Source organism: Telmatherina bonti (assembly GCF_933228915.1).
Source record: "Telmatherina bonti genome assembly, chromosome: 13".
Classification (NCBI taxonomy): domain Eukaryota; kingdom Metazoa; phylum Chordata; class Actinopteri; order Atheriniformes; family Telmatherinidae; genus Telmatherina; species Telmatherina bonti.
The window spans coordinates 26,482,666-26,771,023 of NC_136611.1; the positions used below are offsets into that span (position 1 = coordinate 26,482,666).

A 288,358-nucleotide genomic window follows, 5' to 3' on the forward strand; every position below is an offset into this window, starting at 1 on the left:
GAGTTTAAACACACAGACAGGAGACTGATCATATATTCTTTAAAGGAAAACACATTTGCAGAAAATCGTAACCCTCACATTGTATGTGTTCTCCTTATGTGTCTGGACAGCCTTCTGCAGCAGCGCCACTCTCTCTTTGTTCTGTTGGGAAAACAGAACAAAGGCTCAGTAAAGCACCACACTTGTTGATACCATATTTCTTATGCAGTGGTTCATCAGTACCTGCTTCGCCGGGTCTTCCATCGCCTGGACGAACCTAAGCGAGTCTACAGTTGTTGAACGGATTGCATCTGTTCGTCCATATTTAAACATTCTGAGCGATGCACTCTCACAAGTAGAGCAGCACATGTTATACATCCTAGAATCAACAAACAGAGCACAGTAGAGACACCACACTTACTAAATATTTGTAGAATAATTTTAGCACTTTTGTAGGGGAATTCTTACCTGAAGTAGGCAAGCTGAAGGGCCATTTGCACAAAACCATCTGGACTTAGCTTGTGTTGCTTTGGCACATTTTTTCCAAAGTGAGGAAACATAAGCACCTTTACATCCAAGTCCTGTACCATTCTAACAACACAAAACAACAAGAAGAGGGCTTCAGACAAATTACAATGTGAGACAGCAAACTAATAACTGCAGTATTTTAATCAAATCAAATCAAACTTTATTTGTATAGCACTTTTCGTGCTTAAAAACAATACAAAGTGCTTTACATTATAAAACAATTTACATCAAAATAGACACACATACACATCCCCTTTTACCCACCCACAACCACCCTCACCCATGCCCTATTTACCCTGTAATAGTTAAAAGAAGATGAATGGCCAGGTACATGTGTACCAGATGTGCACCAGATAAGGAAACGATATTCTCAGGGAGCTTCTACACAAAGGGCTACCCCCAACCAAGACCACCCTGGCCATCACCATGGGGGCCACCCAGGTCCGGGCAGAGAGGACCAACACCACAACTGTAAGGCTGCAGCGCTGGATCCCGACCCACCAGACAGAGACAGCCCCCACAGCAACACCCATGCAGTCAGAGCAGGGGCAGTCCTTGGTGAAGAGGACCCCAATGAGGAGAGAACTGGAGTGATAACTAAACAAAAATAAAATCCATTTTAAAAGAAAATACTCACATGTTCATATTTTGTTTGGCTTTCTCGATATCTCTCTTAATCTCAGGTGTGATGTTGAACCTCAGCTTCTGTGGCATGGACAAGGGAACCATAGGAGAGCGAATTATTTCAGTCCTCTGCCTGTTGAAACAAAAGAGAAACACTTTGTTTTATTGATTAATTTACAAAAAGGGAAAGCAGCCACCGAACTCCAGGAAACTTACATGCATTTAACAACGTAATCGATGAGAAACACAATGGGTGGACCCTCAGCAGGGGCATGTTCATACACCAGTCCACATGTACCGTCTTCACCGACAATGAACTGAGGATGATTTGCAAGAACATTCAAACTCTCAACCAGTTGAGTCCTGCTCATTATTTTAAACATTAAGGTACCTCTGTCTAACTGACCTGTAAGGTCTTATCGAACCAGCGGTTACCGCTGTTCCAGCGCGCTCCTCCTCCATGTAGCATCTGGGCAGCCACGCGGCTCTGATACATCTCGTCTGAGACCCGAAGCATTGGAGCGTCCAAACAGACTGTAAAGATGCTTTTCTGGATGGCGCGGACTGACTCCTTATTTATCTTATCTAAGGACAAATAATAATAACTGTAAGGTTAAATATTTTTTCTCTGCATTCAAACCAGAAAATAAAATCTAGCCAATTTGTTGGGGTTTTTTTTCTCTCTCTCCTCCGCTCACCTTTTATCAGATTGTTATAAGCTTTTCCCCAGGTGTTGCGGTGCTGTGATGTAAGGATACCAATCGGCTCCTTATTGGTCTGCAAAGAAGAATTCCAGATCTTTTCCAGCTGCATGTAAATCTGATCCACCGTCAGCAGGGTGCCATCGCTGTTGTACACATCCATGACAAAAAACTAGGGGAGAAAGGACAGGTTCTTCTAGAAGCAGCTGGTAATTTTTCACCACTTTAAAATTCTTATACAAAGAGATCGTTTTTTTTAATGTCTGGTTGAAGTACGAAAAGAAATGGCCACATGTCCCATTTTTTACCTGAAAATTGTGGACCACAGTGATGTGAGTGGGCGATGTTTTCCCAATGGTATAATGTACAACAGTGTCTCTTTTGGGTCCAGGAACACGACAGGTGGACAGGATCTGGTAATACTGGTCCATACACAATGGCTTCCCACTCAAATACTGTACAGGCAGAGTTTCACTACAAAAAAGTATGCCAAAAAAAAAAGGTATGAAGGTCTGGAAACAAAATCTAGATTGGATCATAAAAGTACAATGTGAAACTTCAAGAAAACTCACGAGTCCACCATTCTTTTAAAATCTAAAACCCCTGCAATCAGTTTGGCAGCAAACCTGCAGAAAACACATCCAGATTACTTACATGCACGCGACAAAATCAATGTTTCTTGTAAATAAATACTTTAAAGATGATGTTGATTGAGGAGAAGCACAAACATGATTCAGTTCGGTTATAAACTGATTATAGAGACAAGGAAATGTCATTTTAGATGAGAAAATATAACAACTGTATTCCTGAAACCCACACAGTTGCTTCGCCGTGAAATATATCTTACACATCTAAATAGTCATTGTTATAATTCTAAACCACATTAAGTCTCCATGGGGCCACTACAGCCACTGCATATTCCATGTGTCACAGTAGTTAAAAGTGGCTGAGCAATGGTATGAACAGCAGAAGAGCTTTAAATAGCCAACGTGTAGAGGATAGACTCTGAAAGAGGTCAGCTGGAAACTCTAGCTCATATTCAGAATTCATAGTTAAAGTTTATAACTCATGTTGCTTTCTGCCAGGAAATCTACATGTGCATACATCAGAAGAACTGATTCTTCTTTTATATGACTTCTGAGATTGGTAAGTAAAATAGTTTAGACATTGTGACTAGTTTTGCAGAGTTTCTCTGGTTTCACACCTCATCTGCCCTTGCCGATCTTGAAAGTGCATGCGGGGAAGGACTACTCCAGGGCTGGTGTAAACTGCCAGTGGCATTCGGCAATCTAGATATGCGGATTGCATCCACCACTCTGACAACTACAAAAACACAAGGAGTTAGACAAACCATGATAACAGATGAGAATATATTATCTTAAATAAACATTAGAATATGTAGATATCTGCTTCCCTAAACGACTGCAGCTAAATCAAAAGTCTTTCTTAATTCATGCAATTAGAAAGGACCTTGATCGAGACTAAGCAGCGAATGATTTATGGTTTATTTAATCAAGACTCAAAGTTTGCCTCTATCAGAAATGATTTACTTTCCTGAAAAAATATTAAACACAGTCAAATATCTACCCAGTTTTCTGTCTTTCGAGCCCGTCTCTCCAGTCCTTTCTGCAGTCTTTCTCCCACTCCACCTTTGAGGAACTCCTGCACCAGCTGCCGGGTGTGTTCCAGCTCTTCCTCACTGACGATGGGTTCAAGAGTGGCCAGGTAGCGCTCACATGTTTGCTTCAGGGGTGGCACAGGTAGCTTTGGCAAACCCTCCTGATGCACAAAGGACCTCTCTGGAATCTGTGTCACTGGCCTGAGCAACCAACATGGACTCGCAATGCCTGGCCGCAGCTATAGAAGACAAATAAAAATTTCATCCCTTTGGTATAGGTTACAAACACACAATAGTAAGGAAAGGAAATACAACACCAAATGTTTTTGTACAGTATTTGAATATACTAACATAGACATCTCGCCTCATCCAAGAGTTACCGACTGCTGATATATGATCTTCTGGTAATCTAGTTAAACCAGAAAGACTATGACAGGCCCCGCAGATCTCAGGTGTTAATTGCACACACTGTTAAGTGTGTGCAATTAAAGACTGGAATAGTGAATGATGGAAGAAAATGAGCTGAAATAAGAACTGGACTCTGAGCTGTGAACAGCATATTGAATTATTTACAAAGGCACATACTTTGCTGTGAGATGATTTAGTCCATGAAAACTGAACCCAAAGCAACTCAATGAAGCACTTACAGTATTTGTTTGGAGCTACAGGGGTCCCTTGCCAGCATATAAATAGAAGGTTGACACAGCTGAACTTTTGAAATGGTAGCTAAAACAAACATACATGAAAGCACCAACTCTATCTGTGACCTCTTGTTCAAGTTGGTTTTTATGTATGAGCTTTCCACTGATTCACTGATTTAATTGCACAATAATCTGATAATAAAGAGGTTTGTGTCATATTTTAATATTACCCTAATTGATTGACTGTAAAAACACACTAATTGGCACCAGAGATCTAATTAATTAGATATCTCCTCTGTAAAGTTAACGGGATTACAACACATAACTTCCGGTTTGTAATGTCAAAATAAAACAAATATGTCCAACATGCCTGGAACTGTTGAGACTGTTTTGTCACTATTTACCATCAGAAAACATTCAGAAAAGCGTGGATAATAATAACTACGAAGGCCTGAGGGAACAAAACATGTAAATATACTCCTGTCTTCAATGTCCTTTACAGCATGCGCTCTTAGCTAACTTAGAAATGCTAGCGGCTACATTAAGCTAACATGACGCAAAATGCCGCATTGAGGAGCCGCTACAACAGCATTAAAATCACGTCAAACTATTGCGAATTACGCGCAATCCAACAGTACAAATAGCACACTGGTTAATTTCGCTTTGACCTATTATTGTCCCAATGTTTTCATGTGCCGCCCCACCCTCTTCACTGTTTTGATGCCGCCGTAAACACAAAACATACCTTGTTAGCCATTTAAAACACTTGTAAACCAATCAACTCACCGCGGCTCTGACAAAAAACCCCAACATCTTGTCAGAAAGACGCCCTGAAGGCTTTGACTGTCCCGGGAATATAGATAGGAAACCCTCGGGTTGTCATGTTTCAAGGACAGGCACACCGTGTGTTATCAGCTGTCCGCCCCCCATCGGTCCCACCGAGACAAGACAGGTGAGACCTCTTCTCTAACACCACTTTCTTTCTCTTTCTTTTAGTCTCTTTTTTCCCCCTTTTTAATAAAGTTTGGTTCACTATAGACTGCAGGAAAAAATGACCGCCTAGCATAAAGGCCTTTCATTATGGCTACTTCATTATATATTTTATTTATGTTAAAGGAATCTAATGACTCGTGAACATTGATAGTCCTAAATGTTTTGCTTAAATAAAGTCCTTGTTTAAATTCCCAATCATTATAAATTGATGACAAACCTAATAATAAATGGCTGATATTAATAAAACAAGGTCACCATTGAAGTAACATGATTTATCTAATATAAGCTGACTTATTTTAGATAAACAGCTACTGGTGCAGACAGATTCATCATGTGCTGAAGATGTGCCTTTTAAAACACAAACAATAAAAACATCCGTGTAATGTTTTGTTTTGTTTTTCTGTTATTTTTATTGATTTATCAAAGCAGGCCCTGATATAAATAATACATTACAGAATGATATTCTGCGTTGAGCTGGTGCATGGTTCTGTACAGATCTTTACTGGCCACATGATGGCGCTCGTCCAACATCTTCCAGGAGAAACAGCGTCAACTCATTTCCCCAGGAAATACAAACCAAAGACAGACTCGAGTACCCCAGACAAATCACAAGAACGTACACTTAATGTTATAGTATGTGCAGAAAGGATATCAATTGGCACGAGAACAGTCAATGTGCAAAGTTATCAGAAACTGATATGGTTGTTCCATGGAGACACGTTTCAGTAACCTTCTACTAGAACAGAGAAGAGAGTGAGAATTGCAGTCGTGTCATGGTTTATTTGAAAGCAAAGAAATATAACGATACAAAGAAAATACACTCATACAAATCAAAATGCTTCAATTGCTCTGGTCCAACCACTGCCAGTTAATAGCGTGTGTTTTAAACTAATTGTTTGAGCGCCGAATATTTGCTCAAGGTCCGTCTGTTGCCAACTCACAAACTCAGATAGTCCACCTGAACCCAGCACCGAGATCAGGTTGGAGATGTTGGTGCTGTCCAACTGTTCCGAGTCTGAATGTGTGTCATCATCAGTCCTCATCCTTTTACACGGCACCGGCCCAAAGTCTGGCAAATAAAACTCTGGATCAACAATGTAATAACTTGTGTCAATTTTTCGCTTTTTAGTGTAGCACTGCGCGCCCTGCGGCTGTTTTGGCTGCGCGCAACAGTCTGAGTGGAAGTATCCGTTAGTGACAGTCGTCACCACATGAGTGTCCAAGTCCAGGACGGTCTTTTGGTTGGCTTGTGTGTTTGGGATAGGTAACTCCCAGGAAGATTTGTCTGCACAGTTCCAACATGCTTCCATGAGGTCAGAGTCACTTAGTGAAACCATTGCGCAGGCAGATGCGTCTTGGTGCGCCACCTCCGCAGGCTGGCTGTTGGACTGGTGCGCTCCGCAGTGCCAAGTGTCCGACTCAACCCCAGTAAAGTTGCAGTAGAAGTCATCAGTCAACTCCGTGAAGCTCCCAGTCAATTCGAGGTATTCTTGCCTTTCACACACCGCCGTTACACCCTCGTACGGAGGCGTCCTCTGCGTCTGCGACAGGTTTTTGCTCATGTAAAACTGCCTGGCGTTTCTCAGAACGTATGTTACCAGTAAGTTCTTGTGGAGCTTGATGCCTCCTCGCTGCGTCCTGGAGCTTTGGATTTTCCTCAAAGAAATGGAGATCAGATTCTGTGCGTCAAATGCACACTCCATCCTCAACCGGGCCACCCTTTCTTTCCTCTTAGTCTCTCAAATTGTTTGTTTACAAACAGGAGAAATATGTGTGTCTTTAGTAGAGATACCTACTGCTCTCGTGTAGGCTGTATCCATAGCGCTCCATGTCTTCCCAGTAAGGGCATGGATTTTCAACTCTCATCTTTCCTTGCCACGCCCTCACGTACACATTGTCCAATGGGAGGGAGGCGGTGCTTCTGTTATACGCAAATATCACTACAAGCCTCATTCAAAATGCACGTAGGAGCAGCCATAGTGCATTTAACTAAACGTGTTCTGATCTCCGTAAATCCCCAAGCTTTAAAAAAAAAATCGTTAGACTTTTTTGTTTGTTTGTTTATGAGTAGAACCAAATAAACAGAACCAAATAAAACACAGTGGAAGAAACGTAGAAAGGGATCGATTGTGATCCAAGAGAAAGCTATCACCCAAAGTCACAGAATAATCTTGAAAAGTAAAAAAATATAAATGAAAAATGTAACGAAACACATACAAATGAGCACGTGAGGTGTCTTAGGAATAGATTTCAGAAAAAGTAATATAAATAAGATGTAAGAAAGATGACAGAATATATGTAAAAAGTAAAAGAATATGACTAATAATGAAAAAGTGACTAATAGTAGCCGATATAATATCTAATAGAATAGAAAAGAATACATTAGAATACAATATAATATATAATACATTAATAGAAGGCAAAAAAAAAAAAAAAAAAACAACAGCAAGAAAATAGATTAAAATGCAATAACAGAGTAATAGTACAGTAACAGACCATGGTATCAAACATAAGAATAGAATAGAATAGAATAGAATAGAATAGTCCTATTAGGAAGAGTTTTTTCATGGTTATTTCAGTAATAAGTAACTTGTTTCGTGATGAGTTCCACTTCTAACTATTCTGTTACACAATCTCTGGTTTCATAATGACAAGAGAAGAGAAGACAAGACAAGAGAAGAGTGTAATAGGGGATGCATAGAGAAAATAATGTAGCAAGCTATTAAAGAACAGAATAGTAAAGAGGAGTGGGGTGTTTCAGAGGAGCAGCTATGAGAGAATGGATGAGACTGTATCTCCAACAGAGAACATATTCTAGCATGAAAATAGTTTTATTGTCATCACCTTATTATTTATTGAGTCATATAGAACTTTTCTTGTTCTATTGTAGCATACATTGCCTACATCTGTTTTGTTATACAATCTCTGGTTGCAGTAGAATAGAATAGAATAGAATAGAATAGAATAGAATAGAATAGAATAGAATAGAATAGAATAACAAATTATATTAAAAGTTAAGAAAATAAAATATGAATACTATAAAATAAAGAAGAATTGAAGAAAATTAGCTGAACAATTGGCTGAAATGTTAGCTAAGGAGCTTGGGGGTTTTAGACTGAACACTTTTTCCACTTTATTCAGATCCTCCAAATGATTGTTCTAAAAAGAATGAATGCTGTACAGTATGTTATAATTATACAGTATGATTTTAGCAGGGGTGTCAAACTCATTTTAGTTAATCAGCTACTTAAAACAGAATTTAATTTTAAGTGGATCCGGGTAGTAAAATAGTAACATACATAAACACACAGAGATAGATAGATAGATAGATAGATAGATAGATAGATAGATAGATAGATAGATAGATAGATAGATAGATAGATAGATAGATAGATAGATAGATAGATAGATAGATAGATAGAAAGATAGAAAGATAGATTCATTACTATTCTTTCTATAAAGAGCATATTTCTGGATGCATTGCTACACACAGAATAATATGGATCTAACATTTAATAATAATAATAGTGTACATTTCTACATCTGCATAGTGATCTCGACCACCTGGTCTGATTTGCCTCAATACAAATTAAATTCATATTCTTTAAGTGAAAATATAGAAAAGATATAATAAATCAGCCCCCTGCTTTTGAGATATTTTATATTTACACATGAAAAACAATACAACCTCAGGCGAACAAACTAGGATTGAGTTACTCAAATTAAGTTGCCTTGTGCATGCTCAGGATGGGGGATTGGATCAAAGTCAAGATTTGATGCAATCTGTTGGTTTTTTCTTAACAAGACTATTTATTATGAATTTGCTTGAGTTATTGTGTCTGTAAAGTTCCCTCAGATTATGCTGTTGTGGTGTACTGCTATACAAATAAAGCTGAATTGAATTGAATTGAATTGAATTGAATTGAATTGAATTGAATTGAATTGAACATATTCTTTTCTATGTCATTTTCACATTAACCAAATTCAGCAGGGGCCATATTGGACCTTCAGACAGTCTGGTTTTGGTCCCTGGGTTTTATTTTTGTCACCCCTGCTCTCTTATGCTACACACAATATATGCCACATTCAACATACTATACCTATAAACTATACTATACTATACTATACTATACTATACTATACTATACTATACTATAAAATAAAGAAATTATATCTATAAATTCCTCTTCAATGATTACCTGAATGTGGCCACATGTACAGACACAAACCTCCATTTTGTTCATTTAGAGTCTGAATCGTAGAGTGATGTTATTAAGACTTCCTGTGATAACAGAAACACTGTCACCACTCTCAGCTGCCTGGAAAAGCTCTATGTAGAAAGATTATCTGTCATCTGTGCCCTACATCTGTTTGTATACACACACATACACACTAACACACACACAGATGGCTGACATCATACCAAACACCTGGATAGGACTTTGATTTCCTGCCAAACAGGTGAATCAGGGGGACAGCCACTATTATGGTTATCATGCTCTGATAATACTGTAAAGTGGAGTCTGACACACATGCTCTCCTGGGAATTCAGTCTAAATGGCAGAAAACAGATTGATGTTGTATTTTAAGGTGGAGAAAGTTACCGGGCAGATTGCATGATGCAGCAAAATTTCTTGTAGTAAATTATGTCAATTAATGACAGATATATTGATCGCCGCAAACCGATATGATTACAACCTTAAACATTTTTGTAGAAACTTCTTTTAGAAAAATATTTGTAGTGATCTGGACTTCTATGATGAATACATTTGTGCATTTGCTGAAATTTTTACAGACATTTTACAGTCAATTGTTTTTGCGTGTGTGTTTAATTGAACGTCACAACCTACAATCAGTGAGGAAAACTCAAAGTCAAATGCAATGCGATGTGTCCAAGAACCTTGAATCAGTTTTGAGGACTTGACTTTTGAAACATTCACAGGGCATAAAAAGTCCCTGCATCACTTTCTGTTTCATTAAACTGGTTTGTCTAATGGTTCAGATGTAAGATGCAATTAAAAATAATTCACATGGTTCAATTGTGACACATTTTCTTAAACTTTTGTTCAACAGTTTTTACTAAAGTACATAAAAGTTATGATTATACATTAATTATAGGGTTAGTTTAGAAGGTAGCCAGTTCTTACCAAGAACTGCACATGAAGTCTCACATTTAAAGTACTTCAAACTATAATTGCTTAAGAAGCTTATAGATCATATGAAAAATGCTACACAAAACGAATTGTTTAACTTCAATATGTTGTATGTGTGGGGAATCTGAGAGCCCTGGACATTGTTACATGATGCGTTCCTTCTTTCTGATGCTTTGTCAGGCCTTAGTAAAATGCAAGTTCAGTCAGTTTTACTTCATTTAGCTAAAGCTGATGAGACAGTGTCTATCTGTGCTGATTGGGAATGACATTCAAACCAGTGATGGACAAAGTAAGTAACATTGCTTATCTCATGATAATGCAATGTTTTGTTGGAAAAAATCTTCAGCCAGGAATTCAGATGGATGTGACTTTGATACTTGCCACCTGCCATCACTTTTATGCAGAGCAGTAAGACCACTGTAATGCAACAATGGTGCCTTACAGCAGTGGCCTCCCTCATTGGGACAGCAGAGGGCCCTACAAAAACTTCTTAGGAAGGGTTCAAATAAACACAACACAGAGTCTGAGGTGTTAAAATCCAACCTTCAAAATCCTCAGATACCAATCTGGTGAGATCTGATGTCATCTGTGGGAAGCAAACCCAATCCACAAAGACCCCACAACCCACAGGACCAAAGTGATCCATTGCTAATGTCCCTGTTGTACCAGACACTCCAGGGCACCCATTACAGCCTGACTGGTCAGAGCTCTGTTGGTGATTTGACAAGGAATCACAACCAGGCAGAATTTATCTGGCTGCTTCTTCTTATTGTTTTTGTCACATCGTCATGAAACTCTTGAGAGCCTGTTTACCTGTGCCTGCCACCTTCTATTTGATGTTTCAGATCATGAATTTTCCAAACTTTCTTGACATTTTCTTTGTTGATACAGACTTTTCTCAGTTTAATTTGCCAAAAGAAAAGAGCTGTGTCAAAATTTATCTGGTTCTTTTTATATGTTTTCTGTGAGTTTGATATGTTTCTATAAAATCCAGATCTTGTATTGTTTCGGTTCATGAATGATTTGTTCTTTGTGGTGAAAGCCTTTTTTTCTGCTCCTGTCAAATCTTCTCTTTATGGTAGACAATCACATAAGTAACTTCAGGAGACGGCTTCTTCATATAGAATGGGGCTGTAATTGCTTTTTTCTGCAAGCTATTGATGGAAAGCTTAACTGATTGTTATCTGTAGTGTTTTTGATTAAATTATACAATTAACATTTGGATAACTGGGACAAGTCGGACCAGGTAAGTGTATCTCCATTCCTAACCTGGAGCAGTTTACGCATTCTTTTATCTCTTCAACCAGATGCTATATTGCAAGCCGGTGATTTAATATTCAAGACAGATATCAATTTTATTCTTTCAAAGAAATGATGAGCGTGACAATAAAGTCAGTAAATAACAACAAAAGTTTTCATTTGTTTTGTAGTTTCCACATATGCTGAGAAATAACAGTTTATGTGGAAAATAACAGTTCTGCAGAAAGGTTTTTCCGAAAATGTTTCAAACCGGTTTAAAAGCTTTACTTTTAAACGAAGCCTTGAATCTGAATAGATTAAACAGGTGAATTCATTTATTTACCCTCATACATGTATGTATGTATGGTTCAGAAGAGAAACATTTAAAGTTAATATGTTTAATTAAAAACATGCTGTGATACTTCTGTTAGCCTAATGTAGATAATATGTACAGTACAAAGTACAGTTTTAGTAGTTAGTGGTTATAAAGGCAGGTAAGAGGCAAACTATTTAACCAATGGTTTGGTTGTATTATTTAACAATGCTTCTTTAGTTCGGTTTCTATCGAGAATATGTGAAAGTGAATCAGAGGTGAGATTTTATCAAGTGTTTAAGTGACTGCACAAGTACTTTGTATATTATAGAATCCAGTTTAAATAAATTTAAAAGGGTTTTATTTACAAGCCCTAATTTAGGAGGGAAGTCATCTCAGAAAACTTAGCATGCACCACTGATCTCATAGCAACATATTTTCATTTGACCAAACTATTCCCTTAGTGCAGACATTTGATGATGTCAGGTATAAAAATAAAAAATCAAATCGGTCTACGCCAATTCTTCAGTAAATTAGTCTTTTTTTAAGTAAATAACTATTAACATACTGTTGGTAATATAGATGTTAGTCATTACTATGGAGTATTTTATTGCTTTAATTCTACTGCTGTTTCTTTCTGTTATATATAAAATGTCTTTTTATCAACAGCAGGTTCATCAACAACCTTGATATCTCTAAGTAAGAATTAACACAAGCAACTATATTATAAATAAGCAAAAAACAAACATAAAACCCTAAATATTTAAAACAAAAGGAAAGTGAAAAAGGAAATGTGAAAGTACTGTTTCCAAAGCTGGACTTTATTATTGCATTACGTAACACATAAAATAAATAAATATTATTATGGATTCACCACTCTTGGCTGATAATGTCCAGATTTTGTGTAAAAAATAATTGCAGATGTAATGAAAAACTAATCTGTTAAAGGATTTTTTTTAAACAATTATAGATTGTTCTTAATACATCTTGTTATGATTACTTTCTTTTTGCTTTCGCAACAACTTTAAAGATGAACGACAACATACTGAACATACAAGCAACATACAAATATTTATTTTGAAGGATGATGGCTTCTCTTACAATAATCTTAATTTTGAATCCTGCTATATTTTCTTCAGATTGAAATATTAGATAAACGTATCACTTGTTATGTCTTTTCCAATGAAAAGTTTAAACACTCTTGATTTATGGATTGAGAAATACAGTCTAAATTTAATGTCTGGTCTGTGCATGTACTTTAAAGGGGAAGACTATAATCTTCCCTGGTCACTTACCTGACATCAATCCTATCAAACAGAAATATGTTTGGGTTCCTTAGGTAATTGTTTTATTTTATTTATTTACATATTTCACTTGAATTGCACCAATCAAACGTTCAGCAATCCTGTCCTTGCCAAATGCATATTCCTAATTTATCCCTAAATATGACTTCCATCAAATCTTCCACATGCCTATACAGTAAGAAAGTGTCCTTATGTATCTAATCTTTGACTTATATTAGAAAGTTTTGTTCAAAGATGACCCTGAAGTAAGAACTATACAGCCTTACGGGGACTTTTTACAGCACAAAACTGCAGAAAATAAACTCAAGTTAACAAAAGCTTTATGTTAAAAAAACCAAATGAACAACACATTTTACAAGAACAGTCCTCATAGCTTTTCTGGAATTTTTTTACGTTCACAGGGGCTTTGACTCAAGTACTTCCAGACTCAAGAAAACATATAGTTTCTCTTGCATTGCACTAGTGTAGCAGCACTGGCCTCTGGTGAATGTGTGTGTGTGTGTCTTCCTAACAAAAACCATTCCCATCTTGAATTTTGTAATGACATGAAATACAAATATACAATATACACATATACTGCCACTCTAAAAAGATCTGTCACTGAATCGGATGATTGAGTGAAACAAGCTCTGTGTTATGACCCTCAAAAAATAAAATGTGAATTATGTAAGATGGAACTTTAATAAGCTTGATACCTAGCTGCTAAAATCTTAACTTTTTAAACTGTTTACACATTTGTGTGGTCTTAAAACCAAAATGATGAACCACGGTAACACTGCTGATAATTGGTAATAATATGCTGATAATTAATAAATATATAGTTTTAGAGTTTGTGGAGGAGTTCAACCAGTAAAGAAAAACTACTAAACAAAGAGAATTCAATCTTTCCATAGTGCTTCCTCTTAAACCCACAGCTGAGATATGCAGCTCTGTAGAAGATGCACACAATTACTTCAGAGGCGGGGTGCTTTATTTACATATGCAATATGCATAAGCAAGGTTACTGTGAGGGTGAAATAACCGCGAGATAGAAGGAGAGAAAGAAGGAGGGGTTTGGAATGTGCGTGTGTGTGTGTGTGTGTGTGTGTGTGTGTGTGTGTGTGTGTGTGTGTGTGTGTGTGTGTGTTTGCATGTGAACGTGCTTGTGCATGTGGTGGCGATGGCGGGAGAGTGCGTGGGGTAAGGGGGGGGTAGCAGAAAATTGGTGTTATCAATATTTAACCAACCCTTCCAGCATATTTATGGCAGACAATAGAGCAGACATGCAACTGTCTCATATGAGTGGAAGTATATTTATTACGGGCTGAAATAGAGCCTGTAAATAGGATGTTCATTGATATATTCCAACCACAACTGTGTGGAATTAATGATGAGTGCAATATATGGTGCACAACTTTTAACAGTTGACTATTACCTAAATAAAGCATTAATATATTTAATGATTGCACATTGCAAATATTCATTAGTGAGGTATTTCTACATGTGGTGCACAGATGTATGTAATTCAATCAGTTTGAGGAAAAAAAAAAAAAAGTACCAAAAAAGCAATGAAAGGGAGAGAAGAAATAAAACGTCTGGAGCTTTTTTTTTTTTTTTTGCAGACCCATGGCCTCTCAGAAAATGTTTCCATGTGTTGTGTCTGAGCACACTGAGAGCAAAGAAGGAAAACATTCTCTCCTCAAAACCACATGCAACAGATTCTTTCTGAAGCCAAATAAATCAACCCTGGGCTTCAGATCATGTGACACATTTTGTGCCTTGTGTTATTCCCAACATATCCTGTTTCAATCCCCCCCACCCCCTCCTAACATCCCCAAACCCCAGCCCCTCCACCCCCGCCACACAGCACATTCAGAGTTTCCATATCCTGTGCGTAAGATCACCTGTACAGACAGAATGGCATGCTTCAATGCGACATGCTCAGGCAGGAAAACAGGAAAGGGAGTTCAAGGGTGTCCAACATGAAATACTCACAGTATTAGGGGAAACCCAGAGCTCATGGCAAAACTCCAGTTTCCGAAGACACAAGTCTCACTGGTGCATGTTTTTGCTATAGCACTGCCATCATGTGCTTTAATTTTGTCTGTGCAAAAATGTTTCTTAATATCTGTATAGTCTAAGACCATACATGGCGAATATTACAGGTTCAGGTCAAGTTAACTGGCACCAATTGCAGTACACTATCAGAGCACATCCTCTAGGGTGTGCTAGTACCAGTCAAACCGTTATTATCAGATTTTTTGTTCTTTAAAACCCCAAAGTCTGTTATCAATTAGCTAAACTAACCTAATAAACTAAACTAAACCTGTAAACTAGTTATAAATGTGTTAACTAAACAAATATCTAAAAAGAAAACAACTACACAAGTACCTAGCATAAAGACTGAAGGTAAACAAAAAAGTTGGCTCTGTCCAAGAGTGTTGTGATATGTTAAATGTGAGATTACGCTTAAGTGCAAAAGTACATCTGTGCAACTGTACTATAGGCTATTGCAGTACAGGAAACGTTGTACAATACAGAAATTATTGTCTTTATCTGTAATTTTCAAGTTAGCTGCCATACTTTCTAAATGCTTACAAGTTTTGTTAATATTCACACGATGGGATAGTCCAGGGGGATTTGGTTCAGTTGGGATCGAATTTACGAAGAAGTGTGTTCCTTCATCTGGTTTTAATTGTTGTCACACTTCACTTTACTCAAGTGAATTAAACTGGACCAGTACAGTCTTTGAAATAGCAATACAGACTTTTGATGATGACTAATTAACTGTGAAATAAAAAATATTAATTGCTGAATATAATTTTAAATTCAATACTCAATTCATGCAAAATGAAATTAAACTGCAAAATCACAACTGCACCTCAACTGTAACGAGTTCTCGACAGCCACACTTGGGTCAGGACGGGTACCTGGCAAGCTGTATGTACCAAAAAAGTTTTGGAGCATCTTTCCATGTTTTGATTGGTCATCACAAGGGGTGAGATTCAATCAAAAAATTCAATGTCTGTAAAAATGCATTTAATTGCATTTTAAGTCAAAACAGTATAAAAAGATATAAAATGTAGATACACGTTTCATTTTCAGTCTGGCCATGGAGCACTGAATGCAGCTCAGAGATTGATGTTACTCATAGACTGTACATGAAAAGATGGAAGGAACCTCGATGTCATCAAACGTAGGCTACTATATGGAAACCCAGTGAAAAGTTCCTACCCTGGCTGTCTTGGCAGCATGAGGTGTCTCGTCACTCCAGGAAAATACAAAAATGGACAAAAGTGGAACTGAGAGAGGGCTGTGAGCGTGAAAGTGGATGAAATCTGAGCTACCTCTAGCTAAGAGCTAACTGAGCTAACCTGGAGCTAACAGGAGCTAGCTGGCTAACGAAGGTAGACAGGCTAAAAGCCTGTGGCTACACATGTACTTTGGGTACCTTACAATTTTTGGCTCTTCCGTATAGGCTTCTTTTTTAGCCACTGGAGGTTGCTGTTTTGTGTAGCTGCTGTGTGAGGACCGAGGCTCTAGTAAATGCTTTTGGATGGGGGAGGACCCAATTGGGACACTGGTTGCTCATTGAGAAGAGTAAACTATAGACCATTCTCAGGGACATCACATTCTTTGTTAAGCCGCCATGTTGGGTGACAGAAAACTACCTGCCATTATGGAGTGACAAACCGGTTCAACACTTATGTGGTCAGGTCAAATGTGCTCGTTGTTGCTCAGAACCTGCATAATTTTCCAAAGTCCTGGTTTTACAAACCTCCAAAACTGTCATCTTTCTGTGACATTGCTACCTGATTCAGCTTGTAAACAAAATTTACAATTACCTAGGCTGGTTCTCAGGGGGAGAATTTAAAAGCTTGCAAGTTGTTAGAGTTTTACAAATATATCACGGCAGGATGGATATCAGAGGACGAGCTGTGGAGATAGAAAGTATCTTTTTTTCCCAGGCTGTAAACATATTTACTTCTGCTTGACCTTTTTAACATGGGAGTCTATGGTAATTGAGTCCCCTTTGGAGACAGCCCCTAGTGGATGTGCGGTGAACTGCAATTTTTGGTCCTTCTGCACATGTTTCACTTTTAACCACAAGAGGCTGCCGCTTGGTCAAAAATATTACATTAATTACAAAAGAATTAACAAGTTACTTTTCAGAAACCTACAGGTAGCGTAACAATGTAAGGCTCAGTGCATCTTTATATATACAGTCTGTTATTAACACACTGAGGTCCTATTCTTAGTCATCTTGGTTTGTTGTACCTGTGGACTGTTTAGTGTGAAGGAGATGAATCATAGATTCCAAAAATGAAAAAATAAAGGACGAAGCAGCAGGTAACATCTGGAGACACAATAGATTATTTAACTGCTTTGGCTAACCACGCTGACAGTATGGATGTCGATATAGCAAATACTTTAAGGAGACTGCTGTAGATAAGTTGAAATTTTGAAGCCTCTATCCAGATGAATGAGATTCTTAGCTTGTCTAATATTTACTCACTAGCTTACATTAGCATATACACTGGTTTGATGATGTATCTTCCTCCTTTTAGCTAATAGCATAGCTTACATTTAATGATTAAGCCAGTGTTTTTTTTTCTTTTGGTTTAGTGAATGGTTTCTATTCTGAAACCAAAGTTAAAAAAAATTCGTACTTTTGCACAACTTTGATTAGCTGTTTTATTAAAACAATCCATTTAACCAGCAAAAATGTGCAAGTGGTAACTGTCTGCTTCATGTTTTTCTGTTTGACTCACATCCACCTCAAATGTCCTATATCTCTTTGAGATTCCTCGAAAAGAGAGTTCTGCCAGCATGCTGTGTTGAGATCTGTCACGTCTTTGAGAACAAAATGAAGTCTACATATAATGTGGAATTGCATTCTGGATGAGCTAGTCAAGCAAATAGTATCTCTAGTTTAGGGAAGATGTAATGCGATTGATCATCTATTTTACCTGGATTTCTTATTGCTTCTCATCCTTGCAAAGCCCGTTGTGGGAAATTAGCTGCTTCCCTGACCATAACTATTCTGGATCGTTGAGTGGAACCCGCAGCAGGTGATCAATCAGAATCATGCAGATGTCTTTTTTACACCCATGTCACTTGTTTTGCCCACTCTTGCTAACACTGGACTGGTTTTCTTGTTCCTGAGTTGTCTTTTAACTTCTAAAACTGGCCCATAAATCTGTGACACAAAATTTTAATGGAGCTACCGTGGGGTTTCGATGGGATGATGTGCATGGCTTGGAGTCCAAATTATTCTCCCTTTGCTTTCTGACTTTTTACATCATGCCTCCCTGGGCATCTTCTGTATGCTACAGAGTGCTAAAAGGCTTGTAGCTATGCAAGAAAAATAGTACTAACAGAGATTAATAAAGGCTAATCCCAAGACTAACACTTTGGAATATATTTTTAAAACAACACCAAACTAAAAAGTCAACACTTGAAGGAATACTGAAGGGCACAATCAGATGGGGAAAAAACATTCAAAGCAGGAAATGAACAAGACCGTGTGTGCTGGACATAATCACCATACGACCATGGTGACTGAACTATTTAGATGCATTTAGATCGAGATTTGAACATTACTGCCTTTTGGGAGCCATTAGCAGCAATCAGGGGTTCAAAATTAACACTTATCAATGGTTCAAGTTCATTTTGGTGGGTTTGAATAAAAACTTACCAACCAACTGGGAAGGTTATGAATGAACCAGATAATATCATGTTTTTCCTGGTATTGCTTGATGGTGTTGATTTGTTTCCGCCTCCTGTTCAAATATTCTGAAATATTACAAAATCCGAAATTCTTTTTGTTGAAGTAGATTCAACCCCAACATTTAATATTGTAAAGAATAAAAAAACAAAAAAGCATCAAGCAAATGTTTGAAGCAGATTATTTAGTTTTTGTTGTTTGGAATTTATTCAGATAAAATGTCAATAAGAGCTATTTAAAGAAACAAGTAAGATAAAATGCATTCAACTGTCCTTGTATGTCTTGTTTGTATGACCACCGCATTGCTTCCCAGAAGTAGTGAAACTGCAGAAATCACATGATTTAATGTATGCTACTGGAGTCTCATGCTGCATGTGACACTATGTTTTATGTCTAACATGTGGTGTCTATCCCCAATTTTACATATAGTCTGTGTTTGAGAACTTATTAGTGCTTCCTTTCCTTAAAATTTGGGATTCTCTAGTTATGTAAACTATAGTCTCATTTAGCTGTCTATAATGTCTAACTTTTTTCAACATGAATATTATTATTCAATCATAGAGCTCAATCCAAATGGTTGGATATGCAAAATCAAACACTGTCCTTAATTTTACACTTTAACTTTAAGATTAAACAAAATACAGAAGAACTGACAGCAAAACTTCAAATATGTCAAACCCTTTCATGTAAAGTAGAAATTACAAGATGGCATGACATGTCTATCAACTGCCAACTGGTTGTTTTACCATGTCAGTGTTTTTATCTATTATGCAACTGCATAAAAAACAGAAAAAAAGGCATTTAGGAGTGTAGTTTTTTCAAGCCTTCGCATGACCCTAAAAGTTCTTTGTGCGATGGCAGTATGAACTCCCACACCATAAGCAAAGGTCTGGCAACTTCCTTTTTGTGTAAAATTCAGTGATTAATGTAAACATTTTAAATAGATACACACTACCATTTTTTTTATATTTTGCATTTTTATTAGCAGGTTTTGGCAGGTGGGTGAGTAAGTGAGCAGATTTAGTTAACTTATTTAGTCACCTTGTTAATTGTGTTTGCTTTAAGCTAATATAATTTGCTTTTGAGTTGCCAGTTCCTGGGATGTTGCTGTGTGGAAGATGTCCAGCTTGCTATAGAAAAGAGTCCCAGCTGCTGTGGATCGTCTGAGGCCAAATTGGACTATTCTATTTTGCCATGAAGGAAGTGTAGGCTGTGTTTAGGTTTTCTATTGTTTTTGCTATGTATTATTTTTTGCTTTGTTTGGATAGTTAAGACTGTTTAAATCCTTTTACCTAATAGGTTACTATTTAGCACAGTCCTGATTAGTTAAGTTTCTGTTGTACCTTGTTTAGAATGATATTGTACTGTAATCCTTTTGTGTCAAAATGTCTGGATCCGCCAGGATATATGTGTCGCATGCATGTCAGTGTGTTTGTTGGTGTTTCAGTTTCTTATGTTAGTGCTTATGTTGTGCTTTTATTTCTTTAACGTCTTTTAATAACCCAGTGTTATCATGAAAAATTATGACTTTTGCTGCTTTTGTAAATAAGTCCAAATATACTTTTGTTCAATTTCGTCCCTCAATATCACATCTCTTTGTGATGGCTGCTGGGAAAAGCAAATATGAAGTTGGAGCCAACAGCTAGCTGTTAGCTTTTGTTTTGCGTAAATGCTTGAAACAGTAAAAAAAAAAAAAAAAAACCCAAAACAAAACAATCAAAAATCCTACACTGACAACTAGCAAAATGTTCTTACCAGCATCTTTAAAGGTCACCAACTTAATACAAACCCAATAGCAAAGAAGAGAATTGGCATACAAGTTCAGTTTATTAAGCACTCAAAACTTATAAGAAATTTTGTCATCTCTGTTTTATTTCTATTTATAGTTTTTACTTTGAAAGCACCATTGCAATCTTGTAGATCTCACCATAAGTGACACGCCATACTGATCAATCGCTCCTGTTCTCTGTGGGGTAACACAATGTTCCCCTGTGCATCTGACAGCCATCCCTAGCCCATTTACTGTCAAATGGGCTCTGCTCTCTTTGCCTGAGCTCAGATGCAGATTTATGCCAGAGCAATGCCGCTTCTTGCATATTAGATGAAAGCCTTGTTTGCATATACCCGCTCTCTCCCCCTCCCATCTCCCCCCCTTTCTCTCTCTTCCTTTTTTCTGAGGCGTCACTTTAATATGTATGCAAATGGGCTGCGCTCCACGGGCAGATATGTGTGGAGCCCTGTCCTGCAGTCAGGAGGTGTAGGAGAGATTGTGTTTGTATTTATGAGGTATGGGCCCTGCCGCTCTATGGAGAGAAATATCTGCTAGTACTGTGGTGGAAGCTCTGCAGTGCAGGCAGAATGCAGATATGCCAATAACAGAGGTCATGGTTGTCACTAATGATAAGGGGAGACAATTAGACAGTACCATAGCTGTAATGTAGCCTCCCCTTACAGCATCTTGTACACATACAAACAAACACCTAAGATGTTGTATTCCTGCTGTGGTATGAAGCAAGCTTGCTTGCTGTACTGGAATTTTCTGCATATTGCAGCAGATCTCTTCCTCAGCTTTGCCGGTACTGGCAAGGGAATCCTGAGTGATTGGTGTGTGTAAAGACCAATCTATTGATTCTGTGCATCCCTCAAGGGGGGTGAGGATCACTGTCAGGAGCTGAGACAGAGAAGACAAGGTCAGGTCACCCAACAAGAGAGGCACCCCTAACCCATTTTATCAGTCTAAAGCTTCCCAGACAGGCCTCAAAAGAAAGTGATCAATAATGTCTCAGGGACAGTAGGAACATAAATTATATGAAGAGTAAACTTCATGGTATCATGTAGATCCCGTGGAAGAAGTTTCACATAAAAGGAATTCATTTCAGTGTGAGTATCATGAAATTGCTGCAAAAATCTGAATGGAAATAACAATGAATGCCTTATATTATGTTCAAAACAATAATATCCTGGCTTGGTGCCAATCAGCAATGTTCTAAGGCAACACACACACACACACGCATACACACACAACTGTGTGCAAATCAAATGTCTGTTTCCTCTCTCTTTCCCACTCTCTCTACCAAACTCTTTTACACACACACACACATGCACACACACACACACCCTTCCTCCATCATGAATAAACCATACTGTGTCTGTGAGTCATATACCACCCCCACATCCCTCTCTAACCCACTCCCCCATTCGCTGCTGCAAGAGTAAAAACGCTAATTAACGTGATGGCTAGCTCCAGCTCCTGTCAGCAGCTTGTGGGGGCTTCTCATCCAGCCAGGCTCCACTGGTCTCTGGTTTTAGCAGCTCTCTCCCCAGCCGCCATCTCTGGAGAACCGGGGCCCCTCATTCATATTCACCCCCAGTCACAGGCACCTGGAAGCAGGCAGCACCACCTCCACCAGCACCACACTTCCCCCACAGTGTCTATCACCAGCCCCCCAATTGAGCCTACCTCCTGTCAGTTTTGGACCCCCCCCCCCCCCCCCCCCCCCCCCCCTTCCCCCATTCCTGGTAAAAACGAGCCAATAAAATCCTTCCCATAGCCCCCAACACAGAGAACTATTTCATTTTTCCAAACTAGATTAGAATACAAGCTTGAACTGAGAAACTCCATTTAGGAGATGTGGGGGCAACAAACTCCATCTAGAAGATGACACAACCCAACTGATGGGTTGAATCACCCAACGGTGGAAAGAGCGAGACAGAGAGAGAGAGAGAGAGAGAGAGAGAGAGAGAGAGAGAGAGAGAGAGAGAGAGAGCTGCATGCCTTGGTAGACTAGCTCGGTAACCATGACAACGCAGCCGGGAGAGCAAGAAACAGGAACATACAGAATCTGTTTCTGCTGAGACTTGCACATGTGGCAGAGTGCTGCTTTCCCTCCAAGAAGAAATGAAGGGGAGGTGTGCGTGTCTCTCTCTCTGTGTGTGTGTGTGTGTAGGCCTTTATGAAACATATATGCCTGCTGTCTCTCAAACTAAATTCTCTTGCCTGCTTTAGTCACTGAATGAGTCACTAAGTAGACGATATTGTGGTAAAAAAAAAAAAGAAAAAAAAGAAAGAAAAGAAAAGAAATGAAACAGGCAACCCAGCATTAATGGAAGGCTTTTGTCTTTTTGAACACATAGAAGAAGAGGCGGCTTGGGGAGAGTCTAAAGCTAAAGAGATAAAACGTAAAATATACGGGCAAAAAGGAGCATTTTCTCCCTTAACAGCCGTTGTTTTCGCCGATTTTCCTTCTGTGTGCCTCTCTGCCGCTCCCCTTCTGCCTGTCTTTCTCTTTGCTCTTGCTCCCTCTTTCTACAGGCTCTGTCTAACCTCCCCCTCCCCTTTCCTCAAGGGAATAAAGGTCGTAACGCAAATGATTACTCAAACCCGAGTTGCCATAGAAACGCAGTCATGTGACTAGGGAAGGCATGCATAGACCACAACAAAGAGGTGGATCAGGAACCAGCTCTGGAAAGAGCTGTAGCTCGCCTTACTGGTGCCTCAGTGTATTTCACTCAAACTCAGCCTTTTAAAAATAGGCGAGCCGCATGAAACGCGAGGGGGTAAAAGCAGAGAAAACGGCACTGAGAAGAGCTGGAAGCTGGGACTAGAGGCTGCAATTTATCTAAACTGTAACACTGCAGTATGCCATATATTCTGCCATTCACTAGCATACCAAGGGTGTGTCCTATTCATCATGTCCTTCTTGGAGGCAGAGCTCAGGCGCCAGTTGTCTGGAATTTCTGTGAAATGGCGTCAGTTGTAGGAACACAGAGGGTGGTGGACTTGTGAGTGTCTAAAATGGGACTAAGGAATGGAAATGTAACTTTCTGGTTTACAGTACTTTTCTAGTAGTTTCTCTAACAAAATAAAAAAGCACTTTTAAGGCTTACAGAAATTACCCACATGTAGTGAGAGAGATTTGATGAGGAAAATGTGACGACCCTTTCAGTCTTATCACAGAACATTGAGCTTTTAATGAAAGTGTAACGACCAGGGGAGAAGAAGTCTGTATTTGTCAGGCCAAAGCAGGAACCAACACCTGGAGCAGAATGAGAAGGTGGCCTGCCCCAACAGGATTCAGTTATCCTGGATCCAATCCACCCCCACTGAGATTAGTCTGTGCTCTGGCTGAACCCAGCGACCTGCGACCATCTCTCACAAACCAGCCGACACCCCTCCAGAAGGCACACACATCCCTACACCCCATCAAAGCTTTCAAGTGTCTGATCCAAACAATAATCTTGTTGGAGATAAAACATGCAGGGTCTAACATTAGTGCAGAAGATGTTGATATCCACACTCATCTCAGTGTTAACAGTCATTAATTTTGGTGCGCCCCATCAACACAAGGACGGGGTGCATTTTTCTCTGGTGAAGTCACCACATCTGCAGCCATGAATGCTGTGTTTCTAAGCTTATTTCTCCTTCTTTTTTCTCTCTTGTATCTAAACCCAGGCTTGCCTCCACACCCATAAATCCATAGAGTACATAGATGTATGAGCAAATGCATATAAACAAACAATCTGGAGGGGCGTGAGCATGCAGTGTGACCCCTTCACTGACGGCTGGCCGTTTCCCTCCAAAGTCCACCTCAGCTCCCATGGGGTTTCAGGCAGCAGCTGAGTGTTCAGTGATGTCTGCAATTATCCCGTGTCTAGACAATGTCTAGTGAAAGACAAGGAGATGCACACTCTCCGCAGACTGCGCTCTGAGGGAGAAAAGGCCCGGAACAGACCACAATGCCTTTCAGTTGGTGACGTAGTTGTTAATGAAAAGGTTAAGGCTAGACTAGGAACTCAGCCAAAACCCACAGACGGAACAGAAAAGAAAAATACCCCCAAACAAACCAAAACTGTACTCATAAATAATATTAATGAACTATAAAATAGTGTTGTATATGTCATGGTTTTATTCACTCACTCACTTAAATTAAAGTTATGCTTAATTTAAAACTTTTTTCTTGTGTCAAATATCTAGTTTGATGTGTCATGTGACTTTGAGAGATCTTTTTTTTCTTAAAACACGTATCTACTTCCCAGATTATGTATTTGTCTTTCTTAAAACTGTGAAGTGAAAGAAAAAAATCAGGAATTATTAAATAATAGCATGGCATAAGGACCCAGTAAGTAGAAAGACCAGATTTTAAATAAAAGTAAGGCGACATGATTAGATAACTTAAGGTTTGTTTGTTTGTTGTTTTTGTTTCTCATTTTTAAAATATATATATATGTATATATTTTTTTAGAAAAACAAACTTTAAAAACATAAAAGTTGAAGGTTTTAGATATAGAACTTTCTAGATCTTAACATCTTGTTTTAGTATACTACATCTCATCAGTGAGAAAGTACTGTCTAAGCAAGTAAAGAAATGAAAAAAAACAAAGCAAAAACAAGCTGAGTCCTGAAGCAGCGCTTCAAAGTTAGAACGGGTTGTGGTGGGAGAAAAGGCAATGAGAGAATGAGCAGGTGTGGTGGGAAAGACCCATGGGCTTCAGGGAGAGACTAGATCAATAACTAATTTCAGTGCAGAGCTTCACTCGCACTGTTTTCCAATAAACACTGGATGGAGAGTACTGGCTTAGCCCTCCCCCCACTATCTCAGTTCCATCACCATCTACAAGCAGGGATTGGAGTCTATGAAAGAAGCTTGTTTTTGTCAGTGTTGTGCACATTTGCTGGGTTGGGATTATGTTCCTGCAGCTTGTGTATGGCATATATCTAATCCAGTGTTGCTATTTCCGTGTGTCTTCCATAAGCACTCCCTCCTAACCATCCACACATCTCGCTGCTGTATCTTTAATGTTTTTTTTTCCTCCTCTGTTCTGCCTCCTGCAACCCCCTCCCACCATTCCTCATTTAACCAGGGCCAGTGTTGAGGTTTTGTCAAGAGTATGCAGGCATATTCAGACGGACAGGAGAGTGAAGCGTGTGTCATGCAGCTCGGCTGCTGCTGCTGCTGCTGCTGAGGCTCTTCTCCTCAGAGGCTGTGACCTAGATAACCAAGAGGAGCTGGAGCGCCTGCAAGCCTTGGAGCCACTCCAGCTTCAGCAATGTCAGGAAGGGGTTAGTTGTGTAACACAATGTCCTATTTAGTTTGCTCATCTCACACACACACATATAATCATGCACATGAATGTAAAAACATGTGTATTTCATGATTCTCCATACCATTACTGAATACTTTGTCAATGTGCAGTTTTTCCTTTTACTGAAGCAGTAATGAACAGATAAACAGAGTGAAATAGGAGTGAAATGCAACGCCTACATATATCCGTATTTCTACATAAGCATTAAGAACGCTTGGTGAAACTTTCTACTCCAGCAGCCTCTACAGCCACATTATGTGTGAGCTTCAAAAGGCAGTGTGCTTGCTGTGCTGTAGCATTTATATCCTGCGTCTTTAACTCTGCTGAGGTTTGGTGTTTGAGCACAACCACGAGGTAAATGCATGGCATCAGTTTTACAGGTAGCCAGTGACTGTGGCACCTTTATTTAGCACTGCACTGCCACTGCCTGGACAATTATACGCAGCAACATGTTGACAAACAAAAAAATAATATCCACCTCTTTGGAGACAAACACCATATAATCTCCACAGAGATACCAAGCTAACAACACAGTGTTGGTGAAACACACAGTTTTTATTATTTCTCCTTTACTTTACACAAAAAGATCAACAGATTCCACATTACACCAACATCACATAGAGGCGATAAATAATAGATGGGCCCCACTCAGCTGGATCAACTTTAATGGGCTGAATAGTGAATAACTAAATCTTTGACCCTCTCTTGTGAGCTGCTTTTGATCAAGAGCAACACTGCCATCTGGTGGCTTTTATAGATCACTGCAACTCCTATATGCAGTCCAATGGGTCACAATTACATCCAAACAAAGACTATTTTGTCAGACACCAAACACTGCTTTGTACAAAGAGAATTTTGCATCCTAAAGTAAACAAATACACGTTTGTCTGTAGATTTGGCACAGACAATAAGTAAAGAACAAAGGCCACCTCGGTAAGTTAGACGTTTAGCTTATTTTACAGATTTACATAAATCCCTACAAGCTAATTCTTTCACTTTAGATTATTACTAGCACAGAAACTATTCGGTGGTTAATGTTACTGCTGGCTCTGCTGGGGTTTGAAGCAACTCCAGCCCGGCTTTGGGGTGTATGTGTTCTCAGGAAGAAGAAAGTCTTTTAGTCTGTCTGGCAAGGGCAGCGCTTTAACTCTGTCTTGCAGTGGCCAGGGCTGGAGGTAGCCCCTTATGAATGCTCTGCAAAGGCAATGCAGAGGTGGTGGGCTTGCTTTTCGTTCTACTACACGCTTGTGCAGGTCTACAAGATCCTGGGCATAAGGGTGAGAGTCCTGATCGGGAAGCTCCAGCCTGGGAGGGAGAGGTAGCATGGGGACGTCTACCCTAGCCAAGTCCAGCAACACCTCAGCCTGCTCCAATAGCTCAGTACCATGACTTTGATCGGAGCATTGCTGCAGGGCTGTTTGGAGCCTATGGAAAAGGAGCCTGTAACCCGACCAACAGGAATCACCGTGAAAGGAACAAACCAAAGAAGCTCCACTGTGGATTAAGAGCACAGCCAGTGGGAAGAGCAGGTCGAAGTGCTCCAGGCTTGTCTGCGTCAGGGAGGGCTCTCCATCCTCATTCAGGCAGCAGCTGGGATCCACGCCATGAGCCAGCAGTAGCTGTGTGGTTTTCAAACAGAAGTTTCCAATCTCAGCAGCATCCTCCATGCTGGCTTCCAGAGCCTCCTTAACCAGAAACACCACTGAGGACTGAACAGTTTCTCCATCGACAGTTGCAGCATTAATGTCAGCGCCTATAGAAAAGAAAGCACCACTTAACAACGCATCTGAGACCGGACGCCGCATACAATACAGCATGTCTTCACCATTACAAACTTCTTCATGGACAATATTTAGAATCAACTCCTGACTGCTTTCACATTTAAAATGTTATTGTTTTGTTTGTCGTTTTGTTTATTATATAAACTTCATCTGAAAGAATAATAATAAAAATAATAATAAAAAACTGAAGCAAGTAAACACCCTGATGACAAAGACAGATGAGAAAACTATAATAAAATGTTAGTTAAAAAAACTCCCCACAGTGTATAAAGGATCACAGCAACACTGAGCTGCTTGTAATTTCTACAAAAATAAAAAAAAAGAGAGAAAAACAACATGTTGAGATTTTATCTCCAGGATGTGATTAACTTTTTCCCGTAAAACGCAAGACACGCAACTGTGGAAAAAAATTTATCATAGTCCAACAAATTTTTATGTCAAAGAAACTAATACTAGAGATCTAATCTAATTTTATCCCTCTTTAACTGTTGGAAAAGTTTCGGACTGTCAGAAATAGGACAGTAATCCAGAAAAAAACCTTGTCCTCCTGTCTGATCAAGAAACCTTCATCATCACAGCTGAATTAAAAAAATAAGAAAAGAAATGCTGCTCTTTGATTACCCACCATTGTGTCATATGGTACTGGATCAACATCCTTTTCCCCCAGTTTTCTACGGCATGGAACTAATACTATTGTATGTTCTTTTGGTTTTACCTTGCCATGACTGGGTATTCAAGGCTGATACCATATGGTTAAGTTCAATAACTGCACAGCACTGATTGGTCAGATAGGCAACACCTGCGGGTGTAAACTACTGCTGTATCATCTGCAAGTTTTTTTTCCTGAACTTATTGATTATGTAGCGTGGTGATGAACACTACAGCCTCACAACAAGAAGGTTGCTGGTTTGAGCCCCGGCTGGATCTTTCTCCAGGTACTCAGATTTCCTCCCAAAGTCCTCAGACATACATGTTAATTGGTCACGCTAAGTTCTCCCAAAGAGGGAGTGTGAGCGTGAATGGTTGGTTGGTTGTCTGTCTGTGCTGGTGCTGTGACGGACTGGTCGGACGATGTACCCTGATTCTAATCTGCTAATGTTCCCCGTGACCCTGACATGGAATAATCGCGACAGAAAATGGATGGATGGAGGCTATTTAAGATCGCTGCTTCTGGATTAATGCCAGCTAGCACTATGTACTCCCCCTGTCTGAGCAACGGAAGTTGCTTTGGATAAAAGTTTCTGCTGAATCCGTGTATTATTAAAAAAAAAAACCCACAAACACGGTAATGTTGTGTCTTGTCTGTGTCCCTGCGACTTCACAAACATCGAGAAAGAGATGATGCTACCTACAGTGAGACCGACAGCATTTTACTTCTGGAAATTGATGAGGATTTTATATCATCATGACCCTCATCGGTTTTACTTCCTGCCTGCGGGACACAAAGGAATAGAAGGGCATTTTGGCATGAATACCTCTCTCAAGTAGAAGCTGGATGTTCTCTGTGTTGTGCACGGTCAGTCCATCGCTGCTTGCTAACGCATGGAGCAAAGGAGATTTCCCTTTTGAGAAAAGAACAAAGCAGTTACCTTGAAGAATAACTGAATGAGCCTATGAATGGATATGTTTCAGTGAAGAGACCATGTGTAATCTGACCATGTTTGTCCCTCGCATTCACATCAGCACCTAGATCCAACAAAGTGAGCAGACAGGGCAGCCTCTCTGACTCCTCACTGGCGAGGTCTAAAGGACTGCTCTCATGGATCTACAAAGAATACAATTTATTATATTTACGCTTAATGATAAAAAAAAAAAAAAAAAAAAAAATCTAGGACTGAAACCAGACACAAAATCATTGATCCTTTTATGCTCACCCTGTCCCTCTTTTCAATGTCTGCTCCGTGCCCAACTAGCAGTTTCACCATGTTTGGCCTGTTCCTCAGCACAGCTATATGTAGTGGGTTGTAGTATGACACTGGGTCTTGAAAATGGAAACAAACATCCACATTAATCTAAAATCATCTTTATAAGATAGCATTTTAAGAAATCTTCATTTACTACCGTTATGCATATCCTGGTAAGCTACACAAGCTACTGATCATAATGACATCTAAGACCCCTTGTAGCTCTGAATCACTGCATGAGAATGAATCAAAATATACTGACGACATACAAATACAGAAAGACTAAGAAAAACTAGAGAATATGAGCAAGAGAAGTGTTGCATTAGACATGCACTATAATGACCGTTAACCAAATCAGCACTGGGGTTTGTTGGAAAGCTTGTGGTCTATTTTTAAACTTGAAAGGAAAAAAGGCAAATACTAGAAAAAAAAATAGTAAGATTGGACCATTTTTGCACGCTATGTGGAAGCATTTGTCAGTGCTAACTTACTTGGGAGGGACACTAAAGAAATGTGAAAGATGAATGAAGCAGCCTGTGCAAGAATCTACTAATTATGTCCCAGAGGAAACATGTCTAAATCCACCAGAGGTCACCACAACAGAGTTTAGCTGAGTCTTGACAGGTTTCATCTGAGCAGCAGCACGCACAGTACATCACAATTCACTATATTTTACAATAGAGACTAATTCTCTGAAGTATATGTCAACTTGCTCACCGTGCATATGCAGCTACTTGGCTAATAACAGATTGTTTCAGAGTGCAATCTGTCATTAAATGTTTATTACCCAGGTACCACCAGACATTAAAATGATGGAATAAGTGGAAATCTTAAAAACTAATAACCTTTTAGTCCCTGCACAAACAAAAACACTTTCCCATGAAAATAATTTGCTACAACTCTCAAAGTATTTGCAAAAGATTTAAGCATTTCTTTGCTTTTGAAACCAGAGTGCTGTGATGTTACCTACGTGGTGTAAATACACAAAGAGCATGAACAAACACAAACTATGTTTTACAACTACTTTCGAAAATTTGTTCTAGCCACAGCTCAACTTTAACTTAGCTTTACAACTTAATAAAAAACAATAAATGCATATTTGAAGTTAGTAGCTAAAGCTGTTCCGACACAGTGGCTTAGAATCGTGGAAAAAAACAAGCAATTCACAAACAGAAAATTTACTGTGCATATACTTAACTCTTATCTTTAACTGATTGAAAAGTTGACCAAATGTGCTTTTTTTTTTTATCATTAAGCAGGAGATACATTTTTTTTTTGTCTCACAACAGAAATATGTTTGTTCTAAATCTAAAAATACAAGCATATAAGGTTTGCAACATTATAAGGTGTGATGCCTTCACAAGCATATCTATCACTGGAATTTATTGGCTTATCGTTAAAGACCATGCTGCTGAATACTTGTACCAAAAAATAGATCAAATTTTCTGGACTTCACATAGTTTGTCAGTGCTAACTTACTTGGGAGGGACACTGGAAAAGGAAAAGAACAGGCAGTCAATTTCTTTTGTTACGAAACTTTTCGCACTGTCAAGTTAACTAAACTGTATAATTCCAAATAATAAACTCACCTTCAAAATTTATATAAGCTCCATAGCGCAGAAGTATTTTAGCTGCATACACAGGTCCCTGCTCTGCCACTTTAAACAAGGCATAGCTGATACCTTCCAGGAACACTTCTGACTGGGACTCTCGCTCCAGTAGCTCCACTAAAGCACCACACAGACTGGTCTCATCCTCAGGACTTCTGACAAGAAACGCCACAAATGTTTCAATCAATCCCTATGAAATGTCCCTGACATTCGGGCTGTTGTGACAACACAAAGGGAGAACTATAAACTGAGGTTGGATGTAGTATTAATATTAAAGGAAAGTAATACTACTGGAGTTGGTTTCTTCTTTTTTTTTTTAAAAGTATAATACAACTTTATTTTGGTCAGCTGTCAGTTTATTGTCACTTTGCCCAGTTTCAGTCTTGTTGTTAAAGCAATTTGGCAAAGCCCAACTTACTTCAGGAACTACAATCAGAGAAGACTGATCCAGATTCAGGTGTACCTGTTTTCTTGACAGCCTCCTCCTTCTTCCAGTCCAACAAGACCTATGATAACATTTACCAGCGGCTGATATTCATAAATGATCCGTCGAAATCCATGGAGGAAAGGCATGGCTCCTCCGTTTTTAACGATACTCTTTACTGAAAAGAAGAAATGGACAGAAGATCCACAGTAATACAAAAGATGTCATCTCATGGGACTCATATGTTATCTTCTGAATGCAGCTGTTTTTTTGTTTTGTTTTTTTTAAAAGAATAGGCACTACATAACAATAACTTTGTAACAAATACTTTATAAAAGTTATACCATCTTAAATGTTATACTTTTCTGCACATACAAAAATTGTTCTACCTGATTTGTAGCACCATTTGTCTGAATGATTTACGAGATCTAAAAGTTACTTTTAAAGAAAGGGAGGGAAGCTTTTTCAGGGACACACATTGCTACGCTAAATGCTAGCCTCACCGAGCTACAGTTTTTACCATTGTACGTGCTAACGTTATCGATACAAATAAGTGAACTTACTTAACAAATAGAAGAAAGTCGTACAATATCTGACTATACACTAATAACAGTCTAATTTTCCAAACAGGAAGTTTCTTTTGCTTCCCTTACGCCCACATCAGTCCGACGCTAGTTTCAATCCCAAATCAACCACAATTCTGACAAAGGTTCCTCTTCGCGGTATGCCAAAATGTACTCGGGATTCAACAAAGATTTTAAAATAACTTTTAAACAGTTTGAAAATAATCATTCTGTACCCACATACAGGTTCCAGTTCAGGATCGCTCGTTTCGGGGTGGGAACAAGTGAGTTAGAGCAGTTGTTATCAGACGAGAGACGGGGTACACCCTGGGTACACCTTGGAAAAGCCGTCAGTCCATCAAAGCGTCAAGACAACATAGAAACAAACGAGATAAACAAAAACTCACTCCTATAATAACCAATAAACCAAACAATCTAGCTTTTGAATGATGGGATGTAGAAGGGGTAGTGACAGAAAGTGATGGTCTGCTAGAAACTGCCGTTCGGCCGCGGGAGCGCGCACAGCTTGTTAAAGCTGCATTCAGCTTCGTTGTTCCTCTAGTTATGTCCATGATTACATGGAAGGTATAAAACTAAGTGCTTCAACGCATTTAATAACAGTTGCAGACGGAAAGGTTTTTTTCACGTTCATGCTTCCGTTTTACTGTTTTAGCTATGGTTACATTGCCTAATGCTTGTGAATGTTTAGAATTATAGTACAATTCTATTTATGTATATTAGCGATTTAACTAAAGTCTCCTTTCAAATGGCCATGTCATGACTGTAGACCGACTACACACTGTCATAAATAATGAAGGATTAAACTATTTTAAATGTTCCAATATCATTAAAGATGCAGCACAATGCATACAGTAGTTTTGGACTTGAACACTATTTGACTCTTTAAATCGTTTAATTTTATTCAACAATTATTTTCAGTACATTAGGTCCACAATTTCTTACCACCCTCTACAAAGCACTTAATGGAACATTATATGCGATTTAAGCAGTTTATTGCCAACACAAAAAACTGATTGCAGCATGTTATTATCAAAATGTGGATTTATCCTTAACGTGGTCCAGTTTAACCAATAGAAATTAGTCGTAGAACTTAAAGGGCAATCTACTCTTTCTGTCTCCCACAGTACTCTCTAAGGGCACTATAAAGGCATTTACAACTGTTGGTGCCTGCTAAGAAGTGATTACAGCTTCAAGGAAATGTCTACTCTTTCTTAAAATTCCCTTATACTCACCCAGCCTTTTGGCACAATACTGGTTTACCCTGTTAAAAACTATGTAAAAAATGGGCACAACTTGTAAACTCCATGGGACCAAGCCAGGAACTGAACTGAGAATCTTGAAAGAAAAAAAAACCCCAAAAGATTTTGCATTTCATTTCTAAAAACTAAATTTGCAGCCATGTTTTCAATAGATGAGTTTAATCTTTTCATTATTTTGCCAGCAACAGCAGTCATTCTTAAACGTTTCTTCTATCCATGTGGCAAACAAGTGTACAACAGCTTTCAGATTGATAATTTTTCAATTTATTTGCAGTAATCTAATTATACTGAGACCATTTGGTTTGTCCTGCTCAGCAAACAAACCCCTGCAGTGTTGCAGTTTGGTTATGGATGGGGTCGCTATCAGAACCAATCAGGAGTGGTGAAAAAAAAGTTACAATCACATGTCATTTTTAACTTTATAAAAAAATATGTTAGCTATGTAAGTGCATTTAATACAATATATGTTGTTGCTGCTATTCTGTGTCATTTATCTAGGGTTGTAAATGTCCTGCTGAGAAAGACACATTTTCCAAAGAGCATATCTGTTGTTTTAGACTTTAAATTACCATTTGGTTGAATGAGAAACTGTAAGACACTTCAAGTGTAAGGACTGAGTTATTTCTTTATGAAAACCTTAGCTGTACAAATGGATGCAATGTTCCCACACTCAACAAAACTTAATTCAACACTCAAAAATTCAGTTTAGATGAATAAATCATTTGAAATTGCATGATGTTGTACTAAAACTGTCTTCAGGTGGCAGCATTGTCATTCAGACCGCAGTGTTGGATCTGCACTGCAGAGCTGTTATTACAGAGCAAATGCATCAGCAAGTGGCTTTATGTGTGCATGAAAGCAAACATAAACCATCGTGTAAATGTGAACATGGGTAGAATGCCAAACAAGCAGCAGAGAGAGAAACAATTAGACCTTCTCAGAACTTCTCATCTGGAGTGGAAAACAGAGTACAGTACTTTAATCAAAGTTTGATTAAATCTAATTTTGTCACTTTAAATATAATGACTGTTTTCACATCTAAGTAACCTGATCAATAAAGCATTGTTCCTTGAACGGATGGCAGTGTGTACACAATCACTCTGAAGTCTTTTTGCGCACTTCATTCACTCACAACTTTCATACTTTGTATTCATGCAGTGTATTTTAATTACCTGATCGTAGAATACCATACAAAAAGCTATGTACAAAATCTTGTGGATTTGCAATGCATTTCCTGCAATGTGAGAGATCAGCATGCATTCATTCATCCTGTGAGAAACATTTCAGTGGTGACAGAAAACTACAAATACTGTGGAGCCATATAGTAAATGTTATGAGAAAAATGCAACAATATTTTGGTAAACTATGAAAGGTTTACTCTGTAATAAATACATATCTGTTATTCCAAATGAGGGTTAAGTATGGAGTAAAATCCTATGTATACATGAGTATCCAACTCAATGTGACCTGCTGATAAAAATGAAAATGAGCTTTAACTTCATCTTTGAGTGTTAGGTGTTAACATCCTAACTGTGGAAGGACTTGAGAATTTGACCTTTTTAATAACTGGTATCTTCTTAATCTTCTCAGAGGGTCCAACAAACAATAAAAAAAAACAACTAATGAATTAATAAATGACACAAGAAAAAAAAACTTAGTGAACTGGAAGATGGCATGAGATGAAACAGTAGCATTTACTGAATCTGAACTTCTCAAGTAAACAGGCACAGATCATAGCTCAGACTCAAATGCAAAAAACTCTGACTGCATTTTAAAGTCCAGATGGACAGTGACTCAAAAACCAAAAAAAACAAACAAAAAAACCTACACACTAACTATAAAACACAAGTTTCTGGAAGCCAATAAAGTTTAATATTTTGTAGTAAGTGGGTTAACCACTTGATCTCAAGCCAGGAGAAACGACTGAAAACATTAAACTAAATAAAAAACTCACAGCTGACAACTGAAGGCAAATGCAGGATAAGCCAGGGAGTGGTTTCACTGAAGAGTAATCTTTGGTGTTTCCCGAATAAATGACAAACCTGGCATCAGGAGTAGTAACATCTGTCTCAGCAATCTTAGTTGACAACACAATCTAAAAGAGGCACAAAGAAGAAAAACAGTTAAGAGGACGTGCCTTTGAATTACACTGCATTTAACACAAAGTCCTGTTTTTTTGTTTTTTTTTTTATTAATAAATGGAGGGCAATGATTGTAAACCTTAAAATGGACTGTTGATGAAAAATCGCCATTTGGCGAACTCTGGTCAGTTTACAATAATGATTATTAATGTACACCATACAAAGTAAAGTACGTATAAAGTAAATCAATAGACAAACAAAACACACAGAGAGACAAAAGAGAAAAATCAACTTAGACGTGATTAGTGGGTTGACTTTTGCATCTTTTGTGTTTTCAAAATGTGTTAGTAGTGAATTATAATGCATTACACCATGTTTTTGTCCTGAAACCTCTTATCTGAGGTCATGCAGCTGCAGCATGTGAGCCAAACCTGGAAGGAACAAAAGGACGGCTCCATCCAAATGATTCATTTATAAACTTTCACTTACTTTCTTTCCTGGTTTTTGTTGCACATTTTTTTCATTTGTATGTTTTGCTTTTCCAAAAGAGCTATCTGTGTTTACGTTTGTTAATAAATGCCAATACTGTCCCTTTTACATTTAAGTTCTCTTTGACAGTTTATGACATGCAAGATTTCCATTTCTTGAGTTAGTGAAACCAGATAACAGGATACAGAGCTGCACCATCATCAGACATAAAACTACTTAAGAGAGCCAACATTTTCTGGTGCTAAAATGTCTTCCCTTTTCTCTGTGACAGATATGGAGATTTCTTCGTCTTCAAGAAGGTGCTAGCTGTGTATCCTATCTGCTTCACTATGTCTTGTACATGCTATACCTGGAACCAAAACCCCTGCAGCTTCAAACTGTTTGCTTTACTTGAATCCTTGTAACAAATCTGATCCAACTAATCCTCAGCATCCACATTGAAAAAGTGAGTTGGATTAGATTCAGTAACTACTACATTACCTTTACAGGGAAAAGGTGATTTTCCTGTTGTGGTAAGCAGTTGAGGTTGTTGGAGATCCTGTCACAGTACACAGCAGATCAGCTGCAGATGAGAAGATCTGCAATTGATCAGCTGTGGACTGTAGAGGTAATGTGGTAGTTTGATGTTTACTGAATCTAATCCAACTCACTTTTGACTTTCTGATCAACTGACTGAATGAGGAGTTTTTAAATGCTGCTGTAAAATGTTTCATTCACAGAAAGTTGTAGTTGTTTTAATTTTCCATACTGGATCAAACTTTTCATCTAAATCAGGATTGTGTCTTCTTTCCTCCTCTTTCATCTTCCTCCTCCTCTTCCTCGTCACCGATTTGCTCTATGTATGTCTAGATCCAATCCTTCATGCTGGTAGCGTCATCCTTTTCTGTTAAACCACACACAAACCTACAAGTTATTTCACAGAACACATCATGTTTAGCCATCTCAACTTTACACACAAATGTTGGTGGTCTTATTGGGGGTGTTGTTGGATATTTTCAGGTTCTGAGCTGCAGGTTTTTGCAGGGCAGGAGGCTGAAATTTCAGCCTGCTCTTTTGGCCCTCCTCCTGCAGCTGCTTAATAAAACATCTGAAAACTCCTCTGACAAATTGATTTATTTGATTTATTAATCTAAATACGGAAAAGAAGAAGAAAATTTAAAGATAAATACAAAGTCTCAGCTTAAAGAGTATCTTTAGTATTTACACTTAGTTATGGTCAAAACTAAGTGTTTTGGGAAAGGCTACAGGTAAAAGCAAAAACAAAACAAAACAAAAAAACAAACAAAGACCTAAAGTGAACTCTATAATTCTCCACAACCCGTCTTCTAAAGTACTACTCATTTCATCTCATTTTACTGGAGCAGGCACCTCCACTTCTGCATGCAGCTGAGAAGCGTCTCACTGTACTGGAAGAACAGAGAGCGAGGTAGGCATGGGTCTTAGTGATAAAATTAAAGTCAATCACACTGTAAACTGCTTCCAAATAAAGGGCATTCACTCAAAGTTTTTGAACTATATACCCATAAAGTCACATTTATGTACTGAAATTGTCAAAAAAAAAATCCACAACAGCATTTTTATATTAGTTGGGTAACATGTTCAGTGTGACATACAAAGTGTATATTCTTATATAAACTAAAGGGTACTCATGAAATATTTTGGAGCTCTTTTTGTGATCAAACAGGACAAGGAGTCGTGTACATCTTCAACCACACATGCTTCTCCAATGATCTCTTATGATCATTTGAATGAATACTTCCTGGGCTTTAAGCCTCCTCTGTGGGAGTCCTACATGTTCATGCACAGAGCCATGTTTGTGTGCGAGTGGGTGAATACATGCACATGTACTGGCATGTAGAGTCACAACATTTACACAGAGGATAACACACAGGGGGGTGGCGCTTGCTCAGCCTGTTTTGAGTCATTGTTTAGTTTTGCATGTAACAATGCAGCTAATTGTAATTATAATGTTTAATCATTACCAAGCACTACAGGTTATATTTTTGCCAGTAGTCCAATTATAATTCTGTTTTTATGATACATCTTCCGATGCAAAGCCAGAGAACATCATCAGTGACTTATCCTGAGATCGCTGGGTGTTTTGGGTCTCACAAATATCAGACACACTCATTGCTGTAGCTCAGGAAGAAGAGCAGTCCCCCTTCAACTGGAATGTTGGGAGGTTGATTCCAGGCTTCCTCTGACAACATGCCGAAGTGTCCTGGGGCAAGACACTGATCCCCAACCTGCCCTCCGATGTGCCTATGGGGGTACGAGTGTGTGTGTGTGTGTGTGTGTGAATGGGTGAATGTGACAAGTAGTGTAAAGCGCTTTGAGTGGTCTGCATGACTGGAAAAGCGCTATATAAGTACAAGTTGAAGTCCATTTACTATTCAGGTGACCCTGCCCAGTTTGATCAGACATCAGCATGTGCTCTGGCAGTTTACCCACAGATCTACCCTCTTAATCCAAAGCCCCATTGAGGCTTTTTCTGCTACCTCTATGCTGTTAGAGATGGTTCTCCTCCCCCTTTCACCTGTGATGCCAATTGCAGTGTAGGTTATGCGGAGAGACTGTGCTGCAAAGCCTTGACATTCTACCTCCACAGGCAAGGCCCTAGCCTTCCAGCACCATCTGTGGCAGTCGCTGACTAAGTCCTGGTACTTGTCCCCCTTCCACTCATGGGCCTCCTCCATTGTTTCTTTCCATGACACAGTGGGCTCCACCATGACAACATTTTTTATGTCCTCAGACACCAAATAAATGTCAGTAGCACCACCAATGCTGTCTGTGATGGTTTTTATTACCTGATTATGGGTAGGAGCTCAGTATGTGTTCTAGGGTCTCCTTCTTCCAGCAGTACAGATTAATTGGGCTGGGAGAACATAACAGATGGCCTGGACAAGGAACTGGATGTGGTATGGCACTGCCAGCCAAAGGTCAGCCCAAGGGATCTTTTTCTCCTCAGCTTGTTCCTATCTAGTCCATGCATCTTGCTGTCTCATCCACACTGCTCTACTGGATCTTTCCTCATCTGCTGTTTCGCTGGAGCTACAACACACAGCTCACGTGCGCAAGACCATGAACTTCTCCTCAATGGATTTAAGGGTTTGTAGGTGTTTCACCGAGGGCAATATTATTTAAAATCTGTGGTAATCCCAGCCATTTCCTCAGGCAGTGGCTGACTCTTCTCTGTAGGTGTGTAAAGGTGCAGATTGGGAACTCATACAGGAGCAGTGGTCAGAGTATCAGAGGCAGTCACATGCTGGGACATCCATGCCTAAACTTGCCTGGTAAGCCTGTCTTATTGACCTTCTTTACCAAACCCTCCAGCTCCTCAAAGGTGTTCTTAATTGAAGCTGTATCCCTCAGGCTGCTGCCAAAGAATTAATGCCAAAGTTTTTCACATGCTTCTCTGAAATGGTGGGGATAAATATTTCTGAGATCGAAAACCTAAACATATTGAACCAATTTGTCTTTCTTTAGCGTCAAGGGTCTTGATTTTACTATTTTTAATGAAATCTCTGCCCAACCCATACATTTTTCCAGCTATTTTAGATTAATCTTCATCCAGGGACAGACACAATGGTTACTGTCTGGTCATCCATGAACAGGCAGATAGTTGGTTACTGGATCTGAAATCTAGACCCTGTATTCTGACTCTGCATGTTTTACTGGCACGTTCATAGCCAGAGCAAAGGGGATCACCAAAATGGTACAAGCTGTGATGATTTCCACCTCCAATCTGTGGCACTCAGAGGTTTTTGAACCTGCTAAGACTCTCAGTTTGACATTACTGTAATAATTCAGAAGGAGGTCTCTTACTGTTGGTGGAACACAGTGCCTCTTCAGTGTTTCCTTTACCAGCTTATGGGGTAGTGAGCCAAAGGCACTGTCCAGGTCTACAACAGATCTCCCTTGTGTCCCTTGCATCTCTGAGGAGCTGCATACACAACCTGGTGAAAATACCTCCTTTCTGTCCTAGTATGTCAGTTTATCCATTTTTAAGGAAGAAGCCTGCCAGGCACTTTCCAACAGTGGTGGAAAATCTTCCAACAAACACTGACAAAAGAGATGTTTCTAAACTGGCTGATTTCTTTAGTCTTCCTCTTTATGACTTCCTTCTCCAAATTGCCGCTGCTTTCCAGTTATTTGCCAAACCACAGAGACCATAGAACTCTTCCAAAGCTGATGGATCATCTTGGGACAGTGCTTGTAAGAAGTTCCAGTCCAGGTGCAGGTTCTTTCAGGAGTGGTTCCTTCTGGTTGAAAGCCTCATCACAGTGACACACTGTCTCAGATTTTAGCTTCTAATAGGGTCGTTAAAGATGCTGTAAAGATGATGGTCAATTTCCTCCTTCGCACAGGCAAGCCATCCACTATGTCTCTGAGCAACAAGCTGTCTGGTTAAACCAAGGGGGTTGTTAATGAAGGCATTGCATTTTCTTGCCCTTTGTTTGTGTCGCCTCCTTGAGAAGGAGCCTCTTCCTAAGCATAGCATGTAGCTTTGCCAATGGTGCCCGATTCTCTTGACGAGCTTCTTTGTACTCTTTAGTCAAAGCTTTTAGCCCTTTCTTGATGTTATGGATTTTAACTGCCCACTGGTTCTTGGCATAGGATTGTCTTACTAACTTTCCTTCCTCTGCACCAAACGTCTCGACCACCATACTCAATATGATGGTCGCCATGTTTGCAGCCTCATTTCCACACCCCCTTAGGCTGTTGTGTCCAGCACAGCATCCACATCCTCATAAAACTAACGCCAATTCAATGTTTTAGTGGCTTGAGCACACTTGATCTTTTTCTTCTCAGATGGCCTGACTAGAAGGACTGATAACACCATCTGGAGACTCTGGGCTCTGTTGGGTGACTCTGGGCCCTTCTTCCCCTCAGTCTCATCAGGTACTGAAACTGTACATTATGTTGGTTGCACTCACTCCTTACCTTTCATCTTTGCTTGATAGAGCAAAGATGAAAAGCCTCTATTATTCTTGCCAAACTTTCCACAAAAACATGTTCATAATATTTATTTCTGTTTTATATCTTTCAATGTCTCATGTGTCAGGTAAGACGCAAGTCAGGACTCTATCATATTATGATTTGAGAGCCTTGGCTTTACAGGAAAAACAAAGGCTGTGTTTCAGTTCAGGGTTGCTTTGGAAGCATTAGCTACATGGGCTACAAAGCTGCCTATGTAGTTCTAGCCTCTTGCAGCTTACCATTTGTGAAATGAGTTTACCTAGCCACTCCATTGTTCTCCAGTCCCGTCGCCAAGCAACTAAGTATGTGACAACTCTCCAGAGTTTAATAATCAAAGCATTCCAAATCTTCCCAAGATTTTCCTTTAGCTAAATTTACATTCTGAAACCCAAGTGGAGCTGGAACTCTTACTTTTATTTGCCTGTTCCTTAAACCTGAAAATATTTTTTTTTTTCCTAGCTGGCAGATGCTTCATTAGTCATTTTAAATTCCACAAATATCACATATTACACAATTAAAATGTCATTAATGTATTTGGCTTTATCACATTTCTACTAAAGAGAAGTGACTAAATAAAATGTTAGTATTCAACTGCTGCTCCCTTGTTGTGTGACATGAATGATGGTATAAACGAGGTACCAGCCAAATGCTAGCCAAATTGAGTGAAGGTTTGTGAAGTGGATTCAGAAATACCTTCCAAACGGGACAGTGCTTGGCAAGCCACTGTGACATATGTAGCCAACAAACCAGCACTCTCAAGTGCAGAGACCTTAAATTGAGACACAGCCAGAATATGGCACTTTTGGTTTTACATGAAAGTATCCCTGCTCCAACCGCATATGGAGGTTTTTTTCGTCCTCCTATTGGTGTCCGTCCTTGGTGTCAGTCATTGATGTCATATCAAGAATGTTCAGTCCTGGAGAGCTACTCTCCTGCATCTTTTAAATGGATCCCATCTCCAAGACACTTGAATCAAATGAATGACAGGTTACCAGGCATCTGAAGAGCTGAATGACTAAAGAGACAGTGAATGCAACTGTGAATTCAAATTTTAATAACTTACATTTTAAATGGGTAAAAGTGTGATTTATCCATATTTGACAGCACTCCCAGTTGGTTGGTATAACACATGCGTTTTTACATGACAGCTCAGGTCAGGAGCTCTCTGTAACAGTTGGTCCCATGTCTTTGTTCCTTTTGTTGTTGAATTATAAGACTTCAAATATGCACTGAGGTCAAAGTTCAAAAGTCTGTTTTTCAAAGAAAGAGTCATGTATAGTGTTCATACTGCCGCGTTATTCTCCAGAGAAAGACCTTTCCAATGATGGATTAGGTTTAGTTTCACTAACAGAGACCACACTTTCAGAGAGCACTTGAAAGACTTAGTATAAAAAAAAAAGCTCTTTGTATTTTCATTCAGTTATTTTGGGAATAAATATTTAAAAATGAGTCAAAACATTTTTTCTGTCTTTTTTGTTTTTGCTTGAGAACCACAAAGTCCTGCAGACAACATAACACAGCACCACTATTGATTTCTCGTTGTCCCAATGGACTCTGGTTTAAACGTATATCTGTGCATTATTTTTCATAAGAAATCATATGAACAATTTGTGAACTCAGCATGATTCATGAATAATCTACTTAACTCCCTTTTTTTGGCAAAGCTGCAGGTCACAAGCTCTTGAGTTTGTGCATGCCTTTCAGGGTTCCCTGGTGGAGCAGACAATCTTTGTCTCCCACTGTCACTGTGTGGCCACAGGAGCATACAGTTTCTTGTTAGACGACAGGAACAGCAGGTGGCCTTGTGCATCCAGTGGTAGACCATGAAAAAGAAATGTGCATTTTTACTGTAGCGGCTCCCTCCAACATCTCAGGCTTAGCATTAAAGCAGCTTCTTGAGAGTGGTCACACAGCACTTCCTGCTAAGTCAAAATGTATTTGAAATTGCTTGCAAAAAATAGTCAAAGCCACTGTTATTCAACCTACTTAACTAGTTTGGTTCAGTTTATTTATTTTGCTGCATGTTGAGCTTCAAATCTGACTGAAATAGCTTGAAAAACACAAACCTTTAATCATCATACTGCAACATTACCTGTCTTATTATTACACATGATCCTCACAAGCATGATGGGTATTAAGGAGTAACGGTGGTAGTTAAGAATATTTGTCAAAAATATCACCCTTTGTTTTGTTTGTCCTCTTCCTGACGTCTAATCTTCAGCTGAATTGAAGAGATGGGGGCAAAAAGGGAAAAAAGAGGGAAGATAAGTGCAGTTCCATTCCTATACCCCATACCAGTAAATTGGCTCTATATTAAATTTTGGTCTCATCTATCAATACAAAGAACAGTATCGAAATTACTTTGTTGCCCACATATCGTTGGCAACAGATTGAGCTCCTCCTGGAACAAGGCCATCATTTATCTGGTTCACATTTCCTCTGGAGGTGAAAGGAAGCAAGACACAATAAGACTTTTATTTGTTCCCTGGGTGATAAATGTGACCCCTTTCAACCTTTGATTACAAGATTACCACAAGTAAAATAAGAATCTATTTAACATTTAAACCTGTTGGTTCCCGTTGGATTCCCTTTCTTTTCATCTCTGGGAGCTGGAGGCGTGGGAGTCTCCCCAAATCGAGGAGATTTACACAGCTAAAGTACTCTAGGCTATGCAAAGCAGTGTAATTTGTCCCAGGAGGGCAATGCATAAAGGGAAAGTTAATGAGTGTGAATAGTGAGTACTTCTAAGCAAACACAGAAGTCCTCTGCTCCTGGAAAGGCTGCACGCTCAGAGGTGAAAGGTGATAGACAACCAGCAGTGAAGGTGAAGCTGGAGCCAGCCAAATGATAATACAGCAGCAGAGCATTGTAATTTTTGGTTCCCTCGGTGACGTATCATGAGCTGGAATTATCAGGCCAGCAGGTCTGGAATATCCTTTTGTGCTGGCAGCACATTGCAAAGTGAAGATTGTGGATGGAAATAATCAGCCCTTTCAAAGGTCAGAGGAAGTTAAGCACACCAAAAGTAGACCGTGACACATTCTAGCTGATAAGAAATAACTGTGTGTGTAAAGAAGAATGAGGAGAGTTCACCTTGTCCCATTTATGCTATCATGATTGCTCAACTGTCACTCAAATATAATGGCACATTTGCAGTTAACCCATGTGCAGCTGTAAGAAACTCTTTTCTTGGGCCAAGATTCTTTGAGGCAAAAATGGGATGTATTGAAGTGCAGCTCTCATACTGTGGTCATTAAACACAATAGCATTGAAACATTTATCTTTTAGGAAATTCAAAATGGCCAATTAATAAATAAAACACTATAAAATGTAGCAAAAGTAGGAGCTGTAATTACAATCAACGCAGAAGTGATTTACTTCACGTAAACTACAGCACATATCAGCTTGGAAACTTGTGTGTGCATTTGCACCCACATATATCTGTGTTGGACTTTTCCTCTGTATAATTAATAAAAAATAGTCCTACATGTTTCACCCTTTGTTTTTTTTCCATTTAATTTTTAATATTCCAGTTTTTGTACTTGTGTTATACATGAGAACATTGTCAGTCTTTGCTCCCAATTCGTAATAAAATGCTAATATGGAAAGATTCACTCGTCCTTTATTGTAAAAATAACTGCAGTTTATCTACTTCAAATAATCATCCCTCTTTGGTTTGCTCTTTTTCAGAGTTGTTTTGCTTTTGAGTTCCTGACATTGCCTCTAGTAGAATGTAGGCAGAAAATTACGGGACAAACCATGTGGGACTATAGAGACTTACAGCACTGTAGGCAATAGGAAGGTCACTCTTTACCTTCCCTGTGGGCGTCAGTCTTGAAAACAGAGTGACGGCCCCAGAGAGGCTGATAAGTAAACACAGTTTTTAATGGGCTGTGAGTAGCTGGTGGTAATCTGTGCAGGCCGGTAGTGGGCAAAGCACAGAGGGCGGCAGGGTGCTCTGCAGCGGTTTTTATTAATGCTATCATTGATCAGATAGGCCAAAGGAGGAGAATGAAAGCTGGTGATGAATTTGTGCTTCCTGTCCACCAAGAGCATGGAGGACAAGCTACTGAGGTTGGAAAGGTCATGGATGAAGAATACCACCCAAAATAAGACTAAGGGGACAATTCATTATGTATCATATAGAGGACAGTATAAAAAGTCTCCATGGGTCTGAGTGAAGGTCACAGGGTGACAAAGTAAAAGAAAAATACATTACAAAACACAACTTTACCTTAACTGCTTCTGCTATAGTGTTTATCTTTATGTAAATATCCCACAAATTGTAATTTTATTCATTTATCATATAGACATTCAAAACAAAATCAATAACATGGAGTGTAATAACTGTGTGACCACTAGTTGCCTTTAAAAACAGCTTTTCTTTTTTCAGAGTGTTCTCGCCATGTTCTTCAGTTCATCTGAGGATTGAGACTCTCTGTTACTCCTTTCTTTACATGTGATCCTCACTGGTTCCATAATGTTGAGATCAGAGCTCTCTGGAGATCAGAGCCTCTGTCACAGAGGGTTTTTCTTGTCTTCTTCATGTCGCTGAAGATGTGAAATGATCATTTTCATGACTATGTTTAGAGACCGTCATGCTGGCTAAAGAATCTCTGACCACTCAAGCTGCCATTTGATGCTATACAAGAGCCTAAACATATAAAGGGTCTAAAATATTAACGCAGGCCTGTTTATTATATATCTGCAACAGTTTGTTGTTCTCTTGGCATGCAAACTCACAAGGAACTAAACTGTGTTGCATTCCAAAGTGGAACATGTGGAAAAGGCATCTAAAGCTTACGGTTTGTTGAGTCCAAACGTGTCTGGCATTTCAGTCTATGGTCCTTTTTCAAGGCATGAAAGCCTCCAGTTTTTTTTTTTTTTTTTTTTTTTAAGACATCAAAGACATGGGACCTTTTTCAAGACATCAAAGTATTCATACCTGTCCTCTGAGAGGTCTGCAGAACTAAACGCCCCATCTATCAAGACACAATCACTTTTTATCTCCTAAATAAAGCCCGCCATTGCCTTACTTGTGTTTTTTTCATTCTCATGTTTCCAAATTTAATATATCTTGTCATCTAAAGGAAGAAGATGGATGCTTGGGAGCTTTTGCAGCAATAAATGTTTTTATAATTTAGCCTGGGAATGGACTTACCATATGCAACACTGAGAAGGAGGTCAGCTTTTTAATGACTTGCAGCTCCAGACCATGTAACTAAATCTACTCATGCTCTGTCTGGCGCTGCTTCCCAGCAGCTGAATGGACTACGGCGCAGTGTTGGCTTCATGGGATTTGACTGAGTGTCGGGCTTGAGAAGGACTGACTTTTGGACATGTACCAGCCTTTGTGTGAGTGATGTTCCAGTCCAACATCACAGCTAGCGTAGTGACAGCCCTCCATCAACACTCAGGTCCCCCACACTGCTAATGCTTTTTGCAGCTGGATGAGAGGAGAGTTGTTTTTAGGATCAAATTGCACACATTTAAGAAGAGGTAAGAGCTTGGCTCCATGAAGCCAAAAATGGAAGTTGAAGTAAACCAGATAGAGCGGATTCATATGAGAACAAATACAAGAGCTGCAGGAATTAATTAATAGTCAAAAAGGCTTCAAAGTCACTTTCACCAATGCAAAAATGGATGAAATGTGTGATAAGCTAGCTGAGATAAATGTGGCATGAGTTTTGTGTGAAGGTTGAGAGGTAGAAAAATGAATGTACATTACTTAAATCATATAAAACCTGTCTTGATGCTTTTTGTAAATTAATCCTCTATGTACATTTATTTTGGTAAAATGTGATTCAGATTTGGTCAGTCAATATGCACCTTCTTAATCACAAAAGACAGCAAATTTAAGGCAAATTTATTAATACAAATACAAACAATCCATTAAATATAAAGTAGCAAAATTTCTTTCTCTCATTCAAAATGCAAACTAATGTTAGGTCTGACCTTACCGTAAGTACAGAACTGGCAAACAGGCACTGGAATAAAAGCACATCTTCTGGAAAAGAAGGATTAGACTGCGGGTGACTCATCTTATTTTTCTATTTGGTGTTTTTGGATTTCCCTTTATCTTTCCTTCACTGCACCATCTGGTCTCCCCATAAAAAGAAAATCTGCTCTGAACCTCCTGGTTTAATCAGTCACCAGATTACAGTAATAGGGCACCTTTTTTGATTAACTGTGTTCCAGTTCAGATGAATTAATCAGCAGCCACAATCTTCTTTCTCAATCCAAACAAAAGAAGTTAAGAAAAAAAAAGTGACATACAAATAAAAGCTTTCACAGATTTCCTTTGAGAGTGGAAATGGCCATGCCCACGTTTACTTCACCAAATTACCAGAAAAAAAAAATTCTAGTTGTAGGCAAGAATGTTAAGAAGGCTGAAACACACACTTTGGAAAAAAGACAGTCTCTATAGACTCTTTGGACCTTGTAAGCCTCATGTCCCTGAATATGAGCAACGGGAGAAATGGGGTGATTAACTAAACTATGAAAGCTTACTAGTGCTTACATGTAAATGGCCTAAAGGTTGAACTTGCTGCGTAGAGACTGAATATAGACCATCCTCTTCAAACCAACCAGGTAAATAATCCCACTATTAATAATTCTATTTACTGCCCATTGTGCTAAAAGCCTTCAGTCTAACATCTCTGTAAGGTTCGCTTCAGCTCTCCTGCCACACGGGGGCGCTAGCGCCTGTCAAGTGGTGCAGTCATGCAGTCAGCTGGACATGTCCGGTAACAACTTTAAAAGTCTCTTTTTGTGGAAACAGAAGGCAGTAAATTTAGTGTGGAACAGTTTTTAGTAAGAACGTGGATGTGGGAGAAAGGAAAAAAAAGAAAAAGAAAAAACGCGCTCTGATAGTCCTGTCTGAGGATGAACAGCTCTGAGAGTTGAAATGCCTTTGGCTTTATGATGATTTAAAGAATGAGATAAAAAAATAAAAAAAAAACCAAAACAGTGATATTCTCAACACAATTGTGCAATGTGATGTTCCTGAAGCAGAAGACACCCCCCGGTGTGCGCCGCTGGCACTTTATTGTCGCCGCTTCTCTCGACGCGCATTGGACGGACTGACAATGCGTAAGCTCCTGATTCTGCAGCCTGTTATCCTTCTGCAAAAACATCGAAAGATAAATGCTTTGAACGGGATTTTTGCAGAATATATCAACCACCTGGTGCCAAAGTCTAATAAAGAAGTGTTAGACGAGCACCAGTTGTCGCGCGCTCTGCTGTGACGGTTGCTGGAGCTGGAGTTACGCACAGGACTCCACGGAACGTCAAACCTGCAATCGTGTGGATGTATGCTGCCCTGTGGTGTGACTTTGAACTTTTCCAATTCATCATATTTCACCATGAGTAATACAGGACGGGACGCGGGTCCATTTGTCCCGAAGTGTCGGACTTTACGCACTTCACCACAGCCAACTTCAGGAATCTGGTGATCCGAAAGATAAAAGCTCAACAACTAACCAACTGAGGAGAGCTGGTTGTATTTTTGCTTTTAGCATTTCTTCTATTTTTTCCCTCCTCCTTTTTAAAGGGGGATTAAAGTGATTAGATTCTCGCAGAGAATCACGAAGCGGCATCACAGCTGGCGTTTTACGGTGGCTGGAAGACGCGTTAGGAGCCACTCTTTAAAAAATCCTGGGAAACATTATACAGAGCTATAGGCAAGTTCCTTCTCTTCTATGCTTTAGATTTCTCGACAGCACCAAGTCAATAAAAAACGCTTGATATAAGAATAAGACAAAGCTTAGTGGAACTCCGATTGAAAATTTCTTGTTTGAGATATTTTCTATCCGAGGAAAAAATGCATTTTCATTTTTATGAATGATGTTGAATGTGGGATTTTCTTTATTCAACTAAGACATTTTGACTTCCACGCTTTTTCCTTTTTTTTTTCTTTTGTGGGATTCTTGTTTTTGTGACGGCTCAAAGAAACATGTTGCCTTTACTGCTGCTTCAGTTGGTGGCGTTACTTTTGGGAGGTAAGCATCCTTTCAGTCCCTGTTTGTCTTCTGGTCCTGGGCTTCACTGGAACACTTGCTTTTCTCTCACACTCACAGCAAAAAGTTATCTCAAAGTATGTGTATTTATTTATGTATTTATTTAATTTGAGGGGCTCTCCCACCTGAGACACATGAATACACCCTGTCATTCTCATCTTTTTGAGGCTGTTGGTCTGTTATGTCTTCATTTTTTCCATACAGCTCTTTATCACATGACATCTGATTTACATGCATCAAGTTGTTTTGCTCTGGCTTTAAATGACATTTATCTAATGAATATGCCTGTATGTCAGCAAATCGCAGGTGAAACACAATAATTTGGGCTTCATTAGTTCTTGCTTTGTCAAGTTATCACACTGAAACTCCTCATAAACTCGTAATGATCTTATTAGGAAAGTTCCATGAGTTGAATCAATGAGAGCATCTCGTAGCTGAAATGGGAACATTAGCAGCAGTAGCAGTGACCATTGCAGCTGTAAACAAGCGCCTAGTTTTAACAGTTTCCTCTCATTATGAGAGTGCTTGTAATTTTCAGTTTCCTGTGCTGGGGACATTGCGCCAGTCCATTAGTGCTACAAGCGCAAGGCAGCATCTTTTTCAGATGTCTTGCATGCACAGTGGAGATCTGAGGGCAGCTGGTTGTCTGGATAATTAATCCCCTATGGCTTGTGGGAAAATGGTTTAAGCTAAAAGGCTATTTGATAATTTAATCTTTTCTACTAATATGACCATTTCATTCTAATTAAACCTGACTTTAGCAGATTTTATTTTGTAACTGAAACCAGTCAGCTGCATAAAGCTCAAAAGTGTGTTTTTTTGTTCTGTTATTTGGAGCCGTTGGACATAATATGCTTGGCCTTTTCCTCTGGACTACACAAATCTTTATTTAATTGCAGACATGCCAACAGACTTTGCCTGAATTCACATCTTCAGACTGTATCCATCATGTCTTTTATGCGAACACCTTGGTGCCGCTTCTTTCTTGGAGCTCACTTGACAACATCGCTCTTCTGAGCCTGTGACTCATTGGCTTGAATGCTATGGTAATGATGCTTTCCCTATGCCAAGGCCCTCTCAGTAACCGTACGCAGCATGGTCCTAATTGAGTATTGTGTGTCATAAACCTGCAGGACACCGCTTCTCACGGTGAAAAGTGATGAAAATTGATAACACAGACCAGGAAATTAGAGGATCAGATCTGCACTGGAGAAATGTCTGCACAGCATAATGAGGCTATAATTAGGGAGGGAAATCTGGTATTCAGGTCTGACTGTGACCAAATCCTTTGTTATGAGATGCAAAAGTAACATTGGAGTGGAGACTTACTGCTTAAAAATATGTCTAATGACATATAAAAGATCATTTTGATTATTTGAAAAGAAAAATAGGATATTATAAAGAAATGATTTGGTGTAAAAACACCAAATCATCTTTGTTTCTTATTCGTTAAACTTACTGTTATCCAAAAGTGGACCAAACAAGGATGGTCTCTAGTCTATAACTTGAAGTACTGATCTCAGCCCATGCATCAGAATCCTATTAAAGTGATGTGATTAGTCCTGCAGGATTTTTCTTAAAAAAAACAAACAAACAAACAAAAAAAAAAACAGGATTATACAAACATACCTGGTTTTTTCACAGTGCAGACTGTTCAAAAATGTCTACTTATGTGGTCCCTCACCTCACGCTGCAATCTAGCTTGACCCTTTTTTTGAAGAGGCAACAAGAATTAAAAGAGGGGTACGATTCTGCAGAAAATGTTTCATTTAGATTTTTATAATTGTAAATCAGTTGAGGTTAAAAAGTTAAGATGATCATTCCAGTAAGAGGTCTGATCCATGGAGTATTTTCATGTCAACTTGACTCGGAGCCACAGAATTCCTTCACAGTGGAAGATTTAAACTCAAGTAAAGGGAGATTTATTGAAAAGCTCTGATTTTGAGTTCTTCAGCTGCTCGTCTATTATAATAGTACGAGGAGCATATGGACATTTAGATGTAAATTAAACAGCATCTTTGAGGCGTTTACACCAGGTAGATATCTGTAATGTCACATTTCTTGTCCGCTTTTGTAAACTCAGTTATTTAGAGAACAGAGAACATGAAAAGGAAAGTAGAAATCCCCGGCTTGGAGATATTTTTATCAAGGCTATCTTAAAGCTCTGTTTTGAGCTCACTGTAGTGCACTTCTGAGATTTGCGATGGAGGACGCTGATGAAAAGAGGCATATTTTTTCCCTTCCTTCAAATCCAATTTGGCGTGGCTTGGGTGTTTTCCTTGGTTTGGAAGGAGAAAGTAAAAGGACTCATAGCAATAGCTCTGCGTGAGCCCTCGTATAAACTTATTTGCAGTATCATTTCCAACCATTTCAAATGTTATTAGCTATGTTAATGTGCCAAACTGTGCACCTTTGTTTGTTTAATGAGCATTTTATGAGTGGGTGGGCTATTCTAAATCCCTTGTTCTGCACCGTCATGCTCATTATGAATAAAGTATGCGTGGGAGGTATACATTGTAGCTGCCTAATCACTGAGTCCAAAGAGCTTTTCCGCCCTCTGTAAATTCAAATATCATCAGTATAATGTCCTGTAATATTTCCATGAAGCTTATCTGCCCTCCGTTAATTGGCTCTCTGTTACTGCTGTGATCTCACGTTCAATTTAATCAAATTTCACAATTAAGGGATTGAATAGAGCAAATTTGCGTAAAAGCTTTAAATAGAGGACTTGTTAGCATGTGTATGGGTGTGTGTATGTGTGCGTGTCCGACGAAGGGCATCACTGCAATAACTGACAAACATGCTGATGCAGAGCTTGTGTACTCTCTCATCAGCAAGTTGTTGTGTCTGAACAGAGGGCCTCCTCTTCATAAATCTGCTGGGTGTCTGTATGTGTGTGTGTGTGTGTGTGTGTGTGTGTGGTGGGGTGTGTGTGGGGTGCTCACTGTCTGGTTGGTTTGAGGTGTGGTAAAAAAACTGGAGACCTGAAACAGCTTGTGCTAGACTGCACACTGCTGCAGTGTCATTTTTTAATGTGCAGTGAATAAATCATGGTTAATCACAAACTCAGACTACAATGGCAATTTCAATTTAGACTGGAGCTTGTTCAGGCCGTATTAAGCTAAATGCTAAATTATAAACTAACATGCTCACAATGACAGTGGTGACAGTGGTGACTGCTTCAAGCAATCTTAGGGAAAAACTCCAGTGTCGGTGCATCTGTTGTTTTATTTGATTTTTCGTTTAATGTTCATTTCTTTGAAATTAAACACAGATTTTTTAAAAAGTATTTTTGTGAACAATTTATCAGCCGACAAAGCGGCCCAACTTGGAGTAAGGCTGTTGTGGCAAATGAATTAAATGCATCCTATCTGCTGACAGGTCTATCATTTCCTCTTGTTTTACCTCTAAAATACCACTGTTCCAGTTTCTCATGTTCCTTTTTTGTCTTTTATTTTCTTTAATAATTTGATTTGGTTTCACTAAATTATACCAGAAAGAAAATAGGAAAATAATTTAATGGGGACTGAGCTGTGCACTGTATAATTTTATTCGTAGGAAGAAGTGGGCTAAATCATCTATGTACATGTATCTAAATGTACCGATATATTTTCCTCTACTGAGCTTCGTCTGTGTAGCTGGATCTTGCGAATATGATGTTGAGCCACAGAAATACCCCGACCTGCCTGACCTATGGACGGAGTATCCTTCATATAACTGACTTTCTCACAAACAAAACAAAGCTGAAGAAAATTGCAAAAAACTTTTGCCACAATCTCTTTTTGATGATGAGACCAGATTGTTACATGTGCCATTCAGGACATCTCAAATATGCTTGGGTTATTAAGGTCTTGACTCTGTGCGGCCAAACCATGTGTGAAAATGATGTGTCATCCTCCCCGAAGCACTTTTTCATAGTTTGAGCCTGATGGATACTGGCATTGTCTTCCTGGAATACGTCTTTGTCATTTGGGAACTGATGGAAAAACCTGGTCACAACCCCCTCCTGTAATACAGGCATGGTGGGTTCAACACTTCATTCACGGTTTTTTCTTACCCTGATGCACCCATCACACTGTTTTTCCAGAGTACAATCTTTAGGCTCCTTGCAAATAAGAGCCTTCATCTTCTTTTAACCTCATTAGTTTCAGAAATCTCCTTTATTGTGTTCCTGCTTGATGCACTCATCTAAAAGACAGTAACATCTTTTCTGTGACCACATCATGTGTCCTCGAACATTTTTGTTTCAGAAACGAGAAACTTCTCACTGCATCATTAAGGGTTAAATAGCTTGTTGCCAGCTGGAACATATTAATTGCTGCATTACTTGTTCGGTGGGAGGCTTTTCCCTATTTGCTTAGTAAAATCTATGTGGTGACTTTTCTCATTTTGGACCAGGCAGTGTAGATTAATTGGATCATTAAAGTAATCAGTATTCATTCACTCAATCATCATTCATTACTAGGAGGTCACTTGACAGATAATATTCATGCCTCGTCTTCATTTGCTTGTAATACTAAAGATAATAATTAATTAATAATTAATTAATTAATTCCCATCATCCCTTTCATGACTAGGATTTGGTAAACATCAGCGGCAGTGCTCTGGCAGGCCCGATGACCCCTGAAAGGAACAACTTCCTAAGCGATGCTGCAAGAGCAAACTTATTAAATGATGTAATATTTCTGTAACAGGAGAACTGTCGCTTAAACATTCATTTCTCACTTGTAATGATCATTCCCACTGATTTCTGAAACTTTAATCCTTGATTTTCTCTCTATTTGTTCTTTGCCCAGACATCTTCCGCGCCAATGTTATGGCACAACTATGCAGGATTCCAACCAGTTTATGACTTATAGGATGCTGCAAAAACACAAGAAAGCTTGTCACACCCTCTGCACAGACATTAAAAAGTTTCAAGACATTTTATTTAACTCTCTGCATATATGTATGTATTTCATATAATAACGCACTTACCCTCTCTAAATATTTATTTTTATTTTATTTTATTTGGAAGATTTCAATATTTTCATTCCGCCTGAAAAGGAAGGAAGAAAAAGGCATTTCACATTGTTTATTGTAATGTGAAAGCCACTGAATCATAATGTATGCAAGAACACCAGAACAAGAAGTGGATTATAGTTTTATTCAATAATACATTAATAAAATGTCATTAGCCGGTGAACTTTCTCTGGCAACAGAAACTGCTACGGCAGCATTGCACAATATTAGATATTTATGTAATATATGCTGCATTAAGGCTTGAGCAATATAAATACACTCTACAACTTGATTTCCTTGCAAGCATATATATGAGAGAATTGAAATAAGATGGATATTTTTGCAAATACTTAAAAGATTGCAATCTCTGCAGATAAAAAGTATTTCTATGTATTTTCACAAAGCCGTTCTTATTTCATGCCAACAGAGATCCATCCAAAACTAAAGTTGTTTCAGGCATGTTTCAACTGGAAAAAAAGGCCCGTCTCTGCATCTGTAAGAGTGCCATAATTGGTTGTGTTGGGGACTGTCACCACCTTTAGGAGGCATCAGACCTTAATGCATTAAAGGCAATGATCTGACAGGTACATACTGTCAAGGCCCATTGACTTCTTTGTGTTGTGGCTGATTGATTGTTGAGATTATGTTTAAATGGGAGTCGTGCATCTCTTTATGATTCAGAGTGCTGCACTCATGCCGTGGAATGCTAAACAGCAGCTTTAAAACTACCACTGAATTTCGATTTTAAAAATCTATTAGCGCTATCCCTTGAGCAGTGCGTTCTGTTTGTGAATAATTACCGTTTGTCACACACGCTCGTCTGTGATGCAGACCAACGTATGGCTGCATGATGAAGGAATTATGGTATATGTAAAGGTGTTTCTGATGCAGCACATTTTATAACTCGAAAAGAAAAAGCATTAGTCTTAGATAAGCCCATCTTAATGTCAAAATAATCTCCGCCAGAAGTCAGCATTTTATTGTAGGTGGAGCATTTTGGCTTTTTCTGGAGCACAACATCATGAAGAGAACGCTCAAATGGCTGCAGCTGGTTTGAAAGAGAGTTAAAGTCACCCTCCAATGGTTGGTGGTCTTTATGGGATTTGATTTCTTTTGCCGCTTTGATTTTGAAGACAACACTCAACAGAAATACCTCTACAAAATAATCATCCTTTCGTTTGCGACAACCAAGTTGAATTCTAAATGACCTCGAGTACACTTTAACCATCGGCTAGATGGTCCTTGATGTAATTGGAATGCCAGTGTATCTGTGTGTCTCCAATCAGTCTTAACACAATCACTGGTTCCTAATCAGTGAGAAGGTAATGGCTACCTCAGTGTACAATCACTGCACAAGTTAAGTCTAGAAGGGGTGGCTGTATCTTAATGAAGTCCCTTGAGTGATACGCTGAGTCTGTGCGACTGTATTTGTAGAGAAACAAGCAAAAAGCTCCTGTGTGAGCAGTAACTAGCATTGACTTACTTTTTTATTTGTTGTTTTTTTTAAAACAGATGCAGCACACACACATTTTCATGCTCTATTTTTTTTTTTTTTGCCTTTGCTGTTCAGAAGCCTCCAGTCCTTAAATCTGGCAGCCCTGCAGTGCTCATGCTGCTTTGTTTCACTCATGATGGGGAGCAGTGAGCTGACGACAAGAGAGGATTAGAGATGTCCAGTCAAAACATGGCAGTAGTGAATCATTGGTCCTGTAGAGCTCGGTGGTGTCACTCTGGCCTGTACATACAGCCACAGCCCGCTTTGAGTCACTATCTGTGCCTGCAGATTCCACTCTTAACCCAGAGGCCCTCAATTTCACAGTAATCGGAAAGACCCACCCAGAGCTGAGACAGAATGACCCCGATGATAATGAAGGATTAGCTTTAAAAAATATTACAGTTTAATTTAAAGTGTGAATAAAACGGCATGAGGATGTTAATGGAAGCCTGAATGCTGTCTTGTCCCTCCACTCAGAATTTTTGATTGGTTTTTATCAGTGTTTTACTAACCCAGCATGGCTTAATGGAAGACATTTTTGATTGAACCAGACTGAAATGTCTCATCAAACTTGTGCAGATGTTGACGGTACTCAAAAAAATGAAACATAATGACTTTGATGGACCATGACATCATCAGCGGATAAAAATGCTCATATTTCCAGTAAACTAGCTCTGCATCAGCTGGGTGTACTGTTACAGATTATAGAGACCTTCATGGTCACATCAGCACACGTACTTGATGTTTCTGTTCTAAAATGTGAAATAGTTGTCAGTTTATCCTTACCGCCAGTCCTTTTTGTTCTGCGGTTTGGCTTATAGCTAAATATTTGCAACAGAGATCTCATGTTCATCAGACGTACTAACCCGAATGCACAAAGCAGCTGATATTTGAATTGTGCAGTTTCACGTTCTGACTTAAACTCGTGCGTTTAAGAGTCATGAATTAAATGTGAGAGATGGATGTTGTTAAATTGGTTTAAACATTTAGAGATGGAAGCTGGAGGCAGACTATTGGCTGCTGAAAGTGAGTGAAAGTCTAAGACTTTAGAAACTTCATAAGCAGACGGTGGAAGGAGATTTCTAGTAGTTTAACTCACGTCCTTTAAAAGCTTTGTACAATGTCAGTAGATAAAAGGTGTAATACCGTTGAACTGTGATATGACTTTGAATTTGTAACAATGGCAAAAAAAAAACCCAAAACCCACGAGCCAGGAGTGGAGTAGACTGAAGTTGTCGACCCTCTGACAATGATGAAGGCTTTGATATGACTGACTCTGAAGACGTGCTAAGTAATTGCTTCTGTATGCCTGAGATGAGCCCGAACAAGCAGTTTGCAAGAGCTTTTTAGTCCTGCTGGGTTGCATTTGATTACTATTTGCTGTCTTGTTTAATGCTGTTTTTGTGCATTCTCGCTGAACCTTGAAGACTGTTGTGTGAAGGCTCGGTAATTAGATGTTCTGGGAGTATGGCAAGTGCTGAAATTCAAAGTGATGTAATCGGTGCTCCATCCTTAATTGCACATGCCATGTGTTGGACGGCTAATTTAACCAACAAACATGGAGCAACCACAAGTTGTCTTTTTTTCTAAATTAGCCTAAATTTGGGGTGTCTCTCCTGGGTTTTATTTCTGGACTAAATAATGACTGTATCTAGCATTTGCATATATTTCTGTGACAGAAACTCTTATATCACGCTTTAAATACTCTAAAGAAATATATAATGGGGAGGGGAAACATGGACAAAAAGTGATAAATCTATAAGAGCATATAAAGCAACAGAGCATGTTGGGTTTTGTTTTTTTGTTTTTTTTTGTTGTTTTTTTTAAAATAAATGTAAACCAGTGTTCATTTAAAAACACATTTGGGATCTAACCTGGATGTCAACCAGGCAGCTTCTCTTCGAATGAGAACTGCTTCTGAAGATATATTGTGAGCTGACCAGCAGGGAGAGCTGGGTTGATCTCTCAGATAGCAGCCTCCTGTGAATGAAGACAAATGAGAAGTGAAGAATCTCTGTGTTTCTGCATTACGACTCCGTAGTCATGAACTGAGACGAATGCTCAGAATCTAAAATGAAAATTACTGAAACCTCTCTTGCACAGAAACCGACATGGTTTATAAAACTTAAAGTTTTAGGGTAGTGAATTCTGCACTCTGGTGTTGCGTGCATTTTTATGAGAATTAAAGTTGGTAATTTGTTTCATCTACATTTGTTTCTGTTTTAAAAAAAATATAGCTATAAAATAAAGAATGGTCACAGCTGGACAGCGTTGATACACAGACAACTGAGTATTAAACTAAAGTTTGATCATGTTAATAGCGGTGCTACAGCTCACACTTGAGTTAAAGATGCTTCTGCATATTTCATATAATTGCTTCGCCTCTGTTCAAAAGTCGTCTTTGCTGAATAAAAATCCCACTTTAAAGAACAACAACATTGCTCAGACAGATGTCGGCTTAATTGCCTTCATTGAGAAGTTAATAATTAATATGGACCAACGTTCAACAGCGATATTAAAACAAGCAATGCTTTCTGATCTGCAATTAGTCTCATTTGGTGTGAAGGCATCATAGATTTATTACAGATTTTACCAATGTTGCGTTATTTTATTCAAATTTTCCTGACATTTCGCTGTACTGAAGTGTTTCTTTATTTGCAAAGGATTTGCTGTTGGGATCTATGCAAAATAAAATAAGGGTTGTTGTTTGTTCTTTTTTCTTTTTTGCAGTCTTATATTAAAAGCATGTAGCACTTATAACAATTTAAATGACCACAATTAAAGTTAAATTGCAATGCTCATTTTCTTAGTCTGGTGTCGAGGTTTGAAGTCTGATCGTAGAGAGCCACAGACCTGCAGGCTTTAGCCGTCTCCCTGAGTCCAATGAAAAAGCTCCAAAAGCTTATGGAGTTCTGCTTACTCATTTACTGGATTTAAATCAGGTGTGTTGACCCGAAGAAACATCTAAAACTTGTTGGCCTGTGGCTCTCTAAGACCGAACTTGCCAACGCCTGAAGAACGGTGTGTGGAACTACAGCACTGCCAGCAGCCCCAATGGCCACTGCGTGTGATTAGGAAATTATCAAAGAGGTCAAACCGTTGCGTCCTCTTGCTTGTCAAACAGGATCTTGCAGGATGTAACATTCAGCTTTTCTTTTTTTCCCCCTTTTTTTGTGTGTGTAGCTTAATTTATGAGTGGAAATGGATTTGTTCGAATTGTGCACTTAGTTGTGGCGCTTTAGCCCTGAAAGTCCTCAGACAGCAGCTGTCTTGCAGAGGCAGAATGACCCAGGAGGGGTAACCTATAAAGTTGATAAAGAATTGGTGATAACACATTCCTCAACTCGATTATTTACTGCTTTCTGTAAACGATGGAGCTTCTAAAAAGCTCTTTAATATATCTTTGGTGTCATGAATTGATGTTTGGATTCATTTTCTCTGTGTGAACATGAATGCTGAGGAGTTTATTTTCTTCCAGACAGGTTACGCAGTGGAAATTGTGAAATAGAGCATCGCATAATGCCGTGTTTTAGGGAAGAAAATCAAAATAAAAAAATGAATGGTTTCATAGATCTATTTTTACTTTGTGGTAAAAAAAAAAAAATCAATCATATTAAGTTTGAAAACAGTCGTTTTCTGAACAATCTTACGTTATTGAATTTGTCAGGGATCACAGTGTTTTGCACATCTTCAGTGATTAACTGAAGATGCCTGTTTCTTACAAGCAGTTCCCGGTCGTCATCGGATGCTGATGAAAGCTGCACTGCAGATAACTCCATTTAGTTGGATTTTTGGATCATGAGTTACTGCGTAAAATATCTAAACAAATATGACTCAAGCAAACAGCTTGATTGGCCTGGACTGATTGACATTGACTGTTAAGACAGATAATTCAGTTTCCCCTCTCAAGCCTCTATCTGCAGTCTTGAATGAATAATTTGCAGGAACTTGATGGTTGAACAACAATCTTCAGGATTAATTGATTTTCTGTACATTTCATATAATTTTCTTGTCTTTACAGCAGGATTTCAAGATTATATCCAATCAGTTTCTGCTTTCCGTCTCTGCATTTCAGTGTTTGTCAAAGAAAAAAAGATATGCTGCTGCAGTGCTGCCTTTGGAGGATTTAAAGCTTTACCTGTAGCGTTGCTTTGCATTCATGAAGTGTTTGTAGAACTAAAATTATAATTAGCTAAACTAAATTATAATTAGCTTGTGTTTTGTTACCTTTTTTTCAAACAGTTTCAAAAGCTCACATCCATACTGTTGGCTCTGGAGGAATCGAGTAGTCCTTCAGGAGCCAAACACACTCGCTGGTTTGTAAAGCGAGTTGTTGTCAATCACTGAGAGAAAGTTCAGTTTCGCTTCTGGACAGGAAGGCTTCAAATATCACATTTTCTCCATGCCGCTAGTTGTAAGCTTTGAAACAAAAACTTTCTGTTCGGATCTAGTCTGAAAGAGAAACGTTTCTCTTCTCCTGCGTTAATAACTTTCTTTCTCTGGCTCAAAATAGAGCCGTTTAATTTCTATTTTTACAGGTTTTAGACTGCAGCGTTAAAGCTAGTCCATCTAGAACAGAAATAAAAGCTCTTTTCAGAGGGGATTGAAGTCGTGGGGGGGTGAATGCCCCCTCATTCTACTAACGAAATAGAAAATCATATATTTTTTTTTCTAGGCCCGTAAGATTAATGGATTCAGAATAAATTAGCAGTGACTGCGCTACTGGCCCGTTCGTGTTATATTCATGTCGGCAGGAGAAATAAAAAACAAAAACATGTTTCTATGGAGCTATGATAGATCTGTATCTTGGTTGAGGTATAAATAAAAATAGGATTTTGTATTGTTACCTCGGTGGTTTTATCTTTTGTCCTTTACAACAGGTTGGTTCAGCATATGAAGCGTAGAGACAGGGCAGAAAAGAAAGTCCTTGACCTGTTTCCTACGATGGATCAAACAGGATGAATCAGAAGAACATCAAGAACAGAGTAATATGACATCTGTGCAGAGTGCAACATCAGCCGTTGCTTTCTGGTCTCTAAATTCCTAAAATAATGAGAACAAGCGCATCATTGACATGGTTTTCTGGGGGACTACATTAAAAACATGATCATAGATAGTTTCCATTGAAATGGATTAAATATAAACCACCAAAATCTCCTCTTAAAACTAAGCAATAAATGTTTTTTTTTCCATTTACGTTTTGTTAGCTACAAACACCCAGCAGCTGTTTTTTACTCTTTGCATGAAAGTTCACAGCGAGTTCAGTCATTTCTGCAAGAACACACACCAAAATATGTCTATGCAATTATTTGATTGACAGCTAACAGACTTAATTTATAGCCTGAAAGGGGCTGATCAGCGCTTCGACTTATTTCCCACCATACCATTTTCTTGTTGCTTCTCTTTGTGCACTGATGAATTTATTCTCCAGCTGTCTTCCTGTTATGTAGCTGATTTTCTGCCTCATTTTGCAGATGAATCTGCATTTGATTTTTTTTTCTTTTTGTGAACGTGTTTGTTTAGCCTTGGCAAAGTTATCTTGTGAAATGATGTGAATGCCACATTTACTCATATTGAGCAACCATAGTGCAAGGTACAATCCAGTTAAAGGTCAGTTTAGCTAGCATCATTATTTGCTGCAGCTGTTAGCGCAGAATGCTCAGAAAAGAAAAAAGCCCACATAACATTCATAAGCAGACATCCCATAATCAGAGCTGTAGCAAGGAGATCGTGCTAACATATTCAGTCTTGTGAACAAATTAAATATCATTCAATATGTGAGCTTTAAAAGAGGTGTGAGGATGAGCATAGTTATTATAAAAGATGACTCCTGACAGTGTACATACACTGTACTAAACATGCCCTTCATCATGACAGTAAATTGATTTTAAAAGAAAGTTCTTCTTTTCTGATTATATAAACTGGTTTGATAAAGTAAAGTCTTACTGTAACCTGTTGGCTCCTGAGCAAGCTCACAAATGCATCATAATTAAGAAATTAAGGTACAACAGTTCATTCTATATATTTATTTATTTTATTGTTTTTTGAGTGGGTGGGTGGGGTGTATAGTTTTACTCGTCTTTGACATCCTTATGACTAGAAGCAGGTGCTCATTCCTCACTCGTCAGAGAGAAGCTGCCGTCTTCCACAAATTTGAACCTTGCTGTGATCCCTTCAGTAAGTGGTCAGAAAGACTTAAGTTGGATTTGTGTGGGCTCGTTGTTCCTTCTGCCCTCTCAGGGGAAAATCACTATTAAACGTCTCCTCACTCACAAAGAGCTTGACTGACTCTGCTCTCCGAGCGAGTCTGTATTTAGCTTGATTTATGACATCGTTTTGCAATGAAGGCCAGTGTGAGGGGAAAAGATTCATTAAGGAGTGCAGTTTATGTTTTAAACAAGTCCGGAGGGGCTGCGAGAATACAGATTGACACATAGATGTGTGCTTGTTTCATCCTCCAAACTAAAGCCAGAAGCTCTCAGCCCCCTCTCCTCTAGCTTTGCACCGACGGTGGCACAAAGGAGGTTTTGTTCATCTGCCTGCAGGATGCCCTCAGTCCTTTACACCCAGTTCAGAATATCCTGCTGTGATAACACTGCTCCAGACATATTAGACCTCCTTGCAGGACCTGGGGGCCATTCTCAGCCTCTCTTAATGTCATCCCCACTGACCTTCTCAACCACTAACAGCAGCCACCTATTTGGGTTCATGTTTTCCATCTACAACTTTTTTTTTTTTTCTTCTTTCAAATAGGCCAGCGGCACGACATTGCAGTGTTTACTCTTTATCGGTCGATACTCTTTAATCCCCGAGATGATGCTTTCTCTCATGAACTCAAAATAGCTCTTCCTCCTCCCTGGTGAAGCCACAGGCCCATTACTCTTTATTAGCTCTTATCGTCTTAAATGTGGCCATCCATTAGAAGCGTGGCAACAAACATCCCCAGCTGGTCCCTCAGTAAGCTGCCAACACGCAAACACACGCACACACATACACACACACACACACACACGCACACACAAATTAGAACTGACCTTTTATTAAGAGCATTTATATTGCTTTGAATTCAGCTCATGCCGGAGATTAAAGCGAAACTAACCTGCAAAGCATGCTCCCGTCAAAGATTTCAAGCCTTGCATTGTGTCTGCGTCTCTGTCCTCCATGACTTGAGCTTCCCCAGCTGAGCAGACTCCACATACCTCTATCTGCCTGAATGATTTCTTCTCTATGGAGGCTGACATGAAGTAATGCCATACTGTGTTGTGTATTGATTCCTCTACCAGTCCCTCTTTTTTTTCTTTGTGGCTCAAAAGCATAAATCATCCACAAATGATCCTTGAAGGAAATATTGTATTTATTATTCTTGACGCATGGTCACAAATTCAATAGCCCTTATTAATTGAACATGGTGAGAAATATGATGTGGGTAATTCAATGGGACTGGAGAGCTTTCTCTCATCCCTCATATTTAAGGCTGTCCTGCTTAGCATTCACAGCAAAGTGCAAGACTGATTCAGGGTCGCGAGGAGGGTCAAAGAGTGTAATCATAAACTTTGGCAAACAGCATTTATCTGTCATCTTTTCAATGTGATCTGTTGTTTTCAGTTTTTAAAAAGTCACGTGTAGACAGACTAACAGCATAAGGACATTTTGGATGTTATCACTTCTTTCGGACCTTTTGCATTGTCACTCAACATCTACTTTTTAACTTCCTGTCCATATTCCTTATAACTGGTCTCTTCTTGACATGTGTGATGAAGCAGAAACATCAGGAAGCGAGCCACTGGCCACACAGGCAGCCGTTCACCACTGTGCCCACCTGCATTACTGCAGTCAGGAGTGTGCAGGCGGGGATGTGGCCTCCTTGCTGGGGTTCTTTGTTGTGACTGTTCATTTACTCAACCTCAGTGTGTGTGAAAGCCTCTCTTTGCTCTGCCAGTCCCATTCCAGCTCTACATATCGTAGTGTTAAGCCTCGGTTGTAGGATGAGTGAGCCCGTTCTGCTTGGCCTGTCAGCACTCATCTGGGAACTGCCGCTCTCCTGTGCACACCTCTGCATAGCTGTCTGTGTGTGACATAAAAAAAAGGGAAAGCTTAAATTGACTGGATATGCAAGAGTGGCATATTTCATTTTAGTATTTTTAAGTGACAACCAAAGTAATTGGAGATAAAATATTTAGTAAGGGGCATTACATACTGCATTTCTGTATACTGCCTCAGAAAGTAGATTACACAGAAAATAGACCAGTGCTGACAGAGATTCCAAATCAATTTCCTCTGAGCGACTCATAAATTGACTTTCGCTGTGTTATGGCCAGAGCTAAAGCCTGTGCTTGTTAAGTCTCAGGGTGATTTCATCTGTCAAAAAACATCTTGTTTCAGGGGATTGGGCTACCCTGTAATAATAAGAGAGGTGTAGTCTACCTGAACTGCAGCATTCAGTTTGTTCTCAAGAGCCGTGCTTACATGCAAAACAGTCGTTCTGCATTGTGTTTTAACACATTGAAATTTGCTGGTTAATGCTGATATATTGATAGAACCCAAAATGTCAGCCTCGTTTTGGCTGGAGATAAAAAGCTGGAAGCTTATAGAACTTATGACAGTGAATGTCACGGGATCTTATGACAATATATTTATTAGCTATTGACATATTTAAGTCAGGAGGAAAATAGCTAACTGCCTGGTGAGCAGATTAATGTTGTTATCGTCACAGCAAAGCATCCACAGTGCTGCAGGTGTAAGACACACGGAGCGGTCATTTTTCCATTCAACAATAATAAAATGATGCAACCCTCTTTTTGTATTTGACAAATCCTGCAATAACCAAGGTGTCATCAGCAAGAGGTCCTGCTCCACAGGCAAACCTCCGCCTCAGCTGTTCCCACATATAGAGACAAAGAAATGGAAACGAATAAAGTGATTCAAACATTTGAATTCATAAGGCTCAGCATAATGTTGGCTCTGGTTTTACACTTTAATGCCACACAATATGGAAATTTAATTATACATCACGTGGAGCATTAAGGGGATGCTGAAATAGACTTTTTTTTTTTTTCAGTTGAATTATCATTAGTGCTCTTTTGTCTTTCCATTTCTCTTGCAGATTAAAGTTTTATTTATCCCCAACATCTCCAAACCAAAGAAATACAAGAAGCTAATTTTATATCCTTTAACACAACATGTAGATATAAAAGTCACCGCAGGGTAACTGCAGTTAGTAACACAGCTGTCACACAAATGCAGGGTATGAGATATATAACAACAACAAGCAACAACAAGCAAGCCCCAGTTGGGACATTGCTTATTAAAGCACATTGGTGTGCAGCGGATTAATTTAGTTTTCCAGCTGCTGGGTTTGGCTTTATAATCACTAAGACAAAGGTATAATCAAATATACTGAAAGATAGAAGTGTGTTTACCTGAGTTTGTACAAAGCATAATTATAGGGTTACAGTTTAATTCAGGGAGCAGAGACGTAACTGGTCCTGGCATTTTTGCCCTGACTGGTTCAGATATGATCATGCACATCAGAAATCTTTGCACTTCTTTAAATGTATATATTAACCATGCCACTACTTAAAACCACCTAAATCCATGCTGTAAGTTAGAAGGATTCAGAGTGTTGACACATAAAATATGCCCTGCGATGGACTGGCGACCTGTCCAGGATGTACCCTGCCTTTTGCCCAAAGACTGCGGGGTTAGGCTTCAGCCTCCATTCATTGGATTAAGCTGTTAGGATAATGAATGAATGAATGAACGAATGAATGAATGAATGACACATTAAAAGCTTCCAATATTAAAATTTCTCATAAAATAGAAATCTATACTTCATCACTGTGTTGAATATTCTCAGCGCTTCTGACTTTGTGTTTGATGGAGACAAAAAAAACCAGAACAGACATGAGAAATAATGAATCAGATGAAAACTGTGCAGAATCAGTGTCTCTAAATCTGCTACTGATGGTTTTCTTCTGGAGATGTTGTTATTGTTACTGTTACCAGCCACTTAATGGCATTTTTGGCATCTATACAAAAATGACCACAAGTTGTACACAGTAATCCCAGTAAATGCTTTACTCACCAGTCACGAAATGATCTGATCAAAGTGATAAATATTTTAAAGAACTCCAAGGTGTGCTGTACATGCACTGACGTGACTAATAGCCCTCAGCCAGTTATCACATCTGTCCGGGCTTCTGTATCAATTCTCGATAGCTCGAAGAACGATCTCTTGTTGTCTGTGGAACAACTGTGTTTATGGCGACGATCCACAACGCAACTATTCAGCATACTTAAATATATTTAACTATTCCATTGTGGAAGATTACATAGGAGGATTGCTCTGCTAATAGGCAGATAGACAAACAATCACCAATGAAAACTCCATCCACCACCTTGGTGGAGGTAACAAGTAGGCCAATAAAGGAACAAAAACAAGCCAGCAGCTAACTCACTGTCAATGTGGAGGAATGGTGGTTAAAAATAATGTTTCAACTTTAAATAAAATTATTCAATTCTGGACGACAAGAAAAGAACTAATATAAAATCAGCGGTTGTAATTTCATCATTTCTCTGTAAACAGCTTGTTCACCACTTACGGGCTCATAATGGCTTATTGGGTTTCTTTACCCAGAGCAGAACATCAATGATGTGAAAGCAGTACAGCTAACCACAGCTTCTACCATCATCATTATCATCATCATCATCATCATCCATGACCACTGATGAAGGTTGAAGTGCGGCCTAACCTCCAACACTACCAAATTTCCAAAGTCTTTCTCAACTGTGTCTCCTCTCTGTTGCTGCTACTCAGTTCTGACTGGTAGCTTCATCCACTGGCCAAAACTGGTTTAAAGTATCTGCTTTGTTCAGCCTGGTGTCAGTAATAAAGCAGGGGCAACGTGGTTCAACGTGGTTCATGGGCTGAGGGTCAGGAAAGGAAGTTCTGTGCTGGTTTAGTTAACTGAATTCCTCAGGATTACGGCAAGGACACAACAAGAGGGGGTGGTGCTTAAAAATTTGATTAGACCAGTCTGGCATTAGTTGGATCACCAATCTGTTAACTACATAAAGCCCATCGAGAAAATGGCTGATATTCCAGATTGACAGCCTGTCCCTGCTGCTGTAACAAGACACCAACATGGCAAAAAATAGATTCTCATCCTGAGATAATGTTAAATGTTAATGGTGTGGGAAATAACTTTGTTTAATATGCAAAAACATGCATTTTTTCAGCAAATATTTCTCTTTTTATTGACACATTATTTGGGAAACCTTATTTAAAAAAAGCATCGGCATCAGTATCAACGGGACAATGACTTTATTGAATTTGTATCGGATTTACACAGTCTTAGTAGATTTGTAGTTCCTTAGACAGTAAAACATGATTTGTCATAAAATCTTCCAATTTCTCCAATTTAGCCTTTTTCGCTTTTGTAACTTCTAATTTTTATTTTTAAAATAAAACAACACTTTTGAATTCGTTTGTCAAAAATGTGCTTCATTTAGTTTCGTTTATGAATGAGTCCACATACTGTAATTCTGTTTTTGCTTAATAAGGAAGGCTCTTCCCAACTTTATCAATTAATCAATCAAAAAACTTTATTGTCATTGCAGTGCAACAAAAGTGACGCAACAGTTCTTGTGTTAAAATAATTAAATAAATAAATAAAAACACATAAGTTAATAAGACACAGAAACAATACTGTAAAAAACAAGCACTATGAATGAGATAAGATCATGCTAAATAAAATATGGAAAAATGACATTATTTTACAGGCTCTAAAACCGCAACTAAGATTTATTGCTATGTGGAAACAGAGTTCAGGGATGCAACAGCTCTGGGATAAAAGCTGTTTTTCAGCCTGTTTGTTCTTGCTTTAATCGTCTGGAAGCGTCTGCCTGAGGGCAACAGTTCAAAAAGATGGTGACCAGGGTGGAAGGGGTCTCTGAGGATACTCTGGGCTCTCCTGAGGCAGCATGGGTTAGTATTGTTACTGTAAAGTTAAACTCTTTTTCTTAAAATGCATCCATTTTTGTTAATGTTACTGAGGTAGGTGGCTATTATTGTACTGCGGATCCCTCGTTTGCTGCTAGAACAGGTCTACACAAACATGGCACCTCCAGGGGAATGTCGTCTGGCACAGAGATGTTTTAGTCATATGGGTTCGCACGGTCTTTTGTCAATGGATAAAGTTCATTCTCGCACATGCCGTCATGATCCAGGTTGTCATGTGGAGAATTTATGAAGCTAATAAGCATCTTTGGCTTGTTTTCACACCTCTTGACCTTGAGTTGCTTAGCGAAGGTTTGCACAAAAAAGATGTACCACAATATCAGCTGCTCCCCAAAATTTTACGACAAAACCTCATTTTGTTGAAGGTTAAAAAACAATAGGAACTGTTTCTTAAATTTTTGAATAATTCATGATGAATATTTGGGTAATTTGGGCTTTATCTTGTAGCAGAACTCTGATGTTGGTGATGACTGCCATGACTAATGTATCATAACAATAAAGTCATGCATTAATCAAACTAATTCATCATGGCAGATGCGGATCAGCAACTGTTGTGTTCTCTGATGCAAAATCAGTGTTTATGTCAATGTCTGATAACTCTGGCCTTTGAGAGCTTAGAAGGGAAGAACAGCTTTAGCTTCCTCTAATTGGGGAGGCTGTGTGACTTCATAACACTAAATGCCTTTTGAAATTTTCAGCAACCAGAATTTAAATGTGGGCAACCATACATGTATACCTCATTGTTTGTTTACTCGGTCTGTTTAGGTGGATAACACACACACAAATGTCAGCAGTTATCACTGTGTGCTATTTCCAATGAGATAATGTACATTTATCAGTCGCTTAAATCAGTCAGTTCTTTTTTAAAGGATTGCATAAAGCTGAATATAGTCAGTCATATTTTTCAAGTTGTGTATATAAGCACAAGCTTGAGCAGAATTTAATTCTTCAGCCATAAACTATGAGGACAGTAAATCACATTTCAACTCAGGGAGTGAGGTACTCGATAGGGAGAACTCTTTGCTTTCACCTTAATTGAGACATGCGGACTTTGCCATGAGAGTGAGTGTAATGTTACAGCTGAAGACCCAGAGGGTAGATTTGTTCCTGACTGTTCCGTCCTTCTAGACTATAACACTTTTCATTTAGTAGCGCTGTTATGGCTCGTATGGAACAATACCCCATGCCAACAATCGACACAAAGCTCCCGCTTGTTCATGAAAAATACAAATTGCCACGTATTGTTCGGCTCCTCAGAAGGGTTTCTATTGTAAAGTCTATGTCTGGCTGTATTCTCAAGAGGACTACTTGATTGTTTATGTTGGACCAGTTCTGCTCATGGTTTGAGGTTTGGACTTTACCGACTTCCCGTATGGGGCAGAGGACTGAGGTCAAGAGGAGTACCATGAATTTCAAATTATTGACTGTTTTGTTACCTGTTTGGGCAATTTACTAGATTGATCAGTGGAAAGAATTACTCCAGCTACTTGTAAGAAGATAGGAGTGGGCTGTGAGACTGGAATTATAAGGTAGATTGATCTTGAGAAGGAGGTTAAAACCAACTCTTATTGTCATTAAACCATCTTTATCTGTTGTGCTGTTCATCTGCTGAGAATCTGTCCTTGTGCCTAAGAAAGGAAAGTTATACAGTCATCTGAGTTCATACATTTAAGACAATACGTGAATGGTCTTTTGATTTTTAATATCCTAAGGGCATTGAACCAACTTGTGATGTTGGTTTAGATGCTACTTTGCTAATCCAGTCGGGGTGCTCTGCTGGCAACCTGCCTAAAGTAAAAAACCAGCAAAGTTTTATGTCTTTGAATTTGTTTCAGAAAATCTTTGTACTGTGTTTTTTCACATGACTTTATACACAATGTCAGTAAGAAGTATATCATATCAAACAAACATGTGGTTTCGTGTTTTCCGTTATAACTGCAGGCAAGAAACAAATACTTAGTGTTGGTGGAAAAAACAATGTGCTAAATGTTAGATGATTAATGTGGACACAGTAGAAAAACACATACAGCTCCCTCACTACAGACAGGGTTTAGTAAATGAGTGGATGATTTTAGGCACAACATTGGATCATTTCGTAAAAAGCTGAGGAAATAGAGTAATTCAACTCGAAGCTGACACAGTTACTTGAATCTGTGAAGTTATTGGTAATTTATGGGTGTTGACAACAACATTTGTGGCAGTATTTTCTTTAGATTACCTAAAGCTGCACTTTTTTACAGATTTATTCATAAAACGTGATTCTATGGTCTGCTAATTCCATTTCCCATTTTTCTCTTTTAGTTACAGACAGTCGAGTGCTGGAAGGTTTGCAGAGATACTCCTCCATCCCAACATACTTGCCTGTCAACTATCAGCTGCTAAATGCTGACTTGACATTTTTCCTGAAAGAGGCCAACCAGGACTTCATGAGGAACTCTAGTCTGGTGTCACGGACTGAGTCTTTCTTCATCTACCAGGCCAGGAGCTTGCCCTTGGTGAACGCTAGCTATGGGCCTCTCTCTGTGGAACAGCCTGTACCTCTAGAACTCCTACAAAGCCATGGGACCTTTCCGGCCACTTCACTTTTTACCTTCAACTGGAAGGTGCAGACCTTCATTATGAATACGCGGATTCATTTGGCCAAGCCCAAAGTCCAGGTGCTGTTTTATGTTGCAGGCAGAGACTGGGACGACTACAGCGCCATTGACAAGCTGCCCTGCGTGCACATGTTTGCTTTCTACGAAACCCAGGAGGTACGCGGCACTTGCCAGTTGAAAGGAGAGCTGGGGCTGTGCGTGGCTGAGTTGGAACCTCTGGCCAGCTGGTTCAGTCCACCCAGTGTGGTGCCAGGACGCCAGAGAAACGTGGAAGTGCCAGAGGGTACCCCAGTGGAGCTCTATTACATGCTGCAGTCCACGGAAGCAGGCGAGTGCCACTCAGAGGAGTCTAGAAAGGACAGCTTCATCCGCTCAAGTCAAGAGGGGCTTTTTGGTTCCTACACCTCCACACCACTCAAGAGAATTGGTGGTATTAGGCTCTACCAAAACCCCACCGAGCCCCCTCTCACTGAACACAGGCTGGATAGTAACTTTATGGTCATGGTGCCCGCTACACCCATCAGGCAGAGGGAAACAGTGTCGACTTTCGTCACCGTGTCAGCCTATTCCACTGTGGAGATGTTCACTCTCAGGTAAGAATACACTTGTTTTTGATCTGCATGAGGTCTTTGTTTACTGGCGCCTGTGTATTATTTACCATAAATGCAGGAGAAAATGCTTAATAAGGACTTGACAGAAAAAATAAAGTAGGAAACCAACATCAATTATTTCAATTCTTTTTTTTAAAGTTAAATTTTGACATTTTGTTTTAACACATAATCTTTGAGTCAAGTTGAAAAGTAATTATTTCTTTTACATTTAGGGTAGAAAATCTTTATTTTCTGTGAAGATGGGTGACCACATACAGATACACAATGTAAAAACAGGCTAGTAGCAACCCTCCCTTGTGTGTATTGTCTGTTTTGGAACTCAAAATGAACAGCCACAAAGAGATGGCTTGTTAACTTTATACCACACGGCTAATATGTGGCAGGGCTTGTCAGGATGTGTTATAAAATCTTTATCATCCTTTGTATCAAGAGAGAGAGGCGAATAAGCCAAGCAGACGAAAATGAACTCCTGCACAAGGTCGACACTTATAGCGAATTATTTCATCAACTATTTCACCGTGTCCTTTTCTGAGATGCAATTTGAACTTTCATAAAGGAGGGGATGGATTTGGACACAAGTACTCACCAACACACTGACAGGTTCCACAATGATATGAGATACACACTCCTTGTCGAGTAGCTCTGCAGCGAACAAGAAAATTTTAAGTAGACCAAAGTACATGCTTCAAAAAAATACTTTAGATGAATATTTATTACATCTGATTAAATGATTTAGTTATTGTTGAACATGTCACAGCTCTGACCTGGTTACCACACATTTCCTCTGTGCGATACTCAGGAAGAGTAATTTTTTATCTCCCTGGAACAGCTTGACTAGTGGAGTTATTTATGGGTCATTATCACAATGAACCAAATAGGTTTCAGGATTTAAGTTATTAATATGCAATGCAAATAAGGATGTCATCAACTAAAACGCCTGCCCATTAGTGTAATAACTTAAGCTGATCTTGATCACGCTGGTTCAGAACACATATAAACCATCAGAGATGCTTAAACAAGGGGGGTCAAATGAGTTTAGCAATTTATGCTAAAAGCAAAACCATCTGAATATAAGTGTTTTTGTGGGAGCAATGAGAAAAGCACACCAACAATTAAACAAAAACCTATTAATGTTCACATCAAGCTGTTCCACTTTTTTTTTCTTCCCCTTTTCAACTTGTTCACTAATGAAGATTATTTCATCACCTCACAAAAACATGCACAGAGGTGCTTGAATCTCTAAATTAGAACTAAGGTAAACAAATTTGTGAGAGCTGTGTAGTTTTAACAAGCCAAATACATTTTACAGACTCCTCCTTCCTGTGATTCATTTAAACTTTTTTTTTGCTTTTTTTTTCCAAACTGAGAAACAATTTGTTTTCCGAATAAAAATAAAAGCGAACAAGCCAGGCTGGCCGTAGAGGCCATGCCTGTGGTGATTTTATTTGGCAGTGTGGTACATGGCAGGCGCAGGTTAGCCATCTGAGAGCAGTAGATATGGAAAGGCATCTGTGTGGTCCTAGGTGATAAGGCTGTCCTCATACGTGCATTTGTTAGGATGCTTAATCAACAGAGCGAAAAGACTTTGATCTCTATATTCACAACGTCATTTTCATCTGTGTACTACACTCTTCTGGGTCAGGCGTTGTTGGCTGTATCTGTGGATGCAGGATGAGCTTATGATCCTATGAAATCTGTCAAACAGACCTGACACTGCTTGGTTTCCAGCTTTAATTGGACCACTCACTTTTTTTTATTGTAAAATCCAAGCCTAGTCCTTCAGTGTTTACTTCTGCGTCATCATTTGTTGTGCTGCACAAGTACGGACATCAGTGTGTATCAAATGCGGACTTGAATGAAAAAGCTATCATTTATAAGAAAGTTAAATGACCGTCAAACTAAATCCAGTTTTCACCTTCGCCTGTTCCATTATGCTGAAAGGCCCATGCTGTGATAAATGTTAATGAAAGCTTATTTCTCACTTTTAATAGCCAATCATCTGGCCAATTTCTTGCTTTTGTGAATACTCAGCAGGTTATTGCTTCCTGGGTTATTCCCTTGTTGACATGCTGCTTTTAATTTGATGTGTTCTGATTTGATTTGACCTCCACTGTGTTAATAGCTTCTGTCAGTCATTAGCAGAAAAAAATGTTTTCTTTATTGTTACTGTAGTTTTTTTTTTTCTTCAGATGCTGAGGAAGTTTTATTTTTAATGGAGCTTGTTGTGCTTCTACTTTTGAGCTCTATATGTGTCATCCTGACACAGGAGAAGGTTTTCCTTTCCTGTTCTGACTCAGTGATAAACCATAACCAACAGTAAAAGTTGTAGGATCTGAAAGTAATTTGGGAAAGCAAACTGCTGGAATTGCTTTGTGTAAAAGATCACAAGTGAAATGTTTAACGTTTAATGTTATAATGAAGGTGTTTTTGTTGGCACTTATTTATCTGTATGTTTAAAAAAAAAAAAACACCAGACAGATTTTCATGTTCATTTTTTTTTGTCGATCTTAGATTCCATTAGTTTGGGAGTGATCCAATTCACCATCTGGATCCAGGAATTTTTTTTAAAGGATTTGTTTTTATTGTAAGATAAGGCTATGTTCAGTATACTTGCATGCAACGCCACAATAAATGGTCAGGGTGCTTTGCCATTTGGCCGGACTATGTGCTTAACTGTCCTTGGGCAAGACACTGAACTCCAAGTTGCCACCCGATCGATATGACTGCGTGTGTTCTCAGTCTCATATGTAAGTCGCTTTGGATAAAATGACTGTAGAATAGAGTAGAATAAAGTTCCCAAATGATTTTACAAAATATCAAAGATAGATCTGGATCCTGGGAAATTCTGGATACTACAAGTTAAGATATAAACATGCAACAAACACCACAATATAGCCAAGACACTGTAGATTCATAATCAGTGAAGCTATTGTATACATGTAAAATGAATGTAGGATGAAAACATTGGCTGTAAATTACAAAGGGCATGTAAATAAGCAGGATGGCAGAGGTTTACTTTTCTAGTTACCAAATGTTAATGCAAGATTTTTCAGTGTGTTTCTAGTATTTCTAATATTCCCCAGCATTCACTTCACAGACCACCAGGACTATTTACAGAAACATTCGGTGAAAGATGACTACTACGCAGTTTTTCCTGATTAATTCTTCATTTTTTTCTTATTGTTTTTATGTTTTGTTTTCTTTTGGACTAAGTGACTATTAACTTGTCATTACTTCCCTAATGAAAGTGTTGGAAGGTGATATTTAAGTACTGCTTAAGTCTAAGTTAATTGTTTCCTGTGCTGTATTCTGCCTACAGAGTGTTCAAGTGATAAAAATGCAGCTGTGCGATGTTGCTCATAAGCATTCCTCTTAGCCTTAGGATTGCAGCAGCGGTTCCTCATGTGAACAGCAAAGAAAGAAAACAAAATTTGAACACATAACTCATTACAATACAGTCAACTACAAAAATGTTGGCAAATCCAAATGTATCGAGGCCTTTGCATGTTAATAATGGAAATTATTTAAATGACGTACATTCACCTTAGGTTTCACAGAATGTTTTCCACAGCATGAGGTGTGTTTAGATCCACTGGGCTGAAACAAACAAAACTGTCTATAGCTGATAAAGAGATGTAAATGGGCTCTGTAGTGCCACGGTTGAACAAAACAATTCCTTGAAATTATTTCAGACGATTTACACAGAACAGGCAGTTAGTCTGTGGGTGGGCAAGAAGGCATGGTTTAAAATTATAAGCAACATCCACATCAGAAAATGTTTGGAAATACGCTTGACTTGAGCCGCTTGATTGGATTGTTTTTTTCCACTTAAATTACAGACAATGTCCACAAAACAAAACAAAACAAAAAAAAAAACCCAGCTGTGGACATTGTTTGGAATTGATCTTTCACACATCGCACTTGTCACATGACGATCTGCTCTCAGTCGATTTGGATTTGGAACGAAGTTGCACGTCTTGCAAGGGGAAAGATGCTTGCTGTGAATTCTGCAATGTCTTCTTTTCACACATGGGATTAATTGGTCCCAATGCAGACTTTTTACCAAGGCACAAAGTCCCTTTTCTTTCTGGTTTGACTGATTTAGACATTTGCATACAGTTCTGCTGGATAATAGAAATATTTGGTACAGTAATGTCTGTGTAAAAGTAGTCAAGGTGGAAAATGTGCCGGAAAGGGATTGACGTCGATGCTTTACACTAAGAAACAGAGTCTACAGACATTCATCTGGTTACATAGATATGTAAATCTTCTTTGGGGATTAGTTCAATATTATACATTGATGTGGCTTACAATGTCAACATGAGAGGATATATATGCATCATAAAAAGACTAATTGAACATGAAGAAAATGAATTTTGCAAGATGAGCACTTTAATTGCTATGCATTCATTTGCTGTATTTCTACTTTATATTGTCCTGATTTATTGTCCTGGATGAGCCAATGTCACATCAAACCCTCTGTTAGTCTGTTTCATCATGAGCATAAATTACTCCTTGTAATATCTTAAAACATTTTGCACGCAGGCAGATTTTGCCGAGTTGCTGAAGAGCCAACTAAAGGAAAAGATATTGAAAAAGCACTTAAGCATATAAGGCCATTAAATTTAATATGCAAGTAATGTATAAGCTGAAGTCATTAACATAATATGTTTTGTGGTATCACTGTGCAAGCAATTTGGATTGTTTTGTGTCATTGATAATTCATTGTTGTCCCTCAGTATTATTTGGTTCATATGCAAATCATATGCAGTGAGGGAAATGATTTTAGAGGATTCTCTTCTTTCAGTCTCTAGAAGTATAAAGTGTTAAAAAAAGGAAAAAAGTAAAGAAAAAAAAAACAGCACAAAAGAAAATTGCTCTATTTCCGAAGTAACAGCGCTGCCATATACCATGAGTCACTGGATAGAGGACCATTACATGTGCCTGAACGTGCTCTGCCATTATTCTAACAATAGATTAGTCAATTCAAGGAACTAATTTCAACACATTTTTCCTCTCATGCCCCACCTCTCTCTTCATTGTTTATTTAGAGATGACTTGACAAACACAAATTTCTACCCAGCTACAGTAGTCTTACTTGGTGGAGTGAAATGTAGTGACTTGTAGTTTTGTTGTTCATTCGACAACAAATAAGGTGACAGGAATCATCCAGTTGAGGCTACTTATTAGTCCCCTTTGGCTTTATAAATGTTTTTTTCTCCTGCAAATGCTGCGCAGCTCTCATAAAACTTAAGATATGTAAAACCAGAGAAACCCCTTTCAGAAAACAGCCAAAGCAATACCATGAATATCTCAAAATAGAACAGTGTAAGTGCAGTGTGTTTTGCCTTTAAGAGTTAAAAGTGATGAAGCTTAAAGAGTTTACACAAGAAAGCCCTACTTTAATCCATGAAGTCTTTACTGAACCACATTTTATATTCTGCCATCATTTCACAAATCAGAACAGCAATGAGCAGGCAAATCTTTATACATTTGGTTACAACGAAGAATCCATGATAGAAAAATGATAGAAAATTATATTTTAACCTAGAAGAGGCGACCCATACTGACATTTCTCAAAAGCAACATACAGTATTTCATAGTTAAGCTTATTTCAGATTAATATAAGAAACCATTGATGCACAAATGGTATCAGCAAATAATCTGATGTCACTATCAAAATAAAAGTAGCCAGAGAAGATCTTAACGCTTAATCAACTTTAAAGTTTTTTTTTTTATCTGTGTAAAGTAACCTTTAAGAGAACCAAAGGAACCAAACAAACTACTTTATCTGTTTTTGAGTGTCAAAAGATTCTTAAATGGCAAATACTGCACTTCCACAAAATATTCAGTTTTCTCTGCTGAGATAATAACGGCTCTGTTTGTTCTTTTAGCTACAAATTGTGTTTTTGGGTGTGTGTGTTAAATGATGTGGAAGGTGAGTGACCACACATGGATATGCTCTCTCTGTGTTTGTGCCGGTTATAGCCCCCCCGTCTCGTGGTAATTTGTTAAGCAGTTACTCAACACGCACATTTTGTTCATGTTGGCCCAGTCATAATGAACTAAAACCTCATTTGCAACTACACACCCTACAGATGACTGCACTGCAGGCCAGTGATTCTGTGGACAACAAGCAGAGACAGAAAAACGATAATCAAGCAGGTTGCTGTTTACCTCTTCCTCGTTCTTAACCCAACTATAGCATTTAAGTTGCTCAAAAGCTAAATTACATTGCCTCTCTTGATGTGCTTCCCGGCTCAGGAGACCACTACTTGCAAGAACTGTGTATACATCATTTGGACATGCATGGGCTCAAACCACTAACCCTACCTTGAAGAGACAAGTTCCCTATTACCACAACCACAAATGTTCACTGTAACATGTCGGTGCTGGTTGTGGGGGTTCTTGTCACAAATAGGAGTAGAGAAGCAGAAGCTACATTTTTTAAATGACCTGACAAACAAAATCTCTTCATCATTTAAAATGTGTGTTTCATGAAAGTGCAATGTGCAAGTGATTCGTTAAGTCAGCCTCCACACTTAATCAAGCAGAACGAATACAAGTAGGTTTATATTGCATAGTAATAGTTTCATGAAATGTTCAGATGGGTGTTTGGGTGTTTCGGATGCGTCTTAGGCAACGCTGGATGAGTGTGGGTTCTTCCCATTTCTCTATTTCACTTTGTCTCCTGTCTCCTTCATCACCCTGACCTGTAAATCGATCACAGGCTTGAAGAATGTCTCAATTTCTGAATTGCGGCAGGGAAGAGGAAGACTGGTGGAGATATAAGTGACGATGCAGATGTTTTTAGTCTGGAGGTCTGCCTGGCACCTTTGATACTTCCACATAATATTGCATTATATTACAAGTGAAGACAAAACTTGTCAGGAACATTGCAGCTGTTTGTAGCAAAGGAAAACATGATAGATTTGTGCCACATGGAATATCTAAATCCCTGTTGCCTCATCCTCCTTTCCTCCACTTACATCTTAGGACTAAAAAACCAGGAGAGAAGAAAAGGCATTAAAAACAAGGTAGTTTAAAATTAAAAATGAGAAGAGCGATGTTTGCATGTCTCAACAGATGTATGTACCAACTAGATAAACACCAGTGGTCTTTTGCAGCCCAACACCATCCCTGCAGAGAAAAGTCTAACAAACAACTGTTTGCACGGAGATTTCCATTAAACCACCAACCTTTTGCAATAACATTGTATACATAAGTGCCACTGTGCATAACCCAAATATTTATGATTGTGTTTGTTCCTGTACAGAAGTTCTCATGTAGGTGTAAAACACCTTGCAATACCCACACTGACCCCTACTTGTACTGCATGTGGCTGTGATGGAATCAGTTTACCTTGTCTACCAAAGGCGATACTTCAGTAAACAAATGATCAACCATTATGTTTAATTATGTGTGCTGATGGAAAACAGTGACTAATGAACACAAGAAGCACTTCTTACTTGTACTAGAAAATGAGGATCTAAACGCAGACACTGAGCCAGCCATGTTTGGCCAACAAAGGTGAATATGGGTGACAACAGTCACATCATTATTAGGGGATGAAAGGGGCTAAGATGGTAATGAAAACAAACCTGATGCATGTGAAAAATATATTTCTAACATAAAAGAGGGAAAGGCTTTTGCTTTATTCACTGTGCCACACATTAGTAACTAGATATCAACAGGGGAACAGATACCTACAGGGGGAATATTAGCTGTTGTCAGGGAGCACATCACTGACAACATAAGACAAAGTTAAATAGAGCTTCTTTTAGACTTGTCACAAAGACAAATTAGAATGAAGTTATTTTTATGTAAATGATTGTAAAGACTTGTTTGAAACAGGTTATTATCCCAAAGACAGTTTTTTCCTGAGAAAATTAGCACAGCTTGTTTCTTCACAACTTTACCCATCATAAGCATGATGTTTCTTTTTTTTGTTTTGTTTTTTTACGATGATCATGATAAAATGAATAGCTCTTAGAGGAATTTCATATTTCTTTCTTCCACAGCTTAACACCATGTCCACTGTTGCAAAAATCATTTAAACACAGCACGCTTTCAAACACACATTGAAGCACATCAGTTAACCTTTCCTGCAAAAGCCACCAAAGACTTCATTATTCCCCCAAATGTGACTCATGCTGCAGTGACAATGAGAAATGCCGTCACCCAGCAATATTTCGGGGCACCAAATGTTCAGTGAGCTAAAGAACACAAACAACTTTAAGTACTGCAAATTGCATGTGTAAAGTGCGCCCGTATCTTTGCTTTGCCACCAATTTCTTTCATGTTGCGCTGGGAAAAGAAAAGGGCCGCTGGCATGCCAAATCATTGCAAGGTCTCCCGATGCTGCAGACTATTTCACAGTGCAATGGCTTAATCAAGGCAAGGCAAGTTGATTTATAAAGCAAATGTCATGTGTAGGAAAAAAGTGCTTTATTTAAAACATGAAAACATTAATCTGAAGAAAGAAAAACTATATATATATAATAATAACAAAAAAAAAATTAACCTTTTGTTTACTTTTATAATTGGTGTTTTAATATAATTAAAATGTGATGCCATTGACATAGATGGCAACAAAGCAACAAAAAGCAGGGTTTTTAAATATTCTTTTTAATGTGTATGAAATGTTAATAGAATATAAAGCACTGTGCATGAAAAACACTTCATGAATTTTATTAGATTTCATTTGATATCTGCTATATTCATGATTATTTGTGTTACTACATGTCATAATTAAATCTCTGTCGAATACATTGTGACTCAGGTCCTCGCCTTCACATGAATTGTTTTAACAGAGTATCTTATTTGCTGTGGTGGCATCAAAATTTGCAGGTTGAGAAGATTGAGCGAAAGAAATTCAAGAAAAAGTTGTAGAAAATGACGACCTAATGCATTTTGTGACAAAGCTAAGCAAAATCTTAAACTGTTTAGCTCATTTAGTGTTTTGCAACAGTTGTATAAAGACACAAATAGATACAAAACAATGTAAACTAGTTCAAGATGATAAAACACAGAGGGAAGGTGTTTAATGGAAAAACATTTCCAGTGTTAATGTCAGATTTGTTAGCACCACAACTGCAAGCACAGAGATATAATGGCTTCACCTAAAGATGAATCAGTTCACCTTTGTGTTCTTGACACATTGCTGGATCTATTCAAAGTGAGCAGCTGATGAAAAGTCTCCAAGCTGACCTAAACAGAGCAGAAAAGACTGCATTTAAACTATGATAGCTAACAAACAGGGACGGGGGGCAGCTCTCAAGAAGATTATTTGTTGTTTATCTTTGTGCATGTGCCAATTCAGGGTTAGAAATATTCCTTTCCAAATGTCCTTATTAATTTGCATACCTAAGCTCCATTTAGTCTTCCAAGTCTACATCCTCTACATCCAAATCAACACACACACTCTAGCTGAAAGGCAAGTAGGACGGCAAGTGAGCTCATCTTAAATCATGCTGTTTAAGCTCCGGGCTTGTAGCTGCTGACAACAAATGGCTGCAGACAAAAATCCCAGTTAAACTAATACTTCAAAGAAATAAATGAATAACTGTTCAGGCTGAGAAAAAGGTGGAAACTTAAATGCTGGTTGAAGCTATGCAAGAGTCACGTTAATTTTACACAAGACCACTAGACTCGGCTCAAAACAGTGGTCATATATTCATATTTGATTCATCATGGCGCAATCTCATTTGAAAGCCATCATCACGGACTATAAACAGGCACTGAATCAGCAGCCACTGCGGTGCTTCTGCAGGGGAGAGCTTGTGATGAAAGACGGAGAAAATGCTTTGTCATTTATTGGCAGGAATCAAGGCTCGAAGTCTTTTTCCTGAAGCCGCGTTTCCATTTTAAAGTGGGAGAAACAAGCGTCATGGGGATTGGATAGAAATTATCAAATGTAACATGTATGAGAGCAGTTTTAACTGAATCTAGTCTCGTGCCTTAGTTGTTAGGATTCATTTCTGTAGTATGCATTTATTCAGTGTCAGGTTTCACTGTTATTTGACATCCTGCTGCATTCATATTCTCAACAGGAGAGACTTTGTGAAGCTCTCTTGAATGCCTGGATGTGTTGTACAAACAACAACACCAAAAACCATAAATAAATCAATAACCGTGATGGGAATCAGCCATTTTAATTTAATGTAGAATGTAGTCTCCTCATGTTTTCCGTACGTATCTACAAGGTGTCAGACATCAGCGTGTCTTTTGCTGAGCTGGCCGATTTAACTTTGCCCCATTATGTTTGTTACATTTTTATTAGCTTGTACAGTGTGCGGCCTTGCCAGCAGTTGAATGAGGCTGTGTTAACAAACGCAGTTGCCAAAAAATGAGCACACAGGGAAGCAGCATTGCTGTAATAGAGCAAGGCACCGTGGTGCATAGCTCCCGCATCTAGCTCCCATTGTTCCCACACAGCTCTATGGGGGGAATCCTATCATCTGGCTAGATTCCCTCTGGCTGCTCTCCTGGTAACAATAGGCTATTAAAGAGTGAGGAATAGCAACACACACTATATGGTGTCCATTTCTTAGACAAATGCTGCAGAATTTTGTGTCACCACTTTAAAGCGTAAAAATCCTGTTCCGCTGGAGAGAAACAGAAAAACCAGTTTTTTTTAATGTGGTACGGAATTAGTAAAATCAGTCACATCTCATTTGCCAGCGTGTAGGTAGATGCCTCATCGTTTCCAACAACATGCACCCTCTGCGATGAAAAACTACCAGAACAAGGCCAGGCACAGGACTAGAGTTTCTTCTGCTCTTTTCTTCTCACAGTTATTAAATGAATATGGTACAAATGAACAGACATCACAGTATTCAGTGTCTGCCAATCATCCAGGATTTTCTTTAACATTATCTATCTTTCAGTTTGACTGACTGATAAATTTTTTAGCCCGTTTCTTCTGTGACTGATAAGATTAGCATGTTAATTGAATGTTGATGAATGGGAACTACACTGAACCTCACAATAAAATATCCTGCTGGAGGGCTAATAGAGGCCAAGCTCCCTCTGCTGATGAATATATTGACAAGAACAGAGCCTTAGAGATCACAATACATTCCCCACTCTGCATTTAACATGCAGAGGTAATTATTTCTTTGTAGAGTGACTGAATTGAATTACCATAACTCCTTGTATATGTTACTCTCTGCTAATTAATAGGTCAGTTTATTGAATTTCTGGTCTTTTACTTACTTTTTTTTGCCCCTCATCACTCTTTTATTACCTTCTAAGGATAAACATGATCAAAGTGCTTTTCTTACAATTAAATACAGTCTGGAAGCGAAACCCCTTGCACTTGTAGTTTTAGTGTTTATTCTTGGGTCAGTATTTCATGGATTCTCTCAGGCTTTTTATAATTATTTTCTATACTAAAGACATATTTTTAAAGTCTGCATAAAGCAGAAATAAATCCATGCTCCAAGTTTGTTGCATCACAGACAAATGTGTCATTAACTACTCAGCCAAGCATGAATTAATAAATTAATCAACAAGTAAAAACGAATTAGGTCTCGAAATGACGGGAAAACGAGCAGTGATCTCTGCTCTCAGATGCTGGAGATGTGATCGCAAAACACTGATAGTCAGATCAGGTAAGTTCAAATGAAACAACCCGGAGCAAAACTTACGGAGCTCATTTTCACTGAAGCCAACAACGTAAATGTAAAATCACATCCTGTTTCTGTCATCTTCCAGTTGTGGACCAACTTAAAACATAGTTCTGTTACAAATCTGACTTTTCAGAGCAAGTACGTCCTAGCTTTTGAGGATTCAGCAAACATACATCACACACGTGAGCACGCTATCAGGGGAGTGAGACACATGGTAACATTGTGTCCGTTAATCCCAGCTGTCTCAGGTAGGAGATTGATTAAGTACCTGATGAATAATGCGGCAGGTGTTCGCAGTGACTCTCAACTCTCTTTCTCCAGTTGTGCACAGAATGTATCCCCCGTGTTCACTGACCATAGGTAAGCCTGAAATCTTTGTTCTGAGTCAGTGTGGTGCCTTTCAACTTGCACAGTTCAGTGGTGTTTCGCCAGATCTGCACTTGAACCTTAGCCTTTACAGAATCAATGCAGCCCAGGTTCTGGCAACAGTGACATCCAGTTAGTTTGCATTTCATTTAACAGTTAGCTGTTAGCATGGCTAATGCATAATAGTGGGCCTGTTTATGATGTTCCAGTTTAAGGTGGGGTCACTTTTGTTGACTGTATATACTAAGACATCCTGCCATTACCTTCCTGAACGGAAAACAGATTTTAAAGCCCTGTGTAACTTCCTGACCTTGAAATTATGTCTGTGTTTGTGGAGATGGGGGCTAGGGCTGGGCAATATATCGAATATACTTGAGATATCGTGGCTGGTCCCCTGTGGGATATAGAAAATGTCTATATTCGTCATATTTGAGTAGCCAGTTGTCACGCAGTTGTTTTTAGCTGTGGGTGGGGTTTTTCTCACTCATCATCGACTCTCCGCAACGCTTTCCACAGAGAGCAAGCAAGCGCACCTAGTTACGTACATAACGTGAGCTACGTGCTACATCATGAGAGGCAGCGTGTAGCAGTTTTTCTAGCAGAGAACTTCGGTAGCAGCGCGAGTTACTAAAAATGGAGGAGGAAGAATTTGTTCCAAAGAAAAATAATACAGGATCCATCATCTGACGGTGGTTTTGATACCGGAGAGAGGATGTTGACCAAACAACTGTTGTATGCAAAGTATGCCGATAAAGTGTCGCCACAAAAGGTAGTAGTACCACAAATTTATTTCATCATTTGAAAAGTCACCCCCTAGAGCATGAGGAGTGCTTGGAACTCCGCACAAGCGCATCTCCAGCCGGTGCCATTGTGAAGAAAGTGCCGCAGCAACCACCATTGACACAACTTAGTCTGGCGTCTTCTTTTTCCAGGACAACAGTATATGACAGAGACAGTCCAAAACAGAAGGAGATAACGCCTGCGGTAACCTTCCATATAGCGAAAGACATGGTTCCAGGGATTGTGGTTGAAAAACCCGGATTCAGAAAGCTTATCAACACACTTGACCCAAGATATCGTCTACCTACTCGTAAATATTTTGCAGAGACAGCTCTACCGAAGTTGTACATTGAAGTGAGAGAAGAGCTGAATAGTCAGCTTATCAATATGACACATTTCTCCACAACTGTCAATTTATGGAGCAGCCAGCAGTATGAACAATTATGTTTTAATGTAGACACAAAATCATCTTAATGATGTGATTGTATGCACCAAAGCATTAATTCAAGGCTGAGGTAAGTATCGAGATATATATCGTATATCACGACATGCCATAAAAATATTGGGATATTGCTAAAAGGTCATATCGCCCAGCTCTAATGGGGACCCACATGCAGGACAAAGAGGCAGACAAAATGCAGGAACAAGATTTATTCCAAGTGCCTCATGAACACAGACTGAACTGAAGTGAGGACGGAAACACAGCAGAATGATCTGACAAAAGAAACTCAGAAACTAGGAGTGTAAAAACACTGAAGGACTAACGAGGAACATGTGAAATGAATCAGAAAATTAAACCACGTTAACTAATGAACAGGAAGCAACACAGAGGAACTAAACAGGAGAAACTACAAAATAAAAAAGGAAGCAAGAATAAAAGACACACAAAAAGTTTAAAAATATGACAAAATTGTTGTGTTTTGACGGCACAGTAACATTTGTTCTGTACGTTCCTGGAGTCAGCGTTACCCAACAGCATCTTGAGACTGACAAACACACTTCAAAACTCTTTCTTCTTTCACAGAGAGGAGATGCTAATGTGATTGTTTAAGACAGAGCTAAAATAACATCCATCTGTCCTGTCCAACCCTCTGAATTAACTAAAATAATAGCTTCATCTAAACCATCCACCTGTATCTTAGACCCTCTCCCAACGAGCCTCTTTAAGGACATTTTCCCTTTAATTAATACATCACTACTAAGTCTTATCAATATGTCTTTAGTGACAGGATATGTACCATAATCATTTAAAACTGCTGTAATCAAGCCTTTACATAAAAAGCAATCTCTGGATCCAGAGGTGATAGCAAATTATAGACCTATATCTAACCTCCCGTTTATGTCCAAAATTCTGGAGAAAATAGTTTCAGCTCAGCTACATGCCCACCTGAGCAGAAATAATTTATGCGAGGAGTTTCAGTCAGGATTTAGAGCTCATCATAGCACTGAGACAGCATTGGTGAAAGTTACTAATGACCTTCTTATGGCCTCAGACAAAGGACTTGTGTCCGTACTTATCTTGCTTGATCTTAGTGCTGCATTTGATACAGTCGATCATAACATTCTGTTACAAAGACTAGAACAGGTGATTGGAATTACAGGTACAGCGTTAAGCTGGTTTAAATCATATTTATCTGATAGACTTCAGTTCGTTCATGTAAATGACAAGTCCTCCTCCCAAACTACAGTAAGTCATGGAGTTCCTCAAGGTTCTGTACTTGGACCAATACTCTTCACGCTATATATGCTCCCTTTAGGCAAAATTATTAGACAGCATGGAATAAACTTTCATTGTTATGCAGATGATACTCAACTATACTTATCCTTTAAACCAGATGAAACAAATCAGCCCAATAGGCTACAAAATTGTCTCATAGTCATAAAGACTTGGATGTCTAGAAATTTTCTCCTCTTAAACTCAGATAAGACTGAAGTAATTCTCGTTGGATCTGAAAAACTCAGAGCTAAATTTTCCGGTTTTGTAATGAACCTGGATGGCATTACTTTAGCTTCCAGTGCTACAGTGAGAAACCTTGGAGTAATATTTGACCCTGACCTGTCCTTTGGTCCACATATTAAGCAGGTTACTAAAACAGCCTTCTTTCATTTACGTAATATAGCCAAAATTAGCGACATTCTGTCTCAGAGTGATGCAGAAAAACTGGTTCACGCTTTTGTTACTTCGAGACTAGATTACTGTAACTCTCTATTACTGGGCTGTCCTAAATATGCCCTGAAAACCCTTCAGCTGATCCAGAATTCTGCAGCCAGAGTCCTGACCAGAACCAGCATGAGAGATCATATTTCTCCAGTTTTAGCCTCTCTTCATTGGCTGCCTGTTGAATCTAGAATAGAATTTAAAATCCTTCTCCTTACATATAAAGCCCTCCACAACCAGGCACCACTATATATCAAAGACCTCATTGTTCCTTATATACCAAGCAGAGTACTTCGTTCGCAGACTGCAGGCTTACTTGTTGTTCCTAGAGTCTCAAAGAGTCGAGCAGGAGGCAGAGCCTTTGGTTATCAGGCCCCTCTCTTATGGAATAAGCTCCCAGTTAGTGTTAGGGAAGCAGACACCCTCCCCACCTTTAAGACTAGGCTGAAGACTTATCCTTTTTATAAGTCCTATAGCTAGGGATGGTTAGCATCCCTTAGTTATGCTGCTATAGGTTTAGACTGCTGAGGGACATTTCCTGATACACTGAGCTTCTTTCTTTTTCTCTTTATCTCTTTCTTTTACCCCCCCATAACAGTGTTGCATCATTAACATGTATGTCTCCTGTCTCAGCAGGTCTCCCGGGCCGGGAGTAGCAGTTCCTGTTGTCTGTTGTCTTTCTGTCCTCTTCCCCCCACACAGCAGAGGCAGATGGCTGCCTGTCCTTGAGCTGGGTTCTGCCAGAGGTTTCCTTCCAGTTAAAAAGGGAGTTTTTTCCTTCCCACTGTTGCCAGTGTGCTTGCTCAGGATGGGAGATTGAGTTGAGTCCAACTCAATCTGTTGGTTTCCTTATATAGGCTATTATGAATTGGCCTTCATTATGTTTTCCCCTCTGTCTGTAAAGCGTCTTGAGATGGCATTGCCGTGATTTGACGCTATATAAATAAAGTTGAATTGAATTGAATTGAATTGAATCACCCCCCCCTCCCCTCCGTTGTACAAAGGACAACATATATCTTGAAGAATACAGTTATAGCATAACTCTTTGGGTCAGTTTGATTGTATTATCCATTAAACTGTGAATGATGATCTGCTTATTGGCAGTCTGGAGGTTCAGCGATGTGATTTAATGCTGTTTCTTGAAGGAACACAAAGACACTAAAATGAATAAGTCACATTTTTTTATTCACTTTTTTGGATAGCTTAAATATGCACTTAAACCTTTAACACCAACTGTTTGCCATATATCTTCCTACCTACTGTAGCCACTTGTTCGCTCATGTTGGCTAATTACCTCAGAGAGTTGTATTCCTGATCCTATGACACGTAAGTATATAAAAACTAAGTCAGCACTTGGTAGTAGAGGCGGGGTGGGGGTGGGGGGTGGGGGTTCTCCCTCTTCTGCTCTGCAGACATTAAGATAAGAAAAATAAGAAAAGCTAAGTAAAAGCAACTGGATTAGCCTTTTACCAAATATAAGCACAACTTTATCATGATCAGTACACACTAAATTACTAGACGGAGTTTTTGCATGAAGTGAAACATTCACCTGCTAATTGCTGGGATGGGCTCCAGGGCCTGGGCGGCTGTTTGTCTCTTTGACTCCATCTTCCTCTCGACCCTGAATGACGAACAAATGAGTTTTTTTTCCCTCCTTTTTTTTTTTTTTTTTTTAAATAAACACTTTATGACCTATTTCCACAGGTGCCCTGATGCTTATATTTGACTTAGTCATTTGTCCTTTCTGTAGGCACAATGGTGTGTGATATATGAAATGTCCAAGGACACCGGCTGGACTGGGAGCTACTTAATCAGTGTCTGCTGTATTGATTTCAAATTGTAAAAAGCGCTGGACATCCAGCCAGAAAAGTAAAAAGGGAAACAGCTATTTTTTCACCCCCTATTTAACCTTACTTTGTTGATTTTCTTTTTTTTTTGTGAGTCTAAAACTGCTTATATAAAGTTGGGTTTGCCACAAGATTCAGGTAGTATCTATTTCTGGAGTGAATATTTGTACTTAGGAGTGATGTGTCTCCCTGTCACAATCTTGAGCATAGATCTCCTTAGTCCAGACGTTAACCACTAAACAGACACTGAATATAGTCTTTGTCCTGGTTTTATGGCCTCAGGACAACACACTGTTGGAAACCAATTCACATGTAAGATTTACTCATAAATATATGTGTCAGATAACAAAGGTCTGGGCATATTCAGAAATCAGTAAAGTCAAATGGATACACCAGTAACAGACAACAATATAGCCATCTATAATCACAAACTCCTGTCATCTCATCCACAAGTAGAGCCCTGCCATTAAAGCAGCATCAGATCGATGCTTTCAGGAAGAACACCATTATACCTTCTTGAACGGCGCACAGTTTTCTCCTTGTGCAGTAGCTGTACCGATCCAGCTGTGAATGAATGATTCTAATTTCCCATGACGTTGGTGTAACAGGCATCCGTTTCATCAAGAATACATGTACTGTACATGCTGCTTCTCTGGCATGTCACATCTTTATTATATATTTATTACACAACCAGGAAATCTTTTTGCATTAATATGTAATACCCATATTTTAATGAAAAAAGTAATGTTGGTTTTTGGGGATATTGGAAACTGTTGCTGTCAGTGTTAAATGTTTTTTTTATATGGCTACCTGGCAAAAGAGAGGAGGCCTTTCTGAAATTTTTCATCCAGGTCATTTTTCCCACAGGCCATTCATGCAAAGATGTCAACATAATGCTCTGTGCTTAAAAGATAACTCTGTGTGTGTGTGCATGTGTTTGTGTGTGCATCAAAGATATGAACATGTTGCCCCTTCCTGAGATTAGTTCTTAATGTCAAGATGATTAGACTACCTGGCGATATCGCCGTAGATCCCTCTCACTTCAGAATGACAGTTTTCAAGCCTTTCAAAGGTCTATTGCTAATTTGATTTCTACAATGATATGGATAACTGAGGTACATACTTGGTACTTGGTACTTGGTCCATACTTCACTGGAGTACTTCTCATTATATTCTTTAAAATTTCAGAGTATGACACTTTCGACGCTGTGTCTGGCAGCTTTTCTAGTTATTCTTAAAAGAAAGATTCTGGCTTACGAAAAATGTTTGCTATTATAAATGTGAATATATAATCAGTAATTTTTTTTATAATTGTTGTCTACACAAGATTGAATAAAAAATGATTAAGGAAAGGCAAGGCAAGTCTATTTGTATAGCACTTTTCATGTACAAGACAATTCAAAGTGCTTCACATGAAACATTGAACGCATTACAGATGGTGTAAAAAAGCATAAAAGTTAACACAAATAGGAAAATCACAATAAAATCATAAATTATATTAAAATAATTAAAAGCAAGATTAATTAAAAGTTACTATAAAGCTGTCATGCATGAGAAAGGAAATGATTTTAACATGAATTTAAAAGTTTCTATATTTGGTGAGAGTTTAATTTCCACTGGAAGTTTGTTCCACTTGTTTGCAGAATAACAGCTAAATGCTGCTTCTCCATGTTTAGTCTGGACTTATTTATTTATTTATTTATCCCAAAGGCTAGTTGTAGAATTTTAAAATCAGATGTAGAACTCTTGGGGGTTATATTTTTGGTAAGTGATTGCTTAAAAATGTTTTTTTCCCCTAACCTAATTCATATTGTGCTCTCTGTTACTGTGTGGAAAAAGCTAGTATAACTGTGAAGCTGATGGGCCTACAGAGTGCTATAGCAGGGATAAAACATGGTAATTTTACCTGCCTGCCGTCAATCATTGTTATATAAACATGCAAAGAAATGCAGGATGAATGAGAGTGAAGTGAAAATCAGTTTGTGCAGCTTATTTTTGTCAGTGGAAAATACACTAACCATTAGTATGAGGGACAAAAGCAGTGTGAACTTGTTGTTCTTCATTATTGAAATTTCTTTTTTAACTACTGCCAACTCAAAACTGTAATGACTTCGCTGCAAACTTCCATTTTTAGAGTTTCAACATCGTCTTGGTCCAAAGAATTTACCAAATTTATCTTGCAGGAACGATAAGATAAAGTAAAATTTAATTCCTTCCTGCCCTTACAGCCCTAATCAGGAATAAGTCCATCAGAAATAGTTTGTCGTATGTAACAGGTTTACCTGTCTTTTAGTTCCCAACTAGAGTAAATAATACTTAGCAACTTGCTCTAATCTTGATGATGGTAAATAAATAAATGTGAGCTAAGTACAGATGTGTAGGACGATGCTATCAAATAAAGAACCACTATAGTCGGGTTCATTTTGAAATTATGTAGATCATGTGTGGGTATCCACTATTATTCTTTGATGTTTTAATATTTTGTTCGGAGTGCAGTTTTAATGGTTGATGTTTTCAAATTCTCCTGCACAGCTCTGTGATAAGACAGCTTGTGTTATCCGCTACGCACCACTTCAAAACCAGCTCCATCCACTGGCCTTTTGCAGCGACACAACCCAGTACATCTGCTTGGTTCTTGTTAAGTGATGTATGTGAAGTCCCCCTTTCACCAAACAAAATAACAACCAAATGTCCTCTGTTTAGAAAAGAAAAGTAAAACATTTCTCTCCCTCCTCAAATCAGCAGCAGCACTGCTGGAGAGCAGAGGTGACTTGGAAAATAATGTCATCAGGGGCGATGAGTGCTTGCACAGGCTGCTGCAGTGATTAAAATGACAAGGTGTTTATGCTTACACCTTGATTGCTGACCATTTAAAGCTCGAGGGAAGCTTGGTTTACTCAGGTCTTAGTAACCTTGGGAGTGTTAAGCAGCTTGCACAAGTTGGATTGTGAGTGTCATTTAAGTGTTATTTTACTTACATGTTGGATTAGTTGGCCTCAAGTTTTAAATTACATTGTAATAAAGGATACACACCATGTATGTGTGTATGTATATCCATTTCTTTTTGTGAAGTGTACTATTTTAATAAACCACATTGAAATTTGGGAAGTCCCTTAATAGAAATGGAGCAGAACTCTATCAAAATGCAAGCTCCCTTCTTTACATTTTATCTTCTTCTTGCTGTAATAACCTTTATAAGAAACTGTTATTAACCTGAGAGGACCCTGTTCCTTTTAAATGAACACGGAGTAGAATGTGGAATGACTTAAAGATTAGATCTTTTGCCAGGAAGTTGCCGGAGGATAATGTAATATTTGGCTTGAACTTGCAGCGGGCCGATTTGCCTCCTCGGTGGAGATGTTTTACTTCACCTTGATTGAATAGGATGCCTTCATACAGCTTGCAAGCTGTCGGAGCATAAAGCAAATTCTATTCTTTTTATATTCCAGTGCATTGGAGCTACTATGCTTGGTATTTACAGCTTGTCTGACTCTCAACCAAACAACTTGGGATTTGACCAATCAGGTAACGAAGTCTGGCATTTTACATGCACTCTCAAATTTAGTTATGGTATTCAATTGTCTGGCATTTCCAAAGGTCAGAACCTTTACTTGTTCATTTGGTGCTTTCAACGTCAGTGTTTTTGTGTTCAACATGAGTTTTCCCGGGGCAGATGTCAGAGGGTCTGAGCCTTGTTAGGGTAGCAGAAGGGCCTGATTGGTGCCATCGATCCGTTCACAGCAGGCCCTCCTTGATCTTTTCTGGCTGTCACTCCCTCCTTGATCTTCCAGGTCGGATCAATTTGCCCATGGTTTACCCAGCTGAGTGCAGAATTACCAGTCCAGTGGATCTGTGGCAAGATGTACCGGTGCACAGCAAGGTCTCTGAAATTCCCAGAGACTCAGAGGGAAGAGTAAACAGCTTACTAAAACAGTTAATCTCATGTTTCTCGCAGTGTGGTTTGGCTCTTTGAATAGCTCTCCTACGGAGAGCAAGCTTGTCCTCTCTAATATGTATTTAACACAGACAGATGATATGAATACGACTGGCCCTCTTGTTGCATGAAGTGTTGTCCAAGAGTGGAGAAAGAGAAGCTGAGCAAAATGGCTGTCTGAGTGCCGAAAGACTAAGAGAAATGAACCATAGTGGCCTCTTTCTCTCCTGTGAGAGGAGGCTTGGCCCATTCTGCAGGAGGAAGGTTACGGATTCATCACTGACCAGAAAATTCAAGTGTGTATGTACGATCGGGGTGGCTGGCCCATGCTGGGCTAAATGGAAGACTAATGGATAGACGGAGTAAGCCTGACGGGCTCTGAGGAGCCCTGCTCTCTCTCTCTCTCTCCACCTGTCATCCATCACATTTCCAGCTGATACTGGGAGATAGCTGTCCCACACTGGGGGCAAGGGGGTTGGAGTGGGAATTGGACCAAAGGAGCAGGCACAGAGAAGGCATAGCACCTGCCGACTGAGGACAGGAGCAGGGATGTGACTACTGTATACCAGTGGAGTAGCCGGTGTTCAGCATCCACATGTTGAGGCAGAGAGGAGCCTGTCTGTCAGGATCACGACGAGACCACACAGCCTGTGTTCAAACTACAAGTAGTCGAGCAAGACTGAGCTGACAATCAAAGCTCTCAAATTCTATTCAAAGCACACTTCCTGAGACTTTTTGATTTTTTTTTTTCAAATAATGATGAAGTGGTTGTATTGTGCTACACCAAAAAGGATGAAAGAGGCTAAAATGACTGTCAGGAAAGGCAATAAATGGCTTTATGACAATCATGATCAACACGCCGGTAAATGAGAACATTTTGCCTCGTTGTCATTATGAAAGACATAATGGTATTCATAAAGCTGGGTGAAGGTTCAGCTGTTTTGCTTCCAGAGGAGATTTTGTAGGAACCTTTTTTCAGATAATCGCTGCCACTGCTTTCTCTCTGTCATACAGAGGACACAGAAGAAAGTTCTTATATGCACACATAGACGTGCACACACACACACACACACACACACAACAAAAGCCAGTGAAATGGCTTTTTAAAGACCCTTTTATATCCTCTTAGATTAAAGGTTCTTTTAAAACAGATGTCACCTTGGGGGCAAAGAAAAGGGATTATGGATTTTTTGATCACCCCTCTACCAAGAATCTTTTAACATGCACCGTCCTTAGATTGAATTATAGTAGTCTTAAATGGTTTCCCTCTGCAATTACTTTTTTTTTGCTTTAACTGGGTAAATAAAATATTGGTGAAGTAATTATAAGCCTAGATCTGATTAGAAAGAGGTAAAAGTGAAATGCAGTAAGACGAGAGATTTCTATCAGCTAAGAATGTGAGAACTGTTCTTTCTCATAAACATCCACTCAGACCAGCATGTCGAAATGGAAACGATCCGCATTGATCCATGGAAAAAACTATGTGGCTCTTATACAATACTTCTGCTTCTCTTTAATGTCACACAACTCCTGTGGCTGTCAGGACATTTGAACATAACCAAGATAGCAACATGATGAAATCAACAGTTGACTAACTGGAAGAATAAAAGGGAGGAGGCAGGAAGGGAGCAGTGGAGGGGACATTTTCATCATGGACAACTTCACTTCACCAGTAGCCCCTCTACTACATTTTGCTCTTGCGTGATATTCTCTTTAATTTTTGATCTCTCCATTGTCCTACATTGTCGTCCTTCCAGTGTGAGAAGTTACCAAACAAGGCAGGAGATCTGAAAAACATTTCAGTCTGACACATTGTTTTCCAAACGATACAACCCACTCTCCACAGCTATGCCTCAGAACATGTCCATGAAAACCACAAACAGGCTTTTTTCAGATGATGGCGACATCGTCGAGCTGTGATCTTCAGTGCATTCTGCAGCAGTTTGCAGCCAAGTATGGCACATAAAAATTCACCCATCCATACATAACACGTGCACAGTTTGTGGAATAGTTTAATCTTCTACTCCACAAATAATGTCCCTGATCCTATGATGTATGTTTGACTGTAAAATCACAGTTGTCGGTTCATATTCATGAAGAACCCATAATTGTAAACTTGCACTTAAATTTCTTTTAAAAGACAGATAAAATACACATTAGTCATTTTGTTTATGATTTTACTAATAACAGTTTTCGAATTATTTTCAGGCACAACTCCAGCTGAATATTTAATACTTCATTTGCTGCTGCAAATTAAGCATCCACTGCATTTGATGGATAGTTTGATGACACATCATTGACATACAAGAAAAATGACTGAAATCCTGTTTAAACCATTTTTAAGGACAATTCTTGTGTCACGTGAAGTAATTTACTACATTTTGCTCAACATTAATCTGTCTGTTGCAAAGATGTGTTAATTTGGTTGCTTCAGTCAATATAACACTTTTTTTTCTTTCACCTAAATGAATATTAGTCTAATCCTAAGATTGTTTTTCTTATTACATTGGCATCAGCCTTTGCATCGCATTAGCATTAGCATGTGTTGTAGAAATGTGCAGTCTCAGAATGACAAGATATTGAGTTCATGCGACCGTTTCTTATTAAAAACATCAGAAATGCAGCTACTGGGATAAAATTAGATTTGCAGAGTAATGCACCATCCAGGGCTACATAAAGCACCCCTGACTCTTTTGCTGCTGAGGAAAATGAAAAGCGAGGGGAAAAAAATCATGGGGTAACCATCTTTCACTGACCTCAGCCTCACAGTCGCAGCCTGAGGAGGTCATCCACTAATTAAAGAGATAGCAGTTCAGTCCTTGGCATTGCAGCCTCTTGTAGAATGTGGAGAAGTGTTTCAGGGCAATTTCACTGAACCCCACTGGCAGGAAGCACCCTTACATGCTGGCTTCATTGGTGTAGAAGCATGCGTGGGAAAAGAAGCAACGGTTGTTTAGCACTCCTAAGTTTATCAGGTAGAAAAGTGCTTTGTATGTTTGTACTTTGCATTTTTGCCCTTAAAAAAAGATGAGCCATGAGGATGAAACCAGTTGGAAGCAGCATGTTTGAGAGGCAGTGTTGGCTTTCTGACAAAAAATAGACAGAAAAAAAATCAGGTAATGATGTTCAGTGTTGGTTTAGATTTTAAAACTCTCCAGGATTTATACTGTACATTTTGCAAGAAGAGCTTGAAGTCGGGTGAGCTGGCTTTACAGATGGATTAACTTAAAAAAAAAGCACCATAGTTACTACTTAGATCAAATTGCAATCTCATTTTGAGACAGTTTTATCACACCGTAATACTGCAGTCACAGAGAGCTTTTTCTGCTTTACAATAGACTTTTACTCCCTAAAACTTAGGAATATATACATATTCTTCATCAATTCTTAATTGTTTGTAATCAAGCCTTATTAATTTAAATGAAAGATTCCAACACTGTCTTCATTCAATCAGAAAACCTACAAATTTTCCCAAATTAAACGGAGATATGACAACTCAGGTGTGCAACAAGCAATCGGAAAGTGAAAATGAAAACACTTAACATAATTATCTGTCTCACCTTAGACAACCTGCTTAGAAAATTCCTTATGAATTGGAAAAATCTTTGGTGTTAAAGTGTCCATTGGTTAACTTGCAGATTTGCATTCAGACTGACTAAAATTTGCCGATGACATTGCTGTGAAGTGGGTTGATAAAATCCAAATTCTAAACATTTCTCCCAGCCCTGAGAGCTGCCTTATACCTGTTTGCAAGTGGTTTTTCTTGTTCTTAGTGCTTTCTGACATTCAAATGAAAGTTAAAGGACAGGATTTGGTGAAAAATTGCCAACTATACATTAAAAACTTTAGTCATATATTTCCTCGTGATTTCTGTTGCTCTCTTTTCAGTCAGACTCCCTTTACATATTTCTTCCTCACCTCTCCCTCACCTTTGGTGCATCTTCTTATATGCCAGTACTTCTTGACATTTTTGTGTACTGTGGCTGTTAAAATGCAAATTTCAGCCGATCCAGCTTTCCCGCTCTGTCGGTAATTTAATGTGTGACGTCCCCATCTACATGCTGTTGACAGAGGACGTGATTGTCAGTTATTTCCTCACTCCCAAGCCTTGGTAAAAGGCTACACTATCTTTTTTGAGCAAAGTGCAGCACTCCTTTCATGCTGTAAAGCGTGGGGACTAATGCTGCTACAGCAGCTTGCTCTTGCCCTTTTAATGTTCGATATCATGTCAGTAGTGCATGTTTTAAGCTGATGGAAGCTGAGAGGAAACCTTAAGTTATGCTGCCTCTTTGCTGCAGACAAATAGCCGCGATAGCTGGAGATGTCTTGTGTAAACACTGCAGGGTATTCCTTTACATCAAGAGTGAAATTTAAACCAAGCAGGTCTATAAAAGGCAGAGTATCGAGCAAATGTCACACTATTCGGTTGTGGCATGTGAATATTGTGTGAGGAACCTTGCCATCTTTACATATTGTGCAAGTAGGGGAGATCACTACCTTGCAACCATTAGGTTAGTAGGATATGTTGTATTCATTACACATGATAATCAGAAATGTTTGCTTGTATCGAGTCCTGTTCCCAAGAGACAAGTGCTTCCTCTGGACTGCTTTTATAAACTGTTGTGTGATTTATTTGTTGTAAAGATATGCATGAAAGCTTAAAGGAGAGCTACTGTTTGCCACCATATAGAATATTATCATAGACACTTCAGCTCCGACGACATCTGCATTTTGCAAAAAAGTTTAATTAATTGTCAGTGTCTCATTAACTCACAGTGTGTGCAGAGTAAACAGCCTTAGCTAAGGTGAAATGAGGCATGCTGCAAATAATGTGCACTTAGTAGTCAGTCACAGCAAAGTGTGTGTGTGTGTGTGTGTGTAAGTGTGTGTTTGGATATTCTTGTGTACTTATCCACAATGGATTGACTCAAGGTTGCTCAGAGATAACATGGAAATGACAAGCGAATGTCAGCGCGACAGAGGGCAGGATGAATAATTGGGAGGAATAGATACTAAAACACAAAGAAATTGACAAATTACAATTAATGGTGTTTTATTTAGTCTTTGCTTTTGTCCTTACTTTCCTTTATATATGTTCTCAAGTTAGTTTTGAAACTGTCACTGAGTTTAAAGACACGTTCTAAAATGGGCTTCATTAATAACACAGTCAATTAGTCTTGAAATGAGTGTAATGTGTCTTTCAAGCACAGAGAAGGCCATGTCTACAAAAGTTCACATGTATTTTTTCCTCCTTGACGTGTACATAGAGATTTGCTCATATTCTGTTCTCGCTCTTTCCACGGTCATGTCATAGTGTTCACTCTGCCTTCCACATTGGTTCAAGTAAAGACAGAGAATAACAGATGAAAACAAACAAGCATCAGTTCTTTCTGGTTGTGCTTAAAAGTAACGTCAGATAAAAGTATCATAAACAACCCCATTGGTTAGGCGTCAGCATGGTAATGGATGGATACTGCTGTCAGATGTGTCAGCAGTAGATCATCAGGTTTCTTCATGTCTTGTTTTGCTGGATGAGCAATCTCTCTGTCATTTTCTGGTCAGCTCAGGGATTTCATTTTGAGTTGTGTAGACATACTCTGTGACATGTTTTTTTACTTCAACCTGCACTAACTGAATGTATTATAGCCAGCTAAATGCTGTGAAGATGAGGCAGGAACACTGTAGATCTATTATCATTGTAGAGCTGACATGACAAATTTGCAGGCAAACGGCTGCATATTTGCACATTGAGATACAAATCCTCAGTCAGCAGCACCATAAAAAACAAACAAAAAAAAATCCCCCCAAAAAATCATGATCACATTAGTCCCACTCGTGCTTCCAAAACAAATCTGAGCAGTATTTTCTGAACCAAAAATCAGACAAAGAATGAAATACTGAATAATAAAATTTGAAAAGTGGATGGAAAATAAAAGCATTGCCACTACAATATGAATGCCCAGATAAACATACCATTTTCAAGTTAATTACAAAGATAATGGAGTCAAGCAGACTAGATGCATCTCAGAGCTTTTTCCATGTATAATTGCCAAACGTTCTGGTTGTCGGTTCAAATTTAAACTAACTTTAAAGAGCCGTGTCTTCATCTGCATGCGAATTTTGGTGGCTGCAAATTGTGATGCTTAAACATTTCACAGTGAAACTAGACTAACTGGTTGAAGCACAATTTCTAAATATTCAGTCCAGTTAACCAGCAGCGCATATTGCGTCTAATGTCACCAGGTGTACTGTAAACTGTTATCTGCGTGTGCATACATTTTGCATATGCATGTGAAACCATTTTAAAATCTTGCTATAATTAAATACTTTTTAAAATGCTTGTTGGAATTGATCAAAACCACCTGGCTTGCTAAAACTGAAATAAATCATTTGCAAGCAAATTGCCTTAAAATTTACACGATTGCAAGCAGAAATACAGAAAGAAAAGCCTGAAATTGTTAATGATAAGCAGATGTGTAGACTATGTGTTTTTTGGAGACTTTTACGCTGAATATCTGAAGGTTTTCTTTGTTTCCTGATTCTGGGATGTTGGCAGTGAAACACTGAGTCCCATGTGGGTCTGTTGCTGTCATTATTTGAACAGAATTTCTTGTTTCAAGCACTGATACAAGCTTTTGTATCAGTGCTCTTTAGAATTTGGCCTTCACAGTGGAAAAGTCAGCGGTTTTGTGCAGATAAAAACTGTCTCTGGATTCACATGTCGCTTCTTCTACAAAGATCCTGTTTTCCACTTTGAGTCATCCATCTTGCTCAGAAGCTCAGGCCTCTGCTCTTCACTTTATAAAACTTCTGTGTTTGTACTTTTATTTGCTTTTGGTTTGTGAAACAGATGTCTCAAAGATTCCCTAAACCAGTAAAATGCCAGATACAGCACAGGCTGAATAAAACGCTGCAACTTTCGGTTGGTGCACATACCAGCATGTGTTTCACCTGAAGTTTGGAAGTAATGTCAACAGTTTCATCTCTAATGTTTCACAAGCAGCCTCTAAGCAGGTTTATGGCAAAAAAAAAAAAAAAAAAAAAAGGTGTCAGATTTTCCTTGTCATTCCCTGTGAAATGGACTGAATAGTTTATTCAGTCATGTGTGGTAAGAATTAAAGATTTGACAATAGAGGGAAAAAAAATTGATCTTTCAACTGTGTTGAGCAAACTTAAACAATGGCTTCTCACCAAAACAGAGTTTATGTTTATTTTTTTGTTTTGTTTTGTTTTTTTTAATAGTAAGAAATGATATAGATGTAATTTAAGAAGTTACCTGAAAACAGAAATAAAATTAGGTTTAAAACAAATTAAATTCTCTGTTATCATAAACCAGATTTGTTAGTGTCAGGACGGCGGTAAAGGAGTGGACCCAAACTCAGAGATGAGGGAACAGAGCAGAAACTAATTTATTTTAACCCAACGCTGAGGACAAACTGAAGGAGCTAACACAACAAAATGATCCAGCAGAAACGGAACAGAAACAGAGGGTGTAAATACACTGAACACAACAAGACACAGGTGAAACAAATCTACTAAATGAACCCAGGTGAACTAAATCAACAGGAAATCAATAAAGCTAAACAAGAACCAAGAGAACAAAACAGGAAAAACTACAAAATAAAACAGGAAACCTGAAACTAAAGCACAAGGAGTCCAAACCCTGACAGTTAGTTTGGTTAGTTTTGCTTTTGAAGGAAATGTTAATGTTAGTCTTTTTAATGCTACAATTTCTGCAGCAAAATATCTTTTAGATTGATCACCTGTAATGCACGGAAAGCATTTCTTAATTGATAGAGTTGCAGGATGTATGATAAAGAAGAATTTTGTTGTTGGAAGTTTGCTTAGCTAACATTCCTCGAGCACGGAGCAGGAGAAGAGAAAAGTCAGTCATGTACTTTGTGGATTGGAGCGCAGCTGCATTGTCCTGTTTGGGGCGGCTTACTGCAGTCAAGCTTGCAGTGTGTGGTGTGCTTTGTCTGCAAAACTATTTAATAGGTTGGTCAAAATTAATATTCCAATGAACACCAGGACCCAAACTGAACATTGTGCTGCCATAACGTGTCACATACCAGTGGTTTTAATGTTGTGACAAATCTGTGCAATGCAGAGATCAACGATTAAAGAGAATATCAATATGTGGAGTCATAATGGCAGCCATATGATAAAGTCTGTTACTGTTCAATTTGTATTTTTCTCCTTTTTTCATGTACAAGGAAGAAAGAAACAAGATAATTTGAAATTTTCTGAATGTTTCTGTCTACGGGCCATTTGTCATTTTATAACAGCGTCTGCTGTGAGCGGTAAGCACAGTAATTACATCAGTAAAATACTAAAACTGTGGGCCATATAAGCGAGTCATCTGAAAGAAACTTTGCAGAGCTGAGGGGAACTGCAGAGCTTGGCTGTACCCATGGGCTTGTCACTATAAGCAACGTCTCATTTGATTCTATGCTAATATGAAAGTATTGATCACAGCAGCCTTCGTATGAGATACTTTGATGTAGTTTATTTATTATCTGTCAAGATGATTTGTCTGTAGCGCTTTTGGTCAGTGCCTCCCTATACTCATACAAATGCCTTCTAAGAACCATCTGAGGCTGTAACAAATAACATGTACTGAAAAGGCGGTGTGTGTCAGGCTGCTTCTGTTAGAAATCAAACCAGTTTTATTCTGTCTCTTCCGCTTTCATGAAATATTCTGAGCCCGAAAAGACAGCCGCGTTCTTTGATTTTAACAGGCTTTTATGTAAGATATGTAAGGTTTCAAATGCTTGAGGTAAGATGTTTCTTTGAACAGCATTCAAAACCCTGGTAAATATGATTACCTTTGTCTTTGCTTCATCTTTTAAGACCTCTGTTGTCATGCTTCAGTCAGTTAGAACAGAGCAAGTGCAGAAACACGTCCTCCGTGCTGATGTTACAGTGGCGCAGCAGATTCAGTGCATGTGTTTGCATGTCAAGGTGTGTGATGGAGGGAGAATCCTGAAGGGCGATTGTGTCTGGTGAGATAGGATAGAGCTATGCTACGGTTGCTGTCCCATCAGATGACCCGATCAGCTTCCCGGACACATATAAAGGACAAGGACGAAAGTTCTGCTGCCCACGTTACCACAGCATCACCTAAGTCACTCGTCAATCATGGCTGAATAATGCATTGTCCAGTGCAAGGTCCAAGGGCATCCCCAGCTGCGGGTATAATGAACCCTGCATTAGACCTCTTAGTTGTGTAATAGGGGTCAGCACAAGTCTCTAATTTTAGCATCGTTCTCCATAAGGAGCAGCGTGATTAAAAAGACACAGCAGACTTAGTATGCAGTGCTGCTAACAGTGCTGTAATGATTGTGTAGGGATGTGCTTTTTCACTTCTTATTACTGCGAAAAAGGTCATGTAGTGTAGTGAGATCCAGCTTTCTAATCATTTGAATATCAGATTACAGAAGTTCCTCAGTTCTGCTGCAGCAACAGAGTCATGTACACTCAACTTATTTCTGCCAAAGACCCCCCTCCCACCCCACCCTAGTAGTTGTTGGTTACTACCATGTTGGATCGATTTTGTCTGTATGCAAGTTTGTAAAACATTAAAATTAGTAATCATGATTAATTATATGGTTTTCTGCAGTTAAATTACGTACTCTGCTCAAAATTCAATAAAGATTTAAAAGCTGTATATTGCAAACTTTTTATAATAAAAACAGTGTTATGAAGAAATGTTTGATTATTTCTGGGTTTCAACAGTTTTATGCAAAAAACTGCTTTTAACAGGAGGAAAACGGTTGTTTGGGGTTTTATATTGTAAAATTGTGAGGGAGGAAGTGATGTTTCAAGGGGGGAAACTATGTGACCTCAAACTTGTGTAGATTTTCAGTTAGTCTACAATTAATCATTTCATTTTTCATTTCATTTCATTTTCTGAACTGCTTTAATCTAATTCAGGGTCGCGGGGAAGCTGGAGCCTATCCCAGCTGGCTTTGGGCAACAGGCAGGGTACACCCTTGACAGCTCACCAGTCCATCGCAGGGCCACACAGAGAGACGAACAACCACTCACGCTCACACTCATTCCTAGGGGCAATTTAGAGTAACCAATTAACCTAACATGCATGTCTTTGGATGGACAATTAATCATTTTCTTTTAATAGTCCTGTTATGACATAAATATCAAGAGGAAAAGAGACATCTGATCAGTAGAAATGCAATAGCAATTGAAGGGGAATACTCTAAAACCGTTATAAAATGTGTGTGCACAGTCAGTAAACAATAGACAAAAAAAAATATAAGGTGATCAAATATTGGCACATTACTTAATGACTGTATTAATAATATGATAATGTTGTGATTTCCATTTTGGTAAAAAAAAAAAAAAAAAAACTTTTAATGAAAACAATTTATACCAGCTAATCATATAATCTATCTGTAGAAGAATTGTGTTAACAGTCAGTAGCTGAGAGATATAGAGAAAGGAGAGAGAGCGCACATAAGAGTTTGTCGTTTTTCATTTACAGCTTGCAACTTTTACTCTTTTATTTTAATCTTTCACCTCTTTGTCTTCATCACTCCCCGCATCATGTCAAGCTACAGAATAAAGGTGTTTCCACCAGTCACCTACTGTCCGCTGTCAACCAGACACAGTTAGCAGAGACTAGCTCCGTTTCTCACCTATCAATGATAAACTTTCAGTCTTCAGATGGGTTTTCTTCCGAAGTTAGAAGAAATATAAACGCACATTAATGTTTTAAAGTGAATGTTCCTGCAAGGTTTACAGACTGTGCTACTGTAAAGAAAAAAATATCAATGTGTAGATAGATAGAATGGCTACAATCTGTCTATCACAGTAATGTTTACCAGTTGGTGGATTGAGTTGTATCAGTGTAGGTTCCAGTTTGATCCTTTGATAGATTGCAGCACCTTTTTCTCTGTATTGTTTTGGACTGTGTGTGACTCTGTAGTTTTCCATGATTTGAAAAGTCATGTCGTTACATTTGTGGCCAGTGTCTCCTTGTTATCCCATTTGCTTTGTGGTCACAAACAAGGTGCCAGCAAAGCCGTTCAGCTGAAAGAGCAGAGAATCCATGCTTTATACAAAGCAGCCCTAATTCAATTGACATTACTGGTTGGCTTTAATGGATTTTACCTGGTGAGTCTGCAAATTGAATATTTTAAAGCATATCAACTCCTTTAGAGTAACTGGCAAGAACAGGCGCAATTTTCATTTTATGAGCGTTTGGTAACGAGACAGTGCGTGCAGTAGATTATAGTCCATTCTTCAACTTTGATTCATTTAATTTGTCTGTGTAAAGTAGCATCCCTCTGGCCTCTGGTTTGGGCTTTTATCTCCCTCAAGTCATTTGATGTTTTAACCACTGCCTGTTGCCACCAAAGCAGACACACACACACACACACACACACACACTGATACAGACTCGCATGCATCAGTCATCTCCATGCTTTTATGCACCTTGGCCATACCCTGCTCCAGTCATGTCTTTCAGTGGGAAGTCGAACTCTGTGCTGTGTCATCTCATTGGGCCTTTTGCTCTGAGGTTGTTATTGTTTTATCTCTCACCGGGTTGATCTCAGTGTGAGGTGGGCGGCCATGCTTCCTCTGCTCTCTCCATAAAGGTCAGTGAGCTGCAGATGAAGTCATGTCGATCAGATGAGTGCTATAGACTGACAGCTAATTTTCATCAAAGCAGCTATGGGTGAAGGGGGAGTCAGGGAGAGGAGAGAGGGGATGAATCACAGAGTGCCCAGGGGCCTTTTTCCTCTCTGAGGATTCTCAATGACTTACCAGACTTTACTTACACACAGTGTGGAGATCATCCTGCAGTGTGTTGAGATCTAGAGTTTAGTAGCCTTGTAAAATGCCACAATGCCCTTAAAATGTATGAAGCCACAAAGTGCAAGCAAAAGGCAAAACATTTCATTGCAATGTTAGTTTCCTCCAATATCTGCATGTGTCAGCCTTTGCTCATCTATTTTTGAGTGCTCCTCTCCTCTTCCTCGTCTCCAGAATTCTAAACATGATTGCATTGACTTATTCCCCTCCACCAATTAAAAACAATTTTGTGAGCATTAGGGTAAGGCATGCCGGGGGCCAATTTCTTTGTGTGCGTGCGTCTGTGTCTTTGTGCGAATGCCTTGGTGCCACTGTTATGCTTCTTTCGCTCCGTGAATGTGTCTCCACAAGCACGAGTGTTTGCCTGTTTGTGGAAACTTGTGCACTTCCATTCCTGTTTCGGTATACATGAGCAGATGGGTACGGGCGTGCATCAGAGATTCTTTGCACGTGCAGGGCATTAGCTCTCTGCTAGCTGCCTAAATCCTCATGTTGTTGAAGCGGTGTCAGTTTCCTCTACTGCAACATAAAGCTTATCTTTTACCAACTCCCCTAGCCCCTTGGTAAGAGGAGACATGGGGGCGGGGCTGGGGATGAGAGAGTATGTGAGAACAGGCAGGAAGCCACAGGCTGCTGTAAATAAACCTCTACTTTTGGGGAAGGTTAAGAAGCCGACATCATGTTGAATACTAAGCACAACCCCACCAAGGATCAAGTGCCCCGTGCCCACCCCGTCCTTATGGAGCTCTTCCACCATGCAAGTCATTACATCTGTATCTCTCTGCGTACAGGTTGTCTGCTGCCACCCAACCTTTTCACTGACAAATATTGCATCACTCCACTAAAAAGTGTGCATTTTGTTGCATTTTGCTAAAGGTTTCCCACACCATTCCCAGCTGTTTCATAGATTGGAAGATTTAGCAGTACACTGATATTTTGAAATATTAAAGGAAAAAAACTGTGGTTTTGACTCCACACCATAGACTGTATATAAAGAGATGGACGTAGCCTCCGTGACCTCACCCATAGGTTTCTGAAGAGCTGAATTGAAGCTTGGTGGGCGGTTCCTACCATCGCCATCTTGGCAGAGGCATGGGTGTCATCTCGCCAGGAAAATACATATATGGGCAAAGAGGTGGAGCTGAGAGGGGGCTGTGAGTGTCATGGTGGATGATTGACATCGAGCGAACTCTGAGCTTTCTGTAGCTAAGAGCTAACCGAGTTAACCTGGAGATAACAGGAGCTAACCAGCTAACGGAGGTAAGCGGGCTAAATCTAAGTCATGTTGTTAACCGGCGAAAAAACCACGGTTGTTCTACGTTCTTGTGAAGTGTGAAGTCGGGTATCTGTCAATCAAAAGGACACACCCCTAAATATGCCAAACTTCAAGATTGAATTACTTTTGAAAGGGCAAGTTAAAAAAACTTCACTCCCCCCACAGTTATCATGAAGGTAAACCTGACTTATTAAACCTAAATTGGTCTTTTTAACATGGGAATCTATGGGGATTTGCTCTGTTTTGCAGCCAGCCCCTAGTGGATGACGGGAGAACTGCAGTTTTATGCACTTCCGCATAGGCTTCACTTTTAACCGCCAAAGGCTCCGTCCATCTTTCATATATGGTCTGTGCTCCACACACTTTCTCTGTCATAAAATACATTTAGTCAGTAGAATTTAAGGTTTAAGAGAAACCGCTCTAAATGATTTCCATGCCTACTGAATACTACTTAACCTTCCATGCAGTACAAATAGCTGTGCATCTGTGTGTATAACACAGGTGCTCAAATGTACCCTAGTGGTTTTTTTGTATTTCCTTTATTCATACATGCTGCTTGCACAATCTTGAGGATTACAGGACTTCAGCTTTAAAAGCCTTCAGTTATCCTAATAACATGTTTGACTGAAACTAACTTAGAAAATGGAGCTCACTCTTTTCAATGCATTTCAAAGCATGAACCTTTACTTATTGCTGCCCAAATGTGATTCCATGATTACATCTCAATGTATGGCTACTTTTCATCAAAGGTTGACTTAACCCTTTAAAACTTGACCTAAGAAAAACTGTTTTGATTTTAAGTCTTCATTTGTCCCTTTAACAAAATCTGGAAAAAAATTAAAAATGTATTTGTTTGTACTTTTATCATTTATTACATTGTGATAGGTCAATATTGTTGTAGTGTAGTCTTCTGTCTCCTGGTTTCCATTACTCCACCAGGTTTTTGGCAAAGTTTCTACAATAAAGTGATACAAAAGGTCTCTGACACTAAGATAAGTTTGGCTTTGTAGGGCTGAAAGCATGTGAGATTTGCAACTTTTAAATCTGCCCAATTCGCTTGAAACAAGACACAAGATGTTGATGAACAAGCAGTAATGCCAGAGCATTCACCTTCCATATACCAAGCTTTTTCCATCCTTAATTCCTCCTGTGTTTGTAAAACTAGAAATAAAATGTAAACAAGGTGGGAAAGCTGAGAAGAAAGTAAAAGTGTGTCGATTCTCTTTCGCCAAAGGCAACATTGTGGCAGTGTCTTCATAGCATGCTCTCATTGTTTCTATTTTTGAGTTTATGTGTGTGTACATACATGCATTAGCCATAGCACACTTGTGTGCGTGTGCTCATTAGCATTTATGCATATATGTGTGTGTGTGTGTACTGGCACATTCTTCTGTGCCTTTGTGAATTTTGAAAGGATGTGCTATTGAGCTCAGACAGGAAAGCCAAGTGTTTACCTACAGTGTGCACACATCCATCTGCAGATTAGCTGCCGGCTCCCTGCTTTCACACGCGATAGAAAGGAGAGGAAATATCTAACAGTAACCTCTACAATAAAATACATAATAAATGAATAACAATGTGTGTCAAAAGAACCTGAAACTGTCTTTGTAGGATTCCTCAAAAAGTAGGCGGTCTCATTAAAGTTTATTGTTAGAATGTCCAATTTTATCAAGCTTTTAATGAAGAACAAAAAGTCATGTTGTCTCTGTAGCCAGAATGTCCAATGAATTGGAAAATTCTACAAAACCTACTTGTTTATTGAGGAATGTGGTTAACACTATCCAATGGACTTTTCTGTCACTTCTTTGTCCAAAATTCCAACATAACAAGCAATAAAAAGGTCTTGCAGGCTGCAGAGCAGTTGTCTGCAAACCGTTGCCTGATATTATACTGCTTTTTGTTTATGAACAACTTATACAGCAGGAACACACACTGTTATGGACAACTTCATCTCTAAAACTGTTCACTATTGTGTCATGTGGTATTAATAAAGAAACAAATAACTTATTCTGGTAAATTAATACTGGGTCTTGTTTGTTTGAAAATATTAGAGGAAAAAGAAGACAGGGGGTGTGGACAAGTGTTTTAAAAGTAAAATATCTAAGAAAAACACATTGCTTGGTATTTCTGTTTCTCTTCTTTGCTGTTTTCCTCTCTGCATGGTGTTTTCTGTCTTGCTGTGCACTTGAATGTCGTGAAAATCCAATTAGGTGGACACATTCTGCGAGAACACCAATAAACCACGCTCCATGATAGCAATCATATGAATTCTTCATATGGGATTTTAGATGTTCCCCTCTCTTTGCTCACACCATGTCTACACAAAAGACAGCATAATTGGCAAACAGATCTCCAATCCTAATGCTTTCCGCCTCTCTTTTATGGCCTCTCAGCATAACAGTGGGTACTTCTATAATCTCTGCTGCGTGATTCAGAAATGAAAAACCATCGGAATCTGTCTCCTGGCATGTGGGTAAAATACTATTGTGGAGCATTTTACCAGCACTTAGTAGCTTCCCCTTCAACTGAAACAGAAGGTATGTAATAGTCTAATGCATTGCATTGTTCAGAGTTTTTTTTTGTTTTGTTTTTTTTTTCAGGCAAACATGGCACTTCAAATAAAAGCCCTACTATTTCAAATATTAGCTATATTTTTTTCTGTGCTTTTTATAAATTCAAATCTTCACACAGATACAGGTTCAATTTTCTGAATAAATTCTCAGCATTTACCTGATTCAACACTGGAGTGTTTTAAAAAAAGAGAGTCCAAATGGATCATACTAGAAGGAAAGGCTGATGTGATGCTTTTATAGTGCCAAAATGTTAAATACTGACTACTGACAGACAGTCTACCACTCTTCCAGTCCCAGCTGAATGCTTATACATTGAAAGGAGTGCTTATGAATTTCAGAAATCAGTAGTATATAGATGTTCATTTGGCTTTTTAACCTCTTGGTACCATGCAGTGGGCAGGATGTGACAAATAAATGTGCATTTGACTTATTATGCCTTTCAAGGACCTAACCAAGTTATACACACCTGAAAAGCAAAGATCCTTGATATTGGAATGATATGTATCCTTCCAGGCTTTACTCATATCTGAAGATTCAGTAAACACTTATTTCTGACAAATTGCAAATGCAATTTACCTTTGAAGCCATGTGCAATGAAAATGTTCCTGTCAGGGTCCAGTTACTGTCCGGTAAAACAGCAGGTCCACAGTAAGTCTTTTATCCATTAAAAAAAAACTATTTGGAAGGATTTTAAGGTTTAATTTTCTAAATACTTATAAACTTCTAAAAGTTCTAAATATCTGAGCAAGTTTTCTTGTTCGGAATAACGACATTGCATTAAACAGATAAATGTGTCACTGTCTGCACCTACAGTAAGTCATACAGCTTTAACAATGCTACTAGCAGACTAGATGCTAGCCAGACCAGCCGCTCTGTGATGCTGCATGATAGTGATATGACTATGGTCTGCTTATCAAATTGTGATTGAGCCTTATGTCTTGAAAGATGTGGACAAAACAGTCTCTGACTTCTAAGTTCCTCCAACCTAAGTCCCATCTCATCCAATTTATTCCCCTGTAACCTGGGTGTAGGGGCACCTTTGGGTTCAAGTTGTCTTAGCTTTACTTGGCTCTCTTCTGACTCTTTCTGGGTCAGTAACCAGTTTATAGTGATGTTTAATCTTGTTGCAATTGTGGATCAGATGACATCAAGTCAAGAGATGGTAACCCATGATTCAATAGCAAAAATACTGAAGAGAACAGAAATATTAAATTTGATGGAGTTATTGATTGTTGTGTGCAGTTCTGGATGGTGTTTCACTGTTACCTTTATCTTTATCCCTTTATAAGAGCTATACCAAAAACCATATGTTTGTTTTTTTTTTTTTAATGCTTTATAGTACTATGGCTAAGAAAGACTCTTTCCACATGGATTAACAACCATACAGGCACACCATCCCACTCTGTGCTGTATAAAAGCTAAGAAGCGCATTTGTGGTATGACTTAAACAATTATGCCAGACTATAATACATTTCAACCCCAGCAGACATTCCCAGACATCTACACAGACAAGAACAAATCAGCAAAGGGCATGAGAAATCCTCTCTTGCATTTTTTAAGACTTTGCAAAAGTTTCCATTTCCATGTCTTATTGAATATCGCTAGAAAGAGTGCATCTCTTTTGAAATGTGACTTTGGAATGGAGGCTGTAGTGTGTGTCTTCGTTTCAATGTCTTCTCTTAAAGCAGTCATCTTATGTGAATTGGTAGACTTGGAGATGTGTGTGGTTCTTCAAACTGTTCCATTAGACGTCAGCCACAAACCATCACAAAGCCGTCCTGCTGTCTGTCTGCCATTCCCCCACAATGCCGCTTCTCTGTTCTCTCTGTTCCCCACTGAGCTGTAGCAATCCCTACGCACTGTTTAAGTAGGCGGAATGGCACAATAAAACAGGAAAAACTCCCTTGTGCATCCGCTAGTTATAGATGCATATGCCTCCCAGAGCAGCCAGTGGAAGTGTGATCAGAATAGCCATACACTCCTATGAGGCATGTAAGTCAGGAAAAGCCCAACAGAGTCAAATGGAAACAAGGCACAGAGGTAACTGCAGAGCATCCTGCAGTGGCAGGACCACTGACTGGGGATTCCTATTACTGTCCAGCCTGATCCTTGTTGGATTCCTTCAGGAAACATTTATTTCTTTCCATTTCCTGCAGAGAAGTAACTCTTATTAAGGGAGCCACCGAGGAGTCCAAGCATACAATCAGATCTGGCGGAGAATAGGTGGCAAGAAAAGAGAAGCGAGAGGCAGAGCCAAGACAGAAACAGAAAAGAAGTTAGAAATTGTTACAATGTGATCTTTTTCTTCTTTTTTTTATCTGAGAAAGGGTCATGATAACGTAAAATGGCTCTGAAGTTGTGAGTGCACCGTTCTGTGCTCTGTGATTGCCTGTGTACTGCCTGGATCCACTTCTCTTTATTCAGCTCACTTTGGCTGAGACTTAGTGTGGTGCCAATGAAAACTCGTCAGGGTCACTTGTGATTGCTGACAGTTTTGAGGAGCCGCATGTTGTGTTACTTTAAACTGTCAGCTCAACATTGTTGCCTCTTTACACTGTTCGCCTTCTTTCCTCTGAGGGCTGTTGTTGCTTCGCATCCCCTTTAGTTACGCAATGCGTCGTGTTCAGAACTTCAATCAGGATTGTAGTTTCATGACTTCACAGGAGTCCTATTTAGAAAGTGAGGAAGGCCAATATGCATTGATATAAAGACCTGTTTACCTTCTTTTTTGTGTCAAATTGACAAATCTTGAGGAAAACTGTAGCCTGACTTTCCCTACCTGGAATGCCATATTACATTGCATCGCACATCATAGTAGTTGCATTACATGTGATAGAACATAAGCTTACAGATCCTCTTGAGACATGTTGTGAAGTCTATGCATGACTAATATGATAAAATTTCATTTAACAGTTTTGATACAAACAACAGTTGGAAAACTGAATCTTTTAGCACTTTTTTCCCCCTCCTGTTGAGATAGGTTTATGTTAGTTTAGTTATGGTTAAGTGGATGTACATTGTGAAACAAAAGCATTTAACTGGTCTGTCCTGGCTCATGCATTTCCATTAATGTGCAAAAATGATGATAATGGTTAATAAAAATTGTTGAAGATATCTTGATATGATGTAGAAAAGTCAGTGAAAGTCATACAAAAAATGAGAGATGGTTGAGAATACAGAATTTTAAATGGTGAACCATTTCAATTAACTAGTTTTGGTACTGGGTACCGTCAGATATTCTAGTTTGTCTAGCGACTTTTCTGAGTGAAAGGAGCCAGAATGATATGAGAAACAGCCACAATTATTCTTTGATTACTGTAAATCCTGCGGAATGAAGCTTCAGTGCTTCCTTTAAGATCTCCTTTAGCATGTTATATGAAAGTAAAGGAGATAATGCGGTCTTACAAATCCTTGCTGCTGCAAACTTTGAAGTTATACTGAATTAACTTCATCTCAGTGTATTATTTGTAATTGACGAATAACAACATGAAAGTGGGGTGGTTAAACAATCAATGAAAACATGTCTAACTTTAGTGTCTTTTTCTTATATTTGTTAATTACAAACCTGGATGATAAAGTGGTATTTTATCATTTAATTGCAGGCAGGCTTCTTTTTCTTTCTCCCACATCTTTTATTTAACCCATTATTGAAGCAGGGTCACAGGAATAGAGTTTTATAAAAGATTACTTCTTATTATTATTTAGTTGTTGACTTTATCTATCAGTGATTTTATTCAGACATCAGGCTGATTCTAGAATTAGCAACATTTTGAAGTCTTATTTAGTCGAACTTGAAAGAAATTGTCAGGTTTCATTGTGCCGAAATAATTGGGGAAGCAAAATGGCCAATCATGCTGCTTATGTGCATCTTTGTTTGTTGAGTTGAGTTAGACATGTTTTCATTGGAAGCAGTGTTCAGTCGACTTCTTCTTTGGTTGTGGCTATTGTGGTGGCTGAGTTCTGGCTTATGCCACCTGGTTTGCTGTAGATGACTCATCATGCTATCCAGCAGCTCAAAAGATGGATATGTAACACCATATTATTTTTTCCTTTTGCAAGATTTTTTTTCTTTACTTTTTTTTAAGCATGTTGATTGGTTTGGCATTCAGAAGACCCAACCATCGCTTTTCACGCAATAGTTCATGAAGAAAAACCACAATTTCTTGGTTCCTGTTGAGAACCAGCTTTTCAGCTTAAGAAACCATTTTGTTTGGCCTGAATGTGCTCGTTTATTCAGAATTAGGTCCAGCACATTGGCCTGCTGGGATGAGAAGCTTTATGTGAAATGGACTTTGCTGTAGTTGTAGGTGCTGTAGCTGAAGTGGACAAGATTTTTGAGTATGAGGGAAAAAATAAGAAAGCATTTGAGCTAATTTGTTGCTGGTTCTATTGTGCATTCTTATTATGGTGTGTGTACTCATGTGAAGAACAGAAAAAAAAACCCAGCAGGCTGAAATTTTCTTTTATCCTGCGACATATGGATTAGCACAAACTGTGCACATCATCATCTGCAAGACACAGAGTCATAATGTAATAAGTTTTGCTTGAAATGCCTTGAACATGTTGCCAGGAAATCTGGTACAAATCGTCACTTCTCTCAGGTTTTATTATAATATTCACCATCACTGGATGATAGATTGTCTTCGATTAATCATCCATTGCACCACATGATTAGACCTAATTGAATATAGAACTTTGTATCCTAAAAATGATGAATCAACAATATAATTTGTCCAACAGAGGTTTCAGTGTCATTTATGGGAAAAATTTAGAATTTAATATGTTACAGACAATCATGGTTGCTGGTTACAAGGCCATAATAACTATTAGGTCAATAAAAGACATTTCAACCATACTCCAACAACTCTGTGGGCAAGATATGGACTGTGGTGTAATGTGCTCCCTTCTGTGACTCCACTCTGTTTAAAACATTCTGCAGCCTCACTGGAAGCAACTGATAGACATCCAGACCACTGAAGTGTAACAAAACCAGATACCCGCTGGGAGCTGTGGAGGTCTGTACATGAGCTTTTTATGTTACACTTGTGTGCTCACTTCCAGTCAGCTTCTCCTCAACACTTGAGCTTGAAAGTCCATTTAAAATTTAGTGAAAGAGCAACAACTGATTGACACAGTCAGTTTGTATTTTGTAGTAAAATTGTATACTTTTGTTACATTTTCCCATATTTCATGTTTTTAAATATTTTTAATAATTTAAACTTAAAATGAAAACTTTGTCTGACTTTTTTTTTTTTTGTTAGTAAAGTGTTACATAATTTTGACAGGGATATTCCAAATCATCCCAACCTCTTTATCAATGCATCACGCTGTTGATGTGGTACATAATCTGGTAAAACTGCATGCTATCTAGAGACCTACTGCAACTTTTCTTTTCTCCAACAGTGCACCTTTAGGAGCACTTTTGTGCCTCCACCACATAATCCTGCTTTTCTGTGAAACTAGCCCAGTCAAGTGGAACAATTAACCTCACAGTCTGCAATTAGCTGAACAAGGTTTGAAACTTGCTAAGCTATGACTGGTGACAGTTCATAATTATTCTAAGATCCTTTCCTAAGTTACCATTTTCCTAAAGTAAAAATATGTCCGTGTTTAAGACAACAACACAGAAGCAAGTGTGTCAGAAACACTGCAAAACAAATACAAACAGAGAACACCCATTTATGGTGACCCTTAGGTTTGGTGTTGATCTTTTATTTCATTTCACTTCTCACATACAGCCTGCAGCTCTGCATGATGATGTATCACATCAAAGAAAAAGAATTGATTAGGAAGGCCTGATATATTCATTGGAAAACAGATTGACAATTGCAGTTAAAAAGGGCAGCAACGAATTCAGGATGAAAGCGAAGCCTTATCTTTGGTCTCATCTGCCAACGTGGTATGATTGGGACATGTAAAGTGATTGGGCCTCATGTTATGGTTTAGTCTGCTCTTCAAACTTGGTGCTTCATTGTTGTTCTCAGATAAAATCACACAGGCTTTTCCCTACGTCATGTAATGGAACATTAGTTTAAATGCATCATATGCCAGGACTTTAAAACAGACGCTGTGCAACTGGTTTCTCATAGTATGGAGTATATGACGTGTGTTTTTTTTTTTGTTTTTTTTTTTTTTGTATGGACTTTTTCATCCTTTTAACACTGTCAGGAAACCCTTTCAAAACCCCCATTTTCATGCTACACAAAGTAGCATGGTGTTAAAATAGGAAGAGCAGCATAATGGAATGGTACTTACAATTTGTACTTTTCATTTATGTCAGTGTATTTATCAAATATGGCAGATCCCACCTTAGTTTTTACTTTGATTATTAATTTAAAAAATTGTTTCAGATTTAAAGAAAAAGACAGTAATTATACTCACTGACACTTAATAGTTCACAGGAAGACACAGATGAAAAGTCATTTTGATTGCAACTTTTCCTCTAGGGAAATTACAAAAAATGGATCAAAACCAACATTGCAGCTGGGACATCCTTTTAAAGACAGTGCTTTGCATAATCTGGATATTGTATTGATTGTCAAACTGACAATAAAAAGACATCCCCGACCCTACAATTGTGCCTACAAACAAAAAAAATCAGCATCTCCTTGGATTTAGATGCATTACTTGGATCTTTTGAATGTGTGCAATCACTCGCTCATGTGAACCTGCTCTTAACAGATTCATGTGTACAAATAAATGCTTTTTTCTGTCTCCACAGAGTGAAGTTGAAGGAAGGAGTGACGTTTCTTGGAGCTCGTCCCAGCAACCCCACTCAGTGGATAGTAAGCCAGGATGTGAGAAGTGAAGGCCATCGAGTGGTGACTCTCCACTGCCACAGAAAGGAATACTCCTATGATCAGCAAAGGTCAGAATATACAGAATATTACTTTGTACCAAAGAAATAAATCAAGTTTTTCTAGGATTTTATTTTTTTATTGGTGACCTTTCTTTCTTTTTTCCAACAAACGAGCTTATTTTCATGAAATATTATCTTTACACGAGGCTGGAAAAAATAGGCTTTTTCGCTTATGTGATACTTAACATGATTCACACTGCTTCTGCTTGAAAAGGTAACGATCAGTGTTTGTGTTATGCACTCTTTAAGTTACTTCCATCTGTAAAATGATTTTCAAAGCTTTAGTGAGTCAATCTTCCGCAAGATTTTTCACTGTCAGTTTCGAAGGTGTTGTCCCTGATGTTTCACATTTCACAAGAGGCATGCAAACACTGAAATATACAGCGACAAGAGCGATGTTCTCTCTGCTAACATGACACACTTGACTTGACATTACTGTGGGGAGCAAAAAGTGAAGTTTTGCAGAATCTTCATCTCCCTCTTGCTCCTGCCCCTCCCTTGCTCTCTTTTTTATTTGCATACTTATTTTCTCCACTGCCAAGCCTCAGAGTTGTTTTGACCATTTCCAATCTGTATTCACGCCCTTAAACTAATCTGGCAGATAGGAAAGTGATTGCCAGCACGAGGGGAAGGTTGCTGCGTTAATTAAGTGTTGATTGAAGGCCTTTGTGTGTTTTAATGGTTTTTCCTTCCCGGATCAGGAAGTAGTTTTAATAAATGTAACTTTCTAGTGACAGGTGTAATTTTATGGATTAGTGGCAGATTTGGGGCTGAGGAAAGTGCATTTATTTGCTCTTTAGCCTTCGTTCCACTTAGCAGATTCTTAACCATTCGATTGAGAAAACAAGACACTTGACATTGCAAGTGCAACTTTTTAATCAATGTTGTTGGGGAGTGTAGAGCAGCGTGTAAGTGATATGTAATTTAAATCTTTAGGTCTAGTGACTTTTTTTTATTTAAACTTACTGCTATTACTGGATGATTACACAGACTGATTATGGAAAATGGCTACAAACTAAAGTTATAGCACATAAGTCAATGTGCATGCCTTTTAAATGACAGATGATGTCAAATCAGAAGGCGCTAACAAGCATTTTTTACATCATACAGCAAGTTGCTATGGAAATTGCACCACTATTGCACATTTAGACCAGTGGTTCAGCTGTGCTGTGGCCATTCTCAGTGGTGACACTGAGTTATCAGTGGCATATACTGGTCCTATATTTGAGCTTTTTAGAGCATGCGGTGCAACGTAAGCTGATTTTGTGAACAGTCAGTTGTGAACAAAGTTTTCCCTGAGAACTCAAAATCTTTTCCGCTCTAAAACATATTTTCAGACTTTTTATTCACCAGTGTTGTAAGTTCTGACAGTTCAGTCCTATAAATAGATATGTTTTGGTGAAATATATTTATATGTATAGTTGGATGCAGAATATTCCTCAGATAGAGTTGTTGTTTTACTCTCTGTCATTAAAATACTGCTACGAATATCTGCAGTCATGTAAGACAATAAATGCAGAGCTTAAAAGACAACTGCATGGTAAAGGAAGGAGTTCTAATATTACTCTTGTAGGTACAAGATTTAGATTATGGTTTGTGTTATTTCAATTTACAAAGTGAAATATAAGCGTTGTGTCTACAGTCTTTTAGTGATTGCTAATCAGTACAGTAGAGTTGACAATGCTGACATGTGCACTCCTACTGGAATAGTATTTTGTTTTTAAATCATTAAATATTGCCCATATAAAGGTGAATTGCTTGCTTTTAATGACATTTCTGTGCATGGCTCATAGATGAACATCTGGATTTGAACACTGTCTATGGTAATGTAGTACTGCAGCAGTGACATTGTTGTGACGACTCCTCCTTCTCCTCTGTTCCCTGATGCAGGCGCAGATCTCTCTGCTGTCTTATGATCACATGATTACACCTCGTCTCCCACACGGACTCTATTACAGTAGTAAAATGATGTTTTATTGATTCACAAAGTGAAGAAGCTGAAGGGAAAAACGAGCCTATCTGGTCTAATCCCTGCTGTTTGGACCTTGTATGTCAGACTGTTCCTTAATCCCCACAGCTGTCAAAGTCACTTCACAAAGACGACCAGAGACGCCCCATGATGGCTGTACAATACACAATGCCCCAATTTTCCTTTTGTCTGGCCCTCCCTACTCTTATTCATTTTAATGAAACCGCCTTTAAAAGGAGATTAGGTAGCTATAGGTATCTCATCTGTTGAGCTGTCACTCGCTCTCCTTTCTTCTCTCCAAAGCTTCTTTGAAGTTGGAAGGGTGATGAAGTGTTTCAGCATGAAATGTCTTCAAATCGGGGATGCTGCTGCATTTTAGTTCTTTTGTTTTGTTTTTAGCGGCAAAACATTAGATGTTCATCTTTTTATAGGTCCTACACCAACGTTCAGATGTTGCCTCTACCCTTTATTCTCTTTTGATATGATCCTTTTCCTGAAGGTAACACTTGCATCCACAGTTCTTGGATGCACGTTGAGTATCTATGGATTTGTATTTTTTTTTTTTTTAATTATATCCAATGCAAACCGAGCCAATAATCAAAAGGAAACATAACATGTAATGTCACCCTCAATCCAGCATCTCTCTACACTAAATTTATGCTGAATGATGTTTACATACGTGATTCTAAAGTTGTCTCTTACAAAGGTTTTTTTTTAAGAGCGAAGGTTATAGTTTGAGAGGGTTTTATGTCTGTTACTTTTGCATATTTTATACCATCCTTTTATATGTTTCATTTTCCTCATCAAGCACTTCTGAGGGAAGACCCTGAGAGAGTTGCTGTTAGGGCTGCAACTATCGATTATTTTAATAGTCGACTAATCTGTTAATTTTTTTTTTCGGCTAGTCACGATTATCTCTGTCACACCCACCATCTGTGCTTCCAGCTGACGCAGCTTGTCTTACAGGCTCCATGTTTTACCCCACTCTCTTCGTTTGCATCATGTGAATGTCACCCTGATTCCCAGTCAGACACAGCATAATGTCCTTTAGTAAGTTAAAAGAATGACTCCTGAAACAGTTGGATATTAAATTTAAGCTTAACAACTTACTACTGATTTATTTTGAAACATTCAAACTTAGCTATAGTGTCATTTCGAAACTGTACCAAATTTGCCTCAAAAAGGAAACAATTGCATCAAAATGATTATTTATATCTGGAAAAAGCCTGTTTTGTAAAGTAAACAACACATTACTACTTGGTAATGCTAACTTACATCCAGAATGCTGGAAACCATGACTCCAGCGTGCTTTCGTTTCAGATGCATGACTGTAGTGCTGCCGTGATAAGCTAACTCTGAATGGTGGACAACACATTTGACCTCTTTTAACACTTTGTTTACGGTGAAATATTCCTAAACTTTGGAAACACGAGGCCTGATCCTGTCGTCACTCTTACTCTGTTCAGGTTTGTTGATCGTTGTTTAAGAACACAGATGCTGCACAATATGACAATACTGCCCCCAGCACTTCCTGTAATGCTTTGCAGTCATTTGCTTGGTGTTTAAGTCTGTTCCATACTCTACGAGAAGCGAGAACTTTTTTCTTGTTCTCGAGGCTCCGAGAAGAAAATTACGTTATTTTGTTCTCGCGGACGTGTTTGAGGACAGTTCTTGACACATCGGTCTGGCAGAACTTTTTTCTTGCGGGGCTGCGAGAAGTATTGTGTGATTGGTCGGACATTTGAGGTGGGCGTCGTTAACACGGAGAAAGCATGAAGCGGAGTTGCCGCTTCCGTGTGTTTGCTGTTGCTGGCAAAACGGATTGTTTTGATAAAACGGCTGATCGAGGTGGTGAGAAAGTACAAACATTTTTACATGTAGCATTAAAACACTCGGACCCAGCTGCGTGCACAGCCCGTGGACAAAGTTGCTCGTTAAATATAAAACTAGAAAAACAGAGCGGAGAGCGGAAACCTCCGCCAAGCACAATGTTAAAGAATCCTTTTAAAAAATTCCTGGATCCAAACGGTGATCCTGATCACTACCAAAATTTAATCAGTTCTTCATTTTTACATTTGCAACAACTCTTGAAATGTTTATAAAAATCCATCCGTAACCTTTTAAGTTATATTGAGCAAAATAGACCCCGGGGAAAACAACCTCCTCGGCGGAGGTAACAACTGGGTTCATTGCACGTAAAAGCAGACATCGCTCCTCGCAGTGATCCCTCCCCGCTGAAGACGTGCTTCTCATGGAGTATGAATGGACCTGCCGAACAAGACGTTTTTTCTTGTTCTTGCAGCCTCAAGAACAAGAACTTAGTTCTTGCTTCTCGTGGAGGATGGAACAAGCTTTAGAGTTCTTACACTGTCTGACTGTTGTCGACTAATTATTGCAGCCTTAGTTGCTGTAGAGTTAAGATAAACTACTTACAGAACTAAACCACCACACTAATGGATCAGAAGTCTCAACAGAGGTATTACTACTGCATGTGACTAACTATTGCTATTAATAAAGGATTTATTTATTTAAATGTATGAACCTTTTTCTCCACTGTTCACTGTTCAGGGCCAAAGCAGCACTTCTGAACTTTTGATCAAATTTTGCACTTTGACGCTCCCTGACGAAGGCGAACTTGGCATTGTTTTTGCATCATGTTACCTCTCTGAACTTTCTCTAGCCAGTAAAAACCAGTCCAGCGTTGACTCAACTTATACCTCTCATTTCATCACTTTTTCTCTTTCTTTTTCCTGATATTTCCAACAATGTATTTTTTTTATTTTTCATGCATCAGTCGTCCAAAATGTACTGCGTGTTGAATTCTTGTTGCTTCTGTTTGCTGTAGAGCAAAATGCAGCTGTAGCATGATGCTCCAGAGTGGCACACAAAATTGGGAAGTGCAGTTTTTCAGCCCCTGGTTGCTGCAGGCAGTGACTGCTCCCGGAATGTGCATAATGAAATGTGAAAGTAGCATCGAAATGGAGTCAGAGGCATAGAGTTTAAGCTTATGTAGTCCTGCTTTAAGTAGTGGCATAAAGCCACACATTTTTTTGATAGTTTTTTTTTTTTTTTTTTTTTTTTTTTGCCTAATTACAGACATGATGGTTAATTGTCATATTAAATGCATAGATTTTTCTTTATTTTGTGGCTACTGAACACTTTTAAAAATCAGGAGGTGTTTGTAAAACTGAGTTCATTTATGCAGAAGATAAAAGAGTCACCAATTCCTTTTGGTGTGAATTCAGCTAAATTTTCCTTGTCACATACACACTGGTTTATTATTGACTCTCCAATAACACAATGAATTCATTAGATGTGCACCTTAACCGTAAAACAAGCACACACACACACACAAATGCATTCTGAATTGCGTGAAACTTGAAACCAAAGATCTGGTCATTGACCGCGTTACAAATGGATTACTGGTGCTGCCACTGGGCTGGTCAGCTGGACTTAAATGTCTTTGAAAAGTGTCTGTGGGGCTGTTAATTGTGTGCATGTTCCATGACGTGAGCCAGACCCCCCCAGTGCATGCATGGGAGCCCAGCATTATTGTTGGGTCAGGTGTAGTTTATGTGCTGGTTCAGGCAGTCGCTTTAAGCTGCTCGCTGTCTCCAGCTGAGCCACTCCTGTCCGTCCATTCACAGCTGACGCTCCAGCTCCACCTGACACACTGTGAAATAGATTGCTAACGCTCATCTGTCAAATGTTTATCATCTGCTTCGCAGCTGCGCAGAATGTTGGTTTTTTTTTGGACTAGTTTTCATCAAACCATCTGGATTTTGGAACAATCCATCCACCATCGCCTTGTTGTGCAGATGTTTAGCATCTTTTAAATGAGTTCCTCCACTTTGCATACATAAGGATTCTGCACACTCCTCTGGCCAGCAGCATCTTTGTGTAATGAAAGCAATAAATGTGCTGACAGGTTTTCATCACAGGGTGCTGTAGTGTGAAGACAGGTTGGGCCTTTGTCTGAAAAAAACCGAACTGAATTCACCCTGACGGAAACGTCATGGAACAGTACATGCCACTTCTTCTCCAATTAATCAAATTTTTTTTTTTTTTTTTTTTTAGCACACAATAATGAGCTAATAGTCATCTGGGATTTTGTCCTTGGTTGCTTTCATAAAAAGCTGAATCTGCTCCAGTTGCAAAGGTTCATAATGGTCGTTATTAACACTATTATAATTTAAAAGCTTATACGTTTAGAAGTTAATGATTTTCTTGTGAGTCTCCTTTTTGAAACCAAACCCAGAAAAAGTAAAGGCTTTCTTTAGCTATTTGTCTGCATTTTTCTTCTCCTATTTGAAATCAAAACATTATTATTATTATTGCTTTTTGCAAACATCCTCTGTGCATTGCATACACAACAACAGAGAATTGGCTTATGCTCAGTATTTTTCTCAAAAGAGGCTCTTGCTTGTCATTCTGTAATTTAATGAGATTTGATTTAACATTCTCATTCTTTGAAATAACAAGAACCCTATTTAAGTTTTATACGCGCATCACTTTGTTGCTGAACCTGCTTAATAAGACATGGCAGTCTTGTATCTTGAGTCTAAATCTAAGGCGTCTTAGAAATGCTGAATATTTTCAAGCTTAACATAATTTATTTGATGAAACATGGCAACCTTTCCTGGAGAGATTTCAAACAAGTGATGGTGATACAGAATGTCACAGAACTCAAAAGGAGTTTCCACAGAAAAGGGACAAAATATTTATGTGGCGTACATGTTGTATTGGCTATAATGCACTCTGGTAGATTGAAAAGTTCACTTTGTCACCATTAAAAGCGAGCTCATTTGAAACAAAAGCAGTCCTGCTTTCTCAGCATGTCATAAGCCATAAGTAGAGGCCTTAGTAAAAGTGCCATGTCTGGGTCTTGGTAGTTCATTAAGACTGTCTTGGTGCAGATGGATCTCCCCTGTGAGCTGCCACTTCATTAATCCCCCACACCACACCCAGCCCAGGAACAGCAGGCAGTCCACTCATTACAGCCACAACACTGGTGAGCGAGCATAAGTTAGAGTGAGGCGGGAGGACATATCTATATATATTTGTTTTTTTTTCCTTTTCTTTGAGTAAGTACAGTCTGCGTGGTTGTGGCTTGTTCGACATTGTCTTAATCAAATCTGCAGAAGCTCAAATTAATGTAATCAAATTAAGTGGTTATTAATTTCACTGCAAAGTTAAATGACTTTCATTGAGGCGGGCTTGTAAATCTCATTAGTGTGAATGTTTAAGATTACAGAGGAAAAAAAATTATACGGCTGTGCAAAAATGAAAGAGATTTAGGAGGGATCTCAAAATTTGCTTCAATTTCAAAGTCTAACCAAACCTTCAATAAAAATACTTATTTCCGAGATAAAGTAAAAGCACATACTGGTTTTTATTGTCCTTTCAGCCACTTGACAAGACGGAGATATGTCATTCTTCCTGGCTGATCTAAAGTATCTGAGATTTTTAAAATGTGTCAGATGTAAAAAATGTCTATGTTGCAAGTGCCAATGTCACTTTGAGGAAAAAGAAACAAAACAAACAAAAATATTCCCACAATAATCAACACCTCTGTGACTTCAGACTAGCTTTGATTTGATGTTAGGTGATAAAAACCCTCTTGATTTTGCATGAATCAAGTTTTGTTAGTGTTCAGCAGTCCCAAAAATGAGCCACACGCTGTGGGATTTAATGCTGCATAATGCTGCATAAATCAAGGCTGGAATAAAATGGCCCAATTACATTAGGGGGCAAACAGGAATGTTAACTTGACAGTCCTAATGCTAACACTCTTAATAATGAATCAGCCCAATTCCCAGTGGCTCCCATTTACTGAAAAAACTCTCAGTGGAGCCTCATTGGCATTGTTTACCAAAACACAACTGTCGTCACTTCTTTTTCCCTGTTCCTTATTAATTGATATGATATAAGGTTGATAATCTTTTGCGTCATTCTGGACACGTCACAGCTTTTTATATTAATGTGAATGTACAAGAGTGAAAGGAGGGAGTGTTATTTAGTTCTGTTTACTGCTGATGAAAAAGGAACAGTCAAATTTCTTGTAATAGAAAAGATGTCAAATGGTATCGGGACAGAAGCAGCGATATGGCATGTCCACCGTCTCCCAAGGATAGCCAGCTGCTTACAGTAGTTACCCCAGGTTACCTGTGACTGTTCCAGCTGCTCCATGTTCCACTGAGAGAGGAAAAAATATGAAAAAGAATCACTTAATGCTGCTCACTGCACTTTACCACTATTCAGACAGTCATAAACTAAGTGGAGAAGATTTGAGCTGTGCTTCATGCGTCTAAATCAAAGTTAATAGAACATATATATATATATATATATATATATATATATATATATGGCACCGCATGGTAATCTGAGAGCTTTTTAGTGACACAGAGATGTCAGGTTGCACAGAAGCTCAGTTCCACCGATATTACGCCATCAGCACCAGATAGTGGATATGCTGATTGTGGTACAGATACAGATTGTGGTTTACATGTGTACCAGAGTTCATGTGTTTTAGATATATAAAGGTTTTATGCTTAAGTATCCTGATATTAGGGGTTAATCCCCAAGAGGATTACATCCTGACCACCAGTATTTTTTTTTTTTTTGTTTGTTTTGTTTTATTTTAAATTTACTACTGTTTTTTCTTATTTTTCTGAATTTATGTAGATGCAATATATCTACATACTTTATCTACATACATCTTGCAATACATGTGGCAAATAATCTGCCATAGTCATCCAATTAATTATACTCACTTCTGGATCTAGTTGCCTGCCATTGTTGCTGTTGCTGATTAAAAAAACATATTGCCTGGAAGAAGCTTTCTATCTACCTATCTATCTATCTATCTATCTATCTATCTAACAATCTAGTTATATATATATATATATATATATATATATATATATATATATATATATATATATATATATATATATATATATATATAAAATTTGCATCTTCCATTAAGCACCAAGACAGTTGAGTTCGGTTTAAAAACCTCAGTGAGGACTCAATATTTCAACATGAACAAGTGGAGATTTATTTCAATTGTCCTGGTCACAAAATGAATGCATGAACATCAGTACTAGTGAGGTTAAATAACATAATTAATGTTGCACAGACAAATGAGACTGGTGGGTTTGAGCAAATGTTTTGCTGTCGTTGCTGTGCATTGTGGAGGTAGCTGCTAACCTGGTGGAGAGGGTGTGTGTGTGTGGTGGGGGGGGGGGGGGGGGGGGGGGGGTATGAAGGTGAAAAACACAGTTGTCTGCAAGCTTTCCAACAGACATACTGGATGTTTCTCCTCTACAATTGTAATTCCATCTTTACAATGTAATTTCTTAGTTTGGATTACATTGCAATACGCTAAACTGAAGAGCTGAGTCATAAGAATAAACTCAACATGTTTCAATATTTCCATCCAAATTGCTTTTAAAACTCCCTTCCCAACAAATTATCTACCTGAATGGAAGAAAAAAGGCTTGGACTGTACTTGGCTCTAATTAACCTCAGCTAAGCTTGGCCTTCAAAATGACTGGCTTTGAAGCTTATTCCACTTAAAGAAATACCTGCCATGGCACAGAGCGTCTCATTTCTTTAACCTGAACAAGAGGAATATTCAAATGATCCTATTAAAAAAAGCTCTGGGCTTTTGAGAGGGTGTATAGGCTGCTTCTGGTGAGAAAGAAATTACAAGAAGGAAGATTCCACTTGCACACAGACATGGAGTGTTAAAGAACTTATCACGAATGGGCAGGCCTACTTCCAGTCAGGAACCAATTCGATCAACCTGAAGACAAACAGAAAAGGCGCATGCCACATCCTCTCATCAGCATAACTGCTCTTCTGCATGCAAACACTGACAAGCAATCTTTTGCAGCCCTCTATTATCATCCCTTGCCTAACAAGTTGAAAGCAGAAGTCTGTCCAGCTGATAATGTTCAGGTAAAAAAAAAAGAACACCACCACCACCGCCATGCCTCCCCTGCAGCTCCGTGCCTGTTTAGCAGGACTTACCAGCCCTGACATCTAATCAGGCAGTACACACACCTCAGTGGGCCTCTGAAATATCGGAGGGTAGACTCCGAGCACCTCAACACCACAGGACCTGCAGACGTGCTCATGACTCAAGATGAGATGCCACACTTTGTACATGTCACCTTTCCACCTTGAGCCGACACACCTGTGTAGATGCTCTCACTTGATCACACACATACATGTGCTGCTGTTGTAGTGATTTGAATTTCATCCTCCACTTAGCAGGGAATCATCTTAAGCAGTCCTCAGCTTGTAAAGGTTACTCTGAACAGTAAACTCTGTTTGTTTTTCGGCGATGGCAAAGCAGCCGCAGCAGCATCACTGCTTCATGTGAGCAGCTAATACTGATAAGGTCCAACACTTGTTAAGTCTATCATATTGCAATCAACCTCAACTCCTCACAGCCTATACATCAACCCTCCATCACTGCAAGTCGCTGAGCTGCATTGCATCACTGCTGAATATGGAAATGCATGCCATTAAAGCTCTCTTTCTTTAATTAGTCTTTAGATTTCATGACTGAGTGCTTCCAATTATGGATCAATGTCTCATTTCTACTCATGCACCCCTGGGTGTGTGGAGGCAGTTTTTCCGTTACAAAATGCTTCATAATGTCTCCCCTGCCAAGAGGGCCATTCACATCATGCTCCCTAACTGCTGATCAATGAGAAATGTTGCTGCTGTAAGCCCACTCTTATGTCTATCATGTAGACTTGTACTATTTATTTTTATTTTCTTCAGAAGCACAATCAAAGTTCAGCAAATATACAGTGTGATTAATGGAATTTCCTGAAATTGTAGTGATTAAGTGTGTAGGCTGGAAAATGAAGGAGTTTTGTGTGTGTAACTTCTCTGATAGTCATTTAGCTTTGAGCACCTCCACATGAGGGAGATGAATTGTGTCTGATATATAAATAAACCGCTGGCATAGAGCCAGGAGTGTACTGTAAAGAGCTGATTGAGCACTTTAAGATGGGAGAATGCTACTCAGGCTCTGTAAGAATGGCATTTAAGGTCTATGGATTTAGCTCTTACAGCCTATGATAGATGCTCAGGGTCTTCATCAAAACAATATGATAAATGATCTTACTGTTATTTGCTCAGTGTTCCAACATGTGACAACATTTTTAGGATAGAGAATTTTACATTTGCAAAATCCTTTTTTTTTTTTCCCCCTTCCCCTTTTTGAAGCTCACATTTGAACAAGCGTCTATGCGAGTAAAGCAGGAAACATTAATGTGAAAAGCAGATCAAGTGGGTGGGGTTCGGGTACAGCTGTGTGATTCTTTAAATTACAAAGGGTTAATTCTGGAGTTTTTTAAAAAAAAGTAGCATGTGTGCAGGAGTTTACTCTCCCATCATTGCTCCTCACCTCTCCAATCCATAAGTCACTGCATTAACACTGAGGTACAAGGCAATCATGCCCACACAGCCTTCACATCGCTTCCTCACCACTGTAATTATCCCAAACAAAGCTCTTCTGTTTACACATTATGTTTGTGGCTCCAGAACAACAGGAGTGTAACATGTCTGTTTAAATGTGCGAAAATGCCAAATTTGGCATTGATTTTCATTGTATTTTGTGTATTTTTGAAAAAGAAGTATCTGTAAAGTTTGTAATGTTGTTTGTTAAGATTAATTACTGTATGTTTAGATTTTTTTTTTTTTTGCAGATCCTTGCTTTGATTTTGCTCTGCTGCTATAGCAAATTTGACATCTGGCTCAGCTGTCCTTATTCACCACTGACACTGTTTGCACAACACACACTGCAAAACCGAGCGGATCCTTTCTACGGCTCATCCTGTGACATCCTTTTTTTGTGCCCTACAGAGCCGGAGTTTAACCTTGCACATCTCACTAGCCTTAGAGGTAAATCCTAGGTTGTGATAGAGTATCATTGATCTGATGCTCTAGACCTCTCTGGTCAATGACTCTTGTGTGCTTGTATGCTGTCTAGGTTCTGTTACTATGCCAACAGTGGCAGAGCTGAAAGGACCCAGGTTTTGTGTGTCTTTAAGAGCTTCTCTGAGGAGGACAGACACTGCCAGTGTCACAGCACCTGCAGGTGTTAGTCCAGGCCCGGACGGTCACATGATGTTGCCCACAGATCAACCAGGGGTTAGCCTGACGGAGGGAGGGATTAGTTTATCTGCACAGACATTTACATCTGTGCCCCAGGGCTCAGTGTCTGCTGCCCCCTAGTGTGTGTGTGTAAGCTTTCAGCAGCTTTTCTGGACATTAGTTTAGGTTAATGTGTGTTATCCAGACTTGAGATGAGTGCTTTGACATGGGGAAAATTAAGTGTATCTATCAGGACAAGTCGCAAGTTATTATATTGAAATTTGCTGTTTAGACAGCTTTCCTGTATGAGTGAGACAGATATATGGCAACTGACTTGAGAACTGATTTCTGATGCAAAAAGGTCTGAGTTCACCGGTGATGATAACTGCCATCATTAGGGATCCATTACACTACGGAGCCTACTTCAGCTGATGGACTCTAATGATGATGCGCTGCAGAAAAGCATTTAGTTTTGATTAGACATTGGTGGAATGGTGCATTTCATTAACTCCAGGATGAGATTTTGTTGTCTGAATCAGATATGCCACTGCGAGAGCTCAGGCTAACGCTCTGACTGAGCCTTGTATTCCTCAAGGCAATGAGAAGTAATATACAAATGTAATGAAGGAGTTTTTCCCTCCTGACTTTCCTCTACATTTTGCATCTGCTGTTTCTGCCTTTTTTTATTTATTTCTCCAAAGCAAACTGACCAACCTGGCAGGTTGGAAACACACTGTCCTCTTTCTATTGCCTCACCGAATTTTGCACTTTTAAAATAAACGTTTATTAATATCACTGAGTCTGTGAGTCCATTCTGACAAACCAGCTCTCTAAGCATTGTTCAGTCACAGGAACAATAAACTAAGCTTTGACAAAAGTTCCTTTGTGTCTGAATCAAGTCCACATGTTGAACTCAATTATTCAGACAGACCAAATTCTCGATTTAATGATTTGTCTGGCAGTTTATATGATGTAGCAAGGGAGCAAGTCCAGCTGAGGCTGTAAGGAAAGCAGCGATCGAGCGTGTGTGGGAGTTGAATATTTTAGCTGATGAATTCTGCAGAACACTGTTAAGATAATCAGAAATTTGATCCCCTCACTCGCTTTGATGCATACAAGCCAGAAGCCCTCGGTTTGCATCCACACTTCATTATAATTGTATAATTAATTACACTCGGTCTTTTTGTCTGTGTGCATGTTGGAAAGGGGTAAAGAATAAATGATTAAAGTAAAGAGAATCTCATGCTTATTAAAAGTGGGTTTTAATTCAGGCGGAGTAGGTCTTTTTCTTCGTGTGCCCCTGGCGAACAACATCAATAGAAATTACATTTCCGGGAGTATTTTTCCCCACTGGGAGGAACAAAATGGTAAATTGTATAACACCTTTTTAAATTTTATGAGCATTACTGCCTAATATTCTTCTTAAAATATTAAAGATATTTTGACCATTCGCTGGATAGCCCACAGTGAAGAGATGACAGAAATAAATAAGGAATGAAACGGGAACAAGGTTGGATGATATGAAACAAAAGTTTCAGACTAGACATGTTAATTACCTCGTTATAATGGGCCATATAAAAAGACAAATAAAGAAGTCCATTTACATTCTATTTAAGCACTCATGACTACCATCATCTGGATGTCCTGCATAGTTTAGAAATTACGTAAGAAGGCAAAAAGAAAAACATCAGAGTTTTTATTGCAGCTGTTGTGCTTTTTAGTTTAAAAGAAGCTTTTGGTTTTGCATGTAATACAGCTTATGTGAACAATAACCACATGTTTGAAGGGTAATTTCTCCCTGCAACACGCTACTACCCAGATTTACTGGGTACCATGATGAGTATTGGATCTAAGAAGGCAAAACTCATGGACCTCAATGGTTTTGTTTACATGAGAGCTTTAATTCTGAACGAAAGTTAAATCTGCTTTAAACAGATTAAAAATGAACATGTAAACACCAAATCAAAATGACAATTCGGAATTAAACTTAATTCTGAAGTAAGTGGCTGGTTTATTCGCATATAAATCCAAACTGAATAATTCCTGTATCACATTCCGTTCAAGTTAATTCCAGTTGTTCTGCACATGCGCGTTACCTTGTTACGTCACAGTGACGCAATGATGCACTTATTCTGTACAGTCTCCTGCCTCCCGTCTTCGATACAATCCTCCTCCTCAGCTGCTGAAAATAGTGAAGTAACATGCTTGTATCAAGCTGGTGCTTTAAGATTATAATAAAAATCTAACTGGAAATGGTTCTTATTATGCAGTGTTGTACCTAAAGAGGCGAGAAGCAGGAAGTGGAGTTTGTTTATTTCCGCTCAACTTTAGTATGTCATGCATGCCCTCTGTCCAATCAGAACTCCTCCCAACCCACCGATCTAAAGCGGAATTAAGTGAAGGCAAACATTTCCATGTAAACCCAAAGGAGAATACTTTAATTAGGAATTATTTAACTACAAATAATTCATTTTGAATTAAAAATGTCATGTAAGCATAGCCAATGAGCTTCACAACTGGACGGCTACATTTTATGCTGAATAATTTCTCTTAGAGCAGCACTACTGAACATTGACAGATGATATTTTTTCTCTAAACTCTCCCCCACCAATAAAAGTCCATCTACACTAGTCTACACTAGACTAGTCTCTTTTGTTGTGTTTGCTGAATCAGAGCTTTCAAAACGGCCAACATGTTAACATCCTGTTGCTGGCATGTGATGTGGCAAAACCGTGCTGCAAAGTAATGCGCCGGGATGGGACTTTCTCAGGCTTAAAGACGTGAACACAACATAAGTATGTAAAGAAATTCTGGCCAAAACAAAAGGAGTTTTTATAATTTCTTTTTTTTTTTCCCATACTGTTTAACTTGGAAGGACTGGAATTTGAAGAGTTGTATTCTAGTAGTTACAGAGGTTGGCTTGGGTTTTAAAGGATCTGGGTTTAAGTCCCTGGTCTGACAAACTCAGTTGAATCACTGTGGGCCCCTGAGCAAAGCCCTTTAACCTCTCCTACCGCTCCCATGGTGCCAGAATCTGGACTGATAGCCCACTGCTCCGAGTGCAGTTAGGATGTGTTAAAGGCAGAAAACAAATCTTTCCAGCTAAAGTTAAAAAAGAAAAAAGAATAAATGAATAAAACAGTAATCCTGTATCATTCAATAAAAACAACTGTAATATAGCGATGACTTTATAGCCTTCATTTTATTTAACTACAACTTTTTCCATTGAAAATGATACAGTTCGCTTTCACATCTCCGGGACCGTGAAGGTCAGTGATGGCTCCAGGAAATGTGCATAATAAATGTCAGTCTGCCATCAAAACAAATCAGAGGCACATAGTTTTAAGGTCCTAAACTTATGTTGTGCTGCTTTAAAAGATACCAAATTTATATTTACGTGAAGTGAAGCCACAAATCTTGCAGAGCTACATGTAGGAAATAAGCAGTGTGAAATGTTTCCTTTCTCCAGGAAGAGTTTAAAAGAAAAAAAGCTGACACTGATATCACAGGGGTCAGCTGAAACTGAACACTCAAGTATTATATGAACAAATTATTATCTAGATTTGTGGAGCTAAAAACATCACTAATGCAGAACAATTCAGAAAATGAGGCTATGCTACTTCAATTATGACATCTCTTTTAAAAACATGTTTATTTTAGGTTTTGCATTGCCAAACGGTCTCTTTGTTGGATTGAATTAATCTCAGGGTTAACTTCAAAGTACAAAGATAGGAATAAACAAATCTATTTTACAAGAAAGCAGTCTGTACTACTTGGCAGTAGTGTCTTCTGAGCAAAGGAAATACTGCATGAAAGTGTAGATGATATGCAAGAAGAATCTGTGAAAACAAACAGAGATGTTTAAAGTGATTTATGTCTCCACCTGTAAGAAGACAGTTAAAATATCAGTGGTTTTTTTTTTGTGCATATCCCAATGACAACCTTTAAAGCAACTTCTTCTAACAGCCCTGCTCAGTCTATCCTCTGTTTCAGCTCTGCCAGCTCAGAGAGGTATAGTATAAATGAATGTCAGTTGGCGCACCATAAATCAAATGTATTGTTTTAGTATCTTGGAGGAAATTATAGCAGTATGAGGAATGCTCTGGCTGGCTTGATTCTATCCCCAGCCATTCATTGCAGCTTTCAAACAGTAAATGTTATAACAAATTGTGAATGCACAAATCCTGCTTGCACATGGATTTATATCAGGACGCATATGTATACATACACCCACAGGAAAGTGTACAGCGGGAGACAACTGGGTATTAAAATTGCTATCAAATGTAAAACTGGAACTTTTTTGGATGTTACACAGACAAGTTAATGTTGGATTCTGGTGCCTTCTGTCAGCAGACACTTTGCACAGGTGAGTTTTTACACCTCAAACCCCAGAGCAGATGGAATGAGCACTCAGACTGCACAGAAGTTTTGTTTCTGTCAAATAGATGGGGGGAAAAAATGCTTTGAACTTAGTGCTGTCTTCCTAAGTTTTAGTGAGAACTTTTTATTTAACACCTTTATAGTCAAGAGAAGATCCAAATCTGTTAAAACCTCTAAATGTGATTGATTTTTCACTGTAAAACTACGTGTTCTGTGTCCTACTAGCTTGATGGCTTGACATATTTTCTCTTGTCTCTCACTATTCTTTTCTTTTACTATCTTAGGAAATACATATATTTCTTTCTGTCTTCTGCCTGAATCCTGATTCTCTTGTGAAACGCTTGCATCGCCATGAACCTCCAAAAACCACAGAAGTGACTACTCACTGGCGTTCGTCACTGTTATCGTCTCTCCTGTCTTCTCTTTATTTGACAGTGTTTCAGGCAGGCTTTATGCCCTTTTCGCTACCTGTCTCTGTTTCTCTTTTTGATTTTAGACAAGCCGGAATTTAATAGGTCTGATGGAAAAAAAAAAAAGTCTTAGCCCCCCCACAATCCCCCTAACCTTTTCTCTATTTTAGAAACATGGCGCTTTTGACTGGAAATTTTGGACTCATAAATTTATGAATAGATATCTCATATTTGCTTTGTTTTCTCAGCAGAGTTTACAGAGGTTTAATATTCTGCCATAGCTCTCTCTACCACTGCACTTCAACTCATCTGTGAATTAGACTAATAAGTATTACTTGAATAATGAGTATCCATGGAGACAGTTCATATGCATTTCTGCTCTTTACTTGTCAAATTGACACTGCGTACTTTCATTGCTGTCCACACTTTAATTTTGGCTTTTGAATGTATCCATGACTACAGTACATCCAGTCTGTGAGTAATTTGCTTTGATTGCAGAGTGGGTAATCAAAGGGTCATGAAAATGTGACTGGGCTCCCCTCAGACGAGAGATTGTGCTTCATGCTGTGATCATTGGAGTCTTTTCTTAGATATCAGCCCTGACAAAGGACTCAGACTACTGAGGTGGAGGCTCATTGGTAACTGCCCAAGAAATTTCACTTCTAATCGACACCCCACAGAGAAAATGAAATTCATCCACATCCACAGAGAAATCACACTTGTATCTCCGTTACTTTTTCAGTTATGATTAACCGTGTTATGATATTAATACCTTCTTTATACCTATGATATTTCATGTAGTCTTTCTAAGAACAAGATCATTCACTTGAAAAAGAGCATAATTTTTGGTCATTTTCTTAAATCACATCATAATATAACTTTTTTTCCCCCCAGAGATGAACTTTACCAGGGTGTCTTGGCTACTAATTCCACAGCTTCCCCGCAACCCGGAGCTGGCCCAAGCAGTACAGAAAATGAATGAGCTAGTGAACAAATACATGAACAGATGGACGGACAAAAAATTAATGAATAAATAACTTTTTTTTCTTTGCATCAACAGGTGAAAAAACATAATCGTTAGACAAATCACTACATGAATTACATTTCAGTGTGAAAATATAGAAATTCAGTTATTTTGACATAAAGGAGAGGAACCCTAATTACTTAATCAAAGATCGAATGCTCAGTCTTGCAAAAGTAAAGATATTTTGCTCCTATGGAGCAACCTTTGGACTAATTAGAAGATACTAAAGACTCGTCTGTGCTGTCTGAACAAACTGCATAATCTGTGTGCAATAGTTTTTCAGAAATGCTTATTGCCATTTTCTTAATTCATTTTGTTTGAGGTTTGACTTGCACTCTCAAATTATGTCGTTTCCTTTGGCTTCCTCCAAAGTAAAAATAAAAATAGTTTTTCCCATCCATGAACTTCAGTAAATTAATAACATCATGAAATAGTATGTATAGTAATGCAGTGTAACACCACACACCAGAACACAATGTAACATTAAGTCAAACAGCACATGGGTCAGCAAGGCTTTGACAGCACAGAGCCTGCTTAATTGTCCACCTTATTTTAGTACTTAAATAAATAAGTAAATAAAATCATAATGACTTACTGACTGAATTCAAGTAAGTTTAAGAAACCATGAATCCAGGAAAATCATTTGATACCAAGAAACAACAGATGGTAGTTGTTGCCACTGTTCACAGACATTAAAGAAGTGTTGCAGAGAGAAGCCAAGAGTCTGAACAGAGGCAGTACTGCAAAGCTGCACAGTGTTGGAGCGCATCGGTAGTGACAGCTCTTTGGTAGTTGCATTACCAAGATATTCAAGAAAAGAAAGTTGACAACCCAGTATTTTAAGGGCTTTCATACATTAAGACTCTAACTAAAAGTTAGACTATAAGAATCAGTAAACTTCTTTCTGCAATTCTCGTGGTTCAGCATCATTGTTGAACTCACTCAACTTTTTTCATACATTTATTTGTTTGGGTTTTTTTTTTTTTTTGGGGGTTTTTTTGCAGTTGTGGGTTATTGTGAGACATCAGCCTGACAGCCTGTTCATCATAGTGATCGAGAACAGAAGGTAGACAGCAGTTATAACAGAAAGCCAACAGCTAACTCACACACTACACACACATTTTGTCGTTTCTCATCACCATTTCTCCAAAAGATGCAACACTTTCATGTTTAGATTAAAAAAAACCAAATCCAAACTAATAACCAACTGCTCGGCATCGCTAAGGAGATATCAGCTTTCACTTTCTCATACTGTATCGCTTACATTCTCCTATTCCAGGCACAGATTGTACTTTCTGGTCAGAAGTTGGAAAGTTTTCACATCTGTGGTCTACATGTGATTTGTTTGACTGGAAAATGTGGTAATGGGAAAAGATCCAGTGAGACGGCCTCTCATCAGTGCTGGTTCTTTGCTTTGGTGTGTGAGAGGTCTTAAATACAAGAGCTTACTTCTTTTTTTTTTTGCAGATTATGATTGTAATTATTTTTGTAGTTTCCTGCAGCCATTAGAAAGTTTGCAGGATGTATACATGTAACAAATTCATTATTATTTACTGCAGAGCTGGGGACAACCATCATGTCTGCATGATGTGTAAAAGTTTTGAGATTTAAAGAAACTATTAGGCCCACAGTGTTCATGTGCAGGTACCAGCTACACACACATAGTCTCATTTGCATGAATGCACTCTTGTAAAGCATGCATTGTGTATGCACATTCATAGGCACATGCATTAATATTTGAGTGTGTGAGTGTGTGTGTGTGTGTGTGTGTGTGTGCTTGCGTGCATGTGTATCCTGGCTTTATTCTGCTGACTGGTTTATTGCTGTTCCAGGTGAGGAAGCATAAGAACAGCAGAGTTTCAGGGTGCTGTTTTCAAGCACCACTGAAGCCACAAATTTGATTATTTTTTTCACCCATAAGTAGTAGAGTTACACACACACACCCACACACACACACACACACACGTACACACCTATACCACCAACACCATCACTTCTGGTCTCATCAGCTTACATTATGCATCTTCATTTGGCATTCTGTTCAACATCTCATATTACAGTGAATCAGCAGCCGTTCCTGCTGCTCCTCTGAACCTTTGCTCTGTTGTTGAAACCTCACACTCTGCAATGTATAGACAGCATCCCACATATTTTAAACAGAACTAAGCTTTAAAGTTTCTTCAGACAAAGGGATGGATATTGTCATCCCAGAGGAATTCCTGGGATACTTCATCTACAGTTAAAAAAAACAACAACAAACAAACAAAAAACTGGACTTTAAAGGCTCAATTCATTTGCTCTCATTGTACCTTTCTGTTATTCTCTATACCCCACGAGGTGGTAAACACAATGATCCCATCACTTCAGGGGTACATTAGAAAGGTTTGTCACAATGACACAGTGAGGTTGATAATGTTACAACAGAACTTTGGAGACTGTATAAGTCATAAAGACAGACATTAAACAATAAAAAGTTGAATAAAAAGTCTGAAAGGCTGCATGGAAAGTATTTAGTATGACTCTGAAAATGTCATGACACCAAAATGAGCTGTTTTATGCATGTAGGGCCGGATCTACTGAAGGTTTGTGTGTAAAGAAACGTGTGCAAACTCATTGCACATGCAAAAATTCACACACTATTTTGCGTGTGTTGGGAGGAGAAAATCTAACTTAGCCCCCACAATGTGATCTATAAAGTGCAACTTTGTTCATAGAAGCTGCACCCATACATGAAATGTTTCAAAGGACATGGCTGCACGTGGCTGAAGGTATTGTCACAAGAAGAAGAGGTTGAAATAAAGAAAGTAAATGCAGAGAACACATTTTTCACCCTTACGTTAATATTTTTGGGATAAAGGAGGAAACAATCATCAAAACATATGTTTTATCCATTATTGCCATTTTGGAGCTGTCAGAGGAACCGATTTGGAGAGGAGTCATGTATACCTGCAAATGACAGATATTTTGTGTCACAGCTGGGATCAACCAGATGTGCTGTCCAGCTCCTCACTGGATCTCCACATACTCTGCAGTCATTAACTGAGACCAAACAAGGTGTGTTTTAACAGTTTGCTTGTAGGTGGGTCAATTTATGAAATCCTCAGTAAAACAATAAATGCAGCCTGTGTTAGAAAAAAGAGACTGTGTCATATTCATTTATGTTTTCTTTCTTTTCTTTTTCTTTTTCTTTTTTTAAGGTGACGGTGCATGTCCCCTACATCTAATTCCCCCGCCTGCTTTATTTGCAGACGTTGCCAGTAGGCTATTTCTTTTGTTTGCTTTCTAACATCTCTATACTGTCTTTTTACTTTGTTTCATGTTGCATCATTTACCATGAAAACATGACCTTTTTCATAAATTTGCTCCCATAAAGTTTATTTGTGTGGTGTAAGTCATGTTTTGTCCCTAAACTTGCCATGCTGCAAACCAGAGAACGTGCAAACCCCTCATTTACATAGTGAGTCTCCAACTTGTTTGCGCAATCACTCTTCGTAAAAGACCTGCCAACCGTGGTTCAACCCCACGTGCAAAATTCTAGATTGCACACGCAAATTACTCCTATCCATCCATCCATCCATCCATCCATCCAGTCTCTCATAGTCGTAAGCCACACCTCCCAAAACACGGTTTCAATGCAGTTTCAATGCCTTAGTAATGCAGGAATTGCTCCCCAGCCACATTGTCAGACCGCAGACGGAACCCGGCCCCCACTGCACCAGCATGTGGTCTGACAATGGGTCTGAGAATCTTGTCCAAGTACTTAAAGGCAGTCAGAGTACCTGAAGTTAGCACATGGAGATCTGTGTGGCCCTCCAAGGATTTGCCTCAGCATCACTCATCCAATGCCAAACCGGTCATGCTGGAGGACGTAGCTGGCAGCAAAAGGTCTCCATGGCATCTCCAGACTCCCTCACGTCTGTCACATGTGCTCAGTGTAAACCTGCTCTCATCCGTGAAGAGCACAATGCACCGATAGAGAATCTGCCAATCCTGGTGTTTTCCTGGCAAATGCCAATCCAGCTGCAGTGCTTGGCTGTGAGCGTGGCCCCACTTGTGGATGTCAGGCTCTCATAGCACCCTCATGGAGTCAGTCTGAGCAAATGTGACATAAAAATCACCCAGAAAGGATGAAGTCAGGGAAATAGTCTGTGGCCACCACCTGTAGGACCATCCCTTTATAGCGATATAATTACCCCTCATATCCAATAGTTGTCTGTTCCATTTGTACAACAGCAGGTAGAATTAATTAACAATCATTGTTACTTTCTAACTGAGCAGATTGACATCCCAGAAGTCTGACTAACTTTAAGTTACATGGTAATGATTATATTTTCCCTTAATTTATCTTTTAGCAGTATATTATCCGCTGAATGTAGCCTACATGTTAGTTAGTCAGCCAGAGCTGGGAGTTTGACAAGGATGTATGGCATTTTTAGATTAAAGCAGCTCAGTCAAGATCACTGTCATCCGATAGATAATTATAGCTATCTGCATCTGTTGTAGTTTATATTTGGGCGCATGGGTCTATTCTGGGATTGTTTTACCTTTCAAAGTGCAAAGATGAAATGCCTGAGGCAGAGAGCAGCAACCAAGACCCCTCAGAGTACAAAACAAAGCAGCATCAACGACAGATGTGACATTGATTAAGTCAGATATAGTTTCAAAAGGAGGCGTGGGAGTTGGTTCCATTGCAAAGATAAACTGGCTGGAGCCGTTTTGATACATGGATTTTTATTATTAAATGTTACATTTTTACCAAAATGTAAAAAAAAAAAAAAAATGTTGGTTCTATTTATTGATGGTCTGCTTATAAATACAAAACTGCTAAAATAGAAAATGACCATTTATTTCCAGATGAAATGTCTCAACTGCAGTGGGTATTCATTAGCTTTAGGTCAGATCAGTAGTGATGGAAACGTGGCAAGCTGGTAGGGACACTGTGCTTCCTAAAAGTACGCAAAAGCCCCAAATAAGTTTAAGAACGCATTTACCCAGCTGAAGAATCTAACATGAAGAAACTGACAGCAACACCAGCCTACAGGTAACAAAGAATCATCTATTTCACCAGTCTGCAGCTGGGTCGGGATGTCTCCTGTGGTCCATAATCCACATCAGACTGGAGAAAAACTGGATCCCATTCTTTCCTGTCGTAGTAATAACTGGAAATTTTATTATGACGATACGTCTACTACATTTACTGCAGTCAGTTGGCTTTTACAGCAGCAGATCAGCTCTGTAACTATCTGGTGAACCTTTCTAGGTTGTTTTTTTTTTTTTGCCTGCTGCTTGTAGCTTTTGTCAAATAAAAATGAACTAATGTTTTTGGCATTTAAGCCTGTAAGGACACCCCTACAAGGAGTGTGAGAGTCCATCAATCTAATTGCATCTGTTATTTATGACAGTGGTAAGCATGGCATTGTGATTTTGATGTAAGCATTTCTGAGCATCACAAAGCATCTTAAACACTGCATTCCGATACTAATCTATTCACTGATGTTTCATCGTGTGTCATGTGTGTGCATTGAATCTGCTGGTGTCATTGTGATTAATGGGCATCCTGATTCTGTCTAAACAGCATCCTCTCAGCCATCTTTGTGCTATTTTGAGTGAATTTGTTGTCAGCGTCTCCTGCGGCACCTTGTCAAGTCTTATTTCCTCTCCGGTCCAGTCTCTGAAGCCACAGGGCCAGCTGCTTCCAACTTTAAGGCTTGTTATCTGCTAAGCCTCTCCCTCTTGCCTGTGGCTAGCCTTTGGTTGTCTGGCTTTAGATGTAGTCAAACAGCAGCTAGTTTACAGATAATTATCAGACTGAGGCCAGCTGTGTGGCACGCATCCACAGGCCCTTTTGTTGCTAATTGAATTAGACCCCATGCTGGAAGTGACAGTGAAATGAACAGTTTCCCTCAGTGAGCCATGCAGCTGACCGGGAGACGAGCGTTGTAAGAGATTTAAAGTTTGTGTCACACTCTCCCTGACACAGATGTTTCTGTTACGTTTCATTTAATGACCTGCGTCAACCCAAGGTCAAGTACAGTGGAAAATGGAGATGCTTGAGTGTTTGCTTCGCTTTCCAGTATGTCTGTTTATCGGTTTCTTTCATCCCCCCCCCCCCCATCTGTTTTCAAAGTTTTTGGAAATCTATAAAAAACACAAAACCAAAAATGCTTTAGATAATCAGATTTTTTTAGCTAAATGTTATTATAAAGTCATGGTGTTGAACACAAACCAGCATATGCAAAAGTTTGGGCACCTATGGGAATTATATATTACAGTTGCTTTAATAAAAATTCTTGATCATTTACATGTAGGCATGATTTTTTTTACCTTTTGCTCCAAGAACAAATGTTAATGATAATAGTGACATTAAATCTAGGTACCCTGACAAGGAGTACAAATCAGTTCATTTTAAAGTAAACAGTATTTTATCCATTTTCTGCCCTTGCAAATCAAGAATGAATTACATGTCATAAGGTGCCATTTTTGTTAAACATTGAGTTACAAGGACACCCCATAATTTACTTGTAAATATTTATGAAGATGTCCAAGGCACTGAGAGGGCCAGTCCCATGACTTGGCATGTGGTTCCTCATGAAGCTTAAATTAGGAATTATGAGCTTTTTGTTGACAAACTTAATGAGATTCTGTGAACCACATTTCAGGGTTACTAGCTCCAAAAGCAGCCACACCGAACCCAAAGCAGAGTACTTCCCCATCTTTGCCTAACACTTCATGAAGTGACCTTTGTTTATCACAGTCTGAAGAGATAATTGCTAAAGCGTCATCTGTCCACAGCATGTTTGTAAAATGACGAACTTTTTCAGATGATGACTTTAGACGTCTCCTCTTGTGATGAGGTTGCAGGTAAAGTTTCATTGAGACGACTCTTCCATGCAGTCCATGCTTGTGCATTAATGCTGCATCATGGAACAATGTTCCTGTGTCAGCAAGTCTTTGTTGTGTGTCCTTTACTGTTGTGAAAGGATTTTTATGCCTAGTAGATACAAATATTGTAGGCCTATAGCAGGAAAGTCTAAAAAGTAAGTTACGCAGTGGGGTTCTCATTACCCTTGTCCTTGATCTCAGTTTTTTCTATACAATAAAATCATTTATTTCTTTCTTCTACATGCACATGTTTTGCATTTCTGTCAGGTCTTCACATTATGTTGAACTTTTAGAGAGAAAAGGAAGATATTTTCCACAATGTGCATGCTTATAACCTAAATCATTTGTTGGCACCTTTATTACATAAATCATATGAAAACCTCATAAAATTTATACCATTCACAGCTGCTGTTAAACTCTACCAACTGGATCGTGCAAGAGGGGGAAATAATTGATATCTCTGAAGGGAAAAAAGCTAATAACAGCATTTCTCTGTCTTTTCTGCAGGCACATTAACTTCTGACAGTGAGAGTTCTGTTCCTATAGTTCCTTGTGTATATGCAGCATAAACTATCCTTTCTGCTGCGCCGCCATTTTCATTCTTTTTTCCTTTATTTTCCATCAAGAGTTCTGTTCCTATAGCTGGTAGTGTGTGTAAAGTTGAATCTACCTTTCTGCTGAGCAGTCATTTTCATTCTTATGCCCGTCTTTCCTGTCAAGTGTGTGATATTTGCTACAGCAACCTGTGCCCGTGCAGAGAAAAGCAGGGCATGTGGACTGATGACTGGGACAAAGTTTCTGTGACAGTTGATGATTTTGGAGCTCTGCTTTGTGCAATATCTGTTTAACACTTTTGGCCTGATGAATCTGTTGACTTGACTGAACTGCAAACATGGATTAGTGTGTGTATTCCACAGCATTGCAGGAGAATTACCTGAGTTCATGTTGCAGTACTGTGTCCTCGTCAGCTCCCAACTCCTGCTGGTACAATGTTATAACATGTGACACAAATTATTTGGATGTCATCTTAATTATTTATATACACCTCTGTTGGATGTGAAAATTGGGTTGTTGTGCCCCACTGCACAACAAATTTCCCATTCTCTCAGTGCAAAAGTGAGTGCAATGAGAATGAAATAGTGTGTTATATGAATATGAAAGCAGAAGACAAAGCACTTTTATTATTTATAGGGGTTTTTTTGTTTTTCTGAACCTTTTTATAATTTAAAAAGTGGTGCCTTTACATGTGTTGTTTTTCTAAGAAGCAGCACATTTTTATCACTCTTTAAGTCGTCATATTGTCTGTTCAGTATAATATTTGGCTTAAAATGTGCTTTTATTATGTCTAATTCCACACAGTAATGTCCTGGTGTTAAATCCACATTTTCTGTCCAAAAGATATACCATGTGGACTCATTAATCTCTACTCCTTAGTGTCTCTCCTCTTCACCAAATTACATGATGCTGTTTGCACCGGAGTGCCACTGCGACCATGTATGAAATTTATTGGCCAGGAGTCCTGCCTTTTGACACATGAAATGTAGCTAGTGCATCTTGTGCCATTTCCAATCTCTTCCAACTCCTGTGCAATGCTGACCTTTTTTGCCTTCAGGCTATATTTAAACCATGAGCACCAGAGACTTATGGAGCCATGGGATATTTTATTATCAGCACTTTCCATTTGTCTGACTTAATTCAGGCCTGCTGTAGATTCTGCCAAAGTATGCTGTATATTTACACTCCTCTAGAGCAAACAAGGGTACCAATGACAAACCCAACAGTCAACACCCCAGCAGGGGGTGATGTGTGGTGAAACATTCCCTTATGCTGCTCTGAGGAAAAGCCAAGAGATGCTTAACGTTTCAGTTTCTATTTACCGAGCTCATCACCTACAGTGAAGTGTGAGAGGAATAAAGACAAAGGGGTTTTAGGTAAGGAGGAGACTTGACATTTTGAAGAATCTTATTGGTGAAGTATCATACTGAAGATCTGCACCCCAGACGCATTCATCAGCCTTTACCATTTGTCGTCATTAGACTAGACAGCAGCTTGAATGAGCTCACGAGCACAAGCACTCATAGCCACACACGTATTTATTCTTTTTCAAAATCTCATCCAGCCATCTGTTTAACTATTCACTGACACTTTATTTATTTTTCCTGCATGTTTGTAGATCTGAGATGGGAGTTCAGAGAGTGCTCCAAGTGGATCTGAAAATGGAAAGCTTCCCAGAGCTGACGGGCAGTCGCTGGTTGGCCTGGCAGGTTGAGTACCCGGGCAGTCGTGCCGGCACACAAGAGGCTGAGACAGAGATCCGTCTGGCACGGGAGGAACTGGCAGGCATTGTGCCTCTTGCTATGGTGAGTAATGCCTCTTCCAGCTCAGCGCAGCACCAACATACATGGCTGCACACTCGCTACTCTGAATGTGAAGTAGTGCATCCTGGGAATGTAGTGCACCATATTCTAAATTTACACTTTAATCAATATTTACATAAACACAACATGAAAGAAATACATTGTTTTAGAAGCAGCAAAGAATTGCTCCTCTTTTAATCACGACGAGTGACAACACAAAGGAAATAATTCATGATATTCATGGACAGGCGCCACGCAGTCCCATAACAAAATGGGGAAAAAAGCTACGTTGATCCACTGAGCAAACAAATTTACTTCACACTAAAAGTTATAAATTTGTGACACGTTAAAGTGTTTTTTTTTCTTTTTTTGGTCCCTTTTTATTTTCAGTTGGCCTCCATAGACTTGAACCCAGTAGGTTTGTGTAACATCTGGTACCACAATATTCTAGACCTGGCGGTGATATCTGTTGCAAATTTATTTCCTCCTTACTGACTTTATGCTTACATTTCCAGGCTTATTTTTAGTCATAGTTTCCGTTTCTTCTTAGACTCAGTATTGTTTTTTGTTGCTGTTTGCAAAGTTTTTGTACCAGAGAGCTCTTTCGTCTTGTCTTGAAACAAGACCGACCTTTTTTGCAGCATTCTACAGATGACAAAGCTGATCTTTACAGGTTGCTGCAGAGTGTGAACAAGGTAAAAGTCTGAAAGACATATGGTCAACACAAGATTCCAAAGATTGGATGAAGCTCCATGTTGTACTTTGATGTGGTGGAAACAGAAGCTTGTTTTCGTGTTACCTGTAAGTTTTGTCTTCTCCTACAGTAATCCTTGATGCAGCACCGCCTCAGGCAAAGAGAGGAATAAGTTATTCAAAGTTATTCTAAGTCTGAATGAACTCAGACTGGAAACATTTTGAAAACCCCAGTTGAACAGAGTCGTACCAAGTCCAGCTGACTGTTAAGTGCGAATGCAGACTTAATGGAGTCTGGTGTGTTTTTATAATGGAAGTCCACCAATAGGAATTCTCCATCTGTAATGGAAAGGAATTTTCTACCCCCCAAAGGAAAGTATGACTTTTACATCATTGCTATCCCTGTAGTTGCTGACATAGTACATATGGGAAGTTGAGTTGATTCTGATTTGTCAATTAGTGTTATTGGAAGCATTCATTTTTTTTCTTTTTTTCTTTTTTCCTCTGCTGGGCAGGTTTTTCCCGACTAACTGCGGCCAGTAGTTTATTTTCATATAAATCAGGGGTAAATAAAGTCGGTCCTCAAGGGTCGCTGTTCTGAAGGTTATTGATGTGTTCCTGCTCCAACACACCTGGCTTACGTTAAATGGATCCAACATCCAGTGAAGTGACTAATTTAGGTCAGATGTGTTGGAGCAGGGAAAACCTGCAGGAGGACTCGAGCTGAACATCCCTGATATAAATGCTTAACATACAAGATATAATGTGTATAAAATCAAATGTATACTTTTATGTCTTCTTAAAAATGTTTTTTAAATTAAATTTTAAATTCAATTCCTACATCGAGTAAAAATACCAAAAAAGGGGAAAAACAGACACATAAGATATTTATAAAACTCATAATTCTTTATTCAGTCTCATATAGCTGACTGTAATAAATTTGTGGAATTTGTAGTTAAATTAAGACCTATGCCATCTCCTATTTTGAAATAATAAAAAAAAATGTGCCTTGTACATTGCTGAAGATATCTTTTAAAGTGATTATTAAATAAATTAATAACATTGATAAAAAAGGGAATTCCAAAATAGTTTTCTCCACATTTGTAGCCATTCATGTCCCACGCCGGTGAGAGACTCTTGCAACATGTGGCTGAGATATAATTATAACCGACTCTAGTTTATAAGACAAAATAAATATATGAAATAACAATTTAAATCCCTATAATAGTTTTTGCAAACTTAGAGTGGCCTGCTTGTTAAATGATTAACACAGTGTATTTTGGTAATAATATTGGTGATAATATTTACATATATTTATATCATTTAGTTTTTATGTCATTGCCTTGATTTGTGTACAAGGTAGTACTTGTTTTCAGTAAAGGATTTAGACGCCTTTGAAACATTGCTGTTTTGACAGAGAAGAAAGAGGCAATATTAAAGTGTAGGTCTGTGCCCACAGAGAGCATTTAGGAGCAGGGCAGGAAGTGAGCAACAGTAGCTTACAGCAGGCCTCAGATGAAATCTTGAGATTGGCTCTGGCCCGAGGGTAAGCCTGAAGGTCTGTGTCTCCCCCCTGCAGGTCTGTTTTGTAGATAAACTCCTATAGAGAACCACATAGGTACCTTTCATATATTTCTGTAGCTTTGTTCTGCAACCCAGAGATAAAAAAAAAAAAAAAAAAATCAGAAACATTCAGATGAATAAATGAGAGACGTCAATTCTACTGACTGAAAAGAAAGGCACACTGTCTTGTCATAACTGATTACTGAAGATTACAAAGATTGCATTCATTTCTATTTTGGTGCCTCTGATCTGCATGACAGAAACCTGACTGTTGCGTGACTGTTATTCTCCAGCCCATAGCTGTGTAAATTATAGTTGCCTGTGGGTGGCTGTTCCTGCATTTGGAGAAGAATGAAGCATCCTTACCAAAAGATCCACTCTCAGGATAATTGAAGCAGTGTGTTTAATGCACCAGTATATTCCAGTTCTTTTTCCCACATCCTTTTTATGTCAGTACTGCATCAACGGCCTACTTTTCTTGCTCTAGGAATATATTGTTTTCTCCCACACCTTCCACTGACAAAAAACGGCAAAGATGGTTTGCACGATTATCTTAGAAAGGCTCTGCGTAAATAAAAAGCAATAAAGCAGAGGATTGTCTGTTAAAGCAGAAACATATTTACTACTTTCTTTGCATGATTTTTCATTATTGCTTAAAGCCACATATTTCCTTAAATTCATTCATTCATTCATTCATTTTCCGAACCGCTTATTCCAATTCAGGGTTGCGGGGAAGCTGGAGCCTATCCCAGCCGGCTTTGGGCGACAGGCAGGGTACACCCTGGGCAGCTCGCCAGTCCATCGCAGGGCTATTTCTTTAAATGTCTTTTGTAAAAATATTGTAATAAATGTACACAATCTTCGATCCAATTATCCACCTTTAAAAGTTGCTCTCTTGTTCTGATTATATTGCTCATTTTATACCTGAGAAGTGATTTTGTACTCATTGTAAATCAAATGAACAGTTACCACGGTTACAAAAAAAATCCAAATAATCCTAATGAAGCAAGGATTACAGATTTCTGCTGAACTTGGTTTTATCAGTCATATAAATACTGAATAAATCCATTTTTTTCCCTTGCTTTTCCTCCCACCAGACTTGTCAGTGAGCCAACGAAGCAGTTGTAATGTGTGTTGTTGTAAAATAGTGTCAGGATACACATACATTTCCAATGTTTTTGTCATTAAGACTTTTAAAGAAAAATATATCAGCTGATATACCATTTAATTTCATTTTACCATATAGTTTGTGCTATAAGTCATTTTCCCCTGAGTACACCTCCTACAAAGACAACTTCCAGAGGTGCACAGCTTCTCCAGGCACCATGCTACTTTATAAATACTTATACATGAGGACACATTAAGAACTCATTAACTATGCCTGTCTTCCCCTTTACCCTTTCTTTTACCATCTTTCTCCTCCTCTCTTTAATGCACACACAAACACACACACAGGGCTTTTGCAATGCGCATGTACCAATATGAAAGGCGCACACAAGCGAGAAAGAGGAAGGCTAAATTAGATTTCTTTAGTTCACTGTGGCATGAAAAGGCCCACAGATAAGCTCCTTTCCCTCTTCCCTGCTACATTCATCTCTGACAGAAAAGAGGAAACAAGGTAATGTAAAAGTAGCGTCACAAACCCGCCTTAGTGCACGCACACACACAGATACATCACCCACACCATCACCTCCTCAAGAGAAAACATTCTCATACAACAGGTCTCTGCGCACGAAACAGAAGTAGCACAAGTAGCACAAAGAATGTGATAATGAATAAATAATAATGTTTGAATAATACATTATATATGAATAGTGAGGATTATTTTATATTGTTTTTGTACAAGCAAGAAAATTCGGCTGTAGCATTTTTAAAGAATTCATTGGATTAAGTGACTTTTAAATCACTTTTATTTGATACAGATATATGTGTCTAGGATTTCTATCAAACATGTCCCCCTGGTCCCAGTTATCTGTGCAGGATCCCAGACTGGTGAACTTTATATTCACCCTCAGCTTCCAAGCTTGTGATTATACTTTCAGCGTCGGATCTGTAGGATGTTGATTTATTCCTTTGGCAAGCTTCACGCATGGCTGATGCATCTTGCAGTAACAGCGCAACACACTTTTTGGAGTTTTTCCGCTATTTTTCAATCACTGACCCAATGCAAGTCCAACATTCACTTATTTGTTGCCTCTGTTGTTTTAACCCACTGAGAAGTTTATTCATATAAAAAAGCTACCTTTAAGAGATAAAGTAAGGAGCTGAACATTTAAAACTGCCTGAAGCTGGAGACCTGGATGCTGATCTTCTGCTGGATTGACAGTAAGAGATATCTTCCTTCACAGACATAGAAACATGTTGCTTCACAGAGCTTTGAAAGGAATAATTAGCTTTGTTGTTAGCTACGGCACTGTTCATCCAAGATTTACTAAAACACTTTATTAATCTGGTCTCTTTATGCGTCCATTGTTAAAGCTCTTGTTTTCTTTTTAAGTCTGAATGAAATGAAAGGAGTAGATGGAAGAATAAAAAACAGAGGGAGGAAATAGGGAAGAGTTTTAGTGATGGGTAGGAGGAGAAACCCATGCTAATTCTTGAATCAGTTTTAATCAGGTTGAGATGGTAGACTTCAGAGAGCACCCTGAAGGCATCCGTTGACACAGCTTTTTCCCGAAGAAAGTCACGTAATCTGTAATTAGTTTTGATAAGTTTAACAAGCTTAGATTGAATTTGGTCGTAATGTGTGAGCAGCTGTAATTTTGTTTTGACCAGAAATAATCATACAGAGTATATAGAAATGTATAACTGATGATATCTCTAAAGGTCGCTGTGTAATAAAGCTAATGATTATTAGTGATTGGAAGTTTATTTTGGGTTTGATCACATTTACGGCCCATTACTTCAGTGGTTCCTCAGACCTCATTACTGATTGTTGTGTAAATTGCTGTGCCCTTGCTGGCAACAGATTATTATTAAAAAGCTCTTTTATTGCGTTTCCCCTCCAACTGATGGGCTCTGCCACGGGTGAGACTTGTGGGAAAGCAGCGCTATTATTTTTTGAAAGGGGGGCTCTTTATTTCTACTCTCTTTGAAGAGGGTTCCTCCTGCGTGTTGTCACATACCCACCTGCATTGGGAAGGCTCAGAGCATTGCTCGCCACTTTGTCACGAATTTCAAAACGTGAAGCTGGAGTTCTGCAAATGCTGCAATTATTTCAAAAGCGGAAAAATGAAAGAGGGGCTCAAAAGTTTTAGTCTAGAGTGGGGAAATGTCTGAACTCTTTCTGTCTGCTGTAATACCACTTGCATGTCCTAACTTGTCTTCTGTTCTCCTGCTTTTGTGAATGTTTTTTTTTTTTTTTTGTTCCCAACTCTTTCCTCCCCCCTTTTTTATATGTTTGCTGCAGGCAAACATGAGTGTATTAACAATGTCCAACAACTGCCTCTGTTAACAACTCTGTGCTGGTATGCTGGCCTGTTCAGTTTCACTTCAAGTGTGAAAGCTTTATATGTGTGGGGTTTTTTTTTTCTTTTATGGGCCATCTTGAGATGGATTTTTAAGGTAGTAATTGGATGCCTGAACAGATACCCTGGCACAGTAGGAGGCTGGTTCATTATCTTTTACCATTTTAAAGTAATGTGCTCCTGTCCTGGCTGCCCTGATTGTCATTACCCATGCTGTGGATGCCTGGTGATGGAGAGGGAGCATGAGGACAGGGCATACATCATATCAAGACTCATCAGTCTTCCTGTTCCAACTGAGACACCAAACTGTGCTCACTCACACAAGAGTTTTGCGGGCATAGAGATGAGGAGAAATGAAAGCAGCCGTTTGTATTCACATACTGCTCCAATGTATTGTTAAACAATACATCATCACCCTGGCCTTCAGTGGCCATTTCAGCTCTCACATGATAAAGTCATCTATCAACATCGTCCAATGAATGTTTTATTTTACTCCTTTCCATACTCGTCCCTCTGTTGCAGTGCACATCTTTTCTGCAGGGCAAGTGAAATGCGGAGAACCATTTATCAAACACATTGTTAGATATACAGACACAAGCAGTTACATGCTAGCTAATCCTGCAGAAATGCATCACAGGTATAATAAAACGCAAACTCTTGATCACAGGAGTGTTTTTTTTCTTTTTTTTAAATGTTGGGCAAACTCTCTGGTTTTGGCCTGTTTGATGCTGCAGAGCATGTTGCACAACCCTGCTGTTTTAATGGATTCAAATAAAACATAGCTTTTATTTTCACCTAGGATGCAGTGCACAATATAAGTCTGAGGGAAGGACTTCAAAATCAGCTATTTATTAACATATTCAAGCGAGGTTGTTGTATTTAAATGTGGCTGACTACATGTAATACTAATTAGGACAACATATTGGGACAAATGCCTCTCAAATCCAGAACGATTGTAGTCTTTCAGATCACGTGACTTTCCATTTTCACTGTTCTATATCTCCTTTGCCATTACAAGATGCAAAAAGGCGCTTCAAAGTAGTGATACTCCTTTTCCATGTGACTGCGTACAGACATTAAGAAACGAGTGGGCGAACTACTGAACTTTTTCTGCAGCACACAGGGTAATTACTTCCGACAAAAGCAGATACCATGAGGTTTAATGGCAAACTCAGTGTCACTCAAGCAGACTCCACACTCTAAATTCCTCTTCTAATTGAAAGACCACATGTGAGTGGGATGGGTTTGTTACTTTTTTTTTTAAATCTCAGCTTTTTACGGTGACATTTAGATAACCTTTCTTTTGAAACCTTCTTAACAACTGTGGTCAGAAAAAGTTGTTTACTTGGTCTTTGCAACTCTGAAAACATGACTTGAGGAGCATTGAGTAACTCTGAATGAAAGACTCCAGTTACGTGAATTTGTTCTACATATAAAGAAAATGACTGAAACGGTGTGCTGTGGAAGCACTTTTTTTTTATTTCTCTTGGCGAATGCTGTGAGCCAGCCTTTATTCCTGTCACTGTCGATGTCTCAGATCTCCCAACAGTTCCTAGGGAGGAAATATATGCAGAGAGAAGGTGTGTGGTAAGTTGCAGACTGTTAGATCAGTCTCAGAGCGACATATGTCTGTATGCCACATGTCCCAGTAATTGCTAAGAGGCTGCTTCACATTATGACACAGTTCTGTTCATCCTCGCGTTAATCATTCTCTGCGGTTTCCAAGGAAAAAACAGGTTTTCCTTACAGAGTGACTCTACAACGGAACAGACCTATCTGCGTTCTGAGGGGTCTGTATCCAGAGGGCAGCTAAGCCAAGTTAAGCCACACTAAGCTGGCAGTATGGATCCGGTTCAAAAATTGGGGAGGAAATCAGACAGAGATCAGGAGGTCATCCACCTCCAGGCTTGGCTGGATATTGGTGAAAAACTCTTCATCAATTGTGACAGGTATTGGACTGAAATTAAGCAGAATGGCAGAAGCAGGCTCTTTAGCCGCCATGCTTTTGCTTAAGCACCAGTCAGCATGCCCACCCTCCGAGCCTCTGCAGCTGTGTTTAGAGGTTGTTGTGTCCTCGGTGTCTGACCTTGATTCTTTCAGAGTTGAGTCTGACTATTGTTAAAATTCACCAGGGACACTCCCTCTGACCCACGATCTAGATCTATTACAGGTATGGTATTCATAACAACTGCAGAGGATTTGTCCTATAGACTTAAAATATAGAACTTCTACTGGCGGATATGTTTTATTCACAACGCTCCTTTTCTGAGCAGGAGATGCAGTTCATGGACACCAGGCTCCCGAGGCTGGCCGTGTCCCTGTTGGACCATCGCTCAATAACTCTTACAAATTAGATTTTTGAAGGATACACACTAATAAGCGCCATGTCGATGTACTCCACTGTCAGGTAGGTTTACAAGAGATGCAATACACCAGAACATTAGAACTGTCTGAAGTAATACTGTGTCAGAACACAGAAAAATATTTTCTTTAACATAAAATAATTATAAGATTACTTTTGTCACTTTGAACTGCAGAAAGGTAATCACATTATTAATAACTTCAGAAACTAATGTATTAGGAATAGATCACCACGTTGGGATTTTGTCCTTTCAGTGGCATGTCATTGGGACACTTTCCCACAGTCAAAGTTTCATCATAAATCACATAAATTAACAAATAATTTATTGTTGAGCCCTGCGATGGACTGGCGAGCTGTCCAGGGTGTACCCTGCCTGTCGCCCAAAGCCGGCTGGGATAGGCTCCAGCTTCCCCGCGACCCTGAATTGGAATAAGCGGTTCGGAAAATGAATGAATGAATGAATTTATTGTTGAGAGCAACTCAGGTCCTAGATACTGTCCATGAACTGTTGTCAGTTTTCTTGCATAACCCTACAAGCAGCTCAGTTAAAGAGAATTCTCAATATGGCTTTGGTTGATGGTTTGGTTTCATTTCTTTTGAAGCCTGTGGAGACAACAACCCCATATAAATCACTCCACCTCCACTCCAGTAGACCACTTTTTACTACAGTTAAAGAGACTTCTCAGGAGTTTTTATTGCTATTCAGGATGACATTGGCTTAGTCACCATAAGTTAAATTCAAGACAGGCATTAAAAAGGAATTTTTCCCTAAGCCTTTCATTTTACAGATATTTTCGCCCAGGTGGACACCTGAATAATTGGATAATACATTCAGATTTAGACAGAGAAGGCTCTGTTGGGACATCAAGGACACTGAACAGCAATAATGATTCTTGACCCTCATAAATAAATAGTATAACTTTTTGTTAAAACACGTTAACTCACTGTATTCTAACTCCAGCAAATATGTATTTACTACCATCACAATGAACAGTTCATCTATTTCACATATTAGGTATGTGTGGTTGATTCCCACCAAGTATGCTGACTTGAAATATTTAATTTTTTTAAAAGAATTTCTGTGAATTATTATATGCACTATCAATAAAAGTGGTCCTTAATGATACCATAAAGTCTTTGCTGCCACTTCTTCCTGTCCCTGTTCTTGACATGATCACTTTTTACATCTCATTTTAAATTGAGAAGATCTGCTATCAAAGCAGCCATTAGGAGAATGCTCTCGCTGCTGTCCATGGCCACCCGTAATGAACAGATCAGATTTCTGACCAGCATGCACCCCCGGGATACTGAAAAGGATATTTTTGAAGTCAGTGAGGGATGACCACCAAGCGGAGTTGGTTTTCGGTGTACCTCAGCCACCTTCATCCCATCATCCAGGAAAAGGCGAAGAAGATGGAAAAATAAAGACAGGAGAGTAACTGTTTTTTTTCTTGGAACAGGAAAGTTGGAAGAGCCGCGATGGGAGCACAAGAGAGTCCCTCATTAAAAGGCAGTGTCTTGGCTTCACAACCATCCCACCACTTCAATGCGCTGTCATGCAGTGATGTATCGCTCCGCATGGAGCTACCAAGGCCTTTATTCCCACTCTCCTCCATGTTTCTCGCTTCTATAGCCAATTAAACACCCACTGCAGAAGAGGGGAGAATATGCCACACTGAACATTGCACAATGTGGAGAGAAGAACTGGTGAAGGGACGTGTCTCTTTAGTCTGCTTAATAGCTCAAAGACACTGTGTGAGTGGCATTTAATGTCTAAATAAGATTTTACATGCATATACTCCCACTTCCATTCCTCACGGGTATGCATGATCACCAAGGGATGAAAATGTTTACCAGAATGATGAATATTTGATTTATAATAGGTTAGTGCCATACTTTATAGCTGCTTTAATGCTTTTGCTCTTGAATTGAAATCAAGGCTCTTAAAGAGCTTTATATCCAATGACAGATTATCAGTCATGGCAGTAAAGATGCCAGCGAGGGTGTTTTGGCTCAAAGCGGCTTTCACTGCTGTGTTTCTGGACAGACTGGTAGCTTTAGCACAGCCACAACAATCACAGTTTGACACGAACAGTTGCACACATTCAGGATAAGCATTAAATGTACCACTTAATCTTCTTTGGAAGTACATTGAGACATGTTGTCTAGAAAATCCTACAACTGAGACTATTAAACCTGATTATTTGTAAGTGAATAGTAAAGGTTTGAAGCAGAAGCTAATCACAACAGCAGGATGACCAGCTTTGCTGCTTCTCATGCTGCCCATGTCACTCAGGCTGACACCATAAATCTCACTTATTTTCAGATCCAGCCGAGACACAGGCAGAAATTACGGCCCAGAACACATTACCAGCCACAGCAGCGTGCTGAATGCTAACAGAGAGATCCTTGATAAAGTAGACAGGCGGTTCTACCACAGATTACTGAACAAAAAGACTCCAGTCTCTCAGACCTGTGATTTCAGGTTTATTAGTAACTAAAGCACAACACCAGCATCAACAAGTGTGGGTCAAATGTATAGAAAGATATCCATGAAACTGTTTATGTCACTTTCATTAGTAGATTTTGTTGTAGATTCTTACCATGGAGGAAAAGGGTCAAAAAGGAGGAAAAAATAAACAAAGTGCAACCTGAGATTTTATTTTCAAAGTGGACTAAACTTCCCTGACATCTCCCATTGTTTTGTGAATTGACATGTATGAGCCTCAAGCTCAGCATTTATTCTTTACAAGACCAGAAAATATTGTATTTGAGCAAGAAGGAAAAGAGTGATACTTAAAAACCTGATTGGATAGTCTGCATACCTAGGAGGCCTAATTATGAAGCTATTTTCAAAATTTTCCAGAACACTGATTAGTGCTTAATGAGAAAATGTCCTTTGAATGAAAATCAATTGGAGCCAGAACTATTATGTACATATTTTATACACAGTATACAAATTCAGCTCTGAGAACATAGCTGAAGAAAACTGACGGCTGAGATCAAGTTAAAACATTGGTTTCGATTTGAGTATCTGTTCTACTTTAGTTCAATCATTTATTTTTGCTTCATTAATTTGTTTGTTTAATTTTTGACAAGCATGCACCCTCAACTGATGAGGTAATAGACGGAAAGGGTGAAGAGTTTTCTCCCGCCATCAGGTTTTCTGAAGCCCCGTCTCTATCAGGAGGTTCTGACAGTTGGAGAATAACATGAACAGATCTGGATTTGCGTGAATATCAGTTAAAACCTTTGCACCTACTTCACATGAAAGTGAGATCCCAGTTCAGATTTGCTTAATGTGTATTACTTTAAATTAGCTCTGTTTTCATCCTTCAGACTCTTCCGCTGCACGGCCCATAAGTAAGATGTTACTGACATACCACATTTACTTCTAATTAGCTGGGCATAATCTGCACCCAACTTGACGTAGAGACCCTTGCGATCTCAAAGGCTTTAGTATGACTTCAAGATGCAACCAGTTAGAACTTTACACCAGTTTCCAGAATACTAGAGTCTTTTACATCATGGGAGAGGGGGGGTTATCACAGCCACGGACCTGGCGGGAATAAGGTGGGTATTAATCATAGATTAGTCTAGCGGAATTGTACAAACCACAAAAGTGCATTTGAAGCTGTCTTAGACACAGGGTGCAGGGAATTTACAGTTAAGGATCTGTATGCAGAGAGAAAAAATATACTGAAATCCTTTTTTACTACTGAGCTTACTTGTTGTTGATAGCGCCCTCTAATTTTGATCTTAAGTCATCTAGGATGGCACATCAATGCGAGCTTTGGCAAGAAGGTTTGGTGTGTCTGTCAGTGTAGTGTCCAGAGCATGGAGGTGCTACCAGGAGACAGGCCAGTACATCAGGAGACATGGAGGAGGCCGTGGGAGGGCAAAAACCCAGCAGCAGGAGCGCTACCTCCTTTGTGCAAGGAGGAACAGGAGGAGCACTGCCAGAGCCCTGCACAATGAGCTCCAGCAGGTCACAAATGTGCATGTGTCTGCTCAAACAGTCAGAAACAGACTCCATGAGGGTGGTATGAGGGCCCAACATCCATAGGTGGGAGTTGTGCTTACAGCCCAACACCGTGCAGGATGTTTGGCATTTGCCAGAGAACACCAAGATTGGCAAATTCACCACTGGTGCCCTGTGCTCTTCACAGATGGAAGCAGGTTCACAATGAGCATGTGTGACAGACGTGACAGAGTCTGGAGACACCGTGGAGAACGTTCTACTGCCTGCAACATCCTCCAGCATGACCGGTTTAGCAGTGGGTCAGTAATGGTGAGGGATGCCATTTCTTTGGAGGGCCACACAGCCGTCCATGTGCTCGCCAGAGGTAGCCTGACTGCCATTATGTACCGAGATCCTCGAACCCCTAAGTTCCTCCTAATGCAAGACAATGCTAGACCTCATGTGGCTGGAGTGTGTCAGCAGTTCCTGCAACATGAAGGCATTGATGTTATGGACTGGCCCGCCCGTTCCCCAGACCTGAATCCAATTCGGCACATCTGGGACATCACGTCTCGCTCCGTCCACCAATGCCAAGTTGCACCACAGACTGTCCAGGAGTTGGCGGATGCTTTAGTCCAGGTCTGGGAGGAGATCCCTCAGGAGAACATCCGCCGCCTCATCAGGAGCATGCCCAGGCGTTGTAGGGGGGTCATACAGGCACACAGAGGCCACACACACTACTGAGCCTCATTTTGACTTGTTTAAAGGACATTACATCAAAGTTGGATCAGCCTGTAGTGTGTTTTTCCACTTTCATTTTGAGTATACCTCCAAATCCAGACCTCCATGGGTTGATACATTTGATTTTCATTGATAATTTTTGTGTGATTTTGTTGTCAGCACATTCAACTATGGAAAGAACAAAGTATTTTAAAAAATTTTCATTCATTCAGATCTACAACGTGTTACTTTAGTGTTCCCTTTACTTTTTTTGAGCAGTGTACAATAATGTACACTGTAATGCCAAGTTTGACTGTTCAAATGTTCTGTTGGTTAACAGGCCGTGATGCTGCATATGTGTGGGGTTAAAATAGAAAGGTGGTTACAAAGTGAGGTAGAACAAGAGGGGAGGGAGGTTCCTGAGGAGTGTGGGATGCGTGCTGATACACAACGGTGGTGGAGAGAACAGAGTTATTTTTTGGTGGTTGTGGCTGGTTGTTCAGCGTGGTTACGGCCTACAGTAACCATAACAACCGGTAGTTAATAAAGCCGAAACAAGCCTCCATCAATTCTTCAAAACGTCCTGCTGAACTACAAAATATATGCAGTGATTGCATACTGTATATAACACTCTGTATGGTGCATTATTTTCCGATTACCATGCTGTTGTCATCTATGATCTATGGTCACATTAATCTTAAAACTAGCACCAATAAGTGACTACCAACAGGCTTAGGTGTTAAATTATCCCATACTTTGTCATTTGATGATAATGAAAAGAGATTACAATTACGCTTCAGCAAATCTGAATCTCCAATCTCCCAGCAATTTACATTAAATGTAATATATGCTGGTTAATGTCAACTACTTCCATTGGTGCTGATCATTTCTCATTGTAAGGTGAATAAACATAATAACATCTTTATACTCTCCTTTGAAACACAAGTGCCACATGAAGCTTATTTAACTTCACAATTAAAAAGCCATAAACTCAAAGCACCTGCAATTTTTTGTAAAATTTGGGATGTATGCAGTATCTTAAGTAAGTAGACCTATATTTTATTATGCCCCCGTTCACACTACTTTAAGTTTCTGATGTGCCCCACTGGTCTCTATTTTGTGTTTAATTGCGCTGTCTGTGTTGGAGTGTGTGAACCACTGATGCATTACTGGGGGATCCCGCTGTGGCTTATTACCGCCAGGCTCCACTTTCTACTGCTCCTAACCTGCTGGGTCATCTCCAGCTGCTGTAATCTAACATTAGCCTCTGCTTTCACCAGGTCCCAACCATTTACCCCCTCATATATTATAGATGACCCTCTGGAAATGGAGGAATCCCAGCAGACATAGAATTAATTTACAGCAATCCTCAGTTTTCAGGGAAATTGAATCAAAGTCACCGCCACAGCAATAAGGGGTTTATATTGCCATATAACACTGTCACAGTCTATAAAATTGTAATGAATAGCTATTTGAAGATGAAGTGTTTTTTGTGATTCATTTGTGTCTCATCGTTGCGTTAATAATCATTTCACTCCAAAGCCGAATGGCCTTACAAACGACCAGGCTCCTTTTTAATCAAACTTAATCCTCCTTTTCTCTATTTTTGAATGAGTCCAAGTCGCAAGCTCACAAACACAGAGGGGGAGACTTTAGAGACTGAGCTGACAGTGCAGTCTACAAATCCTGTCTACTTCCCTGGTGACTGTGGAATACACATGAATATGGACGTGAAGCCAGATGCTGAAGCTTGGTCCTGTCTGTGCTCCTCAGGTTTAGCCATAAAACTCTAAACAAAAGTGACATATAATTCAACAGGCATCACTCCAGACTTAGATTTGTCCTTTGAAAGAAAAATAAGAGAAGCTAAATGTCTTCAGTACTGGCAAAGCTTCAGCACAATAGGGAAGCATGAAAAGAGGATGCCTTGGGGTTCCTATTGGAATGAAAGAAATCAGAGCAGAGCTTCTGTGCTGGACAGTGAAAATAGCAGAATGAGAATCGCTCCCAATCAGAGACTTTTGTCACATCTTATAAATTTTGCTTAATTGATTTTAGTTATACACACACACATGCAATCATTAAGAATTTCACTTTGGCCTCAGAAGCAGCTGTTTACAGTGTTGCCCATTTTAATTTGTACATCTGAAAGGGCATTTTCTTTGGCTTAGGCTGAGTCGGCACCAATGACTTTGGGGAGCAAAAGTTAGCGTAGACCTTTCTTAATTGGGCCCAGTTATCTTATTTTGGAAAAGATGATGTGTATCTGTAAGGAAAAGGTTAAGATTTCTGTTCAGAGTAATGAAACTGTGCCACTAAACCTGAAGAAACCCAGCTGTCTAGAGTCTATCTTAACCTTTCATGCATAGTAGCCCTATAGTAGACACCTATTTACAAGTTTGTTTCTTGCATATTCATAAATGAGGATGGTATTTTTGTAAATGAAACACTTCAGTGGATGTTAGTGAGTCATTCAATACTTTTCCACTCACTTTACAATAAGTAACTATATGATATAATTGAACATAATATAATTACACAACTTTGCCTTTTCAAAGAAAATGATACGGTTACATTTTATAGAAGATTTACATGATATAATTATGATTAAATATTATTTTTAAATATTTTATAGAGTACATTGAAATAAAACATAACTCATAATAAATTCTAAATATCACTAATAAACAAAAAGTATCATTACATGTGTTTGTAGAGGTAAAATACTGTATTTAGAAAAATGTTGCATTGTTTTTTTTTATTAATTCATGCATGAAAGGGTTAAAGTTTAACTCCTGAAGTTCAGGTATATATTTTAGCATTTATTGCTTTTTATTCAGGTCCTAAATAAGACTATTTTGCTAGTATGTCACAATATTCTGTACCTGACTATAATGCAAGAATTTGCTGTAAACTTACAGTGGATTTATGGCAACATCTGACTGCATGTCATTATATTTGTAAGTTACCTTCAAACTGACATCCTCCTGCATTCAATTGACTGCTAATGTAGTCAGTTAGTAAATAACAGTGAATGCCTGTAATTTATCTGCAGTAGCAGCAGTTTTTGTCAGGCAGACTCCCTGACACCATGCTGGATCGGCGACAGTCCCTGACTGGTGCTTTTCTGGACTGAGAAGCAGAAATCACCTGCTTGGCAAATTTTCTGCTCGGGAGACTTGTCTCTCACCACACGAGTTCCAAGTGATCGAAATATAACAACTGATTGGAGTATATAAGGTTTAGTGAGATTATTCTTTACCGTACAGTGCTGTGGTGTTATAGTTAGCTTTTAATGTGTTACTCTAAATCTCATTTTTTATTTGTGGAAAGTTACAAATAAAAAAAAATTCTGGGAAATAAAAATGGTACAATTTTATAAAACATACTGTAGTTTTACTGTCGTGTGAATAAATAGTAGGTGCTCTATAAAACCACAGTTGAGAAATGGTATCCTTAAAGCAAAAGTTTTACTTTGCAATGACTGTTTGGCGGTGTTTAAAGATTATACTGTGAGGAGGCACCACATAGAGTAGTTTAGTTTGATATGACTTTTTTATGTTAGAAGTTAGGAGAAAAAGAGGCTCTGATTGGAATTTTCATTATTTTATTTTGTGCATTTGCCCTTGTCATGTGGGGCTGAATTTAGAATACGAAAAATTAATAAACTACTTATTTTTCAAAATGTAAAAGTAAATGTCTTTTTTTATTTATTTATTTGTTTATTTTTACTGAATTACTTTCCCTTACTTTATTTACTGATAATTTTTTTTTTTTTTTTTAAATATTTGAAAATCTGGCCCACCTGAATATCTAATCGAGTAGCCCTGTTCTATTGTGTTGTTTTGACAGTTCAATTTTACTATAGTTCAATGAAAAAGGCATCATTTGGCTTAAAAACCCAAAATAAATAACTTTAGTAATTTCATGAACAATGGAGAAAAACAATAGTTTGTTGGTGATTGTGCTTTCTCCCCTACGTGAGACATTTTCAAAGGCAGAATGGACTTTCTCCTGCCCTCTTCTCTTTCTTTTTTTCTTGGCTAGTGTGTGGTTAGTATGGTCATATTTTTGTTGCATTTATGCAGCACAAGGTGAGCGTTATAAGTAACCACGGTAGACGACAACATTAGTTCTCAAACTGAGGGTTGGGACCCCGGTGTGGTTCGCATGTTGATTTCAAGGGGTTGCCAAATAATTGTAAAAAATATATCGCCAACATTTATAAAATACACAATAGGACTTTTTACCAGGACTGTCAAAATTAAACCTTTTATATAGAAAGGAATCTGTGAAATTTGCAACTTTAACCTTCATCATACTGCATGAAAAATTACGTTTTTTCCTTATAAAACTGCTTTCTTTTTCACAAACAGAAAAAAATCATATCCCCCTCCATGTCTCTGTCCCCCTTTGCATCTTTTACTTGGTCCGCATACCGATTAGACTCGTGGATGAACAGAGCAATGATCTCTTCATTGAAGAATAGAGGAGTTCCCTCTTTTTGAAGGGGAACTGTTTGAGCTATTCTTCTTTGCAAAAATCGGGCGCATGAATGCGTCGGTAGTGTGTTAAAGATTAAAAAAAACCGCAAAAGTAACAAAACAGAGGGGAAAAGTAACAAAGTACATTTACATATTGTAATTGAGTATTTTTTTTTAGAGTAACTTGTCATTTTGCTTTTGTTTTTTAAATGGATGATATTACTTTTTTATAGTACATTTTGACCCAAGTATTTTTATTTCACTACATCGGAAACCTTCGTTGTCACTGAGTAAAAAATTAAATATGGGGAAAAAACATCGGTCTGAACAGACATCACCTATTATCCATCTCAGATGCCAATCTACTTTCGTTATGATCAACTCTCACTGAAAGGAAAATGCACAAACGTGCACAAGTTTGTGTGTTTGTGTGTGTGAACTGTTTTAAAGTATATTAAAAACATTGTTGAATTGAACTTATGACTCATCCTTTGCTTATCAGATAGCTAAACTGAAAGTACTTAAATAACTTTTACTCAAAGTAAATTTTCAATTTTATACTTTTTTTTTTTTACTTTGGGTTGAGTAGATTTTAAGATGGGTACTTTTATTTTAACTTAATTATAACTTTTGTGCACTTTTTCCAAGTTAGTACACATGCCTTATTAAAAATCTTACTTTGGCTTTATCTCAAAGAGAGAAGCTGATTTGGGACATAGGTGAGTTGATTAGCCAAATCTACCAAAAACCACTTTGTCGTGCTTATTTATGCATTTCTGCCAGTTTTCTAGCCTTAAATTTAGGCTGTAGGATGACCCATTTGTCATACAATTGTCATACAATTACTCACTCAGTCGTTGCGTAGGGTTGTGAACACAAACACATGTTATCTTGTAAGTTATGGCTCAGGACAACAATGCATTCTGTCTTTCTTCTTAAAAAAAAACAAAAACTTATAAGAATAATAACAAATTCTATCTACACAGAACCAACAAATTCTCTTTTCATTAAATTGAAAGTATTGAAATTTGAAGACCCAATAAAATTTAAGATACTTTAAATTATGTACAAAGTCAAAAATGATCAATTACCCAGCAGCATCCAAAAGCTTTTCCAGTTAAGAGAGAGTATATTTGGCCTGAGAGGAACATTCATTAAAAAAAAAAAAAAACAGCTTTGAGAACAAATGCTAAACTCCATTGTGTTCCTACAAGAGGAATTCAGCTCTGGAACAGCTGCAGTAAAGAAATAAAATCATGTCAATCAATAGAAAAATATAAACAAATGATAAAAGATGAGATAATTAAAAGTTATGAGGTAAATAGGGTTATTTTTTTAAAGCAATGTATGTTGAATTATATGATTTATTGTGTATATACAACTGTATCCTGTTTAAGTTTCATTGTAATGGAATTTATTGTGTATTACTGTATTTTCCATGCTGTGAAAATGTTACGGTGTCATTGATAAGGAGGTTTTGGACAGGATAAATATCCAGCTTCTTCCAAAACCCTTTTTGAACTGAAGAAGCTTATTTTATTTGTTGTTTGTTGTAACCAATATTTGTTCTTGTAAAAGTCTTTTTTCTTTTAGTTCGAAATAAATAAATAAAAATAAAAAAAAGTTTAAAAACCACTGTTCTACAATGTGAACCATGAGGTTGCGGTTGCTCTAAAAGGATCAAAACTGGCAAACCTAATGAAATGATACAGTCAGTTTTCATGCTGCAGTACAGGAAATGATTTTTCTCTTATGTAAAAGAGCATATGTAATTCTCCTATAACTGTCAGTGTCAGTGAGCTGTTCATATTTACGTTAATACAAATTTAACTGCTGATTTGCTTTAGTGAATCACCAACCAGCCTCAGTGTTGAATTCTGAAAGTGCTCGGCAGTGTTGGGAAAGTTTCCTCGTATAAATACACTGCCAGTATTTGGGGAAAAAAACTCCTAAACAATGAGGGTTAATTTTATTTTACAATGAGTACAAAATGCTGAAAGTTGAAGATAAGTCTCAGTGGAAGCAGCTCAATGAAATAGAAGGAAAAACATATACTTCCATTGGCAGAAAATGCGCCCTGGATAATGAGCTCAGCAGCTGCCATCAGTTATTAGCTGTCCACCCAGCAGTGCCTTTAACTTCACAGCGGTTCACCCAATAATCACTAATTGAGCAGTGATTGTGCTAAGCCTCTTTAAGTAATTTTCAATACCACTTGTGGGTTGCACTGTTTCTATTTTCTCTGAGCTGGTAATTACTGATCTGTTATGTTGTGAATTAGAAAACTACCAAGTTTACAGCAAGCACTTAGCAGTTTTATGTCCATCTTTCTGTCTCTAGGATACAGAGATTTTGAACACTGCTGTCCTGACAGGAAAAACGGTAGCTGTCCCAGTTAAGGTGGTGACCATCAGAACCGACGGCTCTGTCACAGATGTCTCTGAAGCAGTGAAATGTCATTCAACAGACGAGGACGTGGTCAAGGTCAGTAGGATGAATGATGAATGGGATACGAGTTTCTCCATCTCCGCCATCCTAAAAGCATTTTGACATTCTTCTGAGGCTTTGAAGTTTGTTTGTTTGTTTTTTAATGGCATAAATAAGTGTTTACTTAAGAACTTAAATATTATGTTGCACCAAGGTCAAGCAATGTATAAATATGATAATGTGAATAAGGGCGGGGGACATACAGGTTTTTAGCCTTTTCTGATGTTTAGTATAAATCTCACTTCCATTTGCAAAAGTCTGTATCCCTACAAGCTCTGTATGCGGTCTTATTTTGTTGTCACATTCGTTGATCATCTCCAGCAACCAAAATTTGCTGACATAAGTCAACATTATTTTAAATATTTGTGGCAATTCAGTTATGATGAAGCTTTGTATGAACCTGCACTGTAAATATAATTATATTACAGACGTTTCTCCGTCAAACATCCAGTGAATCAATAAAAAACACAAACAAAATATCTGGTATCTGTCTGCTTAAAGACTGTAAATGGCTGAAAGGCTTTTTCATGTCAAATCCACCTATGTTCCTGTCGTAAAATATCAAGATAAATTAGCAGGATTAAGCACATTTAAACCAATCATGTTCATAGAAATTCATAATAAAGTCAAAGCCTGAAGTCACAAAAAGTGTTTTGTGGTTAATCCACTTCATCATGTCCGATGGGTGAGTTATTGCAGGTCAGATCAGAGTGAATTTAAGTGAACCCCCCCCAAAAAAATACCTGCAGCTGAGATCTTTAGGTCAGGCATTCAGCCAAATATTTACTGCTGCTCACTAAGTAAAAGTCTTTTCTAATCATAAGTCTACAATCATGCAAACAAAACTGACTGACTCATATAGTTTTGACCAGAGGAATGAGCAATAAATAAACACAGAGTGACATTAAACCTGATTAATGAATCACTGTGTGCGTTTAATGACGCTCCCACTCACTCACAGCCTTATAATTGCAGCAAACTGAAAAGAAATACCTCAGGTCACAAACTTTTTCTTCAAATCTCTATAGAGATCTGTCTTGTTTACACTGATTTTGCTTGGCATGTGTAGGCGGAAATAAGGTCAGGCCTTCATCATTTAGCAGGCGTATGTTACTTTTCCAGGTTTGTGATTTGACAGCTGAGTTTATAGCCTGGATGCTGTGTAGCCTGATGGTCATATGTTTCTTGATGGACATGAGGGTCTTGTTTATATTTGCATTAACAGTTCAGTATAAACTAAGAGATTCACTGACTTGTCTACTAATTATACAGTAATACTCAACTCTGTGAATAATGTTCTTTTGGTTTAACATCTCACACATGAGTGTTTTGGCTTCCTGGCCTACAAATTGACTTTTTATTCACATGCAAGTGCAGGTCTATCTGCGGTACTCCATTATTCCATGCTCTGGCATAGAGAAGTTGCTCTTTTAGAATTTACCCCCTGACTTCTAGGAATATATATATATATATATATATATATATATATATATATATATATATATATATATATATATATATATATATATATATATATATATATATATATATATATATAAATCTGTTTCTCGCACCAAACTTAGCGTTAAAAGCACAACAACAGCGCAAATATATTCCACAGTTGTGTATTCATTAACTTCCTCGGAAAATCTTCTTTCCTCATATCAGCCATGAACTCAAGGTTGTATTAAGAGCAACCTCTTACAGCTCCTGCTACCAAGAAACTGGGCTTTCACGATTATATTTACAGACTTACCCTTGCGCTAAAATGAGCTGAAGCTTATGGTATGCAGACTAGTCTGGGCAACTTAATTGCTTCTGTCAAGCCAGCTCCGAGTACAAGCCAGAGACTCACACACCTGCATGTTCCCTTCTCCCATGGCTCATATCAGCAGTGGATTGTATCTGTCTGGTGAGTTGTTAATTTCCTGGGCTAGAACCAGAGACAGCCTTAATGTTCTCTGTAAGTGTTCTCCCGTTAGCTGCCTAATGTGTTTGATTAATGTGTCTGTGGATCCTCCTGGGCATTTATGATACTTTGTGAAGCAGAATGACAGGGAGTGTGTAATTCACAGAGACAGTCCCACCCTCAGTCTGGAGCAACACACATCCAGAGGGGGGTGGGTGGAAGAGGGTTTAGGGGGGCTGCAGTGTTATTTTATGTTAAATATGGATTTGAGGCTATGTGCTGACCAGAGAGACAGCCCAACAGGAAGGTGTACACAAATCAGGAGGATGGAGTCACCAAACAGATATCAGCTGCCACGCCATTTTACTGTTGTTTGTTTCTGCTTAAAGTCATGAAAGAAATGAAAATGTCTGCATGTAATTAATTCCTCATTCTGCAATGGATTCATCTGCCATTTCCAAAAGAAATTATTTAATTGCTACAAAGGTACGAGATAAACATCTTTTAGCCTTTATAGTTCATTCACACCACTGCTTTACGTGGTCAATGAGCATCACGTGGAGTCCAGTCAGGTGTTGCAGCTTGTGCAGTCGGGTCGCAAATCCCCAACCAAGAAAAGTCAGAGATGAAGGGGCTGTCAAAGGCACCCCTGTCCCAACAGACTGCAGTGAGAGAGCAGAGAGGAGAGCTCAACAATGAGAGCTGATAAGTAGGAGGGACTCCTCTGGCATGTGGTTCAAATTCTCTCTCACATTGGGATCCCTGATGGAGTCCAATCTCCTCTATTACAGTATGGCCAGGGGAGGGATGCTGCCTGGAAGGGAATGTTGAGATGCTTCACTAAGCATCTCTGTCAGGCTTTGTAACATTGTGGTGTCATATAGCATAAGGGCATAAACAATGTACTATTTATCTCTCTCTCTATATATATAGAGAGAGAGAAATATATATATATATATATATATATATATATATATATATATATATATATATATATATATATATATATATATATATATATATATATATATATTTATTTATTTATTTATTTAAGATTATTGTAAAGTAGAAAATTATTTTAATGGGTCTTTAAAGGAAACCTGACAGCTTTAGTTGCAGTTGCTACTTGAGAATGGATATATATGAGCTAGAAACTAAATGTTGTTGAGAACAACTAAATGTTGTAAATTTATTTCAAATTCTTCCTAGAAATGTAATTCTTTAGTTAAAGATGTGAATATTTGGGTGTGTAGAATGATATAGTGTGATTGAAGTCATGAAGCTTTCAGGTTTCCTTTACCTATTAAAATCATCTTAACTGGTAACTTTAAGATGCCCGAAACACTGGTAGTGTTGGGAATCAACATCTTCTTGTTTACTTCAAAGTCAAGATCAAGGTCAGTTTATTTGTTGCCCTTGATGGAAATTTGCCTTGAAAAAAACAATCTACTGGCAATAATTGGATCATTTTAATGTTACAAACATTAATCTGAAGGAAACATCAGTAAGTTAGACGCAGTAGTCTTAAATTCACTGACATGTTTGTTTATTTCTATGTGTTAATAATTAGCACATATATGACCTGGTGGAAATATGCTAAAATGCAAAGGGCTCTGACATCTGATTTTCTTGACATGATTATGATGACCAATCTCACAATAACAATATAATATACTATAATATAATATAATATAATATAATATAATATAATATAATATAATATAATATAATATAATATAATATATAATATAATATAATATAATATAATATAATATAATATAATATAATATAATATAATATAATATAATATAATATAATATAATATAATATAATATAATATAATATAATACAAAAGAATTCAAGCTGGTCCTCAATGTCAGAGAGGTAAGGAAAACACTCACTCCTCACCATAAAATGACCCCACAGACGTACAATGAATGCAAAAAATAATAATAAAAAGTAATGAAATAAAAAAAATAAAAATAAAAAAACCTTATTATTTAAACACGCAAATTTAGTTTATGAAGAAAAATCCATTGCTTCCTATTGCTCCCACTAAGCATAGACCAGCTGTCACACACAAAGTTTTCTTCCTGGTCACAGAGGATATCCTGCCACAGCTTTGTGATAAATGACTGTTACTAGTTTTATCTCACCGAGGAGAAATAACTTGAAAGTAAAAAAAAAAAGAGGATATTTCCCCAGACTATCTAATTCCATGTGGTTCTGGCCACAAGAGTGTTATATGATGAGATCAATAAGATTGACAAAGTGCCCAGAAAAAAACTGTGTATCTTGGTGAAAGTATAGATTAATTACCTCTATGTTCGAGGGTGTGTGTCTATCTGTGTGTTCACTGAAAATCCCTTAAGATTGTCTTTATTTCTGTGGTTGCTGTGTCTTGATTTTTACAAGACAGAAAGTGAGGATTCTGGAAATGAATGGAAAGGAGTAAAGAAACACAAGGGGACTTTAAAGAAACACATAAACAAGTTGCTGTGCCTCTCTGCAACTCAAAATTGCCTCACTCATTCCTTTTGTAAAGTAATTTACAAAACAGATGGCTTCGAGTTTGGTCGTTTTATCTCGACACAACTGCTCCCCTCTTCCTAGTTTCCATCTGTTGGTTTTTCATGTAGCTGGAGGCTGAACAATAATGAACCAGTAGACCAGGACCTGTTTTTCCGCAGGTTCAAAGAAGTCCTTGCTCCCCTCCTTCCTCTTTTCCTTAGTGTCAAGCTTATACTGTAGAGGATCTTTAATCTTGTATAAACTTGTTAGAGGAATACTGTGTAGCAGTGGAGAGTTCAAAAGCATAAAGTCATAATCAACTTACAGGGCAGAGCCCGTTTGCTTTCTACACATTCTGTGTCCACTGTGAAGTCTACTTCTATGTAATTCAGAGTGTAGTTATCTGCTGCAGCTGTCAGAGGAGCTCCATATTAATGCTGTCTTTCTTAATCCTCCCCTATCCTCCCACACAGGTGTCTGACAGGTGCGATTACGTTTTTGTGAATGGCAAGGAGATGAAGGGCAGGGTGAAGATGATGGTGAATTTCACTTACGGATACCTTAGTGCTCAGCTGGAGCTCAAGGTATGGATCCCGCGTCTCCCCCTCCAGATTGAGGTGTCAGACACGGAGCTGAGCCAGATCAAAGGGTGGAGGGTACCCATCACAGCGATGGGTCAGAGGTAAACTAGTGCATGCAACTGCTGCTTACTGAGCTTTGTTATGTGGTCTCTCATCTTATTTTTATCAAAAACACAAAGAAAGAGAAAAGCATGTGCCTGAAAAACGCAGTCTTACCATTTCACATATTTATTGATCACATCTTTTTTTTTTTTCACATGGTCATACAAAAGGTAAAAATAGACTTTACAAAAAAACAAAAACAGAACACCATGCTCGAAAAGGAGCAGAAAAAAGAACATTTCTTGTCATATCTGCCCCCCCCCTTTTTTTTTTTTTTTTTTTTTTGTGGCATGTTCAACATTTGTGTGTGTTTCTTTTTTTAAAACATTTAGTTTAACCAGATAAATTGATTTAAAAAAAAAAAAAAAAACACAATTTAATATGTTTGGAATAAACAGGAATGGATTTATTTTGCTCATGTAATATGTTTTTTATATTTGGTTTGAAATATTTCTTCCTATGCAGCGTTTTCCATACATAAAATTACAATGATATTGTGCCAGAACATCAATAGCAATGGTTTGTATGGGAAGGTAAAAGCTTGAAGTTGTGTTATGCCAACAGATAACACTTCTTATAACAGCTCCCGATCAGAAATCTTTGGCCAGGTTTGCCGCAGTGGTTGGCTTGACAGAATAATTATTTCAGGTGTGTTTGTGTTTGATTTCAGCCGTGGTAAAAAAAAAATAAGATAATGATGGCTGTGTGACTGAACACCACTGCTGCTGTCTCGCCCTGACTTCCGTCCCACTGACAGTTCCTGGTTGAAAACAAAATGGCTGACTTGTGCAATACAGCTTGTCATTATCACTAGCTCAAGGTGGCCTGCCATTGGGCCTCTAAGTTGTCAGTAGGACACCACATTATTAGAGCTGTCTTGAGGTCAGACCTCTCCCCTGAGGCCTCATCACTAGCAGCACTTCTGCCAACGCTGCTATTCAATGCTACTCTACAACTGTTGAAATCCATCAATTGATGGAGCAGCCATCAGACTACCAGCAGTAATTACATCTGGAAAAGCACTGAAGTTGGACTTGGTGTCCTCCCACGCACGGGGGTGTCTTCCCTAATTATCCGTGCTCCCCTTTTATTCTGAGTGACAGAGGTACAGCATTCAGCTATGTCATGGCTGGTTGAGTATGTTGCTGTGTGCTGGTATGCACCCTTTTATCGGTGGGGACAGTCAAGCTGGGTTGTCATTGTTGGCGCCAGCAGCTACTGCTGATGGCTTCAGAGAGCTTTGTTGCTCCCCCCTTCTTCCACCCATCTTTGTTCATCAGGGGATAACAGGCGTGACCTTGCAACGCAACTCTGTGTGAGTTGGTGAGAACGGGCATCGGTCCACTGTCCGTATAAGCACACAAGAAACTAAGCCAGTGAGTGACAGCAGCAAGTGGCTTAGACTTCCTCTATCAGTCAGGCTGATGAGTTGTGGCCGTGCAGGGATGAGAAAGAGAAATAAAAATAAGGAGGCATCAGGCCTGTTAGTGGGACAGCTGCAGAGGTACTCCTCACTCAGTTTTTGATTGACGTTTCCTGTATGGCTCACCTCTTCCATCCCAAAGTCCTGTCAAAACAGGAACAAGATAAGCCTTCACAGACAGTAAAGCTAAGTGTAGGTGTTGCAGCGCTGCTTTAACACTTCTGTCCAAATAACTGTATTCACAATCTTTTTCCTCTTGTTAGGCTGTGTTTGAAAGATTCTCCTGCAATCACCTTTTTATGACTCAGGCTTTAATGTCGTTTACTGAGTTGTTTTCACAGGATTCTGTTTTTTTGCCGTAAAATAAACTGCTTCATTGAGAAGCTCTAAGATTCAAATGATAATGAAAGCAATCAGTCACTGTCAGATGAAGCCGTGTCTGAATGTATAAAGACAACACTGCCTATATTTCTGTCCAAATGACCTTCGTCATTGTTGCAGAAAATAAAATGCATAAATGTGCCAAAACAAATGCAACACACACTCCACAGGGGGTGACAAAAACAAGCATGACACACATATAAATATGCAGCATCTTCTCTGAAGTCAGAACGGGGTTTGAAAGAGAATGAAGTAGAAGGAAACAACCTGCTAAAGAAATCTTGCTTTGCAAGATTTCTTTAGCAGGTTGGTGTGCTCCATCTCTAACCTTTACTGGTAAGCTAACTGGAAGGGATCCTGTTGGAACTGGGGCTTGAGGTGTTGAAACAGGAGCTGCTCCAGGGCCTTCATGCGATGCCAAGCCCACCCAAGTCTTCTGATTGGCTCGGGTGTGGCTTCTTAGGGACAGAACCCAGACAGGGTGTTTCCATAAGGAGGGCGCAGTCCTCTGACACAGTTGGCAAGTTGTTTGTAGACATGAATTGAAATGTCTTTCACTAATTTCAAATAAGATTTAACAGTAAAGATGACATGAGATCTTATAGAAAATGACAGAAAATGTTTAGCTTGATTTGTGTTTGGATCAAATCGAAATTCAACAATCCTCCTTACAAGTGCCTTCAGAACACTCTGTTGCGTTTTCACACTGCTAGATCACTTATGATAATACCATAAATCCTGAATATATAGGTTTACTGTCAGTGTTACAATATTCACTTCAGGATATACTTTTAGGTAATAGCTGTCATTCACTTGCATGATAAATCAGTCCTGCTAGCAAAGCTTTTAAGCTCTTAACTTCAAATCTCTCTGTACTCTTGGCTTTTCTCTGGAGCTTGCAGCTAACATCTTTATTCCCGTGGCTTAGCAGGCAGTCAGATTTCTCCGGGGATTCAGACAGAAAGAGACAAGCAGAGCGGATAACTGCAAGAAAAACAGTTTAAGAGATTAATTTATTTTCCTCACTCCTTTATTATAATCACAACTTACTTACTAGTATGGATGCAGAGGTTGATGGAGGGAGAACAAGAGTCAGACGAATAAATGACAATGATTAGAACAAAAGGTGGATGCAAGTCCAATGTGCAGTTTATGATTAATAGTTGTGTTGACAAAGCCCTTTTCTGTTTGCAAAATAACCCAACTGTGTCCCGGCGGAAGACCGAAGAGCTGGAACAGCATTTATTCTCCAAGATCAACAATTCAAGTGTTGCTTTCTCAACATCTCTGAGTGCTTTATCTGTTGTTTCTTTTAAGGTGTTTGTTGAAGCAAGAGAAAGAACACACAGTTAAGGGAAAAATCTAATCATATTGCAACCATTTAAACCCAGTTTGTCAAACTCAAGGCAGTTTTCCTGGAGAGACAGAGTTGTGTTTCTTTCAGCTGATTTGTTGCTCAAAGTAATAAAATTAGATTTGCTAGCAACAGCTCAATCAGGGAGGCCATTAAGTAAAGCGGTAAGGAGGTGTAAGCACATTTACAATTCAGAGCGGGTGCTCCGAAATGGTGAGGGAGAGAAACTGACAAGAAAAATGATAGCTGTTCACTAGATTGATCGTCCCTTACTGGTTTGATCAACAGCATTTCATCATAACTTTATCTTTGTCGAGTAAACATCCCTCTATGAGTTACATCAATCTGTGTGTGTTTGACTGAGATCTGTTAGACATAAAAAATAACAGAAAATAGCACAAACTACACATCAGAGTTCACAGAGTGTACTGCATACTTCTTATTTTAGACTCTAATCTCTTTGTGAAGTGCACCTACTCCCCTGTATGTGTAGAATACAAACATACATATATATATATATATATATATATATATATATATATATATATATATATATATATATATATATATATGTGTGTGTGTGTGTGTGTGTGTGTGTGTGTGTGTGTGTGCGTGCGCGCGCGCGCACACATGCATATATACACTGCTTAAAAAAATAAAGGGAACACTTAAACAACACAATGTAGCAACACTGATTGACAATCAATTTCACATGCTGTTGTACAAATGGAATAGACAACAGGTAGAAATTATAGGCAATTAGCAAGACACATCCAAGAAAGGAGTGGTTCTGCAGGTGGTGACCAATGCATACAACCTTGGATAATGTTGCTCCCCTAAAGAAGAAGAAATTAGGTAAGATTATGAAGGCTCCCTTGTTTAATTCCCAGCTTCGAGCTCTAAAACAGGCGTCAAGGCGTTTGGAAAACAGATGGCGTTCATCAGGATTAGAGGAGTCTCGCTTAACCTGGAAAGAAAGTTTAATTGTATACAAAAAAGCCTTACATACGGCAAGAACAGCTTATTATTCATCATTGATAGAGGAAAACAAAAACAACCCTCGGTTTCTTTTCAGCACTGTAGCTAGGCTTACTAGGAGCCGGAGCGCTGTGGAGCCATGTATTCCTTTCTCACTTAGCTGTGATGATTTCATGTATTTTTTCAGAAATAAAATTGACACTATTAAAGATCAAATTCACAATACTCTTCCTTCTACCTATAATGTTGAGCCTGTTGTGGTCTCTGAAGCATCCTTAGAACCAGGATCTGACTTGTGTCTAAATAGTTTCTGTCCTGTCCAACCCTCTGAATTAACTAAAATAATAGCTTCATCTAAACCATCCACTTGTATCTTAGACCCTCTCCCAACGAGCCTCTTTAAGGACATTTTCCCTTTAATTAATACATCACTACTAAATCTTATCAATATGTCTTTAGTGACAGGATATGTACCACAATCATTTAAAACTGCTGTAATCAAGCCTTTACATAAAAAGCAATCTCTGGATCCAGAGGTGATAGCAAATTATAGACCTATATCTAATCTCCCGTTTATGTCCAAAATTCTGGAGAAAATAGTTTCAGGTCAGCTACATGCCCACAGAAGTAATTTATGCAAAGAGTTTCAGTCAGGATTTAGAGCCCATCATAGCACTGAGACGGCATTGGTGAAAGTTACTAATGATCTTCTTATGGCCTCAGACAAAGGATTTCTGTCCGTACATATCTTGCTTGATCTTAGTGCTGCATTTGATACAGTCGATCATAACATTCTGTTACAGAGACTAGAAAAGATGGTTGGAATTACAGGTACAGCGTTAAGCTGGTTTAAATCATATTTATCTGATAGACTTCAGTTCGTTCATGTAAATGACAAGTCCTCCTCACAAACTACAGTAAGTCATGGAGTTCCTCAAGGTTCTGTACTTGGACCAGTACTCTTCACGCTATATATGCTCCCTTGAGGCAAAATTATTAGACAGCATGGAATAAACTTTCATTGTTATGCAGATGATACTCAAATATACTTATCCCTTAAACCAGATGAAAAAAATCAGCCCAATAGGCTACAAAATTGTCTCATAGACATAAAGACTTGGATGTCTAGAAATTTTCTCCTCTTAAACTCAGATAAGACTGAAGTAATTCTCGTTGGACCTGAAAAACTCAGAGCTAAATTTTCCAGTTTTGTAATGAACCTGGATGGCATTGCTTTAGCTTCCAGTGCTACAGTGAGAAACCTTGGAGTAATATTTGACTTGGACCTGTCCTTTGGCCCACATATTAAGCAGGTTGCTAAAACAGCCTTCTTTCATTTACGTAATATAGCCAAAATGATGGACATTCTGTCTCAGAGTGATGCAGAAAAACTGGTTCACGCTTTTGTTACTTCGAGACTAGATTACTGTAACTCTCTATTACTGGGCTGTCCCAAATATGCCCTACAAAGCCTTCAGCTGATCCAGAATTCTGCAGCCAGAGTTATTTCTCCAGTTTTAGCCTCTCTTCATTGGCTGCCTGCAGAATCTAGAATAGAATTTAAAATCCTTCTCCTTACATATAAAGCCCTCCACAACCAGGCACCACTATATATCAAAGACCTCATAGTTCCTTATATACCAAGCAGAGTACTTCGTTCGCAGACTGCAGGCTTACTTGTGGTTCCTAGAGTCTCAAAGAGCCGAGCAGGAGGCAGAGCCTTTGGTTATCAGGCCCCTCTCTTATGGAATAAGCTCCCAGTTAGTGTTAGGGAAGCAGACACCTCCCCATCTTTAAGACTAGGCTAAAGACTTATCTTTTTATAAGTCCTATAACTAGGGATGGTTAGCATCCCTTAGTTATGCTGCTATAGGTTTAGACTGCTGAGGGACATTTCCTGATACACTGAGCTTCTTTCTTTTTCTTTTTATCTCTCTCTTTTATCCTCAACCCCCAAGAACAGTGTTGCATCATTAACATGTATGTCTCCTGTCTCAGCAGGTCTCCCTGGCCGGGAGTAGCAGTTCCTGTTGTCTGTTGTCTTTCTGTCCTCTTCCCCCCACACAGCAGAGGCAGATGGCTGCCTGTCCTTGAGCTGGGTTCTGCCAGAGGTTTCCTTCCAGTTAAAAAGGGAGTTTTTTCCTTCCCACTGTTGCCAGTGTGCTTGCTCAGGATGGGAGATTGAGTTGGACTCAACTCAATCTGTTGGTTTCCTTATATAGGCTATTATGAATTGGCCTTCATTATGTTTTCCCCTCTGTCTGTAAAGCGTCTTGAGATGGCATTGCCGTGATTTGACGCTATATAAATAAAGTTGAATTGAATTGAATTGAATTGAATTGACCACAGACCACTTCTCAGTTCCGATGCTTTCTGGCTGATGTTTTGGTCACTTCTGAATGCTGGCGGTGCTTTCACTCTAGTGGTAGCATGAGATGGAGTCTACAATCCACACAAGTGGCTCAGGTAGTGCAGCTCATCCAGGATGGCACATCAATGTGAGTTGTGGCAAGAAGGTTTGCTGTGTCTGTCAGCGTAGTGTCCAGAGCATAGAGGCGCTACCAGGAGACAGGCCAGTAAATCAGGAGACGTGGAGGAGGCCGTGGGAGGGCAACAGCCCAGCAGCAAGAGCGCTACCTCCTTCTTTGTGCAAGGAGGAACAGGAGGAGCACTGCTAGAGCCCTGAAAAATGAGCTCCAGCAGGACTCAAATGTGCATGTGTCTGCTCAAACAGTGAGAAACAGACTCCATGAGAGTAGAATGAGGGCCCGTTGTCCGCAGGTGGGAGTTGTGCTTACAGCCCAACACCATGCAGGATGTTTGGCATTTGCCAGAGAACACCAAGATTTGCAAATTCGCCACTGGCGCCCTGTGCTCTTCACAGGTGAAAGCAGGTTCACACTGAGCATGTGTGACAGACATGACAGAGGATGGAGATGCTGTGGAGAACGTTCTGCTGCCTACAACATCCTCCAGCATGACCGGTTTAGCAGTGGGTCAGTAATGGTGAGGGGTGGCATTTCTTTGGAGGGCTACAAAGCCCTCCATGTGCTCACCAGAGGTAGCCTGACTGCCATTAGGTACCGAGATGAGATCCTCAGACCCCTTGTGAGACCATATGCTGGTGCGGTTGGCCCTGGGTTCCTCCTAATGGAAGACAATGCTAGACATCATGTGGCTGAAGTGTCAGCAGTTGTTATGAAGGCATTGATGTTATGGACTGGCCCGCCCGTTCCCCAGACCTGAATCCATTTGAGCACATCTGGGACATCATGTCTCGCTCCATCCACCAACGCCAAGTTGCACCACAGACTGTCTAGGAGTTCGTGAATGCTTTAGTCCAGGTCTGGGAGGAGATCCCTCAGGAGAATATCCGCCGCCTCATCAGGAGCAATTCCAGGCGTTGTAAGGAGGTCATACAGGCACACAGAGGCCACACACACTACTGAGCCTCATTTTGACTTGTTTAAAGGACATCAGCCTTGTTGGATCAGCCTGTAGTGTGTTTTTCCACTTTAATTTTGAGTAAAAGTCCAAATCCAGACCTCCATGGGCTGATACATTTGATTTTCATTAATAATTTTTGTGTGATTTTGTTTTCAGCACAGTCACCTATGGAAAGAACAAAATATTTAATAAAAAATATTTCATTCATTCAGATCTACAACGTGTATTTTAGTGTTCCTTTTATGTTTTTGAGCAGGGTGTATGTGTGTGTGTGTGTGTGTGTGTGTGCATGTATATATGTTTGTGTGTGTGTGTGTGTGTGTGTGTGTGTGTGTGTGTGTGTGTATACAGTACCAGTCAAAATTATTGGGTGGTTCAGGGCCTCTGAGAGGAAGCAAAAGGTGGCAGTTCACACAAATATACATGAACGTGTGTGTCTGGAGACAGTGTGTGACGTTATGCAATACTCCAGATGCAATTAGACATTTAGTTCTTCAAACGGCCATTATTTCATTCCCTCATTCCAAAAATGATGACTCTCTACCTTTTGCCCTTTTGAAATAATATTCATGAAAAACTTGGAGTCTTTGGGAGTATCAACATGCCGCTGCTCTGGTTTGCACTGGATCATTGTGCAGAACTGGACAACAAGCTGCTGCCTTCGTTTTTATTAAATCTTGTTTATTTGAGCAGGGAGGCATAGGAAGTTTAAAAAACAGCGGCCAAAGAAGTCTTGAGATAGTGATCTCGAGAGGATCAGGTCGGATTTTTGACTGGTGAGCCGATATCATCTCTGAGCACAATAAACCTTGAAGCAGATGGGCTACAGCAGCAGTAGAACATACAAATCATCTCCACTGGTATTTTTAACATGTCAATGAGTTCATTTTACCACAGTGGCCTGCTCAGTCACTTTCCCATCACGAAAGTACGGCTGACAAATCTGCAGCAACTGTGTGATGGCAACATCGGCCAAAATTTGAAGAATGTTTCCAACACTTTACTGAATCTATGGCAGAAAGAATGAAGGTTGTTCTAAAGGCAAAAAGTACCTCATCTCACTTCTAGAAAAGAGTACCTGATCAAGCAGTGGATGAGTGTATGATATTACGAGCTGTCTCTCATTTATCAATGGAAGGTCAGAAGACAGTTGTTAAGACTCATCTTCTCTAACAAATTGCTTAAAGAGGTCAAAACCTGTAACAATGGTAATGGTAATGTTTCACACTTAGGAAGCACCTTTTTAACCTTGTCTAGCATCCACAAAGTTCTAGACATTTGTTTCTCATTTACCCAGAATCTCATGCATCACAATCATATACACCTTATACATGGTGTGTTCTCTACATTCTTGCAACAATGAGCATATCAGAGGTTTTTAGTCATTTCAGTGTCATCGCATATGTACGCTGTGTTGGTGTGAGTGTGATAATGTGTGTAAAAGAGAGAGTATGATCAGGTCTGTGTTCTTAAACTTAAGTGTTTTATACTTGAGTTTGTAAAGGTCTGTGTTGTTCTTTTTTCTTTTCATATATTTTATTCAAGAAGTGTTTCTATTGTGTAAAACACTTTGCTTTTGTTTGAAAAGTGCCTTTTAGTTCAAATTTGGTTTGATATGATACGATACAGTATGGTACAATACCACACGATACAACGCGATACGATGCATTACAATACGTTACGTTACGTTATGTTACGTTACATTATGTTGCGTTGTTATGTTACGTTGTTATGTTACGTCATGTTACGTTACGGTATGGTACGTTACGGTACATGATATGATATGACGCAACATTTGTCATATCACATACGTGTCATACACAACCTGCACAACATGTTTCTGGTTTGCTCTTCTGTGTTTATTTATTTTAGCATCCTTTTCTTGTCAGGTCAACACGAGACAGCGAGGATGAAGATGACGAAGACAAACGAGGACGGAGCTGCAGTCTGCAGTACCAGCACGCCACGGTCAAAGTCCTGACCCATTTTGTAGCTGAGTCAGCTGATCCACGGGGACAGACCAGCTACATGCTGGGCACTGACTGGCAGGTGGACATCACAGAGCTTGTGTGGGATTTTCTGAAGGTAGAGGACCCTCAGATTGCACAGCTTCTTGACAGGAGGATTCTGGTTGGACGGGACATGGGAATGACCACTATTCAGGTACACAGTGGTTTAATTTTGAAGCAGACTTGCATGAAGCACATCATGTTATCGTACTTTGCATTATTTAAGCCATTGTCCTTTGTGGTGATGATAAAAATCTGTCACCCAAGTTACTTGCTAATATCTACAAGATTCAGGTCAGAACAAAATGTAAATGCCAGTTGTTAATGGTGTTGTATCCCATAAAACAAATGCCAAGGTTAGCTTAAATTATTTGGATGAAACAACAAAGGCTAACTCAGAAATGACTTTCTGAACTGCACCAACAATCAGTTAAACTATGACTACTGCTTCCATGTTTTACCTTTATATAATTACTTTTGACATTATGTAGTGCCAGCTTTCTTTTATTTGAGGCATGGAAAATAAGAAAAAAACAAGTCTGACAGAGATAGTGGACTATTATGATGGAAGTAATGAGGGCGTGTTGTGTCAACAACTTTATTCACCCAGGAGATGATAGATATGAACAAATAAAGTAGAGATGGGACACAATAATCAAATGTTTTCTCCAAAATAACCACCAAAATGATCCAAATCAGCTTTTGCTTTCTTTAAAAGTTGTATGCATGTTTGGCATTTTATTTATTTACTTTTTTCTCACTGGACTTTAAAATTAGATTTTGTTCACCAAGTCATATAAAGCAAAACTCTAAGATCAACTCATATGTGATCAAGGAGACCAATTTAGATAAATACTGTATATCCCTTGCAATGTTTATTTACACACTGAGCAAATGTATAGTGTAGTGTTCTGTTGGAAAAATCTGAATCCTTCTCCACCCAATTCATCATGTCACCATCGCACCCATAAGGCGACACATCCATAAGTGCCGTTTGTCTATCCTCTGTCTGCTTGAAGCTCCGTAAAGACTAATAACTACTCCACTGATTACTCAACCTACTCTAAGAGCTGATTGATACATGTTTACCATTATATGGAGTAACAAAGAAAATTAAAGGAACAAATGGGTAAATGTCACATTTCTGGCCAAAGAAAGCTAATCACCATAGACTAATCTGAAAGTGGCAAATGTTAGGAGCTGGACTTGCAAATGATGGCTAAATGAATGAGATATGACAGGGCTGATGAAGGTGTTAAACTGGGCTAGCATGAACCCATCTACACCTCCTGATTCTTTTTACATCATCACGTAAAACTCTAAACAACTGCTTTCAGACACTGTCTTCTGCTGAAGTAACAAATGGAGAATGTCACCATTATATAATTGATTTTTAAGAAACAACTACAGCCTGATACAGCAGCAGAAGATCAATACTGTCTGCCAAATTTAGGACATCCTGTAGACAATTTATGCATGTTTTAAAGCAGTGTTGTCGTTTTGTTTTTCAAAGCTATTTGCTGTGTTGTTATAATATCATATAACAAAACTAAATGCTTGACAATTAATTCTACAGCATCTGAAATCAATTAAAAGAAAATGCATGGAATAAATTTAACTTCAGCATCCCAATTTCCCAAAATTCAACCCAAAAACAGAGCATAACCAGGAGGGTCACAGTTTGAAAATGTTTGTCTGAATCTGTTTGCCATCCTTACCCTCATCTCAGTCCTTGTTTTGTGACAGCAAGAGGAGGATCGAGAAACAGCTCTTAGTAGCTGTGACGATGTTCTCATAAGAACCTCGTGAAGGTTCAGACATATTTGTATTGTGTGAAAAAAAAAAAGTCAGAATAATGTGCCAAAGAAGCATCAGCACAATGTTTATTGAAAAGACTATTACAGTTCTCAGCGACACTGCAGCATTTGATTATTACCTTCTTTTGTCCAGAGCAGACAGGTGGTTCACTGGTGTGTCACCACCTGTGCTCGAGTCTCTCAGCAGCGAGCAGGTCTTCCTGCCTCTGGTTTGTCGGCTCCTCACGCTGACTGGATGAATATCTACCTTCTAACAACATCTGTGAGAGTGGAATCTGCTTTTTAGTGTCAAGGACTCTGGGCGTGCACAGACGTCTGTTCACCTCCGCAAACCTGCGTGCACTGTCAAAACAAGCACAAACCAGAACGAGTGCGAAGGTCTGACAGCTGTGACTACTTGTGCCATGCGTCACGTTGACTGATGCATGAGGAGACGCTTCTGGTACACATGCTGATGAAGACACGCATAGCTCCCACAGCTTTCGTCATGCCTCTGTCGTAGGGTTAAAATGTGCTTCTTTTCTCTGTGGAATGGCGGTGTTAATCAAAGGGAATGGATTTTTTACCTACAGGAGGCCAAAAAAGTTGAGTTATTGTTTGATCCACTCAACCTGAAGAAAAGATCAAATAAAAAAAAGGAAGTTTTGTGTCTTGTTTTGCATATAGCAGAGAAGCTTGTTCTCCTTTTATGTTGGATGAAACAGTTGGAAAGGCACTTTCTGAAATCACCTAAAACTCACGGTAATCCGCCTTCTTCATGTCTGTGACATTTTCACAGCAAAAAAAAAAAAAAAAAAAAAAAAAAAAAGAAAAGCTCACGGATGTTTTTTCTTTCCATTGTGCCAGGAATCACTTGCCATTCAGGCAACACAACCAGCAGTGACTTCGTTCTGCTTCGGTTTTCTGTTGACCGAGTTTTTCCACGCAGCGTTCATGCTCTATGTTCAGCTGTGTTTTTCTGTTGCTGCTGATTTCTCCCGGGAAAGACGGAACCGAATGTTTTGGGCAGGAAATGAAAAAGCTGTCATCAACAGGCTTGGCAGTGGTTTGAATTGTTACTTTACAATAGCAAAGCTATAATTTTTCTCGTTTGAATTTCCTGGGTTTTTGGCTTGACAATCATTTGCTTCTGGGGAATATTGTGAAAGAAAATGAAATTCTTTTTCAAAATTTCTTCAATGAACTCTGTTTTTTTGCCTTCTTGTTTTCACGCCTACTAGGTTTTATCTCCATTATCAGACTCCATTCTGGCAGAAAAGACTGTCACAGTGGTGGATGACAAAGTAAGCATCACAGAACTGGGGGTTCAGTTGGTGACCGGCCTCTCAATGAACCTACAGCTGAGTCAAGGAAGTAACAGGGCCATCCTAGCTACCACCACCACACAAGAAGTTCTGCAAAACCCAAAACAGGTAAGGGGGACGATATAGCATACTCTATTGTAAACTGATGATCTTTAGGTATGTTTAATGTTGCCTTAGTAACTTGTCATATGATTCTCATTATCTTCATCTTCGCTATGAGAGCAGGAACTTAAAATGAGCATTTTTTTTGTTTTCTAATCATTTATAGACAAAAAGACTTTGGGACAATTAGCAGGATAATCAGCAGGTAGCGGGGATAATTATTATTTAGTGAATTGATCTTTACTTACAGCCTCCTTCATAAAGATAAGTGCTGATTCTTGTGATAGACTAAAGAAAAGAGACCAATAATTATTTGCCCCCCTATTTAGGCAGTTCTGATTAACACAATTTATTTCACGCAGCAATCATCTTAAAATTTTAATTTGATCAAATGTGGAATTTTACACCCGTCCTCTGTCTGCTGATGCCAAAAATAAAGCATTGTGCTGCTTTTAATGCCATGCTTTCCAAGACAAAACACATACCTCCAGACTGCATGACGATGAGCGATTTTCAAAAGCTGAGAAAGTGCAAGTGTGTATGTGCTCATGCGCACGGCACGCGTCTGTTTGTTTGTTCCACACGATCCCTAACAGTCTTAACTCCGAGGCCTGAGAGTCAGAGTGTGACAGAATGTTTTTTTTTTCCCTCGGATAGCAAATGGAAGGGGAAGCTTAATCTCAGAGCATGCAAGTGCGAAATCACAGCTCCTGTGCAAAAATATGACTTACACTCAAAACTTGGCTTTTCTGTCATACTTGCTTCCCTTTCTAATTTGCTGAGGCAACTCTGATTGTGGCCTCTTTGAAGCTGCCATCGAGTTCAAGCCATGAATTCTCTGAACTGCTCCCCACAAGTCCTCTTTACCCTTTTCTTCTAACGGAGCAGGGCTGTAATAGCCATTTATCTACCAAATCTTTATGCACAGTGTGAAGATAAGCAGGCAGAGTTACTGGTGGCAGTTATTAGGGAGCATTTACAGACCACAGTAGGGAGCTCCTTGTGCCCCTTCGGGGATTTGTCCTTCAGTAACATTAAAGGGACAGTTGTGAAACTTCAGTAGCTTTAGGAGCCAGTATTTGGCAAATCCAAAATGAAATGAGCAGTGTCTAATAATGCTACTTGATCTTCTTTGCCATCTTTTAAGTTGTACCCCTTTTTATTTCGATAGAACCGACAGAAGAACCAGACAAGTAGAAACTTCAACACATGCTCTATGTTCACAGAAGAAAGATTTCATTGGCATCTGAAATCTTGAAAGCAAATCATCACTGTGTGGCTTATTTCACAATTCACTACACTTTTGAGTGCAAAAGCTAGTGCAAACAAGCAAGGGGATATTACTTGATCTAACTAGCAAGGCGGACGTGTAATTTTCAGAGCAAACATGCCGAAAATGATCTTTTGCAGACTTTATCTGAAAGGAGGTTGGATGCGGGATTGTTGATTATTATATTCAATTTCCCCGTTGTACCAAAGCAGATCATGTAGTTATGTATCACTGATTTTCTCTTCCTCTCCCTCTCTTTCTCTCGCTGTCTCTCTCTCTTGCTTTCATGCTTCAAACTGTCCACAGGAGGCTTTGATCAGTGCATGGCTCCAGTTCAGTGATGGGTCGTTGGCTCCTCTGGACTTGTACAACCCAGATTTTTTTGTCCTGACAGCCACCTCTTTGGATGAGGAGGTAGTAACCGTGCAGCAGGACCCCTTGTGGAAATGGCCTGTCATTGTGACAGAGGCGGAGGGTCAAGGCCTGCTGGTCAGAGTGGAAATGACAGTTTGTGAAGTTTGCCAAAAGTTCAAGCGCCGCAGCATTCTAGCAGCAGGGAACTGCAATGTCAGGGTGAAGTTTGGTCACAATGACAGCTCAAGAGGAGGGAACAGCGACTACAGCCCAGATGGAGACGACATGGAGAACAGAGGCAGGCTTTCCTCCTCCCAGGACAGGACTGGCCTTGACACCCACTACTATGGCAGCTCTATCGCTGACATAGAAGATGGGGTGTTGAGGAGAGCAACCACCACCAGAAGCGCAATAATCCGAAGACCTAATGGGGGTAAGCTCTCTGATGATGGTAGCCAGAACATTCCAATCGACTTTGCAGACTTTCCTGCACAAGTAGATCTGCCCCGAGGCCGGAATATTGATGATGATCTCATTCAGGCTACTCGTGGGCTCACCGACTTAGAGATTGGCATGTATGCCCTGCTGGGGGTCTTCTGCCTCGCCATACTGGTCTTTCTCATTAACTGCATTTCATACACACTCAAATACCGCCACAAGGAGCTCTCCATTGAGGGCCAGGAGAGCATGAACCATGCCCATGACTGGGTGTGGCTGGGGAATGAGGCTGAGCTGCTGGAGAGTCAGATTAGCCTTTCACCTCAGCTAGAAGAGCAGACCTCCATGATGGACTCGAGCAGCGGCCTCGAGGAAGGCAGCCACTTGCTGAACGGAGGCTCTGTCCAAAAGAGCGTGCAGAGCCAGGTGCATCGGGCACCGGACACAGGCTGTATTACAAAGGACAGCAAAGGAGACTCCCCCACCACCAAAAGGAAGAGAGTCAAGTTCACCACTTTCACCACTATTCCCTCAGACAATAGCTACCCCACTGTTAACACACTGACTGGAAGCCACAGCCAGAACATTAAATGGGTGTGCCAAGACGTGCAGCTGGGAGACTCCAAGGAATTGCGCAATTACATGGAAAGGTTAAATGAAAGTGCTTTAAAAGAGGTGGCATAATGTACTGTACACACTCTTTACAAACTCACCCTTTTGCCTTTCAGAGGATCGTGGATCTCAACACACCTGTGTTTGGTGAAAAAGGGGAATTTATCACAGTCACCCTAAACTGCCAAAGGGTCAGTGAGTTTAAGCAGACTGTCATGATGAAGAGGAAGCACTTGTGAACAATACAAGGAGGTCACGTGGTTCTTTTCTCCAGCTGTTTATCAGATGATTACCTTTTTACCATCCTTTTATTACTACACCATTTAAAATCGAGTCATGATCCCGGGACTGAAGTGACGTTCAGATGGAAGATTTTAAAAGACACAGCAACGCGTCTAGCTAGTTGTTCAGAAGTGTCTGCTCATTAAATGACTTTGGAAGTTTTGTATCATTTTGGATAGTAATTTCTTATATTAGATCTTTATTCTGTAGAAGGGTTTCAGGAGCTGCTAAAGAAAAAGCAAAGAAGAACTTCTGCATGTTGTTGGGGTAAAAAAAAAAACAAACAAAAAAAAAGGCACAAGTTTCTGGTTCATTTTCATTGTCACTTTGCAAGGCAAAAAGCCTGTTATGTATATACTGAACAGACTCTACAGCGTCATATTGTTGCCCTGTATATTGTATTTTCATAACATTTAAGGAATACACATCAATGTCAAGAGTCTGCTTCAGCTTTTTTTTTTTACTACAGCAACATTAGACATTAAAAAAAAAGCTGACTGAGGAGGGGGAGCCTCTCACCTCAGTATCAAAGACTATTTTATGGCTATTTTATGATCACAACACAATCCCTTTCAAAGCTGTCCAATTTGAGAACATTTTAATACTCTCATCCCGTCTATTAGAGCTCAATCTGTTAACATGTCAGCTACGTGTGAAGGAGCTTTTAAACTAAATGGCCAAATAATGTGACAGTTTAATATTTCCCACAACCTCCCACATAAGTTTTTGAATTTACAAACAAAAAAAAAAGCCAGTTAATGCCTTGTTGATCGCCGTCACACAGCAAGAAGTAAAATCCTAAATGATCAACCAACTGGAATGTACTATTCCCTCAATCTATCAGTGCATGTATGGCTGCTAAAGGCACAGTTTCAAACAAAGGTGGGGAATGTTTTCTTTTCAGAAACAGATCTTTTATTATTCAGATGATTGCATAAATAATAATCATCTCTAAAAACTTCCTAAACAAAAGCAGTCGGCTGAGAAATTGTCTTTTGCTCAGTGAACATTATTATTCTCCCAGTGGGGCTGGTTGACTGTGTGTTGGTTGTTTTTATGTGTGAGTGTGTATTATTTTCATCAAGCAGAAAAATGCTCACATTAGGTGTTGCTGCACAGTGGATTAGATTGTTAATCTGCTAAATTCACAATGTTACCTGGAAACAGGGAGGTGAGAGACAGCAATGCTGAGAATGACTTGGATGTAATTAGGGGTCCATTCACTTCACTTCAAAATAGCCACATGCAATGGGGATTTTCTATTTAATACGTTTAGTAGGCAACTCCTTTTTCTTCTTCTTTACCTGTTGTAACCTCAGCTATGACAAGAATTGGCACAACAAAAAAAAAACAGAAAATATTGTTGAAAAAATAAATACACAGTGATATTAGATGTTAGAATATTAGAAGTGGTTCCTTTTTTGGTTTATTTATTTGCTTTGCACATGAGAAGATTAGACCTTGGATGACTTGGCCCATCCTTTCTAAATGAGAAACATGAAGCTAGCTTAGGTTAGCATGAAGGCCAAAAAGGTCTAATAGTGTTGCACTAGCTCCAAAATGTGAAACAAGACATTACTTATAGAGAATTTTGTGCCAGATGATTTCATCGTTGGCACTGACATTAAGGGTAAAGTAAGTAAAATTATTCAAATAAATGAACATGAATTCATAGCTATGGCTATTAGCAACTTAGCATGGACAACATGGATGGTATTTTGCAGTGTGTTGAGTATAAATTGACTCAGTCTTTGTCCTTCTGTGAAGTTTTCCTGCATACGTGGTTTTACAGGTGATTGTACTGCAATGAGTTAGGGTCTGGGTGTATGCTGGGGGTTTGGGTCCTGCTTTGGGTTTGGAGGGATTTAAGTTTTAGCCACACAATGCGACTCCAAGGCCCTTTCCATAATCATCTTAATATTTTTTATGTAGAAAAAAACCAACACAACCCATTGAAAATCCACCATTTTCATCCCCCCAAACTCCAGTTTTACGCCTATTCTTACCTGCTGGGAAATAGCACAGGGGGGTATAATGGCATTTACTCTTATTACTGTGGAATGGTTACTTGAGACTCACTTTTACTGGCCTTGAAGTCTTCAGTTCTATGAAAGGAGGAAAAAAAACTCTCCCCAGGCTTTCATCTTAAATGGATTTTTAATTAAATTGATGATGTGAAACCAACAAACTCTTACTAATGGTTGGCTGTACTCCCTGTGGTCTTAATATGCCCAGCTTGTATTTGCAATTTCCAAATAATTATTCGCTGCGTGATTTATGCTGCCTCCCAAAATCATTTTAGTCGGTTCACAGTAGTTTTACAACAACAAAACCCTCAAAAAACATACAGATGTAAGACAGTGAAGGAGCAGCTGCTGACAAGGTCAGCCTGACACTCTGGGCCCACCAGTTTTTACAGATGGCACTGCGGGGATCAATAGACTATACCGTTGTGCAAAGACAGTGTCGTGTAAACACAATATCCCACCTGACCGGTAGGACACCAAACGTCCACACACAGACGGGCTTTTTTTCAGATGTGCTTGAAGATATAAAAGATGGAGATAATAGCGAAGCAGTGTTTCTAAATTGTTGTAAACATGACCTCTAACAACTTTGTTATATTTTACTTTTATTTATAATCTCTGCTAACATAAATTCAATGGTCGTGCGATGGACTGGCAACCTGTCCAGGTTGTATCTTGCTCTCGCTCGATGACTGCTGGGATAAGCTCTGGTTTCCTGTGACCTTGAATTAGTTTAAGAAAATGTTAAGAAAATGGATAGATAAATAAATTCAAGGGGCTTTCTACTTTTACTTTTTGAATATTTGCAACCTTGTGGCCCATTTTTCAGTTCAAAGAATCAAAGGAGGATCCAGCAAATATACCTGTTAGATGCTCAAAAAGCAATATCTGCACAAACACATACAGGTTGGCAAAAACTAAATAAAAGTAAAGAATAAAAATCATAAAAGAGGTTAACAAGCATACTTAAAACCTCTGCATGCTTTTCAGATATATTGGCCCAGGAAAATGCACAATGTGCAGGGGATCAGCATATCAGGATACACAAACAGGCTTCATTTTGCCATCCATAGAGGGACAGAGAGCTACTGTGACACCCCTGACAGGAATTGGACTACTCAGTGTGGCTAGGAAAGATTTATCTTCACATCTGTACAGTTTTATGAAGGTCAAGTCTCATTCAGTACAAATAAGATGCTTTCTAAACCGCAGGACCTGCATGTAATAACCACACCTGATACTATAAATACAGGTTGATGAATGCTGGGAAAGCAGTTTAATGTTGCTGATTTCACAGATGATCTCTCTGAACGAACGTCTTTAACTGGCTGCCGTGCTCAGTCCTGCTGAAAATAATCCTTCAAGTGACAAGAACATGTTTCTGGAACGGGAGATTGTGAGCGGCTCTGCATACGTCATCATTCATGCAGCTTATATCCAGACATATTCGCCCAGAGTTAAACCACTTGTCTTTGATATAATTTGGAATCTCTTAAAAAGACAGCTCTGATAACCTAATGGGCCAGTGGAAGAACAAATTATGAGGTCTTGTCGGTAGCCGACTTGTCTGCTAAGCCGTTTTCTTAAACGTTATGTCTTCATTAGGTTATCTTAATTAACATGCGATGATACCTCGTAATCCTTTAATTACCGGAGCAACATCTTCGGGGGCATCTGCCAGCTGTTCATTACACAGGTAAGACTGTCAAACAATTAAAAACAGCTTAATATTCTGCAAAGTCCTTTAGGCACTAAAACCTGAAAGACATTGACATAAAGCCCCACATAGGTCTTAACTGGAATCATTAAAATAATCATTTTATTACATTTTTGTTCATATTTAACATGTAGAAGATCATTCCTTACAAGGTGAAAAAATAGAAGCTTATCACTGAAATCTGATGAAGAGAACTCAATGAAACATTACAAAACAATCTTCTGTTTCTGCCACAGCTTTGGGCTGTTGTAGCATTTCCTGCTAAAAGCTTTTTTATTTTTGATCCATCCATAAAGTTTCTGTTGGTTTAAATGGATTAACGCTGATGAGGCCATTTTCCATAATTCCTCTTTAAACATGATTGAACCTAAAGGGTAATTTCTATTGTCTTGCAGCATAAGTAATTTTATGTTGAGTATCAGTTGATAATCAGATTATCTTTCAATCTGTAATTTCAGCTACCCTGGCCCAGACACAGATAAAAAAAAAACTAAGTAATCATGACATGCAATGTTCTGCAATATAGCATTTTCCTAATTTAACACATTACATTTAAAACCCAAAAGATCCATTTCAAATAGCAGGCAGGCGGTGATGCTTTTTCAGAAGAGATGCTTGGAATGGAGTGCTTTGTGATGGTCCACCAGTTCTGTGACAGAGACACATCTTCTTTCCATCTAACTACCTGCCATTGAGGCTCATGCACTTTATCTATTCACAAATATGGAATACTGGAAGAAGAAAAAAAGTCAGCCAAAATGTAAGGATATAGTGTTTTCTAAGGAACTGATGTTTGCTTACATTCCAGCCCATAAATCACCCTAAAATATGGAAAGCCAAGTGCCAAAACTGTATATCTCATTATTATTGCCATGCAATTCTCTCTCTGGAACTGCTTCAATGTGTCAGAAATTTCTTTCAATATGAGAAACAAGCTGCCAGAGAAGAATTATGACCTGGAGGTGCTGTGTTAGCTTCAAGTATCAAGTTGTCTGCCCAGCCATGTCTGTGTGGCTCTCTGACCAAATTAATCAGGAGACAGGTGTCTCCGAAGCTCGTGGCCGGGAAGTCCTACCATTACAAAAACTGATCTGTGATGGAACTGATTTCAGTCTGTGTCTGATGAAACTAAGAAGAAATCTGCCTCCTTTCCCCAATGGGAATGCAAAACGCAGCTTTATACCTCTGTATTTACAATCTTTTTCCTTACAGCTTGCCATAGGGTGTGTTTTTCTTCTTTTTTCCTAATATAAATAATTAAGGCACTCTACTAAGAGTTTGCCTAGGAACCAGCAAGCCATGACCCTAATCATGAAAGCAGGCTTGAAAGCTGCATACTGCGATAAAAAAAAAAACTGTCACCATACTGGCCCACTTTAAAGCACAGAGATTGAACATGTTCTTATACTGGTTCATATTTATTTCAGCTGCTTATTATCTTTGTCTTTGACAACCTTTCCGGGGTGTTTCCTCTTTCCCATCTAGTAGCTACCGAGATAGGCACACCCCCATCCACCACGAGCAGTGGAATAACTGGGGGCAGAAGGTGGATGGATGGAGGAATAATGTTTGTTTACATAAGTCATTTTGGAATAAATGTATAGATACACAAACTGACAATAAAAGTGACATACAATTATTTCCGTTTATAATTCATGACTGCAAAACCTGCAAAGTGTCACTGCTTCAAAAGAAAAGAAACAGAAATATGCATAAAAAAATGGGGGTTAAAAAAAGTACATTCAACAGCTTTACAAACAATAGTAGTAATACTTATAATTGTATCAAGTGCTGACTGGAAATAAAGCCAATTCTCAGCGCAGAACACTTTAATGGCACAAATACAACCACAAAACATTTTTCCAGTTCTTAACTATTTTTTAAAACATAATTTGAAATAAACGTAATAAATCTTTAAGTTGTTCCAGAGGACAAAAAATGAACAAATAATATATGTAATAAAACAAAAAATGGATATTAAGTATTATCCAATAAAATAAAAAACAAACTAAAATCTCTCAAACAGCAGTTACAACTAGTCAGATTCTGGCTTTTTATGTCACAGTACTGTAACTTTACTGACACCACATGATAAACAGTCTTCAGAGCTCCCAAAGGCAGTTTTTATATTTCCTTAAGAGTTCATGTTTATCATTTGACAGTATTCCAAAAGCCCTGAGAGTTTCCTTGTAATATAATTCAGTACCTCGTGCTCTACTTAATCTGAGGTTTGAAGAAATACACATACAGACACACACATGCACACACACACACACTTAATCTTATTCTACAGTATAGAGCTAAAACAAATGCATCGCAGTCTTATAAACACAACAAAACTGGAGGATTTTTTTTTCCTAGCAAAGCTGCAAAGCCATGATAACACTCAATGAATACAAAGAGAGTTGTGTTTTACTTTGCAGTAAGATTCTAAATACAGAGAAGATATTGATATGTATGCATTTTTAATTGTCATGTCAATACTTTTGTTTTTTTTTTATCCAAGCATTAAAGCTTGGAGTATTCTTAAGGGCTGTTCTTCAGGTTTGCTTTTTAAATTACAGCAATGGTTATCATCTGATGAGTTGCTTGACAGGAAAGCATGTGAATTTCAGCTTGACCAGAATAAAAATTATAGTAAATCTTCACCAGAGTCATCAAGAACATTTTTAACATGAAGAGTCCGTCTATTCAAGGGCATGGGACTTTAAAGTGGACTTACAGGATGAGTTTGTGAGGCTTTTCGGTTGGCACTGTAATCACAGGCAGTGGAAAACAAAAGTAGGGGATTTTCTTTTCTCAATATGAGATTTGAATGTAGAATTTATATAAAAAGATCAAGTGTGATCATTTTGAATCTCTTCAAACATAAGTCCACATCTATCAGTAACTTTAACAGAAATACTTTCTGGGAATCAGCAACATAAAGCTCAGACCAGTTCACCAATTAACACAGTAAGCTGTAAAAGTGACATTCTCATAAAGCACAAAATGCTAAATAAAATGTTGCTAAAACAACATTTAAGGCAAAAAAAAAAAAAAAAATACCCCAATTTCAATTCATAGTTGTAGGCCTGAATTGTATATACTGGAGTCGCAAACAACATTCACAAAATAGATAAGGGTAAATAGCATTAGATATCAAATCTATCTTTGTTTAAAAGGAGGAAATAGTAAAAAAGCTTCTTTTTTTTGCCATTTAGGAAACACTAATGTGCCATGTTTTGTGCCACTACTCCTCAAGTTAAGTGCAAATGATTAAAGAAAGGCATCAGGAGTAAAAACAAAGCACAGCAATAGTGATTTAAACTAAGTTTCCTCCATGAATCAGAACCTGTACAGTCATGCACTGATGTAAAACCATAACTGCTATGTAAAAAGAATTTGCACCTAGAGGCAAAAACAAACATAAATAAGTGTATATTGTTATGGGATAATCACAAGAAACACACACTGTTATGATAATAATATATAATAATAATTTCTTCCACAGGATCTTTGGGCACTGAGTAACGTGACAGAAGGCAGGTGTGCTGGGGCTTACTGAGATGTGCTCTAAGGTCAAAAAGATGTGTGCCTCTGCTGCTGGTATCCTGCTTTGCCCCTCTGCTTGTCATACTTAACAGAGACAATAAGGAAGACCAGCAAGGTGACGCCTTGGATGCCCGCCAGCAGGAAGAAGTAATAATGCAGGGAGCAGTCATTGATATTACCTGGAGGAGGAGGAAAAACAAGGACATTAACTTAGACAAACAGTCAAATTAGCATCCATATGTCACTGATAAAACTGTGAGCAGTACTGAAAAATAAAAATGTAAATCTGGAGAAGAGAAATGTGACTTAGAAGGGATTCAGATGGGGACAGCAGGAAGTTTCCTTTTAAGTACTCAGTGTTAAAAGAACAAGAAAGACAAAAGGTAAATGGCCGCAAGCACTCAAGTGTGGCAAGGTGCTGTGAATCTGTCAGACATAAAAAGGTGGTTTGAAGTGAGAGTGACAGGAAAACACATGTCTGTGAGAAATTATGAAATGGCAGAGGCAGGGGGCTTATTACATGTCATCGTACTACCATGAAACCTTTTGGAAATGAAGACAATTGACCCAAAATTTGTATCAATGCAAATACAAGAAGGACGTATTGATGATGAAAAACTGAAGCTTCAAAAAATAACAAGAACAATGGAGGCTTTCTGCTGTGATTCGAGTCAGGGGGTCCTTCATCGGAATAAAAAGACGCTTGTATCCTCATGGGGCTGGGATGCGACAGAAAGAGGAAAAAAATAGATTGATGCCTCCACTGTGAGTTGCAGAACTGAAATATGACTTGTTTAGATTTAGAGAGGTGAAGACAGACTGTGTGGAGGCTGACAGAAATAAGGTCATATGGTGAGATTGCCCTAAAAATAGTAATAATGATGGTATTAGTTGATATTCTCTTACGACTTTTTGCCAGTGTGTTTGGAGATTTCAACCAACCTAAGTGTCTTAGCATTTGCAGGACTGTTGACTGAAGTGGTTGTCCTAATTCAGCCACGAAGCTCAAGAGAAAAGCTCTGAACAAATCTTGTTTTCGTCTCACCAGGGGGTTTACATGAAGGGCAAAGCTGACAACAATACAATCGCCTTCACTGAAGACAATTGGATTGGTATTAGAGCAGCTTTTGTCCTCTTGACCATGTGAGGCAGACCAGTTGACTTGGTTGGCAACAGCGTGACATGAGGCTCTTTACGACTTTTCTGGACATGAAAGTACTGTAGGCCGAATGATTGTTGATGAGCGCTTTGTGCAAAGACAGGAGATTGTGGCACAGCTGTCAAAGAACATGTTTTCACCTCCTACTGTGCATGTAAGACGTAACCTAAAGCTTCCGTCTTACAGTATCTGGGACTTAGTAAATGTGAAGTCCTGCAGCAATCTGTTGTCTTTCACAGACAGCTGCTACTAGCTCCTCTGCACAGGGTTGTCACGCTACATGAGAAGCCTTGGAAATAGAAGCTTGATTTTAATTGGATATGAAGGAAACTCCCAATTCAAGATTGGTGTATTGGAGAAGTTAAATAACACACTACCAGGTGGTTGTGCCGACCCGCTCCACCCCATGGAGAAGCACCGGCTCCTCATCTTCCTCCTCCCTCCTCATCACTGCTCGACTCACCCAATGTATCGGCTCAAAAGTGTAGGCAATGGGATTATTATATTCACTCAGTCTTTCAGTTCCATCCTTCATTGTACCACTCTTCTTAATTGTGTTACTGCTTCAGGTAGAATGGATTCATTCAGCTCGCAAAGAACCAACCAACCCCATGACGTCACAGTTTACGGTAATGCAAGATGGCGGCGCTCTTGCTACAAAAGATAAAACTAAACTACAGTTTTCTTGTATATGTTAATATTTGTCATGTTTGAAATATTATTATCAATGAGATTATGACTTGGTCTAATAAATAATGTTAGTTTGCTTGACTGTTTCATTTCCACTTTAAAGTCAGCAGCCTGCTAGACCAATAACCTGATGGTCAATAATTCAGCTTTTTTTTATTTGCTGAATATTTTATTAGTTATTTGTAAAACGTTTTATGCTTACTGGGAATCCTAAGAGATTTTAGCAGATTAAGGGTGCATTTACATCAGGATAGTCCACTAGACCGATTTGGGACACGGCTCAGTTGTAAGGGGTAGTATCCACGCAGATCAAAATTGTGTTCACGCTGCACTCAAATGCATCAAACCTTTACAATAACATTTCCCGTTCCCACCAAAGGTGGCGCTGCACTAGTATGTAGCAAAAGAGAAAACAACACCCACTTGTAGAAGAAAACTCAGTTTCCTTCTCTTTCAAACTAAACATGGAGCAGGAAACTATCGTTGTTTTGGGTTTTTTATTTTGTCTTATGCAAGTACACAGCAGAAATACAAATAGTGCAACAGTGGACGCAGTATGAACAGACGAGGCAGAGGATTGTTAACGCAATCGCTATGTATTTACCCGTAATGCAACGCTATGCCAAATGCAGGAAGTGACTTTTTTAATCCAGTCCTCTTCCTGTATTTGGTCCGCTTAAAATGGACAGAGAGCTGCATTTGTAGGTGGACCAGGTCCTCTTCTGTAACCCGAATCAGAATTTGTTTGGCGCATTCGCATTTCCCCAAGCAAAGCAGACTTTCCCAGCAGACTCAGATTAGAATCAAAAAGGCTGATGTGAATGAGCCCTCTGATTGCAGCATTTAGTGACACCCTGTGGCATAACTTGCGTATTGCAATCAACTAAACTATCTGGTGGTTAAAAATGCAAAAGACCCGCTCTAGTGTCAGTCTTGTCTATGTTAAACTAATGGAACAACACAAGGATGCAATGTGGCAGGTTGAGAAGAGGACGCACTGTCACACTGTCTCACTTTAGATAAATATTGTTGATAATCATAATAATTCTACCATAAGATGTCAGGATTATAGTTATTACATCCACAAAAAAAGATGGCAACATCTTATCTTTACAAGTTAAATGCCAACAAATCCTGAACTTAAGCAGTTGAAAGTATTGTAAACTTGTAAAAACACACAGTATTGTTCAAGGATTTTTGCACAGTCAATAAATTATGCGCAAGAAATAAGGAAAAATCATGTAAGTTGTTACAATATAATAGATAAGAGAAACAAACGCACCTGGGTAAAGAACAGATTAAATTTGTGAACAAAGTTAATCAATTTAAGGTAAACAAAGCAGACGTTCAAAATGGCAGTTCATATTGGTTCAGGACTCGTCACATCTGAAGCAGTGGCTTTATCAACATATCCATCTTCCCTTCATATAGCTGCAAGGGTTTAATGACCAGAAGGACAAACCTTTCATACAGCATACAGGAGCTGCAGAAACCACTACTGTACAGATTACTCCTACTGCTTTCCTTATCAATGCAGAATGATTTACTGCTGCCTATTGCTTTAAATATATTCATTTTATCCCAATAAAAATGCATGTATTTGCTTTGGAGTGATTTATTTGGACTGTTGATCTAATGGAGGTTAAGAAAAATAAAAACCTAAAGTCATGAAAAGACTGGAGAAAATTGTAGATAATGTCTGAATGCTTTATAAAACATTCTTGTTAAAGTGTTTCAGTCTAAACTGGTAGTTTACACACTGACCAGCTCCCATCTTGTATTACACTGTGGTAATATGAACAGGCTTAATTATAAAAAAAAAAAAAAAAAAAAAAAAAAAAAAAAAAGCATTGCTTTATTATCGCTGCACGTTTCATGTTTTTTGTGAAACTATTACCAGACACATATGCTTCACTTACTCGAATGTATTACCAACGTTTCCCAAAGATTTCAAATGAACAGCAAAAACTGGACCAAGAAGTCTTATCTATACGAGGGATGTGAATCTAACCACAACTCAGCATTCAATCCGATCCAGTTTTTGGGGTGACTGTTCGATTCAGAATCGATTCTCAATTTAAACAGATTTTCTAATCACGATCACTTAAGTAACAAAAGGTGCTAATTTCCCAAGTAACTTCATTTTTCTATAAGCTAGAAAGAACTGAGACATTATTAAGATTTAAATTGCGACATGTGCAATACTTTTTTTGCTGGTAATCCTTCTTAATTTCAATTAGGTAAAAAAAACAACACAGTAGCCAGACCATCATTCTGCTGCTGTAATACCCAAGAAGACAAGTAAAAAGATCAATAAAAACAATAGAAATGACAAAAAAAAATTTTATAATGCATTATGTTTATTTATTTGAATAAATAATATTTAACAAAAATATCCATTTTAAAATTTTGAAATAAAAAATCCAATTTTTTTTTTAAATTTGATTCCCCACTCCTAATCTATACCCAAACAAGCCATGATTATTTCAAGAAAAATTATATTTTCAATACCATGTATTATAGTTATTTGTATGCTGTCATGGGTTTAAAAAAAAAAAAGAACTCTAAGTACCTAAATGGAAATAAAAAATATTGAGCATCACCCCTGTCCATGAATAATTAATACCAAGCACAATAGAACTATTCAAAAATGTTTTGAAAGCCGTGAAATGATCTAAAAAGCAGGATTTGCTGGGATTTATCTTCTGGGAACACTTAATGCCTGGGACAAATCTCTTGGTTTTTTTTTTTTTTTTTTTTTTTTCATCTAATGGTTGTTCAGGTTTGACTGACAAGAATCACTGACCTTAATGCCTCATCACTCCACCACTGACCTCATTGCTTTTCAAGAATATACATGTGTCTTCCAAACTACACTGCTGAACATCAGCAGCTCTGATTAAAATATGCATGTTTTAAACCAAACCACTACCTTACTCAGAGGAAGCTATGCAGAAGCTCAGTATCCCGAGTTGTTCTGCTAAATGACTTAACAGAGAATGCTCGCCTGATCAAAGAACAGGATTTATTCATTTCAGGAAAGTGATCCCACTACTTTGCATGATCAGTCGCAACTGGTAGAGCAGAACACAGTCTTTAATTTCACCATGAGTATCGAGCATTTAGATGCCCCCATCCCATCCCGCTGTGTTGTGTGCATGTTCTTGTGGATAATTAAGAATGGAGTGATTCCGTCAATTCTTTGAGCACTGGCCCATCTCCAGAGTCTGAAATCTTTGCCTGAGAAACAGAAGGCTGCCTGATGACTCCGAAGTGCTGCCAGTGTTAATGAAATGAGTGGCAAGCAGAAAACATGACACACACTTGACCCCTGCTCTAGTTTTCACTTACTTCGTTGTCATCTTAATCTGTCCAAGGTTTAAAGAAACCAAATTGTGGTTTGAATAATTCATAAAGAACAAGACAACACACATTTGCAGCAAGTGAGCGATTCTTTTCAGTCGATAACTTGTTTTGACGGATACTAAAACAAAAGGCTCCTGCTGACACAGTCTGAAGTAACAAAGTCGTATCGCTTACAAAGAGCAACAACATAAAGCATTTACAATACGCAAGGGAAAACATTTACATGCAAGCTCGTCAGTAGTATCTTGAACACTGAAAAGAAACTGATTTGTTTAAGGTTAAATATGGAGGATTTACAGCAACATATTAAACAATCGTCTGGGTTTGCAGATAATGAACATCAGCACTGCGAGATCCTGACTTCAACACATTTGTATATGTTTGACATATACTGTTATTGCAGTATTATTCTGACAGCTGACTTAATTCCAAACTGTGTTACATTTTTCAGAGCATCTCTTTTAACTAGAACTTAGGGAGAAGAAAATACTATTGTTGCAGTATTGAACATTGTAAGTTTTTTTTTGTTCCTGTTTCATTACACATAAATATATATAGGCTTCACCTTTTTCTTACATTGTCCACCCCAAGGGTCCACTTGGCTGCCAAGTGCTTTCAGATAATACTGAATGCTAATTACACCAACAAAAGACCAAACAAGGACATACTTGTAAGATAAAACAAACAAAAAAACTTAACCAAGCCCATAAATTTGTTTTAAAGCCTAATTTCAAGCTAGAAACAAAGTTTGTGCTCAGAAGTTCTGCTAGACATCTCGAGTTGGAAACGCAGAAGCTTTTGATTACATCATATGCTCCAACAAAGAGACTAGTCCTCTAATATCTTCATGAAAATATCTTGCAGGTTAATTTTCCACTAAGTAGGTCTGTTCAGATCACGTAAGTTGAGATAAGATATCAATTTAATGTTTGAAAATGGATCAATTGATCCTTTGGTGCAATGGCCCGACATTTTGATGCTTGAGCGCCTTCAGTGCTATCTTCTGTCTTAGAGTGGAATCAGGGAAAGAATCAATGCATGTTTGCTTCAGCTATAAATATAGTTATTTTCTGCAGCTCTCCTCTGGCCTTCTAAAACTTTATGATTGATGCTGGAGTTGAAAATGGGCACCTTATGCTAACAAAATATATAATGGGCACTGTGCTACTTCTGAGGTGCTTTCATGCAGCACTTTCACAGAGAATAAGACTTGATGTTAAATTTGCCAGATCTGACATTAAAGACTTCCATTAAAACCCTGACATTTTGCTGAGTGTGACCCAATGGGATGTGCGAATGTCAGCTCACAGTGAATATCTGAACACGTCCCAGACATCTGGGAAAACATCAGACAGGAATTGAACACTGGCCAAAGAAAAGGCCATTTCCTGTCTTGTGACCTGAGAGGCTCACAAAAAACTATCTACTTTGAGTGAATTACACTTCCAACAAAAGAGGAGCAAATTAAAATGCAGGAGCTGTCTTCTAGAGACACCCTCCTCCCCTCTTTTTGTCTGAAAGATAATTTTGTAAAGAGACTAAAGGTTGATCTTTAATTGACTTAGTTCATGAAATTAAAGCAGCTGCATGCTGGATGTGAATAGAATAGGTGCCACAGTTATACAACAATTGTAAAATATACCAATAGAAGCATGGGATGGATTCCTTCTCTACCAGATGTAGGTTGCAAATGATGTGCTGAGGGGATCTTGAGGATAAATCATTTAATCACAAGAATACAATCATTTTGGGTCAAACGTTAGATGTGGTGATTGCACAGAGATTTGCACATATGGTCACTCACTTCTGAATACCACAAAATGAGAAAATTTAAAAGAAATTGTTGTTTAATGTTTCAGTTTTATGCTCCAATCAAGTACACCAGACACGAATTACAGGAAATACAGAAAAATTGTGTTTTTCTTTTTTTTTTTTTTTCCCTAGAAAAGTTCCACTCTGATCTTAGGCTACTTGCAAACATATGTGGGCCTTAGATTTAATGGTTTTCCTCTTAATCCATTAAGACTTGAGGTGCCCTCAGCACATGTGTGCAGGTGTACACATGTCACATCAAGTCTCAGTGGGTTTATAGGATAATTAGCACCACCTAGGGAAGAAAGGTTCAAGTTTGGGGTTAAATATGCAGAAGATGGGAAATTTAGCTTTGATAATGAATGTTTTGTTTTTTTTTCTCTCTGGAAATAATTATTAAGAACAAACTTAGTGGACTGTCATGTTACACCTCCGCTGCTGCCAAACAGTTTGTTCAGAGAAGCGGGATGATGGAGCTACAGCACAACAGGAGAGCTGAGCATCACCAGTGTGATGCCAAACCATCACCGCCGTCTCCGTATATCGCTGCAGGGACAGCTTTATTTAAGCAGGGCAGGGCCGTGTAATCAGACCCCCAGCCTGTGATTAATGTTGCTGTCTGTCTTCAGGAACCTTGTGGCTCAGTAGAACTCGGCTCACCCAAGATGCACGCTATTTTGCCTACAGCCATGGAAATAAGTTGAAACCATTCCACCTACAGAGTCACAAGATTTGGAAGACACAACCATCCAACAAACTTTAAAAAAAAACAGCGACAAACACAAACGGCATAATTTCTGACTCTACTTGATGTCAAAGCTTTGTGCATTTTTTTTTTCCTTATCGATGGTCAGGAGGATGTTTTGCTTTATTTTGCAACTCTTGCTTTTGTTTTACTTCCCCTGAGGTGACGCAAGGCTCCGCAAAGGATGGATTTATGAAGCCCACCAAGCATCTTCAAGTGCTAACATCATCAAAAGTACCTCTCTACCTGTCGGCCCACTGTATTAATGAGCTATTAGGTGTTTGTGGATAAACAATTTACACTGCTGGCTTATTTACCACATACTCAGGGAAAAATGCATCTGGGTCGGGAGTCTCTGCTTTCTCGGGAGCCCATCCATCTGCTGCCACTGCCACCCTATTCATTCTTCCACTTGACAGATTTACACAAACCCTTTGTCGTCAGTCTGACATGCTTATTTAAAATGTGAAACACTTTAAAAACAAGAGGGTTGCTTACGGTGTTGCCTCCTCTCTGTCTACTTTGCAAACTCCGAAAGTAGGTTTTAAATCCGAACACGTTATGAACAATTTTTTTTTAATTAAACATTTGTATCCTGAATCGATATCAATAATTCCCTTGTGAATTCAAACATGCTGAAACAGAATGTTAACATCAGGCTTTTTATATTCGCCTCCTCGCAGCAGAACTGTAAAGCCAGTGGATTGCATATCCTTTGGAAAACTGTGTCGCAATCATTTTGTGATGAAAACATTTGGCCATATTAGGTGAATATTTTCTTTAACTGAAGCCACTCAGCTGCACTAAGTATTTCTTTGATGCTGGCATACGATACTGCAGGTCTTTAAAGCTTTTAGCAGTTTCCTGCAACAGTCAAAATGATGCATGACTAATGGTAGGAGCGAAGTCACAACAGTAAAGGTGAGGGCATGAAAACCAATACACTAAGATTTAAAAACCTGTGCCATCACTCTGGCAAGAAGAGTGCTGCGTCTGTAAATTACTACTTGCCACTTCTGTAACATTTAAAAACTGTGTTAATATAAGACATCAATTAAAGCTGATTAAATTAATGGAGGCCTCTAAATCTTTATTGTGACACTCACCAAAGTCTTTGTGGGATGACATCCAACCGATCTCTTTGAGGGACACAATAGCCAACAAGCCAGAGCCAACAAAGGAGCCGATCCCAGAGAAGAAAAAGAAAAGCCCCATGATGGCACTCTGCATGGACTTAGGAGCTGCAGAATAGGCAAATTCCAGGCCTGCAATAAAGACAATAAATATATTGATATAACTGAGAAATAAAGAAGTCATTCAAGTGTCATTTTTGACAACAGTACAGTGTTCAGTATGGTATGTAGGAAACTATCAGTGTAATAAAGGTGTAATAATACTCTGCTGAACGTACAAACATGAACTGTTGATGGCATATTGGCTACAGTGGAGAGACAAGGTGAGACATTGTACTGTTATATAATACAAGTTTTTATCTGTCTCAGTAACATAATGCTAAGGGACTGCTCTATTTTCAGTATGCTGTGTTCGAGAGAAAAATTCTTCCTTGTCAGCTGCTTAACAGCTTATTTTCTTTGGTTACACTGGTCTGTGATGCCATTGTAGTGTATCTACTCAGCTTGAAACACATCACTTACTCTGCATTGTATCATGATAGAAAGGGACTGAGAAAATGAGCATGTAATGTAAGAGAAAAATAAGCGTGGGAGTTAAAACAGAAACAAAATAACAAAAACAAAAAAAGCATAAAACCCGAGACTCTTTGCCTAAAGATCTTTCTTGCTACAAGCTGACATTGCCCATTTCATGGCATCTCATACATACAATCCTTCAGATGAGGCCCTATGGCTATATCTGTGTGGGGAGATTAAGAAGTTGCAAATAAATATGTTGGCTTTTCAACACTTTCCTTAAAAAGAAGACAGACAACTTTTAAATGGGATAATTATATTGGGATAATTGATTAAATGGGCCAATTCCAATAAAAAATAAATGGGCTAATTATGTTAAAAATTAATAATAATAAAATAAGTACATCTAAGGTTAGTTTAGCTGTTTTTTTATTTGTTTTTTTTTTAAAGATTAACAAAAACAAAGAAATAATTTTTGCTTTTTTTTTTTTTATTCTGAGCAGTCAAACATCTGGTGCATGAACAAAAATAACTTGCTGGCCAACAACACTGGATTTAACGGATTTATCCAAACAGATTTCAACTAAAAGCAATATTCATCTTTAGCAGACAAAGGTCGCAATTCTTTCAGCCAATTTTTCTTGAACTAAGCCCTATGGGATGGTATGGGCAGCAAATGTGTTTATTCTAAAGACCCCTATAGGCTGGAGTTGACTTTCATAAGACCATGTTAGATCTGTATGGATTCCAATATTCTACGGAAGCCTGGATCAAACGCTACATAATACCCAAGCTTATTACGCAAATTGCAGTATCCATAAATTTTAAGCCTAAAGATGATGAAGGCTCATTCCCATAAAAACGCTGAAGTGACAGGAATGACTAGAGAGGGTTGAGAGGGGAAAAAAAGCCTTAAATATTAATGGCTCAATCTTCCCTCTTGGTTTGGAAACAAGGAAAGTATTACAGTATAAGGAAAGGCCCACAACAACATGATCCACCGTAATAGGAGAATGACTCAATCATGACAAGAGGCTTTAGCAAACTTGAATCACATAGATAATTGAAGCCTCAAGCCATGGTCACAGAGAAAGAGAAATGCAGGAGAAAATAAAATAAAGAGAAAAACTCCAAACGGATACACTGAATACAAAGCAGATTTCAGTCGGGTATATTATAACACAGAAATAGCCCACAGTAAATGTATGGAGGATGGATCTTAGCATATCGTTATCCTATGGCCCCTGGGAGGAGAGCCTGTCCAGTGCTCCGAATTGTTTAGCTAATTCTAGATATAAGCTGATCTAATTTAATGTTGTACACGATCAGAATGGATCATGGCACTAAATGAAGGATCCCTTTCACATTAATTTTGGTAACATCCACTTTTATACAACTTTAGGCATAAGCGATTTCCAAAAACTAAACATGCAACCCGTGTGCACATTAGCCATATTTGGCTGCGTGGAACTAACAATAACATTGCCCTTCCACTAAAACCAGGCTCACAAAACAGGCATGTTTGCTGCTAAAAATGATTTGACTGAACTGAAAGTCTTCTTGGTTAGGGTTAGCCCCATGTTCTGAAAGGTGCCTTAACAAGATTATCTCCATGGCTAAAATGGAGCAGATTTGGAAGCCTTTTTTGGCATCACAAGACAAAAACTAAGTTGGTGATTATTCACTAAACCTCCCACCTTATTTTGTGTTGTACTTGTTTTTAATCTATGCGGTGGGTTTTTTCTTCTCCCCCTTGTTTTTTTTTGTATGATGGTTTGGGGGGGGGGGCATTCTTCTTGACATCATAATAGCTGTTATATAAGTTACAGATATCAAGGCAACAGGATATAATGTGCAACAAACTCTTGGTCTGATCTTCTAAGAAGAGGAGGTCGGTAGTGATTTGGAGGAGAAACTGTCAGAGTAGGTAGACAACATGGAAGAACATTCTGATAACAGATCCTCTGATGAAGATGAAGATGACTGATGGTGAGGCGCTGACAGCAAAACAGATGTAACAAAAAACAACAACAAAAAAAGAAAAAAACATCTTTTGGCCTTTAGACAATGTCTACACAAGGGAGCCCAAAGAGAAGGACAAGTAACTTCTGCTATTCAAAACATGTAAAATTGCAGACTAGTTCATAGTAAGCATTGTATTATTTGTTCTGTCTTTTAAGTGATAAAATGTTGGCAGCCTGCAGGACAAAACTGGCACACTGACAATATTATCTGGCCTGCCAGATTCGACTGATAAAACTAATTGCAAGAGTTATTTGTCAATGTACAGACACGGTGCTGAAGAAGAGCGTAGTCCCTTTAAGAATGGTCGAGCTAGAGAGAGAAGAGAGAAACACTCACAACACATCCGCTGCACCTGGAGCAAAGTAAGTTAGCTGCACGTTTAGCTGTGAATGTTTTGCTTTAAGCTTTATCAATAAACACCACACAGCTCCTCCAGTTAACAGCAGAGTCCTGTGTCTGCCTCACCAATGCTGGGTGAAGTGAAGGGAGTTTACCGCAAAGCTAGCTACAGATTCTCCTCGACTGTCCCTCCCAAGCTAGATTTCGAGGCGGAAAATTTGACATTTGCTTCTGCCAGAGGTATTACAGACAGAAGCAAAAGACCAAAGCAACACAACTAATAAATCATAAAAAAAATTGTACTTCGGGACCAAATATACCAGATCGAAAGACAAAAAAAAAAAAAAAAAAACGGGTTTTGTTGGGGCTGAATGCTCACGAAGGCATTAAATTCACCTGGTAAGGCACGTAATCCTTATATGCAACCAGGTGTAAGGCTCAATTCTAATGTCTCCCTGAGACACTTTCTCACCTACCACTGACCAATAAAGGACACTAGAGCTCACACTATGTTAGTGTAAGTATATACTATGTACTATGTGTATTGAACACACAACGTATACAAATAACTCGTTTTACAGTTTCCATACATCTATTCATGTTCTCGCATGCACCAGGCTGAGCAGGGAAGACCAGACTTCCATCTCCTCAAAATGTGGCGATAGAAAAAAATAAAATCAAGAATTGAACAGTTTTGATCGTACTGTATGAGCTGTCCTCCAATAATCTCAGCACAGCACACCATACACAAAATGATTCTGTCCTACAAGCGATCTAGAATCTAGTCCTCTGAGCCACAAATCTTATGTGGTCAAACATGATCTAACAAAGAGGAAGAAACACAGCTACAAACATAGCTTGTTATTGTTTTCGTCTGCATCCTTCTTCCAGAGTCAGCTTGTGCTCTTTATAGGCTACATTCTGTTTAACTTGAGATTGTTGGACTGAACATTTTTGGAGTGGATTGTTGGAACAACTTAACACCTCAGACCACAGAATAATTTTATTCGATAATCTTGTAACTTTAGGCAATAAGACATTTGCCGTCTTTGGTTGAGAAGAAGGAAAATCGAGACAAAAACAGCTCAGTAATCCTTTTTTGTGTATCCAGCTTAACCCTCTCTCTCTCTGACCCCCTTTTCTGTCCTAAAACAATAATAAAAGATCATTAAAAGCAGAAAAATCTCAAGACAGCGTGTCATAAAAGCTATATAATCAAAAATCACTTTTTTTTTTCTCAAAGATTTTCTTGGCTCAATATTTGCAATTGCACTTACAGAAAGTTTATTTTCAAACTGCGTAAAAAATATCCAAGTCAGTTTGGCTTTGATGCAATATGTAAAACAGGACATGATGCTGTGTAGCAACAGGTGCTTCTTTTCAAAAACAAGTCTTTTTAAACTTAATAAACTGTCCCGGCCCTCTAAAACATTTATTAAGGTTAAATCATGCATTTATTAATGGGACAAAAGCTTTTAAGACATTCTAGATTTATAGGTTTAGGTCTGAAATAAGGGGATTTCTGGTCTAGGTGAAGAGTGACCCTGATCAAACTATGAAGGCCAAAAATATCAACAGGATTAAAGTTCAACATTTAGTGCATTTCTGACAAATATAAACTCTTCTCATTGGATAAAGAATAATACTGCTGTTGTTTCTGTTCTCTTCTTAACATGTGTAGCTTCTATTTGCAAAAGCATGAGAGCATTTCATAGTTTTATTACATTATAGAATTACTGCAACTATGTGATCCTGATTCTTATGGTTCCTAATGAAATTCCTTTCTTCAAACCTTCTTATTCCTTCTTGAGGCCAGGGTTCGCAAGAAATGAGGGTCCCCATAGTTATCACTTCCAGCATCAACTCATTTGACCTCCTTTTTATGCTCTTCTTAGAATTTTAATCATCCCCCCCCCCCCCCCCCCCCCCCCCCCCCCCCCCCCCCCCCACACACACACACACACACACACACACACCCATAAAAGAATATCATAAAACCTAGGATTATAGACAGGGAGTCGTTAATAATCATGCATCGCAGGCTGATAGTCAGCAGCAACAGATACTAATACTGGATTTAAAACACATCTCAGGACATTCCTATAAAATTTCAGTGAGAAGTTGGTCCCAGTGTTGTGATTTTAAATGACATAGTTTTAGAATTGCTTTCTAAGAAATCCTCTGTCTTCTGTAAGTAGAAAGAAGATTAAGACTATTCACAATGAAACACACAAATAGGAGTATTCTGGTAAAAACATTAAACCTTACAGCTCCATTTGCAATGATATATTGGCACTGTGTGAAACGTCCAGCTAAATAAAAAAGAATTGATCTGCAATCAGTTTAAACCATTTTTGAAAAATCAGTTACCATTGAAAATATTATTTAATAATTATGACCACAGCATGTATACCAATCTGCCCCATCATCTCTTTTTGTATAAAAACCAACCAAGTATCTTAGAGATGAAGGGGCCACATTTTTTAAAACTTGGAATCAGCTGTTCAACCTGACATAGTTTTAAAATATTGATTTTTAAAATATTGCAATTTAATTTGTGATTTCCCTAAGAAATATCTGTTTTACATGAAAAGGAGGATTATCAAATGAGTTGCCATCTCAATATGAACTACTTTTATATTCTAACATGAGGATGAAAGTGGAGATATGAACAGCTTCACTTTGCAACTGCAAGATGCAACCAGTGGCCAAAAACAACAAAATGTGAAGGTTACATTTCCTCTAGAAAAGTTGTATACATTGCCATTAAACTAAAAACTAAACAGCCTGATGCTTTTTATCTTTTTTTACATTGCAGTGCTTCATCTCTCTCTCTACATGCTTTTAGTACTGCACACGCCAGAGTTCCACCCTGATGTGTGCAGACACAGACATGAGTATGCACACTACAAACAGCCGACAGAAAGTGCATGTCAGAAAATGTCATTTAGCCACCTGAAAAGCAGGCAAAAATATGTGCTTAAAGGGGTCCTATTATGGTATTTGGAGTTTTCTGAGCTTTCTACAGTGTTACAGTGTTGAATCCTCATCAGACATGTGAACGGCACTGTTTTTTATCACCTAAACGCATGTTTGAGTTTGAGTTTGAGTTTTAGCACTCTCTCCGTTCGGTTTCCATGGCGACGAAAAACGTGTCGTTTTAGAGAGTTTTTTCTACTTCGAAATCCTTGTTACGTCCCGGGGGATAAGGTAAAAGACTAGTTAAAGATATCAGCTTTCCAACTAATTGTGTTTTGTGTACTCAGATACAAGTTTGTTGCTTTGGCAAAATTAAGAAAGTAGAATTAAATCTAAATGAAAGGTTTTCCTGATGGATTACAGTATACATATAGTATATATAATCCTGTCTTACAGTAGGACTCACTTGACCAGGGTTATAGTAAGGGGGCTCATTTAAAGAGGAGAATTGTGCGATATCTATGCTGCTGGAACCTTGTAGCGTTACTTTTGGCTGATTCTCTACATATTGTTATGACAGCTCCTTTGGTTGCATGTTCTTTTTTATGCTAGATGCACAAATGTACTCCTGCACTGCACTTAACCCCAGTTTGACAGCTGCTCTGTTGGGCACTGTTGGGAATTGTGTAAATGTAAACAGCACTTTTTGTTTTTTGTTTTTTTTTAACATTGATGTAAAGCTTACAAAAATAAACAAGCTATTCATATTTTACGTGAATTTCAACAAAATTCCAAATAACAGTTTAAATGGTGCTATTATGGTATTTTGAGTTTTCTGAGCTTTCTACAGTGTTACAGTGCTGAATCCTCATCAGACATGTGAACGGCACTGTTTTTTAATCACCTAAACGCATGTTTGAGTTTGAGTTTGAGTTCCAGCACACTCTCCGTTCGGTTTCCATGGCGACGAAAAACGCATCGTTTTAAATAGTTTTTTCTACTTCAAAATCCTTGTGACGTCCCGGGGGATAAGGTTCGGTGATTGGTTACCTTCTACTGGTTAACAAGGGCATGTACAAATACATCAGGTGGGTGGAAAACGTCGGATAAAGTTATTTCCAACGATGGCTGGTGAGTTTACCAATGAGAGACATCCTGCTGCATTCGTTGCTGTTTTCCACTTCGTTTTCAGGGTCTGATTCAGGTTCCAACATGTAGGGCTGTATGCTATGTGTTGACATTGTATTTTGCTTTTTCATTGAGTTCATATTAGCCTAATCCTTCTGTTTATGAGATGTTACAATGATGGCGAAAGCAGTTGCGTTGCGCGCTCCCGATGTAGTGCAGAGGCGGGAGGCGGGGCTTAATGCGGAAGAGTCTCAATCCACTCATTTTGCCCACAGGCTGATCTGACAGCCTACAGAGAGGGTCGGTCTGAAGTAAATAAAGTGATTTGTGAGAATAACTCGATCATTCCCAGCCCTTCTGGGCTCAGAAATAAAAATAAATTAGCCTGAAATGCACATAATAGTTCCACTTTAAAACTCCTGCGAGCGTGTGAGGTGAAGATGGAGACACTTGAACTTAATGTCCATTGCAGAGATGCAGCTGAGTAAGCTAAATCTACCTTCAATGCAGAAATTTCTGAGCCATATCATCACTTAAAATGGATCCGGTATTCTTTGTAGATTTCATTAATGTTGACAAGTTAACCAAGATCTGAACTTTATTATTTAGAGAGATTCCACTTCGAAAAACCATCTCTTTTCACTTCATCAGGACTGTTTCATGCCCTCTGTTTCTTGTCACAGCATTTGAATCATCCATCCATCCATCCATCCATCCATCCATCCATTTTCTTAACCACTTGTTCCACATTTCAGGGTTGCAGGGAAGCTGGAACCTATCTCAGAAATCATTGGGCGAGAGGCAAGGTACACCCACAGTGTCAATACCAAGATACAACCAACCATTCATGCTCACATTCACTCCTAGAGACAATCTAGAGTAACCAATTAATCTAACATGCATGTCTTTGGACAGTGGGAAGAACCCTGAGAGAACCTGCGTATACACGTGGAGAATGTGCAAACTATACACAGAAAGGCCACTGTCTGAACATGCCCCCAGCTGAGACTCAAAACAGCGACCTTCTTGCCATGAGGCCAACCACTACTCCACCACGCAGCCCCACATTTGAGTCATTTACAGAAAATTGGTCCATAATGACATTAGAAAATATCATGCAATTTCACAGCTGAGTCTAGTTGTCACATCAAGTTTCCTTTTGTTGCACAAAAAAAAACAAAAAAAACACGATTAACAACTGAAGAGCATTGGTTTGTAAAGCTGCGGACGCTGTAGGTTCACACTGGGATTTATTAATTGCAGCATATTAAAATGCAATTTTGATTTTAAAATGATTAATCATCCAGCATTAGTTCAGGGTTTTCTTTGTGATATTTGAAATTTGATAATAAACCCAACATTTTTAGCGGGGGTCAGGTCAGGACCATTGAAAGGCCACTTTTAATCTTGGACTCTTTCAGGATGCAGCCATGTTGCTGTAAAACAGTCACAAAGTGTGTTTAGCATCATCTCTGGGGAAAAAAAAGGATAAATAGACAAACCCTTCCTACAAATTGCTCCGAAGAAGGAAGCACTGTACTTAATTCAAACTAGTGTTGCCTTCACACATCTGAAAGTGATCCTATACATAAGCAATAATGTCTCTCACACTTTGGGTTTTGAAAACTTTTTTTTAAGCTGGATGGAGAAGGCGACGTCCAGGGTTTCCAAAAAGAATTAAGAATTTAGAAACAGTCCATCTTAAATGAGCTGAGGACCCAAGAATGGTTATGATTTAATTTTTTTTTTCTTGAAATATCAGATTTATTTGCATGTGTGGAAGAAGATGGAACTATATTTACTGATGCTGTGTTTAACTGGCTCTGACTTACATGTGTGGTGACCCCCATAAATATGTATCTGAATGATCAAGGTGATGTACTTATAACAACCAAAATGTTGAATAAAAACTATTTGATTTTGGGTGTGGTTTCTGTATATTACACTGCACTTTTCAATGTAATAAAATAAAAAAAAGATAGATGTGTAGATCAATAAGTTGTATATATTTGAAAAAAGATTAGATTATAATAACAGCCAAATGCTGCTGCCCTATTTAAAGAAAGAAATAAAAACTTGAAGCACCACAAACATAGTGCATGCTGCATCAATGGAAGTATATTAAAAATGTATTTAAATGAGAAACAAAGAGGGATTTTGATTTCAGAACTGTGCCATCTGCATTAAGGACCATTCAGTTTAGGACTTCATCCTTGTCCCTGGTGTCTGGAGATTTCTGTGGATTCTCTGTATTTCTTGATAATATTATCTAGTACAGATGATGAAATCTTCTCATATTCAGGGATTACATGCTTTGCAAATCATTGCATTCTGTTTTTATTCACATTTTACACAGCATCTTATTTTTCCCCCACAGGTTGGTATGTTATGAATTACTCAGATGTAAATGGATAACTACAAGATAAAAGTGTAGAATTGTGCATTGGTATAATTTCTGTGTATTACTTCTTATGACTATGTGGTCTTTGTGTGTGTTGAAGGAAGGTGGTATACTGTAATAACTATTGTACATATCTAAATTGTACATATTTAAATTTATTGGGATTAAGAATAACACCATGGTTAGATTAACTTTGAGGTGAAAGGTTTATGACATGAATTGAGCTGCATGTGTGAATGCATAATCAGGGATAAATTAAGAAAGTTTATTGTGTGTGATTGCATATTTGTTTATCTCATAGTCTACTATAACCAAGCAAACAGTAATGCCAATCACATAACTGGAGTGTTCTGGTTCAAACAGTCAAAAAGTGACTTTATGCATTGTCTAAATGCTGATAAACTTATCAAAGTGTTCAAAAGGGGTTTAGGCATTAGTCCTTACTGCATTCTCCTTACAAGTATGAGTGCTGCAGGTTTTACCTTACCATTTTCTGAGAGTGGTTTAGTGTTGAGACATGAATACTAAATGTATACCATTGTTAGTCTGAATCACAAGATTTACCCCACTACAGAGTGAAATGAGAAGTTTATAACACAGAAATTCCTTAGTGAGTGTCAAACAATCGTACCTGCAATGCTGGCAAAAATTTCGCTGATTCCTATCAGCACATATTGAGGCACTTGCCACCATATGGGTAAATCTGCTGCATAGTAGATAACGTTGCCTAACACCTGGTCAATGGGGCCATTTGATTTGACAATCTCCAGGCGTTTGGTCTCCAAAATACCTGATTGGGTAGACACAGAAAACATATTTGGCTGAAAGGTGGGGGGAAATAATTATTGTCCGACACATACACAGACATATATGTACATATAGTCATTTTTAAAGCATTACATTGTTTCAATTTTAAGATTGTATAAATCAGAATATTAAAAAAAAAAAAAAGAAAGAAAGAAAAAGGTCCTAACCTGGAAATAAAATGATTTATTAAACAAAAGCCAAAGCCAAAATACAAAAAAGAAAAAAAAAAATGTAAAAAACAAAAACAGTGACTACATAGCTTGTAGAACCACCTTCAATAGCAATAAATTATAATATTTATTTTTCTGCATGATGTTATCAATTTATACATTGTTGAGAATTTTGGGGCAATTTCTCTTCAAAAGATTTCTCTGCAGAGGCTGATTCTTTTCCTTTTTCCTCATTCTGATGTATAATCCCAGCTGCTTATGTGGTCACTGTCTCATCGCATGACCCAGTTTACACCAAGCTTTTACTGTCAGACAGATGGCATCACATTTAACTCTAGGATGTTTTGGTATAAAGAGGAATTCCTTTCTGACTCAGTGGCTGCAGTTCCCAAGTCCTGGAACTGCAAAAAAAAAAAAAAAAATAGTCTAAGTGATCACTGTGATTGACAGTTGGAGAGAGACGCTTGTGTTGATGTCCTGTGCTTTGTTTCAACATGGTGCTCTGCAATATGGCCAAACACCTTCCCTTTGGCCTCATCGTCCATTCTTCAAGTGGTCTTATGGATTGTTTAGTTGCAACTTTGAGGGAAGCCACTTCCTTTTGGCAATCCTATCTAACCAGCTATACTTCTTCAGTACTTTCATCAAATGCAGTGACATGAACCTTTTATGGCCTCGCCCAGTTTGAACTGCAGCAACATTTCCTTTTAGTAAAATCACTGCTGATGTCTTTCCTCCTTGGTACTGTGCTAAATACATTCGAATGCTCCAAACCAGTAAAAATGTCTGCTTTATAGAAGCACTTACAATCCCTGCAGCAGTAGGACCTAGCTGATCCTTTTCATTCCTGTAGTTTGTTTTCACAAACTGCTTCTGTACTTTGGCTTAGATGTAGCTAAATAAATAATGACAAAGTTATATCTTATGCAATATTGTTCAGCAAAACAATATGTATCTACTTTAAGACCTGGTAAAGATCAGCAGGCTTTTGGTTTTATGTCCCAACACATAAAATCTTACAATTAAAACAGAATGTACTTTTTTTTTTTACACAAATGTGTAATAATAATGCAGCAACAAACTTACTAAAAGAGTAAGACATTTAGAAAAAGGGATGAAGACACACTTGTTTCATTACTTTGACATGCATGGCACCAACAAACAGCCAAATGCAGCCAGCATCAAGCCGTTCAGTGACAGCCCATTAAGGATTTAGCTAGTTTTAGGGATTTCCTACCACTTCATTAAGATCACATCTGCACGCTTTCCTATTCTGGCAGTTAGTAATGGGGCAGTGCAGACAGCTCAATAATAACAGCCAAGCAGTTGTCATCAATTGCTTCCGCCTCTTTAAAGCTTTATTCGATAGCTATTATCGTGTACCCAGCAGCTATTTCTAGATAACTCCCAGAGACTGCCTCCGATCATAACTACACTTAATGCTATATTTGAGGGGAGTTGTAGCCTTGTAATCCGGATATCCAATAATACCAGCTGTCCATCTCGGGCAGTGTAGCCACTGGTTTGCCCAGAGCAAGTCTCGCACATTATACTCACATCCCCACAACTCCAACTGAACATCACACATTAGACAACCCAATATGATCCTAAGCAGCTATGTCCCAGATTTTTATAACAAATTAGACGTTTTTAGAAACCCAAAAGTCAATGAGCTTTAACCCAGTTTGTAATTAAAATAAAGGGAAGGTGATAAAATTTAAAAGAAGTACTAAATTATCATAAAATGTTCACAGACAGCCCAACAGTTTGTCTTCAACCCTCTCCGAACTGCAACTATCCTCATACTGTGAAACGTGTCCGGACAAGCACGATGAAACCATCTGAAATATTGCTGCACCAATCTCCCCAAACTCCAGCACATTTCATACACAATGTGACGAAAGTGATTCTAACGCTGAGCAGCAGTGGTTTGAGCAGCACAGGCAGGCTGACAACTGGATATTCACTGTGCAAAAGACAGCACACAGGCATATTCACTATAATCAATGTGCTTGTCTCTTAGCATCGTTTCAGCTATCAGAAGGGTAGAGATAACTGCTGCAGACAACATAAAGCCACCCAAGGATGCAAGTCTAAATGTAATTATGATGTAAGGTAGCTCTAAGGACTAAATGAATGTAAAGTAGTATAAATAAATGTTGAGAAAACTATTCAAATCAGCTGCAAATACAGTAATATTATGAAGCCAGCAATGCAGCGTACTGTATAAATGTTATCCTGTTGTCTGATGTGATTCCTAAAATCCAGGTCAGAACTGCACGCTAGTTGTGTATTCACCTTCTCTTCTGTGACCAATGCCCACTCCACAGCACCATCTTAAACCTTTTCTCTCCACTCCCAGAACTCTAAATTGCTTTCTGCAGTATTCCAAAAGTATTTTACCTGAATTCAGATGCAAGGTTTGCATATTTTTCCATGAAGCTAAATGGAAAATAAATATTAGAAAAGCTTTTAAAAACTGAAATGAACTTGTTGGCTCATCATCCTTAGTAGGAAAAAAACACACTCTGAAAAGAAAATGCTACTTGACACATTGCATTTTACTAAATATTGCTTGTATCACATCACACAAACTGAAAAGGATGCTTTTGATGGGGTAAGACAGCCTTTAATAAATGTCCAGTAAAATGTGTGAAGCCTGTCCGTAAAAAAAAAAAAGGTACAATAAAGCTCAATAATGACATTTTATTTCAGGATATTCTTCTCTCCACTACATTCAAATTCGTACTGCTCCCTTGAAATCGGTGAAGCATGAATTCAGTTTATAAACCCCAAACAACATTTAAATAAAGGTGGCATGTATCACCTATTATTTTGGCAGATCAAACCAATTATATCTTTCATGGTGTGAGGTTAGATTCTGCCACATGTCAAAATAAATTTTGTTTTGACATTTGGCAACGTATTCTGTTTGTGTTGACAGTAAAACACATTTAACGGGTACGGTTTAGGCTGTTCATGCTGGTTTTTAATCTGGAAGGCTGTTTGGATCCATAACTGGTATGTTGGGGTAAAATTCATAACTAGCATCTTTATCATTTATTTTTTATTTATCAGAAACAACAATACTGCGACCCCTTATTACTGCTTTTAAATTTGATCAAGAGAATGTTTGGTAGTCGACCACCAATCAATATCTAAATAGCTAATATATCTAAATATCTAAACAAAAACATCTAAATATCAATGTCATTAGTGCACATTTCATCCTAACGTGTGAAGATGTGATGTGCAGCTGCAAAAAAATCGAATAAAATGATTGCTTGTTGAAAATACAATGAAACTTGATTCTTAAAGGTGTGCACCTTCTTTTTACCTCCTCTCCTTTCCCCCTCACCATGCATTTATCCGGGTATTCTGGCTGAGAATTTATTTCCAAAATAATCAACAAGAAGTTAAATATGGGTGCAGGGAAAAGGTCCAACCTCTCTGCTGCTTTCCCTTTGCCAGATGGAGGAGGTTGTTTCCATTCAGTGACAGATTATATACTACTGACAAACAATCTGCCAATGTCCACAAAATGCACCTCATAACAGGTATTTATTTGCTGTACAATGGATAATCCAAATGCCGAAGTAAGAATCAGGACTGATAAGAAGTTGCTTGTCAAACTGCATTTAAATGACTATCTTAAAGAAAAGAAAAAAAAAAAAAAAAAAGCGTGGAAATAAAAAAAAAAAAAAAAAGCTTAGATGCAGAAGTAAGTTTGTCATTGTCTTTCCCTCTGAAGTACTGACTGTGGTATTTACCACAGAAGAACGTAGATATTTTGGTGTTGGCTCTAGTAAGTGGTAGTTTAATTCAGGACATTTCTGGTACTGCACTCACCGGCTGCCACTGCAGACCACATGACAAAGAACATCCCCACTGCAATCCTTTTCAGGGAGGAGGGCAGCAGGCCACGGCGTTTCAGGATAGGGTCCACCACTTTGTCTTTTAGAGGAATTAGCATTAGGATGAGCACTGCGTCAAACATGGTGAGCCATGCAGGTGGGAAGCGGAATGTCATCTGGGGGGTCCAGAGGAGACAGATTAGATAAATATGTACAAGAAGCAACAAAGCATGAAAACAAGTGAGGGTGTAAAGTGCATTCCAACACAGTTCACAGTGTTTGTGTTTGCATATGTGTCTGCATGTGTGTTCAGGGAGAACAGTCTCTGTACTGCTTTGGCACCCCCAGGTGGTCAAATCCAGACAAGATTTAATGAACAAATATTAATTCATTTAACAGGTGAAGAAAGCACAGAGTCAAATAAAAGGCCATTGAATCAATGGTAGGATTAATATTTGCAGTGCCAGCAGGAGAAGTCATAGCACTGGTAGTGTTTCTGTCAACAGCATGAATATCCAAAAGAAGTAATATACAGTATATGGCAAACTCTGCTTAAAATAAGCTTTCTATAGCTCATATCTGCATCAACTGATATGAAATGTGATATCTGGAATTAGTAGCTGGATTGTGCCAGGACAAGAGATTAAATTAATAAATGATAATAAATCTCCAATAAGCATACAAAGCACCCATAAATTCAGGGAATGTATCACTAAGAAAACAAAACAAGTGTAAACATTTTTGTTTGTTTGTTTGTTGTTGCCATTCAGATTCCAAATGCAATCCAGGCTCCTTTAAGTGTCTCTGGTGTAACACTTCTGATTGCTTCATTTAACCTCAAATTCAATTTTGGGGTAACTTCTAGCAATCTACACATGGCTCCTTGGAGAGTGCTTTCTTCTTGTTTGCACATTACTGTGATAAAAAATGACAGGAAATTCTACATAAACAACATCTTTGCCAGAGAAAGCCTAATAGGAATCATGGGAGGAAACCAAACAAATCCAAATCTCTGTTAAAAAAACTGCAAACATGCGGCCATTACAGACCAATATACTGTATGAATATGACATAAATTGCTGGTTAAAAAGATGAAAAACAATTTGGATAAAGTAAAAAATAAAATGTAAAAATCCTTGTACGCTTTAAATCTTTACAAGTTATAAAAATGTGTGACTTTTGTCGCAGAATTATGTCTTAACTTTGGAAATTGTGTGAGGCATGAACATAAACGTACATTGTGACTGATCATTATTATAAAGGTAGTCTGAATTTATTATCATTTTCCATGAAAAGATTCAGCCTTATGGATTTATTTGAGTGTAAGCAGCTGCAAAACATTGGAGTCCTGTCTCCAGTTCTAAGGCAGCATCATTAGTATGGGAAACATTTACTTGGGTAGAGCGTATTTGTTCAGGTTAGCCATTGAAATGTGTCAGGTAAGATGAGGGAGCAAATCAAAGAGGCATCTAATCTCACTTCCCTTTTGATGTTGAGAAGTGTCAAAGCTGGTAGCAGAGAGGGCTTAGTTCCTCTTCTGAAACCAAATAAACATTTTTGGGGAAAAATAAAAAAAATTTTAAAAAAAAAGCAAAGCATAAATATTGCTCTATAACATGGTTACAAAATGATGAGCAACAATAGGTAAAGAAATATGTCTGTTACCTTTACAAGGTACAGTGCATTTTTTTATGTACTATAAGAATATATAGGCGGCATATATGTGACAACTGTGTGGTTTACAGACAAGTGTTTCACTTCACATTTCCTTGAACTCAGAACACTTCATTAACACCTCAGAACAAGCCTGTTCAGTAATGAGAACAGACATGCTACTGTGTAAACATTACACTTTCTGGTCTTTGCCATTTCATGGATTTTTGAGGAATCACGTATTATGTGGGCCGGTTGGGGGAGTCATCAAAACCCAGAAGAACTCAACAAATAATCTGTGGGACTGAGTTACTCCAGCAACAATCGACAGGAAGCATCAGGTGGAGACACTGCTGTGGAGAGATACAATCACAGGCAGGTTGCTAATCTGCAAGGTATTAGTCTGTAAAGTTCTGCCTTAATCCCCAAGGCATTACAAGCCTGTGCTGTTGCCTCCAACTGTTGCCTACCATTGTGTGTCAGTGACCAAATGACTCCTTTACCTTCAGCAGTGAAAAATGTATCACAAAACAACTTATAAAAAAGAAGGTTAGCGCCCCACGCAGGTCTAACTCCATATGTATTAGCATTATAACTGTAGCATTACTAAACTGAAAGATCAAACAAAATCTATATTCTTTTAATGAAACAAGAAACAGATACTTGGAGTCGTTTCCACTTTTGGTTACCTGATGGGAGTCAGTAGTGTTGTTCGAGGCTGTGTCAGGAATCCTCAAATGGAGGCTCTGCAGGAAGTATGTTGTCTGCATCTACAACACAATAAGGAGATTAGTCTCAGCATGAAGTAATTCTCCACTCTGTGATCAACAGGGTCACTGGTGCAAAGCTGTTCCTCTGCAGAAAATAATCTTCCCACATATTAACATATTTGTGCATATCTGCATGGAGGAAGCTTGTGTTGGCAAATCAAATGTCTTCATGTTTGCTCATTTTACAGATACAAGTGTATCTTACCTGGAAGTACACAGTCCAGTATGGAATAAGGGCGAAGAAAACTGGGAGGATTTTCATCAGCGCTTTTACTTCCTCTACTTTCTCTTCTGGAAATTTTCCTCCATAGGTCACTTTTGCACTATCAAGTAGTGCTGGTTTGTTGCTTTTGTAGAGACAAAAAGAAAAAAAGAGAGAAAAATTTGAAATACTCTAAAAATATACAGTGATTGGAAGTATAACATTCATTCAAAAATATCATTAAATGCAAAATATGCTAGAATTAGCATTAACTCTTGAAGTGGGAGACTTAATCAGCCTTTTTTTGAAAACATCTTACCCTTTAATAATAGCACTTCTAGAGATAGGAAAGAAACTTTGTACTAAATCCCATAATCCTCATCTCTGGAGAAAATGCTTTAATAAGGAATTCTTGAAAGGCTGTGGGATTGTCCAACTTAAAATATTCAATGTCAAGTTTTTGAGCCGACTGAGCTACTTTGGTTCAAAGTCAAGTTTCAGCACTTTAGAATAACTTTTTACCACAGGGACTGAAGATGAATGCAAGAAAATAGAGAGAGATCAAAACGGATTTAAGTTAAAGGTGTATCCAAATATCCACGAGCTGTCTAGCAACTCACATCAGAAACAAACTACTAGAAAATCAAACATTTTAGACAGTTGACATAGTAAAATCCGAATTAAAGATCTTCTTGTTGCTTTAATTTTGTACTTTATATGTCCAAGATTTTAAAATGTTTTAATTTCACTTTGGATTTCTTTTTATCGCAAAGCTACTTTACTCAATATTTAAACAGATGAGTGTTATATGCGCATGTGGTTTGTCTTTGAGGGGATTTTACCACTTCAGCTTCTTGAAAAATTACTTGTATACAGTTTACTTATCATTACATAATATACACAAAAATCACTAACAAAGAGATGTTAAAATACTCTCTCACCGAAGCAGGTTAGGCTCCTTCACTTTCTGTGAGCAGAAGGCAAAGCCCAAGATCTTAAACATGTCTGAGAAGGCACTGCCATCAGCAGGTTTCATGATGAAAACTGTATGTCCCAGGAGAAAGACCAGGAAGGACACTCCGAGGCACACAGTAGGAATTACATAGCCAACCTTAAAGGTGACATTCTGCTGGATGTAGGCCACACCTCCAAGAGACAAGATTGCTCCAAGGTTGATGCACCAGTAGAACCAGTTGAAGAATCGCCGAGTGGCCTCAGGTCCTCTGTCTTTCACCTATAATCACAAACAATAAAAGAAAACACCACCAATCAGGACACACATGCAGACATTGGCAAAGGGTGAATGTAAGAAAACTTGGCCCAGTTTTCATACCAGGCCATCAGTGGATTCCTACCGTACAACACAAAGGGAAGTAAAGAATTTCAGACCCCATATTAGCTGACTGTAGACACCCAAGTTCGTCATGTTTGCTTCATGTAAATGAATTGTCATCTCTCAGTTCTTACTACGTTTACCTTGTTTACCTGACAAATAACTTCACCACCAAGTCCGGTTAGGTAGTTACATTAGTTAGTTCTGGTTTTCTCAAAAGGCTCTAATATAAGTTAATGTTATTATCAGTTACTATGACTTCAATTATAACTGTAGTTGCCTTTGAGAGCCTATGTAGAGCTTTCATTCTGTTGATGAGTTTTGTGTCATGAGTATCAAGATGAAGCGAGCAGACGTTTTCTGTTTAGCTTTGTCCTCAAGAGTGCAACTTCTCATCATACAAAAACAACCAACACAAGGTATAACCTATTTGTCTTGCTCTCCATCCAAGCATGGAGAGAACTGTCAATGCCTGAGGGATGTTCGCTTTCCTCCCAATCTCAGCGCTTTACTTGTAGCAGGACAACATGCAGTATGGTAGGAAGAGGAAGCTAAACCTGGGCTTAGAGAATTTCAAAAGTGCATCCAGCCTTAATTTTATCTGGACACTTACAACTGGACATCTATTTATATCTCTGTCTTCTACATTAGAAATTTGTTTCCAAGTTGTTTTGTTTCTGTTACGATGAGTTTGAAATATCTACAGGAATGTGGCCCATTGGTTCTACATGTTAACCAGCACTCATTGATTTCAGAACTCTGTAAGTCCCACAGAGTAACATTTTCCTTGGGAAAAGGAGTGGTCCCTGCTAACCTCTAGGTGACTCACAGGAATCCAGACCCCATTTAGAAAAAAATGTGTGTGAAGGAAAAAGCAGCCTGAGGTAGTATGCAGTATCGCCACCAGATGTGATGCAAACGCAAAGATCTGCCGGTTTGCTCTTAAACCAGAAGAAAGCAGCAAGTACTGTACTGACTCTACACCAAACTGTGGCCTGTTCACATCTTCTACAGAGCAAAGAGGGAATAAAGACCCTTCTGTTTGAAATATACATCACTTTCATGGGTCCATTTATCTGCATGGCTTTTCATATAGCTGCAAATCCTGTAGTGTCATTTGACAAGTTAAATATATCAGCTTTCCAACTAATTGTGTTTTGTGTACTCAGATACAAGTTTGTTGCTTTGGCAAAATTAAGAAAGTAGAATTAAATCTAAATGAAAGGTTTTCCTGATGGATTACAGTATATATATAGTATATATATTCCTGTCTTACAGTAGGACTCACTTGACCAGGGTTATAGTAAGGGGGCTCATTTAAAGAGGAGAATTGTGCGGTATCTATGCTGCTGGAACCTTGTAACCTTACTATTGGCTGATTCTCTACAAGAGTTTTTTCTACTTCAAAATCCTTGTGACGTCCCGGGGGATAAAGTTCGGTGATTGGTTATCTTCTACTGGTTAACAAGGGCATGTACAAATACATCAGGTAAGTGGAAAACGTCGGATAAAGTTATTTCGAACGATGGCTGGTGAGTTTACCAATGAGAGACATCCTGCTGCATTCGTTGCTGTTTTTCACTTCGTTTTCAGGCTCTGATTCAGGTTCCAACATGTAGGGCTGTATGCTATGTGTTGACATTGTATTTTGCTTTTTCATTGAGTTCATATGAGCCTAATCCTTCTGTTTATGAGATGTTACAATGACGGCGAAAGCAGTTGTGGTGCGCGCTCCCGATGTAGTGCAGAGGCGGGAGGCGGGGCTTAATGCGGAAGAGTCTCAATCCACTCGTTTTGCCCACAGGCTGATCTGACAACCTACGGAGAGGGTCGGTCTGAAGTAAATAAAGTGATTTGTGACAATAACTCGATCAATCCCAGCCCTTCTGGTCTTAGAAATAAAAATAAATAAGCCTGAAATGCACATAATAGTTCCACTTTAAATACAGTTAAAAATTAAATTCAGCTACAAATTTACACAAGAAAACATGCTGATTCTCATAGGCAATTATCCATTTCCTTTCAGGTCAAGTAAATAATAATAATCAGTCTTATTTACTGTATGAGCACAAAAGCTGCACTGATAGCTGCACAACTGATTATCCCTAGTATGTTAGTATTTGTAAAATGTTTACTAAAATAAAAAAAGCATTAAATCCATCACCATTTTAGCACAATTACAATATTACATTGGTCACCAACTCCAGTCTTCCAGATCTACTATTCTGCAGGTTTTAGTTTTTTCCTGTTGCATCACCATCCATCCATCCTTTTTCTTTATCGCTTAGTCCAGTTCAGGGTCGCGGTAAGCTGGAGGTTATCCCAGCAATCATTGGGCGAAAGGTAGAGTACCTAGACAGGTCGCCAGTGCATCACAGGGCCTGTTGCATCACACCGGACTCAAATCAATCACTCATTAACAGGCTGGGGATGAAGATGATGACAACTTTGTTGGAGAACCTTTTCATTCGAGTCAGTTGAGTTGTACCAGGAAAATACTGAAACCTGCAGCATGGCAGATCTCAAGGACTGGAGTTGGTGATCCCTGAAACATGACAGGGTTTAAATAATACACACAGAGCACATCATAATTTGGAGCTTCTACCTATATATCTAGTTTAGTTTAGTTTTCACACAATATACTGCATGCAGTTTTTATTCAGGCAAGACTGGGAGAAATATTTACAATTCTGATTTCAGAAAAGTTCAGAAGCCAAAATGTAACGCAAACAAATCCAATGACTTGCATTTTCATAGACCCAAACCCTTATTCAAATTAGAACATAGAAAATCAATTAAATGGCAAAAAATGTACCTATCTTGAATATGATGGGAACTGTATATTCTTAAAAGAGCTGGGAAACGGGCAACAGAATGCTGGATAAGAAAAAGTGGGACTAAAATGAAACAGCTGCATGAACATGTTGCCACTAATTAGGTTTTACATGTACTGTATGGTGTTTATGTTCTATTGTGAAAAACATACCAGTTTATGAGATCAGCAAATTACTGCATTCTGTTTTTATTTACATTAATACAATGTTCCAGTTCCTTTAGTAATGTTGGCTCTAATATACCATATTGTTATCACATGTTGTCCTTTTTTAAAAAGATATATAATGGGATCAATAGATATTTTGCTGATAATGGGCAGACAAGCACAATACCTGAAAGAGGGAAAAGGTAGAAATAGCTTTTCTCCCCTGTGAATCCTGCTCGGATTACAGGTCTAGATAAGATCTATCCATCACCAGCTAACTACACAGATGGAGCTATTCTTGTGCATAGTGCAGCCTTAGCAAAACCTCATGCACAAGTCTGGTGCTGTTTTTTCTAGAACAAGAATCACGCCACATTTAACAGGAAATATTTAGTTTCACTTAAGTATTTACAGCGCAGACTTGTAACTGGTTGATCATTAGATTAGTAGAAAACGTTTGCAATCACATGACACATTTCAGGCTTCAAATCAACAGAAAATTAACTTTACGCTTATGGTTAACTGATTAATCCTACACGGATAATAACTGAGCAAATGTATCTCATGACTTTGAGTCTCTTCCAATGTTTTACTAAAACGAATGTTGAGTGTTTGACCATGATGCAAGGAGGCATTGACATAAATGTGAAGATCTTGTTAGGAGGGAATGGGATCAAGTACTAATCATATTTACCCTGCTCCTTCCTTGCTAAAGCATAATCTACTCCTGACTAGATTGTGAAGACATACTGATTATAAGTCTCATTGTATGACAGTTTCTTACCAAGGGTCTTCTGCAGAAAGAATGTGATTTTATTTATCACAAAACCCAAATGTGTGTTCTCTCTCTTATTACTGCCAGTGTAAATGAAGACATTTGGTGTTTGTGTGATGAAGGTTTGTCACCGACTAGTTTCCGATCTAATCTGCTTATAACATCCTAGTAAGGAGAAATAATTAGTCAATTGAAATTTTTAACTTTTCTAGTATATGTAGCAATAAAACAGCTCCCTTTAGAAACTGTGTGCATTCACTGGTGATATGAAAGTACAAATAACATAAACTGAGAATTTGTGGTATCTGCCATAGTTTATATAAGGAACAGATCAGATCACACGGCAATTGTAACAACACTCACATTCTTTTCTCCTACATATCCTTAACATTAGAATTACAGACTGTGAGTTAATTACTTAAACCTCCTTATGGAATGGCAAGCGGTACTTGTCTTATTAAAACATTTGACTTACAAGGTCTCTGTTTACCATCATAACACCAAAATCTACACGTTTATGAGGCCTCCACAAAAAGGGAGTGGATATCAACCGTCAAAGTGGATCTACAACCGATAGCACAAATTTTACCAGCAGGAGAAACTTTTCCTGATAAAATACCAAACATACCATTGGAGTAAAACTTAAGCTTGTAAAGGGAAATACCAGATATTTAAAAAATAATATAATGAGGCTGAAATAATTAACTCAACTAAGAAGACCTCAAAAGCCACGCTTGGTGAAAACTGTTGATTTTTAAGAGAATAGTTTTGCAGTTTGGATGAAGCAAGTGAAAGTGTCACAGATTGTAATTTCTCTCAGGTTTTTCCAACTTCCAGCATTCTATCAAAAACTATTGAAAGATAATGTGAGGCTACCTATCCAAACAGGCGAGGTAAAGCCATGTTACAGAAGTCATGTTACCATGTTGGCTGATGATTCAGTAAGGTTTGCTATATAATTGTGTAAACAAAAGACTGTAAATGAGGAGTAGTATCTAAATAAGCCTTGAGCTTCCTACTGCTCTTTTTCAAACAAGTTACACTGTTACATGAATGTGACTTTTTGAATGTGACTTGTACTGTATATGTGTTTGAGATAAATTAAAAAAAAAAAAAAATTATAATTAAATTTAACCCAAAGAGCGCAGATTTATATAAAGTGGACTTTCAAAAATTGGGAAGCAGTGTCATATAAAGTTGTCAAGAACTGACAAACTGGTGAAAAATATGCATCACATTTACACCAAGCCAGCCATTGAGGTCAAAATGTTTGCTTTCTGGTTTTCCTTGAGATACTGGTCATGTGTACAATCTTTTCTTTATAACTTGCCTGTTTTAAATATGATCCAAGGGTTTGCATGGTTAGATATGTCAAAATAATCTACTTGTAAATGGCAGTAATGATGAAGACCATGCATGTCAGTGAAATGACATGGTACAACAGATATCCAGTCACATGTCTGGCTTCTGTGATGTCACACTGCATGCCCAATTTTACATAGTCATGATCGCAAATCTTTTAATACACAGACCTTTTAGCCTACAAGGAACTTTTTAATAAAAGCTTTGAAGTGAAATGTTTGAAAGCTATTTGGCTTATACTCTACCTGATCTGCTCCAAAGGGAGTGATGTTGGACTTCACAGTACCCACACCTAATGCAATCAGAAAAAGTCCACTGTAGACAACTGGGCCACAATAAGGGGCGCGGATGGGGCAGGTTACATTTCCTGAAGGAGTACTGTTAGTGCTCAGACACTCAGAAGGTTGCACAGGAAATGCCATCTCCTCTCCACACAGACGTATTCTGGTGTCTTCATTTGAAATGAAAGGGAAAAACAGCATGCCAAAGAAATATAGGATCAAACTGGAAACTATGGTCCAGAATTTTCCAAGATATGCATCTGCCAACCATCCTCCGAATGGGGAAATCAGGTAAGTTACTCCCATGAACATCAGAGGTGCCTGACTGGCCTGAGTGCCCTCCCAGTAGAAAGGACTACCATTGAGAAAAAGAACCAAATTGGATGTGATGCCATAGAATGCAATCCTTTCCAAAGATTCAGCCAGAAGGATGGCTGCACAAGCTAGTCTCCTTCCTTGGAAGACAGATTGTGGTAAAGGTGCGTCTCCTGACTCCAAAAGCGGGGTGCTCTCATTGGCATCCCTGTTGGTAGCCATTCTCAACCAACTTAATGGGAATGGATGTCTTCCTGAAGAGTGGCTTCAAACCTATAGAAAAATACAGTAAAAGTTAAGCAAATAAACTAAGATTTGTTGCCACTGTTTTAGCAAGTTTACTTTTAAGTGCCAGTCAGACACAGCCCCTTCCTAATAATATGTGAAACAAGCATTTAGTATAAACATAGAGCTAACTGTAGCACGAAAGCTGGGTGTTTGGTTTTACATTACCTTTAATTCTTGAAACACTTGTCAGTGATCCTCGGTAACCTCAGATAATTCAGTAAATGTTAACTGTTCAAATATTTCGTTTGTTTTCCCGTCAGTTGATACTTTATCTGAACTGAACTGGAAATCCACAAAAAAACAAAACAAGTGTCACAGTACTATCGCGTGACATACAGCTCAGCACAACTGTCACCGTTGCGTTGCTGAAGAAGATCTATAACTAAAAGACAAACGACGTTTCCCATTAAAAGAGATGGCCAGTGGGCCATCCATATGATGTTGTAGTCAGTTCTGTTCACGCATGCAGTCTACCGTCACAAGGAGGAAGTAGACGTGTGGGTTTTTTTTTTTTTTCCGGACAGTGGAACAGAGCGTTACAGAACTGTCTAAAAATAGGGGTTTACTTCTATTGTTTTCACCTCTAAACCTTAAACCAATGTCATAGATTAAAACAAAACAACGTAACATCACTTATACGTCGCCACAGACATTTGTTTCCAGGGAGTAGTATGGGAGACGGACTTGTAAACATTTCCAGCGTGATGCAGTGCCAAGATGACATAGCCGTACTGTAGCATGTTGTTAGCTTTACCTTACGTGTAATTTACGGGCATGGGTCCAGGAAATGCGATAGTTAATTTTAGCGAGCCCGATGAAACTCACAGGTCCAGCTTGCTGTATAGTCCCACTCACGTTTTAATAAGCTAGCTTGTCAGAGCAGCCTTTAGTGTCGATATGAGAATACTCTTTCTTGCCTGTCTCAGCCCCAAAACTGGGAATAACACTACAGCCAAGAGAATAAGGTAATTCGCATTAGTGTGAAGGGTTATTGACTGCAGTGGCTGCTGTGTGTCGTTCATAAGTCAGCGAGACATGGTTTAGCTGTAAATTGGTAGCTGTGAACCAGGACAGTTAATACATGGAGATTTTATGACGGGGGAATTGTTACTGAAAAATCTGCACGTTGTTTATATGCCACCCTCAGCCATGTATTTAGCCATTGTAACTTGGTCAATCACATGATTCACTTTAACGAAACTACAACGTAAGACATGTCTTACAATTAACACAACTATAATAAAAGTCCAGTCTTATTGAAATGCACATGTTACTAACTAAAAGATACAATAATGGAAAAAGACCATACTATACATATGATGGTTGAGATGTGTTGCAAGTTAGCTCGGTATTCCAGTTCAATATTTGCATTGGTCTTACATACATATTTACACACACACACACATATATACATATATATATATATATATATATATATATATATATATATATATATATATATATATATATAGATATACACACAAACTGTTCTAAACCATTAAATACACTTTACTTACACAGTAATGGAAAGGCTGGATTGTTGTAATTCAGTGTTTTTCAACCACTGTGCCGTGGCACATTAGTGATAGATCATCAGGTGTGCCCTGAGAAATGATCCAATTTCACCTGCTTGGTCTAAAAAGCAGCTCTGTGTTCATCCAGGGCCCAGATGAAAGATAATAAAATTCCTTTTTCTTGTTTTTATCTTATTTCTATTGAAAGCCACTTTGACAAGATGGAGTTCATATTAATAATATGGGCTTTTTTTTAACAAAAAAAAAAAATCAAAACATTTTGGTTTGTGTTGTGCCTTGTGTGTTTTTAGTGAAAAAAAAGTGCATTCACTCAAAAAAAAAAGGTTGAAAAACACTGTTGGTCAATGTGCAGCTAATTTTAAACTAGCAGATTTATTCCTCTCCAGGATAAAAATCAATGGTTATTTTTCCTTTAAACTAGTTGCTTGTTTACGTTTTATGGATTCTAAAATATTCAGAAATAATGCTGCAAGTTCTCAAAATTCTTATTAAAATTTTGCCCAATATGACTTTTTAATGACTTGATGATTAACTTACTATTTTTTTAATTTTACAAAACACAATTTTGACAATTCTTTGATAAAATTTTAAAAATCTTAATTTTGAAAAGAAATTTGTAAGAAAGACTTGTGTATATGTAGTGAGGCAAAATATATGCTATTCAGCAAAAGATATAAGACGCATAAAATGAAAACACTAAACTAAGATTTAAGTTTTTGTGTCTGCACTGACTGGTCACCTGTTCAGGTGATACCCAGCCTCTTTCTTAGTAGCAAATGGGATGGGTTCCTGCTTTTCCTCCTGCAAATCTGAATTAGAATAAGTGGCTGTAGATGAATGGATGGGTCATTTGTGTTGAAATTCTCCCCTTTTGACATTCCACTGCTCCTCGCCATCCATTGTAAAGTGTGTTGTATCTTCTAGGTCTCACATTGAATCAGCAGGACATACTTGTGAACTCAGAGATGCAGAAGAATTTCACTCTCCCACAGATGTGGCAAAACTGTTCTCCCAAAATCCAACATTTGAGGCTGCATTGGCCATTCATCTGTTCAGAGCTGGCAGGCTTCTCTTGGGTAACCGAGCTGCTGTTCTTTATTTATAAACCTATCTGGTGTTACAACATCCTGTTACTTGTGCTTATGAAATTCACATGAAACTGCAAACTACAGTTATGCATCCCAGAAGTGTCACTTCTTTCTGTTTTTATGTCTGTGCTTCACTATAGACATCCAAGTGCCCTTTGGTGTAATTTTTGGTGGAACAGACATAAATGAAGATGTGAAAGTAGAACAGAAGCGTGTGGTCATGGAGCAGGTGCTGCTGAAAGCCAGGTGACGTTTCTGTTAACTTTTCTTTTAAACGACTTGATTCCAAAGTACAGAATGACTCCATGAGTTTTACTTTGATTCAACAACACATGACATGAACTTCTTTTTTCTTTTTCTTTTTTTTTTAAACTCTTTCAAATTAATGGTTGTAGGGAAAAAGGGAAAATCCCTGTCACACAGATTACACCTATTCTTATTTTGCTGTGACAAAGTAACAGTACTGTGAGAAAGTTCAGCTGGATGTGTTTGAAGAAATGAAACATGGTTAAAATATTAAAGCTCTGCTGCAGTCATTTTGAAACAGCAGTGTTTTTGTTGACTGATTTCTCAACATTTTATCATGTTTATGTACAATAACCTGTTTTGCAAAATTCCTTTTTATAGAAGTTTGATGCAGCTGTTGCCATCTTGACGTGCGAGCAGGAAGTAAATGTGACCACTTAAATATCTTGATTCACATTCTTCCTTTGAAATCAAGACAACTTCTAATGTTATTGTGTGATTTATTTATGTTTTTTTTGGCTTTGTCTTGAATATACTAACAATCGTACCAGTAGATTCCAAACTTATTACAAATTCAAAGCGAAGCTAATTATCTCCTTTATCAGGTTTATTCCTAAACATTTCAACTATTAATTCTGCCATCAGTTATTTGTTTAACAAAAAGTCTGAATATCTCAGCTGCTTCCTTTGCCTGATGTTGAGCATACAAGAATCAAGTTGAGCAGATGCAAGCTCCAGCGGTGCAGGTTATGCACTCTCACCTCCCCTTTAACAATGGAAATTTACCAATACCTAGTCCTCTGACCTAACGTCAGACTAAATCGCTGTGTATTATAATGACAAGAAATGGTCGGATATTTATTTAGTATGTCAAAGGGCATAATTGCCATCTGGGAGAAATGGGGAGATCCAGCTCCTGCAACTTCAGACATCTCAATCTATGCACCTCCTACTGTTTGTGCCTCCTCTCACAGACCTTGATCATGAAATTCAGTCACCACACTGAGCCTGTTGGCCCATTTAACAATGCACTCCCACACATACAAATGAATATCCCCTGCTGTCTTTTGCTCTATATTATCTTCACTTTTGTTGTATTCATTGTATTCTTTATATATTCATCCTCACATCGTTTGCTGCTGAGCCACAAGCACTTCTGCTCTTTCTCAGCCTTTAGGCTTTTGTGTCTACTGTCATTATTGCTCCTTTTTTTCCCCCCTTTTGTTGTCAAAATTGTCATTTCTTGTAAAACTGCTCAAATTTTCTCTCTCTAATGAAAATTCTTGTTTTGCTGAACTGTCTATGTTTGAAGCTGTGATAATGAAAACCTTTTTTTTTTGTTCCCAATCAGGTTTGCCGTTGCATTTACTGACAAACTGAAAGAAGAGGCAGAACTATTCTTGGTATGAAATCCCTCTTTTGTGTCTGGGTACTCTAACTGCAGTAGTTTAGTTAACATAAAGCGAACATTTTGAGACATTTGCTCACAAAGATCTTGAAAGTGTTGAAAGCTCGGGGTTGTGTATGAGCTGTGCCTCCAAAGCTTTAGTAACAAATAAGAGAAGATTGAAAGAGCATGCTGCTGTACTCATCTCACCTCCACACAGCTGTCCGGTCACATTGGGAATACCAGATCAACAGTCAGGGCTGGGCAATTTATCTGAAAATTTTCTTTTCTTTTTTTGTTATTTTACACAAAGTTGCATTTCACAAGGCGCTCCCAAGTCCGATCCCAGAAATCTACAACCCTACATCTTTTAGATGCATCCATTGTCCAACACACCTGAAACAAATGGCTGAATTCCCTCATTCACATGTCATCCAGCTCTGCAGAGGCCTATGAGGATAGAGGGAAAACTGAAGAATTTCAAACCTGTCGGTATTCGAATAGATATTTATTAAATCAACTTGGAAATCTAAAGAAAAACAACAAAAAAAAAACTACATTAACAGACAAAACTAGAACAGGAACACATCTGAGTGTCAGAAACTTAGAAGAATCTTCTCCTAACATGACATCCTGGTACATTTCCAAGCAAACAACATCATCAGGGCCGGATCTAATAAAGGTCTGCATCTACTGAACTGCAAACTCACTGCACATGCAAAAAATGTACAAAATGATTTACTAATAGCATGCACTGAGGGTTGTGTCTTTCAAAAGTGCAAAATAGCGCATCCGCATCCAGTTAGCTTATCTATTGCAATATAGAGGATTAACACGCTATTTTGCATGTGTTGGGAGGAGAAAGTGTATATATATTTGTCAGAATTTGCTTAAAGTGTTGTGGTGTGGAATTTTTGTTTTGTCTTTAGTTCTGGTTTCCTGATTTATTTTGTAGTTTTCTACAGCCGTGTGTTTGGTTTAACTTCCCTTTCCTGTTCGCGTGTCACTCACGCATGTGACTCACCTGAGTCACTTAGCATACAAATGTTCTCTGACATTTATAAGCCAAAAGTCCTCACCAACTAGTCAGAAGTGAAGAAGTCTTTTGGATGAGAGGTGAAATGCCTCCAAGTATCTAGAAAAAGAAGAATATTTGCCTCTATTCAAGGGCTTGGAGTTACTATGACCAGAATGACTGAGAATCTGTCAATGCCTAAACAAAACAAAGTTTCCTGCTGGCATTTTACACGACATCGACAAATAGTTGGAGTCTGACAGAGTCGATAAATTCAAACACAATAGTGGGCCCTGTCCCATTATAGTCTGACATTAAAATAACATTACAATGTTTTATTTTCAGATTAGATTGCAGCTGTGGACTGCAGATTGATGCAAGTGGCAAGCTTTATCTTTGCCTTCTAAATGCTGACAGAAAACACACAGGACAGGTACCAAGAGGCATCGCTGTGCTTTTTTTTTATTGTGGCACAAACATGGTAGACAGATCCGGAGCGATAAGATCTAGTAAATTTATTTTTCATCCCTTTTAATTTATTTAGCAGTTCCACCATTATCTTGTCAGCTGCTGTCCTTACTTCCTCCATAAAATTTGTATGTTGTCCAAGTATGCTTGTAGCACATAAACCATAAAACGTATGTTTCTGTTGTCTGACGTAGAACAAGAGCAGCACAGGCAGTAACCATCAAGTGTAATTTGTATGAATAAACGTTGTCATAAATAATTAATACACTTCACAGCATTTGTGTTTTTGCATATGTTGTAACCACAGAGTTTATCTTTCTTTCTTTATTTTCATCCTAAAGGTGTCCCAAAGCAGTAAAATCTGCGTCCAGCCTCAAGGTAAGCGCTGCAGGTTGTTCCTTCCTGTCGGCCTAAAAGATTTTTATATGAATTGAATTTTATATGAATTGCACAAATCACTTCATGTGTGACTTGTGTGATGTTTTTCTCTGATTTTCAAATGAGCTCCTTCAGGTTTCTTCAAGACTTTCTATGCTTATGTTTATTTTAAAGGTATGCAGACAGAAGCAGCGGGGACATTCTGCTGGGCTGAATTCTTGAGGACCTCAGGTACTTTCAGTTCTTTGAGTTGTTGACATTCCAGCTACTGTTCATGGTGGAATACTACGTTGTACATGCAGTTTACATGGAAGGATTTCAGGTTTGTTTAATGGTTGGGTGTAGTGTAGTGGCATCTTGACAATGTGGATACATACAAATGTGCTGCTAACTAAAACATGACTAAAAGCTTAATTCAGCTCGGGGAAAACAAGAAAACAAGAAAACAATGGGCCTTTGCACATTTTTGGTAAGCCTTTTAATTGAATCTATATTGCCTACATTAAAAAAATGTTTTTTGGGAATGCATCACAACCAAGTCCAACCTATGGCTATTATTTCTGTAGTTGGTTAATTTGCTTTTTTTTTTAGCTTTATATTGGACACAGATCTAAAACCATAAGACGTCTGAACAGCTTCTTACCCCACCTGTCCAAAACATGTAGCTTGTCTCCACTTTGTTTTATTAAGGTGTTTTGGTAAAACTGCTGAAAATGTGTGGGTGTTGCACTGGCCGGGAAAGGTTTAATGTCATCCAAGATGCACACTTACATTGCAGTTTTGCACAAATTGATTAGGTGTCTTTGCGCTGTCATGCTGCTGCTGCCTGCTCTCGACCCTCTCCTGTTCCTGCAACATCTGCTGCAGGAGTGTGTATAACAGTAAGTTGGTGTGGGGAGTAAACCACAAGCCAATCCAATGCAAACCCGAAGCTCCGATAGTGCAAAACCTCAGATTAGTTTTGAATTTCCAGCCGGGCGATTTCATGTGTGGACAAAAGAGCTTGTATGGTCATCCCAGCTATGTCCACTACCGAGTTAACATTTTGTAGGAACAGAGAAGCTACATGAGAGCATAGGCACACAATAAAACAAACTCCCCCAGTTTTTGTTTTGTTTTCTACAGCAAGCAATTTCAGCTACTGCAACTAAATGACTGTTTTATCAAATAGCCATGTCTCAAATTTTAGCAGAAATAGTTTGTATATATCTACATATGCTCAGAAGGATGAGTGCAAAATGTCTGACATATTGAAACTGCAATAAGTCAAAAAAGATCCTCTGTAAAACATCAATAATGGTGTCTGCCACATTCTGTGACTATTCACAACATGTTTTGTACTTTTAGCTCCGCAACTAAGATATTTTATGTTAAATATTCTTCTCTGATCTCCTTGTGAATTTTGCTATCAGCCACACAAAAACATCTGATTAATAATCTCTCACAGTCCTCCTGTTTTGTCTGGACATATTTGACCTCATGGAGCTGAAAACACTAGCCGCGTGCGTCCCAGACCACCTTGGAGTGTGGTCTGAGTGATAAGAGCCAAATGTGTCATGGTGCATTCCCATCTTCATGTAGAACAGTGGTCCATTTATGACAAAATGTACATTATTTCCAGGTGTTTTAGTGTGGCTAAGTGCAGTACCGGCATTTTTTTTTTCCGACCTCTGTCCTCCACTTTTCCATCTCCCAGTTTAATTTCTCAGTACATGTTCCCCTTGTCTCTACAACCAGCTTGGACTTTAAATTGGACATTGTAAGATGATGTCCATCTTAACTACATTAGTGTTCATAGTGACCGCCGCTTTGTACAGGGAGAAGCGACTGATTAATAGCTCTCTAGCCCAGAGTCATTTATCGCCATGTTTCTCCATCGCTCCAAGTCGACTTTTTTTTTTCACTCATTTCTCTATTTGTTATACTTTTTTGTGTTAACTCAGGTGTGATAAAAATTCTGTAATCTGACTCGTTGTTTTTAAAGCTGTGAGCATGGTTCCAGTTTTTTTCACATGGACTGTTTGATGTTTAGTATGTGTTACCATTTATTTTTGTATATGTCAGGCAGATGTATTTAATATAGGTAAGGACCAAAGGGCAAAAAGGGCAAACACTTGCATATGTAGCCGCCACAGCAGAGAGCTTTATCGTTCAGAGAAAACTAATCCCACAGTTTATGCCTTACAGTTATAAATGTTCTTTTCTGAGGAACTGTGCTTAAAACTGAAAAAAAAACTTCCAGCATTTGGTCATTACTGGGGGTCTTGGCTTGTGCAGACTGACAGATTATTTGTTCTGCGACCCGCATTTTATCCTTGATGACCTGCTTTGTCAGTTTCAAAAATCAGTGTCAGCAGCAGACATAAGTCACTTTTGCCAAACCTCCATGCTCTTCTGTCAGCTCTCATTCTGCTTTTTCACACAAGCTCATGGCACAGCAGGAGGCATTCTGTTCATTCTTTCTCCTCAAATCTCTCAAATCTTGCTGTATTTATTTATGTATATATATATATATATATATATATATATATATATATATATATATATATATATATATATATATATATATATATATAATTTTCTATCCTCCCATCTGGTGTAATATGCATGAATATGCATGAATAACTTCTAAACTGCAAACTCTAGAGTACATTCTATATAAATGTTTAAATCAAGTAGCTGTCAGTCCATGAACCCACTCAATGTGCATGTGATTGTATATGTTGTGTTATGACTCCACTGTGTGCCTTTAGAAGTGACATTAAGAGCATGAGTAAGATATGGCGCATAGAGTGGTCACTGAAGGGTGAAAGGAACCGAGCAACTTTGAAGCAATTTGATGCTGTTTATTAGATTCAACAGGGACCTTTAAGGGTCCAAATTAATGTTTGGACACATGTTTAAAGAGCAGTGATGGAGCAACACCATCTTCTCAAGTCAAGTTTTGTCGTCATTATAGCAACATCAATTTTTCAGATTGTTACTGCTCAAAAAGATTGTAGAATCGTAAACAGCAGCAGCACAAATGTTGCTATTTCTGTTTGTACAGTCACATATGCGTGGGCATTGACTTAAACATTTAATACAATCTAAAGTGATGTTTTTGTTATTCTAATGGCCCCTCTCATATCTGGCTGTTGTGATGTACAGATTTAAAAGATGCAACATGTCAGATTCTCATGTTTCACATGCACTGAAACCCCAAAGATATTCAGAGCTTCATCTTTACTACACAACAGATTATTATCAAACCTCAAATAGAGATATGCTTCTTGTCATCTTCGTGTGGCTCATCAGGGTAGTTGTGATATTAAATGTGATTTTTCCTAAGTTTTTTTTTTAGATGCTGCTTGATGCCCCCTGCATGCTCTGTTCTGTGTCACACTGTGGCACCCAACAGATTATTAGGAGGCATTCAGATAAATATATTCTCCCAAAAAGATCTGTGCCTAACACACAGGCATCGATTAAAGCGTCATGCCGTTTTTTTGAATCCTTTTATAAAATCAAATGCAAACGACCAAAATAAGGTTTTTCACATAAATTGCAGAACAGCAGAGAGATAGATATTGCTGCCACGGCAACAAATGAGCTCTATAATTTTTCTCCCGCCCCTGAAAAGGAAAAGTGAGACGTGTTTCACATTTTCTGCTCATTCTGACATGTCTTTGCTTCCAGCTATCCTTTATTATTTCACTCTACCTTGTTCTGATGTTGTGACATTGATGTTTAACTTCGGTGATAAGCCAAAATGATAACCTCTCATACGTCCCAGAGATATAAGAGCTTTTCTGACAATCAGCCCCTAGAATCAAGGTCAGGGCTCAGATGTGACGCTGTCATTTTAAGATCCTCTTAATAGCATTAAAAAGCTGCTTCAGCCTCTTGATCTGGACTTATCTGGCAGGAGGGGATTTCACTTGACTCTGACTGTACTTGTTCACACATGCTAGTATCTGTCTTAAGTACTGTTGTCAAAATAATGTTTCTGTTTACCAGCTTGTGCAGCGCTGCAAACTTTTTTTTTTATGATACATAAATTGCTCACGGCATTAAAAAGATAAAACATTCATGTTTTCTCTTTTTAAAAACAAAAATGCTTCAAGTCTTTTTGGATTAAAATAGTTAACCATAAAAAGAAAGGCACTTATCACAACATACTGTTGTTAGAACATCTTAAACATCACCAAATGTTGGTGTTTAGTATTTGTCTGCATTTAAAACAGCATAAATATTGCTTGGTTATCAACTTTGCTTTTTTATGTTGCATAAATCCATAAATGTTTTCTCAGGTCTTGTTAAGAACTACACTACATCGGCCTAATGGCTTTAAAGTTGATGATGTCTAAATCTTCTCATTACATGAGGTTTTCTGTGTATACCACTCATAAGCACACCCAGCTTTTAGTGGGATTGCCATGAAATTTTGTACAGATGTTCATGGTCCCCAGAGCATCAAACCCACTTTGATAATGCCTGAAATGGTTTAGCACTACCAGCATGTCAAAAGCTGCCCTTACACAAGAAAATATGTCAGCATCCTCTGGAGGGATTGGCACAAACATTTGTGGAGATATTCTGGATTTTTTTCAGTGACTTATCCTTGTCTTTTCGGTCACCTTCTGACTTTAGAAGTGGTGCGACCCGGGCAACATTAAATTAAATGAAAATTACTTTATCCAAGAGGGACATTTTAGTGTTGTAGTCTTTTTTTTGTGTTTTTGTTTTTTAGATAAAATCAAATATCATGCATTGGAGTTCAAGAAGTCTCTGACTGAACACACTTTCTTGTTACTTTGCTGTGCTGTGTAGTGGATGTGATGAATCTTCCATCATTTTCAGCAGCTTGTGCAGCATATTTCTCTGGAAGATCAGCTCCAAAGTTATCCCCAGCACAGAACCAGTCTTCTTGCACACTTTGTCCAGTCTCTTTCAGTCTCTGGTGCTGCTGCCCCACAGATGCCTGCAAAGCTTATTGCGTTTACCATTATAGACTTACAGAAAATATGCAACATCTTGGTGCTCTATGTGCTCCATCCCGTCTCGTAGGTGGCTTATGTGTTAACATTTCCAGCCTGTTCTGTTATCCAGCTGAATTCCAAAGTACTTGTTTTCCCTGGATGTAGACAGTGTTTTGTTTATCCCTGTTCCTGCTGAAGTCAACAATCACTTCCGTTTGTGTTCGAGAGGAAGTGATTGTTTTTACCATCTCACAAATTGATGGTCCAGTTCTCTGTACACATCTTCTGGTCCATCATTTATTCACCCCGCAACTGCAGAGCCATCAGACTATTTCTGCAGATGACAGGACTCAGAGTTGCATTGCAAGTCCGAGGTGTACAGTGTGAAGATAAAATGGTGAAAGTATAGTCCCTCGTGGTGCTCTTGTGTTGCTGACCATCTCGGACACACAACCTTTTAGTCTCACAAACTGTGGTTTGTTTGTTAGGTAGCCATAAATCCAGGAAGTTGGGGAGCTTTCCACCTGGAGTTTATAACTTTACGTAACAACGCAGGCTGAATTGTACTAAAAGAACTCAAAAAATGACGGAACATTATCCTCAAAGTGCTGCCTGATTGGTCCAGATGAGAGTGGGCTCTCTGAAGCAGGTAGATGATGGTGTCTTCAACCCCAAGCCCATCTTGAAAGGAGTGAGCAAATAACAGTCTTTTTTTAGGAACTTTCTCAATGTGAGATGTTGGCGTAACTGGGTGTAGTCTTTTGTTTCAGATGCTTAGGATTATTCAGATTCTGGAACAAGACTGGAGGTTTTTTGCAACACAGGAACTATTTTCTGGGTCATTCATTCATTCATCATTCGTTATCCTAACCGCTTAGTCCATTGAAGGGTCGCGGGGAAGCTGGAGCCTATCCCAGCATTCTTTAGGCGAAAGGCAGGGTACACCCTGGACAGGTCGCCAGTCCATGGTAGGGCCACATTTTCTGACTGAAGAACTCTTTTTTTTTTTTTATCTGGTGTTGCAAATATTCTGAAGAATCTAACATAGTTGTTCTGAGCAGGTGTTCAGAAATCTGGGATTGACACTATCTTGACATGCTGCCTAATTCCTGTTCAGTTTCTCCATCTGTTTATTCATCTGACTAGACAAACAGGCTCGAGGTGGAGGCAGAGGAGGTCTCTATATTTAGATGTGAGGGGAGATGAGGCTGTGTTAAGGTCCATGACTGCTGTATCCCTGAAGTGCATTCATTCATTCATTCATTTCCTTAACCGCTTAATCCAATTCAGGGTCACAGGGAAGCTGGAGCCTATCCCAGCGGTCTTTGGTCGAAAGGCAAGATACACCCTGAACAGCTCGCCAGTCCATCGCAGGGCCCCTGAAGTGCAAACAACTACAAATTTAAAAAATGCGATAATTTAAAAAGCACAACAACAAATTAAACACAGTTGCATAACCTACTGGAAGAGATGGGTAGCTGTGTTGACATGAAAAATTGCTGGTTTGATGTCAATGACGTTGTCCAATCAATGTTTTCTCATGTTCTCCACTGGTACAATCCTCGTTCGGAAGATGAATGTAGTTGTGGTTTTTATTTTTTCCTTTTTTTTAACATAAAAATAAATTTAAAATGTTTTTTATTTGAAGTTGTGGCTTGCGCTTCAGGGCCACCGTACATGACCAAGCTGCGGGGTGACAGAGTGGAAATGTGGCAGAAAGCTGTGGGCTCGTGGAGGGTGCGTCGTCTGTTGAGCTGCAAGCAGGAGATGAATTGAATCTATCGAAGAGCATGTTCAGCTCATTAGCTCTGTCCAGACTTCCATCAGTCTGATCCCCCTTTAACATGAAGCTGGTGATCCTTTTCATTCCTGTCCACACATCCCTCACATTGTTCTGCTAGAGCTGACTTTCTTTTACCTGCAGTACTTGCACTTCCTAATCTTTATTTTGAGTTGTTTTGCTGTTGTCCTCAATAATTCCCCATTATTTCATTTTATATTTAGCAGCTCCTTGTTTTTAGGAATGCATCTCATTGTTCTTGTTGGGACGATGTTATCTACACTGGAGTTGATTTTGAATTTGTTCCACATTTCGTCATGGCATTGCTGTAATCTGTATGTGGTTTGCAGAGGCTATTCCAGTCTGAGGCCTTAAGGCATCATCTCAGAGCCTCCTCAGCTTCATTAAACCAGGTTTTTGTAGTCAATGTGGTGACTGGTTGCTGATAAATGATTGGTTTGGAGGAAAAGATGAGAACAAGAGCTGGATGCATTTCTAACATCTGCATTAAATAAATCAAACATTATTTTCTGGTGGAGCAGGTGATGAATTGTTGGAATGTTGGTAAAAAGAGGCAGAGGTCGCCCAAGTCCCCAGAGATCCCAATGAAGGTGTTAGGATACTATGTTTGTAGCCTAGCAGTGACAGAGCTGACAACATCACAGGCTGTGTCTACAGCAGGACCAGATATGAAAAAGACCAGAATAACACAGATAAACTCGGGTTAAATTGTTTGGTTGTAAACTCACAGCTAACAGTTTGACATGCAGATCTTCTCCTTTTCAGTGACATGTCCAGGGTGGCACCAACGGTGGTTAAAAAGCACTGCAGTCCCAACCTCCCTTTAGCATTACACTGATTTTCTTGTTGTGGCCTTCACACACAGTCTTAGTCCACTGTCCACGTGCAGCGATGTCTCAGTGAAGCACATAATACTGCATTACCTGAGACCTTGTTAGTGCCTCAATCTCATCCATTTCATTCGCTATGGATCTCCTGATACCCATCAGAACGGTTGGAAGAAAGGGTTTGAATCTCTGCCATTTTTCTCTCTGCTTCGCTCCTTCCCGGTATCCTCTTTGTTTCCTTTTCAACTCGTTGGGGATTTGGTTTGTTATTTCACCAATTATCTCAACTTTGGAAAGCTTAATTACCTGATCTTGATGGTAAAAAAAAAAAAAAAAAAGTCTTCTGTTGCCATGGAAATTTCATCATATTACTGTTAAAGGAGTCCAAAGTACGTGGAATAATCACTTGAGCAGCACAGCCTTTGATTCATTGTGAGAAAATCTAAAAGAATGAACTTGACTGTCTTGGATAAAAACTTGATTATATGTAATAAGTTCAAACGGTACAGTTGGACCTATTTCCATTTGCTGCCACCATGCGACACATTTTAAAATGGAAATAATAATGATGCTGTCATTTGTAGGCCCTGGACAACCCAGATGGTCAGGGCCAGTGTTTCTCAATTCCGGTCCTCAGCACCCCCTCCCCTGCATGTTTCAGACATGATCCTCCTTCAAAGCACCTGAGTCAGACTACTGAACTTCCTCATCAAATTCTTTGTAGCATGTTAACAACCCCTATTTCATTTAGGTGTGTTAAAGTAGGGTTGCCCATAAAACACGCAGGGCGGGGTCCTGAGGACCAGAACTGAGTAACACTGGACTGGACTCAAGTCAGATATGATACATGTTTTATTCATGCATTTCTTTCACAATGAATGTTTTCTCATTAACCTTTAAATGAGTCCCGTCATCCAAATTTTTATTCATCATGCAATGTGTTTTTTGACCATATATCTGGAAAACAAAGCTTTATTGGTAATTTTGTTTGAATTAGGCGTAGTGTCGACATACTACCACACAGAAGATAGTTTATGCATTGGGCCAATATCCATTGCCAATTTGAGATGGTGATCTGCTGCACATCTCACAGCTGTGGAAGTCATTCTGGTCGACCTTTGCATGAGTTTCTTGTGTAAAAAAGGGAGTAAATTGTAATTACCCATTTAAATTCCCTGGTCTCTTTCCAGGTTGGGTGTTTGAGACTGAGACAGTAGTGTGTCTGTGAGTGTGGGTGGGCTGCCCTCTTAAATGAGCAGCATTATTGGGATGGGAATTTTAATCTACTGCCTTTGCAGGGTAAGGTGCATTACAGGAGTTGTTGGCATTGAGCACAATTGTATGCCTGCCAGTTTCTGACTAATCTCAGGATTGAACATAAGAGTTGGATGTTCTGGGAAATGAGCCGATTTCACTGCACTGCTTCTCGATTAAATCAAAGTTCTCAAAGCGTATGATGTTTTTAGCCTTATGCTAGTTCAGCTAATTTTTCATCTAGGGTTGAATGAGCAAATATCCTCCCAAACACTCACACGCTGCAGTTACGATGCTGAATTTCATACTGATTAAGCTTCAACCTTCCAGTGTTTTCAGCAGACAATTTCCCTCCTGCATTGCTGTGATCATATTAGCCACTCCTGTCTTATTTTCCTCATGACCTTGGGTGATGTATTGCTTTCATTACTTACTGATGTACTTGGGATGTTCATTATGCAGTGTTTTGATATTGTGTCTTTTCTATATGTCTGGCTTCTCTCCAGGTGTGAGGAGTGAAAATGTGGATGAGCTCCACGTCTTTCTGTTGGTCTGTGGCCTCAGAAGAGTCAAAGATCCGCTGTATTTGGTTGAGGTTTTCTCAGGTATAACACAAAATGCATGACATTAGCATTTTTATTAATGTATGCACTGGAAATGAAAAACAGAAAACAAACACAGTCCAGTGAAATTGTGAAGGGACAACTTTTGAAAGCTGGCAGGCGAGTCAATGAAATAAAACCTGTGGTGAAACAGTGTCTTTGCGTATCTCCACAAAGTTTAACTAGAATTAAAATTGATGTGTAAGCCCCTCCAGATTATTATTATTAGTAGTAGTATTCTTATTATTGTTGCTGTTGTTGATTATGTTGTCCTTGTTGTTAGTAGTAGTTATATTTGTATTATTTGTAATAACAACAGTATCTGCTTTTGATCATATAGCTTGTTTATTTTATTTATATATATAAAAAATATTAAATGTGTGTGTGCGTGCGTGCTACATGCTAATTTCTATATTAAAAACTGTTATTGATTTGCAAGAGCACTTTATGGTTTTAATCCTTTATTTCATCATACATAAGTTTCATAAAGCCAAGTTCTAGTAATAGGACAGCACTAGAGGGCGTTAAATTATCCATTAATGTCAGGATGAGATACATGAGGATGTTCACGTGGCATTTCTTAGAATGAGATTGTGCTTTCCACATAACAAAATGAAAAGCTGAAAGCCAAGAGTTCTATGAAAATACGGCTTTACTGCTTGTTAGAATACTGTGGCTTTTCCCCCCACTCCCCCACCTAAAAATGGTCTGCATTTACATCTGTCCTTGTACTTGTGTCTTTCAGACTGGCATTATGAGAATCTGCAGAATATACTGATCATTGTTGGCCCAAAGGCAAGTAGTCATTTTATCATTGTTATCATCAATGTTTAGTTTTATTTTGTTTAGTTTTGTTTTGTTTTTATGCCTGCCATGTCTCCTGTATTGTGACTCTGTGCCATTGTTGAATGTCCCTAGAAAACCTCTCCTGGGAATTCGGGCAGCCTCTAATTGGATGTAGCAGAGATACAAGCTTTAGCTGTTTAGCTGGAATTAGGGGCCAGCTCTGGAGGGAAATGACTTCAGTGTCAGCAGCAGTAGTGGATTTTGTATTTGTGTGTATGTCACAGTTTGTCACACTGATCCACTTCTGACCCTGGGGCAACCCTTGCTTTGACCTGTGAAGAACTACGTCACTTTAACACATAAGCAGATATTTATTATGAAATGTAATGGTGTTAATTAAGATCACATTTGCCGCTTGTTCACAAACCACCATATTTCTGTCCTCTTTATCTCCCTTGAAGACATTAATTTTGTCAGTAGAGGCTGTGAAGCTTCCTGTCAAACATGTCATATCACTTTAAAGCCTACACTTATTTATGGCATTTAAGAATCACCCAATCATCCAGATGAAGGGAATGAGCTCTTGAACATTTAATATAAACAAATAGAAATAGAAATCTTTTTCATGCTGCAGATAGAAGTTATATTTCAGCCTGTAGAAGCAGCCCTCACCGCTCTCTGTTCTGCTCTCTCATTTCATTTCCAATCTTTTTTTCATTGATTTCTCAGTATGTTGTCTTCATCTCTTCTTCCCCTGACTTGCCTTGATCTGACATCAGTGTACAGTCATTTAGCATCTGTTCTTTCTTTGATGCAGTGGTGAGGCAAAAGGTATGTTCTGCCATAGTTTTACTGAAAAGCAACTCAATTAGGCATAACCAGGGGCATTCTTCCTGCCTTACTGCTGCTTCTTGCTTTGCTGTGCTTTGTTGTTATTTGATGAAATGGTTCAGTGGAAGCGAAGAACTGTGATTCATCTCACCCTGAATCACAGCAGAGCCATCTTTGTTTGCTTACGAAGTGAAGAAAGGTCATTATTATTGGAAATATTATTATCAAAATCTGTTTGTATGCATACTGAATGGTCCCTGTTGTTAATTACATGTTTAAACAAACAGAATAAAGTCAGATGTGAACATAAAAACCAGAAGCAGAATGAGACATGCCTTTTTCAGACTATAATGACGTACAATAAATTCATCCTCATAATGAGCACTCTAGTTGTCCAACATCTGTTATTAAGAGGGAAAAACAGGTCAGTGATGCTTGCCTCTGCAACTCCAACTGCACATCCAAACCCTTGTGTAACCAGGCTTTATCAAGCAGCACACCGTGCAACATGTTATGTTTTAAATATTAAATGAAACAGGAAATAATTCATTTTAAATGCAATATAATATTTTATAAGATGCATCATTTAGATCATGTTTGTTTGTTAAAAGCAAAGCAATATGAACATATATTATTTGGAGTATAGTGTTCTAAAAGTTGCTAGTGGTACTATATCTACTGAAGATAGTTAGATTGAGATGGACTGATGCCATATTGATTCCACGAGGGAAATTGTTTTGCAGCAGTAGCGTAATAACAAGATAAATCCCAGACGGCAGCAAGATACCAAAATGCTCTCAGTTTAGATTATTTGCTTTTAATGCACGTAATCTTAAAAACAAATTTGATATAGACTTTTCATGAGTCTAGGGAGGGGGGGGGGGGGGGGGGGGGGGGTGCTGTTTGCTTGTTAGCATCTTTGACCCAGATTGCTCTCCCGTGACTTTTCTGTACAGAGGCTAATGCATGCAAATCCCCGCATTGCAATTAATCAGATTGGCCACCCACCCCACCCTGACCCCAATCTCTGAAAATACAGGATTTTCATAGAATGATTTTGTCATGATAGAAACGATTGTGTCATTGTTTATTTTATCTGTCCGATTAATTTTTTGTTGGCATTCTTGATGAAAATAAAGCTTTTCAAAATCAGACAAGAAGGTTTAATTTGTGCTTATATTTCTTTTCTGTCTTCCTTCTTTATTTAGATTGATCCAGTGTTTGCTGCTGAAGTGGAAACTGTTGTTCGGAGGTAAGTATCACATAATGAGCAAACACATCTAAGTCAGTGCATCTCACTTTTATCTAAAGGTGATGTAGAAACAATGCAAATCGAGGGGAAGAGCCGAAATCCTTTTTGTTTTATGTACTTTGTCAATCTCAAGTCATGGCCGATCTTTTAGATTTTAGCCAAAGGGCTTCCTCACTATGAAGACATTTGCGGCCAGTAGCTGCCCTCTCTGATTAAGACTATACCTGGATGCTCCGTGCATCTGCCACATACTGTGGCTGAGTGTCCTTTCCTGAGCTTGTCATTGCACTTCAGTATCATTCACGCTTATGTGGGCCCTGAGTCACACTGAACTGAGCTTTGCCTCCACAGAACAACAGGGGTCTTCTTGGCACAAGAGAGGAGCCAACAAGATCTCCATGCTGCTATGAAAAGGTGTTTTGCTGTGGTCAACAGCTCTGTTTCAGAAGGCATGTCAGCAGCCATCTTGGAGGTAAATATTATCAAGTGCAGACTTTAGCAAAATTATGAGTTTGATATTGGGGTTTTATCTTATCAATATATTTGCAGAGAACCTGTCATTCAAAGCCATTTTTAAAATAAAACTCTGAAGCATGTGTATATTCTTATCTCGTTGTTTGTTACTCAGCTGTTATCGTGCAACTTAAGGGGAGTATTACCCAAATTAATTGCCTGACTCAGGTCTTTCTATTCCTGAGAGAGCCAAACTTCAAGATCCACTTAATCGCTTATAAACAGTCAATTAAGACAATCCACAGTTGGCTTAAAGTTCTTAGCATGCTAGCATGTTTCCCTCGACAGCCCGCTGAGGCTGATGCAGATTACTGATCCTGTAAGTGAACCGTGCTTGAGCACAGAAAAGAAGGCTGCACAATTCTGAGCACGTTTGCTTCTTTGCTGATAATATTAGAGAAAAAAAACATTTTGCCTGTGACTTTTAATGCTTTTCTTTCTGCTATGAATTGCAGGCGATGGATCTCAGGGTGCCTGTACTGGCGAGGAACATTCCTGGAAATGCAGCTGTGGTGCAGCATGAGGTCACTGGCTTGCTGTACTCTTCTCCTCAGGTATATAGGGACTGGGTTAACTAAATGCATGAAGCCCCTATAAGCTCTGTAGGTTAGAAACACACTATTATGTGCGACAAAAAAGAGCCATAGCTATGATCTGTCACTTCAGCTAAACAGAATGCTACTTAGTTCTCATGAACAGGAAAAAGTAATATTCCAAAATGACCCTTTTAACATTTCTTTGTAATATTTCAAATTCTAAGCAGGTAAAATACAACAAATTGTTCCATTTAAGGATTCTTTGGGTTCTTTAAATAAAATCAAGGAAAGGCACCACATAACCACTCCTTACTGTATCACATAATGTTGATGTTTAACTAATCTGGGCAAAGTAAGGATAACATACGCTAAGGGTAGCTGACATAAGGCTTAAACACGGTGCTGTCAGGATGCCATGGCTTGATGTTGTGATGGAGGAGGTAAGTCCTCACTGCACGTGTGTGTAGCTGATCTGTTGGTAGGAAGGTCACAGATGGTTGAAGCAACTCACACCGGATAAAGTGATCTCACAGCTAATGGTAGCAAGTGCTAGTTTGTCCAGCCTTTTTTTTTCCCCTCAAGACCCTTTTTCTTGTTTTTTACATCATGTATTTTTTATTTTGACTGACAGTAAAAGTAAAGTTTTACAATTACTTAAAAGTAATCACATGTATAGATTTGATATGGCGATTAGTGTCAAAATAATAGATAAAGAGGTGCCAGAACGAGCACTTTGATGCTTTTCCATAACATCTAATAAGAGCGGTCTGACTGGGTCACTCCCAGTACATTATGTATCACAAGTGTGAAGTGCTGCATTCACATTAACAGGTAAACACACAGAATTGATGGCTCATTTTAACAAATGACTAGTTGCAAAATCTCACTCATCATGATTAAACATAAGGATAATATTCTGCCAGAAAGCCACACCTCCATGTTTCTTTTAGGATAAATCGGAAAATGTATTTTTCTGAACATGTCAACAATGGCAGCTGTTCCCATGCACTACTGTTTTAAATCAGGGCTTAATGTTTTGTTTGTTTGTTTTTATTTGAATTTTCATGACAAAATGATAAGTTATCAATTAGCTGACTAGAAAGATTAACTGCTAGATTAGTTTTGTGCACAGTGCAGCATGTATTATGTTTTACTTGATTTGCTGTTTAAACTTGTCTAAATAGCAAATATCACACAAACACTGTGACTTTCTCTCACTTTCACTGTGTCTGAACAAAGTGTGAGGAGCATTGAAGAAACAGTGACCAAAGCCAGACCTGTCACAGATTGATGGGACCAGCAAGGTTGTGAATCTCATGTCTGAAAAGGGCCTTATGAGTGACATAATTATCTGCGGCCTGCTCATAAGTTGAGCGTTAATCCTGTTGTTGAGAATTTATAGTTCTCATATTGCCATACAGAAGAGCCATTTCCTACCATGAGCCTCTCCAGGCATAATCACATCAACTGAAGTGCAGGATGCAATGGCCCACTGACTGGCACTGGCTAAATCTTTTTGTGCCCATTGGCTCTCTGCAGTGGATATGTTGGCTGCCGTGTTGCAAGAACACTTCAAGGTACTTTAACTTCGTTTTGTTAGAGGCTTCTCACAGCCGACTGAGCTAACAGATGGGCAGCTAGGTTATGTTGTATGGATGCAATGGAGCTCTTTAAAGTGTCATCAGTGGCAGCATAACTTTTTTTTTTACAATGTTGTATTTATATGCTCACAAGTTTTTCCTGTGACAGCTGGTAAGATGTTATTGTTCAACTGCAGCAGATATCTTGTTTCATTCTTCATTAGCAAATGAGAGATTTCAGCTAATTACATAGTCTAAAAGCTTCCATTCAACATCCATTTCTGGATCTGAAGTCACAAATATCTACCTTTGGCAATATGCAGACACTTTTGAAGCATATCTAATGGATGCATGTGCTGCTTTCTCTGTTATTTTTTTGTGCCTCGGATTTTCTTCTGTGCTTTAAAATAACATATCTCCAGGCACCATTGCTGGCAAGCTTTAAGTGGCATTTGGCACCATACGAGACTGATTTTGCTTTTATCCTTGTTAGGATTTTGTGCGCCAATCTCAGAGGCTGTTGTCAAATCATGTGCTGAGAGAGAGAGTGGTGAGGAACGGAAAAGTCTACGTGGAAGACCATCACAGCCTGAAACAGGAGAGGGAAACCTATCAGCAACTGGTGGACACGCTTCACTCAGTCTAAGCCTTCAACAAACTTTCGATGCTTTCTCAGGAAGTCCAGTAGCAAAGAACAGGACATCAAATGTGTAATTCATGTAGGAATAATACTTTTATTTATCCTTATTTGCACAAAATTACCAGGTTTGATCTGCAGTGCCTGCAGACATTATTGCATGTCATGTTAATATATTTATCCAAGGACACTGATATTGTATTATAATGAGAACCTTAATATAAATATAGCAAAGCAGAGATTTTCTGTTCATTTTTGCTGCTAATTAAAAGAGATACATACAACTGTTGGCTGAATTTTGAGTTCTTGGTAATTTAAAACATGTTTAAGAGTTTGGTTAAACAGTCTTTTTGCGTATTTTGAAAAAATAGCTCCCCAGGTTTTATGGTAACCCATTTATTTTTAATGAAATCCAACAGTTAGGGTGCACACATTAAAGGCCCAAACAAAACCATAATTTGTTCAAAAGGACAGAGAGGCCGATAGGCCCTTCCAGATTACTGAGCAAAAATTGAGTTTGGCAACAGTCTGTGGCGTGGGATGGGTAGAAAACCTGTTGAAAATTAAGCAACACAGAAATCGCAGAGGTAAATCAGCAACTGTCAGGTTTACTGTCATCGGTTATGATGTACCTCTTAATAACAGGTGAATGGTGCTTAATATAGAAAATCAAGTTATCTGAGATCAGTGTTTTAAAGAAAAAAAAAAAGCTCAAATGGTAACAAAAAGTAAGGATCCTGTAATAAAATAATAGAAAACATAATAGAAAACAAATATGACTTGGTATTTTGAATCAAACCAGTCCACTGGATCCCGGTGAAATCTCTTAAGTTCAGCGTGTTCAGTTCAGTTCAGTGGATTTGCGATTTGAAATGCTGTTTGAGTGTTTCTTCGTACTCTGTATTCCAGCATGTGAGTGCAAAAATGCAAAGATGAAGATATCCACATGCAGCATTAACATTTTGTGGCTTTAAATATTTTGTAGATGAATATTGATGTGGTCATTCATCTGAAACATTATCACACACATCCACACGCTGATATTAAGTATATACAATATACAGTACATATACATGTAAAAGGCCTTAGTAGGCAATGACATGTGGACAAGGGGTCTGTTACAAAAAAAATCACATATTCTTGACAAAGGCATTGAGGTGATCAAAGCCACATCCCCTGTACACGTGAGGTCTGATCAGGTTCTCTGTTATAACTGGTCCCCAGGCTCTGTGATGGGCACTTGAGGTTCCTCCACACAACTGTCCTGTTTCCCAACCCAGTGGATACCGTGACCGTTCTCACTGGATGGAAGGTGTGGTGAATGCTGGCGTTCCAGTGTGGAGAATGTAGTGAACTGGACTCTCTTTCTCTTGCTGGTGGGCGAGTGAATGGAGTCGCTATGCATGGGTTTGTTCCTGTGTGAGCCTGTGCAGCTCAGGGGAGAGTCTGTCGCAGAGGCCAGGCAACTGGGTCTCCTGGAAAGAGTGGCAGTTTTATCAGGTCCAATGTCTATTACAGTAGTTGTGGTCTGTGAGTCTTGCTGGACCGGGCTGCCTGGAACAGTCATCACCAACTCAGCATCAGTGCCGAGCCATACCCAGTCATGCCTGTGCCCTGTGGGCTCCTGGCAATGAGAAGGTGGCTTCTTGTGTCTGAATTTAATGACGTATGAGATGCAGTTTACTAGAAACACTAGGATAGCCAGGCAGAAGACGCCCAACAGGGCGTACATGCCAATCTCTAAGTCTGTGAGAGGCCTGTTAGCCAGTCCTTCTTCGCCACCAATTTCTACTTCTGTTGTATCCTGCTCTGGCATCTGCACCTTTGTGGGGAAGTTGTTGAAGTTTACCAGATTTCCAGGAGCTTTCACGGTGGTAGTAAAGCCAACGCTGCTCATGTCCTCAACTGTCATGTTATCCGAACCATCTGCTTTGCTGCTGTCATATCCTTTGCTGCTGTCTTTGGGGCTCATTAAGCTGGCATTCACCACACTGGTAGGACTGCCAGCATTTCCTGAACTACCAGTCTTGCTCACTCCTCCAAGGCTCCCACTTGTTATGAAGGGTCTTTCTGTGGATTTAATGGTTGTTGTGATCTTCTGAACTGCACTCTCCTCTTTATTGGAAGTTGATATGCGTGATGGAGGATCCTGAGATGGCTTTTTCTGTTTCCTGTCACTGTCCACTTCTACCCCATCGTCCCCATAGTCACTGCTATTGTCCTTGTTGCCAATTGTGCTTCTGTCGAGACTGCGAGCATTGCTACCCGGTCGCCGAGTGTTCACCTGAAACTTGACTTTAAGGCTGCCATTCCCCACAGCCACTACACTTTTGCGTTTAGACTTCTGGCAGGCCTCACAGATGGACATCTCTACTCTAACCAGGACTCCTTCACCCTCTCCTTCTGCCACCACAACTGGAGGGTTACCTTGCACTGACACCACACCCTGATCTAGAGATGTTGTTGTCAGACGGTAGAAGGCTGGATCATAGATGTCAAGAGGTGTCTGGTTGCCGTCACTGAACTGTATCCAGGCACTGACCAAAGCTTCCTAAGAGCAGAAAAAAGCATGAATTGTAATCTTACTTTCGATTTAAACTTTCTCTCAGAGACATTTAAAAGGATGAAACTTTTACCTGTTTGGGGGTCTGTAGGATCTCTTGGGTGGTAGTGGTTGCCAAGATGGCTCTGTTACTTCCTGGACTACGTTGCAAGGTCATCGAGAGGCCAGTAACCACCTGGACCCCCAACTCTGTGATGCTCACTTTGTCATCCACAACTTTTACAGTGGTTTTAGCTATGATGGCATCAGACAGTGGTGAGAACACCTGGCAAAGGTAATGTGCAGGTAACGTTAATGAAAAAAGTGACCATGAAAAGAAGAATACTCTCTTTTTCTTCAAAGTTTAATGTAGCAGGATAGAGTCATAATAATCTGGCCCTTAGAACAAGATAAATGTAACAATACACATTTTGGTCATTTGTTACAACTAATCAAAGATTCTGAGGCAGTGTGAAGGGAAAACAAAAACACACAGATTGTTTCGCTAGAACAAAGAGGGAAAGTAATTATTAGGAGCTGATATTTGTAGGAAGAAAGATTCTTCACAAGTGGAAAAAATTCTGCCAATTTTCCCAGGAATAGACATCCAAACAACTTCACATCAAGTTCAGGTTCTGCAAAGCACTGATGAAATGTAACTCAACCAAGCTATGTCTCAGAATGTCCAAAGTTAGCATGCTAAATGTTAAAAGTTCATGACAGTACAACTAAATAAGAGGCTTTACAAGTATTGCTAGTTTTGAAGGGTTGTTTTAAACATGGCTTCTATTTGCAAAGTTGCATCTAAACCAAACATAAGACCTCTGGATCAATGTTCTTTGTACAGATGAGACCAAAATGAAAATATCTGCCACAATGCACTGCAACACAGTTGATGAAATACAATCAGACCACGTTAGCTTAAACACCTCAGACTAACTGTGAGGGCTGTGGTGATGGACTGATGATTCAGGCTTGCTTTGCAGCTACAGGACCTGGACACCTTGCAGTCTTTGAGTGGACCATGAAGTCCTCTGTATATCAAAGTATTCTGGACTTATCAGCTATTTAGCTGATATTTAAAGCTTGAGTTAAATTGGATCATCCAAAAGGACAATTATCCCAAGCACAGCAACCAATCTAAAACAGAATCTCCAAAGTCCACACTTCAGCATGATTGAAATGCTAAGATAAGGGAGTTAAGCAGAAACAAATGTCCAGACACCTAAATTAATGTAAGCAATATGTAAAGGACAGTAACTACGGGATGAACCCAGTATTTCACATACAAGCTCTACATTTGGGCTTTTTTTAGATAATGACTGACATTTTCTAACCTCTTCACAAATATAAATATGCTAAATATGAAGTTAATATAAGGATTATTGCAGTTTCTTACCTGAACAGTTGTAGTCCCAAGGTCTCTGCCCGACAGCACCCTCCCTTCCTGTAGCCTTGCAACTTGAGGGTCTTCTACCTTCATAAAGTATCGAACCAACCTTGTGACATCCACCTGCCAATCAGAGCCCAGAAAATAGGCTGTAGGATCTCGTGGATCCTCCTGCTCCGCCACAAAATGGGTTAGCACTCGCACAAGGGCATGCTGGAGCTGCAGCATGCAGCCTTTCCCCTTCCTCTCCGCCTCATCATTGTTCCAAACAGATCTGGGATGTAAGAAAAAAAAAAAAAAAAAACACATGCAGGTCACACTTTTCAAACAGAAAATGTCGCAGTTCATCTCTTAACCCTGTGTCTCTACTTGTCTTGATCACTCTGGGATGCTGCAGAACATTAAATTATAAAATAAACCCTTTAAATCCTTGGAGAGATATATCAATAAGTACAAATTAAATAACATTCATAGAATTTACACCTGGAAAGCAAATGAAGAGACTTTTATGTTTCTGTAAGGCAAACAAACGTCTCCTACCTTTTTGAGGTCTGGATGGGTACCCTCCAGCTTTTAATCTGGCTGAGCTCTGAGTCCGATAACTCAATCTGCAGAGGTAGCAGCGGCATCCACACGTTGAGTTCGAGCTGAGCACTCAGGTAGCTGTAGGTAAAGTTTACTATCATCTTCACCTTGCCTTTGGTCTCCTTGCCGTTCACAAACACATAGTCACACCTGTCTGACACCTGCATAGAGGAGGTGATAGAAAAAGGAGTCGCTCCATGAAAACCCAAATGTGCTGCCATCATCAGTTTGCATATGTGTGTAAACAAGCTATATGAAACTCAGAATGAAAATATTGTCCGTGGAGGAGATATTAGTCATCGAAGCAATGACAAAAAAATAATCAAATATTCTCATAAAAGTCCATTTTAACAAAGTTTTGCGCGACATGTTGCCACAGTAATGTCAGCCTGCTGTAATAAACTACTGTGATGATCACCAGTTCAAAGCGATAGTAAGAGACAGCATTGCAGTTTTATGTTAATCCAAATGTCATGCAGTGCAGCGCTGACATTTGTCCTTCACAGCCGACTGCATTCATTACAACTTCATTTCAGAGGTGACCTTTGCAAGTTTGCACAACTACTCGAAGATCTCTCGGATCATTTTGAGATGTGTGTCAGGAGGTTTTCTTCGGTTATATCAACAGCCTCTGCTGCTTTACACAAATTGAATATTTAAGACAACGTTGCAGTTCAATCACACGCTGGTGGAGAGTTCAGGGAAAAGCGTGACTTTGGCAGATAGCCTCAGGAGGAATTTGGGTGAACTTAACAAGTGCAATGAGCGTGTGCTGTCAGAGACATGCTGTTTTTGAATATTTTCTTTTTCGTGAGTGTCATTCATCCTGCATTAATGATTTTCTTTAAACCTAAGGTTTGGACCATATGACCTCATTGCAGTGCATCATCCTAAATGATGACATCCAATGAGCCCTAATTATTTTACATTAATTTTACATTTCGTGAGTGTCAGTCACCCTGCATTAATGATGTTCTTTAAACCTAAGGTTTGGACCATATGACCTCATTGCAGTGCATCATCCTAAATGATGACATCCAATGAGCCTTAATTATTTTACATTAATTTTACAATCAAACTACAGTTTTGAAATAGGCGCCATGACAGCACCTGAACAGTTGTCCCAGAACATTTGTAGTAAAAATTAAATATTACATAAGGTTTATTTTTAGAGCTGTTGTCTCACATTTTTAACTGAAAAAGCGCTTCCAAGAGTTGGAGCCTGAGCCATGTTCAGATAATAAACCAAAGCGGTAGTTTTTATAGGGAAAGCTTTTCCAAATGCGCTTCCCGCCCACTCATTCCAGCCACAATCTCATCTGTGTCCAAGAATATCCCACAGTGTTTTTAGTGTGGAAAAAAAGAAGGGAGATTTTCTATAAAATAGGATCTGAATTTCATCACTGGGTGAAGTATTAGAGACTAGCAAAAATTAAAGCATCTGCCTTCCTGCACTGACTCAACCACGTCTCGTTGCCGTGTGCAACCGAAACAAGTTAGAATTAAGTCCATTTAATGAATTCACCAGTTATAAGGAAGCAAATTAGGCTCATGTTGCATAAACATATAGCTAAAGCTAGATCAGAATGTATTAGTTTTCCTTTTCAAAGGTTAAAAACTGCAAACCAACTAAAGACTCATCTTTTAATGACACGTCCAAGTGAAGAGTGTGTACGCATATTTTAAGTCTCATTCCTGCACTTTTCAAAATCCTTGCCACAGATTACACTTAGTATGGCTTTTATTTGATCACATGTCTCTTCTAGATAAATCTTTCCCCATTTATCACTTACAGATTTGATGCCCCTTAGGCACAGCCGAAGAGAAAAAGATATCGGAGTCAAGCTGTTACACTAAGAAGATTAAAGAGAATATTTGTGACTGAAGCTGCTAGCTGGTCATCAATGAGTGCTACTGAGAGTAAGCTCAGAATAAATGCAAAGAAAGGTACACTACATTGTTAAAAAGAATGATTAAATTCACTTTCACCCTCTTCGTATTCTCATTCAATCCTGTTTTTCCTAACACTGCCTGAGATCAATCTGCACCTGGTCATATTTAACAGATTGAAAATGTACAATAGCCAGGAGTCCTCTTTTTAAATCTCTTTTTACCCCGGGGTTAAGATCACACCCTTTGACCTGAAGGTCCCTGAAGCCCGGTTTTCAATTTTCATCTGTAAACAAAGCGTAATTCTGGCAGCCAGCCTCGCTTAGCTTAGGGGGATAAAAGGGACTAGACACAAAACCAGAGCACGGTGTTGTACTCTGAGGTCATTCGTGATGAGCAGTTTAGCACACAAGCTGTTCATTGTTGGGGAGGTTGATAGACAGTGTTGTTGGGGTCGAGTAAACAGTTTGTTGTTGCATGTGGAAAAGACAGAGCACAGGTACCACTGGTCTAACTTATTTGTGTGCAGCAGCACTTCTTGTCAAACATTATTGTTACTGCATGTCCTTTAATATTCTTTCTTGATATAACACAGGAAGGACATGTAAAATACAACTTGGTGAAAAAAAAATCTAGCTTAAAATTTTCCTAAAGAAGTTCAAAAAAGAAAAATCCAATTTGAGTTATTTTCAACTTCTCTTGTCTTTTTTGGGGAGTATAAAAATTGAACTTTCTGAATGCAAAGAAACTAGAAAGAGACGGTGTTTGTGCAAGAATTTAAAGAGGAAAAAGAAGATATTGTACCTTAAGAACATCTTCATCAGTGGAGCTACAGTCTGTGTAGTCAGATACATCTGTGACAACTCCGTCTTCTTCCACCGCCACTGTCCTCACAGGCATCACTACCTTCTTTCCAGTCAGCACAGCTGTGTTCAGGATCTCCATATCCTGCAGAGAAATTGGGCAAAATGAGCTTCAATCACAGCACATAAATCCCTCCCAGTAATTCAAGATATGATCACAAATCAGAAAAAGTTGGGACAGACTGAAGCTTTCTTTCCTTACAGGCAGCATAAACCTAAACTATCTCACTTTTTTTTTTCTCGTCATCTTCATTTCATTTGTAATTATGCATCAGTTTTACATTTCATGACAGCAGCACATTTTAGAGAGGATGTGATTTCATGTTGTCTTTAAAATAAATGCATGGACAGTCCTGAAAAAAAGTAGTCTCGAAGACAGTATGTGCTGCTCTAAAATCTAAAGGTTTTCTGCATGAATGCTGCCATCATAGAAGTGTTAGTGAGCTCTGCTAATGACACAGATACAGCTTCATATCATCACACAGTCTGGCTTTTGAAATTGTGGCTGACAACAGTTTGAACGGCGCTTTTCATCTTTGGTTTGAAGCACAGCGCCCAATTTTTTTCCTAAACAATCGTGACTGTTTACACAGTGTGAGTCCAGAAAAGCTGATGACACCTCTGGACAAGGACATCAGATTTTTGCGCTGTAAAGCTTCAAATGACATTTGAAAATGTAACTCCGTACATACAAAGGTTGTCCCACAGTAATTCATTACTCTTATTGCTGTATCAGCTTTAATGCAATGTCATCTGCGACACTAGAGATCACGGTTAGGCCTGTGCTCTTGTCCCTGAGGGCTCATTTACACCGGCATTGTTTCGTCTATTTGAAAACTGGGGGTCTCAGCCGTTGTACTTATGTGACGTGGTCGAGGCGGTTTGGTCTGCTTGAAAAGTGCACACTGAAAGCAAACCTAACCAAATAAAGGTGAAAAAGTTTTGGATTTTGGACAAGAAATTCTTACAGATTCCTTAAATTGTTTAATAGTTTAATCATATAAAAAATATGATTGCAAAAATAAGTGAATGAATAAATCTGAAGCCGAGACTGTATGTGGAGAAACAAAGGTCAAATTAAATGTAATGATGAACTGATTTAGCCCTTTCATGCATAGTGGTGCTATTGTAGACACTATTGCACTATTACTACTGCATATTCATGAATGAAGATGGTATTTTTTGTAAATAAACCACTTCAGTGAATCAGAACAAATAAATATATGACATAATTGAACATACTGTATAAACACTGGGATAAATAGGAAAAGAAAATGAAAAAGCTATATTTTATAGAAGATTTACATAATAAAATTGTGATTATATATTATTTTATAAATATTTTATGGAATATATTGAAATCATAAATCACAATAAATTCTAAATAACACTAATAAACAAAAATAGTATCATTACATAGGTCTGTAGAGGTAAAATGCTGTAATTAAAAAAAAATGTTGCATTGCTTTTTATTAATTCATGTGTGAAAGGGTTCATTTGGTTTACAGTTAAAATTGAAATAATGCCTGTGGTTTCACTGCTGGGCAGTTCTTGCTGTTAGAGTAACGTGGGATATAAGAAGGACGGTTGGGGGCATAGATGATGATTCACCAAGCTAGCAGGCCTGGAGTGATAAAAAGGCCAATCCCCCCTTAGGAAGTCAGGTGTGAAGCAGAGTTAAGGCGAGGTGATGGTCAGGTCAACAACCCAGAGACAATCTTGGATTCCTCTACACAGGCATATCCCTCTTGAAGATGCTGTATCAGTTCAAACATGGCTTAAAACCATGGACATTGACTAATAATATACGCTGCATGCGCATTGCGCAGCCTGTTTTTTAATATTCAGTGTAGCGATAAACAGGGCAGCTGTGGATGGTAGAGTTGGCTGCTTACGGTTGCTTAGCAGTTTGATCTGTGGCTCTAATGCCTGCATGTCAAAAGTGTCCTTCAGCTATAGATACGTGGACCAGTGTCATGTTTTATAGGACGCTTACATTGGCCTGAGTGGTAGGTGCTTAAACAACTCACCCACTGAATACAGTTGTTACAGCTAATGAGTTTGTCTCTGTTTCAAGCTGATATCGATTTGTTGGCGTGCTTTGACAAGCTGAGCAGGGAAATAAAGTGGATAAATATGTTATCGTTCACAGAAACACTGTGTTGAATAGCGCTAAAACGATAGAATCCTGTATGAATAAATTAGTTTGAAAGCAGTGTAATGCAGAACAGTTCAGTTCATCAAATCATCTGTTAAATTTAGAGACACTCGGCCAGACATTGATTATGCAAAGAGGGCAAATAGACATGTGTCCACTGACTACAAAGAGGGTTTAAATGAAGCTGAAATAGCCTGACTTTTTTTTTTTTTTTTTTTCAGATATAAAGGAGAAAGGCTTTCGCATTATTTTGGAGTACTAGTTGAAGCTGATGTCCATTTGGATTTGATGTCCAACCAGAAAATCTCTTCATGTTTGGCCCTCAGCCTGAGGTCAGTTCAACATGAGAGATGAACCATGTCCAGTTTCCAAATCAGGACACTGTTCCATGCATGCGTTCAAGCGACCCATCACCGTAATGCTGGAGATGTATCTTATAGCGTGTAAAATATTCAAAGCCATACAGACAAAAAATATACAAAAACAACCTTTTCAATTCTTCAAGTTTCCTCTTTAGTGTGTAATTGTAAACATGTCATTTCTGTCATGTTTTAAGAGAGAGGCCAGTAGCCTAGATGACAACATTGATTCAGGGTTATTATGCAAAGGGCTGTAATGTTCAGTGTTTAGTTGAGGGGATTATATCATAGATTAATTACAGAGGCACTGTGGCATGAAAAAAGAGGCCCGCGGCACCAACATATTGTACGCCAGAACAGAGCAGAACAACACGGACGAGGAGCATCTGCTGTTGACAGTCAGCGACGCAAGGTCACACTCTACTCAAAATAGAATTCCCATCCAAAACAGTCCAAAGCACAGCCTTGTGTGTACACAAACCATGCAGGAATGGATCTGACTGAAGTGCCTAATAATAATTTCATGTGCCAGGGGTCAGAGGGTGCAGTCCAAGTGTTGGCAGTTATTAGCAATACCGCTGTTGGTAGCATCGATGCTGGTTTTCAGAATGATTATGTTTGACTTGGAAAAATGTTGTCTGACTCACCGTTACGAGAGGAGCCAAGCCAACAAAGTCTCTCTGAGTTGTATAAATCCTCATGGCCCCTTCGGTCTTCGCCACAGTTTTGGTTGCAGACGGCAGCTCCAGCTTCCATACGATCACTTGGCTGTCAAGAGGACTGCTCAGCTCCTCAACCTCAAAGTCCATCTGCAGTACCTCCAGCAAGCTGCTTTCAAGCCTGGATTGGAAGTAGAGAGCGGAGATAAGTATAAACATACAGTCTTCTCTTGTGTATAAAGTGATATTAACAAGGCTAAATGCTAAATGCTACGATAACTTTGCAATGTCATGTACTGTTTCGTACAAGCAGTTCTACAAAGGTTTGCAATTTGGCTAACTAGCAAGGAATTTTAAAAGCCCTTTCATTACAAGCAGCAGCAGAGAGGTAAATCGTTCCATTAATACGATTGTTTCCTCATAGTCTCCAATTGTCCTGAGTTTATTGGATATAAAATATTGACAGCTCAAGATATATCAGCAAGACCTTGTTTTGTGTGCGTAACAGTGATGTGTGTTTCATGACGAGCTTTTAGAACAGAGCATTATCTGACATAATTCCTCCTCCTCCTGCCAAAAGAGCTCTGGCCAGTTAGCGTGCAGACAAATAACATGTGAGGGTGTCCTAGAGATGCCAGCAATAGATCCTTTCGGCTCTGTGATGTCATTTGAGACCTTCCAAAGCAGTTTTTTGGGGTGTACGGATGTCATGGTGAAGAAGGCTGCTACTCTAGGAGGGCTGCTGTGACACGACTGCAGAAATGTTTGCCTTGTGGGAAGGTAACACCCATGTGACTGACAAGAAAAGCAGTGTTACTTGCCGGTGGTTTTAATGTTGTGGCTCATCACAGTTTATTACTGAAGTAAGGATTCCATTTTTATTTAGTCTCAGATTCGGGTTTAATAATTATTTATTTTTGTTTATTTGTTGTGTCTGACTGAAGAAAGAGAAAGGAGAACAGAAGGCACCGAGGCAGGAATTTTAAGGGTATTCAGCTCAAAATCCAAAGTGATATGATTTTTTTCCCCACAGATAGAAGGTGAAAAGTTTTTGGGTGTGATGTGAGCAGCTGTGACAAGACACAGTCTGCTTCTTCTTTTTTTTTTTTTTTTTATCTTCAGAAAAGGCTCTGCATCTCCAGGCATTTTCAAAGGAATAAACCTAAATAAATAAAGCAAGCAGAAGTTTCCTTTCCAGTGTACCCTGACCTGGACAACCTGAAAGTGTTAAATGCGACTAGAGTAAAAGATGGTCTGACGGTGGCACCCTGCATGCATAACAAAAGCCGAAGCCTTTGTAATGGCCTATCGGCAGTGCCAGCTAGAACAGAGTGTCCTGTAGCCATGAATTCAATTTTCTCCCAAGTTTGCATTCAGGGTTATATTTGTTGTCACTGTATTGAACTACAGAGAAGATATATTGGTGCACCAAAACACAATAAGCATGCACATAACCACACGGACATTATCAGACTCGCTGCAGAGTGTACATGTTATAAATCAGTGTCAGTGTTGTGCCAACACACAGTAAGTCCTTTTTACTGCATGGAAAGGTGGCTGCATACCAGCCACCCTTCTGCACCAGATCAACAACAATATGGACCCGCAAATCATATTTATTAATCCGTCTTTAAGTTCCAACATCAACAATACAGCATGCAAAGGCTTTGTCTTATTAAGGGCAAGAAAGAGATTTAACGTAATTTAATCTTCGCAGCATATTGCTCAGGGACCTGATATTAAAAGATATGTCATCGCATTCTGGTCAAGTACTAAAACAAAGATACCCTTGAGTCACGTATGCATGCACAACACACCCCTCTTAAGTCTGCATTGACACAGATATCCCTATAACGGGTTGTTGTCATGCTACACCCTCTGTCATTCTTGCAAAAGCCTGCATGGGAGAGCTCAACAACACATCAGTATGTTTACGGCCTGTAGTCTGTCTGGGGGTATGCTTAGATCCATGCCAAGCCGCTTTAACAGAGGATAAAAAAAAAATTTAAAAAAACCTTAATAAGTTGATATAGCAAATAGTTTTTGAGCTCAAAAAAGCCAACAAGAAAAAGTTAAAGCAATCCCAAGAGGTGTGATAGTGGATGCTCCCTGCATGGCTCTGGTGAAATTTATCACATTTTAGAGAGGATTTGCCAGAATGGGGGTAAACAATATGTCAACCCACAAAGAAGTTGTTGTAAACAACATTATAATTCTCAGCAAATGGGGAAAACAATATATATTGAGGTCAAACCAGTTTAAAGCTGCTGGGAAGTTTTATTGTTATATGAGACCTCATATGACAGACTTGAACTTTTAGATGAAAAACAAATTAATTATAGATCTCTGTTCTGGAGATTAAAAGTATAATTTTATTTATACACAAAGAATTAACAGAGAAATGTTGTTTTTTTTCCCTTCTGTTTTGTTAAATTAGATTTAAAAAAAATTATTTTTACTTGTGGATATCAGTTACACCAAAATTAGGGTTAAAATTTACAAAAGTTACATTAAGAAGAATTTGTTTGGCTTTTTTCTGAAATTAGGATTTTACATCAAATGCACAACAAAACTGGCACGAAAGCCTGGTAGCGAGCTGAAACAGTAAGCTCACAGTTTGTCTGTGTGGCAGGATGTGAGTTCACATCTCCTAAATTGACATGAAACATCTCTACATGTAGGCTGTTCAACTCCGAGCCTTGAGGGCCACCGTCCTGCAGGTTTTACATGCATCCCTGCTTTAACCCACCTGAAACAAATGAATGGATCGGCGTGCAGAACCTGACAACAAGCTGTTTGATCCATTTAATGTAAATCAGGGGTGTTCGTCTGTTGCCCATGGGTAAAATGTCAGAATAGTAATATTAATAATTGTAATAATGATAATAATATTAACAATAATAATCAGTCAACTTATTTTATATTTGATATTAAAGTCTTAATATTAGCTGTGTCACACATTTATTTAAATCTTATACTCATTGCAATGTTGAAGCCAACTGTACTTGATTTTAAGGGGCTTGAAAAAAGATGCTGCTTCCCTTGTTGGTAAAATAATTTTGACCATATTCTCTGCATTAACCTGCCATCCCACCTGCCTATCACAAAAACAGAGCGGGTGACGACACTAAGGGATTTTTATAGTTTAATATGGTAATCTAGTCTGCTTGAGTTGTTGATCTATTTTTCTCTGAAAAAGTCATTTTTATGGGTTAAAGCAATTGTGATCTGTCTGTAGTCAGACTGTGTTGGGTACTGATAAATCCATCCCACTGTCCATGGTGCTGAATGCCTCAAACGCTCTGGCTTTAGATCTGTATTATCCTCTACTGTGTGTATTATAATCTTAATCTTCTACTTTATTGTCGCCTATATAATGCATAGAGTAGTATGACCTTTGTGAATAAAGTGAAAAGTACTGTAATAAAACTATAAGTGATCATAAAGCACTGCTGCCGGTGTTTGGCCCATTACTATATTCTTCCCCGTGATATCTGTGTGATCATTTAATAGCATCTGTCCTGATATTTAATGATGTTCGCCTTGCCAAAGTACATCAAATATTCTCATTGGAAACGTGAGTAAACGTGACATGACAGAGTAAATTAACCTGCAGTTGTTTTTATTATTATTATTATTATTATTATATTATTATTATTATTATTGTTATTATTATTATTATTATTATTATTATGAATATCCTTATAGAATTTATTTGTAAATGCATAAACAGCATTACAGAACTGAGAATTAGGCTGGGCATCTTTGTGTAAGTAGGAGCAGATGACTGCTGGCATACCATAGTCCAAATGGTAATAGATTGCAAGTTGCTCTTACCTGCACTGCATTGATACTGTTAAGCTAGCCTCTGAGACAGTTGGTCGCCCTGTTTAATGAGATTTGCTGCTTCTTGGAAGAACTTCAGAGCTGAGTTTGAGAATACTAAATATGTCTTGTAAATAATTTCAGGATTACATCTTACAGCTCAACACCGTCCTGCTGTCTTGCAGATTTGAAGTCTCATGCATATTAGGACAGCATAGCTAAGAACAGCTGGTAAATGTTTTCAAAATAATTACAGGATAAAGCAGAAGAGGCTATAAGAGAAGAGCAACACCCATTTACGGGGTTTACAAGAGCACCTCCAGCCAGCCTGAACTTAAAGCTGTCCTTCCAGGCCAGAGCACAGAGTGAAGTAAGCTGATGTCAGATTTTTTCAGTACAGATGGTTTGTCGTCTGTCCCTTGAGTTCAAACATTGTTTTCTTTACAGTACACAAAATACAACAGAGCGTATTGTCCAGTAGCATCTAGAGACGGACTGGAAAAGAGAGTTATATGAAGATTTAATAGACTTACCGTTTTCCAGGAATGGGAGCCTTTCTCTGACAAATAACAGCGATGGCTCCATCTGCACCCATATCCAGAGTGATGTCCCACAGTAAAGAGTTACTGGGTGTCGCTGTTCGAAAGGTCACACCTTTCCTTACTGATGTTCTGTGAAAAAGTCAAAAATAAAAAGGTCAAGAACGTAAAACGTCTGCATATAAATAAATGTCTATGCATGTTCTATTTTGCCTCTGAGATGCTTATTCTAATGCACATTGTACACAACATTGTACACAGTTTATCTGTGTTATAATCTATTGGACTGAACGAACAAATTATACTATAATAATTGCTACTTTTTTAACCTGTTGATTAAATTGTGTTATTTTGTCTGAAATAAAGAAATATCTATCTATCTATCTATCTATCTATCTATCTATTTATCTGAATGAACAAGTAAAGACAAAAGTTGGCAAAACTGTGAAAGAAGCTGTTGATAATGAGTGATATGCAACCCCTCCGTACCCCACCCCTGAACCGCTATCTCGACCTTTCATTCGATTGAGGGAGCAAAGAAAGCTCAATCTTCTATTCATCATGAGCGCTTTTGATTTAAAATGTACTGATGGATTAATAGTTTTTTTGTTCTCTAATTTGTAAATGGTGTACGTTACGCAGCTGAACAGATCTGCTCAGTGGATTTTCCTCAGCATAAGCAGCTTTCACTTATAGGCCAAACGTTAATGAGATACTCTTTGGGAAGAATTGAGTGGGTCAGGCAAGGCACGCAATTTGACAAAAGAAAAAAAAAAAAGAAAAAGAAAAAAAGCCACATCTGCAGCTCTGAGATCCTAAGTGTATTTGCTCATCATTTCTTTTCATAAAGCTCTTATGTGATTTGCCACAACTGCACAAGCATTTTGTCACAAATAGTTCCGAAAGAAATTCATGTTTAATTCTTTGGTTTTTCATATGCAAGCAAAGCTGTGTGGTTTATCTCTCAATCTTAAGATAAACACAAGTTTGAGCGCATTATGAGTCTCTGTGGAAGCGTAATCTATGGTAAGAGCCGCAGCAATCTGAGCACTTTCCTGCTTTTGGCTTTGATTTAAGCTTTTAACAGAAAATCTCAGCCACCGCTTGCACTGCATGCATTGTTCTCTACTGACATTGCACTATATATACATGTTGCACATATTTTGTTTGCATCTGCAAATAATGCAAACAAAATGTGGGCAAAATATGCATGTAATTTCAGTGGAATATCTTAAATGGCCACTGATTTCTACTTAGATGTTGCTTTGGAGCTTTACGGTCTCTTTTAACCTACTATCCTAACAGCAAGGGTGCAACACTGATTTGTTAGTTTCTAATGATCCTATTTTTAATAGTTAAATCTAAATTTTTTAAATCAAAGAGGGCAAGAGCTCAGACGTAAAGGTTTACAACGAACCAGCAAGACAAAAACCTTTGTCTTTAGGTTTAAACATGCGTTTTTATGACCCTGGAGATTGCTCTACATGCTCGCTGTAGAAGCTGATTACTTTGATTAATACAGATTTACAGGGGGGGCACACAGGGTTAAAAAGTAAAATCATCCAAAGTAGTGGCTTTCATTTACTGGCTTTTAAATCAAAAGTCCTTTTGCACATCGCCTTATGTCTACAGTTTTAATGTATGAGGACCCTAATGGAAAAAAAAATACGACTTTAATTTCTTACTCTCTTTCAATATTGCTACAGTTTCTGACTCTAAACTTACAAATGCAACTCACTTGTTACATCACCTTCAAGTCTAAGCAGCAAATAAAGCAGAAGGATGGCATTACTGTAGCCGAGGCGCTGTGTTCTGTCTTTCAGTTTCGTAATTGCAACTAGCTTCTCTGTGCATTATAGTGACTGACGGAAAAGAACAGAAAGGGGTAATTGTTATCAGTCAAAGGGTTCCCAGGAGGCAGAAGAAGCAACAACAGAAGGGGAAATTCACAGTCTGGTTTAAATGAGCAGAGAGGAATACATGTGGTTTAGATATAAGGGGCTGCACACTTCTGATCTGGATTAGATTGAGCGAATAATGAGATGGAAGGCGGCTGCACCCTGTTACCCATGTTAACGGTAATACAGAGCCGACACAGTCTCCTATTACAACCAGCTCTTAACAAAAGTGATCTGTGGGTAGTTTTTAATAAATAAATAAGTAATTAAATAAAACAAAGACAGTGCCTGCGTTTTGTTGTATCCTGCTCCCAGACTTCATGCCACACTTAACTAACATCTGCTTGTGGTGCTTTATACTTAGCTGAAAGACATCCTCAGGAAAAAAAACACCATTCACATGCAATTCAACTTAACACATGCAATATTCATAGAAAAAGACAAATGTAATATGATATTTTTATTCTTCAGTATCTCTGTGTCTACCTCAGCTTTACTCCACCCAACGTTGCTTTTCCTTTTTATTTTAGGGATGAAATAGTAATCAACAAAGAATTGAGAATCCTAATTCCTCTGTAATTGTGCAGTTTGGGGGAAATATTTCATCAACTATAATCAGCGATGTAAGGAGGACGGCATGTTCGCTGTATTAATGGGATAACTTAGAAAGACTGTTAATCTAATAACAGCTAAAACAGCATTCGCTGCCATGATGAAACACCTCAATGTATTGAGCTGAGCGGAGCGCAGTTTTACTAATGAAAAGTGGCAGAAAACTTATCCAATGTCCCCTTTTTCTGTGTTAAAAAAAAAAAAATATCCCTTGCAACTCAAAGAGGTGTTTTTCTTCTCAGTGGTTGGGAACAGAAAGCAGTCTCCATGGCTTTAGTTAGCAGGCCCTGAGGAGGCAGCAGGCAGGGGGAGGTACCAGGGCAGAGAAGATGGATAGCTACGGAGACCGAAGCTGGCAGTGCATGTGAAAAGCAGCTCTCAGGTGCTGCACCTGCCATTTATCTCACTTCTCATCAGGCAAGGCATGAGTGGCACTATTGTTTCACCTTTTATACTCTTCATTCATTCATGTACAAATGTAAAAAACGCTAATGTACGCACCATAGAGAACTTATTCACATAAGCAATGAAAATTACCCTCAAAGCAGACCATGGCCTCTGCTGTGCATCAGCTTCCTTGATTTATTTGCAATATGCACGATTTACATGGACTCGTCGCAGAGACAAAGTCAACAAAAACAGTTAAACAACTTTGGAGAATTCATTCATAAACCAAAAGATTGTGTGTAATCCCAGGCCGAGCAGACAGACTGTCACCTTCACATGACCACGATACCCGCTTCTCTGTGTGTTTCATCACCACTGCTGCTACGGAGAACTTCGTATAGGATCTGCAATTACTTCCATGTAATAACGTATAGCTCCAATCTGTACCTGTGTGACACTGCGGGGCCACAGTACCAAAAGTGAACCCCTGTGCAATCAGAAACAGATGCAACCATTAATTATGCAGGCAAATGTCTACCATTTAGCCAGTCTAGTGGCCAGCCATCAGAAACGTGCTTATTGTACTTATGGAGCAGTTTGGGGAGTTGGGGACACCTTCATGCCAACACTCCTCCAGATGGTGGGCACAACAGAAATCTAAATGGATGTAAAGCCCTATTTGTTGCACAGATGAATGATAACACTCCATGGTGGAAAAGCTCTCCGAAACAGTGTCATTTAGATACAGAAGCTACATTAGAACAAGACAAACATCTGTCCCTGATCACTAACCCTTTATTACATTTAATGAAAGCAAAAAGAAAAGTGTAAGCTTGTGTATGAGCTTCCACCCAACGTCCTGTAAAAAGGAATAACCTTCTTGCAGACACTTAGATGACAGCAAAACTTTATCAATGACCTCCATCAAAGCTTCACATCAAAGAATGGGTTTATTTTGCTACAGCAGACAAGTATGGCTTGACTTTTTCTCAATCATCCTCAAATGTGTATATCCCTTGACTCCAGCTGTAGACATCAATAACAGGTTTTTCATGCTGATGAGAGAATATTAAGCAAAGCTTAATGGGACATTCAGACAGTGATAAAGCGCCCAGACAGCTGTTGAAGTCTGGATGTGTAGTGCTTGTTAATGTGCACATATCTGGGTGAGGGCAGGGACATGTTACTGACTGTAACTGAAAGGAACGAATGCAGATGGATTTACACTACAGACATAACATGTTTGATTGCTGGAAAAGTTCTTATCAATATTGCTAATTTTCCAAGTGTAGTAGCAGCTATGAGGACAAAGAAATAAAATAAACTTTGAGGGTTGATATGAGTAAGAAAAGAGAGAGGAAGCCAGGTAGCAGGAATTCATATCGTTGTGGGTGACCAGGTAAATGACTTAAAGCAGACATGATTAAAAGTGACAGGATGAAGAGGGGAAATCAGGTTTTCATTAATGGCTTCATTGCTCCAGCAAAAATGAACTGACAGAAGGAAAAGGAAAACAGAAAAGGAATAGCAATACTTGGCGTCTCCTTTTTAAACACACAAATGTGAAGTTACTGATCTACAGCAGGTCGTAATGATTTTCCCAACACGCCAACAAACTACAGCTACAACATGTAGGGAAAAAGCTCCTTTAGTTCCACTTTTCTTAGTTTCATCTTTGGTGCGCCAGTTCCTGAGAGAAATGTTGTCGAGTCCATCCATACACAGTTTTCTGTTCAATCAATATTTACCTTTTCCAGTATTCGTGATTGAACTCAAAAAGAGAATTAATAAACCATGACTGTGTCACCTCCACCGGAGCATGTATGAGCAAGTCAAAGTGTAAGAAGAACAGAAAGGATTTCTTTTCAGGAAGTATTGATTGCATATTGCAGTGTTTTCAATATATGAGGACAGACAGGAACTGTTGCTCAGGAACTAATTCCCTTTTGAACAGCAGGCTTTAAGAACTTTCTGGTCTGGCCAGGTTTTAAATCAGGACACCATCTTGGACATCACTCAGAGGCACTGACAGATTTATGACGTGCTCAAACAAACCAAATTAATAACTGAGTCTCGTTTGGGGAAAGCGCATCTCATGCGTCCTGACAGATCATTATTCTCCTGCTTGGAGCAAAACAGATAGTGTCTTGAATAATAACCAAATGAAAAAAAGAATCTGTTTGTAATCAGGTTAATGTAAATCTCGGCTTGTCTGCCATGACAGCTAACCTTGACAAATCTAGCTTTACTGCAATGTGGTTCTATTTGTTCTTTGCCTGGATGACACCAACATAAAAAAGGTGCGGATGACCATAAATACATGAGCGTAATGCTGGAAGCAAGTGAGAATCATTTCTATTCATTCCAGTTTTGAGGTGCTCGTCTCATATGCTCTTTTATTATGATAAAAGACCACTTATGTTATTTTCTTTCTTTTCATCTTTTGCATTAAATCAATTATTTCCCTGTAGAAAATAATATGACAGGTTGTGGAGGTAATAGTTCATGGCAGACACATTTCACATCTTTAAAAAAAAACAAAAAACTTTCCCTTCATTACAAAGGTCACAAAGACCTCCGGAGGAGTAACTGTGCTGAAGATGGTACTACAAAAATGCTGTTACTTTCATCAAATGCGAACATTTGGCATCACAGAACGAGAACAGAGACTCAAATTGTCTTGATCCGTGTCGCTAATTCCCCGAGATCGTCATATATTCAACAGCAGTGCACCGATATGGCACAGACGCTGAGCGCATCTTTTAAGAATAATGATTCACACATGAATTTATTTAATCCATGTCAAACTTGATGAAGATAGCTCTTGAAACAGCCCTTAATGTCATCAAGCTGCACTCAGGGAAATAATCTCTCCATTTCTCATAAAGATCACTATGATATTTTCAGAGAAATGCCATAATCCATATGGCTATATCCTACTGCCCTCAATATGGCCGTAATTTTCATGTTGTTGGAGTTTAGCCAGAACCAGGGGAAAATAACTAATACAGCCAGTGAGACAGTTCACTGTTTTGACTTCTTGATGACTAGTCACATTTCAATCAAATTAGTGAGTGATGGTATTTCTCTTAAGACACTGGCTCCGTCCAGTCCCTCACATCATTTCTGACTATTAGAAGCCTCTGAAGCAATGACAAACACAGCTGTACCTGAGAGTGAAGTTAGTCAGCTGGGCGGAGCTGGCCATGAGGATGTAGAAAGTGGCGATGTCCGTCTTTTTCAGAGGTTTGGAGGATGTGCGTATGACAATGGCATTGCCCAGCTTCAGTCGAGAAAGCGTGGCCATTCCCTTAGGAACCTGCAGAAGACGCACGTTTCCGATCCTCTGCATGGGGGTGACGGGAACATACTCGGTTTGCTGCGGTGAGCCACTCCAGCGATTTCCGTCCAAAGAATTACACTTTCCATTGACTCTGGGTTGAGCCTGGTAGTAGAGTTCCACAGGGTTCCCAGCAGATGGATCCTGCCTCTCCCTGCTTGTGCCCTCTGACCCTGGAGCAAACCAGTCAAGCGCAGGGACCAACTCAGCCATGCAGGTTCCCCGTTCCCATCCAAAGGCACAGGAACCCCTCACTTCCTGGGTTTGCCAAAAAGCATACACTGTCACACACGGCAGTTCATCCACAGCTCCCACCTCCCTGTTCCAATCCCTCCCCGCAACATAGAAGAGAACCCGCACTATAGGCTTGGAGGAGAAAACCCGAGGCGTCAGTATGAAGGCCTGGATTTTCCAGTTGAATGTAAAGACCTCTGGGTTATTAAAAAGCTGCACAGACTGGACCAGATCCAAAGTCACAGCCTTCTCTGTGGACATAGAGCCATAGCTGGCGTTGACAATTGGCTGTCTGCTGGCTCTTAAAATAACAAAGGGCTGTGTGTTAATCTGCATGCTGGAGTTCCTCATAAAGTCCTGCCCAGCCTCCTTAAGGAAGAGGTAGTCAGTGTCCCACACCTCATAGTTGACTGGCAAGAAGACAGGGAAAGGCACTGGACTCTTGCTGTCTGTTACTTCTTTACTGCTCAAATCTGTAAGACAGAAACGTAAAAAAAAAAAAAAAAAAAAAAAAAAAAAAAAAAAGGTCAAAGGAAGCTGAAGAATTTATTCATTTTGAGAATAAACTGTAGGTACTACAGCATGGAGGTCTACTAAGTCCATCTGATCAGCTGAGTAGGGCATCAAAGAATTAAATCGGCTTCTGAGCTTAACCTTAAGCCATAAGCTTGCCCTTTACCATAGTATGACAAGCATTATAAACTGGTAAAACTTTGACGTATCGTACTTTAAACATCAATAATGTAATGGAACTTCTCATGTGCACCTCGTGTGATCACTAATGAAACAATGATGCTGAAGCAAAATGGTCATTCTTGGTTTAAGGCAGAGTGACCTGGATGACCAAATACTGACTTGCCTGTGACTTCTACTTATTACATTATTGTGAAATAAACTAAAACTTAAGCATAAGGAAAGGTTTAGGACTGGTTTTGAAAACATATTGTGAAATATAACAAAACTTAAGCTTAGTTGCTGGTTTAACTAGGCAGATTTAATAAATCTGCCTAGTGATGAGATAGATTTTCTGAAGGCAACTTTGTAGTCAGAAATTATTACAGCGTTATTACAGAACAGAAAGAAGCTAAGGTCTCTTTAGGCTGACTTTAGGTTGTCGAGCCCGTGGACATGCTTTGTAGGACCCACTGACTTATGAGTCAAAGCATAAATAGGTTTTTGTGTCTGCTGCAGTGATTACAGTCGGAAAATATTGTCAAATAGCAACAAATGTGAAAGGCTGACTAATTCTCATCTGTCTGGTTCAGCCAGGAGCAGCTTAAACAAATGCAGAGATTACATAAATTACTCTGCAATTAGCAGGACATCCTTTTGTCCAACAGTTGATTTACTGCTTTATTTCACGGCATCAAAAAGAAATCTTGAGTAAAAACCATCTACAGTATAACTAAGCCCACTTTCTCATTAAAATAAATTAAAGAAATAAGCCACTGACTAATCAAAGTTAACTAAATAATACTTCATATGTTGACATTGCATCTTTTAAAGTTTACTTTTTTTAATTCATTTTTTGTTTGTTTTGTTGCCTTTTATGTTAATATTTTTGTTTCAGCTGCCACTTTTTCACCGTTCATGCTTTTTCCCAGCAGAGGATGAGATGTAAAATCTGAAACACTCAGCACAAGATTGAAATGTGCATCAGAAAATTGGATTCAAATGGCTTTAAAGATCATCAGCAGGCAGATCTTTTGTTATAAAAGAGGACCGCTGTATGAAAGGAAACACCTGAATGCTGGATTTTTTTTTTTTTTTTTTTTTTAAATGAAAAAATTTAATTAAAAGAAATTAATTGTGCTCCAAAAACATTCTGTTATTCAGTCAATGAAGTGTATTTATTAACCAGTTATTCTGTCATATTTGTACTTTGTATTTAAGGATTACATAGTCTTAAAAGCTTTATAGGTGAACTTTTAGATGAGCTTTTCATAGAAATAAATCACCAGAACAAATATTCTCTGATCTGCTTACAAAGCTTACAAGTGAGTGCCTCATTTGGCAGTGAACACAAGGCACAGGTCATTATATGCCCTCATTAAAGGACGTTTGATAGAATTAAGCATTTTAGGACTGCTGACTTGAATGTAAAGTGTTAAGGAAGCAACTTCCTTTGAGGAAGTTAAGGACAAAACACATGCAGATGTTTATTCTAAATAATTTCAATCGAATCTTTAAATACAATGGATGGCTGAATAGTTATCTATTTTAAGAGCAAATCAGATTTTGATAAAAAATTTAGTAAAATAAAGTTTTTCTTTTAAGCAACTTATGAAATGACAGAAGACGCCGTAGAGCGTTCCTTGTTCCTGAATTGCTAATTGTTCATCATCCAGTTAGGAAAAGTTGTCATATTTGAAGAGTGCCTCACTCAATCATATTCTTCTCTGTCTTTCGCCGTCAGTCATCAACCCCAGCAAAAAGCCTGTCACAGAGCAACATCACATCCATTTCCACCTCTCCCCTCAAAAAAGGAGGACGTCAGTCATGTCCACTGAGTGGGCGATGCTCTGCATGAGAGGAAGGCTGGAGCCAGGATCCACGCTGCCCTGGCTTATCCCTACCCGTAGCCACAGCGACAGATGTGCTGTGCTGTGTAATACCAGAGCTGGCAACAGCTCCTTTTGGAGTAAAAAGAAACTGGCTTAGTGTGTTCAAGAGGGGGGGAAACACCGCTGCTATAGTAACATGGCGCTGCACATGCAAGTTAATTCCTTCAAGGTTGTTTTTTTCCTGACTATCTATTTGTTAGCTTTTTTTTTTTTTTATTGGGGGGGAGGTGGGATTACTACTTACAAGTGGCAACATTACAATTGGCAGACGGCACAAAACCGGGAGGACAGCATTTAAGAGAAGCCCACTATGTATTAAGTTGCAGATTTATCAGGCGCTGTAAACAGATCAGCCCCTCTGATTTGCAAGTAATTTAAACATTTAGCAGGCAAACAATGTAAGCAAAACTTACATAATGGTGAAAGTCGTGCCCTCAGCTGATAAACATTAGCTTAAATCCACTACTCCAACTACTCCAGCCTCTCAAACCTCTCCGTCTGAGAATCGCAGCTTCCCCTCCTGCTTGGCTAGGTCAGTCAGCATCAGGGTTGAGATGCAGATGTTGCAAAAGCTTCCACAAACTCCTTCAAAACTGCTCTTACAGCAGGAATAATTTGTGTCTTGTTTCATTGCTTGAGTTAGTTCAGTTTTCTTTTTATGAAGAAATTAAACAAAGAATTCATTTATTGGCAGCATTTTCTTTTTTTTTGTTGACTGAATCTTTGTTCTTTCTTTCGTGTGTACAGATGAAAATGCAGCCTTTATGAGTCACCTTTTAGCTCTGTGTCAACCTCAAACTGCCTCTGACTGGTAACTGCAAATTAATGTTAAACAATGCTCTTCATCAGCAGTTTTAGTGAAAACATTGTTGTTTTGCCCTGCAGTATTTGTTGTAGCCGTGTTTTAAATGATCTGCATTGGCATAACAATTAACTGCTGCTGACTGTGTTTCTGACTTTATCTTTTTATCATTTATTATCAATCTATGTATTATTCTTTTGAGTGCCTGGGTATCCACTGTGAATTCTAATGACCACTAATGGTTTTTACCATATGTGCAACTCAGCTTCATGTTCCCAATAGCATCACAGAAGGCAATGGGTGTCTGAATTTTAATTAGTAATCTTGATATTAAAGGATTTTTTCTGCATCAGTTTTTCTTTCATTCTGCTGTTATTGGTTTTGATCAAAACTTGCTCTCATCTATAACAATGAGCTTAATTTTAATGATTAAAAAACATGCTGGCCCAGCAGTTATCCAGATGCTTCTCACACTAATGACACACCTGTGGGAGAGGACATTTTTAATCTAGTGTTAGGTTTGTGTGTTGATAATCTTTTGACCAGCTGCAGTTTCAGCTGCATCTTCTATTAAAAGGGAATTAGAGGTTCCTTATTAGATTCTGTCAATTCACCAGTGAGCGGATTCTTTATAGCTAGAATCTGTATTGATATTGTGTTTGGAACAGTAAGGAGTTGGAGGATCAACAGCAGCTCACAACAAAGGAAGGAAAAGCTGTTAGTGCACTCATCAATTTAGTAAAATCTTGCAGGAAGCTGAATTATACGAAGGATAAACTGTGTTCACTTTGGTTAAGATTTGTGTGGGACGTGTGCTCAAACTACAAGTTCTGAAATGCGATGTCTACATGGCATTTAGATAAAGTATTACAGACCTGATAAAAAGGGAAATCAAAACACATGGGATTGTAAAATGTGCTTTCACTTTAACCAAAAGCAACAACAGATAAAGATACAAACTTTGCACTGGTAAGTTTTATATTTTCAGGTCAAAAATCGCTTTGCTATTTTGGACATTAGTTGTTTTCTGAACCGATGTCATCACCATGTGTGTGGACAGTGGTCCTGGAGCGCAACTCATCTTTCAGCCAAAACTTCTTTTTAGCTTTAAATAAATAGATAAAATTCTTTTAAAATTGTGTCTTCTAGCCTTGCATGCCTGAAATGTTTTATAATGGACAAAGCTGAAGAGATTATGCAGTCTTGTTCAGAATGAATAAAACCTCTGAAGTACTGGGGAAAAGGATGGACAAGAAAAGAGAAGCGAGGCAGAGGAAAGACAGAGGCAGAGGGAGGCTTAGCCTTCCAGTATGTTGTACTTTGCTTTGAATTAAAGTCCTAAATTGCGTTTTGCATCAGTTTTGTCACAATTTCTTAACTTTTTTTTTTTAGCATCTTATGAGATGTCAACCCACATGCTTCCCTAGAAATCCCCATCTGAGAAGCAATTCTACCTTATAATTAATATCTATCATGTCTTTATTCCCCTCTCTGTTTTATTAAGCTGTCATGTGCATTTCCTGCTTGTTGTTTGTCTTGGTGTGTGTCAAAATTTCGTTTCAGGTTCCTAAAATGCGATCCAAGTGATGGGAAAAGTAAGAACATGCATTAAAACGTTGCCCAAGTTTTATTATAAACTGTCAAAGCCTTTTACTCCTAACAGAGTTCGTCCTAAATGTTTAATGTCCCCACTGCTGTGACACCCCTTTGCCGCAAGTAAGACATAATTATGCTCCTGTGAGGCACACCATGCTATGTAACTTTCATCCAAATGCAAATTTATGGTACAAATGAGGACATTTATCAATAATTTATAGTTTAAGAAAGGGTTTACTGTTTTGCTGAGACAAGGTTTCAAGATAGGAACAAATACACATTATGGAAACACAACACAACCTACCCACTCATTGTTTTCAATTGTTTTCTAAGACAGTACAGACAGCGTGAGTGCTTTAACGGGGAGCAGTCCAAAGAGGCTTTAGGGGACTTCACTGCGCTTTAGCGACTCATCTTGTACTAATTCTCTACCTATTTTACCCTCAGTTCGCTTACCTTGTGTGTCTACTGTTGTCATAGTTGCAAAGACGATCTGAAAGATCATCCAGCTCAGCCAGTGAAAGCTCATTTTGGCACGCGTCGCGGCTTGCTGTTCCAGGCAACTCCCCATCGTTCGCGTGGATGTTTCAGCAGAATATGGAACAGATCGTTTAATTCATTCCTACAGTTCGCACCTTCAACATAATCACACCTGTAGGAGTAGAAGTTGTAGTGTAGTCCGCCTTGCAGGTAACATGGACCGTGCATCCAGATCTGAAGATGGGAAGCTGCTTCGGCTGTGCGTAAAAGTTGCGCGTAACGACTCCGGAGCGGTTTCCCGTGAAGACTTCGTGTCCGGTCTGAGGTTTCAAGGTAAAACCATGCGGCCAATATAGATGGCATTTAGATGAATATTGAAAATTGTGCCGGTTGCCCAGTCTGCCTTCGCGCCTGGGACTGAGGTGTTTAACGGCTGTTTGCAGATCACTGACTGCCTTGTACGCAATCCTCTGGGCACTAAACTCATCATCTGTCACTGTTCATCCTCTCAGGAAGCGGCAGTGGCAGGATTAACCCTACATGAGGTTTGTGTGCAGTGTCAGAAGAAATTACCAAACATTACTCAGGTTCATTTTGCTTTATCAGTTTTTTGTAGGACCGGTCTGTATGCAATGAAAATAATCCAGTTAACCACCATTATGCAGGATCAATTCTCAAGCGTAATCATGAAAACAGCAGCAAAGGAAATATATAAGAGGAAGAAAACAAACTTGTAGGAAAAAGTAGCCCTTTTCATTTTTTACAACAAAAAAAAAAAAGTTTTCGTTTCAAATATTTTCATATCACTTGATCCTTTTTAGTATCTAGGAAAAAGTTTTATGTATAATATGTGAAAAATATGATCCAACATTCCCCCAATCACATGGAAAAGTATTATTTTAGTGAGTTGACATTGACCACTGCCCCCCCCCCCCCCCCCCCCCCCCTCCCCAAAACCAGGACAACTCAGTTTTCTGCAACAATCTTTACTAACAATCACAAAGTTGATTTATTTTCACCCAAATGCATAAAAACAAAGTAAAATACAAAACATTGCTGCTCTGCCACAACCTAACTAGTTACAAGGTCTTACAAAGATACTGCCTCTTTAAATGGTCACAAGATAGTAAAAAGCATCAGGTGGGTTTTTAGCGCCCTCTGATGGTAAGCAGGAGTCTATCAGGAAAGCAGAGGTAAATTACTATCACTGGCAGATCGTTTGTGTCAGAAATGATCAAGTTTTCCACTTATTTACACTCATTTTGTTGACAGAGAATCTAGTCAGCAGTAGCATCATTATATATTCATGTGCATGAGAGGCATCAAGGTGGTTCAACCACACTACTACAGTGATCTTGAGTTTCATGTTTTCGGATCATCAGGAAGAAAATGCAGTGATCCCACATGTTTCTCACACAAAACACAAGCATTAATGATTACACTCCAGTGGTAAAACTGGGTGCACTCGCTGGCTAATGTCTCCAAAACAAAGTTACTTGTTCACATCCTTGTATTCAGCTTGCAGACTTGTTGTGGCAAATGTAATGGGGCTTTAATGGCTAATAAAGAGGATTAACTAATATATCAACACACAGTGTGTGACCAAAGCTCACAATATCAGGAGACAGGAGGAAGTTGCCACAAGCTACTGCTGTGAGCATATTTGAGCTCCTCCCCATCACTGCAGCACTGTGATAAGCAGCAGCAGCAGCATCTGTGTACTTAGGTTGCTCCAATGTGCTGTAGCACTGCCGTAGGATAATTTAGATCCATTTCTATTTACCTGCTCCCCACACACAGAGAAAAGCAACTGCACTTTATGCAGTGTTGAAGGAGGGTGAGAGGAATTTCTGCTAAAACTGGCACAAAAGCAGATTCACCCACTCTGTTGCATATGAAATGTAGGACTGGAGATTCTACGAGCATGAATAGCTTTCATCCATGGATCAAAAGAAACACACACAGTGTGTATGTTATTCTATTATGCAACTGCAGAGACACTACATTTTTAGAATGTAATGTAAATAATTTAACTTGACAACTTGGCATCTGACTGGATGATAGTGATAATAAGTCATCACAGTCAACCTTTAGAAAAAAAAAAAAAGAATTTTTTTTTTTTCTTTACAAGAAAAACAGCCAGTTGTGTTGCTAATCACTTGTCAGAAGTGTCACCCATCATTTCGCGTGTAAAAGAGACGAGGGACCTTTCCTGATTCACTGTCTGCAGGGAGCATCCACTGTAGCTACAAGATGCAGAGAACACATATGGTGAAATACATCAAGAATATCTTAGGAACACTTTAAGGACAGAAAAACAAGACAAGCCTCCGGATATGCAAGTCAGGAAACTGACATAGATGGATGCCATTGCAGAAATGTACCAGTGTGGGTAGAGTGGTCATAAACTGGTGATAGATGGGAGTGCCAGGAGGAAGGGAATGTGTTTTCAGTGTACATCATCCTTCTGTTTGACAGACAGAGGTAACTTCTGCTGAAACGCATTTAGCGTCACGCGCGACCATAACTGCACTAATGGTTCTATTCTCTTCGTTACATCCAATCGCAACAGAGTGTAATAAAATTTACATACCATTAAAGTTTGTGTTTGACCTATATCGTCCTATGCCTTTCACCACTGCTCTTTTATGATTTGTTAGTTGCTTTCCATAAGTTTTAGCAAAGAATATGCTAAAATATCCTTTTGATATCTTATCAAAAGGAAGTTAAACCCTTTTTCAATTTAAAGGTTTTGTGTTTCTGAACCATAAAAGAAAAGATCATTCGGTACTTATAAGATCCTAAAATGATCCAAATACATCCTCAGATAAATTACATAAAATAACATATTAAACTGTAGCAGAAGATAAGTGAAAACAATCATGGACATCTGTGCAAGAAACTGGACTGGACTCACAACACAGACGGACTAAGGGTCAAAGAAGTTTTTTTCTTCTGAGGACACTGCAGTCTTTTTGAGTGAAAGGGACACTGAGGACCTTCTATGACTCTGTGGTGGCCTTAACCTTCCTGTACGGTGTGGTCTGCTGGAACAGCAGCACGACAGAGAGATAAAGGAAGAAGCTGAACAAAGTCCCCAGGAAGTCTAGCTCTGTTCTGGGTTGCACTCAAAGATCTAGAATTTTTTCTACATACACAAAAGCAACATTTCCTTCAAATATTGTTCACAAATCTGTCTAAATCCGTGTTAGTGAGAATTTCTCCTTTGCTGAGATAAATCATCCCACCTCAGAGATGTGGCGGTGTGCCTCAGGCTGGCAACAATAGAAGGCCACTTTAAAATGTGCAGTTTTGCTTTATTGGGGGTGTCGGGGGCAGGGGTGACTGGAACACGCTGTTGTATATGTCCATCCAGAGGATCCAAACATGCTCAACGGGTGACATTTCCAGTGAGTATGCTGGTCATGCAAGAACTGGGATGTTTTCAGCTTCCAGGAATTGGGTACAGATCATTGCAACATGGGGCTGTGTGTCATCATGCTGCAACATGAGGTGATGGCTGTGGATGAACAACACACCAATAGACCTCAGGATGTTGTTTTGGTGTCTCTTTGCATTCAAAATACCATCAATAAAATGTACCTGTGCTTGTTGTCCATAACATATGCCGCCCCATACCATAACCCATGGTTCTCCATACCATAACCCTACCACCACCATGGGCCATTCGATGTACAACATTAACATCAGCAAACCGCTCGCCCACACAATGCCACACACTCCCATCTGCCCTGAACATTGTGAACTGGGATTTGTCTATGAAGAGAACACCTCTCCAACGTGCCAGACACCTTTGATTGTGAGCATTTGCCCACTCAAGCCGGTTGCAACAATGAACTGCAGTCAGGCTGAGGCCCTGATGAGGACAATGAGCATGCAGATGAGCTTCCCAGAGGCGGTTTGGTGATGCAAACTGATTATCTCAGCAGCTGTCCAGGTGGCTGGTCTCAGACAATCTTGGAGGTGAACACACTGGATGTAGAGGTCCAGGGCTAGTATTGTTACTCATAGTCTGTGGTTGTGAGGCTTGTTGGATGTACTGCCAAATTGTCTATAATGCCTTTGGAGATGGCTTATGGTTGAAAAATGAACATTCAGTTCACAGGCAGCAGCACCGGTGGACACTCCTGCAGTCAGCATGCCAATTACACGCTTCCTCCAAACCTGTGACATCCGTGGCATTGTGCTGTGTGATTAAACTGCACATTTTAGAGTCGCCTTCTATTGTTGCCAGCCTGAGGCACACCATTGCAATAATCATGCTGTCTATTCAGCATCTTGATATGCCACACCTGTGAGGTGGGATGAATTATCTCAGCAAAGGAGAAATGCTCACTAACCAGATTTAGACAGATTTGTGAACAACGGTTGAAAGAAATATTGCTTTTGTGTATGTAGAAAAAATTCTCTCAAGAAATGGGAGCAAACACATGGGTTGTGTTTATATTTTTATTCAGTGTAGTATCCATGCTGCATGTTTGACCATGAATCACACCCCCTGCAGGACATGTGTGCTCTGGCAGACAGCATGGATCAGTGACATACTGATCTATCTTCGCTGTGTAACAGAGAGATATCGCAAGTCTTTCATCCCTGCTGCTGTCAGACTTTACAATGAAAATGTGTAAAATGATCTCATTCCACCAGTGCAATCACTCCAGCATCTTTTTGAAACTTGTGCAATATTGTTTTACTATTGTGTGCAATAATTATTTCTATGCAGAAATTTCAGTTTTACATTTTACAATTTTTATACATTTTACTATTTATTTTTACATATTTCTATACTTGTGATGGATGACCGACCTGTCTAAGGTGTACCCTGCCTTATAATGACTGCTGGGATAGGTTCCAATTTCCATGTTGGCCCTTAAGTGGACTATGTGGTTAAGTAAATGGAGGGATATTAATATACATAATTATGTACCACACATACATAAATATATACATATTCATATACTGTACATACTGTCAGACTATATCCTATCCGTGTTTATTCTATTCTATTCTATTCTATTCTATTCTATTCTATTGTTGAAGCGGTCAGCAGGAGCTGTTGCCATAAGGACGTTGATGTCTGTCGTGGCGGCCCTGGGGGTGGATGAGATCCACCCGGAGTTCCTTAAGACTCTGGATGCTGTGGGGCTGTCATGGCTGACACGCCTCTGCAGATCGGTACGGCGTCTGCAGTAATGCGGACTCTGCGCCGGTCTGTTGTGGTGAAGAAGGAGCTCGATCTACGTTCCTACCCTCACCTATGGTCATGAGCTGTGGGTCGTGGCTGAAAGAACGAGATCTCATATACAGGCAGCTGAAATGAGGGTGGCCGGACTCTCGCTTAGAGATGGGGTGAGGAGCTCGGTCATCCGGGAGGGGCTAAGAGTAGAGGCGGTGCTCCTCCGCATCGAGAGGAACCAGTTGAGGTGGCTTGGGCATCTGGTTAGGATGCCTCCTGGATGCCTTCCTGGTGAGGTGTTCCAGGCACGTCCCTCCTCTGCTGGCCTGGGAATGCCTTGGGATCCCCTCTGCAGAGTTAGCAAATGTGGCTGGGGAGAGGAAAGTCTGGGCTTCCCTGCTTAGGCTGCTGCCCCCGCGACCGAACCCTGAATATGCGGTAGAAGATGGAATGGAGAAGAATGGTTTACTGTAATATAGTCTATTTAACTTCTGCTGTGTCTGATACTTTGTTTTGTACTTGTGTGTTCTCGTATGATGTCACCTGTGTGCTGCTGATTGCTGTACCTATACTGTTGCAACAGTGCAATGTCCCCACTGAATAACTAATAAAACTTTTCTCATTCTTAATAAACTAAGTATACCCATCCTACTTGTGTAATAAGTCAAAACATAAGGAACAGGAACAGGGCCTATTGATCAAATACAAATGATGAACTGATCATTAGTTGGCATGAAAACTCCTACGTTTCCATTGGGAGCACAGTTTGGATAAAACTGTGCAACCACATAAAATACTTCACTGATGGGCGGGATAAGCTGCCAAATCAGAGGTTTGATCAGTGTCAGTTCATGGTTTGTGCACAGTCCTTCCTTCTAGTGGTATTCTGGCCATCATATCCTCCGAACAGTCTAATCTGATACATGTTATTAGCCATGAACACAATTGGCAACATCATGCTGTATGAATGCTGCATTATGATCAAGACTATGTAGAATTGATGTTATTAATATTCATTGGAAAGCATTATTTTATTTACACACAGAAATAAACATTGAAATTAAGGGAAAAATAACAAAACTCTTGCCTTGTAAGAGCTTGCATGGTGACGCTGACAGTGTGATCACTTACTGGTGGATCACAATAAGAATTATACATGTTGCTATATCTGTTGTGAGAGAGGGGCTAGTTGGATCCAAAGAGCGGACACTGTCAGAGTACAGAGAGAGGTTTATTTGTTCTCAACAGATCCCTGTGAATTCTTCCAGCGGAACTGCAGAGACTGGCGGACTGGCGAGCAGCAGGAGGCAGGCAGGCAGGCAGGCAGGCGAAACTGGCAGGCAGCGTCTATGAACTGGCAGGCTTTCTCTGGCAGGAGGAAAACAGGACAGGTTACAAACCGAAGGTATGTACAAGCAACGTAAGCTCAGGCCGAGAGCTGTTTACCGCAGGGCAATCAACAATCTGGCGCTGGATAGCAGGCAGAGCTGGTCTTAAATAGGTTGTTTGATGATTGCTGGAATGTGGATCAGTTGTGCCTCCAGTTCCCAGCTGACCACGCCCACCAGGGAACAGGAATCACCACAATATCAGTAAAATTAGTCATGTTGGAAAACTCGTTTTTCCAGCATTCTTGCCATGTTTTTTGCCCCTCGAAATAGTAATCTGTACCGACATCTCTCTTCTCTCTCTCGCTTTGCCCTTTGGCTCCACCACTGGTTTGAAACTGTTGCTTTTTTATTGATTGTTCTTTGCCAGAAGTAGTAAAAGTTATGCTGGATGCTTTCCAGTTATCACCCCACTAACAGGGAGCTAAGTACTGAATTTCGTTACCTTTAAGGAAAAAGCAGCGCCTATCTGCTTTTCCCTCGGTATTGTCTACAACTAACAGCTAGTTAGCTAAGCCAAGCTGCAGAGCTGTTGGACGTATCTTCTGATTTTCTGTACTGACATGACCGTGGCATCAGTCTTTGCTTAAAACTCTTGCCAAGAGATTATTCTTCCTCCAAATGTCAGCCTACTTCTACAACATTTATTAAACAAATGGATTATACTTAAGAGGCTCTGCAGAGCATTTTCAGGTCAAGTCATACTATTTTTTTTTAATTTCTTTTTTCTCTTGAGACCTAAAAAAAACAAGCAAGAGAAAAACAACAAAAAACATAGTTATGTATTCCTCAGTATGGGAAGCTGAAAAGATATTCACTATTCCTGATCTAAAATGACCTACACATGGTTTGTAAGCTACTAATAAAGTTATAGAGCATTTATTAGAAAAAAAAATGTATTAGAAGTTTTTCTTTGCATTGAAGAAACTTTACATTTCTTTAAAATAAATTTTCTGTCTGTAAAAGTCTACTCTGAGTGTTGGATATCAAATCTCTGCCAGTGTTTGCTAAGTGTTGGAGACTGGGCCTGATATAAAACATTAATCAAGAAATGATCTTGGCCATGACTGGCCTGGAAGTTGGCGTTCATGCAAGTTTCACAAAGCTGATATGTTTAGTCAAGCTGAGTTATTCTAAAGTTAACAAATGTTGACATTTTCCACTTCTCTAAATCAGATTAATTAACAAAAACACCTTATTTCTGCTAAAGGTGTTTAATGAATTCATGAAAAACCTGGCGTCTCTTCCATTTCACACATTTATTACAGTAGAAGCAGATTTTTTCCTCCTTTGCAGGGAATTGTCCACAATTACCAGATTGTATGCAAAAAGTATGTTCTCTAAATGTAACAAATGCTTGAGGAGAAGAACAAAGTGCCAAAGGAAAGTGTAGAAGGGCTTTTATTTCCTCAGGCCTCAATACTTTTTGCAGGTGGATGAGGCTAAACACAGAAACACTTTTCGTTCCAAAATGACAGTGTAGGAAAAGCAAACCTGCACCCACTTATTCCTTTTTTTTTTTTTTTTTTTTTTTTTTTTTTTTTTTTTTTTTTTGTCTTGTCCAGTATTTAAGCAAGCAGACTGATGTTCTGGATGCTGTGTTCTGCTGAGCAAATTTATTTTGCCAAGGGGAACTTTTGTAGATGTAATGATCCCCTTGTATTTCTTGATTCTTATTTTATTTTTCAATTTGTTTTGGATAATAGCTTGTATTACAGAGTTTATGCTGCTGGACCCGACCGGAAAGGACAGGAAAGGGGCAGAAAGAGAACAGAAAAGAGAACATAAAAAAACAAAAAAAAAAAAAAAAGAAAGAGATCAATGCATACATGTATATGCACATACATACCCACCTACATATATATGTATATACACTCGCACATACATTATATTTATACATATATACATACATACATACATATACACATACATACACATGCATACACACACATGTACACATACATGCATACATAAAGATAGATATACATACATACATATACACATACATACACACACACATATATATATATATATACATATATACACATATACATACTCACATACATACACATACATATACACATACACATACACACACATACACATACATATACATACATACACATACACTCACACATATGCATACATATATACATATCCATACACATACATACATACACATACACATACACATAAGTACACACACATACCCACCCACACACATAAATATATACACCCACACAAGCCAACTCTAGATTCGTGGAGAACAAAACCGTTGACAATCATGAGGACCAGAAACTAGCAAGTTAAGTCAAAAAGACAGAAAGAGAGCTACCTGCTGTTAGTGAATAAACTTGCTGGATGACTCAGTGACTGTGACACATGCAGAACATTCATGCAGAACATTCAGAGTGGAACGTGTTTAGAGAAGAGTGATCATGCCAATGTGACCCCGCCCGCCTACAGCTAGAGGAAGGCCAGTAGAACCCAGAGACCCGGGTAACCGACAGTCACCCCCAGGTACAGATCCCAACCCCCCCACTCCAGAGCCAGCCATGCATCTGCCCAGGAGGTGGCGAAGGAGGTGCCCAACCAGAGTCCCCCGCAGTCAGGGGGAACAGGCCCCAGCAGGCCCAGGCCGGCAAGGGCCGATCCCGCCGGGCACCGGCCACCTAGGGCAGACAGAGCGCAGGCCCCAGGGCCCCAAGAGCCCGTGAGCAGCCCCCCGCCCCCGCAGGCAGAGGGCACAGCCCACACCGACGGAGGACCAGGATCCCCAGACCGCCACCCAGCGGCAGCCAGGTCGCACCCCAGCGCACCAGCTGCGCCCCCGGGTACAGGACACCACCCCCCCCACCACCAAACCACACACACATATACATGCATACCCCCCCCCCCCCCCCGAACACGTACTCCCCTCTCAACCCCCATCCACACAACCCTCTGCAATCCATGCACATCATCCATCACATATACAACCCCACCCCACCTCTACTCACTCACCCATACCAAGTCACACGAACCCCAATCGCCCCCGCCCCCACACACGCTCACCCCCCCCCACACACACGCTCACACCCCGCCACCCCATCCCTCTACTTCTACCCAACCCCACATGCCCCACCAAACACCCCTCCACCACCCATAGCCCCCCTCCAAACTTCACCCTCACTCACACATCCCATTCCGCATATACACCCCCCCCTACACACACACACACACACACACACACACACATACCCTCACTCCTCCAACACAGGCACACCCCAATACAACCCACGCGCCAACATACCCCTCCACACACACATCTACTCATCCTCACACATCCCTATCCCCTACCCATCTATATCCCCAACCCTAATCCCCCCCCAGCCATCCCACCATCCATCTGTAACCCCATACACCCACTCCCACACATCCTCACCTCACCCCTCCATCATGTCCCATGTGAGATGCCTCAGAGGGGGCAGAGGACAGGATGGCCCCGATCAGGGCCCCCATAATTACCGCCCACCACTCCCAGCGTCCCCCCCACCACCCCACAGATGCAGCCGACCCAGCACCCCCCCAGGGCCGGCGACAACCCTCCTACAGCCAGGCCAGCCCAGACTTAGGCCTAATGGACGGCACTCTTCCCCCACCCGTACCCCCCCCCAGTAAAGCCCCGAGAGCAGGGGCATGAGAAGACCCTATCGTCCCTGCCTCCCCCCCGCTTATGACTGATTGTGAAGTATGTATTAGTTGCAATTAAAATTGAGGGAAGTGCCACGCGGTGTTGGGAGAGGGACCACCTAAGCAGCCCCGCCCACCATACACCGCATGCTCTTCCCCCTAATCATGTGAGTCGTCAGTGTTTTGGTGTTTGGTGTCTAAGTGTAATTAAAACTGCGAGGTGAGCCGAGGCTGGGTGCAGCGATCAAGACCACCTTGATGGCCTTTCTCACCACCCAGCGCCACGTGCACACCTCCCAATACCTTGCCTGTGTGTGATGGGGAGCGGGGAGGAAGAGGGGTTGAGGGATTTAAGTCTGGAGGAAAGTGAGCTTTCCTCCAGAAGGTGAGCCGCCCGCGGCACTGGGCATGCCCCCTACTCCCAGGGCCCCCCAAGGACCAGGACAAGCTGGGGACAGCCATCCCCATAACCAGAGCCTTCGGCGACTCTAACCAGAGAGTCATCACCGACCCAAGAGGGGACCAACTCACCACATGCAGAAGGGGGGCATGAGGACAAAGAGGAGGCGGGGCGGCAGAAGGGGAATCCCAGACCGATTGTCCACCGCCCCCTCACTCACAGAGGACACCCCCACCTGGGGACATGAAGTCCCCCCTTGTCCACACATCGGCACTTCACACTGTCTCAGCACACACCTACAGCCACACACACACACACACTTCTGGACACATTCAGGTCCACCCAGCCCACCCTTAAAACCATCCTCCTGACCCCCACGTCACATCCAAATCTCCCCCACTCCCATCCATCATATCTACACTTATCCACCAACCTACCACACACATGCACCACCCACTCCCCCATACATACACCCCTGCCCCCCCCACACACACACATAGACAGCACGCCCCCCCTCCCCCCCCCACACACACACCTGTATACATGCACCACCGCCACTCCCCACATACACGCATCACCCCACTCCCCTACACACACGGCACTACCCCCCCCCCACAGACACCACGACACCCCCCCCCCCACACACGCATCATCACACTTCCCCACCCACACACATCCACATATCTATGTACCGCCACCAGTCCTCAACGCACACCCCCTACACACATCCCTCCATACACACTCACATCCCATCCACACTATCAAACACCCCCCACTCAACAAGTCCCAGGGTCGCAAACAGGCACCAGAGCACGTACCTGCCCGCCGCCGCAGCGGCAGGTCCAGGTCAGCCCGCCCCCCCGGCACAAGCCGACCCCCCACCCCCAAGAGACAGGGGACAACCCCGGGCACCGGAGCCCGGGACCCCGCCCAGCCCACGGCGGCACAGGCGCCCGTTACGGAGTCACGCCCGCCAACCCATCCCCCGCCAGCGACCTCGCCCCGCCGCTGCGCGGCAACTCCAGCCGCTGGCCCATCCAGGTCCACAGTAGGGCTAGAAACCTAGCCAGTCCAGCAATGGAGCAGTCAAAATCCCCCCCCAGGAGCCCACCACAGACCCACAGCCCCCAGAGAACCCCAACCGGCCACCAACCCCGAGCGCAATAAGGTCACATTCTCCCCCCATACTAAGTGATGGAGCTGATCACAGGGGACCAGAGGGAATAAAGTTCAGCTGACTGATCTCTTGAGGAGGCAGACATCATCTCGACACTGATGTGATCTAATAAGAGATTTCTGAACTGCTGGATACACAGACTTTGTTTGCTTTTCCAGTTTAGAAGGATAGTTTTCTTTGCGATACATAAACTGGTGAGGATTAAGTTTGCAGAATTAAATTCTATGTTAATTTCACCAAAGTGACCCAGTAGGCCCAGTTTGGGGTTTGTAGGGATGTTACATTTGAAGCAGTTTGACAGATCTTTACATACCTGAAACCAGAATTCCTGGACAGGTGGGCAAGACCACAAAGCATGGTAGTAGTTGTCAATTGTGTTGCCATTGCAGTGCGGACAGATGTTTGATTGTGACAGACCCATCCTGAACATCCTGTGTCCTGTATAATGAGTTCTATGCAGAATTTTAAATTGTATTAGTTGCATGTTTGAATTCTTAGTCATTGTAAATGTATTTGAACAGATCTGTGACCATTCATTTTGGTCAAAGTTACTGGATAAGTCTGCTTCCCATTTAGAAGTTGGGAGACATATGGAATCGTCTAGCTTTGATAGTAATCTATATATTTTGGATAACAGTTTCGGGGCATTGAGATTTAAGAATTCTGCAGCCCTGATAGGTAGCTGCAAGTTTAATTGATCAGGGGTGTATTTCTTACCTATAATAGATTTAAGTTGGTGGTATTCTAAGAATTTTGTGCTGCTGATTTCATATCGTGAAGTAATTGTATCAAAAGGGAGAAAGTTCCCATTTTCTATTAAATGTTCTAACTGTTTTATTCCTTTATTCTTCCACTGAGGGAAGTTTATCATTTTCCGGTTTTGCTGGATGTCGGGATTGTTCCAAATAGGTGTAAGTTTGCATGGAATAAGCAAGGATTTGGTTAGTTTAAGAAATTCCCACCAGGCCATTAGTGAGGAGCTGATATTAATGCTTTTAAAGCATTTTTGACGTTTGACAGCTGTGCTGATAAATGGCAGGTCTGAAATTGCCATATCCTCACACATAGCTTCTTCTATATTAAGCCATGGTTCATCTAGATAGCTAGGTTTAAGCCATTTAGAGATGTATTGTAGTCTATTGCTTATAAAGTAATTTTGGAAATTAGGCAAGTCTAAGCCACCGCTATCTTTAGTCTTCTGGAGTGTGTTTAGACTAATCCGTGGTGGTTTGTCTTTCCAGAGAAATCTAGTAACATTAGAGTCCAGCGATTTAAACCAGGTGGAGGGAGGTTTAATGGGGATCATTGAAAACAGATAATTGATTTTAGGTAGAATCATCATTTTTATAGTTGCAACTCTTCCCATTAGTGATATGGGTAAAGATTTCCACCGTGTGAGATCGTCCTCAATTGTTTTTAGTAGAGGGACATAATTTAGCTTTATAAGGTCTGACAGTCTGGGTGAGATGTTTATTCCCAAGTATCTAATATCTCCTGACTGTAAAGCAGTGTCAGGAGTATTATGGAAGGAACAGTTGATGGGTAGAACGGTGGTTTTAGACCAATTAATGGAATATTCAGAAATTTATGAGAATTTATTGATGAGTGCGATTGTCTGACAGATGGATGATTGTGAATTTTGAAGGAAAAGTAATACATCATCAGCATAAAGACTGGTCTTATGCTCCATATTTCTACAGTTAATGCCTTTATTGTCTTTGTTTTGTCTAATGCTAGCTGCTAAGGGTTCAATAAAGATTGCAAAAAGTGAGGGGGAGAGTGGACAGCCTTGTCTGGTGCCTCTCTGCAATCTGAAGCTGTGAGAAGTTTGTTCATTTGTCCTGACGCATGCATTTGGATTGCTATACAGTATCTTGATTGCTATACAGTATCTTGATTGCTATACAGTATCTTTCCTAACATCAAGCAGCTATCTTAAAGCCATGTCATCCACTACATGTAATTACAGTGAGGAATACTCCCACACAGGGTAGGCTTTGTCAATACATTTCCATCTAATACATCTATAACAGCATACCTTTTTCATCCTTCAATAAATATCAATTTCTCTGTAGTACTGCATCATACTTTTGCCATTAAGTTCCAAAATAAATCAAAGAAGCACAAGTAAAACTTTAATTCACCGGGTTTTTTTTCCTATTAAATAAGGGAGAATATGACTTCAGTGTCCTTAGTAGAGAGAATGCGACTGGAGCATTTTTATCATGACATGCCTGTACAGCCTCCGCTGCACTCCCGCACAAGCTGCTGTTCAACACACATTAATAGCAAGCCTGGAAAACTTAAAAGGTTTAAAGCAGAGACCTGAGCAAACAAAGGCTCAGATGGTTCAAACACACCCAGGAACCTGATCTCCCTTCATCCCTCTGGGTCCTTGATGCATAAGAGTTAACTCTGTACCAAAATCACCCTGAATATATCTGTTTCATTCTTATCACTTCTTTTGTCTGTTTTAAACACTGGAGAATTCTTTGGCAGGATTGCCACACAAATGTTATGGGTGGTTAAAATTGCTATGATTAATTTTTTTTAATTTATCATGTTTGTTTTAGATGGCCGACTGCAGCTTCCAAAGCTTACCCAAACTGAGCCACAACAAACAGCTCTCCATGTTTGGGTCGAATGCCCTCCAAGTAGCCAAAAACTAGTTTGTTTAGCCTAATCTCTGCTGTGTGATGTTGGACTTCTTCCTCTGCAGTCATACTTGTGTAATCTTCTGTTTTTGCCACTTGCTGTCCAGGAAGTAGCAAGGGGTTGAAGCTGAAAAGTGAATGATGGGAGCTGTCATTTCTTTTCCCATCAATGGGCACTGCCAGTATTCTGCTAATCCCCTGAGTAATTCCACCTCCACAACAGAGAGGTCTGCCACGCCATGACAAGCAGGACACGGCTCTGCAGTGTTAGCCAGTGCTTACTGTGAAATACATAAACAAGAACATACACACACCGTTAACACACTGACATCAGCCACTTTACATGAAAATTGTCTCTTACGCTTGATTGACCATTGGACTGATGTTTACATGTTTTGACAAATAACAAATATTTGTGAGGCAACAATGCATTTTCTTTGCATTTTGAACAAAGTTTAGTCACAGCAAAAAAAATTGACTAAAATGTGCCTTCCAGAGGATGGGTGATCAGAGCCTTTGGCAGATGCTGTTTGAATGCTTTTTGACCTTTTTTAAACTAATGGTGACAATATTTATCATTTCAACAAATATCCTTTTACTCAGAAAAATCATCACATATGCCAGAATCTGTTCTTGTTTTTGTGTACTACGGAGCGATGAAGAAGCAAAGGATGGTGAAGATCGCTCAGCTGAGACGAGATTCTAATGTCACCTCCCCATGTGGTCTCACAGCTGCTTAAATAAAGCACAAACCAGATGGGATCTCAAAGGCTCAAACCAGATGTTCGGCTGCAAAGTTGCTTTAACTTTAACTCAGTTGTGTGTGCGTGTGTCTGTGTGTGTGTGTGTTAAAACAATTAGACGTCTTTGTGACAAACAATTTGTCGGCTTTATGATTCTCAAAGTACAAGTGTATTGATTCAGCACATTAGTTTGAATCATACTAAGTTTGACACCTTAAAAGGTATTTCTTTTACAAGTCTTAAAAAGAACAGAGCACAAGTAAATGTTAGTTTTTTCATGCTACAAAGATGTTACACATTCCTAAATGTTTTAATGAACACATAATTTGTTTTCATCTACTTATATTGAGAAATTTGAGAAGAAATATAAGGGAGTGATGCAGTATTTAATCTTTAACTGAACTCAGTGCTTCAAAACCTGCTCTAAGTTTCTCTTCAGTTCCCCCCATCCATCCATCCATCCATCCATCCATCCATTTTCTATACCAATTCGATTCAGGGGGAAGCTGGAGCCTATCCCAGCAATTAGCATGTGACAGGCAGGGTACACGCTGGATAGATCACCATTTTTGTATTTGTTTTAAAGCCCAGTATATGAAAACTACTCCCATTTAGCGGTGCACTAATTGAATGCAAACAACCTAGCGCCGGCTCTCTGGCCCCTCGCCATTTAAGTGTGTTATTACCACTACTAAAGCCATGGAGAGTCACAGATGTGAAAATGTCAACATCTTGCACAAGTTGGAGTGTCGCATCGGGTGATGAGGTACAGAATGATACATCATTCTGTTTCATTTTTGATGCCGATAAGTTGCAAGCATGCCCTCTGTATACTTAGTACCAAGCTACTGCTGATAGCTTTGTCATTGTGGGAAATCATGTGACTGGAGGGAGGACATCTGCCCCCAACCCCCTTGACAACTCAGCTGAAACAAATTATGAAACATCAAGAAAAACTCTCTGAAAATATGCCTAAAAAAATCCCACAGTCACCTGCTGGTAGCCATTGAACATGTGGTGAGGAAGGCTTCACCTTTCAACACCAATCTGTATCCACCAGGTGTAAACCATTAAGGCAGAGATCAGAGAACCGTATAGCTGTGTGAGTGCTACCACTTAGTCTGTCTCCTGCATCCATTCTGCTGCAGCTTGGCAGCAAGAATGGTTGGTTCTGGCCATTGACAATCTGCAAGCACGATCCATTTATGAACGTCTGGCTTTTTGGTCTCTGGGTTACTCACTCTATTCCCCTGCAGCCTGGGAGTCTGCCAGCTGTGGCTGCCATTCGGGTGCCTGGTGAGCTGAGCCATGTAATCCTCACAGCATCTTGTTTGGCAGGAAATCTTTTATTTCTGTGGGGTAGGCTGCACTTTGCTCCCAGGTAGGACAACCAAAAGTTACTGTTGGTTGGCTTGTACACCCAAGTAATTGACTTGCTTTTTATAGATGTACTGGCGAGGTGTGCATCACGGCGTGCGATTACTCCAGGGCGCTTGGAAGCTCTGCTTTCTTGTCTGGTTCTCAGTAAGCATTAGATCAGACCTCCTTCATCCACTGGAGAGGCTCATCTCAGCGGCTATGGTTCCCACCTGGCATCCGATCGCCCATACTATTCCTTGGTGATCTTGTGCATGGCTGGAGCTTATATTGGTTATAGGGAAGCAACCCGCCTTTAAACATGCCTTGAAACCCACAATTGCTCTCCAGGGCTTTATTGAGCTTGTGGCCTTGTTGGCAAATTACTAGGGTGAAATTCCCTAGTTGGCGTTGTCGGACTGAGTCCTCCCCTCTACTCTCGCCACAAACAAAAACTGAAAACTGTTGCAGCGTAGCTTTTCCACTGTAGGCTAACAAACTAACCATCTCTGCTGTTTTATATAGCAAGTAAATTATCCAACTCAAATGGGAGTTGCTGGAATATCTAGCCTGTTTTTAACAAAACAGCAAAATAAACTTTACTGTTAGATTAAATTAACGACCCGTCCAGCAGAAAACTGCAACCTTCGCATCAGCTTTAAGTCCCTCCTCCTGAATTGTCTCCATCTGGTAAACGAATACAAGATCCAAGAATGATCCACAGTCATCTGTGCTCATTTCTCCACACCCTTCACCGTACACACCACATGAAGATTCACAGCTGAAACTTATAATGTTTATAAGTTTGTCCCCTTTCATCCCCTACCCAGTCAAAAAAGGCAATGCAACATGGAGGCCCATGTTCAGTGCTTCAACACTTATGTATATATAAATAACTGATCCAAAGATATGAGAACTTTGGTTTGGATATGACTGGGATTGAACATTGGTAAAATACGCATTGATGACAGAAATACATGAATTTTGCAAATAGAAAGACAAATTGGTTGCACAGTGTACCTTTAAGTTACAAATAACTAATAAATTAATTAATTGATACAATATATCAAATAAATTGTGAGTCACTTGCAATTTGTCCACTTCTTTTTCTGTATGTAGCAGGGAATAAACCCCACTAGGTAATGGAGAACAACAAAAGCCTGGCCTGAAAGACTAGAAGAAAATCAGATCCATGTCTATATCTCCCAAACAAGTAGATCCAGCTCCTACAACAGTCAATAATGTGAGTATCTCTGGGTCAGACTTTTGTTTGGAGAGTTAGTATATAAATACGAGTG

General features: G+C 39.0%; 7 protein-coding genes across 10 annotated transcripts in view; 2 read left to right on the forward strand and 5 right to left on the reverse strand.

The window, feature by feature from the left end:
• Positions 1-5,020, reverse strand: part of LOC306764802 (carnitine O-acetyltransferase) — a 5,726-nt gene extending 706 nt beyond the window's left edge. The window contains exons 1-12 of the mRNA XM_079252063.1: positions 4,878-5,020; positions 3,420-3,689; positions 3,037-3,155; positions 2,405-2,458; positions 2,141-2,306; positions 1,830-2,004; positions 1,538-1,716; positions 1,348-1,448; positions 1,145-1,264; positions 448-570; positions 223-358; positions 79-141 (exon numbers count right to left, since the gene is read on the reverse strand). Of these exons, the coding sequence (XP_079108189.1) occupies positions 79-141; positions 223-358; positions 448-570; positions 1,145-1,264; positions 1,348-1,448; positions 1,538-1,716; positions 1,830-2,004; positions 2,141-2,306; positions 2,405-2,458; positions 3,037-3,155; positions 3,420-3,689; positions 4,878-4,904 (1,533 nt within the window). The 5' untranslated portion in view covers positions 4,905-5,020. The remainder of the gene's footprint in view (positions 1-78; positions 142-222; positions 359-447; positions 571-1,144; positions 1,265-1,347; positions 1,449-1,537; positions 1,717-1,829; positions 2,005-2,140; positions 2,307-2,404; positions 2,459-3,036; positions 3,156-3,419; positions 3,690-4,877) is intronic.
• Positions 5,021-5,562: 542 nt separating this feature from the next.
• Positions 5,563-6,905, reverse strand: LOC306763932 (immediate early response gene 5-like protein). The gene has a single exon (XM_079250897.1). It carries the CDS (start codon positions 6,785-6,787, stop codon positions 5,915-5,917), a length of 873 nt encoding a protein of 290 aa, XP_079107023.1. The 5' UTR covers positions 6,788-6,905; the 3' UTR covers positions 5,563-5,914.
• A 19,556-nt stretch (positions 6,906-26,461) lies between these two features.
• asb6 (ankyrin repeat and SOCS box containing 6) lies at positions 26,462-32,277 on the reverse strand. Of its 4 annotated transcripts, none has more exons than XM_079251581.1 (8): positions 32,166-32,277; positions 31,642-31,780; positions 31,158-31,330; positions 30,060-30,071; positions 29,539-29,645; positions 29,321-29,429; positions 29,140-29,226; positions 26,462-27,636 (listed from the first exon to the last, which is right to left on the reverse strand). In XM_079251581.1, exons 2-8 carry the CDS (start codon positions 31,749-31,751, stop codon positions 26,921-26,923), a joined length of 1,314 nt encoding a protein of 437 aa, XP_079107707.1. In that variant the 5' UTR covers positions 31,752-31,780; positions 32,166-32,277; the 3' UTR covers positions 26,462-26,920. The 4 variants fall into 4 exon arrangements, with proteins under 4 accessions (XP_079107707.1, XP_079107706.1, XP_079107709.1 ...); XM_079251580.1 differs by having other exon boundaries at positions 31,158-31,333; XM_079251583.1 differs by lacking the exon at positions 30,060-30,071.
• Positions 32,278-48,949: 16,672 nt separating this feature from the next.
• LOC306764863 (transmembrane protein 132C) lies at positions 48,950-181,542 on the forward strand (the record flags this gene model as incomplete). The annotated part of the gene is made up of 9 exons (XM_079252151.1): positions 48,950-48,995; positions 69,830-70,718; positions 113,863-114,009; positions 140,958-141,144; positions 160,732-160,875; positions 165,772-165,980; positions 175,454-175,727; positions 178,611-178,802; positions 180,373-181,542. The coding sequence occupies 9 exons, from the start codon at positions 48,950-48,952 to the stop codon at positions 181,540-181,542; spliced, it is 3,258 nt and encodes a 1,085-aa protein (XP_079108277.1).
• A 5,792-nt stretch (positions 181,543-187,334) lies between these two features.
• slc15a4 (solute carrier family 15 member 4) lies at positions 187,335-222,336 on the reverse strand. The gene is made up of 9 exons (XM_079251383.1): positions 222,219-222,336; positions 221,415-222,038; positions 215,661-215,953; positions 214,723-214,864; positions 214,437-214,517; positions 212,090-212,270; positions 207,895-208,053; positions 197,909-198,067; positions 187,335-189,209 (listed from the first exon to the last, which is right to left on the reverse strand). The coding sequence occupies exons 2-9, from the start codon at positions 221,985-221,987 to the stop codon at positions 189,058-189,060; spliced, it is 1,740 nt and encodes a 579-aa protein (XP_079107509.1). The 5' UTR covers positions 221,988-222,038; positions 222,219-222,336; the 3' UTR covers positions 187,335-189,057.
• A 362-nt stretch (positions 222,337-222,698) lies between these two features.
• On the forward strand, positions 222,699-243,969 carry glt1d1 (glycosyltransferase 1 domain containing 1). Its single transcript, XM_079251458.1, has 12 exons — positions 222,699-223,018; positions 224,513-224,664; positions 224,817-224,922; positions 226,274-226,325; positions 228,134-228,170; positions 228,345-228,401; positions 237,520-237,618; positions 238,361-238,410; positions 240,441-240,484; positions 240,836-240,956; positions 241,453-241,551; positions 243,607-243,969. Exons 1-12 carry the CDS (start codon positions 222,951-222,953, stop codon positions 243,757-243,759), a joined length of 1,038 nt encoding a protein of 345 aa, XP_079107584.1. The 5' UTR covers positions 222,699-222,950; the 3' UTR covers positions 243,760-243,969.
• Positions 243,970-244,957: 988 nt separating this feature from the next.
• LOC306764328 (transmembrane protein 132D) lies at positions 244,958-270,522 on the reverse strand (the record flags this gene model as incomplete). The annotated part of the gene is made up of 9 exons (XM_079251457.1): positions 244,958-246,301; positions 246,387-246,578; positions 247,692-247,956; positions 248,223-248,428; positions 250,962-251,105; positions 254,185-254,377; positions 258,555-258,692; positions 264,628-265,504; positions 270,450-270,522. The coding sequence occupies 9 exons, from the start codon at positions 270,520-270,522 to the stop codon at positions 244,958-244,960; spliced, it is 3,432 nt and encodes a 1,143-aa protein (XP_079107583.1).
• Positions 270,523-288,358: the final 17,836 nt, after the last annotated feature.

Excerpts from the sequence above, each read along its gene's own strand:
- glt1d1 (XM_079251458.1), top strand. The coding sequence starts at position 222,951 with ATGAGAATACTCTTTCTTGCCTGTCTCAGCCCCAAAACTGGGAATAAC. Across the intron at positions 228,402-237,519 it reads TGAATTCTTGAGGACCTCAG|GTGTGAGGAGTGAAAATGTG; the intron begins GTACTTTCAGTT and ends GCTTCTCTCCAG. Across the intron at positions 238,411-240,440 it reads TGATCATTGTTGGCCCAAAG|ATTGATCCAGTGTTTGCTGC; the intron begins GCAAGTAGTCAT and ends TTCTTTATTTAG.
- asb6 (XM_079251580.1), bottom strand. The coding sequence starts at position 31,751 with ATGCCTTTCCTCCATGGATTTCGACGGATCATTTATGAATATCAGCCG. Across the intron at positions 29,430-29,538 it reads ACATTGAAAAGAGGGACAGG|ATCCATGAGAGCAGTCCTTT; the intron begins GTGAGCATAAAA and ends TATTCTTTGTAG. Across the intron at positions 29,227-29,320 it reads GAATGCGAGGGACAAACATG|GGAAATCTCCTTTGCTCCAT; the intron begins GTCAGATTACAC and ends TTTTCTCAAAAG.
- slc15a4 (XM_079251383.1), bottom strand. The coding sequence starts at position 221,987 with ATGGCTACCAACAGGGATGCCAATGAGAGCACCCCGCTTTTGGAGTCA. Across the intron at positions 214,518-214,722 it reads ACTGGACTGTGTACTTCCAG|ATGCAGACAACATACTTCCT; the intron begins GTAAGATACACT and ends ATTGTGTTGTAG. Across the intron at positions 208,054-212,089 it reads GTGGTCTGCAGTGGCAGCCG|GTATTTTGGAGACCAAACGC; the intron begins GTGAGTGCAGTA and ends CTACCCAATCAG.
- LOC306763932 (XM_079250897.1), bottom strand. The coding sequence starts at position 6,787 with ATGGAGTGTGCATTTGACGCACAGAATCTGATCTCCATTTCTTTGAGG.